We start from the raw sequence: 288,358 nt of genomic DNA, 5'->3' as shown, positions 1-288,358 counted from the left end.
TAAAGACGTACTTTCCTTCTATTTGATATATATCTACTTTGCTTTGCGATAGATTATATTGTTCCATTACTCAGGGATAACTTCTCCATGAGAGCAGTATGCACTTTAACAAATCTGTTACAGGGAAGTAGTGAACACACTTAACTGATTCAGCCAAAATTGGGACACAAAATAATCTTCTATTTTTAAAATTTTCATCATTTTAATGATGTTTTTTGCGTATTTCTTTTCCTGAGGGAAACTCTATTAGGTTATTATGCAACCTTGATTTTCCACAAAGAACCAATCAGAGTTCCATTTCATTTCACAGTTATGCTATACAATTTTAAGTTATTAAAAATCATTAATACATATAATAGGTACATATTTTAAGGTGATTTGACTGTAATAGGCTATTAACTCGACAAGTGGCACTTAATATTTCCTTCAAAAATACTGTTATTGTAAGAGTTACACTATTTATGAAATTATATGTGGCTATATTGATAGCATAAATATATAAGAAACAATAGATCAAAGTTGGAATTTTCCACAATGAGAATAATAAATTCATCAGCTGTGCTATTCTTGTTTATTTTTTATTGTAAAAGACTACAGGATTCATTTTTTTAAAATGCAAGATAAATACATTTTAGCTTGAACATGTTTATCTTCTTAGAAAATACATGCTTTTCTTTAAATTAGGGAGGAAAAGTGTGATCATGTTTTCTATTAACTCAGAAAGTAGTACAGAACCAAGTATTTGGGGAAAAAGGTAAAATTTAGGACTATTTCTTACAATGTACTAAAATCACAGCAGAGAAAAGTAGGTATCCACATTTTCAACATGTTGCCTGTAAATCTGAATGACATGCATGATATATTGTATTAAAATACCTTGTGATAAGACTATACTTTCAGGGATCATTTCTATAGTTCGCTACTAAAATACCTTGTGATAGACTCACCACATTTACTGTGGCATTAATATAAGGAGCTCCTCCAATGGCTCACATTCTTGCTTATTGAGAGGTGGTATTGTTTCTGTTTCAGCTGGGACTGTAATTGGTACTGACCCTCTTCTCAGCCTTTCAGATTATTTGCATTTCTTCTCAGAAAATTCTTAAGAGCAGCAGTAACTAAATGAAGCCAAGAGATTATTTTGAATAGATGAAATCACCTGTCAAGGACCAAGTCATTCACATTCTCATGGTTTATTTGAATAACAACTAGTACCTTTTGTACAACAGAATTATAGAAGTTGTAATAATGTCTTTGCATATTTGTTTCCTGTTTCACCTATAATTGTCAGAGTCTGTTGGCAGCATTTTTTTAAAACAATGCTTTCTGTTTAGAAATTCATCTGATTGTAACACTAAATAGTTTTCTCATCCACACATAAATTACATTTGTAGATCATTATAATGATATAATAATATAGAATTTATTCAAATTGGAATTTTTTAGATATTATATATAAATTATTTTTCCCTCAAAACAAACTCTGTAAAAGAAATTTAGTGAACTATACTTGCTATGTGAAGCAGTAAATCATTAACAATTATTTTGAAAAATCTTATGGATTTTAGAAATAATCATTTTAACAAATTTATTAGAAACCTTCCAAAAAACAAGATATATTAAGAGACATGGTCTCATTTTGATCATGACACTATATTCTAATTTAAAATAATTGAATTATTAAGATCTAAAGAAGACTACTTGATTTTGTGTGATAAACGATAACCCATACATCAAAGTTAATTAGTAACTAGGTCAATCATAACTACTTTTAATCAAATGGCTGTATTGATTTTCATAAAAAGAATATAATAGGAGATCAAAGATACTAGATGAAATTAAGCTTAGAGATGATTCACAATTTTAATGTATTCATAAACTAACTCATCTAATACAGAATGTTTACTACTAAAGCTTCTTAAAGAACAGCATGAGTAATGAATATATATACATATTCATTTCTTGACCTTATATATATTCATTTATTGAACCTTAAAGACATTATTCTAAGTTAAATAAGCCAGTCACAAAAGGAAAATACTGTATGATTCTACTTCATGAGGTACCTAGAGTAGTAAATTCATGGAGACAGAAAGTAGAATGGCGGGTGCCAGGGAATGGGTAGAGAGGAAGGGATAAAAAGTTTCAGTTTGGGAAATGAAATAAGTCCTGGAGATGGAGGATTGTGATGAGAATTTAATGCTACTGAATGCTACACTTAGATAATATTCAAAACTAAATTTTGTTTATATATATATATGTATATATATATATATATATATATATCCACAATTTTAGATAGATGATAAGATTACACATTATCTCTATTTTTTAAAAGTGGGTGATCTGTACAAGAAACAGGGCAAGAGGTTTCAATACTGAAAAATGATGCAAGTCAGGATATAGGACAGCACCTGAGATACTGTCAAGGAGTTCATACAGAATTCAGCTCGTTCCTACAGGCATGCCTGGTTTTCCCTCTACCGCATTTTGAATCTTTGCTTGTTTTATTAAATCTGGGGCATTTGGAGTCTCTGTTTAATTTGCCTCCAATATTGTAAAAAGGTATGCTGGTTTACCACAGTGTGTTGTATAGCTCTATTGATTTTCTATCTTATCATGGCATGAAAAATTTGGGAAGGCGTGTTTATTAAGTTGTGTAAGTTTAGACAAAGAAAGGTCACTATGGATTGGAATGAATTTGTGAAACTACACAAATAAAATGTTTTTAAGACATCATAAAATATGAGTATAGTTTTCATAAGCATAATAGTTGTAGGCTTGTGCAGGAAATAATGTGTTTGGTTTTAACAAAAATATTAATATAAGGGACTAGTGGAAGACTATTTTGGAAAGTAAGTTTGAGGGAAACTTTGGGAAATCCATGAATGACAAGAAGGAGTACATAAAAAAAGATACTGAAGATTTAATCTCTGATTCTGAGTTCTATTTCTTTCATGAATTATCAAATAATGGTCATAAAATCATATTTATCACTTGATGCTACCTCTCTTAGATTTAATAAAACAAATAATTTGAAAATTTTTGATTTTTTAATGACCTTCACTAAGAATATTAATTCTAAGACTGTAATCCAAATTGAAGAATGAGGTTTTTGGGATATATGTGTATAATATCACTATGTGTAAATCTTTGAGGAAAAGAAAATTGTGTGTATACTTGAGCTATACTTTTCAATGTACCAGCAGGTCCTCCATAATAATGTGTGTCTCCAGAATAAAGTCACAAATAATTGAGAAAAAAATTTCAGAGTAGACATTTGATGAAAAATGTTATGATTCAGTATTCAGTTTGTTTCATTTCTTCTGTAATTCTGTTAAACTTTGCTGGAATCTCAACTTAATAAAATAAGTAGTGTCCAAAATGACAATTTCTCTGCTATCCTGACCCCGTATTTAATCACAATTTTTTAGCAATATATTGCGATCTTAAAAATCCTTGCCCTCTTTTGAGACCACCCTGATTTGATAATTGGGAGGTCCATGTACCTTATTATTTTATGTCGTTCAAGTGTCATGACTGGAGTAACCTCTGAGTTACATGAAAAATGTTAAGTCTCAAGACATTGTGTATGATTTATGATGATTGTTTTCTTCTCAATTTAACTAGATTCTCTAGGGAACTGAAAAAGAATCAGTCATCAAATCACCCTCAGGGTTCTGAAACAGAAGCAGGAGAATTGTTGAAACCCTTGCAACTGGCAAAGGCCACTTCCTCCCTACTGAAGATATTTCAAATCTGGTACTGGCAAAGCATTCCTAAATGTTCTTGAATTTTGTCAGGTCACCTACTTCAGTCATGAACATCAAAAAATAAAATCCAGAATGCAAGAAATTTAAGCAACTGGATTTACAATAAAATTATCTCAATAATGTATATCATGGTTATGATCATGGTTATTTATCTCAATACATAGTATGAATAATTTCAAAACATCTTCGTATTTGCTAAGATTTTTTCTTTTTATGTTTGTACAATAAGCTCTCACTAATCTCTCTTTTGTCCTAGAAATACTCTGAGCTTGATCAAGTAGTAAACAAGGTGCTAATAACAAATTTAGTCACAATTAAATTGAGAATTTACTGAAACTTCAATAATACCAGGTACTGCTGCAAAAAATAAATTAAAAAGAATTTATACTGCCCTGGAATTTTGAAACTTATAGTTTGCAAGTGGTAAAACATATATTGAAAAGTGAAACAACTATTTTAATATAAAAATATGTTTAATTTCAATGATTCTTTAATAATAGTTTTTCAATGATATTAACAGACCTTGGAAAATTACGATACTTATGCACATATTCATTGATAAAATTCAATATTAAATCTGACATGTTTCACTAGATTTTCCATATGACATTATTTTTATCTTACATATAGGATTTTTATACTGTATACTGATTTATTACGATATCTGCCTATATAAGTAAGTTCTTCAGTGAAGTTACTCTGCTTTATTCACCTTTCAATCTGTAGTTTATGATACAATAGTTTTTATATTTTACATAATAATTGGATTTTAAATAACTAAATGAATCAATGATTCAGTGAATGAAGTATGGGAATGTAGGATACCAGTTCAGGTCAAGCATATTATGGAAATATGGACTTTAAAAGCATCTTAATATAAGCTAAGGACAAAATTATTATTTTCTTAAGAAAGTATTTTACACATAAAAAATCCAAGGAAATGACATAAAAAGTCACTAAGAAATATAACAGTCTTTAATAATATGGCTAGGAATAAAAGTAATACATAAAATCAATATTTTTCAATATGTAAATGAGAAAATATAAATCCTATTTACATTAGTAACAGAAATGACTGTACTGAGCAATAAGCATACCACACATGATTCAGGAGCTCTTAGATGGTAATAAATGAATACCCTATGAAATGGTCTGATATAAAATTTTAATAATTTTTTCAGGCATGTAATATTCTTGAATAGCTTGACTCAATAGTCAAGAAATGACAAGTCTTCTTATATTAACTACAGTAGTCATTAACACTCTACACAGAAAAAAATTTTGTCTCTTTTTGCTTGCTCCCTTGAAGTTAAATATGGCCATATGACTTGCTTGGACCAAGAAAATATGAGAAGTTACTTGTGTTGCTTCCAGGAAGGATATTTAAATTGCTAGTTCATGATCTAACATGTTTCTATTAATACATTTTTCTACAGAATTTATGGTAGCAAATTTCAAGATAAAATTCGTTAACCTGAGTCCCTGAGTGGCTATTATAAGAACTGACAATCCCACCACCACCCTTGTTGAGTTGCTATGAATAAATAATAGACACAAGAAACACAAGATTATCATATTAGGCTAGTGAGCTTTGGTGATTACTTTGGAAATTTGGAAATATACCAAACTATGGAACATTAATAAAAAATGGAGCTCAATAAAATATTTCTGTGTAGGTCCAGACGTTAATTATTTTTTATTTTATGTTTTATATGTTTTTGGTCACAACTACTTATGTCTTCTGTCACAGAACAAAAATAACCATAGATAGTACCTAAATGAACAGATTTGGTTGTGTTCCTATAACATTTTGTTTATAAATACAAATAAAGGGCCAAATTTAGCTCATGGGTTAGAATTTGCTAATATCTAAACTGAAACTTCAAAATAATTCTAAAAAGTTTACAAGTGTGTTTTATTTTAAATTTACAAGTTGTTTGATTTTATAGTTGATATGAGAAAAATATGTAATAATAGTGACAGACAATCTGAGAAATAAAAGTAATTGTGCAAAAGTAACCTAAACAATTATTAATACAAATTTTAAATGCCATGATAGATTCTGACACATGAGTGGATGGGCCACTATATTTACAAGGGAATAGATTACACAACAAAGGTGTCACTACATTTCAGTGAGGGAAAGACAAATTGATAACATTTTTAACAACCAAGCAGCCACCTGATAAATAAGTATATAGTTGACTCTTTACAACAAACTATTTCTCATGGACTAACATTTGAACACTTTGAAAAAGTGAACCTAAATACTCTTGAAGAAAACATAGGAGAGTGTTTTATACAGTTATGTTGTAGAGGTAGGATTGTTTAACATGATATCAAACCCAGAAATCAGGAGAAATGATGAATTTAACTTAATTTAAAAATTTATATAAATGTCAGAACAAAATTAAGAGAGAAACTTTTGAACATGTATTTGCAACAATATGATAGTTCGTTCTTATTATTTTACTCAAAATATAAAGTGTTCCTGAAAATTGATATGAAAAGGATCAACAACTCATTAACAAAATACTATAAGGCATGCAAACAGATGGTATGGTAAAATAAAATACAAATACAATTTTGAAGCATGAAAGAGGTTAAACTTCATGTTTGAAATTAAACAAAAAATTGCACTTCAATGAATGTTTGATTTGCACATTTTTTGAGTGTGGAACAATGTAAAGTTTTGTGTAGAACAAATACCTATCAAAATCTCAATAATAAAAATCACCTTTAACTGGGCAATTTTACATTTAAGAATTTATCCTACAAATAATATAGACTTAGATATAAGCAAATAAGGTTTTTGTGTTTATTACAGAAAAAAACTGAAAACAGCCATAAGATTACAATAGGATATTTGTGCAATATATTATACTTCATATAGTAAAGGGAACTCTGTGTAGCTATTAAGAAAAATAAAACATGTCTTACTTTAGACTCTGGTCAAGATGGAGGCATAAGTAGACACACTTTTCCTCCTTGTGCAAGCACAGAAAGAATTACAAGCAGATCTCAAACACAAATAACAACCAGAACCATAAAAAAATTGTTATATGGAAGTTCAACAACCAAGGATTTAAAGAAGGTACATTTATCCTGATCAGTAGGAAGGGCAGAGTCATGGAGAGAGGGCAGAGAGGTGGTGTGGTTCAGACAAGTGGTGGCAGCAGTGGCTGTGACAGAAAACATAGTCCCACATTCAAGTGTGGTGGATAAAAATTGGGAGGGATACCCTGGGAAGGAGCGATCCCAACCCCAGTACAGACCACACATCCCAGGGTTCCAGCACTGGGGAGACAGACCCACATTGCCTCTGGCTGTAAAAACTTGTGGGAGTTGGGACATCAGAAGAAACTGCTGGATTTTCATTGCTTAAAGGACCCACATAGGACAATGGAAGAAACTGTGGGATTTTTGCTGCCAAAGGGCCCATGTGGTCTTAGGATGTACACAAACACCAAAGTAGCACCTAGAATGGTGCCAACCACATTCTGGAAATGAGTGAAATGGCTGGAAATGAGATGAGTGTCAAGCAAATTGGCAGAAGCCACGTGGTAGCATTTTCTCTTCTCTGACCCCCCCCCCCCACCACAAACAGAGCCACAAAGTAGTGAAGTGGGTTGCCCTGCCAAGGCAATTATCTAAGACTCTGCCCCACACAATTTGCAGGTGTCTTTGCTACATGAGCCATGCTATTAACAGAGGGAGTCAAAACAGCTCTACCTACTACACAACAAGCACAGGGAGGCTGCCAAATTGAGGAGACAAAGATATATGGCCCCAATGAAAGAAGAAAACAAAACCTCAGAAAGAGAACTAAATGAAACAGAGATAGTCAACTTATCAGAGGCAGAGTTCAAAACACTGGTGATAAGGATGCTCAGAGAACTCATAGAGTATAGAAAAAAAATAAAGGAAAAAATGAAGTTTACACAAAGTGAAATAAATAAAAATATACAGGGAACTAACAGAGAAAGGAAGGAAGCTGAGATTCAGATCAATGACTAGGAGCAAAGGGAAAAGATAAACATTCAACCAGAACAGAATGAAAAAACAAGAATGCAAAAACTGAGGAGAGGCTTAGCAACCTCTGGAGCAACTTTAAATGTACCAACATTTGAATCTTAGGGGTTCCAGAAGGAGAAGAGGAAGAGCAAAATATTGAAAACTTATTTGAAAAAATAATGAAAAAGAACTTCCCTAGTTTGGTGAAGAAAATAGACATATAAGTTCAAGAAGCACAGAGAGTCCCCAAAAAGTTGGACCCAGAGAGGACCACACTAAGACACATAATTAAAATGCCAGAAATTAAAGATAAAAGGAGAATCTTAAAAGTAGCAAGAAAAAAAGCAGAAAGTTACCTATAAAGGAGTTCCCATAAGACTATCAGCTGATTTTTTAAAGAAGAAAGACAAAACAAAACATTGCAGGCAAGAAGGGACAGGCAAAAGTATTTAAAGTGATGAAAAGCAAGGACCTACATCCTAGATTACTCTATCCAGCAAAACTATCATTTAGAATGGAAGGGTAGATAAAGTGCTTCCTAGACAAGGTAAAGCTAAAGGAGTTCATCATCACCAAGCCTTTATTATATGAAGTGTTAAAGGGACTTATTTAAGAAAAAGAAGGAGCTAAAAACTATGAACATTAAAATGACAACAAACTCACAACTATCAACAACTGAATAGAAAAAAATAAAAACAAAAACAAACTAAACAAACAACCAGAACAGAAACAGAATAATAGGTAAGTAGATCACTTGGAAAGTTATTAGCTGGGATGGAGAAGGGGGAGAAATGGGGAAATGGTGCAGGGATTAAAAAGCATAATTGGTAGGAACCAAATAGACAGGGGGATGTTAAGAATAGTAGAGGAAAGGGTGAAGACAAAGAACTTACAAGTATGACCCATGGACATAACTAAGGGGGGAGCTTGCTTGAGGAAAGGGGGCTACTAGGTGGAGGGGGGCAAAAGGGGAAATTGGGACAATGCTAACAGCATAATCAATAAAATATACTTAAGAAAAGAAATAAGATGTTTCTTAAATCCTTTTATCCAATCATCTGTAAGGAGAAAGAGAAGGTTCAGAAAAGTCTGTAGAGTGTATTACTAGTTATGTTAAATGTTTGTATAGAGATGAAGTATCTTTGGAACAATACACAAGAAACATAGGTTACTCTTTAGGAAGTGGACCTAGGACTCAGGGAGGAACAGAACAGAAAGTAGAAGTCATTGTGATATATACATTTTTGTAACTGATATGATTTGTTACTGTAGTCATGCTTTATGTTTTAGAGATGGATTACTTTAAATTACACAACAAACTATTATTTTAAGAAAGGACTTTATTCTACATCATGCTTTAATTGACCACCAACCAAGTTATTAACTCTTATATTGGTTTGCTTTGAGAAAAAAATTTGCTTTTCTATATTTGCTAGTTCTTGGTCTTTATTCTCTCTCCTCAAGCTACTTATGTCAAATTTAACCTCTTTTTGGGGTACTTGCAAGATATTCCTTTCTCTTCCTTAATCTATATTTCTTTTGTATATGTTCTCAGTCCCTCAAGACATTATTCATATAATATGATTTTAGGTCTTACATCAGTCCTACTATCACTAATTTAATTGTTGTTTATTAACATCCTCTTTAAAAACTGTACTTTTAATTGGTCAAAAATAGAGGTTAATATATTTTTGTTTCTTTGATAGTGACACTAAATTTTATTAATATAATTTAAGATTAAATAAATATTTTATCTTTATAATATATTGTTAAATCATATTTATTTTATGGTGAATTATAATTGGTAGATTTTATGGTGGATTTTATTAATGAATGATATGTGTAAGATGCAGAACAAGACAAACTGAGAAAATCTTTGCTCCACTTACCCATAGGGCTATCTTGATAAGTTACTTGTTTTTGACATCTTAAATTATAAGACAAGAAGATAAGAGTACCTCCTTCATGGGGGGTTTTTGTTGAAAATTAACTAAGATATCCCTTATAATCTTACTGATGTAAGGTCATGACTCTTAAGAAGGAATGTGAGAGAGTGACAAAACTATTAGAAACATATTTTTGAGGTAATAGTTGAAACTTGCATAAATTCTGACAACATGAAACATGTTATTTAATGCTCATTGGAAGAAGAAAAAATGAAATCAAGTATCTAATGGTAACAAATAACAGAGAAATATTAATGCTTCAATTAACATTTGATTATGTTTACTCTTTTGGGAACGAAAGACATGAATGCATATTTATGCCAGTAGGTTAAAAATGCAATAGAAAATTGATAGGAAATTTGAAAGGTCTTCATTAAATTGCCCTAATATTTTCAGTAAAGTCATATCGGTAAGGCACTGAGATTATGAGGATAAGTAAAGTGTCAGCTGGAAGTAAGTTTTCAAGTGCTGTAATAGTAACTATTCCATTAGTTATGGTGACTGCAGGAAATTAATAAGGAGTAAAAAGAATAGATCAATATGGGGATAGATAATGTAATCCAGGTGTGGCAGTGATCATATCAGTATTTTTTATTTTCTAAGTCAAACTTCCTGTCCCAAAGAATGGCAATCAAAAAGTTTGATCTTATATCTCCAATATCTGGTTTCCTAGAATTGTGGATTTCTTTACCATTAGACCAAGGAGACTCTACACAGAAGTCTCCATAAGTCTCTTCCATTTATGTACACTGAACTGTCCAAGAAATTAGAGGCAAGCTAGGATTGTCACCTTCCTGGAGCCATCCTTATACCATCAGCTTCTACCAATATAGTCATGCTAGTTTACCATGGAAATATACACATTACTTATTTTTTAAATATGCAATTTTAATAAAAGCATTTTATTGTAACTAAATAAAGGTTGAAATGGTAGCTAAATCAGCTAATTCTTAATATCACTTAGAAAGGGGAGTATCCTTCAACACTTACTCCTTCACAAGGTGGTATGTCCCTGTAGGTGCTCTGTCTCCTTATGGTATAGTGAACTACTTGGAACTTCTCTTTTTCACATATGGCCTCCTTTTCAACTCTGCATTTGGAAAATGATCTTCAGCTCTCAAAAGGAAAGTAACATTCTTGATGACCCATTGTTCTTCTAATTCAGACAATGCCTCAAGCTGTAGCCTGATATTCACAGGTGTTTTCTTTTGTTCAGGTTTTACAGGTTTCTAATAGTGGATGCAGGCAGGAAAAATTACATATATGATTTCAATGTTAAATATATAATTTTATATGTACTTATATATATTTTTCTCTTACATCTTTTATTTCCATTCCAAATCCTGTTAGTTTGTTCAGTCTGGATGAAATTCTTTCTGTTGATTCTGGTGAACATTTAGATCTTGGGAAAGTGTGTGTATTAATATATATATATATATATATATATTTTTTTTTCTTTTATTTATTTATTTATTGTTTTGCTATTACAGTTGTCCCACTTTTTCTGGCATTATTGCTCCCTCCACCAACCCACCCCTTCTCTCATGATCAATCCCCACCTCATTGGCCGTGTCCATGGGTCATTTATACTGGTTCCTTGACTAAACCCTTCCTTTACTTACCCCCCTTCTCTCCCATCCCCATCCCCCCGGTCACTGTTAGTCTGCTCATTGTTTACATGTCTCTGGTTTTGTTTCGCTCTTTTGTTTGTGTTGTTCTAGGGTTCCCTGTATTAGGTGATATCATAAGGCATTTGTCTTTCATTGCCTGGCTTATTTTGCTAAGCATAATTCTCCCTAGTTCCATCCATGTTGTCACAAACGGTAGAAGTTCCTTCTTTCTTTCTGTTGCATAGTATTCCATTGTGTAAATGTACCACAGTTTTTTAATCCATTCATCTATAGGTGGGCACTTAGGTTGTTTCCAGTATTTGGCTATTGTAAATAACACTGCTATGAACATAGGGGTGCATAGGTTCTTTTGAATAGGTGTTTCAGGATTCTTAGGGTATAATGCTAGCAATGAAATTACTGGGCCAAAAGGCAGTTCCATTTTTAGTTTCTTGAGGACATTCCATATTGTTTTCCACAGTGGCTGCACCAGTCTGCATTCCCACCAACAGTGCATTAGGTTTCCCTTTTCTTTGCATCCTCACCAGCACTTGTTGTTGGTTGATTTGTTGATGATGACCATTGTGACTGGTGTGAAGTGGTATGTCATTTTTTTTTATTTGCATCTCTCTGATGGCTAGTGATGTTGAGCATTCTTTCATATGCCTACAGAGTATGTCCTGTTTGGATAAGTGTTTGTTCATGTCCTTTGACCATTTTTTAATGGGATTGTCTGTCTTCTTGGTGCTGAGCCATATAAATTCTTTATATATTTTGGAGACAAAACCCTTGTCTGAGGTATCATTGGCAAATATGTTTTCCAATATGTTTGGTTTCCTTTTTATCTTGCTCATGTTTTCTTTTGCTGAGCAGAAACACTTTAGTTTGATGTAGTCCCATTTGTTTATTCTTTCCTTTATTTCTCTTGCCTTAGTAGATACATCAGTGAAAATATTGCTACCCCAATGTCTGAAATTTTCATGCCTATGTTTTCCTCTAGGACTTTTATGGTGTCACAGCTTACATTTAAGTCTTTGATCCATCTTGAGTTTATTCTGGTGTGTGGTGTAAGTTGGTGGCTTAATTTCATTTTTTTGTACATCCCTGTCCAGTTCTCCCAGCACCATTTGTTGAAGAGGCTCTCTTCATTTCATTTGGTGTTTCTTCCCCCTTTGCAAATATTATTTGACCATATAGACCTGGCTTTATTTCTGGGATTCTGTTCCACTGATCTATATGTCTGTTCTTATGCCAGTACCAGACTGTTTTGATTACAGTGGCCTTGTAGTATAGTTTGACATCAGGTAATGTGATTTCTCCTACCATAGTCTTCTTCCTCAAGATTGCTGTGGCTTTCAGAGTCTCTTTTGGTTCCATATAAATTTTTGAAGTATTTTTTCTAGTTCTGTGAAGTATGTCACTGGTATTTTATAGGGGTTGTGTTGAATCTATATATTGCTTTGGATAGTATGGACATTTTAGTAATGTTGATTCTTCCCACCCATGAACATGGTATATGTTTCCATTTATTTGTATCTTCCTTAGTTTCTTTCTTCAGTGTTATATAGTTTTCCGAGTACAGGTCTGTTACCTCTTTGGTTGAGTTTATTCTTAAGTACTTTATTTTTCTTGTTGCTATAAATTTAGCCTTGCATCATTTGGAAACATTGCTTTGAATGTTAGTGTGTCTGATATGAAGCATTATTTCCTAAACCAAACTGAATTACAAGAAAATTCAGATAGGTTGTCAGTGGTTTCCCTTAGTTGTTTTCCTTGCTACACAAAAAGAGTTGAACCAGTTCCTATGCTACAATTCTAATTAAATTATTGAAATGTTGTGTCTTACCCAAAATTGACATACTTTGGGTTACTGATGACATATGTGGCATATTTTGTGGAAAAGATAAAATGGACTTGTAATGATTCCAGTTGCTGATTTCTTCCTCATCTTGTGTTTATTCTTGGAAGTCTATGATGAACTGACATTGAAGACTGGAACTGGGACTGCCTGATAATACACGCCGCCAGATAGTTTAACCCTAGAGGGTGGCGGCAGGCAGCAGGACCCCAAATTGCTTTTCGGTAGCATAACTACTATTGAATCAAGATTAAAGCATTTCCATCTCCCTAAAAATTATCCTGTGTCTTGTTGTATCATCCTTTCCTCTAGCCCCATAGCCCAAGGCAACCAGTGATCTACTTTCTGTCTCTATAATTTTGCATTTTCTAGAACTTCATGTAGACTTTTATGCTTTGCTTCTTTCACTTAGCGTAATGCTTTTTGAGATTCATTTGTGTTGTTTTGTGTATCAGTATTTTGATCTTTTTTATTGCTGTGGATGTCTGTGACGCGATATTCTAGCGTCCGCATCGTTTAGAGCTGCGACTCAGAACATGGCGCGTTCCTAGAAGCCGCTTTCGGCATCAGTGGGCGGCGGCGCGTGGACTTGCAAGCGTGGGGCGCGGGACCAACCGACGCCACTTCGTGTTGGACAGTGGAAGCTGGAGAGCCAGGCTATTCGGACTGAGCCAATTGGTTTCCATGGATCTCAATAGTGCCAGCACTGTTGTTCTTCAAGTCTTAACTCAGGCCACCAGTCAGGATACTGCTGTGTTAAAGCCAGCTGAGGAGCAGTTGAAACAGTGGGAAACACAGCCAGGTTTTTATTCAGTGTTGCTGGTAAGTTGCTTAAAAATAGTTATTATTTTTAATAAAATGAGACACTATTCTATTGTTTTAAAAACCTACTTGTGTTGGTGGTTTACTTAGTGAAACTGATCCAAATGTTTGGCTGCCATTGCACTGCCATTTACTAATTCGAGGCATGGCACTTGGAGGACATTTAAGAGATGTTTATTGTTGGGTGAGTATACCCAAGCAGGGTATTGGTAGTATCTGCTTAGAAGGTTACACTGCCAGTTTTCTATTTTAGCCTGTAAATGCTGCCCTCAAGACTGTAAAGGAGGAAAGAGGAAGGACATCTCTAAAATCAGAGAAGGAAAACTCTGACCCCAAAAAACCTCCGCTGCCTTGCGGCATACCTCTTCAGGGGAAAGGCTAAGGGAGTAAACCCCGACAGAAAATCCGGAGCCGGAGTCCCTAAGGCGGTTTGACATTGTAGTCAACACCGGCAACTCCTGCGGCGCACCTGAAGCCAAGCTGTATTGACTTTGTCTTTCCCTTGGACCCTTCAGCTGCGAAGAGAGGGGGGGTCTGCTGCATGGGCAACAGCAGACCCTCCATATCACCCTGCCCAGGCTCTGTAGCTTCAGTTTCACTTGAGAGGACACTCCAGCGTCATCGCAAGATGCCGACTCAACACGGGAGGAGACAGATACCGGTTATAAGCTCATCCGATTGGCGAAGGAAACGAGCGCCAGGGATCTCCTCTGATGGTGGGAGAGGTCATCGCACCTCACTGGACAGCTACCGTCTCGCCATGGCTCGCCTGCCCCACTGGGTGCGTGGGGATCAGAGAGGCGCCTCTCGAAAAGTGGGCCACAAAACACCCGCACCAGTTAATTCCAAGCAAACAACAAGAAAGAAGCCTCCGGCTCTTCGCCTCGCTAGCTGGAACATCAGGACCATGTGCCCCGGACTTACTGCAGACCTTCCGTGGATCAAGGGTGCCAGGAAAACCGCTGTCATCGATAGGGAACTGGCACGACTAAACATCGACATTGCGGCTCTACAGGAGACCCGGTTGGCCGACAACGGAACTATCAGAGAAACCAACTACACTTTCTACTGGCAAGGGAAGTCTCCGGACCAACCAAGACAGCACGGTGTTGGGTTCGCTGTGAAGAACACGCTTGTTAACTCCATAGAGCCACCCACAGGAGGCACAGAGAGATTACTTACCCTCCGATTGTCAACAACTTTCGGCCCAGTCAGCATTCTTAGCGCGTATGCCCCAACCCTCTGCGCCACCACCGAAGAGAAAGAACAGTTCTACCATGCACTGGACGAAGCGTTATCCAAGATTCCCAGAAGTAACGCTCTCTATCTCCTTGGAGACTTCAATGCAAGAGTAGGAGCCGACCACATGGCCTGGCCCACCTGCCTTGGAAACTTTGGGAGAGGAAAGATCAATGAGAATGGTCAGCGACTGCTTGAGCTTTTGTGTCACCACGGCCTGTGCGTGACAAACACATTCTTCAAGTGCAAAGAGATCCACCAGGTGTCATGGAGGCACCCCCGCTCCCGTCATTGGCACCAGCTTGACCTCGTCATCACCAGAAGAACGGATATTGGCAGCACCCTCCTCACCCGCAGCTACCACAGTGCAGACTGCGACACGGACCATGCCCTCGTGGTAAGCAAGGTGCGCATAATGCCGAAGAGGTTGCACCACTCCAAGATGAAGGGTCGCCCACGCATCAACACCAGTTGTGCCAGCAACCCAGTTAAGACCCAGCAATTCATCAACAAGATGGAAGATGCACTCGGCGAGGGAGTGGCGGCAGATGACATTATCGAATCCAATTGGCCACGTCTCCGCGACGCCATATACAACTCCGCCATTATTGCTTACGGGAAGAAAGAGCGGAAGAACGCTGACTGGTACGAGGCTCACTGGGAAGAAATGGAACCCGTGATCGAGGCTAAGAGGAAGGCCCTACTGGCTTACAAGGCCACGCCCACTCCCAGTACACTTCAAGCTCTACGGGCTGCCAGGAACAAAGTCCAGAAGACCGCCCGCCACTGTGCCAACACCTATTGGCTAAACCTGTGCAGAAGCATCCAGGAAGCCGCCGATATAGGCAACGCACGAGGAATGTATGAGGGTATCAAGAAGGCAACAGGCCCAATCCCCTCCAAGATCGCCCCCCTTAAGTCCAAGACAGGTGAGGTCATCACTGACCAGGAACAGCAAATGCGGCGGTGGACCGAGCACTACCTCGAGCTGTACGCAACGAAGAACACCGTAACAGACACTGCTCTTAACGCCATCCCAGACCTACCAGTCATGGAGGAGCTAGACACCCCACCTACTGCGGCAGAGCTCGGCAAAGCCATCGACCGCCTCGCTTGCGGGAAAGCACCAGGAAGCGACGGAATCCCTCCAGAAATCCTAAAGAGCGGGAAACCAGTCCTGCTACAGCCGCTCCACCATCTACTCTGTCTCTGCTGGAAGGAGGGTTACATCCCCCAGGATATGAGAGACACCAACATTATCACCATGTACAAGAACAAAGGAGACCGCAGCGACTGCAACAACTACCGGGGCATCTCTCTCCTCAGCGTCGTCGGCAAAGTATTCGCCCGGGTCGCTCTTGCCCGCCTGCAGACCCTTGCTTCCCGCGTCTACCCAGAGTCCCAGTGTGGCTTCAGAGCTGGCCGCTCAACAGTGGACATGATCTTCTCCCTACGCCAGCTGCAGGAGAAGTGTCACGAGCAGCATAAACCACTCTACCTCGCCTTTATTGACCTCACGAAGGCGTTTGATCTGGTCAGTCGAAGCGGACTCTTCAGCTTGCTACGGAAGATTGGCTGTCCACCACATCTGCTTGCTGTGGTCATGTCCTTTCACGACAACATGCACAGCACGGTGTCCTACAACGGCACAACCTCTGAGGCCTTCCCAGTCAGCAGCGGAGTAAAGCAGGGCTGCGTCCTCGCGCCTACGCTGTTCGGAATCTTCTTCTCCATGCTCCTCCAATACGCCTTTAAGGACTGCAGCGAGGGTGTCTTCATTCACACCAGATCCGATGGCAAGCTCTACAACCTGGCCCGTCTACGAGCCAAGACCAAAGTCAAAGAGGTGCTCATCCGTGAGATGCTCTTCGCCGACGACGCAGCTTTGACATCACACTCCGAAGAGGGACTCCAACAGCTAGTCACTTGCCTTTCCCACGCATGCAAGGAGTTCGGACTAGCCATCAGCCTGACGAAGACGAATGTTATGGCTCAAGGCACGGGGACTCCCCCATGCATCACCATCGACGGATACACCCTGGAGGTTGTCAACGACTTCACTTACCTCGGGTCCACCATCTCGAGCTCTCTGTCAGTCGACTTGGAGGTCAACCGGAGAATCGCCAGGGCAGCCACAGTTATGGCCAGACTGAACCGGCGAGCGTGGAACAATTCCAGCCTCACTGAGAAAACCAGACTGCGCATCTACCAAGCCTGCGTACTCAGCACTCTCCTCTATGGCAGCGAGACGTGGACCACCTACGCAAGGCACGAAAGGAAACTCAACAGCTTCCACATGAGGTGCCTGCGACGCGTCCTGCATGTCACCTGGCAGGATAAGGTCCCCAACACCGAGGTGCTGAAGCGAGCCAATATGAGCAGTTTGCATGCAGTTCTTAGCGAGAGACGCCTCAGGTGGCTCGGCCATGTCAAAAGAATGGATGCAGGCCGTATCCCCAAAGACCTCCTCTACGGCGAGCTAGCAGAAGGCAAGAGGATGACAGGGCGCCCAAAACTGCGGTTCAAAGACATCTGCAAAAAGGACATGACACAATGCTCCATCAATCTCAACACATGGGAAGTTCAAGCAGACGACCGCCTAGCCTGGAGGCTCGCGGTCAGGCAAGGTACGTCACGCGCGGAGGCTGCGCGCAACGAGGAGGCGGTCCAGAAAAGATCGAGGCGGAAGCAGCGTCAGCAGCAGCAACAACAGCCATCTGCCTTCACCTGTACCAAGTGCGGCAGGGATTGTCACTCCCGAATCGGACTGCACAGCCATTCTCGGCGGTGCAGATAGACTCTCAAGAAGCTACGCCATCGTCTCTCGAGACGGACGGCTGCCGACGACGACGACGACGATATTCTAGCTAGAGCATAGGAATATTTTTAATGATGAATTACTCAATCAGAGAATTATTGGAAGTCAAAACACAAGATAAGGAAGATAGGAAGAGCTCTAATTCGTTAAGAAGAGTATGCTTACTGCTGACTATTATAATTCAGAGGTACCATTGTTATAAGCAGATACAAAAATGTCATAAAAAGAAGGTTATTGGGTGACAGCACAATGACAATAACTTTGAACCATCATTAGTAACCAGGGATAAATAGGGAGCAACCCTATATCCTATGTAACTAGAGACTGAGCATATACAGTAGCAATAATTATTGTTTTCATGGATGTGATAAATTAAGAAAAAGTTGCTTTTTAAGGTTTTGCATGTGGACTGAATAATAAATAAAACTCGAGGCTTTAAGACAAATTGGTATTGAAAGTGTGGGAGTTCTGAAAAATGTTGTGAAGTAAATGAAGTGACAATAGCTACAGAAAGGGTTTAAGGAGGGGGAGTCAATTAGACAACGATGATTATGGAAAAGCTAATGGATGAAAAATGTAGGACTCTTGTCATTTACAAATTTAATTGTATGTGTATATATAGCTGTTTGCCATAGACATGGCAAGTTTCCACTTACATCACGAATACACTGAACAACAGCCTCATTTAAATTTATTCCTGTGATTTGGATTCCCCTTTCCCTTCTCCAGGGTGGTCATCTCTGGGTACTAATTGGAAATCTCACTCTTTTATCACTGTGGAGGGGCATTTGCCATAATATGCACTTTCCCTCCAAGTTCCATACACCATTGCCATTGAGCTCATTCTGTTCTTTTGAGAATCTGAGCTCCTTCATGCTAAAAGGGAACATTTTTATCTGCAAGTGATATATGGCCCCTACTTGTCTGGATCTTCTATAAGTAGTCTTCTTCCCAGGAATCACACTTCACTGTGTAGGATGTTAGATCAAGTAACCCAAGCACAAAGCTGTGTGTTACTAAGTAGTGTGTGACCACCTACACATCTGCCTGAGCCTTCCTTTCCTAAATGGAGTAAAATTTCCACCTCTCTACTCTATCCAGGAGGGAGATTTCTCACTTAGGGAGACTTCTTTCCAAGTGCCCGGGTCAGTTAAATCCAAGTCTGTTTAAAGGATATACTACTACTACTACTACTACTACTACTACTACCAATGTTATTTAAAGAGCTAGTTTTAATATTTCCTTTGTCAGAAAGCCTTGAGACAACCATATAAATAGTATCAATCTGTAGATAGGCTCAGATTCCTGGCAAGGGGCATAGATTAAGTTTCTATGTTAATTTTGCTACATTTAGTAGAAGGACCAGGATAAAATAGAATAATTAATTTTCTTGGATACTAAGTATTGATGCTTAATATTGACCTTGAGCATAATATTAAAATTTACAAATGATCATTCACATAATTCTGCCCCTCTCAAGTAGATGTGGCAATAATGAGTAAAAGCTTATTTTACATAGTATTCAATACCTGTTATTGCCATCTAAAACACTTTATGATCATAGGTAAAGCCATGCATTTAGAAGTTTGTTATTTTCAAGTAACTGTGTTCTGATGCTTTACCCTATGTAACTAAACATTAACAACAGAAGATTTTCCGTAAATAACTAGTCCTCTTGATGTTGATTCTGTTTGAATAAGTATTAAGTCATATAAAATGTTCAAGATTATTAGATTAAACACCTCACATCAATTTCAAAATATTATCTACACGTTTAACGTAGGAGAGTCAACACATATGGCTCAATTCTCATTCCAGTGTTAGTTTTATATTTTTATTGGACATCAAATTTTGCTGAAGTGCATACAGAATTTATAATTTTTAATTTCCACAAAATGGAAATCTATCACTTCTTTAAGTAAATGTCATCATGATGTTAGCCACTAAATTCTTGCTCTGCTGAAACAAAAACAAAACTGCAGAGCTTGTAACATACCTCTCCTGCTGAGTCCCCATCGGTCCAGGTGTTAAAAATTGGACACTTTTTTTCATGCCCTTGATATATGAAAACAAAACCAGAAGGAAGGTTGTTGAGGAAACTGTGTTTTAAACAGTAGTAGCTCAATCTTTTGATTTACAGGCTACTGATTTACAAGCTGTGAATGAATTGAAGCCTTCAGCAACAGGAAGCTCTGCCATTGGGAAACCCTTGAGCTCCAGCTGGAGCCCAGGGACCTGCTTGAATGCTTACAGGAAAACTCACTCCAGGAGCCCCCTGTAATCAAAGTTGTTAACCAGAAGGAAATGTCTTCAGTGCTCTTACATGGCTCTTAATCAGATACTGACAGAGTGCCTTTGATCAATGTATTTGCACCATGAGGTTAACCAGAGGGTTCAATATGTCCACATAGATTTCACAGTCAGTTCCAAATGTATACAACCAACAGAGAGACTATTCAACCCTGATCTTGTGGCTGGCTCCTACTCTGTCCTCTCAAGCTCTGGGATCTGCTGTGGGGGTTAATGAGCTACATTTTTCAAGCATCTTGCCATCTCTGAACTAAAACAGAGCGAAACACGAAGCATTGTTGTGGAGGCCTGCTTGTGACTTCTTTGATATCTCCACATGTCTTAATTGAAACCTTAGACAGTGGCCCCAGCCTGCTTCCCTGTTTAAATCTTTAAGGACACAGTAGTGGAGAGAAAGAAACCTCAGGGAGGAATTATCTCACAGACAGAGATCACTGGTGGGTGAAATGGCCCTGGCTGAGTTATTTTTCACTTGCCAGCTTGGTTGGTATCCAGAATCCGTGACTTGAAATGAAACTACTCTCTAGTCAGAGCAGAGAAACAAAGTTGGCACAGAGGTGCCAGAAAATGTAATTCACAAGGTGCATCCCAAAGGGGTTGAGGCGAGAGTTATATATTTTTCTGTCACTTTAATTGCCTGTGAAAGATTTTTTGTACTTTGTGTTAGTGGGCAAGATGGATTAACTTCCTCACGTTAGAGGGAAAAAGTCACTGGGTCTGCACTGAGCTTGATGTGGGCAAGATACACATAAAGTGACACCAATAGATTGAGTGTGTATTAAAAAAACACATTCCAGGGTAAAAGTATATTTCTGCATTCTGACATAGTCATTGAATGATAAAAGAAAAAATATTAACATGCATGATTATAAAATTTTCCAAAACTACAGGTTGAAGTTATGTTTTAACTAGTCAGAAATAATATGAGTAATAAAAGAATAAAAATAAAAGTTTTCTTTCATTTATTTTTTAAGTATATTTTATTGATTAGATTGTTGCAGTAGTTCCAATATTTTCCCCTTTGCTCCCCTTTGCCCAACGCCCTCCTTCCCCAACAGCCGCCCCCCCCGCCCCAGTCCATGCCCATGGGTCGTGCATACAAGTTCCCTGGCTTCACCCTTTCCTATATAATTCTTAAAAAAAAATTAATTAATCAATTAATTTTGTATAACAATCCCCCCTCTCAGACTTAAGACCCTTTATAATCTTATAAAGGACAATGGGCAAAGGTCTCGTGCTCCTTTAGCTGCTTCAAGCTGGGCATGATCATGTAGATGTTGACATAGTATTAGCAATATGTGTCCAAGAGCTACCAAGAAGGATAAAAACAAGTGTTAGAAAGAATGAATTATTTTTTAAGCCTTAAGTATTTACATTTATAGTTTAAAACAGTAAAAATTAATTTCAAATACACTATTTTTACAGTACTTAAATCACTTTGTTTTTATGTACCTTCTCCCTCCCAGAAAACCTCAGGAAATTGAATAATCACACTTCATGCTCTAGTTACTGACCTGTAAGAGAAAATATGAAATTAATATTGAGGCAAAATAAGAGATAACTGGATATAGTTACATTTTATTGATTTAGAGAGAGAGAGAAAGAAACATCAATTTGTTGTTCTACTTATTTACTCATTCTTTGGTTAATTCTTGCATGTGCCCTGACTAAGGATCGAACCTGCAACTTTGGCATATTGGGATGATGCTTTAACCAATGGAGATACCTGGTTGGGGCTGTATATAATTACTTTTTAATATATTACCTTAAAACATAAGAAGTAATTAAAATTTAGTGAATAAATGTTTTCCTTGCCTTATTTTAAATTAGCTAATATTATTCTAATTTGGGGAGCAGTTAATATCTTTACCATATAGACATCAGTATTTATTTTAGATTGACATCACAGTCCAATTGTTTGAAAACTTTTAAGTTATAATATTTACAAATTAATTACAGTTTAAAGTAAGTAATTGTTAGTTTTTATCTCTAAAATTCATCCTATTTTATCTTTCTCTGAAATTTAATTTTATGAGAAATCAATTCTAAAATCATAATAAAACAGTTTAAAAAAAATTAACCATGTGTTATGCTTTAATGGGTTTCAGCAAATCTTAACAGCGCTAATATAATGGCAATTATACTTAGTTAGGAATTTATGCAAGGCTTTGAAATGTGCAAAAATATCACTGGGTGGATTTTAAATGGAATGCTGGGCATTGTAAAACTGACCCTTTGGGATTATTTCGTCATGTAGAAGCGTCCATCTATGATAGAAGTTGACTTGGAGAAAAGTGAAATAATACAACTGCATCCTTCAATATCATTATATAGCAATATAAACGATTCTTGTTCATGGCAAAGCAAAGAATTTTATACAAAATATAAATCTGTAGAATTCTCTTTGAATTGATTTTAACAGTTTACCACTGATTAGTGGGTTAAATAAAATCTTTGAGATGGTTCATTTCATTTTAGTATGAGAGTCACAATTTTACTTGTCTTAAAATTATTCTTCAACAGATCTGAGGTAGAAAATAAGAGCTATTTTTAAAGAAACTATCTTAATGTAGTTTTTCCTTATAAAAATGCTATTACAATAGTTGATGTTAGGTTTGCTTATTAAAAATATTCAAGAGGAATATGTGTAAAATTGTAGAATGTACATTGTAGAGGAATGTTTTTGTTTCATTTATCTATGGGTTTTTTTTGAGAACTTATAACAGTTTTGTAGTGTCAGTATTTAGTACTTTTTGCTCCAAATGGAGCATACTATAAAGAATGGTCATATACAATATAACCGCATATAATAGGAAGGACAATATATAAATACAAAGGGAAAGGCATATATCTTATTCCTCCCTTCCCACACTAAAATTGATTTTAAATGATGTCAAATTTCATATTAAAATGTACTCCAAGAAGGGTGGGAATAATACTTCTAAATTATTATCTAATACCATGAAGGGATTTTTTTCTATTTGTTTTTGTTTCTCTTTTCTATTTTTAAAGAACCATATGATAAGCTGACTAATTTGTAACTGTCACACAGATGAAATCCAGTGGTCTATTAGTAAAATGGGGAGCAAAGATTGTGATGTCCTTCTTAATATTAAGCACAGGCTTTTATTCTAACATAAAAATTTATTTAACAAAATGAAAGTTTCTTCATTACCAATACATTGCAATAGAATTACATCATTTTTTCATTTTATATAATCTGTAGGCCAACTTTTCTACTGCTTTAAGAAATTTGATTATCTATGCCTTTGTGTAGTTTTAAAATGCAACTTTGCTTGAGTTTCACAAAATTCTTGGAATTGGAGGTTTAAAGTTTTATCAAAAATTAAAAATTTTTAGTCAATTTTTTCAAATATTTTATTGTTTAATTGTGATGTTTCATGTGGATATGTTAGTTTTTTTGTACCCTTTTAAATATTTTTTTATCTTTGTTTTAAGACAGTTGAGTTACTTGAAAACAGTTTGATTCTTTTGAGGCTGGTTGTTTAAACTGTTTTAGGCAGGATCAAAGTAACATTTAGTCTAGGCTTGATTGGCCCCATTACAGAGGCAATGACTTTCTGAGTACTTTGTCTGATGCTCCCTGTCTCTCTTTCATTCTTGAAAACATGATCGAGGTGAGCCTCAGTTGTTGTTCTGCCTCCTCTTTTCTCCAGCCTCACGAGTATTTCTTGATCAATACTCAGCTTATGATTAAGGAGAATCTGCTTCCCATCTCCACAGCTCTCTGTGCAACTGTTTTCTTGTACTATAGCATGTGGATTCTTTATGTTTCTCCTCCTCAGATGCTTAATTTTATCTCTGCAATTTGGGCAATCATAATGCTTTTATCACTTGTTTTTCTTCCTTCTAGGATGACTGATCTGTGCCGCCTGTTGTCTAATATCTGAAATTCATTGTTTCATAATTTTGTCCATGTTTTGAGTGTGTAAGGCTGGAGAATAGATATGATTCCTCCTACTCTATCGTGGGTGAAAGCAAAAGTTTGCTTTTTATCTAATAAACTGAATCTTTCCTAGCTTTTGAGCTACTGTTGTTATGTCTTGAATTTTCCATGATTGCTGATTGTGGAATATAAGGGCTGGGACGCTAAAATGAGATACATTATGATAGCTAAGAATAAAGAGCTCAGCAGGTAGCCACCAGAAGATCAGAAGCAGGCCTCAATATTATATGTGTAATCCCATTTCATAAACAGAATCATGAGGTCCCTGTGAGAATGAGAGCAGTAAGTGTAGTGAATTAGGTTAGTGAGAGGTGGTTTTTGGAAAAGTAGTAGGAAGAAGGCAGTTGGTGAAAATGAGGAATTTCTGTTTTGTTTTTTTTCCTTTGGTGGTTTAAAGAAGTTTATAAAAAGCATAGTAGGTAACATGGTTTGTAGGATGTCAACTGCTGAAGACTGACTGGACCACTGTGAATATCTGTGCAGGTTGTACGGTGCACAAGTCCAGGGGTCCCTTTCCATCACAGTCTGTAGCCTTTGGCAGCTGAGATATCAGTTCTGGGAACTTGTTAGAAATACAGATTTCATAATCCTCCCCAGACCTACTTGCTCAGAATCTGCATTTTAACAAGATCGCAGGTGATTTGTATGCCCATTAAATTTGAGACACAACTATGTGAATAATGACCTGGAGTTGGAAGTGCACAACTTACCTGGCAGTATGCTTCTGTCTGTGAGAACCCCCAGGTTGCTAAAGGGTCTCTTATAGATGAACAAGATAATTCGAAAAACTGGGTGAGATCTCTAGGTAGTTAGCCATTTGAGTGGATTTTTTGTTTGTTTTTAGATAATGTAGGGAAACTGCAAAGAATCCACTTTTTTCCCTTGCTTCTCTTTTCTCTCTTTCCCCCAATACTCTCTTCTGTGTTCCAGCTGCTAGCCTGAGCTTACAGGTAAAAGCCACAGCACTGAAGGAAAAATTGTTTCAGCTTTCTCATGTCAGTAGGAGAACATTCTTTCTCTCTAGCTGCTTGTCCCCTGTAAGCCACGACACAAAGCCCTGGCTTAATTTCAGCAAGGCATTCCATGAGAGTGGCCTGATAATTCTCAAGAAAGCAGAATATGCATCAAAGGGATACACAGTTTGTAGACACATGCTAGTCATGTCTTTTCTCTTTTAAGTATAAATCTCACATTCTGAAATAATTATAATGTGGGCATCTGGCCAGCCTCAGGATAGATAAAAACTTGATTGGATATGTTAATCACTAGCTGGATAAAGAAAGGAAATAGTCATTCTCTCCTAACACATTTACCCCAGCTATTTTGTTAATCCTAGCATTGCCTGGGAAGAGACTTGTGTGTTTCACACTACTATCAAGCTGCCAGGTTTCTAGGTGGTCAACTAGAACGAACCAAATGAAGGTAATAATCAAACTTCATTCACTTACTGATACAGTGTAAGTAAGTCTCAAAAATAGGCATCGACTCTCTAAGGCTCCATTTTTTCCTCCAACAGAGCACTACCAGGCATTGGTCAAATGGATCAGCACAAATAGGGGATGTTCTCACAGCTGATGATCCCTGAACGAAAGTCTCAGGCACCTGTTGTTTTGTGGACCCACAGGGCTAGGGTAGGGAGAGGAGAGGTGCTAGGAGTAGTGAAGTACTGAGTGAAAAAAGTGTGTTAGTCAAGGCCTTTCAATAAGGAGGCCTCCAAAGGGAAGCACCTGGGCTAGGAATTCAGGGTATGCATGTGAGCATCAATCCTTTGCTGCAACTCCCTCCAGAAAATTGCAATGCACTGATCATACAAGTCTATTCGGGTAGGACAGCTCCTCCCAGCCCTGTGGCCTGCCAGGCAAAGCCTTGTAATTGCCTATGTTCAGGCATGAAGTATCACACAGAGGATTCTCGTCTGGAGTTAGACTTCTCAAACACAACCTGGAGACATCTCGTGCAGAGATAAAGTAAATGTAGGACAGAGTTCTGGTATACATATTGAATATATGGGACTCACAGAGATTGTTGCTGAGATTTTACAGCAGACAGCTCTACCAGAAAGGATGTTTTCAACATTATTTTGAATTTTTTTATGGTTTATTCTATTACAATTGTCCCAATATTTTTCCTTTTTACCTGCCTTTGCCCAGCCCACTCTTCTCATGGACCAGACACGATTTTAACAAGCAGGAGTTAGAAATCTTTTCAAAAGAGTTCATACCAGACTTAAAGGGAATATAAAACATTCATTTCTCAGTACAGATTGTGTCCTTGAGCAATTCCACTTACCTGATTTCAACCCTTTGCTTACCTGAGGGTAATTTAAATTTTTTTTTTTTACTCTTTGGAGCACTACAGATAAAGTTTTGACAATACAGAATTGAGGTCAACCTATTAGCTGGTTTCCAGGACAGATTTTTCTAGGTCTCTACGTGACAATTCTGATGAATAGTGATATCCTTCAAGGCAATATTTTTTGCTATTAGTTTTCAGCAGTTTTAGAGTATAGTTTGCTCATTCTATTACAGAAATGGCTGTAGCAAGACTCCAGAACTCAATTTCTTTTCTATGCTTATAGGTATAGACATTTTCTCTATGCTTTTTGTACCCTGCTTCCTAAGTTGCAGTATATATTCCCCAAATCATGCATTCTTCTTCACTCTCACTCTGACTTGGGCCACAGCTGTCTTTGCCAGCAGATAGGTACCACCTTGGAATACTAAACACAGCTTCTTAATAAGCTATGACTTCCTCCCTTACCCCAAGACAAGGAGAAACAGTAGTGTGGGCTTTGTAATTCAGGGAACATCCTTGCGTTCCACAAATTTTCTTGGACTTAGTAAGGGGAGTGGATTTCCCCAAATAACTGGCATTGTCTGTTCCCTTTGTAATGAGAATTCTCATGAGGTTATGGCTTAGAAATCATATAGTACATATGAATACCAAATAAATTACAACTTTCAAAGTTGAAATAAAATAATTTTGAGACAATGGTCATGATTTTCTCAGAAAGGAAACTTGACTTTCAAAGGTCAACACTAATATATAAAGTTCTGCTGGAATGAGAATAAGCTTTTAAATTTTTACTAGAATTCTGTAAAACCCTGGAACATATAGTAGTAAATGGTCAGCAAATAGTTGAAGGTGTTTTTTTATAGGACTTAGATTACTGAAGAGAAAGTTATGAATAGCTTTTAAAATCTGTATTTCAATCCCATTATGTAAAACTACCGAAACTCTTTCTGGAGAAGAAAGACAAGATGGCTCTGCAGATTCCCAGGTTATCATAATATCCCTGGGGCACCAAGTCTGGAAATAGCCTGCAAAGTTGGGAACAACCTTGGGTTAAATGGAAGATAATGGTACAAAACTGTAACCTAATGAAAAGCAATTCAGCTTCACTACATTCCGCCATTATCCCAGTTGTACCATTCACTTCTAGGTGGTAAACATAGCTCAGCTTTGCTGAAAAAGCTTTAGAACTTATAATGCCAGGTATAAATTAAGTAAACTGGGACTAGTGGGAAGCAGAGAGCAGGAAGAAAAAGTTTCAGAGCAGTAGCCCAAGAAATATAATTTTATTAACCAATGTCACCAAAAAAAATTCAATAAAAATCAAAGATGCTAATTTAGAAAAAAGAACACTACTAAAACAACTACAAGAGAACACACACACATACACATGTGCACACACACACACACAGACCACACTTCACATGAAGAAAATGATATGAATAGAGGTAGTCAAACATACTTAAAATGTATTTATCCCACATTTTAAAAGCATGAACCACTGCTTATTTAAACATATGGATTTCTAGGCAAAATCCCGTATCTACTGAATCAGAACTTCTAGAAATAAAGACTATAAATCTGTATTTTTACAAGCTCCATGTGTGATCATTTTATACACTAGATTTAGAGAACCACTGCTATTTCTATAATATCTTCCCAAGATGAAGGTCAGTGGTTTTATTTACAAATGTCAAATGTTGAAAAATGGAAGAAGAGTAAAAACAAATCCGATGATAAGTATTATAGAATAACTATTTTCCTTCTGTTAGACTAATATTTTTTTTAAAAAGCATTAATGAACTAACAGTGAGATCAACATTCTAAGGTCTTAGGTTCCTAAATTTAGACAAGGTCACCATGGTGAAAATGACGAGCTAACAAGTGCAAGGTTTTAATGTTTCTGTTTTCAAATGAAGCATAATATATAAAATTTGAGTATTGAACAAATACCAAAAGTAAAGCAGATTCATAATTATTGAGTAAGGTGTAAGTTTACACATATAGGTAGATAGGTGGATAGCTAAGCATAGAGGAGAAAGAGAGAAAGTCATTATTTTCTCAATATAATATGAATGAGAAAAAAACCCCACAAAATTGTATTAAAAAAATAATGAAAACAAATTAGTTAACAGGTTTTTATTGTTAAAATCTTCAAACCCAAAACTCTTCTGGTGAAGATCAAATATACATTCTTCATAAAGAAGACCAAAATCTCTTCCTGAGTTCTAACTCGACCATATGACAGATGTCAGATATTAGAACATTGTTGTTACTGTGCATGTTTACATATAATTCAAGGACCAAATCATAAATAAACAACTCAGTTTAGGAGTAATTCTGTGTTCTGGCTTTGAGATTAGAAACAGATGTAAACATTTGTAATTATGCATGTTTCAGGCTGCTTTTCATGCACAAAAACAGTTGCTTTAGAAATTGTGGGTGGAGTTGGCCTAACATAAACATTATTTGCCTTTCTGAAGTGTAGAATGAGAGATTACATACAAACACATTAATCATGAAATGAAATTTTTAGAGAGGCCATTTATTTGTTAACTCTGGTGTCACTCAAAATATAAGTTTTGAAACTACTTGAGTCATTTCCCCATGTTTATGAACTAAAGTCATCATAAGGTGGGAAGGAATACTATGAAGAACATTTTCTCCTTCTCACTGGCACATTTCAGCCATTTTCAATAGGTAATATTTGGAATTTATTTTCTGACATAGATACAGCATTGGAACACAATATCAAACAAGCCCCAATAACAAGTATTAACATGCTTGCAACATGCCAACATCCATTTCCCATTTTTACCTTTGTAATTGGACTCTCCCATCATATAGCAGATTTCCAGGAGGTCTCCTTAAATGAACTTCCTACCTTCTCCATTCATGTGTAAATGAAGCCCCTTTGAGAATAGAAGCCACATGATATGGATGGTGAAGTATATATCTGGGAACCCATGACCTAAAACACTAAGAAACTGAAGCTGTCATACCAATTTTGAATTGCCTACCTCCACAATTTTCTGACCTTATTTAAACCACTGATTATGTAATTTTTGTTTGTTTATTGGAAATGGAACCAAATTCTATACGGAATATGGATTAAATTCATCCAATCTATGTGGCATGCTTACCATTGGCCAGAGGCTGTTCCACGATTGAGACTACAATGGTGAATAAGAATGGACATGTTTAGCTAACTGTCTGGTGCAAGGGTCAGCAAACTACAACTCATGAGCTAAGTCTTCCCACTGACAGTTTTGGTAAATACAATTTTATTGTATCAGCCATTCTTATTGTCTATTGCTGCTTTCATGTTATATTTGAAACCGGAAAAGCCGGTGTTCATGCTGCCTGTCATCTACCAGACCCAATAAGCAGAGACAGGGATTGAATCTTCACGGTTGCTTTCTTCAGATCGTTGGTGATCTGAGAAGACGGCAGGTTTGTACCCTAAGAGATTGTCTTAAATTCCATTACAAACAGACCCTTTTTATGAGGAGAAGAAAAGTGTAGGTAAGAGGTTTGGAATTTAGGGAAAAAGTTAATTAAATAAAATCTGCAGCATTCTTTTATCTGTGTCCTGGAAGGCAGCCTTTGTGCCCTGGGCAGTAGTCTATGTGTCCTGGGTGGTGGTCCTAGGTGGTGGTTGTCTCACCCTGGAGTACAATGGCTCTGATACTATCTTGATTGCTTGCAATCCTCCTGAGGCACAAAGATGGAACTGCTATGGCCTCCTGAAGTCAAGGTTGTTCAAACCTTCAGTTCCTGAAATGATAGCTTTTTACATACATTGATTACTAAGCTTAATAGCTTACCTGAAACTAAAATTTTTCAACGTTTGAATTCCCCATCATATTTAGACTTGAGTAATCATGACAGAGACCTCATGACCTGAAAAGCCTAAAATATTTACTAACTGGCACTTTACAGAAAAAAAAAAATTGACGAACCTGATCTATTGGGAATCTAAGGCAAACAAATGAATAGTGGTGTGTTGTATATATAATACAATATAATAGGAAGGGTCCTGGATGCTATCTATAGATCAATGAATAACCTGGACTTGAGAGACCAGAAGATATTTGCAGAGATGGTGATGTTTAAGATGAACTTAGAAGGATAAGTAAGTATTAACCAAATAAATGAGTAAGCAAGAGCATTCTAAGTTCAAGAATCTGTATAAGCCCCAAACCCAAAAGTGACAAATGAAGTCAAGTGAAATGAATACTGAAAATTTCCCCATGAAGAATGGAAGAATAACACCAACTTTAGAAGAGGATTTAGGGGAAGTCAAGAAGGAGCAGGACTGAGGTCGGGAAAGATGAGAAAAATCTAAGTCATGATTTACTTTTCACTGAACTTTACCAGGCATTTTGCATTTTAAACTGCATTGTTTTAAATTTTAGTTTAAAATAGAATTAAAATTTATTTTAGGAACATGATGAAATTAGAGTACATCATGTCTGACAGAGCAGGTGTGGAACTTGCCTTGAACCAAACTTGCCCACCAGTCCTCATTGCCAAAATGAATTATGAGGAACAACCACTAGGTTACTTGCTGAATTGCAGGCCTCATGTTTCACAATTTAAGATGCTGATTCAATGGCTTGGGATCAGGCTCAGAAATTGGGAACTTACACATGCAAAAAATAATAATTTAAATTCACCCAGAAGCTGTTTTGTGAAATGTTACTTTGCTGAAGACCCATATGTGAGACACTTGAAAAATTCCAAATCTTAGCTGAAACCCTGAACTATTAAAACAATATGAGGGTGGTGTACTTGAATCTGCATTTTAATAAGCTTTCCAGATAATTCTGGTGTGCAATGAAGTTTATAAATAACATTTCTATATCCCTGGTTTCATTGCACAAGCTTTTAAGCATTCAGAACACTCAGTGCACAGGGCAGAGAAGCAAGGAGCAGTGTTTAAGCCCCATGATTATGAAGAGGACAATGATGGTGTGAACATGTAAACACTGCCATCTCATCTTTCGACCCTGTTCTCTGCTCTTTCCCACTTTATGTTTAAGAAATTTTCACCCTGTTCCCGAGCCATTCCTGACTCTACAGCCCCACATACACAGAAAACCAGTCAATGCATTCATAGGGGATGTGAACAGAGTACTGTTTGATTCAGGAATTACTTTCCTTGCTATCATTTCTAGAGTCACAGGTCTTCCATTAACAGATGTTAATGTCTAGTAACACCTGATATGCAGGTAGAGCTTGGCTTCCTAGAAAACACCTTATCCTGTTTGATCCTTCAAAATGATGTATATCTAGATATTACATTATGTCTCCAGAAAGTAATAATTCAGAATTTCAGTTTCAGCTAAATACTTTTATTGACCCAGAGGCAGACGTATTTTTAAGATATACAATAGAAGTACATATAGGAATCTGGGCATCCATTTCATATGTTAATTTTCGGAGTGTATAAAATTTGAAAGTGCTTAAAATATAATTTACATAAATATGAAGGAAATGTTTTGCACTCTCAATTTGAAAAGAGAAAACTATTTCAAGTAGAGTATATATGTCTTAATCTCTAGTTACATTTACCTAAGGGATTCCTACCTTCATTTACTACTATATGACTCAGATTTGGAATTTAACAATAACTTTGATTACTTACTTGTACTCTTATCTACTTGACCAGAAGGTAATTTTTGAAATGTCATTTGACTCAGTTCCCATCACATCTTAAATTTGCACATGGTTAACTCTTATCAGACATTTTAAATAGCCACAATGAGAAAAATAGAAGTATAGCCTAATGACTATGTTATGTTTTAGTTAAACTTGGTCAGTGTTCTTTTTTTTTTTACATTAAGAAACATCAGTGTTAGATGCTCTAGGTGAAAATATGACCTATGAAAATCTTTCCTTTCAATGGACAATATAGTTATACGCTCAAATGAATAGAAATGGGGAGTATGAGCAAATGCTTGATAAACATATATTTGGCCAATTTCCCCTTCTAAACGGCAGAAATAGAAGAAACTATTGAAGTCCACGACCACAGAATTTTATAAAACTCAACATGGCAAAATAACAAAATAGCAAGAAATCTCTACATATATTATATTCTCATGATAATATAGATGACATTTAATATGCATGTGTTCCAGACCAAGAAGTTACTTCACCAAATATTTTGGCAACCTGGAAAGACTAATCATGGAGTGTTGAGGGACTTCCTGCTCAATTTTTCTGTAAACTGAAAATATATGATGGAGCTTCGTTGAGTACAAAAGGAGGAGAAAACAGATGTGCTACTAGTGAAGGAATATAGAACAGTAATTTTCAGATATGAGCATTATCAGAATCACCTGGAAGCCATGTGGAACAAATTACTGGGTCCAGTAGAGTTTCTGGGTATGATTTTATGTTATGTAGAGTTAACATAAAATTTTGAATCATTTGATAAGTCTGAATGCTTTATTTATTTTTTATATTATCTGATGTACTATAGGGAAGGTAACATAAAGCCATTATTTTTACAAAAATATTTAGGGAGATTTTACTGTTTCTATTCAATTTAAAATACCTGAGAGATTCAGTTTATTTCTTTAGGATTTTTTATTTACTAATTTTCTAAATGTTTAGAGAAAATATCCTAACATTTCTTTAAACTTAGTAAGTTATTTAGAAAGCATAAATAGAGGTGATAACTCCATTCTCAAATATACAAACAAAAATTCAGTCATCTAAAATATTCTGAATTTTAGCCATTATTTTGGAAAACACCCATACTTTAATTGTTATTCTGTCTTAATGGATTGCCTCAAGAAAAGATGAAGTACAAACAAAAATACTCCTCTATCACTGTGGCTCACTGTCATTTACATAAAATTACCCAGTTGAGACAGCCAATCATCTTTCTTCAATTTCTCAAGTGCAGAAGAATGGATGTTTCCTGAAGTTGTGTTCCTTGTGAAATTTCATTTTGTTACATTATTTTCCATAAGGACTGATTTTTTTCTATCAGCCCAATCACCTTAGGGCCAAGGTTTATATTACCTTTAAGATAACAACTAGACAATCTAAAAAATTAATATACAATAATCAACAAATGATAGAGAAGCAAATACATCACCTTCTCAAGAAATGCAAATTTAATAGTAATCACCAAGCAACAATGTAATCAGTGTCCTTACCTTTGAAATATAACTTGGAAATGATTATAATTGTGGAAATTTATGGTGCAAAAAGTACATTAGGCATTCTAAAGCAAGAATAAAAATATACTGTACTTGTGCTAATGTTACCTTACCCTGTGTCCACAGCAGTCATATATAATCGATTAAAGCACCCAAATTATCTTTCTTGATAGAGTATCACTGTCAATTAATTAGAACTACAAAATTAGATAAAAGTTATGTCACCCCAGGCTTAGGATAATAAATGTGTTATGAAATCAGATATAAACTTATAGCTGATTTCTAAAAAATCCTAAGAGTGGAAGATATATTGTAAATATTCAGAGGAAATTATTCCTATTTTCATAAAAGATAAAATAAATAGTGTATCATTTATTTATTAGTGATTAAAAAACCTCCACAACTTAATGGCTTAATACAATAAACACAATATATTTTTCCAGGCTTAGTCAAGGAAAATTATATACATTTACATTGTGATTGTACAATGTAATATTTTGACATACAACTACATTAATAAATTATTACTCTTTTATAATTTACATGTACATTATTTCACATAGTTATCTTTTGTGTGCATATGCTGAGAATGTTTACAGTCTACTATTTTAGCAAATTTCAATCAAGTGTATAATGTAGTAATATTAACTATAACCACTGCTCTACTTTCTACTCCCTGGCTGGTTTGGCTCAGTGGATTGAGCGTCGGCCTGCGAGCTAAGTGTTGCTGGTTCGATCTTCCAGTCAGGGCACATCAGAGAAGGAAAACTCTGACTCCAAAAAACCTCCGCTGCCTTGCGGCATACCTCTTCAGGGGAAAGGCTAGGGGAGTAAACCCCGACAGAAAATCCGGAGCCGGAGTCCCTAAGGTGGTTTGACGTTGTAGTCAACACCGGCAACTCCTGCGGCGCACCTGAACCCAAGCTGTATTGACTCCGTCTTTCCCTTGGACCCTTCAGCTGCGAAGAGAGGGGGGGTCTGCTGCATGGGCAACAGCAGACCCTCCATATCACCCTGCCCAGGCTCTGTAGCTTCAGCTTCACTGGAGAGGACACTCCAGCGTCATCGCAAGATGTCGATTCAACACGGGAGGAGACAGATACCGTGTCACTCACGAGTCGGACTGCACAGCCATTCTCGGCGGTGCAGATAGACTCTTAAGAAGCTACACCATCGTCTCTCGAGACGGACGGCTGCCGACGACGACGACTTTCTACTATAATTTTGACTTTATATATATTTTTAATATTAAAAAATTTAAATTACAGTTGATATATGTTATATTAGCATCAGCTGTATAACAGTGATACAACATTTATATAACTTACAAAATGATCACCCCTATAATTCTAGCACCCATCTGACACTATACATATTTATTACAGTATTATTGACTATGTTCCCTATGCTCTACTTTAGATCCCTATAACCACTTTGTAACTACCAGTTCGTGCTTCTTAATCCTTTCCCCCTTTTCACCCAGTTCCTTCAACTCCCCCTTTATCTGGCAACTATCATAATGTTCTCAGTATCTATGAGTTTGTTTCTGTTTTGTTTGTGCATTTATCTTGTTGTCTAGTTCCTCATATAAGTGAAATAAAATGGCATTTGTCTTTCTCTCTCTGACTTATTTCACTCAGCACAATATCCTCTAAGTCTACCTATGTTGTTGCACATGGTATAATTTCACTAAATTTTTTTTTCAATTGATTTTAGAGAGAGGAAGAAAGAGAAAGAGGAAGAACCAATGATTTGTTGTTCCATTTATTTATGTATTCATTGGTTGCTTTTTGTATATGCCCTTACTAGGGATCAAACCCACAATCTGAGCATATTGGGATGATGCTGTCACCAAATGAGCAACCCAGCCAGGGCCTCATTTTTTAATGGCTCAGTCATATTCCACTGAGTATATGCACCACCTCTTCTTTATCCATCGGTCCATTGATGGACACTTAGGTTGCTCCCATATCTTGGCTATTGCAAACAATGCTGCAATTAATATGTGGATACATATATCTTTTAAATTTAATGTTTGGGTTTTTTTTTAGAGAAATACTTAGAAGTGGAATTGCTGGATCTTTCTTTGTCTTTTGTTATAGCCTTGTTTGAAAGTTTATTTTGTGTGGTTTATGTATTGCCCCGCCCCCCAATTTTTTTCTATTTTAAATTTCATGAAATATTTTTTCCATCTCTTTACTTTGTGTGTCTTTCAATCTGAAATGAGTTTCTTGTAGCTAGTATATGTAAGGGTCTTGTTTTGTTATCCACTCAACTACCATATGTCCTTTGACTGGAGCATTTAATCAATTTACATTTAAAGTGATAATTGATAGATATGTAGTTATTGACATTTTGTTATTAATATTTTTATCTTTCTCTTTTTTCCTTCTTAAAGAAGTCCCTTTAATATTTCTTGTAATTAACTGATTTTTTTTCTTGCTGCTTTTAAGACTTTCTCTCTATCTTTAACTTTTGGCAGTTTAATTATGGTGTGTCTTAGTGTGGACCTCTTTGGTTTCATCTTGTTTGGGACTCTGCACTTATTGGGATTATATGTTTATTTCCTTTGCCAAGTTAAGGAAGTTTTACATCATTATTTTTTAAAATAGGTTTTCAGTTCTTTGCTTTATTTATTCTCCTCTGGTACCCTTAGGATGTAAATCTGTGTTTGATGTTTTCCCAGAAGTTTTCTAAACTATCCTCATTTATTTGGGTACTTTTTTCATAGTTGTTCTGACTGTGTGTTTTCTACTATGTTATCTCCCAAATCATTGATTTAATCTTCTGCTTCATCTAATCTTCTCTCTAACATATTCTTCATCATCTCTGACTGGTTCTTTTTTATGTCTTCTATTTTCATTGTTATGTCTCCTATCGCTTTGTTGGCATTCTCACTGAGTCATTGAGCATCCTCATTACCAGTGTTTTGAACTCTGCATCTGCTAGATTGCCTGTCTCCATTTTTTATATCTCTTTTACTGCTGTTATGTTCTTTCATTTGGGACATGTTTCTTTGTCTTTTTATTTTTGCTGCTTCCCAACTTGTTTCTATGTATTAGGTTGAGCTGTTATGTCTCCCGGTCTTTGTAGAGTAGCCTTATGTAGTAGGTGTCCTGTGGGGCTGATCTGGATGCTCTAGATGTGTTTCTTATGTAAGTTGTATTTGCCCTTCTGTTGAAGTTGAGCTTGACTGCTGTTGGCACATCAATGTGAGGAATTGACCCTCAGGCAGGTTAACTATGGAGGAGCTGTTGATCAGGGGCTGACTCTGTAGAGCAGAATTTCCATTAGAGGGCTCTGGTGCCTGCTGAGCTCGCCCTTTGAGTGTGTCCATAAATGGATGTGGCTGAGTCATTCTCTAGTGTGGCCTGAAGCTGGTCACTGTGTTTGTTGGTCTGGGGCTTTGGGAAGTGCAGACCAAGGTTAGCCACTGCCTATGCCTTTATTGGGGCCAGATGGTATGAGATACAAAGTGATCTGTAGATTGTTGCCACTTGTTCTGGGCTTAGAGGTGCCTGGAGAGGTTAAGCTGTGAAGTTAGGCTGGCTGCCACTAGTACCAGGCTTGGAGCTGCTTAGCAAGAATTATGGGGCATGCCGAAGGCAGCTACTAATTGTTTGGAGTTTATGAACCTTTGAGAAATTTTAGGAAAGTCTGCAGCTTGAGCTAAGATAGGCCATTTGTATAGTAAATCTCATGTAAATAGTTTGGGCAGGCTTATTATATGGGAGAGGCAGGGCTCATGGAATCACCAGAGCAAGGTGAACTGTGATTTTGAGTTTGATGGAGACTTAGATATGGAGCTCAGCTGTGCTTTTAGGGAGAAGGCTCAGAAAAAGAACAATGGCTTCTGCCAACATCTCTATCTGGGAGAATGATACCCTTCCAACCCTTGCTCTGAAGCCAGATGATTCAGTTCATTCCATAATATGTTCCTGGCACTTTTCAAGTTGCTGCTCCAGTACTGGAGCTCAAAGTGAGTGAGACCATCAGCAAGTAAGTCCATGCATAGATCTTTTAAGAGCAATGTCTGGGACCCCAGATGCACTCCACCTTTCTCAGCCACAACCTCCACTGGTTTTTACAGCCAGAAGTTATGGGGACTTCTTCTATTGTCACTGGAATGGTTGGTTGGGGAACTCAGTGTGGGGATGGGACTCCTCACTCCTCAGGGACGACCTATGCAGCTGATTTTTATACACCACACAAGGAATTGAAATAGCCTGATCACATTTCCACTCCTTTTACCAGTCTTGAAGTGGCTTCTTTTGTATATCCTTAATTATAAGACTTCTGTTCAGCTAGATTTGAGGTGGTTCTCTATAATGGTCATTCTGTAGCTTAGTTGTAGTTTTGATGTGCTTATGGGAGGAAGCAAGTACAACATTTACCTACTCTTCCATTTTGATTGAGAACTGTATTTGAGTTTTTTAGATTCCCCACATAAGTGAGATAATGCAGTGTTTGCTTTTCTTTGTCTGGTTTACTTCCCATAGCACGATTTCCTCTAGTTTCATACATGTTGTTGCAAATGACAGAATTTTCTTATTTTATAAAGGCTGAACAATATTTAATTGTATATATATATATCCCATTTTTATTATCCATTCATCTATTGATGGACACATGGGTTGATTCTGCATCTTGACTTGTGAATAATGCTGTAAGGGAGGTCCAGATATCCTCTGAGAAGCTGTTTTAATTTTCATATATATAGGAAATTACAGAATTATATAGTAGTTTTGTTTTAAGTTTTTTGAGGAACTTCTGTACTGTTTTCTATAATAGCTGTACTGAGTTACATTCTCATCAACAGTGTACAAGCTTTCTTTTTTTTCACATTATTACTAACACTTATCTTTTCTCTTTTGACCATAGCCATTCTTACAGGTCTAAGATAATATCTTATTGTGGTTTAGATTTGCATTTCCCTGATCTTTAGTGATGTTAAATACTTTTTCATGTACCTGTTGGTCATTTGCATGTCTTCTTTTGGAAAATGTATGTTTAGTTCTTTGACCATTTTAAATGATTATTTTTTTCCTGTTACTTAGCTGTTAGAATTTCTTATTTATTTTAGGTATTAACTCTTTTTCAGATGTACAATTTTCAAATATTTTCTCCCATTCCATAGGTTTTCTCTTCACTCTGTTAATTGTTTCATTTGCTGTGCAGAGGCTTTTTAGCTTGATGAAGTTGCACTTTTGTATTTTTACTTTTTTCTGCCTCCACTTTTGGGATTATATCCCAAAATTCATCACCCAGTTGAGTGTCAGAACTTGTTTCCCTATATTTCCCTTTAATAGTTTTATAGTTTGAGGCCTTATGCTTAACTCTTTATTCCATTTTGAGTTTATTTTTGTTTATGGTATAAGAAAAGAGTCTAATTTTATTTCTTTGCAAATGTATATCCAGTTTACCCAATACTACTTATTCAAAGGATTGTCTTTTCCCTATTGTACTTTCTTTTCACTTTGCCAAAAATCAATGGACTCTATAGATTTGTTTCTGGATTGTTTATTCTGTTACATTGGTCTGTATGTTTGTTTTTATGGTAGTTTGATTACTGTAGCTCAGAATATATTTTGAAATAAGATAGTGTGATGTCTCTAGCTTTGTTCTTTTCACTCAAGAATACTTTGTTCATCTGGGGTCTTTTGTGGTTATATAAGAATTTTGAGATTGTTTTTCTTTTTCTATGAAAAATGCCATTGAAATTTCAATAAGGATTGCATTGAATCTGTAGATCACTTTGGGACTTTTTTTTTTTTTTCCATGAGTCTATGGGTAGTTCTAATAACATGAGCCAGACTCAGTTGATCTTTGAGATCACTGACCTGTCTGTGTTCAGCTAACTGGTCTAGGTAGCTTCTGCTAAGCAACTTTGCTTTCCTACATTTTATCTCTTATCTTTCAGGTGGATATTCTGGGTTTGTTTTCATGATGATGCAGAATTCCAAGAAATAATGAAAATTCTTAAGTCTTCTTGAGCCCTTGAGATGGATCTGTTGTATTGATACTTCCACCACATTCTATTGGCCAAATCAAGTCACTGGGTCAGCCCAGACTCGGAAGTAAGAAAACTATGGTCTACTTCTTGACTGAAAAAGTCGTAAAGTTACCATGAATTTATTACAGTAATTTTCTTGAAAGACAGACACAGTTTCAAATATAACTTCAAAGAATAATATTAATGGGATTTTGAATGAGATAAGATATCTGAATTTAAAAATTACTTTAAACCATATTATTTCTGTAATATATGTGGAAAAGACGAGAGGTAGCATATAGCTTTGGGTTAAGGCAATAATTAGGCATATTTGTAATAAGTTAATTGGTCATATTAAAACATATTTATTTATTTATAAGAGAGTGTAAACTTAAAAGGCATTTTCAGTGACAAAACATAATGCCTTTTTTTCTGAATACTGTTCTGTGTAACACAAATTATCATTCATCAATGACTGGCATGAAAACATCATTATCCAAATAAAAGATGACATGAATCTGGAAGGAAAAGATAGTATTTTGGATGACAGTATTAGTATCAAAGGAGGCGTTGGCAAGATGAAGCAAGAGATTAAACTAAATACAGAAATTTTAATGTAGATAAATTTAAGGCACATAAATAAAACCAAAAATTTAAAATATCCACTTATATATTGGTTTAACTAGATAAGCAGCCTAAGAGTTTCAGGAAACAGTAGCCAATAATAATCAACAGTGTAAACAAGTGACATAAAACATCTATGATTAGGCCTAGTGCCAGACTGGTACATGATCTGATGCCACCAGGGGCAGATCCAGGAAGTACAGATCAATCTAAGAAGCAGCAACAGACAATAAGAGTCACAAAAACGGGGAGACAGAGAAACAACCCCCCATTGAAAGGAAAGGTAGAATCCCCAGAAAGAGTGCTAAATGAAATAGTGGGGAGCAAACTATCAGATATGGAATTCAAAACATGGATTATGGAGAAGCTCAATGAGCTCAGCAGAAGCTATAAAGAACTCCAGGGAAACTACAAGAAACTCCAGAAAAACTACAAGGAACTCACTGAGAATTACATCAGCATGTAAAAGGACATAGAAGCTATCAATAAGAGCCAGGATGAAATGAAGAATACAATCTCTGAATTGAAGAACACAGTAGAAGGAATTAAAAGCAGGCTAGAGGAAGCAGAAGATTGGATCAGTGAGCTAGAGGACAATGTAGACAAAAACTCCCAGACAGTGCAACAAAATGAAAAAAGACTGAACAAGACTGAAGAGGCTCTAAGACAGCTGCAGGACAACATGAAACGTAATAATATTCGTATCATAGAAATTCCAGAAGGAGAAGAAGAAGAGCAAGGGACAGAAAAATCTCTTTGAAAAACTAATGACAGAAAACTTCCGTAACATGAGGACAGAAAGAGTCATGCAAGTCCAGGAAGCACAGAGGGTCCCAATGAAGATGAACCCCAACAGGCCCACTTCAAGACACATCATAATTAAATGCCAACATTCAAAGACAAAGAGAGAATCCTAAAAGCAGCAAGAGAGAAACAACTAATAACATACAAGAGAGCTCCAATAAGGCTAGCATCAGATTTCTCAGCAGAAACACTACAAACCAGAAGGGAATGGCAAAATATATTTCAAGCAATGAAAAACAAAGGCCTAAAACCAAGAATACTCTACCCAGTAAGGCTCTCATTCAAAATGGAAGGTGAAATAAGGAGTTTCCAAGACAAAAGAAGGCTAAAATAATACATCTCCACCAAACCAGCATTGCAAGAGATGTTAAAGGGTCTGCTTTAAGAAGATGAAGAAACAGAGAGAGACAGAGAGGAACACAAGTACAAAGGGGGAAAATGACAATGAATAAGTACCTATCAGTAATAACCTTAAATATAAATGGATTAAATGCTCCAATCAAAAGATATAAGGTAGCAGAATGGATTAGAAAGTGTGACCCACATATATGCTGTCTACGAGAGACCCACCTTAGAACAAAAGATTTACACAGACTAAAAGTGAAGGGATGGAAAAAAGTATTTCAAGCAAATGGACATGAAAAAAAAGCTGGGGTAGCAATACTTATATCTGACAAAACAGATTTCACAGGAAAGGCCATAAAAAGAGACAAAGAAGGGAATTTCATAATACTTAAGGAAAAAAAGCCATCAAGAAGATATAACCCTTGTAAACATATATGCACCCAACTTAAGAGCACCCAAATATGTAAGAAAAAATTTGAAAGACTCCACAAAAGATATAGACAGCAACACACTCATAGTAGGGGACTTTAACACCCTATTGTCAACAACAGACAGATCTTCGAAGCAAAGAAACATCAAAGATACTGAGAAAAAAAAATCTATGATTACAGGTCACATTAATGTGTATAGTTTAGAAAAAAATTTTTTTTTCCTTAAACTTCAAGGTTCACTGTGACTTCAAACTATAAATGAGCTGTTATATAATAGTGATAATTACTTATAGCACTATTTTTAATGTTGAGTTTCAGTTGACTTTTCAGTGCCATTTAAAAATCACTTCCTTTGGACTTCCATATTCTCATTTACTATTGAAAGAACATTAAAAAATTGGTAATATTCTAAGTCAAATAGAAGATATTGTATATATTAAATCTTCTGATTATAATGTAATAAAATTAGAAATTAACAGTAAAGTTTATACCTACTATCAGAAAAAAATGAGTAAAACTTGATATCAAACATTGACTTTATTAATAGAGATTAAATTTTAAAAGATATGACTCAATTTAATACTAATTGAAAATATATTTTACATGAATATTTATAATATTTATAATCAAATACACACTCAGATGAAAATATATAAAAGTCTTATTTTTTATTTAAAGAGAGAGACTTCTGGCTTCAGTTTAAGGCATGTATAGTTGGAAATAATTTAACTCCCAAACTGACAAAAAGAAAAGTCATTATAAAATCATTTCTTTTTCTTAAAGATTAATGACACTTTAGGGCAACCACTTCTAAAAATGTGGGGAGCAATAGGATCACTGAGATATTATCTTTAACCCTTGAGTGAGAATGGTTTCAGTTCCTGACATGCAGAGACATGGGGGCCTGCCTAACACTGAGGCCAGAATAGGACCACAGAAAACCCATTGGCTCCCACCAGCAGTTTTCAAGTGTCAGGGAATATTAGTCTATTGCCTGGTAAAAGGAAAAAATATAGGCATATTTTCTATGAGTTACACACACTAAGGGTTGATCTAAAGTTAAAAGTGAAGAAGACTTTGAGGAATATTTTCTGGCCAAGCTCACAAATATAGGAAATTCCAGAGGATTTTGAAGCCAATTGTAAACTGAATGTAACTACAAAGACAAAATGCAAACCCAACTCAATTCTGAAAAAGATTGACTCGATCTTAAAATTAACAGCCAAAAGTATGAAATCCAGAATACGGTTTAGCATAGCGAATGTTATATATGCTCTTAAAATAATTTGTATTCTGATTATGGAACATTCACTATGGCAAGTCATATTTTGTGTCTGAAAACACTTAACTTCAACAAATTAGAATAATTTAAATCAAAATTAATTTTAGGAATCTATAGAGGAATTAAATTATAACTCAATAACCAAGATATGTGAAACATCTTCAAATATTTGTAAATAAACTAGCACACTTTTATATATCATGTGAGTTAACAAAGAGGTAAAAAAACCTGAAAATAATTTATATTGAATAAAATAAAACAATATATCAAAACTGTGACATTCTACCACACAAACACTTAAAGAATTTTTTAAAAAATGTTAGGTATATTTTGTTGATTATGCTATTACAGTTTTCCCAATATTTTTCTCCTTTGCCTTCATCCACCCTCCAGACATCCCTGTCCTTAGTTCATGTCCATAGGCCATGCATGTAAGTTTTTTGGCCCCACTCTTTTCTTATACTATTCTCAATACCCTCCTATCTACTTTGTTCCTACTAGTTATGCTTCTTGATCCCTTCACCATTTTCTCCTTTCTCCCTCTTCCCCCTCACAACTGATAACCCTCCAAACGATCCCCATACCTATATTCTGTTCTTGTTCTAGTTTTTTGTCTAGTTTACTTTTGTTTTTATTTTTTTAGATTCATTTGTTAATAGTTGTGAGCTTGTTGTCATTTTAATGTTCATAATTTTGATCTTCTTTTTGTTAACTAAGTCCATTTAACATTTCATACAATAAGGGCTTGGTGATGATGAATTCCTTTAGCTTTACCTTGTCTGGGAAGTACTTTATCTGCCCTTCCATTCTCAATGATAGCTTTGCTGGATTGAGTAATCTTGGTTGTAGGTCCTTGTTTTTCATCACATTGAATACGTCTTTCTAGTTCCCTTTTGCTTGCAATGTTTCTTTTGAGAAATCAGCTGATAGTCTTATGGGAACTCCTTTATAGGTAACTCTCTTCTTTTCTATTGCTGCTTTTAAGATTCACTCTTTATCTTTAAACTTTAGCATTTTAATTATTTTGTGTCTTGGCGTGGTTCTCTTTGGGTTCAACTTGTTTGGGACTCTGTGCTTCCTGGACTTATATGCCTATTTCCTTTGCCAAATTAGAGACGTTTTCCTCTATTATATTTTCAAATATGTTTTCAATTTCTTGCTCTTCCTCTTCTCCTTCTGGAACCCCTATGATTCAGATGTTGGTACATTTAATGTTGCCCCAGAGGTTCCTAAGACTCTCCTCATCATGTCCTGTCTACCCTGGCTCCCTGGCTCCACCATTCCTACCTGTCTAAATGAACACTTCTTTTTTAAATCTTTGGTTGTTAATCCTCCATACAGTTTGACTTTCTGGCAGTTCTGTTTATTTTCTCTTTTTTGAGGTAGCTGTAATCTTTAATGGTTGTGCATGGAAGCAAAGTGTGTCCACCTAGCCTCCATCTTGGCCAGAATCATAAAGAAGAATTTATAGCAAAAACACTAACATGACAAAGAATTACTTGTCTGAAGTCAATGAACTAAGATCCCATTTTAAGAAACAAATACAGCAATATAAACAAACAAACAAAACAGAAGCATACTCAGATACAGAGAACAGAATGATAGTTGTCAGATTACAGGAGGGATTAGAGGACTGGATAAAAAGGGTGGAGGGATGAGAAATACACTCTGGTAGTTACAGAACAGTCATGGGGATGTAAAATCCAACATAGGTAATATAGTCAATAATACTGTAATAAGTATGTACAGTGTCAGGTGAATATTGGATATAACAGTATATGATTGCCTAACCACTATGCTGTGAACATGAAACTAATACAAAATTATAGACTTTAAACTGTAATTGTTAAAAATTAAAGATAAAAGTAAACAAACATAAGAGTTAATTAACCCAAAATAAGTGGTAGAAATGAGATATTCTTATAAGAGAAGAAATGAATTGTTTTTAAATTAAACAACAAAATGTCAATGAAACCACAAGATTGTTCTTTGAAATGATCAACAAAATTTTAATGATAAATCTCTAGTCTAACTATTCAAGAAAAAAAGAGAAGCAAATTACCAACAAGAGTAATGAATAGATAGATAGCACTATAAAAAGCTAGAAATATAAAACTATGATAATAGAACTTTATCAATAATTTTATGCCTTTAAATCCAACAAGTGAAATAGACAAATTCCTTGAAAGACAAATGACCAACATTTACTCATGAAGAAATAACTTGATGACTCTGTAACTATTTGTAAGTTAATGTTTAGTTTAAAAATATCTTCACATACTCCTGTATTCTGGCTTTATATAAGGACTCAGAAGTCACCAGTTTGTCCTAAAAAGTGGTAAAAATCTAAATAGACTTAAAAATTAGCAACTCTTCTTGGATTCGTAATAAGGAGGACACAGGACAAACCGCTGCTCCAAGATCGAAAAGACAGATGGGTGAATACAGGGAGTCATGATTTACTGGAGCTTAGACTCAAAAGTGGAAGCCACCTTGGGAACCAATTCTGGGTTGGGAGAAACTGAACTGTAATTAACAAATTGCTGAAGGATCAATATAGACAGATAACTCTGAAAGGGGACTCAGTGGTGGAGGCCCCCATCATATTATGAAATTGACCCTTAGAAGCTTGACTAGTAAATATAGTAGGCCCTCTCTATATCGTGGTTCACTTACTGTGGCCTCACTGAATCACAGGATTTTTAAAAATATTATATTTAATTATTTATCGCGGATTTTTCACTATATCACAGAATTTTGCAGTAGTGTATACGTATGTTGTTAAAGTTATGTAGGTTTAAGAGTGTAGAATAAATGTAAGGTTCCTACTTCACGAGGGGGTCTAGAATGTAATACTAGCGATAAGTGAGGGAATACTGTATCACAGAAAAATTCCCTCGTGTTCTGACAGAGGAGGGGAAAGGTTACCATTACAGAATATAACATAGCATTCTGATCTTCAGAAGGACTGCCCTCAAAGGAAACTAGTTAACCAAAGCCTAACCTGCTGAGATATTATTAGAGCCTAAGTGACCTGGTATAAGGATATACCCAACTCCAATGCACTCTAGCCATCCTGTAGCACATAAGGGGAAGAAGAGAAAACCTGAGATGTACTTGTGAAGTTCACAGTTCAGAGGCACAGGCTCACTAAAGGACTTGAGACAATAGAATGCTTGCCGTCACCCACACCCCATACATTCCTAAAGAATTATTTACAGCAGTTCCTTTTTACTGAGTATATTATGTACAGATATCAAACAAATTACAAGACATACTGAAAGGCAAAAAATACAATTTAAAGAAAGCATCAGAACCAGACATGGCAAAGATATTGGAATTATCAGGTCAGGAATTTAAAACAACTACGATTAATATGCTAACAACTCTAATAGATAAAGTAGACAGAATGCAAGAGCAGGTGAACAATCTAAGCAGAGAGATGGGAATCCTGCAAAAGGAACCAAAATGAAATACTGAAGATCAAAGACACTGTAACAGAAATAAAGAGTTGCTTTGATAAGTTTATTAGTAGACTGAACATGGCTGAGAAAAGAATCTCTGAGCTAGAGGATATATCAGCAGAATTCACACAAAAACCTCACATGGATGCTTGTAATAGCTTTATTCATAGTTGTCATGCCTTGGAAGTAATCAATATATCCTTCAGTAGCTGAGTGGGTTAATAAACTGTAGAACATCCAAACAATGGAACATTATTCAGGGCTTAAAAAAATGAGTTCTCAAACCCTGAAATGACATGGAGGAACTTTAAATGCATATTACTAAGTGAAAGAAGCCAATATGAAAAGGCTATAAACTGTATGATTACAACTATACTGCATTCTGGAAAAGGCAAAACTGAAGAGAGTAAAAAGATCACTGGTTGTCAGGAACTAATGAGGAGGGAAAAGATGTACAGGCAGAGCACAGAGGATTTTTAGGACAATGGAGCTACTCTGTATGATACTATCATGGTGGATACATGTCATTATACATTTGTACAAAGCCATGGAATATACAACACCAAGAATGAACCCTAATGTAAACTATGGATTTTGAATGATTATGATATGTCCATGCAAGTTATTTAATTGTAACAATTGTACCACTGGGCAAAGATATGCGTGTATGAGAGTGGGAGGGACACTGTACCTTCCTAATAATTTTATTATCCACCATAAACTCTAAAAAAGTCTCAAAAAGGTATTCCCCTAGAGAAAACTTGACAATCAGACTATTTATACAGTCAAATTTTATCACCTATCTAAAATAGAAATAATACCAATTTTGCAGAAATTCTTAGAGAAAATAGAAGAGAAAAACACTTTAAAATTTATTTTGAGGCTAGTGTTACACTGTTGATAAAAGCATGTAAAGACACTGCAAAACAAAACAAAACAATTGTAAAACAGAACCCTAAATTTAATATCTCAATTTAATATCAGCAAATGGAATCCAGTAATATGTCAAAAAAATAATAGATTATAGCCAATGAGGGTTCATCCCAGAAATGCAAATCTTTTCTGTTATTTAGAAAATTGGGATAAATTGACAATATTTTTATTACTCTTTTTAAGTTTTATTATAATTTTGAAAAGTTTTACTTAACAAATATCAGTAATTGTGTTAGAATTTTCTGTTTTGTAAAGCTACATGCAAAAAAATAAAACTAGACTGCTAACTGACATCATACTCAAAATTTAACTCAAAATGGATCAAAGACAAATATAAGACCTGAAACAATAAAATGCAAACAACAACATAAAAGAACATAGATATTAAACGTATGAACCTGGTCTCAGAGAAGATTTTATGAGTTAAAAGCAAAAATAAATAAATGGGACTACATCAAATTAAAAAACTTCAACAGAGCAAGCAGCTGAGGGGGGAAATATATTTGCAGATAATACCTCTGATAAAGGCGATAAAGGTCTAATATCCAAAATATATAAAGAACTTAATGCAATGACAACCCAAAAATGGACAATCTGATTAAAAAATGGGCAGAGGACCTGAACAGACATTTTCTCCAAAGAAGGGGCTATTATATAAAATATATAAAAAACTCATATAACTTAACAAAAACCTACATGTCAACAATAAGGAAATGCTTACTAAACTCAGGATATAATTTTACATTTATATTAAAATGTGCATTTAATATAAATTCACATTTACATTACATAAAAATATTAAAATATCAGTGGAGTTTGTGTAATGGAATCATGGGATTTTTTTTCATATTTCTCTACATTTCTGTTATTTTAAATTCGAATACAGTCATTTGTATATTGAAAATGAAGAAAACAAAATTATGCACAGAATGTGATATCCCATAACTTTTGGAACTATTTAATTTGGTTTTCAAATACACCAATAACTGCATAAATTCATAGTGTACTTTATCTTTTTAAAAATTTTTATTTATTCATTTTTAGAGAGAAGGAAAGGGAGGAAAAAAGAGAGGGAGAGAAACATCAATGTGTGGTTGCTTCTTGTGTGCCCCCAACTGGGGACCTGGCCTGCAACTCAGGCATGTACCCTGATTGGGGAATGGAACTGGGACCCTTTGGTTCACAGGCTGGCACTCAGTCCACTGAGCCACACCAGCCAAGGCTATCTTACTTTTTGGTATGTATAAAATTATCTTTAAATTACAGACATTTCAATAAATCCTTATACTAACTTTTTTTCCTAATGTACTGTGGATTTACTCTTTCTGGGATGATAGATAACTCACTAGGTTGTGATCTCAATTACTTCACTATTAATTATTGCCATATTTTTTTACCTCATTTTTCATAGTATCAACAATAAGATTGCTACTTTTCATAGTTATTTCATCTATCATGACTTGATTCTTAATCAGATAGTTTAAAACACATGTAATTCAATTACTCATCTATTCAGAATTTATTCTTTGTGTGACGGTGAATAACAAAGAATGCACATACATACTTTATTAAAGAATTCTATGCCCTCAACCTTTAGCTAAGATCAATGCAAAAAAAGCTGTATGAATATTAATTTATATTTCAGTAAAAGTATCAGTTAAATTATTTTTAAAACTTGTCATCCAAAGTGCTATTAAATGGTGCATTGTAAAAAAAAATTTTTTTTAATTAAGGTTTTCTTCTGAAGTTCATTTTGACATTAGCATCTTATCTACTAAATGTTCTTCTAAACATTAGACATTTCTTGGCACTCTAAAGCTTCTCAGTGCTCCTAACCTATTATAAGGCAGGGAAGGAGTGCTTTTGTTTTTTTCTGTTATGATCTTGTTTCATTTTAAACATTTAAAAATTAGTGCTCAAATATGAACTTATAAACTTCTTTTATACTCACTAAGGATAATATTTAATTTATAAATTCTTCAGTATCAGTTTAGTTTACTCAGTGTTTAAAATATTTTCCAAAATTAAAAAAGAGATTAAATAGTTATATTGTAATTATTGATAAATAAATTATTCCCAGTAGAGAGTCATATAAAAAGGATATGAATGAAAAGTTACCAATTTTATCATCAAGACATGACTGACTTTAAGGTGTTTGTAAATAATCTTCCTGTTGTATCATATATATTCATATATACACAACCACAAATTAATAAATTTATATGCTCTTTCAATCATTTGTATACTAATCCATTTGACATTCATACCATTCTACAGCCATAAATATTTTATAACCTTCTTTCTGCATAATGTCTTAACTTTAAGTTAAGCAATATTTAGCATAAGACAATTGAATCACTGGGAAAAGCTATTTATTGCACATTTCATACATAACTTATAATATTAAAAGACCAATCTGCTATGAAAAGTTTGAATGAACTACAAGTTTATATTGTTTCTTATTTTTGTCCCAATAGATTCATCTTTTTCCAATAAATTTAGCACCTTTATCAGGATAGGATTATTTCAGAAAAAATAGCTATTTAGTCTAATCAACATGAGGAATTTCATATATTTAGATTTTTTTCTAAAACCATCAGTTCTAAATGGGACCATAATTCAGCCCTTTTCTGGTTCTGGGAAGACTTTTACTTTAACAATTGTGCCAACATGAAAACAAATTTCACTCAATATCCTAATCCAAAAACATTAAAAATTGTATTTTGTAATTCTTCTATCCCTGCTCTTTCTCCTTAAATATATTTTCCATAAACTAATATTTGACACCTATGTTTCTCAGAATGGACTTGAAAAAATGCTTGTCCTCCTAATCAGTGCATGACCAGCCTCCTGCTCTTCTGTCCAGTGTGCAGCTGACAAGAAGCAGAACAATTTGACAGCAATGTGTGTGGTGGCCAATGGTTCTATGGAAAATTGGAGGAGAGGGGAGCAGAGTCTGCACTGTCTAGTATGTGATTTTACATCAGCCAGTTCTTCTTAATAAAGGGAAACTTAAACCACAAATTGGAGGCAGCAAACATAGGGATCAAAATGAGTTTTTTATAATAAGTGCTATTGTCATTGTCTCACTGTCTAGCTTCCTAAGAAGGACCACACAAGTTTCACAGAAAGACTGTTGTGAGAATCAATGGCCAATTGTGTGCAGCACAGCAGAGATATCATGCAAGGTTTGGGATTAGACCTCTTAAAAATTGTTTTCCAAGTTGAAAAAGTATGCTAAATTTGTATGATTAAGGCTAAATGTCATTCAACCAGATACTGCTTCTCTCACATCTTTTTCTGAATGTCCTCAGTGGCTCTAAATTAATAGTAAAATGAAAAAAAAAAAAAAAACATTTGTACTATTTCACTCAAATGAAGATTTTTGAAAGAACTGATAAGTAAGAAAATGTTTAATAAATTTTTAACAAATGTGTAGATTATCTTTATGCTATTATATGTAGTCACCAACCTATCTTACTGAACATATCACTACTAGGTTTACTAATTCTGTATCATTTTAGTCTTTTCTTTCCTCTCCCTTGCTAAATATACAGCCACAGAGTTGTGTCTTTGTTTCCGTGAGCTTTTGAGTTTTCTGAGAAAATTAGTAATATTTAAAAATTAAGGAAGCTGTTAGAATATTTTCTAAAAGTTGAAAATTATGTCTTCATTGATACTAGTTATTAGTTGAAATACATATTAAAATTACACTGTAGAGAATTTCAATAAAACATTTTATTTCTCAAGGATACCTATAATTAATGTTTGGTTGTTACTTTAATAAGTGAAAGTATATGTATACTTACATTGTAGGATAAATTTCTGTGTTTTCCCACTTTGCCTTGGTTCTGTATTAGCATTTAATAAGAAGTTGTGTGATATAGTGTTTACATTTTGTTCAATAAGAAAGCTAAATTCATTTAAAATATCTTGCTCAATTAGCCTTATGTAAGATAACTAGCTGTCTACATTAGTAGTCTTATGGGTGTTTGCAATGTCTTGCAATCAAAAACTAGCTTTTACTCCCTATAATTTACTTTAAATTTATTAATTTAGGTTAAATACAACCCTCTAGTGGATAGAAAACAATGTTATTACAAATTTTTCAGATTTATTATGAGAACAAATTTGATAGTCATCAAAAGGGGAGTGTAAAGATTCTGATCCTTCCCACCCAAGTTGACAGGAGAAGTAAATGGTGCACCTAAGTGTAGAAGAGTGTGAAAAAAAAGGACTATTGTAGAAATCTGTTTGCAGGCTATCAATGGATGTGATACTTTTCTTTTAAAATATAATATGAAAAAATAAGGGAAAGGGGGAAAGAAATCAAGTACATAAAAATCCATACTAAAATAACTGCTTTTCAAATTTATTTTTTTATTCAACACAGGCAGATTAAATGACAAACTTGCTGATTTCATAAAATAAAATTAAGAAACAGATTATAACACTACCCTAATTAAAATGTCCCTTGTGATATTTTTGTTCTTAAGATGAAGTCATTTTTCATTGTTCATTCCAATTAATTTTAGCTAGAGGATCTTCTGTTCTTACTGAATATTATAATATTTAAAATAGCATTAAAAATCTAATATTTTTCTAAATTACTTAGTGAAGTTAAAATGTAGATTTGTTTGTCTTAAAGTGAATTTTGATGTAATATGAATGTGTTTTCACCATGTTAAATCAACTCAGTCTATAACAGTACACTATGGCAACTGAAAGTTCCATTGAAACTTGTTTATACTAAAAAAATGATAAAACCCGAAGATTTTTTAAAAATGTGTGCAAACAATTCCAAGATATAAAGGAAAATAGATTTTTAACTTAATTGTGGTATTTTATTTCCCCAATGGAAGAATACATATTGAAAAGAGATTTTAAATCCAATTAATATAGTTAAATTTTATATAATTTTATTAGCCATTAACATTTTAAGATAAATGACTGTTTAAACAAACTTAAATTAGGAAAGTAGAATTTTAATTCTTCTCTCTTAAAATGCTCTAAGTTATTGTTTCTTTTTCTTTCACTATAAATTTTCAGAAATGTTTAAAATCTGCTCACTATAAGATTTAGTGTTGCATGATCTTTCTCTGACCGCCCCAGTGCTCAGTATTCTCACCTTGTTATTAATCCTTTTACATGTATCATAAGCTTTCTTATACCATTTATCATGTCCTATAGGATTTATGCCTTAAATATTAAATTGTACTGAGGTCAGGAATACTGCTATGACCTCTCTCCACAACAATGACATGCTTCCCCCGACCCCCACCATAGCTGATATTTAAAAATTATTATTATTGAAAATAGAGGAGAGAATATTAACAAAATTGAGAATTTAAGGAGGTATGTAGAGCAAATAATCACTAATGGATCTGTTTAAAAGCTGGATTTAATATTGACAAAAAACTGTCTGGAATTAAAAACAGAACATTTACCAGTTTGTTTACTATTACTTGAGGGTGATTTAGTTCTTCTTGATACTGTCACTTTCATTATGATAAAAGTATTAATCATGTATGTTTTATTTAATTATTGGTGTAGTGAGTCTGTTCTGCAATAAACTAAGTAAGTTTATAGAGTACAATGGATATCATAGGTCAGGCTGTAAAAGAAGAAATTAGGTATAAATAGGGGCTATAAAAAGGGAGTAATTGTATATAGAAATAAGTTAACTGGTAAACTAAGACTGTCTGCAAAATATCTGCATATCCAGGAAATGATTTTCCTCTGAACTGGAAAAAAGGATATGATTTTCAAAAAAGTGGTCATATTGGCAAGTTTATGGTAATTAATAGATGTAGATTGTGTTCTTGTAGTTGTGTTAGAGAAAAAATTGAAGATGTATGCAGCCCATAAAGATTTGATGAGGTAGTATAGTGAAATGAAACAAACATCTATTGAGAACTGTGAAAAATAATGCATTAGAAGAGTTATAAACTTTTTTATACTTAATAAAACTGTTGCTGAAATGGCTATAAGTTATAGACCAGGGGCCCCCATCCTCCTTCCTCCTCATGGACACCCGTTGGATTACTGCCTGAGGTCGCCCTTCCTCTCCCCACAACCGTCTGTGGAAAAATTGTCTTCCATGAAAGCGGTCCCTGGTGCCAAAAAGATTGGGGACTGCTGTAGACAGGCTTGAAACTAAGAAAAACCAATGATGAATTAGAATAAAGTGTACACTATGCAACTCTCATCTCACAACATGCTCCCTGAAACAGGCGTTTCTCTATCCAGTTAACTGAAAAGGGCTTACTCTGTTTTTCCATCTTGGAAATAACTGTACATTAGCATATCAAAATCTGAGAATGATAGCAGAAAGACACAAATTCTAACAGTATCACACAATCTTGGTTAATTGTATTCAACTCCAAATAAACCCTTTTGCAACCTAATAGCCAAGATGGTGTCAGAACTGATATTCCATTAGCAAATTTTGGAAAACGTAGTACATTGCTTTTTTTCTGAAACACTTGAAAAATATCCTCATTTATGGTAGTAAAGTTTGATGACAGCTCAAGATTACTGAGTTTATGTTTATTGTAATGAAATGTTTGATTTTAAAACATCTTTCTCTGAGCTTTGCATTGTCTTTCAAATTAAAATGTCATGATGATTTAAACTAATATTTATGTTTAATAGATTTAACAGAAAGCTTATAAAAGCAATTAATAATTTTTTATTAATTTTATTTTATATGAAGATCTATGCTTTTGATTAACATAGAGATACATCTTTAGGGAAATAAATTTCCGGCCTGCTTGCAACAATATAGGAATAGTCATGAGAATAAGTACTTTTTCTGGAGGAATTATTATCTCCCAAGCAGTGAGGATTTACTCTTCCCTAACAACTGACATTCCAAGATTCTTATTTTACATCAGTGGCAGAATTACTATAAATTTAAGTCTGTAGATACAAGACTCTAAAAGGTATGTAAAATTTAAGCTTATTACCAAGAAAGAAAACAGCAATCTCTAGGATAGTAGCCTTTTAAATGTCAACGTAAGAAGTGTCTTGAAATGTTACAGTAGGATTTACATAGGCAAAGGAGAAAAGTGGTAATTTGAAAGAGAGTAAGATAGGGTAGTGCTCAGGAGATAGTCATAAATTTGCTAATAAGAAATATAAACTTTTAAAAATATGTAGGATGATGTGAAGTGTGCTTTTCTTGCTTTAATTCATTAAAGAAATGTAGCTTAAATTTGTACAGTGTGTGTAGTTACCAATACATCTTTGTGGTATTTTTCAGGTGTGCATCTTTCCCCCATTTCCTGCTGTTGCTATAGCTCTGACTTAAACATGGGAAAATGGAACTAGAAGGAAATGAGCTCTTCAGTGCACCATAATTAGACGGCATCCCTGCTTTTCCAAAGATCTGTTTCTGTCCCACTGAAGACTGGGAATTAGCAGGCTGGGAACGTGATCGGATCACACCATCAGCCATGGAAGGAATTATCTGTAATAAACAGAGAAAAAGACACTAGAGAATGAAATGCAGAGCACTTATACCATAGGGCCCCAAGGCTGAAAATAGAAGTCTGTGTAAAACTTAGGAAAAGAATAATCTTCAGAGAGTCAGAGAGGATCAATGAAAGCAGCCTGTTGATAGGTGAACAAAGGAAGCCTTTGTGTGAACACTGGTTAATTAAGTCTTGCAATTATGGAAAGAGCTTTCTTTTATGTGGAGGAAAGAGACATATAGAGTGATGCACAAATTCAGATTGAAAATACTTATTCATATTTGTTGAGGGCCGGGCCATTTGCCTAATAAACAAAGCCAATGTCGCCCATTTTCCGTGTTGAGTAGACATGGGGAGAATGGGAAGAGACCTGCTTCTAAAGTAGGTGAAATTGTTGACCATGAAAAGTGCCTTTGACTCAGTTTCAATGGATTTAACCTTTATTAAATATAGAACCCCTATCAAAATAGCTATAAGCTGAGGGAATTACTTTCAATACACTCTCCTTTTCTTAGCAGTCAGAAAAAACAAAGCTTGATAAGCTTATAGGGCTGAAGTATTCTTCTCCCATATGGGAGTTATTATTTCCAGTTCAATGTGTCTCAAAGTAGGGGTCAGGTCTCCCAGAGGCCATAGGGGTCTGAGAGGGTTAACACAGAACAGAACTACAGAACTCTGAAGTGATCAGTGTTGATGATGGTGGTGAACTCTGAGCTGCATAAACCAGATGAAAAAGGCCTCTCTACTCACTAGCCCTAGCCTTCATTTGTGTTTTAGCAAATGTTGAAATATGCTCCATCACCAAGAGGGGGCTCCAAACTGCTATTTGATGGAATGTCTACAAGGGAAAGCTTAGGAAAATCAGGGTATGTTTTTTCTGTCCCCCCCCCCCCCCGCCCCCGTGGATAGCATGTAGTCAGCACGAAACACTGAAGCAAGTGGAGCGAGGAGGGAAGACATAGCTTTAGAGTAGCTTCAGATTTGTGAGGAAAGTTGGCAAACTTCTGTGGAGACATAAACCCAAGCCCCAGATGCTCCAAATATTTGAGCCCCAGAAAATGTGGATTCTGATTCCTTCCTTTTCTTGATAAATTCTTGTCCAGTTATTTTCTAACGATTCTTGTGTTTTGTTTTGTTTTTCCCTCCCTTTGTTGGCTCTTGAAATCTACCCAGTAACATTATATTTCAGAACAGTAACCTCACATTAGAAATGTCTCAGGAATCCATGGAAAAGTAACAGGGGATTTTGTTCTTAATTGCCTAATTACTGTCTGCTTTCTGAGTCCTTTCTCATACTCTTATAATCAGTGGCAAACTAGTAAGCTGAGAGGTGGGGTAGAAATTTTGATGATTGTCAGAACTGGCTCTTTCATCCTTCACATCCTTTACTCATGGAACAGCAAATAGGCCCCCTTCTTTTCCCAGCCTTGTTGCCACCTGTAGTAATTACTCCCAGGAAGGTAACTCTCTGAGGCAACATTTCACTTCTCCTTAATTGCACAAGTACCAGCTTACACACTATCAGCATTGATGGGCAGTGACACCCTCCTGTCAGCCAGGTAATTTGTTGGCAGAAAGCCCCATAGACACTTTAATTTCTATCTATCTTTCAAAGCATTTCATGCAAATTTGGCACGGTAATTAGCACTGACTGTCCACTATTACCAGGTGTCAATCAGCTGTGTGTCCTGCTCAAAGATTGTTTCCCTTATTCTATGCAAAACCTTGGGCATGTGAAGGATTATTAGAACAACAGGTAGTGTAAGAGGGCATTGTTTTAAAAATTAGCTCCTTATTAAACACAGTGGTGGAATCATGGAAGACAACATGCTATATTTGTTAAAAAGCAGTAATTTTCAAAGTATTATCCCTGAAACACCTGTGCCAGTATCACTATGGTGCCCGTTACAAATTCAGATTCTGATGTCACACTCAGGCCTTCTAAACAAGAATACCAGCATATGTGGCACCTGAAAATAAATTTTACACAAGCATCTTACAATATTCTCTCACACGGAAGCTTCAGAATGACTAGTTTAAAGTTAGTATGAGTACATTCACAAAGATGAGGCAAGAGAGCACACTTTCCCATAACTGAACTCAAGACATTATTGCATCTTGTTTGTGCAAGATGTCATTACATTTATAAACATATGAACAACAAATCACACCTGTTCTCAAGGGTTTTAAAGTTTATCATCCTAAGAAAAACATTTGATCAAGAACTATAGAAGGGATACTGTAAGGACCTCTTTTTAATAGTGGAAAATCTGGCATACACTGAGAAAAATGTCATAAATCTGAACATATCTGTTGTTTTGCACCATCTATATCATGTATTTTTAAGGTTATGTATCTTTAATATTTAGCAATTCCTTATAATCAAAACTGTAGCACAGATTTTAAAGGATGTAGCTTTAAGATCAGGATCAGCTAAAAATGCTTATTCATTGGCAATCTGAAAATAACATGTACTTAGAAAACTTTGTTGTTTTCAGATATGTGATATATCTGGAATTTAATTTATTTAAAAATTTGTAATTAAAAAAATGTGTTTCTTTAGCAAGATGTAATAGGTGATTTATAATGATCTTTTATTTCTACATAAAGTCAAAAGACCATCCTAAAGACTGAGATTTCTCCATCCATGGAAAAAATACCTTCAATAAATAAAAAATATTATTAGTTGAAATAGAATAAGTATCATATATTCGAAATGTAAATATATTAAATCTACCTGAAACTCAGAGGTGCTTACATAGTTTGGGAGAGTTTAGTAAGAGAATAATAGATGGACATTTTTGCTTATTTGTGGGGTCATTTTTGAGAAATTAAATTTTTAATTTTACTGGAGAAATGTTCATAACATTGTCACTATCAAGATCATCTAGGTGGTAAAATATTCAAAGAAGTCTATTTTATTTTGCCAAAATTATTAATGTTTTTTGGGACTGTAAATGCATTAGGCCTGGTCATTTCCCACTGTGTTGCCTGTACCCCTTGAGCAAGATCTGACAACTGAAGAGTCATTTGCTTCTTGGGGAGAGAAGTGCTGAATCTGGAAGTGCTGATTCGGCTAGGCAGGAGATGGTAAGATTAATGGACACCAACCTGCAGGGAAACGCACTCCATGAGCGTTAGAGGCCTGGTGGGAGAAATGTTCCCCAGTGAAAGAAAGAACACAGGCTTTGTCCTCCCGTTACCCCATGGCCAGACATCCTGTTGTATATGTCAGAGTCCCATGCAATACTACTATTGGAAATTTATATCTCTATTCATTATTGATTGACTCAAGACCAAGTCATCACATTTTAACATAAACTTTAACTATGATGATACTTTTAAAGGAAGTCAATTTTACTTTCATTAATAACATACAAATTCTACTTGAATTAACAAGCATAAAATATAATGAAGAGTTTATTAAACAACATGTGAAAAGATATAGTAAAGGCATTTTTTAAGATTAGCTTATATACTACAAGATATTGAGGAAATTGTGAATAGCTACACAATAGAAGGAGATAGCAATAGATTACAAGAAAATAAATGGAATACCACCTAGCTACCTTTTGTTCTTTAATATTTATTTAAAATCTGCATAGTGCGAGAGAATAGACAGGCAAGCATTTTCCTGTGTCAGGCAAAATATATTCCATTTTTAACAAAAGTATTTAATTGTCCTGCAGCTAGAAAAAAAAAATACGTCTAGCAGTTTCATATTTACAGTGTATCCAAAATGTTTGACACTCTAATATATCCTATTAATAGACTTCCAAAAAGTGACAGTAATAGAACAGCACTAAAGTGATTTAAACTGTGTTTTTGCTAACACACAGTTTGTCAGTATGGGTGGTTTAATTTCAAGGTCTGACTTAATTCAGTTGGTGTATTAAAAATATGAGAGTTTTGCAGATACAAAATACAATTTATTTACCCCATAAATATTTATTGAATATCTATCAGACATCAGGTGCTATTTTCAGCCACCAGAGATCTAGTAATAAATAAATGACTAATAAAGTGCAGAACAGTACTAATGTCCAGAGGTGGGGGAAATGGAGAGTTATACATTTCAAGGTCAAGTTTGACGCAATCCAAGATGTGTAATTATTTTCTATTCTTTCAGAAGACAAATAAGATTACACTGTTTGGTTCTTTTACCTAGCTGTGCTTTTGCTTTTTTTCTTTATAAATTCAGTGTTCCATGGATAATGTAATTGGAGGGTGAGAGGAACGTACCCAAAGACCTAGAAATTTGGTTTCATCTCTCACACTAATTAACCTTGTGACCATAAATAAATTAGTTACATTTCTCTGAACCTAAGTTTCCTGATATAATTTATAGAGTTTTACTTAAAAGATATAATGAAGCTTCATTTATGGAAGGATATATTGTAAATATTATGAAAGCAAAACAGTTGTAGCCTGTTTGTAGGTTTCTATGTGAACCCTGTCCATTCAGGGGAAAATGTTTCATTTACAATTTACAGACAGCAATCATCACTGTGTGTATATCGGTCACTTTCCCTGTATGTCACTTGTCATTTCTTATTATCTCAGATCTGACTTTCTAAGCAGGGAGTAAATATTAATTGTAAAGGAAGAAAACAATAAGTACATTTTTTTTAGCTGAAAAGTTACTACTCAAAATACATACATATGTGTAATAAGTTAAAATACCTACAGGACTTCATGTTTTGCAATTCTGTTGTAAAGTCTCCCTGTTATTTTGTCTCAAAGGAACAAGTCAAGAATTTAGAAGTAGGGGACCTCTGGGGAAGCTTAGTAGAGTTATTGCTAATTGTAATATAAACAGTTTGTCTTTTGGAGAACAGTGAAAAGTGTGAGTTCTTTCCATTTCCATAAAGTGTTTTTATTTGTAATGCTTTTTCAATAGATATCAACATATACATACATATCAGAATATATAAAACCGCCTCTATCAACCTGAATCAATGGACAGAAGGAGTCGGGTAGAATATCCTGATATCCTTTTTAATCCTTTCTTGTTGAGTGGTTTTATCAGCAAAAAAGAGAGGGAAGATAAATTCATTCCAACTGGGAAAACATTCAAAAGTTCCTGTTTAGTAAATACCAAAGTTATAAATAGAACTATTGCTTTCTGTAATACATAATAACAGTTTTTTTTCTCCAAAACAATTGATCAGAGTTAGTTATTTTGAATGTGTCTCCTAGTTAACACATCTAACTTTAATCTTTAAAGCATTATCTTCTTCCTGCCTCAGCAGGAAATTCTGCTTGTCATTAAATCAGTAACCCTTCATGTTCATGCCTAGAAATAACTGCAAGAGCCAGACTTATGTGTGGAGTGAAACTTGTCTAATTAGCATCAAGACTACACATTATCATAAGCTAACAAAAGCCTGTTATATGTTATGTTATTTTGGCACCTGTGATGGATGACACAATATAAAACAATTCTTCATTATTATTTTATCTTCTTGCTATAACTTATCAAGCATTTCTTGTCTTTCTTTTCTTTTTCTTTCTTTTTTTCCTTTTCAAAGTTTTTTAGATTATTCACAGCACCGTGACCTTTAGATGCCTCATTCTTGCTTCCTGAAGAGGAATCACAGACAGAACTAAGTTCAAATATGTTAACATCTTTATATCATCAAACCTCTTCCCTACTTGACAATTCTATCTGTTGCTTTAGATCTGCTTCAGGATCCATAATTCATTGCTTACGAGAGCAGAAACTGACAGATTGTATAAAACACAACTACTGTAAATACAAGGAAAATGGGTTTAAAAAGAGAAGAAGAAAGATTGTAGAAGAAATGAACTATTCCTACTGAAATTATCTAATGGTTATTTAAACAAAGTCAACTCAACTTAAAATCCACAGGGATGTTTTCTGGATTCAAAATTCTGAAAAATTCTATCCTGCTGTTTCAAGAACAATAAATACAATTAGGGGCTTTTATTAATACAATTAGGTGATAAATGTGTGATAATATACACTTTTTATGCAATTAAATATAACTTTTACATGTTTTTGAAATACCAACCTGTATAAATATTTTTAGCAGTTGTTTTATATGATGCTAAGATAATGTAGAATGCAGGTGAACTTGTTTTTTAATTTATTGATTAAGATAATTGATTTTTAACAATAATTTTAGTAGCTATATACATAAAATAATTGTTAATTGTTAATGGGACAAATTATTTTTAATAAAAGGGCTTAATTGATTTAAAAAATAATTGTCATGGAAAACCTGTCACTCCAGAATTTTTTGGACATAACTTTTAACATTTATTCTTTTTTCTTTTATTGTATTTTTTCCATTGTCATTTATCCCCCGTGTACCCTCTTCCACCTCCACCCATCCTTTTCTCCCACAATCACCATACTCTTGTCCGCTTTTGTCTTAATATGTTTTAGATTTTAATCCATCTTATTTGCCACACATATTTTATTTTCTTTTGTAATTAGACTTTTTAAATTTTTATGACTTATTTTCAGTTTGCAACAAGTTTAGAGTATGTCACTGGTTTCCTTTGTGGGCTTGACTGTTAATATTTTGCAACATATCGTCGTCGTCGTCGTCGGCAGCCGTCCGTCTCGAGAGACGATGGTGTAGCTTCTTAAGAGTCTATCTGCACCGCCGAGAATGGCTGTGCAGTCCGACTCGGGAGTGACACGGTATCTGTCTCCTCCCGTGTTAAATCAACATCTTGCGATGACGCTGGAGTGTCCTCTCCAGTGAAGCTGAAGCTACAGAGCCTGGGCAGGGTGATATGGAGGGTCTGCTGTTGCCCATGCAGCAGACCCCCCCTCTCTTCGCAGCTGAAGGGTCCAAGGGAAAGACGGAGTCAATACAGCTTGGCTTCAGGTGCGCCGCAGGAGTTGCCGGTGTTGACTACAACGTCAAACCGCCTTAGGGACTCCGGCTCCAGATTTTCTATCGGGGTTTACTCCCTTAGCCTTTCCCCTGAAGAGGTATTCCGCAAGGCAGCGGAGGTTTTTTGGAGTCAGAGTTTTCCTTCTCTGATGTGCCCTGACTGGAAGATCGAACCAGCGACACTTAGCTCGCAGGCCGACGCTCAATCCACTGAGCCAAACCAGCCAGGGCATTTTGCAACATATCATAACATACTTAATCTCTGCATCCGTTTCCTTCTCTGTCATCATTCCAATGAAAGTTGTGGCTGAAGAAGACAAAAACTAATAGAGTTTAATGAGACAAAAATATAAACATATACATTTTTCCTAAATGATGATGGTGACAGTGTTTAAAATGCTAACTATGTCATTCAAAAGTTTATTTTAAAATAATCACCCCTAAGTGAATTTTGATTAGAACCATTGGTATGGTTTGAGAACAAAACCAAGATCCTAGATTATATACTAATCAAAAGTCAGGATTAAAAAAAAGAAATAAAGTAATTCACCTTATCATTTACAACTTCATTGATAAAAGACTCCATTCAGTAGTGTTTTGATTTTTTAAGTTTCAGGAAGTACATAGGTGGGTGATGACAGTATAAAGAGTACTCATGGAGCCCAGATATGTCAATAGTCAAATTTAGGTAATGAGTTACTTAGATAATGTCTGGTTCTATATTGCTTTGTTCAATATCTATTTCTGAATTGAATTGTTTTCTTAAAGATAAGAGAAATTTATTCTAATGTTGTACTATTTCTCACCTTAAACCCAAATAGTGACCTGTATAAATTTTCTTCACCCACAGAATTCTCAAGAACACCCCATTCTTGGTTTGCCTTCATTTCCTAATCTCATGACTTAATTTCCTGATGTAGTTTCTGACCTGTTTCAAGTGCCTTAGTGGAAGTTAACCAGTGATCTCCTCATGTAAATTGAAAAACAGATTTCAGGATCAGTCCTGCTAATTTTTTTCTTATGTGATACTTTGAATGTCTTGATGGTATTCCCTTGATTTCACAGTCACTACAGATTTCTAATCCGATCCCTTACCTTTTTTCATTTACTGCTTCTTTTTCTCAGTTCCTCTCACTTTGATGATTGTTTAAAATGTGCTACATAATCATACTTTTATCCCTCTCATCATCATTTCTTTTCTTCCTTTTTAAAAAATATCTAATGACTTCAACTATAAATTCCAGTAAAATGATTTCTAAATATACCTAGATGCTCTGGTTCAGCCCCATAAAAAGTTGTTTCTGATGGAATGTGTGATCATTTTTTGAAACTCCTAATGATGACCAAATATCAAATACATATCAAGAGTTTTCTCAGACTGGGTTCTCTCCAAATAGTTTTAATTAGTCTTAATTCTCCCCAAAATAGCTTTATTTTCTCCTAGTAGAGCCAGCTCATATTCTGGCATTCCTTCCTGACTCTTCCTTTTCAATCTACTTAATTTTGCATTTCATAAATTCCTCCACTTCATGTTACATATTTTCATTCTTCCCCTTCTTTCCATTTCCACTGCTATTAACATCTTCCAATCCCAGGTACCGAGACTCATACATACATGGCTAATTTAATTCTCTCTTGAGCACTCTTATTGCCTCTTTGAATACGTTACACACTACTTACTGCCAGAAGACCTTTCTAAAGCATCGGTTTTGCATAAGTCACTTTGTGCTAAAAGTTTGTCAGAGTTTCCACAATTCTTACAATGCAAAATGAGACTGAATTTAATCATTTTTCTAAATTTGTTTCTTTTTAACTTCATTTTTTTCTACTAAAAATATGCAAAACTGGATTCAAGAAAATTGTTCTAATACTATTACTTTTCTTAGAACTTAAAAAGTGAATTATTTCAAAATACCATATATCTTTCTACTTAAAGAAAAGATCTATGCTTTTCTCGTTAACATCTAATTATGCTATTTACATAATTGTACCTGTATTTATTTTTGTGTTTTTCACTACAGGAGGAATGTGTACATTCCTTTTCATCTTTTTTCTACTTACTCAAGGGTGAATTTGAATTCCCTTTGTGTCTATAAGATCCAGCAGCAAGTCTATTATTCACTCATCTTAATTCCAGATTTTATAATAGGAAAAGTCAAGTTGGCATTTACTACTAATTAGTTATTTTTCTTTTCCTTTCTCCTTCCTTTTTTCTTTCCTTCCTCCTTTCCTTCCTTTCTTTCTACTTTCTGAGTTTCCAAGTGGATCTTAAGCAACTTGGAGGCAGAAACCGGGTGTATACTTCTTTGTCACATCAATTTCTTAAGACACTTTTATTGTTAAAGAAGAAAAGGAAAATAATGAAAAACAAAAATGTCAAAAGTAGAAAACAGAATGCTTCATCAATTCATTTAATAGATATTTTGACAAACTCCTCTATGCCTACATTAAATTAGGCCAAAGTACAACCCAGAAAGTTAGCTATATATAATTTAAAGTTTGCCCATCAACTTTATCAGTAATCGCATCTCACATCTCATTTACATTGAGTGAAACAGATATAGGCTGTGGAACCACCATGTTAAACAATCTTCAAACTTTTTAAAACTTAAGTCAATGTTTCAAGTGGTTATTTGGCATGTTCCTTTTTTTTAATTTGACTAAAGTACAAGATGTAAACAACTTGTACACACATTTACAGAAATATAATAGAAGATACGAATAAATAAAAAATATAAACCAATGTGAATCTTGCCACTGTAATGCAGATTAACAAAACAAAGAAATATAATCCACATTAAAACTAGGTACAATTTTGGTCAGTTAACTTTTCATTTATATTAATTTCTATAGTAATGTTAAGAAAAGATTCAGGTTATGCTTTTATTCTGTTATAATTAAAGAAAACTGAAAATTTTAAAGTTGATTTTAAGTCATTTAAATAAGTGCTTTATAATTTGTTGTAATAAATATTAAAAAGTATATATTTCTGATAAATTAAAACAACATATTAATTATACTCCATTAAAACTATTAGTTGAAGCTCTGTTTTAAAGGATCTTTGGGAAAAAAACAAGTAAACAGAAAATAGTAGTCCATATTTTGTAAGGACTTTACCTGACTCTCTGGTTACTTAAGGATAAAATTGCAAAACAAGCTCTTCTTTAAAAAAAATTGGGACTAACAATAATTCTCTCTTCAGACTGTGACTTTAGGTTTAAAATGTATTTAAAGGAATCATAATGTTCCGAATCTACACATTAGATCAAAGCTAAGGTCTTCCTAAATAAATTAGCTAATTTCAACATCAATGTGTTTCTAGGATGAAAGTTAAACTTCCAGGTTTATGGTATCAAGAAACACTTGAATACTATGTCTCTAATCAACATAATATCACATAATTCTACATATGGAATGGACCTTAAAGTTTTCTATTTCAACTCCCTTGTTTTACTTGGAAGCAGTATCTGCAGAGATTAAAATGCAGCTTGCCCAATGTCTCACAACATTAATGATAAAGATAAGAAACTAATCAGGTGTCCTGGCTCCTAGTTTAATTTTCTTTCCATCACAATCTTCTTGGAGGTTGGACAGCAGGAACCACTTCTATATTTTACTGTAGTAAAGTGGAAGCCTCATTGGGAGTTCCTTGCACCATAGTTGAACTGAGGACAGAGCTAGTAGTTAAAGCTTGATATGTAACCCACTAACGTCATACCTATAATAAAATACCTTAAATAAAGATTTTATTATGTTTGTGAGTTTTTTCTGGGAGTGTTAAGTATTTCCTTTTTCAGAGGGGAAGAAAGTGATTTGGCTGAATAGTTAGAAATTCCATGCTATAAATCACATTTCTGTTTATCTTCTCTTTTAAAGAATTTACTTTGTGTAAACTAGCTATCTAAGTGAGTGAACTTGTCAGAGCAATAGAAACTGAACACATACAGAAATAAAACTTATCTTTGAATTTAAAAATAAAACAGAAGAAAGGATAAGGTAGTCATTTCCTTTTTTTATGTCTTGTGTGGTATCATACAAGTTGAGATAAAATTTATATTTATAGGGCACAAAGAAGAGGTCTCAATTAATGCCACATGATACATTTAGAAAAGGTGAGCACATTCAAAAAAAGGAAGTGTATACAGCTTAGTATATACAAGAAGAGTAGAAATGTATCTCTGAGTTAATATTAATTATATTAATTATGGATTCAAGATGAATTTGTCAATGTATATGTAAATTTAAAAAGAACAATTTATATCTCTTAGTTTAATGTAATGATGTTTTGTAAGACCCACAATTTAGAAGAGAATAACTGAGAAATCTAGAGAGTTTATAATTAAAAGGTGAATAAAGGTTTGGGAAATTAGGACTCTGATAAGATGTTAATTAACACTAATATGAGAAAAATACAGTGCAAAAAATTATTCTAGACCAATCTATCTTTAAGTACAAAAATGTAAAAATTCCTTCAATATTAATAAATCATTTCCAATGGTGTATTTAAGAAAAAATACAAACACTTTCCCCTGGAATTCAAAGATTAGAATATAATGGTGTATCAGAAAAAAAAATCAATATAACCAGATATAAACCTAATTAATTATACTACAAAATTAAAGAAGTATCTTCAGAGGTGGTTAAAAAAAAAGGCAGAAAAATTATGGAGTTGATAAACATGTTCAGCAAGATTTCAGGATACAGAAAATAACATTAAGAAAATAAATTAACTTACAATTGCATTGAAAAAATAAATTACTTAGGAATAAACTTAACAAAAGAATAAGTCTACATTCAAGAACACATCACTAAAGAAATTAAAGATCTAAATAAATGAAAACACATCCAGTATTCATGGATAGGTGGCATGGAAAATTTTCATTTGAAGGTAGCAATACTACTCACATTGATCCTGCAATTATACACAATTCCCGTCAGAGTTTTTTTTTTTTTTAATTTTATCTATATTGTATTTCATTTCCATTAATTCCTGTCAGAACTTTGCTTGCTTCTTTGAAGAAATTGACGAACTAAATCTAAAACTCAGAAATCTAAGGGACCCAAAATAGCTATATCAGTCTGAAAAAAGAAAACCAAAGTTGAAAGTCTCACAGTTCCTTAATTTCAAAACATAAGAAATATACATGATAATTAATACTATATGGTACTGCTATATGGTTAGACATATAAATTAATGAAATAGAGGTAAGAGTTCAAAAATTAACCTTCAATTGATTTTTGACAAATATTCCTCAAAACCCATTGGGTGGAATAATCTTCTCAACCAAAGGTGCTGAGACAACTGGACATCCACATGTAGGAAAATGAATTTCTATCTTTAAATTACATCATATAAAAAAATTAGCTCAAAAGGAAACACATTATTGCTAGAAGCATTAAACATGTCCATGTGACTCCACTGGGAGAGGACATCTGGATGTTTGTGCATTTGGTTCTCCTGGATATCACCTCATGCATCTGATCTCCTACCTGATTTTCATTTGTACCCTTTTATTATAATAAACCATAACCATGAGTGCAACAGTTTTCTTTTTAATCCTCTGAGGCTTTCTAGTAAAGTCAAGAGAACAAAGCAGGCAACACAATAATTAAACCAACTTTCCAATGAAGAAAAAGGAAAAACAATCTTTATTTGATATTTTTAATTGATTTTAGAGAGAGAAAGGGAGAAAGAAGAAGAGGAAGAGAGAGAGAGAGAGAGAGAGAGAGAGAGAGAGAGAGAGAGAGAGAGAGAGAGAGAGAGAGAGAGAGAAATCACTTTGTTGGTCCACTTATTTATACATTCATTGGTTGTTTCTTGTACGTACCCTGACCAGGGATTGAACATGCAACCTTGTCTATCAGGATGAAGCTCTAAGATACTGTTTTTTAAATTGAACATTAAAAGCTCATTCAAGTTGGTCATCTTTTCCCAAATGGTGTTTTGATCAAGCCCAGTGATATTTCCCTTTCTACTTGAGTACAGCTGTAAACAGATTTCCCCATCCAGAGTAAGGCCTGTTTCCAGGAACCCACCCATACAGTTTTGTAAACATTCAGGATTCTACATGTGGTATTACTCAGTTATTAAATGGAAGCCTGTGCTTTTCACTGTATTGCTGTCACTGTGTGGATTTCTCCAGTTCCATATAATACATTGTCTTGTATTGAACAAGCAACAAACTCCTTTATTTGAATGGAAAAAATATAGCAGATGAAATAATCTACTAAAATAAGAATTCTAGGGGCTTAAAACCCATCTTTTCATGATATCCTATGGAATGAATCAATAAACAACAGCACGTAGCACTGTTTTTGACAGACATCCATATTTCCATTTCAGAAGCAACTGTGTACTAGGAAACTAGAAACAGCTGCAGAGTAGAAAGAAGCCTGTGGGTGCACTCTCGAGTGCGCGCGCGCGCGCGCGCACACACACACACACACACACACACACACACACACACACACACACACACCCCAACCCTGATATCATTTTACTTAGTCAATATTCCTAGAAGGAAAATTTTACTTGGTGTGTGACTACAAATTCTAAAAAATGTCTGTGCCGCTTGTGAGCAATCAAACCTTGCAAGGCTATAAAAGCTTATTTCTCAACTTGAAGCATTTTCATCAAATATCATTCTAAACTAGACCACCTGTGGCACTATAATCTATCTCTCTTGGTAGGCACTCTTCTACTGGGAACTTACTTCTCAGGCAGCACTTTGAGGTAATTCCCCTAGATAATCAGGATATCATTTGAGTTTCAGAGCTCAAGTCTGATGTTGAAAGCTCCTAAAAGATAAAGTATGAATAGTCTTATCAAATGCTTCTTGGCCTGAAGTTCTAGCTCTAGAGACCCAAGAAATACTTATTTCTGGTAGAAATGAGTGAAGGTCATATAAGAATGTTGTAACTCTTATCATTGTTTTCATACTTTCATGCCTGGAAAATCTTCTATCTCTTACATATGCATCAGAGAAAATTTATGTTTACTAAAGTTTAAAGACTTTTGAAAGGTTAATTTTGCTTGGAAGCAGAGTGACACATTTTTCATCCTGCACTGTTTTATTCAAGGATGACTGGAATCACTTAAGTCTCCATGATGTAAGATAAAAATGATATGTGGAAGCATCCTATTATCCATGAACGGCTTCACGTCTGTATAGCAGCAAGATCTGATTTGACTGATTTGTGTCTGGCTTGATGCTACTTGAAAATAAAGGTTTGGCTCCTGCCTGCACATACTTAGTGCCTGTTAAAACCATCAATCAAGTTTTTGTTAGCAGAAGTTCAGGAAGTCATAGAATTTATAATGTTGACCTCAACACAAAGGTACCAAAAAGAGTGGCCGCCGATAAAACTGAGATAACTGTTATATAAGATAGAAGTACTAAATACTTTTGAAAGATTCTACATATGGTATCACTCAGTTATTAGATGCTTTATCTTTTCCTGTCATGATGATAAATTTTCTTTAGTCCTGTATAAAACACTATATCTTATATTAGACAAATGAAGAAATCTGCTCAGTATTTCTGCAAGAGGTCACTAGCCAGCTGTACCCCACTGCCTGAAAATATACATTTAAAATGAGAGAATTAGTTTCACTGAAAAACAAACACTGGTCTTCAGTTTATGCCATGTGTTATTCTTGATAAAATACCTTGCATGAAAATATTTTTGTGACCAACTCTGATAATATAGCTATATATTAATGTTCTCACATCTTTCCTTCATTCAAGCAATTTTTCTTCTTTCATTGACCATGTTCCTGGTTAGAGGCTAATTGTAATCACTAACATCTCTTTGAAGATGTTCAATAGTAATTTACCAAACATTGTGACAAAATTAGACATATGTCAGTTTGACTTTATAAGTACCACATGTCATTTTTTAGGCCATTAAAAAGCCTTAATAGGGATCTATATTGTATACCATGGGGTGACCGGCTTCTCTGGCTGAAACAACCTAGAAAACATGCAGAACTATTTAAGGACCTAAACTATTAGCAGGAATTTGTCAAGAAAGAGTTGAGGTAACTTCATTGCTTTAGTTTGTGACAACAGAATTTTAAAAACAGGTCATACCAAGGTCAAAAATAATAGAAAAAGATAGTCATAATCTTAGGGGAGAATTTTTGTATATGAAAGTGCTTTTCCCTCAATATAATTCTGATACACATCACTGCTTTCAATTTTATGTCATTTCATGTATTTCCATTTCCTGTCAAAAAGCATTATTCTAAACATACTAGTATATGTTGGCAACCAACGAACCAGCACTGAGTGGCTGTACTTAAACAGCAGTCAGAAACCTCTGATTTCATTCCTTTTATGTTTCACACTGGGATACAGCCTTGTCACCCAAGGAGATTCAGGTGGCAGCAATAACCAGAGGTCTAATTGATGAGCAGGAAAGCATTTTTATCTGCTTATGGCTCCAAAAGGAACTTTGCTAATCCTCTTTCTGCCATCCTGGAAGTGAAACCAAGGCAAATCTTGGCCCAAACAGCAATGATTCCTACTTTTCCTCTTCCCTTTCCCTCAGACCTCCTTGGGTGTCAGGGCATTTACCATTCATATATTTAGTGACATCAAGTTAAGACATCAAAGAGACATTAGATTACTACTGGAGCATTGTAGAGAAAGATAAGCAAATCAAAATTTCACTGACATATAAGGAGTATCACATTTCCTATTTTTACACAGTCATGAGACACTTTATGTTATCAAAGAAACTTCATCCTAACATGCTTACTGGGTCAGTTCTGTCCTATGGTGATTTCTATTTCAAGGTCTTTGCAAACACTTCTGTTTAGGTCCAGTTGGCTCCTAATATTTTTGGGCATTATTAAAGAATTAAGTGAGTATTAAAGAAAACTGAGTATTTCTTAACTTCAGCAATTTTCAACCAGTGTGCCCCAGAGTTTTAAAAATTGCAATTCCTGACTATTTAGTCAAGGGTCTTTTCCCTTAGACTATCAAATGAAAAAATGACATCAGCCAACACAACAATAACCATCCTGAAATGGGGTGCAAAGAGAGGGTCCCATTGTTACAGAAACAAGGGAGTCCAAAAATCCCCAGAGCTTGCAGCTGGGGGATGGGGAGAAGGAAGCAGCTTTTGGAATGCCTCCACATGCCTGAGGCTGGTGGCTACTGTCTTTCTTATGCAAAATGGCTTTAATGCATCCAAAGCCTCAGGCAGATGGGAGGAGTCTTGAACCAGGGGACGGTATGGAAAGCACACAGAGCCTATGTAAGGTTCTGTGAATGGTCAGAACTGTTTGCAACGCCCACTGCATCAGATGACGCAGTCAGGGATATATAAGCAGCTGCAGACATTTTAGCTCAGACTCTCTCTCAAGCTCTGGTTCAGGCTCTGGCTCTCACTGGCACTCTGGGACTCTCTCAGACTGACTCAGACTCTCTGAGAGTCTCTCAAGCTCTCGTTCGGGCTCTGGCTCTCACTGGCACTCTGGCTCTCGCTCTGGCGCTCTGACTCGGACTCTCTCTGGCTCGCGCTCTCGCTCTGGCGCTCTGACTCAGACTCTCTCAGACTCTCGCTCGGGGACTCTCTCTGGCTCTCGCTCGTGCTCTCACTCTGAGACTCTCTCGCTCTCTGACTCTCTCTGGCTCGCGCTCTCGCTCTGGCGCTCTGACTCGGGCTCTCACTCTAGCTCTCGGGCTCTCTCGCTCTCTCGTGTGCTCCCTCCACGTGGCTTGGTGACGGGGCCTTCTCCATGTGGCTTGGAGAAGGGGTCTTCAGGCTGCTTTAAGAGGCTCTCGCCATGCAGTTTTGAGAAGGAGAGAAGATCCACACGGTTTGCAGGAAGAAGGCAGTTTGCAAGGAGGCTGAGAATCCAGGTGGTTCTGCATTGAGAGCTGGAGGGCACCACAGCACAGAAAGGACCTCCCCAATCAGATTGAATGATTGGCAGCTGCTGGTAAAGCTGAACTGTGTTTGGAAAGTAGGGAAACGGTTTCTCTGACTTTCCTAAAACTAGCCTGGTTTGGAAGGGGGGAGGCAAGGATATGTGTTTGTGGGTGTTTTAAAGAGCATAAGACTTAATAACAGAAATCCGCAAATAACTAAATCTATATAACTGTTAAATAAACAATTCTTTTTTCTTTTCACCAAACTCTGGTATTGAGAGTTATAATTTTGGCGGCGGGCAATCGGGCCCCTAACTAAAGAGCCCGTGGGTTTGTTTTCAACTGGAGCAGCCCAGGGGTTCTGTAACACCATGGAAACCCTGAAACAGGAGATATTTTTTCAGCCTGTAGGTGGGGGAAAGGGGAGAGGCAGAGGATACAGCTTAAGGTACTTTTCATAACAATGGCAAGGATATAGCCTTATCTTTCCTGAAGGGAAGCAGGCTGCCACCCCAGGGTAAAAGGACTAGTGATTTTCAGGGAGGGTCCTGACTCATAACAGTCAGGAAGGCCCTTGCATCACTTAGTCACTCTTGTCCTGACTAAAGATGGCAGTCAAAGGAAGGTAAAACATGTGGGGGAACTGCCAAATGTAGCTCACTGTGGGAGGAGCCAGATAGGCGGTCACTTAGGAAGCTCTGGGTCAGGATTTAAAATAAGCGCAGGCTGAAAGAGAAGGAGATTCTACCAAGCTGCCTATAGTAAGGGAGGAGCTACGTCTGTTCTTCTGAGGGCTCAGCCATGCAGCCTGTGCTAGTGAGAAAGAGATAGCTGGTCTGCCATGGGAGAGAGAAGAGATAGCTGTCATGCTGAGCTGAGCTGAGTGAGGAAGGGGCAGCAGAAAGGGGCAGCCATAGAGGCAGGCATGTGGGGTTTGGCCATGAGTTAGGAGAGGGGAAGTAGCTATGCTGTTTGTGGTCAGGCTTCTGCCATGCAGCCAGGTGTAGTAAGGAAACAGCGGCCAAGCTGGAGAGAACAACATGCTCTGCTTTGACCATGCCCACTCTAACTGACTCCAAAGCCACCAAGAACTCTGCCTTACAAGACACTGACCTGCTGCCTCACAGACCCGGACTCTATCTAGACTCTTGGGACTCAGAACGTACAGAGAACTCACTCTCTTAGAATGTGTGCTTCCCTGGGACTCCATCATGATCCAGTGTAACATGGCATGTTTTCCTGGACCACTGCTAAGGGCAGCGTACCCCAGACCTTGAAAGAGAGAGAGCTGCAAGAGGATGGTAACGTTGAAACCCATGAGTGTACAGAGGGCATGGAGAACTGTTTGTGCAGCTGGCTTAAGAACAGATAAGGGATGGGGAACTCCTGGGCATGTTTTTGGCTTATAGCCTGGTGAGGAGCAAAGGAAGTGCTGGGTCTCATGAGAGAATGGGGCTCCAAGCAGGAGTGCTCCCAGCCCCACCAAGGTTAGAATCCTATAAATAAAGAATTATTTCCCTCAACATTAATTGTTGAGTCATACACCAAGGTACCACATGCATGGGCCAAAATTAAACCTACCATTTTTTGTCAGATCAGCCAAAAACATATTTTGTGGTGTCACAGAATTTTAGTAATTATGTGTGCCATGAGATGAAAAAGGTAAAAAATGGCTGCTCTATTTGATAAGAAGTATTTTCAGGTTTAACTTCAATAATGTTACATTTTCATCAAACAAAAGCTTAATTTTTTTTTTCAAATTGTTTGCAAGGTGTGGCCTCATCCTTTCCCAGTATAAAGCTATAGAACATCTCATAACAGCATCGTAGTCTGAGATTATTTATATTTTTTACTCTGAGAAGTTTATTTGTATTACATGAAGAACATAAAAGGGACACATCTAACACTAAATTGATTTAGGTATAAAGAAATAAAATTTATGTTCTCTACCAGCTGAATCCTGGAAATATGTATATTTAATTCCATCCTTATTGAATAAGCCACATCCAAGAAATCCTAACTTTCTTTACACTTGGATATAAAGAAAAAACAGCCATAAAATTTTCTACTGAATCAAACATTCTGATGAGGTGTAAGCAGCATCCTTAAAGAGGAGTCACAACTTGCACACATTATAATGGATAACAAGTCTCTTGATAATCAGGGTGTCTTATATATATTGCTATAAAATTTCTAAACTTAAAAAATGACAAAACAAATATAAAACCATTTTAGTCTTTGACCATCATGTCAGTACAAATTGTCGTACTGGGATTCAGTATAGCACAGAACAGCATTTCCCAGCGTGTTTTCTGCAAAACAGATACCTAGTGAAAAGTTTTCTGTGGTCAAATAAATTTGAATAATATAGAATGAACAGTTAAACAGGTGTTTTAGTGCTGCACTTTCTAGGGACTTTAGCAAAGAGCAAGCAAATATTCACCAATAGATGGTATAGAGAGTATAATATTTCCCAAACTTAATTAGTCACCATACCTCTATTGCTTTTTCCAATACAGAGCATTCTGTGTTAACCTCTATTTTCTCTTTACCCCAGGAGCCCTTTGTGTTTTCATTTAAATGAACCTAATTTATAGGAATAATTATTAGCAATGCACATTCATTGTAATCCTTGGAAATGAATCAATTATAATTTAAATTGGTGCGTTAACTACTATTTATCTACAATATGGACAGAAAAAAAAAAAAAGAAAGCAAGCACAAATTGTTATGTAAAACCATCTACCATTGGCGGCACAGGCACATGACTATGAGTTCAATTTCCTTATTTGTGTAGATATCCGACCCATATCTGATATCTAATGCACTCAGATTACAAAAATGTCTAGATGCCCCAGAACAATATTAACAAAACATATAAACTATATAGCTCTTATCATAAGCAGTTGTTGAGATATCAATTCTGTTTTTAACAGAGCAGTAAATTATGTTACTCATTTACTGTGTTGTGGGAGGAAAATTAATATCAAGTAACATATCACTGACTATCTATAGGGCTATCAAAGAGCTTTGCAAAAGTTTGTATTTTCAGGGAACAAAACAAAAATAGAAACAAAAAAATTTGGAGTTATGTAAAATTAGAAATTTATTTTTGCATCAGTCACATTTGTTCATACCAAATAAAAACAGTAAACAATTCCCTTTTGATGCTTCACAACAAAAATTTTAAAATACACACACAATATAGTATGACATCATTTTGGTAAATATTAATTTTAGAAAACAATGTCTATTTCTCACGGCATGATGAAGCCATCTCCAAATGTTTTGTTTTGAAACTAGTGAATATAATTTAAAACGATCACCTTTTAGATTCCATGCCTCTTACACAATTGAAGAAATAGTGGAGAAAAGACAGTCTATCGGTAGCTTTGAAAATATCTTTCACAGTATTTGAAAAATGTTTAAGATACTAAGAGACAAGCAAAATGTTTCCTGAAGAATTTTGAAAATACACACAGGTCACACTGGGATTCTGGAACTAAAAAGCCCTTTTTATAAAACTTCAAAATTATGAGCAGCTGGTTCTATCCAACTCCTGTGAAGTGGAGGGCTCTGGTTCAAGAGTTTTCTTGTCATACAATCAAAGGACGGAAACATTAAGATTGCAGATGTAGAGTGGTGACACACTGTAATTTCATACAGATCATAAGATGGTTTGGTGACATAAGAATTACTAGACCATGAGGCCTGGGGTCCATGAAATGGATTAAAGCTTTATTGCTCTTTGGAGTTCTGACAATGACAAATGCTCCCTCTGATGTTCGGATTATCTTGTCTAAACTTTTGTTTCCTTAGTTTCAGGTTTCACTTTTTCCTTAACCATCATCTAACATCACAAATAACTTCCGTTTTTTCATTGCGATTGGAAGACGTTTAGAAACACCCCCTTGTTTTATGCTTTTGCTTTTAGCTTCACATTCATAATGCATAAGTTGTTTTTAAATTTCTAACATACTGATAAAAGATTTAATGATAGACTTAATGATATGTTCATATGACCTAACTTCAAACTCTTATTGAAAAATGAGAAAAAGAAGATGAAAGACGTGGGAGAATCCTATAAGAAAATACCGGCACAAAAATAGTGTGAGTATTGGTTATTAATGAATTTATTCAATTGTTGGCACCAATTAATAAAAAATTTTGACAGCAAACTTTTAATAAAATGTCAAATTCACATTTTATATATATGCCTTTTCTACCACAACATTTATACACACACATAGAATTTATAAGTAAGGTTTCATTTTAAATTGGACATGAAGAATTTAAGTAAATTTTTATAAGCATGTTGCAAATTAATTATTTTTCCTTTATTGAAATGAAAAAGATAACTGAAAGAAAAAACGATTTTTCTTTCTTTTGACTCTGAACCTGATGGCACTTGTCTTTGTCATTATCCTGTATTGTAAAAAGACTTCTGGTGAAGTTAAATGAGTGAAATCTTTAATATGAAAGAAGTTACATTGTATACCAATTAAGCAACATTTGAAGGTGTTAACATTCAGTGTTTCTCTAGCACCTGATAAAAGTATGTGAAACTCTTGCATATGAAAACTCATTAAGATTGTACTTATTGCTAAAAATTTCCAGTAGACCAGATTGGAAATTGGTTCTAAAAGCATTACTCTCCGATAAAGTATCAGACTGCATTTGAATGTATTATAATTGCATCTGCTTTTTAAGAAATTTAAATAATTGAATAATGTTAAATGTGATATAGTTAAATTAACTATCTTGTTAGTTTTTCTGTCCTCCTCCTGCCCCTCCCAATAACAACAACATAATCTATGTACCAAAGAGAAGTTATACCAATTGGCAGTACAAAGTGGCATAAACTTCGCTTCAGGGAAGGCAGAGAGGTCAGTAAAACACGGTTTTTTTTTGTTTGTTTGTTTTTAGATGTAATGTAGATATTTGAAATTTTAAAGTAAAAATTTCCTGTGATTTTACATAGCATGAGGGGAGATTTTTAAAAACATGTGAAAATGTCATTGGAATTTATTCCATTTCTTAGTTTAACCCCATGCAACTAGTGTAGTTTGGTACATGAGCATTTAATAATTGTTGAAATGATAGAACAACTGATTATAAATACCTGAAATTTTATTGTGTGCTGAGCATGTTTTATATCTTAAGGTAACCATTAAACAATAACAGAATTAATATAATACCACCAATAAGTTAACAATGTTAAAGTATTTTAATTTTCTGAGAAATTAAAATAGTGGTTTTAGAATTAGTCAGGTTTGCTTTTAAATCTCAGTTGCTACTTACTAGTTGTGTCATGAGGCAAATTCTGACCTTTGCAAGGCTCAGTTTCTACATGTATAAAATAAAAAATGTATATATCTATATCAAAAATATGGCAAAATCTTAAAAGAAAAAATTTTGCAGTGTTGTTCTGTACAAGGTAGTCACTATAATATTGTCCCTCTTTCTTTTATCAGAAAGCCTAAAATCAAAATTGATAAAAGATTTATTCTGTAAAATTTGAGAACTTCAATATTAGTAATCACATTGTATCCCATGCTTTCCATATGGTGTAATACTGAAAAAAACAGGACATCCAGGGATTTAAAATGAAAAGTCAAAATGTCACACACACACACACACACACACACACACACACACACAAATCCCCCTCACATCTATACCTTCATTTGTTTTCTAAAGATTGTTGATGGGTTTTGGGGGCAAGCTGCCAGATTTAGGGTTGATACACCAAAAGTTTTTAGTTAAAAGGCATCTTCCATAGACTTACAGGTCCAGGAAGCACAGAGAGTTCCATAACAACTGGACCCAGGGAGAACCACACCAAGACACATTATAATCAAAATGTCAAAAATTAAAGATAAAGAGAGAATCTTAAAAGCAGCGAGAGAGAAGAGAATTATGTACAAGGACGTCCCAATAAGACTGTCAGCCGATTTCTCAAAAGAAACTCTGCAGGCAAGAAACGACTGGCAAGAAATATTTAAAGTAATGCAAAGCAAAAACCTACAGCCACAAATACTCTATCCAGCGAAGCTGTCATTCAGAATAGAAGGGCAGAGAAAGTGCTTCCAGGACAAAGGAAAACTGAAGGAGTTCATCAGATCCAAACCACTGTTACATGAGATGTTAAAGGTACTTATTTAAGAGAAAGGATCAAAACTATGAACATTACAATGAAAGCTGTATTACAACAACCAACAACAGAAGCTAGGGAACCGAAACAAAGTAGGCAACGAGAGCGTGAAAAGAATTATAGGTATGGGGAACATTTTGGGGGGAGGTCAGTGGGTAGGGGGAAGGGAAGAAAGGGAGGGAGATGGTACAGAAATTAAGAAGCATAGTAGAAGGGAAGGGAGTAGATAGGAAGATGTTGAGAGGAACTATATGTACAACCAATGGGCATGGACTAAGGGAGGATGGACAACTGGAGGGAGGGATGTCACTGGATGGAGGGGAACAAAGGGAAAAGATATTGATTGGGACAACTGTAACAGCATAATCAATAAAGCATATTTAAGAAAAAAACAACCTGTGCCTTTAAATAAAGAAAGAAAGAAAGAAAGAAAATAAAAAAAGGCATCTTCCACATTTCAAAATGCCACCTGAAATATAATTTTCATAGTAAAAGGTAAGCTGAGAAGCATGAAATGTGTAACAGAATTACATGTTATAGATCACATTATACTTTGTGGTACAAAAGTAGGTTCGCAGTTGTAAGGGCAGAGAAAAATTTATTCTTGTATAATTATTAGTTATTGTGTTATTTTCCATACAAGCAGCTATAAACCTACTTTTGTCCCACCTTGTGTATCACTGAATTTTTACAGAATTCTTAGAAAAAGAAAGTGGAGATCAAAATCAGGTCAGTGTTGGTCTGGGGTTGGAATTGGGAATGGGGAACTGCAAAGGACTGCAAGGGAATGTTTAGAGATGGAAAATGTGTTCTAAAACTGGTGGTAGTAGTACAATTGTAAAAATTTACTAAAATTATCAAAACTACACTTAAAATGGGTCAATTTATGGTATGCCAATTACATCTTAATAAGATATAAAAACTAGTTATAGTGTTACAGAGTGAAAGGGGGTTCTTTCACATGGCACCGTGGTGTAAAACCCAACAACTAGTGTTGAGGAAAACACACCTTTATTTACAATAGTCCAACCTGGGGAGGGCTCTGGGCACTTGAGCTCAGCCCTGTTCTCCCACAGGAACCAGCACTTCCCTTGCTCCCCAAAAAGCTAGAAGCCAAAATCATGCCTGGAAGTTCTCCATTTCTTATCTGTCAGCTGTCTCCTTCAGGATCTGGGGTATGATGTCATCAGCCTCTGTATAACAGTCCAGGAAAACATGTGCCATGTTGCATTGGATCACGCATGGTTCTCTCTCTGCCCCATTCAAAGCTGCATGTGTCTCTCTTTCTTTCTAAAACCACATGGTGCCCTCCTGCCTCCTTACAAACTGCATGGTCCTCTATCTCCGCAAACTGCATGGATCTCTCTCCTCTACCTCCTTGTAAACTTTGTGCATCACTTTCTCAAAGCCACATGGTTCTCTCTGTACCTCCTTGCAAACCACGTGGAGTTCCTTCTCTGCAAACTGCATTGATCTCCCTCTACTCTCTACAAAAATGGCTGCTGTCTTATTTTTACATCCCTGACCATGACCTGTGATGCAGTGGGCAGGGTAACCGGTTCTGACCATTTGTAGAACCTTATGCTCTTTCCTTACCGTTCAATGGTCAAAACCCATCTCTTCGGGGCCTTGGAAGAACCGAAGCCATTTGTATAACTAAGACCCAAGATATCAGCCATATATATGCAAAGGTATCTTGAAGGTAATCCCTTCCCCCATCCCCCAACCCCCAACAGCAGGCTCTGGGGAATTTGGGGGGGACCTGCTCTGTAATAATAATACAGAATTATGTTTGCATTTGGGGAATATCAATATCCTCACATTATTGATTAGAAAATATGCCAATTTTGCCTACAGCATATTTAAGAAACCACACCCTTGAAAAAAAAAGTCTGTCATTACTGTCTGTGTCTTTCCCTCAAACTGTCAGTACCAACAACAAGTAGACTCCTCTACCGGATTGTGGCAGCATCGTGTTCTTTTTGTATCTTTAATGTGTCACACACAATATCTGGCATCCATAGATATTCAAAAATAAATTTATTGAACATCTATAATTCATTATAAAGAGTAAATATGTTACAGGGCAAAATGAGATTCAGCTGCTTACTGCCAAATATAAGCATAACAGCAATTGGTGAAGAAGGAAAAGGGTTTTTATTAATAGGGTGCCAAATTTGGGGGAGCTGGAGTTTCCCTGCTCCAAATGATTCTCCTGTGCAAAACACAGAAATCCCCTTGTTCACGAGACTGAAATTCATATTTATGCCCAGACTCCCCCCTCCATTCTTATCTGCAGTCCAAGGCGGCTATACAGATAGTTCTCTCTCTTCTGCTCCAGGGTCTCTCTCACTCCGGACCGCGCACTTGTGAGGCCAGCATCTCTGTCACAACTTCATCCCTCTCCTGGGACCAGGGTGCACTGCCATGTCACCTCAGCTGGTTGTACTTGGAGCTCAGTCCTCTGGGCCCCGGGGTCCAAGACTGCGTGTGCCCTCAAGGCCAAGGAATGTTCCTGGCCCACACATCTGTGAGCTATTCTCAGGGAGAGAGAATGGGAACAGGCCAGGGCCTGTGCTGTGGACTAGGGGGCTGCAGGGTCCTGCCCCAGCCTCCGCTGGCATGGTGCAAGTCCCACGAGAGCCTTCTTCAGATCATGTGAGCGTGGCCATGCAAGAGCCAGGAGTGGGGTCCGGCATCCTGTGGGTCCGCGACTGGCTGGGTATGCATCCAGCTCTGCTGCCTCAGCCTCTGCAAGTGAGGGAAAAGCAAAAAAGGTCAGTGCTTCTGAGCGTGCTCCATTTTAAATCTTTCCCCCAAAACCCTATACACTGTGGGATTGTCCACATCCCCAGCCAATTTGGGACAATATTCACAATGAGCATCAGCCTTCACTGTATCTCTGTCCCATCTCCCGCTGTCATGATCTGGAAGTGGTAGAAAGGTTTTCTGTCCCCACAAGGACACACGGTCTTTGCCTGGGGAGGGTGTCACCTTGTTGCACACATGTTGTGACCTTTTCAGCCTAGCACAGGCTCTGTGCAAGCTGCCTCTGGCTCTGTCTTACCACACTGCATGTTTGCCGGGGCCACATAAGCTGGCGCATGCTAGCTTATCATTGCCTGAGGCTGTGGAAATGCTGTCACACGGTTTTGGATGCCTGAGGGTCCAGCAGGCTCTCCCGCTGCCTCCAGGGTTCTCCCTGCTCCCCAACAATCTGGCCAGACCCCTCTGTTACAAATAGAAACACCCAGAAGGATAAATAAATATCAATATTTCTGACCCACTGGTCAATATGCTTTCACTGAGATTATCTAAATTCATTCATCTTTATAACTTGGAATTATTTGGAAACATACTTGAACACTTCATTTAGCAATAAATGAGACTAGTGACAATCTACCCATGAGGAAACAAAAATATTAAGACTAAAATCTGTACTATAGTTTACATTGCCTTAAATTTTTATCATTACTGAGATTTTTTTTTCAGTGAAGTTTATCTTTGTATCAACAATAAAAAGTGGTCTTTTAAAAATTATAAGTAAAAATCAGCAACAATATATTATGTAATTGATTTAATAATTTTGTGTCTTTCATTTATTTCCCAGTGTTTGTGAGAGTTTCAATTACATGTCATTGTACTTACTATTTCGTGTTATGTACCCATTTAAAAGTGATTAAAATGGGTGATAAATATTTATACACTGATGGCTACATTATGATGTAGGAAGTAGAAAGAATTAATAGAATTTCAGTATAGATCTATCAACATTTAGGTTGTTAAGAGGCATGGGGATGTTTTAGATTCATTTAGAATACCTTTCAAGGAAAATCTAAGTGAGTTTTATCTAAATCATATCATTTATAATAAAATATATGGAAAATTAACACATATACTTTAAAGAACCTACCTTATACTTAAAAGTAGAAATTGAATGGAAAAGTGAATTGCATTTAGAAACTGCAGACAATCCTGATACTATTGAAAATATGCTGTATGGCATATTATAAGCCTTATCTAGCACATTTTTAACACCCAATAAATATTAACTGAAACAAGAAAGAAAAGAAGGAAGGGAAGGAGGGATGAAAAAAGAAAAACAATAGAGAGAAAAGGTAAAATATAGACTATTCCATGTGTTTTTTAGGAATGAAAACGGGGCAATTTCTCATAAAGCTATGTATGGCTAACTTCATGATAAAAACATTCTGTTAGTTGTATCATTAAATGAAGCAAAGATCTTCTGAAGGCAAATATTGAGGCTGAGACAGATGTCTTCAATCATGAGAGTTCATACAAAAGCATGCTCCATATGGTTTAGGACAAAAGATGTACCACTCAAGCCGTCTAACAACCAGAGAAGCACACAGCTAGCAATAGAGAACAGGAAACAGTACAAGATCAGTACCATGTTGCTAATAGTTTTGTACTGTAATAGCTAATAAGAAGATACCAGCTAATGGTGGGTGGCTCACCTGTATGTACAGAACTGAGCTTTTATTTTTTTTCAGTAGTATTTGATAGTCGTGTAAGGCTCAATTGCCATATATATGTAAAACTAAAATTAAAAAAAGACTTTTTCAAACCTCATTTTTTGATCCATATGTTCATATCTGTACTAAAAGTAGAAAATTATTAAAATTGTTTTTAGAAGAAATAAATTGTGTCCAGCCTCTTAGGAAGCTGTTTGTCCCCCACACATGTCCAAATATCAAGGCAGTGTGTTCTAACTCTGTTACAAGATCAACTCCAGAGACCTTCATCTAGCATTTTAATCAAATGCTTCCTGAAATAAGCAGTTACTGTTAGGAAACCAATAAATGTGCCTCTTGCCCACAATTTAATAAGGACATTGCCACCACGAGTAAACAAATACAATCACAAAGCTACACAAGGCTAAAAGCTTGCATAATGGCCATATTTTCTTATCTAACAACCACACCGAGTCAACTAGCTGGCCAACATTTTCCATGCACTTACTGTTTAGGATTAAATAGTTTCTTTAATCAAAATACAAATTTGCTGAATAAATCAGATGGTCTCAGAGCCTCACATATTTTTTTAATTGTTAAAAGACGTTGGAAACTTTTTCATTCATCTCAGACCAAATTTAATAATTTATGTGCCCTAAATAGCAGGAAACTGCTCACTGAGTAGTGATTTACCACACTTACTATCTACCTATTTGAAACAACATTTCCAGCTCTCTAAATGCATGTAGTACACTACAAACTAGGAATATATGGCCTTATAATTTAAAACCAGGAAATGGAAATTAATTTTTGTATTATTTATGTTGGGACTAAAAGGTAGATTTCATAGAAAGTCAAAATATTTTATTTCACTGAAGAAAACTGTCTACCTTATATAACTTTCTTATAACATACAAGTATTTCAAATGTCAAAATAGAAATTATTTGAAATTACATATTGATCACTTTTAATGTAAAATACTATTATCAGAGTTGGCCAAGCATCTAACAATGGTTCCTGAATAGCTTCTGAAAATTTACTTTTTGAGCTCACTTTCTTCCAAGCTCAGTTTTGATGAACACAAAATCTAAAACCAGGCTTTTCACTGGGCTAAGGTAAGCAAATAGGAAAGGAAAATGATTCCTTGAGTATGTCAACTAAGGAGAAATGCTGTACCTATAATACTCCATTTCAACACTCCAATTCAGTCAGCATGATATAATTATTTTTTTGTTCATTGTAAAGAAACTGAATTTCTAGAATTAACCAAACATCTAATTCAACTAATACAGACAGCTAAGGGTCTTTCACTCGAATACTGGTTCCTTTCTACCACAGTATATTTTAACAGACAAAACAGAAAGTATTCACATTAACATATAATATTTGATGCTATTTATATTTATTTCCATATCAATTTAAAATAGTAACGTTTAAAAAGCCCTTTAGTGTTCAAAACACCGGTGGGCATGCAAATAAAAATGTTTTAGCCAGTCCTCCACGTATACACAATGTAATAGCTAAAGATGTACTTCAGACTGTTTCAGAATGTAGAAACTAAGAAAAATACACTTCACTCAACAGATATGAGTTTATTAAATGATGCATGAATTGTGGGAAGAGCAAATTATCTTTATATGAACCCTTACAGGAGTCAAAGTCTTCAATATTAATTTCAACATCCATCTTCAGTATATTCTTTACCTCTCTATTTCAGTAACAAATCCAAGCCTTAAAACCATGCCTGACAGAAAGCAGGTTTCCCAAACAAGCAAAAAAAAAAAAAAAAAAAAAAAAGATTAATTGTTGCTATTGTATAAATGTATGGATTTTTTGGCTTTAGTTGTGATAAGTAACTCAGCTAAGTTGAGTCTTTTTTCCATTGATTCAGTTGTTTCAGTGATCTACAACCAAATAAACAAATCACAGAAGTGAACTTACATCACAACAGTGGTTAATATGAGTTTTGAAGACATTGAGGCTTTTATTAATATGTAAAGCTACAAAATTTAAAAAATAAAATGAATATGCTTTTTTTGGAAAACTAAAGTAAAAACAAAATTCCTCTTACATGCCATATAATCCAGAATTATTACAAGAAGATTCTGAACTGTTTTCAATTAAATCCTTAAATTCTGGACTCAGCAATTCAAAAACCTCTAAGCAGTAGCATGGATAATAAATCTCTCTTTAATCTTAATTCTTATAGAATAATATGACAATTTCAGAACATTTTCTAACTGACATACATACACATATGTATGTATACATGTATATGCATTCTTTCTCACTTAAAAATCAATATATGTTTTGTTTTTCCATAGAGCACTATAATTTTCTAATGAAAATACATTAATAAACAAATTGTTAGAAAATATCTACACCAATTCTCAGTACAGTTAAAAGAAGAGACTCATTTGTCCACCTAAATATTACCAGAATTCATATGTATGTTCAGTTACACATATGTATAAGACTTTGAGCAACCGCTAAAAAAACTTATACAGTACCATATTAAAAACAATAAAAATAATCCAAAACAATAAAAATAATTCTGAAGAAAACAATAAGTGACAGGAAGGCAAGACAAGAGAAAGAGCAAAATAAGTACTAGAGGGGAAAATGAAAACAAATAGTAAACTGACAAACTGAAGATATGATGTAATTACATTACAAATAAATTTAAATACACAAATTAAAGACAGAGATTGAAAAATTGGATGCAAAATAAAGACCCTACTGTATATACTCTGCAAGGAACTCATTTCAAAAATAATGATAAAAGCATATTCATCATGAAATGATGGAAGGAAATATATAAAACACTAATTTTAAAAGGCAGGACTATCTATATTTATATTAGATTAAGTAAATGTTAGAACAAAGAAAATTAGTAGAGACAAAGGAAGGTATTATGTAATAATGAAATGATCAATGTACCAAGAAGATATAGTGATACTAAATGTGTTTGCATAAAACAGAAGAGCTTCTTCATACCTAGAACAAGACTGGATAGAGTTGAAAGAAAAATAGGCAAATTCACAATTATAATTAAGGACTTCAAAGTCTCTCTCTTGGCAATGTATAGATGTGATAGACAAAAAGTGAGCAATAATATATAGTAACTGAAAAATATCAATCAACAAGATCAAGTTGACATTGATAAAAATATTTCATCCAATCACAGCATAATATGCACACAATTCAAGTGCCCACGGACCATTTGCCAAGACAGACCATGCCTTGAGTCATAAAACAAACCTCAAGATATTTAAAAAAATAGAAATCATATAGCATATGTTCTTTAATCATATGAAATCAAACTAGAAATAAGTGCCAGAAAGATAACATAAAAATATGTAAACATTTACAAATTAACCAACATACTTTTAAATTATTCAAGTTAAAAGAATAATTATCAAACAATTGAATAAAAATAAAAAATTAGAAGATATCACTATTGAGATATACTTAAAGTGGCAATAACATAAAAATTTATAGTACCACAAATAGTTTTGAAAAAGAGGAAGACTTCAAATTAATAATTTAAGATCCTACCGCAAAAAAAATAGAAAAGAAGAGAAAAATACTAGAACTAGTAGGAAAAAATAATAAAAATGAGAGCAAATAACTAATAAAAATGAAAAGCAAAAAACAAGAGAGAAAAATCAATAAAATACAAAGATTATTATTCCAAAAAACAATAAACATGCAAAACTTCTAGATAATTAAAATAGAAAACAGTGGAGATGTAAATTATAACTATTAGTAATGAAACGAGTGATATTACTTTAGACCCCATAGTCATGAAAATGACAAAAAGGGAATACTGCAAATGACTTTATACTAATAAACTTGACAACCTATTAAAACAGATAAATTTCTCAAGATCACAAATTACCAAAATGCAATAAAAATCAAATAAACTGAATAGTCATGTAACCATAAAATAAATGGAATTTATAATTTAAAATCTCCTTAGAAGTAAATCTCCAGTCCTAGACAATTTCACTGGAGAATTTCATAAATAATTAAAGAAGAATTAACACAATTTTATACAATTTCTTCTAGAATATAAAAAAGAGGGGATGATCACTTATTTTATGAAACCCCATATCAAAAGTCCAATGAAAAAATATAAGGAAAAAGTAAAGAAGTAAAAGAAAGAAAACTGCATCTATATGTCTCCACTGAACTTCGATGCAAAATTCTCAACAAAACTAGTAAATTGAATCCAACAATGTATTAAATATTTATACATCATGAATAAGGGAGATTTGTTTCATGTATGCATGTCTGGTTCAATATTTAAAAATCAATCAGAATAATCGACATACCTATAGGCCAAAGAGAATATCATATGATTATGTTAATTAAGACACGAAAAACATCTGAAAAATTTTAACAGCCATTCATGAAAAAATTCAGAAAGCTGAGAGTAGTTTTTCAACTTAATAAAAAGCATACAATAAGTTATAGCTAACCTCATATTTAACAGGAAAAGATAAAATGTTTTCTCTCTAAGAGCGGCAACAAGGCAAGATGCCTGTTCACTACTTTTATTCAACATACTACTCAATGGTATAGCCAGATCGATAAGACAAAAATTAAAAAATTAAAACATACAAATCAAGAGGCAAACACACATGGGAGACTTCCGGCCAAAATGGAGGCCTAGACTGACATGCTCCATCTCCCTCCAGAACAAAGAAGGAATACAACTACTGCAAAACTAGAAATAACCAGAAGTTCCAGAAAACAAATGGAAGTCCAACATATGAAGTTTTAAAGAAGTGGTGCTCATCCGGATGGAAGAGGGGGTGAAGCTGAGGCGGAGAGGCTAAGCTGTGTTGGCAGTGGCAGCAGCGGCGATGGTGGCGGGATGGCGGTAAGCACAGACACCCCTATTTAAGGAGAGGTGAGAAGCACATGGGGAGCACCCCCAGCTGCAGACCAGACCCGTTGGTTTGCAATTCCAATGTCAGAGAAGGCAGACCCCCATTGCCTTGGACTGTGAGGCCCAGAGAGGGTGGGGATGGAGGAGGAGGATCCCAGTCTCTCAGTGGAGAGTGAACAGCAGGAATCCATCTTGGACCCCCACCCCCACAGAAAACACCACAGCGTGGTGAGAAGGGTTGCATAGGAGGTGTGACAGCCCTGCCCAGGAAGCAAAGGTAAACACAAAACTGTAAGGATGGCACAGATCATGGTCAAGATTTCAGTGATGCAGCTGATCAGACAGTAAATATTCAATCTAAGGAAGCAGCAGATAGGAAATCTTTCTGAGGCATAGTTCAGAGCTTTTGTTGTAAGAATGCTTACAGACCTAACAGCAGATCTTAAACAAGATGGGGAAGGAATGAAGGCTAGTCTTGCTGAGATGAACAAAACACATATGAAACTAGTTGTGAGAGAAAGAAAACCAGGGAACAAATCAACAAATCGGAACACAGGGAAGGAACAGTCAACCAGTGCAGAAAGAGGAAACAAAAAGAGGAAAATGAGGAGAGGCTCAGAAACCTCTGGGACAGCTATATGCAGGCCAACATCCAAATCATAGGGTTGCCAGAAGGTGAAGAAGAAGAACTAAAAATTGAAAAATTAGGTGAAAAAATAATGAAGCAGAACTTCCTTAACTTTGGGACAGAAATAGACTTACAGGTCCAGGAAGCACAAAGAGTTCCAAAAAGTCTGGACCCAGCGAGAACCACACCAAGACACATTATAATCAAAATGTCAAAAATTAAAGATAAAGAGAGAATCTTAAAAGCAGCAAGAGAGAAGAAGAGAATTATGTACAAAGGGGTCCCAATAAGACTATCAGCTGATTTCTTAAAAGAAACTATGCAGGAAAGACAGGACTGGCAAGAAATACTCAAAGTAATGAAAAGGAAAAACCTACAACCACGATTATTCTATCCAGCGAAGCTGTCATTCAGAATAGAAGGGCAGAGAAAGTGCTTCCAGGACAAAACAAAACTGAAAGAGTTTGTCAGATCCAAATCACTGTCATATAAAATGTTAAAAAGAACTTGTTTAGGTGAAAGAGGATCAAAACTATGAACACTAAAATGAAAACTGTATCACAACAACCAACAACAAAAGGTAAGGAACTGAAACAAAGGCAAACTAAGTAGACAACAAGAGTGGGGAAAGAATTAAAGGTATGGGGTACATTTTGGGGGTAAGTCAGCAGGGAGGGGGAAAGGGGAAAGGGAGGGAGATGGTACAGGAATTAAGAAGCATAGTAGGAGGGAGTGGAGTAGACAGGAAGATGTTGAGAAGAATTATATGCACAACCAATGGGCATGGACTAAGGGGGGATAACTGGATGGAGGGATGTCACTGGATGGAGGGGAACAAAAGGAAAAGAAATTGGGACAACTGTAACAGAATAATCAATAAAGCATATGTTTTAAAAAAGCAAAATTGGTAGGAACAAAATAAACAGGGGCATATTAAGAGTAGTGTAGGAAAGGGAGAAGAGAAAGAACTTACACTCACAACCCATGGACATGTACTAATGGGGGGATGGAAATTGGTGGGGGGAAGAGGGTACCAGGTGAAGGGGAGCAAAGGGAAAAATATTGGGGCAACTGTATCAACATAATCAATGAAATATACTTTTTAAAATAAAAGAATAAAAACATACAAATCAGAGAGGAAGATATAAAAATGTCACAATTTCTAGATGTCATGATTATCTACATATAAATATTTCAAAAAATCTACAAAAGGTAAAAACTTAGGACTAATAAGTGAGTTCAACAAGTTAGTGGAATATAAAATCAAAACCAAAAGTTAATTGGTTTCAAGGAAACAACAATAACATATAAAAACTGTTATAAAAATTATATTATCATTTATAATTGTTCAAAGAAAATAAAGTACTTAGGGTGATCCAAAATGGTGGAAGATTAGGTGGAAGCCACACTAACCTCTTCCCAGGACTAAACGAATTACAACTAAGTTATAGAAAAATCGTTCTGAATAAGCAACTGAAGACTAGCTGGAAAGAAGTCCTATGATGAAGGACTTACAGAAGAAGCCAGCAACATCAAGGTTGGTAGGAAAAGCTGAAGCACAAGAGGGCTGGCTAGGCTCCACAGGCAGCAGCTGAAGTTCTGAAAGGATATTTCAGTGGCAGGGGGTTTACCCTAAGAAGTGTGGGGTCTAACCCACAAGCTGGGCTCACTGGCCTAGAGCACCAGAACCAAGGAAAGGCCCCCACCTAATATTCTGTGAAACAGTGGGGTTTCTGTCTGCAGGGAAGGGATGGCTTGAAACACAGCCGCACTCCTGAAGGGCCAATGCACAAAATTTTGTTCATAGCCACTTACTCTGGAGTCTAGCTGAAGGAAGGTAGAGCAGACTAGAGTCACATGAGGAGTCTGAGGTTGGTGGCTCTGGGGAGAGAGCTAAATGGTCAGCCACCAGGATCCCTGGGCTCAGCCATCTGTCCATACAGCAGAAGCCATTATTCTTGGACAGAGCACTCCCTTCCATACAGCATCAGCCTGAGAGGAAGCAATACACCCACAATAAGAATCTCTCTTGCTCTACCTTGTTGAGTTTAAACTCTGCTTAGGTGTACAGCCAGAGGCTTTTTTAGTGACTAAGCCTAACAGGAAGCCTGCAAGCAAAAGCAGATCTCTGGGAACTTGGAGGCTTTTGCTGAATCACTTTTACAACCAATAGTGGGAAAAGTTGGCCTTGTTGCACAGCTTGGTTTTATCCACATGCACCCAGGCTGAGCAGAGGAAACTACAAGCTATGAATTGCTGATAGCTCCATAAAGGTTGCCCAGGGAAAGTCACAGGTAGTACCTGATATAGGGTTGCACCAAAGTCTTTGAAGAACTATGTAATACATAAAAACAAACACAAAGAGACAGTTAAAATGGGGAAACAGGCCTCGAATACAAGAATGAGAGAATTCTTCAGAAGAAGAGATAAATGGAATGGAAACAAGTGATTTATCAGACATAGAGTTCAAAGTAATGATTATAAAGATGCTGGAGAGTATAGTAAAGACATAGAAACTAAAAAAAAAGACAAGTCAGAAATGAGGCATGCAATATCTGAAATAAATAACACACTGGAAGGAATAAACAATATATTAAATGAAGAAGAAGAATGAATCAATGATTTGAAAGGAAAGGTAGAAAAAACACCAAATCAGGACAGCAAAAAAGAAACGATAAAAAGTAAGGATAGTGCAAGGAACATTTGGGACATGAAGCAAAACAAAACCCACATCATAAAGGTACCAGAAGGAGGAGAGAGAGAGAGAGAGAGAGAGAGAGAGAGAGAGAGAGAGAGAGACAGAGAGACAGAGAGACAGAGAGACAGAGAGACAGAGACAGAGAGAGACAGAGAGAGAGAGAGAGCAGGGACTGAAAACCTAATTGAAGAAATAATGACTGAAATCTTTCCTAATATAATCAAGGAAAAAGACACAGAAGTCTAGGAAGCACAGAGTCCCAAACAAGATTGACACAAAGAGACCCACACCAAGGCATATCATATTTAAACTGGCAACACTTAAAAACAAGGAAAAATTATTAAAAGCTGCAAGAAAAAGGTAATTAGTTACCTACGAGGGAAACCCGATGACTGTATTCTGATTTGTAAACAAATATTTTAGGCCAGAAGTGATTGGCATGAAATATTCAAAGTGATAAAAAGCAAGGTATAACAACCAAGGCTACTCTACCCAACAAAGCTATCATTTAAAATTGTAGAAGAAATAAAGGGTTTCCCGGGTGTTAAAAAGCTAAAGTAATTTGTTACCACCAAATCAGTATTACAACAAATGTTAAAGGGCTTACTTGAGGAAAAAGAGGAGGGGGAAGAGAAATACAGACTAACATAAAATGGCAGCAAATATATATCTTTCAATAATCACTTTAAATGTAAATAGTTTAAATGGTTCAATCAAAAGACATAGGGTAGCTGAATGAATAAGAAAACAAAATCCATTTATACACTGCATTCAAGAGACACAACTAACTATAATGGGAAAAAGGGTTTTGGACAGGTGAGATGTGCCTGGCACACCTTCCTCCAAAGAAGCCCCTTTTTTCCCTAATGTGGGACATTGAAAAATTAATCCCTGCCTTCTGTTATCCAGTGGTTATGGATTGAATGATGTCTTTTAACCCTGTTGCCAAATCTGTTGCCCCCAGAATACAACAAGGATGTCAGCCTGTTAAACCAAGCACGCTATTGTCTGGAGACAGCCAACAGACCTGGAGTCTGCACGATCCTTCCCCTTGTGGGAAGGCCACCTTCCCCTCCACACCCCCACTCTTATTAGGGATTTCTGGACCCAAGGGTAGGCAGGACGACAACTATGTCCAGCTTGAAGCAGCTAGAGGAGCTTGAGACCTTCGCCCATTGTCCTTTATAAGATCACAAAGGGTCTTAAATCTGAGAGGGAGGGGTTTTTATTTTTTATTGTTAAAATAATTAATTAATAATTTATTTAAAAAAAAGAAGAAGAATATATGAAAGGATGAAGCGGGAGAGCTTGTATGTATGACCCATGGGCATGGACTTGGGGGGCAAGATTGCTGGGGGAGGGAGGTACTGGGTGGAGGGGAGCAAAGGGGAAAAAATTGGAACTATTGTAACAATATAACCAATAAAATATACTTAAAAAAAGCAGATGAATAACATAAAAAATAATTATCAAACTAGAAAGTGGTAAATTCTATTTAAAAAAGAGAGGCAATGTCTTTAAATAAAAGTCATTCTAAAAAAAAGAGAGAGACACACACTTCAGAATGAACGATATACACAGACTAAAAGTAAAAGGATAGAAAATATATTTTATGCAAATGGAAAGGAAAAAATCTGTGGATAGCAATATGTATAGCTGACAATATAGACTTTAAAACATATTCTATAGTAATAGACAAAAGAGGGCACACGTAGTGATAAAGGGACTAATTCACAAGAGGATATAATCTTAGTAAACTTTATGCACCCAACATAAGAGCACCTAAATGTGTAAAGCAAATCTTGATGGACATAAAAGGAGAGATTGACAGAAATACAATAATAGTAGGGGATTTTAACACCCCACTGACATCAATGAATAGATATTTCAGACAGAATATCAATAAGGAGATGATGGCCTTATATGACATACTACATTAAATTAATTTATTTGTTATTTTCAGAGCATTGCACACAAAAGCAGTGAATATACATTCTTTTCAAGTGTACATGGAATGTTTTTTAGAATAGACCACAAAATAAGTCTCAATAAACTTAAGATTGAAATCCTACTAAGCATGTTCTCTGACCATAATGCAATAAAACTAGAAATCAATCACAAGAAGAAAAGTGAAGAACCAAAGACATAGAAACTAAATAACATGGTACTAAACAATGAAGGGGTTAAAATGAGATCAAAGAAGAAATCAAAAGATTCCCTAAAACAAATGAAAATGAGAACACATTAACCTAAATCTGAGGGACACAGGAAAAGTAGTCCATAGAGGGAAATTTATAACATTTTAGACCTATCTCAAGAAATAAGAAAAATCTCAAATAAACAACCTAACTTTATACTTAAAGGAATATGGATAAAAAACAATAAAAAAGCTCAAATAAAATAGAAAGAAAGAAATAAAAAAGATCAGAGCAGAAATAAAGGAAATAGAGTCTAAAAAACAATACAAAAATTCAATGACTCCAAAAGCTGGGTCTTTGAAAAGACAAACAAAATTGATTAACTTAACTAGACTCATCAAAAAAAAAAAAAAAAAAAAAAAAAAAAAGGATCCAAATAAATAAAATCAGAAATGAAAGAGGAGAAATAGCAACTGACATAGAAAAAAAAAACAGAAGATTATAAAAATTATTATGAACAACTATATGCCAACAGATTGTACAATCTGGACAAAATGGATAAGTTTTTAGAAACATACAATTTTCCAAACTATATCAGAAAGAATCAGAAAATCTGAATAACACATTACAACTAGTGAAATTGAAGCAGTAATAAAAAACAAAACAAAAAATACTTCCAACAAATAAAAGTCCTGGGCTGACAGTTTCACAGGTGAATTTTACCAAACATTCAGATAAGATCTAACACCTCTCCTCAAACTATTCCAAAAATTTCAAAAAGAAGGCAGGCTCCCAAACTCATTTTATGAGGCCAGCATTACCCTAACTCTAAAATCAGATAGAGACACTACAAAGAAAGAAAATTATAGACCAATATCTCTGATTAATATAGATGCTAAAATCCTCAATAAAATATTAGCAAACCAAATACAGCAATACATTAAAAAGATCATACACGATGATCAAGTGGGATTTATTCCAAAAATGTAAGTTTCTTACAATATGTGCAAATTAAAAAGGGATTCACCACATAAACAAAATGAAGAATAAAAACCACAAAACATCAACAGATGTAGAAAAAGCATTTGATAAAATCCAACACCCATTTAAAAAAATGCTCAGCAAAGTGTACTAGAGGGAACATACCTCAACATATAGGCCATTTATGACCAACCCACAGTGAACATCTTACTCAATGGGAAAAAACTGCAAGTGTTCCTCTTAAGATCTGGAATAAGACAGGGATTTCTGCTTTCAACACTTTTATTCAACATAGTCCTGGAAATCCTAGCCACAGAAATCAGACAAATAGAAAAACTAAAATATAATCCAAATTGGAAAGAAAGAAGTTAAAATGTCATTAATTGCAAATTACATGTTACTACAGAATCCCAAAGATTCCACCAAAAAAAAAAAAACTACTAGAATTGGTAAGTGAATTCAGTAATGTAACAAGATACGAATTTAATATCCAGAAGTCAGTAGTATTTTTATATGTCAATAATGAACTATCAGAAATGAAAGTTGAGAAAACAATTCCACTAACAACTGCTTCACAAAGAATAAAATACCTAGGAATAAGTTTAACCAAGACTGTAAAAGACCTTTACTAGGAAAATTATAAGATAAGACACTGAAAGAAAAAAACAAATAATATACAAATAAGTTGAAGCACATACCGTGTTCATGGATAAGAAGAATTAGCATCCTTGGAATGTTTATACTACCCAACACAATCGACAGATTCAACTAAATTTCTATGAAGTTACTAGCAGTCTATTTCCCAGAACTGAAACAAATATTCCAAAAATTTATATGGAACCACAAAAGACTCTCAATAGCAACAGTAATCTTGAGAAAGAAGAACAAAGTTGGAGGAAACATACTATCTAATATCAAACTATACTATATGGCCACAGTAATCAAAACAGCATTGTACTGGCATAAAAACAGACATATAGGTCAAAGAAACAGAGTAGAAAACCCAGAAATAAATCCACACCTTTATAATCAATTACATTTGACAAAGGAGACAAAAACATATAATGGGCTAGAGATACTTTATTCAGTAAATGGTGTTGGGAAAATTGGATGGATACATACAAAAAGAAAAAAAAAGCTATACCACTTTCAAATGGCACACACAAGAATAAATTCAACATGGATTAAAGACATATGTTATACTTGAAACCATAAAAATCCCAGAAGAAAGCATATGCACTAAAATCTTGGACATTTCTCATAGCAACAGTTTTTTTCTGATATCCTTATATCTCCTGGGCAGCAGTCCCCCACCTTTCTGGCATCAGGACCCAGTTTTGTGGAAGATGATTTTTCCATAATCCAGGTGGGAAGAATGGTTTTGGGATGATTCAGGTGCATTGCATTAAAGCTCACCGCTTGCTGTGTGGCCCAGTACCTAACAGGCTCAGCCAGAGGTCCATGGCCCAGAGGTTGGGGAACCCTGTTCTAGAGTAAGGGAAACAGAAGAAAAAAACAAAAAAACAAATGAGACTACATCAAAATAAAAAGATTCGCACAGCAAAGAAAACCATCAACAAAATGGAAAGACAACCCATTGTATGGGAGAACATATTCATCAATATATTTGATAAGAGGTTAATATTCAAAATTTATAAAGATCTTTAACACTGAACACCATAAAAACAAACAATTCTATTTAAAATAATGGGCAAAGGGCTTGAATAAGCACTTCTCCAAGGAGGACATACAGAGGGCCAATAGACATATAAAAAATGCCCAACATCACTAGTCATCAGAGAGATGCAAATTAAAACCACAATGAGATATAACCTGATATGTCAGAATGTCTATCATTAGTAAATCAACAAACAAGTGGTGAGGATGTGGAGATAGGGGAACCCTCGTGCACAGATTGGTCGAAAGCAGCATGGAGTTACCTCTAAAAATTAAAAATGGAACTGCCTTATGAACCTGCGATTCTACTTCTGGGTATTTATTTGAAGAAACCTGAAGCACTAGTTTGAAAAACAATATATACACCTCTATGCAGCATTATTTACAATAGCCAAGATCTGGAAGCAGCCCAAGTGTCCAGTAGATGAGTAGATAAAAAAGCTGTGTACAATTACAAAATGAAATACCATTCAGCTGTATAAAAGAAGAAAATCTTGCCTTTTGTCACAGCATAAATGGACCTAGAGAAAATTATGCTTAGTGAAATGAGGAGTCAGAGGAAGAAAATTACTTTATGATATCACTGATATGTGGAATCTAGTGAATAAACTGAACTCATAAGGAAAATAGAGACAGAATCATAGATGGAGGGCAGGCTGGCAGCTCGGGGAGGGGTTGGGGGATTGGGAAAAAAGAGAGAAAGAACTTAAGGACTTGGACAACAGTGTGGTGATTGTTGTGGGGGGAGGGTGTGGGTGGAAGTGGAAGAGAGTAGGAGATAAAAGGCAACGGAAAAATACAGTGAAAGTAAAATAAATAAAAAAGAAAAAATTACTTGGTTACACGTTAAACAAAACCTACACAGGATCTCTATTATGAAAATTATAAAATGCTGATGAAAGATATCAATGAAACCTTAAATAAAAAGAGAGATGTACCTTGCTCATGAATTAAAACACTTAATATATTAAAGATTTCAATTCTACAATTATTATTTATATTTTTAGTAAAAACCTGATCACATCACTACATATTTTATATATTTATAAAAATGTAATATTTATGTGAGAAGCATAAATTACTTGTTTTATATCCTTAACGTTATTAACACTTTCAATTTTCCTATAGTAATTTTAATGAATGAAAGGAAAAGAGTAAAGAAGTCGCTCTCTGTTCTCCCGGTGTAATAAAAATAATATCTCCCTCTGAGATAAATGTGAGACAGATTTACTTTCAGTCTATTTTCAAAAAACTAAGATTCCTTAAACTTGTGTTTTCTTTCTCTCAACATAACCCTTACGTATACAGATATTACCTGGTTTTCTTTGCCTCACTCCATGGAAATTGAGTCATGGGGAACCAGTACATGATAATGATGACACTTTGGCTACTGCTATGGCTATTGGTGCCAAACCATCCACTGTTTCTAACCTAGAAAACTCATGTCTTCCACAAGCGTCCATGAAAGTGTGACAGGCTAATTTGTTGGCTTATAAATACGGTAAATCCCCAGACACTTCACACTTCTTGATAGCTCTTTCACCTCTCTCCCCCCAGGGAGGCCTGTAACTTGGAATTAGCCATCATGTTGTTAGGAAGCTGAGACCACAAAAACAGGCCACATGTGAATGTTCTACCCATAAACCTTTCTATATCTCCAAATACAACCGACATCAATAGCTAGACATGTGGATGAATGAGCCTTCAGATCCCTAGGCTTTGAGTCTTCCATCTGAGGCTCAGAAAACATGGAGCAAAGGCAAATGCTCTGCACTATGCCATGTCTGAATTCCAGACCGACAGAAAATATGAGAGATGTGTGAATTTAAATAATTTAGGGATTTATATCACTAAGTGATATTATAAAACCACAGTACATTCATTTAAAAAAAATGAAATACAAACCAAAACACTTTACCTTAATATTTTAAAATTTATTTTATCTACATGTTGTTTTAGAAGGAAAGTATTTCTCAAAAAATTATAGTCTTATTTTTGCCCTTGACATTTGTTGATTCTTTGAATATTGGTAATATATTTGTTTGTTTGTTTACTTTTTTTTATTTTTAGAGAGAGGGGAAAGGAGAAAGAGAGGGAGAGAAACATCACTGTGTGGTTGCCTCTCACTCGCACCCCCAATTGGGGACCTGACGTGCAACCTAGTCATGTGCCCTGACTGGGAATCGAACCAGTGACACTTGGCTCGCAGGCCGATGCTCAATCTACTGAGCCACAGCAGCCGGGGCTTATATTCCTTTTATTCACAGTAGAAAAAGATATAATAGAATTATTTTGTTACTTTTAATGATACTGCATTAAAAATACTTATTCAATAGTTAGGAGTTTATTTTAAGGGTCAGGCCATCTAAATTAAACTTGCCTTTACAAAAATCTCTCTCTCTCTCTCTCTCTCTCTGAGAGAAACATTAACCTAAGTGGAACTCAATTGTATATTATCACTAGGTCCATGTTGTCTTAGTTGTAAAACATAATATTAATCATTTATTCTCCCATAATACATTTAAAATCAATTCAAGAAACACTTACTGCATGCCTACTTATGTTTTGTGTGCCAAGTACTCTGTTGGGCATTTGATAAATGATCCATCACTATTAGGTTAAAATTTACAAGAATTTCAGGCTGCAAACTTCCATGCTCAAATGATGCCTAAAAGTGAACTATAACAAGTTAAATAAAGAAAATATTCCAATTTGCAAATTATCCTTGAAAAATTAGACATAGAACAATTTAATCTATTTTATTCTGCAAGCATATACTAATCAATCATGTATTGAAAAAATTTTATTACCCTAAGATATCACTGTAACATGAGTTCAGTTTCCACATATATATAATTTGTCCAGAAGGTATCCAGCCATTTAATACAAAAGATAAAGACATTTATTGAAGAAGATGCAAGATACAAGGAACATTGTACATAGGACAATGATGCCTCAGTCCCCTTCAAAGTAGCCAGCTTGGGACCTTACGCAGTTCTCCTAATTGCTATCTGTTCCCCTGTCATATTTTCCTGAATCTCATCCACAGTCTAAATCTCTTCTCTTTCAAAGATGATTTTAGTTTTGGGAAAAGCCAGAAATCACAGGGCACCAAATCTGGGTTTTAGGGGGGCTGAGTCACCTGGGTGTCTTGATGTTTTGCCAAAAAAAAAAAAAAAAAAAAAAAAAAAAAAAAAAAAAAAAAACTTTGTACAAGATGTGATGCATGAGTGAGCATGCTGTTGTGATGAAGCTGCCAATCACCAATTGCCCCCTAGTTGTGGCCTTCTGAATCACCTGAATAGTAAATATCTGCAGAGGAATGTTCAAGCTTAACACAAAATTTGATGCAGATTCATTGCTCTGCTTGCTTAGTCATTTTGAACATGATGGCCACACAGTGCACATGCTCACTCAGTGGCGTCTGCCACCTCCACTGACTAGTATAGTGGACTAATCATGTGAATTCCAGTTCACTCTCCTTGGCTGCCTGGTTACATCGATGTCACTCAAACCAATCTCATAATATTAACAATGGTTGAACTTTTTCTGGACAGAATATATACATACATATATATTCTCTAGAGTAAGAAACATGAAACAAATAGAGTATTAAGGGATCTCCAGCCCAAGTTTAAATAATAATATTGGCAAATTAAGCATTTTTTGAAATAGAGTATCCAAATGAATTTTGACTAGAATCTTTTTCCATTTTTGTGTTGCTGAGTTGCTCGGATGAAATATATATTTATTATATGAAGCATACCTATGGCAGTTAAATTCAGATAGTGTTATCTATAACAATTTGTATTGGCATTCTCCCAAGACTTTTGCCTTGCCATGTATGAGAATAAATGAGAACCATATGAAAGTCAGTAAGTTCTTGATAGTACATGACATTTTGTGTTCTCTTATCCTCAATTTTGACAAACATTCTGAGATTTTGGCTTCGATCATTGAGGGTGATAGGCTTCAGAAATGTAAGGGATTTTTTTTTTTTTTTTGACTTCTGATAAGAATCCCAACTTAATGCACTTCCATAAATCATTGGTGTGGAAATCTGTCAGAAAATAGCATAAGAGTACTACTTTTTCCTTGCGGTATTTGGTGTTTCCAAATTAGATTATTTGTTGAGTGTTCAAGGGAGCATATTTGCTTGAAGAGTTCACCATATGTCAGACAAATCTCATGCTTTTGAAATGGAGTTCACAGAAATGAAATCAAGGGTAACTGCTTATTTCTTCCTCTACCATGTTAGTAAGAATCAAAGGATTCTGCAGAAATGTGAAGCAGAGTCACTACTTGAAGAATCACTGAGTAATATCATGAACATTGAAAAGTGGTAAAATGAATACCACTCAAGATCTTAAACCAGAATTCATTTTATAATTGTTCTTCATATTTATTTTCATTAGGGATATCATACAAAGATATAATAGGGTTTAGTTATTCAGAAAAAAAGGCCTTAAAGTTGACTTCTACTTTAGTTCCTCTACTTGTTAGCTATATGACATGGTGTGATTATTAACTCTAAGCTTCTGCCTATTGAGCTCATAGAACTTCTGAGAAAATTAAATAAAATAGTACAGGGGTTAGCAAACATAGGTTTACAGTTGTGAATATGCAAAACACAGAGTTTATTCTTGTATTATTATTTTTTAATAATTGTATTATTTACCATATAAACAACTATAAACCTACTTTTGTGTCACTCTGTATATATTAACTTCTTGACAAATAGTAAATGCTCAGTTTATATTGGTTATTATTATTTAGAACAGATAACTATAATACTGTATATGCATACATATGTACATAAATGTAATGAAAATTATCAAGCAGTTTTAAAGTTTTTTATTTGATGTTATTATTACTATTGTCACTTTTTAATTCAAGGAGAACATTCAAAAAAGAAAGTTGATAGTCCACCATGCAGGAAAATGTGATTAAATTATGACTATTTTCTATCAACTTGTAATTGACTTTTCCCAGAGAATTTCAGGGCGAAGACCTCTGTAAACCTCCAAAATCTTCATTTTATAGTGTACTTAACTCTACCACTTATTTTTCTAAATTGTGTCTAGATCCCCTGGGTCAACAGAATGTGTATCCCAGATGCCCCATAAGAAGGGTAGTTTTTAGTAGGCATGTTGACATTATTTGTACATAGTAACAGAGTATAAAGGATCAGAAAAGCTTTGGCATTTACCTTGTTAAATTTTTATAGCTAAGCTCTGGTTCAAGGGTCTACTTAAATGACTTAACTGCACGAAGAAAAATGGGAGCATTGAGACTAATGAAAAAAGTCCACAAAATTCTACGAAAATGAACCAGTTCTAGCAGAAAGCAGTATGTTTAGTGATCCAAGATACACAACTAAAATAATAACTAGCTTTATTGACCTCAAGGAAATTTATACTTTTCCCTAAAACTTATGGACATTATCCTTTATTATATTATCAAAAATGGTTCTAACACATTGAATTTTACTTTCCTTTTTTGAATGCTTATTATGTACCAAACATTGCAGTGGCCAAGGGGGCAGAGTGGTTTATAAGGCAGAGTTCCCACTCAATATGCCCTCAGCTGTGAGTACAGATGAGGTAAAAAGAAGAAGCGATTTCAATAAGATGATTTGTTATGCAGGATCAATTAGAGATCCTTTTGATAGGTCCCAAACTCATGTTGGATCCATATTGCCTTGTCTCTGAGAAGTTGCTTTTGGAGGACTGAAGGGTGCTTTTATAAGTCACCTCATTCCTCACTTGCTTCACTCATTTATATAACCTGCCTGGCCCCTGAAGCAACTGTGTGTTCAAGAGGAACTACAAAATTAAACGTGCTTCAATATATTAATCTGACTGATATTGGATATATCAGTTTTGGAGGCAGATGCATTATTTAGGACACTCTGTTAGTAATCTAGACAAGTAATGAGGTTGTGGTGGGAGACAGAAAAGAAGGTACCATTCCTACCATGGCAAAACGACCTAGGTGATCTAAATTGAGATACAGGGGAGAATAAAGGATGACATTTTAATTACCAGGTTAATCAACTTGAGAATCATTGTCGCAGTTTAGGATCCTCAAGAAACAGACACCAAGAAAGAAATAGACCTGCAGGAAAATTTGTGGTGGAAATTCATAGGAAGGATTGGGACAAGGAGTAAGAGAAGACACAGGGAGTTTTCAGACTGAAAATTACATCTGAAATCTACCTAAGGAGACACCAAAGGAGAGAGGACTGGAGAGGAAGCTCAGACTGTTGTGGACCTCTGAGCAAAACATCAGACAGGGTGATTAGAATATGAGATCAGATTGCTTATTACGGAACTGTGTCACTTGGGAGAAAATGGGTGGGCTTTGGTACTCCCACACAGCTCCATGTCCTGGTGTAAATGATGACTGAGGAGTTGGAAACTACAACAGCTTGAGATCATCAGTTAATTGCTCTTCTAGTAAGTTCTCTCTTGAAAGGAGAGCTGAAGAGTTCACACCCATAGTGAACACAAGTGTTCATTACTAGAAGTATTGGGTTCAAGTAATGAGACAATATAATTAAAAATGGCTGTCTGTATGGAATAAGAAATGAGTGGAGTTATCAAGAGACTGGTGGTTTATCTCTGCATACACACAAAGTTATAAAGTTATTTATACTTATCTATTTATTTTATTATTTTTATAATTTTAAAATTATCATTTAGAGAGAGAGAGAGATTGATTTGTTGTTCCACTTACACATTCATTGATTGCTTCTTGTATGTGCCCTATTGGGGATTGAACCTACAGCCTTGGCATATCAGCAAGATGCTCTAATAACTGAGTTGCCCCCAGGGCTGATGGTTTCTTAACAGCCTTTTAGAACTATCTGCCTCTTATATATTCCATATGTAAGTAAAAATGACTTGTGGCAGAGGTTGCATTATGGATTCCAAAAACTTTCCTCTTCTATTTAGGCATACTAATTCTCCCACATTCTTTCGTAGTTAAGTATAGCAATATGGTTGATTTCTAGTCAATAGAAGGAGAGGAGTGATATGTGCCACCCACAAGCAGGGTTCATAAAATCTGCAAGATAATTCTCCCTTCAGTTTTACCAGCTGAAAGAAAGATCTTAAGGTCTTATACTCTCCACAAGATGGAGACAGTATGGGATCTGAATCATTGCAAGCAAGGCCACCTGGCAAATACTTCGGGTGATTTTGTGTTTAAAATCATGTTGTTGTTTTTTTATTTTATTTTACTTTTATTTTACGCCGATGACACTTGGGATTTAACTATTCCTGCTGCTAGCATTAACTTAAGAAAGGTGGTCCATTACATATATAACAAAGACATGTAGATCTTTACTTAGTGGCAGAGACACCTTTTGTCTTTTACCTTTGAGTTATTTTCTTTAGCTTCCAACACACATCTCCAGTGCTTATTAACTTATTAAGGTTTAGTTAAATCCATTAATTTAGCAAGTTCATAATGTTAAATTAACTTATTTTTATTGCTACTCCTATTAATGGTACCATCATTTCCATAAACACCCAGGGCCAATATTTTGTGGTGTTCTTTGATTCCTGCATTTTGAACAATTCTTATATCAAACTGGTAAGTTTTGTTAATTTTCCTTTCTTCATGTGTCTGTGTATCCATTCTAGTTTTTACATTCTATTACTACCACCCTAGAGCAGTAATTTTCAACATTTTTATTTCATGACATATATACACTAATTACAAAAATTCTGCAGCACACCAAAAATATATATTTTTAAATCTGACAAAAAACAAGTGTAATTTTGATTCATTCACACTGAACAGATATTGTTGTGTGTTGGCCATTGTCTTTTTTAAAATGTTTATTTGACAGTATAAAGGAAGAGAGGTCAGTCTCTGACTGGTCAAGTATTTCATGTTTTAAAAATTCTTCCAGCATACTGGTTGAAAATTGTCGCCTTAGAATAAGTGTGTGGCTTAATGTATACAACACCAAAATAAATTTCTAGTATCATTTGCTCTACTCATTCCACAGCTGCTATCCAGATCATTTTGACAAATTGCCACTGGCACTGCCCAGAACATTTGGGGGGGGGGGATTATAGTAGCAATCATGTTGTGGAAAGAACACAAAATAAGAAAATTCCAGTTTGAAATAACTGTTATTTACTCAAGTAACCTTGTGAAGAATTTCTAGACTTGATTCCATCATCTATTAGAAGGGGTAATATCTATTCACAGGATTACTGCAAAGACTTGATAAAGTAATTTGTAAATGGTGATAGCAAAACACCTGTCTCATTATGGTGCTTAATGTATATTTATTAAATGGATAAACATATTCTTCTTTACCTATCTCCTTTCACTTAGCTAACCTGCTTACAAGTTATTCTTTCCTCCACTTAACATTTTCAAATGCTACCTCTCCTTCCAGGCAAGCTCAAATATGATCTATTTTGTAATCTTTCTCTATCTACTTCTACCTCTGTGGAAATCTTGATCACTTAAATTATCTAGCCTTATATTTTATTGAGAATCAGCTTTTTTAGTTTTCATGTACAGTGATTTTCTTTAAATAGACTGTGAATGACTAGGGACATACTCTATACAAAGTATCAGGTGTTTCTTAGAGTGTTATTTGCAATTCTGATTGTTTTTAATTTTTATTTGGTTTGTCCAGAATTACTTCATTTTCTCATAAATGATATTCTGACTTTCTTTTCAACATAACCTACTCTGACACCTCTAATCCCTGTAGATTCATTCCACATAATCATATCCACTATATCCAACTGCAAGTACGGGACTACGTACTTGACTATCTGAGAAATTCATTCTTTTGCCGCAAGTAATTCATAAAAGGCTTGTAAGCCAAGTAAGGCCCCAGAATTTCTGTTGGAACAACTGAGGAACAATAAGTACCTCACAGGCATTACAATGTAGAATTATACGAATTAAGAGAAATACTTAAAAAGCTATCATTTGCAAATTAACCTGTTTAGGAGAAAAATAGTGTCAAGTGATGACGAAAAAGAATGAGACTGATTTACTCCTGAATCCATCTGTTCCTGATTCCTTAGCTAGAAAGTTTATCTCTAAACTTTTCATTCACATGGTCTAAAATTGAATTTTTTTCTTAAGCTAATTAATTTGATTTTATCACTTGTAATCAAAAGAGAAATGTCTAATACAATTTTGTTTTTTAACATGAAGATAATATTTACTGATTATTTTTCTGGCTTATTCATAATGAGGTTTAGACAAAAAATGTGGATTACATAACAAACCTCCCTCCTCACTAGTGAAGAAAAAAAGAATCAGAAGCACATTCTTAGTGACTATTTCATTATTTTGCTGTTTAAATAAGCACAGATTTTAATAATATTTTAAAAAGCTTCAAAGAACACTTCTATATTCCAATCTGTAAAAATATTTTCATTATGTTTATTATAAAAATATAAATGTTTCCACTACAAATTATTTTACATTAGTAAGAGGCCATCTACATTGTACAACATAAACTAAATGAGCACCGTTTTGAAAATACAAATTTAAAGTAAATACATACTGCCAATCATATCACATTTATACATGGTCTAATTGATATTCAGTACAGAATAATCTGGGCATGGTACCAGAAATAAATAATATATGTAAATTGAATTTAAGATACAAAACAGATAATATGGTACATATCATTGTATGGTGATGTGGTTTCATGTTTATTGAAAGTCAATGCAATTCCTATACAAAGAGATGGCCATAAGCTTCTAGTACCTCTACTCCACAGTTAAGAATCGTACACTGTTATGTTTACATATGTACAGGGTAAGAATTGTGTAAAGTAAATTTATAAGAGGTCAGGTAGAAAAATAGTGAAAAAATGAAAAGCAATATACTGTGGATATAACATCTACTTTCAAATGGAAACCACAACCAAAATAAGTGAAATTCAACTATTCTCAACTTCTATTGGTTCATGAAATACACAGATTTTGTTGAGTATGCTCAGAATAGTACCTACAAAAGTAAATGCCAGTCTGGGATAAAATGAAATTGAAGCCAGATTCAGATTTCAATCTAACATTACACAACACAAATTTATTTCATTAAAAAATGGTTTTAGCTGCTTCTAGCAATTTCATAATCACATAAATCTTTTAAGAAGTTCATGCTCTTATATATCCAATATAGAATCTCAGTTGGATAATTTGACTATAAGAATTATTGCCCAATTTAAGAAAGAATCTCATATATAAAGAAACACAGCCTAAGCCTTATTACACTAAATTTACAACAGATTAGCATTTGTGAATTTTGATCTGATTGTAAGCTATAAACGTTCCATTTTTTTCATAATAACATAAAGATTGCAGCATTGTTTTAGCTATTCTATTCTTATGACATATGTATTTCTTATTCCCTTAACATGATCATATCAGCATTAGAAAGAATATAGATAGAATTAAAATGTTGCTTCCCAATATATTAGTGGCTAGATCTACACCAGGTACAGCTTTTCAAATATTACTGAGTATGCTCACATTTGACCTTTATGAAATAGTCTGAGATCCCACAATGAGAGATTTCTCCACTGCCTACAGATTTTGAATCTTTTGCTAGATAACCATTTTATTTATTTCAAAATTAAAATTTTTTGAAAATTATATGCTCAATAAATGCAAAGAAATTTTAATGCTTCTAATTTATACACCAAAACTACAACAGGTGCATTTCAGTGGAAGACTCTTGAGGATAACAATACATGCTATAGATTATCGCAATGTTTGATTAATTTAAATAAACCTCAGTCATTCAGAGGAGTAGTGTAGTTATAATCATTCCTTAAAAATAGCTCAGAAATTTTAAGCAAAGCTATTAAGTGACATTTCAAAGCCAGTCAGAGAGTGATTTTTTTTAGTCATGCATTGGCCAATAGTCTGTATTGCCAATTAATGCACAATTGAAATAGGATTTCAATTATTTCCAATGTAGCTATTCTCTATTTCAGAATCTAACATAACTTCTTCATCAATGAATGGAATTAATGGTTTCCTAAACTCCAGAGGAGGACAGGTATTGCCATTGACAATCCATTACTTACAAACCAGTATATTACACTAAATTAAGAGCATACAGTTTATAATAAATGGAGAGACAAAAATGTATGAGATAATTCAGACTGTCAGAGATTTGGTTAGTAAATGAACAGAAAAGGATTTGGTTTCTAGATGAAAGATAGATAGATATAATTACAAATAAGTGAATGTTTTAAAAAACTGGAAAGAAACTCATCATTGTCTATGTTTAGTTTACAATGCTTCCTACTGTTGACAGTTTGAGAGAGTATTTGGCACTTGGTTAACAAATCCAAATTAAGTCATTGAGGCATAAATAGAAAACAATAAAAACAATTAAAAAAAATAAATATGTACTTTTCTTCAAAATTAAGACACATTTTTACATGATAAGTCTTAATGAAACTAACAATTAAAAATGTATAGTACTTAAAACAACTACAAATTTCATTTCTATATGCTTTTAACAGATAAAAGGTAATAATACAATGAAAAGGTAGTAAATATGGCCAGATAGTTTGAGGTATAAATTCCTCTGCTTTGCTTGCTATTAAAGAAAAAAATACCTGTTACAGATTTATTATGTATATAAAAATATCACAAGTCTTTTCTTTTGTGGCTACTAGAAAAACAGAGCCACTATGTCATTTTATTATTTCACTTTTGCTTTTATCATAGTATATGATCAAAGGCTCTATGCTAGTTCTTCATCGTGCTAAAGAATTTTAATTTAATCCATCAACTAATATAAAAAATCAATTGCAAAACAAAATACACCCACCCACCATTTCACTATGTGGTATGGGAAAATAAAGAGCTTTAAATTCCATTTTAAGGCATTTGTACTCATATATGAGTATCTTATTGGGCTTAAAACTTCCACCAGTATCTCCAGCATTATCATCTGTCTGCAGAGTGATGCTACATCTTCCGCAGCCACCACTTCATTTGAGAAATAGCCCTTTACACTGGAACTGGACCATTCCTTGATTGTGTTTCCAGAGCTTTAATGCTACTGATGATCTTCTTTTGTGGCCCAACCACAGTGACACCAACCTTTTTCATGTCACTGTAATAAAAGGAGAAAATGCTCAGTGAGAATCATGGTTTCCTGGATAGCATGTAAGCATGAGACTTTTAATTAGCAAAACTTGTACAATTATATATCCCAGTGTTTTGGACCTATTTATTTATATTTTTTAGTTTTACATCACCCATGTATAATATCCTAGCCATTTTACCTTTATCCTTGTTAAAGATCATACACGGTATAGTAGGTTGAAGTGTCTCCCTTCAAAATTTCTGTCTACCCAGAAACCTTATAGGGTCTATGCATATGTAATTAAGAGAAGAATCAAGCCCTGACTGGTGTAGCTCAGTTGGTTGGGCATTATCTCACAAAACAAAAGGCTGCTGTTTCAATTCATGGTCAAGGCACATGCCTGGGTTGCAGGCTGGTCACAGTTGGGGCATGTGTGAGAAGCAAACAATCACTGTTTCTCTCACTCATCAATGTTTCTGTCTCTCTCTTTCTTCTTCCCTTCCCTCTTATTTATGAATAAGTAAATAAAATCTTAAAAAAGACAAGGATCAAGATGAGGTCCTACTGAATTAAGGTGGACTCTAAATAAGACTATCCATATTAGAGACAGAAGAGGACACACAGTGACACAGAGTAGAGATCCATGTGCCGATGGAAGCAGAGATTGAAATTATGTTGCTACAACCAAGGAATGCCACGATACACAGAAGCTGGAAGAGGTAAGGAAAGATTAACTCTTAGAGACTTGTAGCCCTGCTAACACCCTGGTTTCTGACTTCCGGACTCTATAAATATGGAAAAACAAATTTTGTTTAAGCCAATAAGTTTGTGGTAATTTGTTATGACAACTCTGGGAAACTAATACAGATGGTCAGACATTCTTTGTGGGGCATTATTCTGTTTCTTTGAATCCGGGCCAGCTCTGGACTGCTTTGATTGACAGAGTATGTCAAAAGTGACCTTTTATCAGTTTCTGTACTCAGGTCTTCAGAATCTGCTAGATTCTACTTATCCCTTGAGACACCCTCTCTGGGCCTCAAACTGCCGTATAAGAAGTCTGACTACCCTGAGCCATTGGAGAGACCACGTGAAAGCACTTAGTCTGCAGTTTCAACTATGTAGCCATTGCACCAGAATGAAACCATCTGGAGCCCTCCACACTAGACCATGTTCATATTAAATGAATACTTCACTCAACATTAACACTGCAGTAGAAGAATTACATGCTTAGTTCGGTTCAAATTCATAGTCCATGATAAAATTGTTGTTTTAGACTTTTTTATTTATCGATTTTTAAAGTGAGTGGAAAGGCGAGAGAGATCAATTTGTTATTTCATTTATTTGTTCATTCATTGCTAATTCTTGTATGTGCCCTGACTGGGGATTGAACCCACAACCTTGCTTATCAAGTAGCATTCTAACCAACTGAACTACCCAACCAGGGCTAACCTTTAATCTTTGAAGGAGTTTGTCTTTTTAGCCATTGATAGCTAGAACAATATTTTAAAAGTACAAATTTCTTTTAAAGTAGAAAAAATAAGAAGTTATCTTTATCAAAGTTATTAATTTTGAAATAGTTTAAACTCAGAAACCAGCCATTAAAATAATTATAAAAACATAAGACATTTTATTAAGAAAAACAAGTTACACATATATCTGCAAATCATTAATTAAATACTCTTGAGTCATGTAATTTGTTCTATATTCACACTCTTTCAGGTCTTGACTCAAACATTCTCATCTCAGGAGACCTTCCTGAGCCTGTCATTTAATATTGTAAAACCTCTCTGTAGTCATACCTCCCCTTCATATTTTCTTTTCTTATTTTATTTTCTTCCAAGCATTTATCACGATTCAGCATACTGCCTTTCTTTCCAATTTATTTTATTTATTTTCTATGTTGTCGCTCAAGAAAGTGAATTCCACGTGAATACTTTTGTTGGTTTTATACTCTGCTTATCAATCATATTCTGAACAATGATTATCATTTAGTGGGGGCTCAATAGGTACTTACTAAAGAATGAATCAATAGTCCAAAATATGTTTATCTGTGGAAGCTGACAGAGGAGTAAAAGCATCACTTGTCAAGGAGCACCAGGAAAATTGAGAATGGCCAGAAAATATACACATGCACACACACATAAACACACATAGAAGGGGCTCCTTTATATTGAGCCTAAAGGAAAGAATGAGAAATTGGAAGTTTTAACTCCAGAGAAATGAATAATGGTTCTTTTAGAAGTTCCCAAGCAATAAAGATGTGCAAGCACAAAACAGGTAACCATTTAAGAAGCATAATGTTAACCAAAACTGGTTGCATTCCTATAACCTGAGCCCGCAATGAAATTCCCGATGACCTGCAGGTCACCTCCTTGCTGCCATTCAAGAGACATAAATTTCCTATGAACAACTTGCATTTAGCCTGAGGTCCCCTCTCATGGTACTCTTCAGCTGCCTTGCTTCATCAGGAAGGCTAGTGGGAGGTGACAGCAGGCTTGTCACTCTCCATATTACTGTGCATAATAAAACCTTCACTTAGAATAATGTCGGCTATTTATATTGATCCCTGCTTTTGAGAATGCCTATTCTATAGGATTTTGATTCTTTAAAATGAACAACAAACATTTCCCTACTAGTCCCCAAACTATATCAAAGTCAAGTTATGAATCTAGAGCCAGAAAACAGGGCAGATATAAATGTGTACAAATCAATAGATCCTTATTCTTTTTGTATTTCTTCTAACATCTTTCTTCCAATTCTATATCATATATTTTATGACTCACTAATATTTGTATCTTCCCTTTTTTCTTTACAAACTCAGGAAATGGAATGATAATTATAGTTAGTAGCAAAAAGAAATGTTCCAAGCCAGTATACTGATTTCCTGAGCTCTTTGAGAAATTTAAGCATTGTGACAGACTAATATGACATAGTGTCATCTTTCTCTGGAGCACCTATACCTCAGCAGCTAGAAAAAAAATCAGATACTAAGAGTCAATGGAACTCTCTGAAAAGCCAGTTCAGCTCTGGGGCTTGCTTCAATAGCAAGGGCTGAGTCTTTTTCTTCAGCCCAATGCTCTCTCATCACTTCTTTATAGCTGTCCTCATACGAAGCAAACACAATCTTCAAGAAATCTTCATAAAATTGTTTCAGATTCCATGTCTGGGAACCCAATATAAGCAAATAGATACTTAATTTCATGTTTAATGCCAAGGATTATATTGGAAAGACAATTAAAGTAATTATCCCTTTAGATTATGTTTTAGTTTGGGTTTTACGTACTCTCTACTGTCTCTACCCCCTCCAAAATATCTCTGACCCACCACCCGGCCATGTCCAAAACTGTTCTAAACATCAGCTGTTGTAGTCTCAATAACACTCTTCATATGCTTATATCACTTTGACTACCCTATTCAGAAGGGCAGTGGAAAAGTTCAGGACTAAAGAGCAACTCGAGATTGAGACCAGAGGTTAATGAGCTATCTGGTACTTCAAAGGCAAAGGGATAGGTGATGACACTTTAAAAATGGCATCCAAGGGTGCAGAATAATGACATGTAGCAATTCATCTGCCTGATATTCATTCCACACACTTCATTCTCTCTCCAGAGTCTATAGAAACTGTCTTCTTTCATTCTCTCTTCCTTTCTCACATTAACCTTCCTGAATCCATCTTAGGCTATGAAAAAATATTTTTAAATGTTATGTTTACTGAAAGAATTGTATATTTTCTGGATTTCATCTGAAAATTAGATGACTTGATAGCTTGCATGTAAATGATATCCCTAAATGAACTGAAATAAATTAATATTTATTTGAGTTTGAAGCTCTATTTAATTTTTTTATGATTTGATAGTCTGGATAGAATAAAAGAATTTAATATTCTTTTTTTAGGTATTGCTATGTTATTATAGAAGGATCTCTAGAATCATTTGGTCAAGGGAATTATTTCTGAACTGAGTCTGGATGACACAAAGAAAATAAGGATCAAAAGGAATCAAATTCAAACAATAAAGCCCAAGACTGAAAGAGAAAAATGAAGTACTGAATTAAATATTTTTATGGTACTTGAGGTATAAGTGTTGTCTCATTAGAATTACCCAAATAATTAGTGTATTATATGTTTTTTATAAATTCTTGTCTTTTAGTATAAACTAGGGGCAGGAGGTATACCACACTGAAGAGACCTAAGAAATAATGATTCTCAATAAATCATAGGTCAATACATTTTAATTCCATGTCGTTTCTGAATTGAGGCAAAAGGGCAGAAGAAAGAACATTGTGGGGTTTGAAATACAGAGAGATCTGAAATCATCTGGCTCAGTGTAAAGAACAAACCTGAAAGAGCCGATTCTGTCTGGAAAAGTCAGCTTTCAGCTTGAATGTACATTCACAGATTGTTTAAATAATAATAATGATCAAGTGAAAATATTCTCACAAGCAGGAAAAGAGTTTACTGTCCAACACTGTGTGACTGAGACAAATACCTTGCTAACTTAGAAATGTGAGAAATGCTGCCACTTAGCATATTCACAGTTTATAATGCCTGACTATATTTAAATTCTGAGCTGGCAGTTAATCGTATTAACAATGTTTCTGCCTCATCTACTTCAGTATAGTGTTTTAAATTCTAAAAGCTATGAGTGTTGATATTTTATTGAGAATAAACATTTGTACAATTTTTCCTTTGAAACTCTGACAATGGTGCATAAATGCTCAGCTTTGTGTTTGTTCTCTCTTATGCTTCTGTGCTCTAAAGCAAGTTTCTTGCATATCATAACCCCTACTGTTTATATTACTAAAATAAAAAAATTATAAAAATATTTAAATACACTAATATATCCCAGGATTGTGTCTGATCAAAATAACTGCTATAGAAACTCAAAGCATATTGTTGATTGGGTCAGAAGTCTATTCAATAAACAGTGCACTTCCCTTTAAACAGGAATGCCAACATAGGTTAAATGGACTAGATCGAGTTTATTTCTCAAGAACAATTATCCTCTTCAATAGTAATATACCAGATCCTTTTGTGACATTTTGTGTTTCTGATTGGACTATTACACCATGAATGGTAAACTTCTTTACCTATTTATTAAGCACTTATAAATTTATTAATTACACTGCACATCGCTTTTTGATAGCTTATCTGTAGCTCTCCACATACACTTTTTAAAAATGATTGACAGAGTGACATTAAGTATTTGAATACTCAACTTTAAATATTCAAATATAAGTAGATGAGGTTAAGACTTAAACGAATTTGAGGGCAATAAAGAGTTTTAAGAAACAAAGATGAAAGGTAGAAGACTCTGATGGACACAGTTTCCAAACAAACTGTACACGCTACAAAACTGTGTACAAGTTTTGGTGTATCTGTCCAACACAATAATTCTTGTTTTTGTAACAGTTCTCTATTGTACCCTCAGAAGAAGACCTCTAAAGCCAAGTTCCCACTGTCTTCATTCTCCTCTTTTAACATAAATAGTCATATAATGGGAAACATGACTTTGAAGATGCCATCTATAAACAGGACTGAGCCCATCAGAATTTTCTCCTGAGGACTTAGAATTAAGAGATTTGGTCCCTGGTCAGCTGAGTAGCACACCAAGGTTGTATGACCTAGGGCTGAGAAAACTCTGTTTAGCTATGTTCATGGGATTGCATAAAAAGTCATTTTTCGGGGAAAAATGATGCAGGTTACATTAGGAAGTGAAGTAAATTGGCTGTCATCCACAGAGAGATGAAGAATATGGCTTCTAGCTCTTCACTGCCAGTTCCCAATTACCTTATCTTGTGAATGAAGATGAATGTTACAAATTAGTGGATTCACTTGATAAACTCACATTCCTTAAGCTCACAGGTTTCTAATATCAAAGGATTTTTATTATGTAAAGATCCCTAAGAAATACATCATGTTATACTTAATTATTATTGGCTTTTAACAAATAAAACCATATTAATTATGCATATTGTGCTTTTCCAAACTAAATGAAAGCCTTTTAAGGAAAACAATAAAGTAATATCTTAAACTTATTTGTAACTTCATTTTCAAGCATGATTATCTTTCATGGACTCAATAATAGATGATGACCTATTTATTTAAGAGCTGTGAAAACTGCTTGAGACTTTAGCATGTTTCCCTGTATAACAGCTTATCAACTTTGTTCTTGATTTTCCATATCCACAGAGGCTAGGTTTTGTTAAAAAGAACAGAAAATCACAAATGCAAGAATATACTAATTATCGCACTGTATCTGCTTATGTTTCAATTTAGGGTCTTGGGTCTGTGAAGTTGGGTAAATATATGTATCTGTTGGTTTATCTGAAGGAGGTCATAGTTCAGCAAAGACACCTAATTGTAAGAGAAAAAAAATGTATTAACACACATCAGTCCAAAAGATGTCATTTACAAAGAGAAACCTAGGATCAAGCTCAGTGGTTATAGCAGACAGTTAAGTACCTCAGAGGTTCATGTAATATTTATAACATATTAATCTAAAACATGCATGTTCAATAGAAAGTTTAGAATCATTCAGTCTTCTTAAAAACTTTTTCTTACTCTGTGGAAATCTTGGCTATGGTGTCGCAAGAACTGTATTCTACTCCTGTGAAAATTTCTTTGCACTGTGCTGTTCGGACACCGTTAAGCCAGTCACCTGTTGTACGGAAGGTAGTGATGTTGACATTGCTTTGGTCCAGAAGAAGGTTTGATGGCCTGCAACAAAAAAATAGATACCAAACAGGGAGAGATCAGGAGTCAGCAGAGTTGCTGTATGTCAAAATTTGAAAGCTTTTTAAATCACTGAAACTTTGCCAGTGAAATGCAGAAATATGTCCATACATACTTTAATAATTTAATTTGTTTAACCATTAGAAAAGATAGTCTTAATTTAGGATACACTTATTACAAACATGACACACTGAATAAGTTGCTGTCTACTTTACTGAGAGACTTGGCTTTACATATGAAATCCATTGTACAGATTGCTATCTAAAAGAGGGTTTGAACAACCTAAACTATACTTCCAACAGAACATAAAGCCAGCACAGACTTAAATAATGTCAGAAATGTTATTAAAAATAAAACTTACAAAAGGAGTGAAAAAAGGTGATGAGTAACCAATGAAATCCTCGCATATGTGAAAACACCAAAATGAGTTCCTTATATATAATGAATAGAGAGTTCGTTATATACAGCTATACAGAGTTCACCATATATACACCTCTCTCCATATAGGGAGATGAAAAATGATAGATAATAGATAGTAATAAGGGAGAGATGTTTTTCATATGACTTATTTTACTAAGTATTATATGATTTCACTCATATGTGGGATATAAAACAGAAAGCAGCAAACAAACAAACAAGACAATAAAATAAACAAACAAAATTTCACAGACACAGATAAGAGTATGGAGGTTACCAGAGAGACAGGGAGTGTTGGAGAGGTAAAAGAGGGTAAAGAGGGTCAAACATATGGTGAGGAAAGGAGACTTCACTTTAGGTCATGAACACATGATATAATATACAGATGATGCATCATACTTTGAGTTGTGAACACAATGCAATATACAGATGATGTATTACAGAATTGTACACTTGAAACTTAGATCACTTTAATAACCAATATCACTCCAATGAATTTCATAAAATTAAAGAAAGAGACAAATTTTTGATTGTTACTGTGATTTATATTGCATAATATAATCAGCATTAAGAACTTCTAAGATTGCTTTATATAATTACAGGCCTAACAATAAATATATTACCAACTGTAATATAGTGAATCAAAGGGATCTAAAAGGAATGAAAGAGATCATGTTTTCATCCCTGAAGAGCACAAAGAAGCTGCCCATTGGTGAACTGTCCTTGGGTTATGTTTTCTCAGTTATCAGTAACTTCTTTAATTCTCCTTTAACTCATTAGAGTAGGACCAATTGCCAGGTGATTAATTGATTGTATTTGGTACTATTTCCTCTTCAAAAAGTCTCTGGGTTCAAATAGTCCATAATGTTTATTTATATTTCTTTTATAGGATTAATATGTGAAAAGTAGTATCATGTTTTCTTGGTCCAATGATTATGTTGTGGCTATATTGCCAATAACCCTTCTAACCTCAGTAGCTTAGCTGTAAATAGAACATGGGGTTAGGTAGATAGGTCAGGGTTTGAATCATGCAGAAGAGCAGGGTTTATATTAATTATATTTATTGAAGAAGAGTCCTTCCTAGAGAAACACACAGAAGACAAGTTGAGGATGGAAACTCTTGATACATGGAACATTAATTAATATGTCAGCAAATTTCCAGGATCTTTTTGTTGTGGGCCAAATGTCTCCATGGACATCTTGAATAGGACCGATTTTCTTGCAAAGTATCATGACCTAATCTTTATCTTATAATTGAGAGTGTATATTTGGATTTTAACCTCTTCAGATTTATCATTTGGAATCTTTCATGTTTTGTGGTACTGCATTTGAATTGAATCAGCATTGAGCTTTTCAAAATGTAAAAAATTATTGAAGTTATTGAATATTAGGATGTTTAATATTAGAATTTCACATTTGTATACATATTGAAAATTAATAATTAGCCTAAATAAAAGTCATTATTTGAAATGCTTAAATTCAACATTTAGAATTAATTTTCAGAAGACACCAAAACAAATGAAAAATTTGTTGACCTGCACTTATCCTTATTTTAGAAACAAATTTAGCTCTTTAATCTACCAGTTCCAATATGTTCAGAAATAGCACGAAATAACAGCAAATGATCCTTCCAAACACAATTAAATTGTATAGTGTATTGCCTATGAATACCAAACCCTGATTATTATCTAGGATATGTGGTAAACACTTATGTTCTCATGAGGAAATATCTCTGTAAAGAAAATCCATATAAAAGCCAACTCTACCCACATTTAAAAGAAGTTTTTAATTGGATGATTTCTATTAATATTATGATGTTTCTTCCACCAACTCTTTGATATGTGAGGTCAAGATTTTAAAAGCTGAATAATTTTATATCATGCTCTAGACATGTATTCTATTGCTGGGGACACATGAGAGGAGTGCAAATTGACTATTTATTTAGATTTTGATGGAAAAATATGGTCAAGTTTTGATGCTACTTTAATGCTGAGTTTAAGAAAAAAGTGGCAATGTAACACTTTGGTTCTGCCTATATATTCATCCTCTGTCAAAAATATAGGTCAATAGCTAGTTCCTTCCCTGGCCTAATCATTTGCGCAATGGAGGAGGGCTGCAAGTACAGGACTTTTCAACGTTCTTTCCTTTGGACTAATCTCTGCTTCAATCATCTCTACCTCAGGCTTTTTAGTTACAAATTAAAACTTTAAATTATAGGGTTTATCACTTTTATGTGTTATAGTTTAATTTTAACTAACCCTCAGAAGTTATCATTTTTTAAAAAGTAGAAATAAAACATAGTCATTATTTTACAAAAGATTAATTTCTGTTCTTTAGGAATATAAACACTACAAAATGTAAATATAACATTTTATAAATTATTCTCTATGGAAAATATGTATATAAAATAATTTTCTATGATTCTTTTAAATTATTCATCTGATAAAGAAAACACTTATTTTAATAAATGAACATCTCTTGTTTTTGTTTTTTTCCTTAGAACTTTAATTAAAGAATTGAAAATATTTTGTTTTCATTTTTTTCTAAGAAGGTGAACAACCCAGGTTCCACAACTTACATATTTTGGGGGATGTTTTGGGATAGCCATCATTGGTGAAACAGCCTTGCTCATTAGCCAGAATTAGGCATAACATTGGATCCACTAGAAAAGTCATTGAATCAGTAAACAAAATTGATAGAAATAATATTAAATCAGATGTGAGAAAATTTTATAAGAAAATTGAAATGAGACCTAGAAAGAAGACAATAATATATTAAACTATCTACAGGGCATGCACACACACATACACACTACAGCTTGGATTTCTACAGTAGCTGTAGGTGTAGAAGAGCTGACAATTCTTGGTTTCATGAATAGCAATACTTTTTTATTTATGGGTTTGTGGGTATAAAGAATCAAACCCTGGTACATTTATTCAGAATATTTATGAAGCGTGCCTAATAGCAAAATGCAGAACTTTTCCGTCTCAATTGAAAATGGTTTGTATTTTTAAATTTAACACTATAGCCAGATTCAACAAGAGTTTAGAGAAAATTAGTATAAACAGATTGAAATAGAACAGGACGTGCGGATTAGGGATTAGAGTGATCCCAACCGAGTTTTTCTGTTTATTACTTGGATCAAAGCACAACGAAGACAAAGAATGACCTAATTTTAATGCCAGTGACCTCAGAATAACCAGCCCTGCAAAGTATCGTTTTTCCACTTCCAGGATTTCTCTGGGGAATTCAAATAAAATTGGTTCCTTTCCTCCTCCGAGAGGACATCTGGAGAGTTTATCAATGGATAGGAATTTGTCTCTCACTGTGAAGAGCCTGTGATGTCTCTTCACGCACACCAAGGGAACGTGGGCTTTGTGAGCAGCTGCAGGCATTGGCGTTGTTTTAGACCCAGCTCCAGACATTGGGTCTGAAGGGGAAATTTATAGACTGGGTGATGTGCGCTGTGAGCTCACACTTTTACTAGACAAATTAGATAGGTTTCAATCCATGCAGCTGTAAACGATGTCCTGCAGAGTTCCACCTGATCTTTTACAGCTTTTCATAAATCAGTACCTACTGGCCGCAGACCACAGTCATTAAAAAGAAATCATGGAAATTATATGTTTGCTCAGGGGAAGCAAAAAGATAACTTTCCTCCCTTTTTCCCTCCCTCCTTGTATTTAGGTTTTTGACTTATTCTTTTATGGATATTCATATTGTTACATTAAAGAGGTACATCTATATTTTTTTCCCATCAATTCATTTCATTTGTAAATGTTTTCATATCGATTAGCCCCAGATACTGGGAGACAAATGTCAACAAGTGCCAGTCCCACGAATATCTTTTCATAATGATCTTATTTCATATTGCATGAGAATTCTAAACCACTAAGACTGAATGCTCAGTTATCCATTTGTAACATACAAAGACTCCTTTCAGTTTATACAGGGCTTTATTTTTTATGTATTAAAAATAATGATTAATACACATTTTTGAGTGAATAAGTAAATATCTCCTGAGTCTAGAAATAGATATCAATAATTTGGAAGATATATGCTATACCACTATATTTATTTAGGTTTTTCTGTAATTGTGAATAGTTTCAGAAATATATTACCTCTAAAGAGTAATTTATTAAAGAAAATATTAATTATTTCTACCTTTATTATATGAAAATAGTAATATAACTTTTCAATACTTTTTATAATTTAGTGTTCTTTTTTATTATTTCAAATGATGACTTGCTGTAATTCAGGGGGAAATCTTGTATTTGCCAAAATTTTTTAGAAGTGTGGATTTATGATGACTTTGATCTTTTTATCTTGATCATTAAAATTTCAGATAGAATTAAATGAATTTAACTTGTTACCAGTAACTAAAAGTAATTTTGATTATATGTAGCTCCCAACAGCAAATTAGTATGTAAATGACTCATTAAGGAGACATAAAATCCTTGTGTTTATTTTAGTTATCGCTAGGTCTTAGTGACAAAACTCTTAGCAAAGATAGCCATTATATCTTTTTTAATTTCTCCCAGTGGTAAAATTACCTATGTTGATTTTTAAGATTAAAAATAAAGAGATCACCTGGGTATTTAGAATGTATTTGCTTTCCTCTAAAAAGTTCAGTATCATATTTTCTCAGTGAGGTAGGTCACCCTGTCAGTTTCAGAATTGTAGGTCTAAGTCATTTGGAGACTCAGAAAACTTTTTGGTCATTAGATTTCTCTTGAAGGATATATTTGTCAAAACAGCAGTTATTCTCTAAAAGAATTATATTACGTTCTCTCAGAGATCAGAAGCATTTTATTAATGATAATTTAATACCATTAACAGGGAAATTTGTGGGGCATTGCTTAATTTTTTCTATTTATCTTGCGAGTTCAAAAAAATCAATCCTTTCAAACTTAGCAATCAATGCAATGAAACATATTTAATATTATTTTAAGTAAATTAAGTACAGCTGAGTTTGCAGAATTTCATTCTACATATATTGCATATATTACTTAAGTCTTGATGCCATGTATTTGGTTGTCTTCCTTTGACAACTCTATTCTAAATATATTGAATATATTAATACTTTATGCCAAGAATTTATATTCTATAAATTTGCAATGGTATTGAAGAACCCAATGATCTGAAGTGTGAAAGTTTTATATATTTAAAGAATAAGTCATTTTATATATAAACATCCAAAATAAAAAGAAAATCTTACTGACTGAATAGAAACAAGTTCATATTTAATTTTTATTATCTTTTAAAAAATTTTAAAGTTAGCTACATTCATAAAAGTAACTGAATCAATTTACTTAAAGTAGGAGCTATATTATAAAACTAACATTGTATATAGTTTCTTTTAAAAAAAGGAATTTTAGTTATTTTTCTTTTATGTATAAAAAAGAACGTGTTGTAAAGAGAAATATTTTTTTGTTGTAAGACCATTTTTCTATTTATTTACAGTGCACTATTTTCTATCAAAAACTTCTTTAAGAAGTTTTTTTTCAATTCTTAAAAAAAAGGTGAGGGAGTTTCATTTTTATTCTTTTACACATATACACTGGGACTATATACTTAAAAAGATTTCTCTAAAGCACTATTTTCACATCGTCCAATGATAACTAAACCTCTCAAAATTTTGTATCTCATGTATTACTCTAAAAAATCAAAATATTTGTCTAAAAAAGATGCTGATGCCCTTCTCATTGCTTCCTTGAAAGTCTTTTTCCTCAGTTGTCTCTTCTTCCCCCTCAGCCTTTCGCAGCTTTTGATAATACTTCATTTTCTCCACTTTTAGGAAATTAATTTCTTGAGCTGTGGTTTTCTGTAGTGGTCTAAATCTCGTTCTTAAGTCTGTTTCTACCTGTTATTTCATATTCTTCTGCTCTATAATAGGCACTGTTCTCCAAAGCTTTAAACAGAGACCATTTCCTTTGTATGCAGTGGGATAATGTTCTGAAATGTTTACTCAAGCCTGGTACCTTTTTCCTTCTAGGATTGCCATCGACTGGCATTGATAGGTTCTACAATCTCCTCATAAGGAACCAGAAGTCTCCACTGGCTACCACCATTCCCTATTACCTATGATAGAAACATTCACTCATTTCAATTAGTTTCTTGGTTCTTGTAGACATTTGAGTTAGTGACTTCTGGACTAATGACTGGGGCATTTAGAGGCTTCAAAATGATACCTGGAACCCAGGGCATTCACAGAAGCATCGAGAAGCTCAAAAGTGCAGTCTGGTAGATTAGGGTGAGGAATATCTCAGTGTCAACCTACATGAACCAACACCCTCCACTACTCATAGATTACACAGTCTAATGATAATTCATGGCTTATGAAAATTTTACTTAGAAATAAAGTAATTTTAGAAAAATAAAAATGGATGCATTCGGGGTGAAAACCAGTATTACTAGATGGAGATATGTACCTGCTAAATGTGTTTCTGACTGTGGCTGCTTTTATTATCTTTGTACAGAGAATGTTCTCAGTTGTATGCCAGGGTAGGTTTAATTTTAATGTGTTCCCCAGCTTGCAATATGAACTTCCAGCTTCTTGTGGGACTTGGACTAATTGCATCCAGAATGCTCATCTGCCTTGCAGTCTGCTTTTCCTTCTGTTTCTGTAAGACCGCTGTTCTCATGCCCTCCACGTTCAGAGCCTGGAAGTACTCTCCCGTACTTCTCTGTCATTCTGCACATCTCACTAATCACCATGTCCTAAATACTTCAGTAAAGCTTTCTGAATTCCCATTCCCGAACACCTTTCTCCAATAATTCCATATTCTGGGAGTGTGAACGTATTTCTGAGGATGTATTCTCCTCCTCCCATATTTAAATGCAAGCAGTTGAGGGGAGAAGTTGAGTCTTGTATCTATGTTTTCACCACCAGTCCTAGCACATTGCATCATATGAAATACCACAATATAAACATTTGCCAAATAAACATTTTGTCATATTGATGTACAACAAAATCTTCAAATTTATGCACGTATCGCCAATTCTCTTCTTTTCGAAAAATAAATCAATTATTAAAAAGCAAACAAAACATAAAATTTAACGTAACTCCCCTTCTCTTCTCACCAATTCTGGAACATATAAGTTTTTATATGTTTTTAATCTGGCATACCCCGATCAATTACTTCTATACCTTCTGCCATTCAGCAATGATGTTCACAAAGACACTCTCAGTGGAAGATTCTTTGGAAACGATTCTGTTATGAATCATCAACTCTAACAAAGATTGAAAAGTAAAATTATGCATATAGAAAGATTTCTGTATTAGTATATTAAATAAACTTTACCATAAACTAACTAGACTCAGTGATAGACCATTATCTTTTTTCTCTAAAGGATTTTTAAGGTATAATTCTATACAATGATAGAACTAATTAAAGCATTCAGAAATTTGAGTCCTTGGCACTACCCACAAATTAAGATTTGGGCAGTTGCCAAGTGAGTTTTCAGGAGTGTTTCTGGAACTGAGTTGACAGAAAGGCACACTGACATGTAATTTTGTGTAGGAGAATTGTTAAGCTTTTTTACCATATGATAAGGTTTGCTGAAATCTGTATAATGAAAAGAAAGAAAAAAAGAACTAGAATATTTTTCTAAAAATAGTGGTTCTGTTGAAATAGAAAATTATTATTATTTTAACAAATATGTATTCATGTACTTAACATATCTCGAGTTTCCACTATCAACCTGGCACTGGTAATACAGGAGAAGTACAGTATCTGATCTCAAAGGGCTTAGAATGAATTGGGGAAATTAATACTTAAAAAGAACACACACACACAAAATATTATGCCCTGTAAAGGAATAATGGTTTTAACCTCTAAATTGTGTTGCTAGAGAAGGCCTCGGTTAATATAATATGTAGAAGCTGCTGCTTGAATGAAGAAGGATGCAAGGAGAATCTAAGCCAAGAAAACAGCCTATGCTTCTGCCTTGACATCTGAAAAATTTGCCTTTCTGAAGGAACTAGATGTCCTGAGGCTGCAGGACTGTTCAAGCGACAGTGGCTTAGGCTGAAAGGTGAAAGAGTTCCCTCCTCACTCCGTTGCACCTCCCGCCACAAGCAGTTATGTACATCAAATCATGTCACTACTCTGCTTCAAATGCCTTAATGGATTCCTTGTGCATTTCAAATTCCAAGGTCCTCACCATGGCTTGGGCAGCCTCAAGCGCTCCTGCTTCCATCTGCCTTCTTAGGCTCATGTCAGAGACTCTTCCTCTCCCTACCACTCTTCAGTCACGTTATCGTTCTGCCACTTCCTAGAGCTCTTCAAATTCATTTGCAGTTGATATTCATATACCAAGAGTGCTTCTGGGGGGATTGGGGGTGGGTAATGAGAGTTTTTTTTAACACAGGGCTATTTTCCTTTCTTAAGGTCTCAGCTCCGTATCTACTCCTCAAAGGGCTCTGTCCAACTTCTACATTATCTATCAAAACGATCTACTTATTTTCTTCCTCTAAACTGTACTTGCCTATTGCGCATTATACATCTTCTATAATGTGAGCTCCAGGATCACAGGGACCGTATTTGTGTCCTTAGTTCTAGGTTCCACCCATGGCTAGCACATAGTAGATTGGTATACAATAAATAGTCATTGAAAAATGAAAAAATAATATTTGAGGGAAAGAAATGACATTGAAGAAGCATGGCTATTTAAACCATCAGAGGGATTCTATATTTTTTTCTAAGTGTAATGGGAAATCAAGATTGGTTATAAACAGATGACCAAAATTATATCATACATATTTTGATAAAAAAAACTTGGAGGCTATATGAAAAGGTGCTTGGAGCAGGGCAAGAATGATAGCAGGACCACATTAGAAGGCTATTGCAGTGGTCTAGGTCAAAGGAGAAAAAGTTGCATATGTATATATGGAAGAGAGTGCTTGTAGTAGAAAAAAAGTGTGTATAGATTAGATGTAGATGTTTTGACCCAACAATCACCAGGATCAAAGTGTGGAGGGGAAGAGAGAAGCACCAAGATGTACTCTAATCCTGCCGATGGGTAAATGAATAATAGGTGCTGGTGAACTTAACTAAATTAGGAACAGTGAGCTTATCTGGAGAAAGCAAAAATAATAAAACAAAATTTCAGGATAATAATTTTGAGATGTATATAAGACTTCATTTGATAAGTTTTGCTGTGAACGGTGTTAAAAAAATAAGTAAATAGTTGACAGAGATGTGAGACTGACAGAGATAATATTGACAGACAGAATCTTTTAAATTCACCTGCTGATAAACATTACCTGGTGTTTGTAATCCACACTTCAGTCCCTTTCCCTAGAGATTTTGAAATAGTAGCTTGAGATAGATGTGGATAGTTGTATGTTTATTAAGTTTCCCTGGTGGTTCTTATCACCAGAGGAATCTGAGAATCAATGCAATAGAACAACGTATTTCTATGACAATGAACCTGCAAAAAGGAAGAGCCTGGATATGGATTTGGGAGAGAGAGAAGGAGGAGCGGGACAGGGAGGGGAGAGAATTTGCCTCAGACAAGCACAGGAGCACTTCCTCTTTTTTAATTAGAGGAAAGAAAGACAAGATGGGAGACTGGGTGTGTGCAGGCACCAGTTTTCTTTTTTTTTTTCCTGCTAGAATTTCCCGTCTGATAGCTTGTGTTTTCTCAACAAATTATGTAGCAAGACCATCACTGGAAAATTAAAGGTGAAAGGCATCAAGTTTAATCAGTTATAAAAACGGATGAAATAATCATTGTCAAAAGTGGGAAAGCTAATTTTCTAAAAAAACTTATTGAAATTATTGTAAAACATTTTGAGGTTATTGTTAATAAATCCAGGACACAATCCTCCCTATTTTGAAATTCAATGGCAATTAGTTAGCATGTAAAAACAATTTTCAAAACTTTTTTATTTAACAAATCAAAATGGATGGTACTTTTTAGAAAAATACTCATTTTTTCCCTAAAATTACATGTGTTGTGACAAAATATGTTGAATTTATTCAGGCTTTAAATAATATATACTAGGAGAAATATATTCAGTATATTTCAACAAGAATGAAAAAGCAAATTTAAAAAGTGTGCTAAAATTTGGATGCTAGACACATCCTGACAAACTATGATCTGATATTAAGACAATTTCCCCCATAAAATTAAGTTAAATATCGCTAAGTCATATTATATGAGTGAGTTTTTATATGGCTAATACCATCCTGTGGAAATGGTTTTGAATGTCTTTTTTATGATATGGAAAGAATTGAAAAGATGTTCATTTTTGCTATGATTGCTGTAAGTAAAGATAAAAAGAAATAACTTCAGGATACAAAATGAGGACCATATGGCCCAGGAAAGGACAAGTTCGTTATCCTGTTAGTTGTTAAATTGTCAGGTATATTTCCAAGAGTCTGTGTTGTCTCTCTCTGTGAAACTTAGAACAGAAATTAATTCTTACATGATAAGGTATAGGTAGTCCTATCTACTTAAGATATATACCATTAAGTTCAGTATTAGTGACCTCTAAATGGTATTTTCAACAAATAATCCATAAAATTTATATACTGATATTAGGACTTCGGTTCAGATTCCCCTTATTCATCTTATTTAAATGCAATATAAACATGGGATCATGAATATTCAATACAATTATACCTGTTTGTGTAAAACAATCATATATTCTACCATAAAGTATATTAGTAAATGTTCTATCAGTATGCAAATAATAACTGCCAATATTGTCAGTCAGAAGAGGAAATGTACCAAAAAAACACAAGAAAGGAAACTTTCCAATAAGGGACTATATTACACCTTTATAGTGCATCATCATTATGCAATATTTATACATATCACTTAGTACTGTGGATTTGTGTGCACATTAAGTGTAAGTTATTTTACTAAAACCCTAATTTTACCATTAGAGTACACATTATCAAGTGGAAAAGAACTGTGTTTCTCTTATGTATGCGATGAGAAAAGAAATTATTAAACTAGATAGTTAGCTTTGTCTGTAGTTTCCTTGAGAAACGCCAAATATATTAACACTTCTTTTCTTACATATGGCTCTGACAAAATTAATCTCTTGTTACCTATTTCTTCTATAGCACTTTGTAGGTGAACTTTAATTTTCATTATTTGAAACCATTAAAAGAACCTAGTGATTCTTAACTGGGAGGAACATACATAAAATCTAAGAGGCATTGTGCATCCCAAATTGCAGTATAGCTATGATACATTGACATGTGTTGCTGTCTTGGAATGGTGGCATTATTTTCCTCTTAGTTTTATCCTCGACAGATGCTAACAATGTAATTGACATACAATATGGGTTGAACACACATATTTGTTTAATTAAGTGGGATTCTGCAGGCCAATGCAATGTTTTGGAAGCATTTTTAATTCTTTACCACTCCAGGAATTTTCTTTCTCTCTCGTTTTTCTTTTTGTGTGTGTGTTTGTTTATATAGTTGAGAGTGAAAAGAAGCTGTGTCTTAGATTCTTATTTTCCAAAGACTTACACAAGCCTGAAAGTAGATACACTTCTAGTCAAGATGAAAGTTAAAAATAACACAGAATTTCATCATCATCATTAAATAGCATGTGGTTTCTTCCTGAAAGATTTAAAAGGAGACAAAAATATATGTCTGTTCAATCTTCAGAAATATACCTAAGTATCAAGGAAGGGAAAGTGGGAGGAAAAACTTAACAGCTTGGAGACAGAAAATACATTCCTTTCAGAGTGAGTGCAGGATGCAAACTCGAATGTGTCACCTTGCTGCAGCACTGGTGATGATCTTCAGACTGCCCGGGTTCCGGATAAGCTTGTCCAGAATGCTGACAATCTGCTCAAACTTGGGTCTGTTGTTTCTGTCTTTCTGCCAGCAGTCCAGCATCAGTTGATACAGTGCAGCTGGGCAGTCCATGGGGGGTGGCAGGCGATAGCCCTCATCCACAGCTTTAATTACCTGTGCAAGAAGCAAAGTTTCTGGGGACTTAAGAGGTGGGACTTCTACTTCTTCCTGGACAGAGCACACTTATATGAATATTTTAAAGAGAAGTAGGAAGTTCTCATTTTAAATGGCTTAAAAAATAACAGCTTATCAAATGCATAAGATATTATTAATGGCCAGACATGTATATAAAGGAATATCAAGAGAGAAAATAAATTTAGAAAAATTTGTAAAAATATTTTTCAGCTTAAAACTTTAAAGAATGTTCTATGACAGAAAATTCAGTGAATTGTAAAAAAGACTGTAATTGATAATACAAAATTCTATGTAAACTGTACACAAATGAATGCAGAAAACAACAGTTTACAGATTTTATTTATACCACAGTTCAAACGGTACCTTTCAAATTATAGTAAGGTCCTTTGGTAAAACCTCATGTATTGCACAATTAAGTACCTATAAGTTTATTCATATTTTTAAATTACATAAAGCAGTGATTTTAAACTTTACTGTGTATCAGAATCATCTGGAGCCCAGACCATTGTAGCTCAGTCCTGAAAAGAGAAAGGTTGCATGCAAGAGGCAACTAATTGATGTTTCTCTCTCATGTAGATGTTTCTCTCCCTCTTATTGTTTCTCCCTTCCCCTCTCTAAAAATAAATAAATAAAATCTTTAAAAAAGAATCATCTGGAGAACTTATTAATATACAGATGACTAACCTCTGATTCCATCACTCTGGGGTGAGGCCTGAGAACATGCATTACTACAAATTCCCAGGCTATGCTAAAGCTACTGGTCTAGAGACCACATTTTGGGGTCCTCTGATACAGAGAAAAATTTGAAATGAGAGATGTGAAAAAGAGTCTGATTTTCCCATTGCTGTTATAAAAAAATAGCTTGTTTGAAGAGGTACAAAAAGGGTTTTATGTCCAAATGCATTAAAAGCCATTTTATATGTGGTGAGTAGGAAATGAATAAAAGCATCTCCGCTTTCTTTCTCATGCATTTTGAGATCATGTTCACAGTTTCTGGCTAGGCATAAAGAAAAATATCTGAGTGCTAATCCCATATGCCAAGAGCATCCTTCTACTAAGCATTAGCAAAACATGACTTATAAAAACAAAAATCCTTTTGAAAAATCATATCACAGTTATAATAGAGTTAAAGATGATTATTTATATCCAGAGACGTCAGTCTGTATAACCAAATTCATGTGTACCATTAATATATTGCGAGAAACAACACACTACAGATTGGTTGTTTTGTCTGTTTTGGGAAATACTATATTTAATTAAACAAAATGTCAGCATAGATGCATTAATTAAATCAACAAAGGATGGCAGACATGTATATTTTACTAATGTTACATAGAAACAATTGTGTAGCAAAAATATGTCAAACACTCCCTGACATATACTGGTTATCTTGTTAGCCACTTATTTCATTACATTTTAATACAATTGTCTTCATTGTTGTCTCAGTTCTAGACCTCTGTCTGAAGGAAAACTATAAAGCCTTAAAAGCAGCTCAATTAATATTCTTGCAAGATTTAGAAACAATTTCATTTTTTAAAGTTTTCTATTTCAGTGTGAGCCATCTGGTATCATTATGCTCTGCTTTCTTGCACAGCTTGATCTCTTAATTTGAACCCCTCACTCATAGACTAGAAATACTTACATCCTGATTGGACATCTCCCAGTATGGTCTCTCTCCATAGGACATCACCTCCCAGAGAACGATCCCGTAACTCCATACGTCACTGGCTGATGTGAATTTGCGGTAGGCTATAGCTTCTGGTGATGTCCATCGGATTGGAATCTTTCCTCCCTTTGAAAGTAAAATCACATGGATGTTCATGATCAATCCATAAAACATATTATATATCGTCGGCAGCCGTCCGTCTCGAGAGACGATGGTGTAGCTTCTTAAGAGTCTATCTGCACCGCCGAGAATGGCTGTGCAGTCCGACTCGGGAGTGACATGGTATCTGTCTCCTCCCGTGTTGAATCGACATCTTGCGATGACGCTGAAGCTACAGAGCCTGGGCAGGGTAATATGGAGGGTCTGCTGTTGCCCATGCAGCAGACCCCCCCTCTCTTCGCAGCTGAAGGGTCCAAGGGAAAGACGGAGTCGATACAGCTTGGCTTCAGGTGCGCCGCAGGAGTTGCCGGTGTTGACCACAACATCAAACCGCCTTAGGGACTCCGGCTCCGGATTTTCTGTCGGGGTTTACTCCCTTAGCCTTTCCCCTGAAGAGGTATGCCGCAAGGCAGCGGAGGTTTTTTGGAGTCAGAGTTTTCCTTCTCTGATGTACCCTGACTGGAAGATCGAACCAGCGACACTTAGCTCGCAGGCCGACGCTCAATCCACTGAGCTAAACCAGCCAGGGCTATATTATATATATATATGTATATATATATATACATATATATATATAATAATTTTAAATCTGACTGAATTTGTCAAGGTATTTCTCTTCTGAAATGAACATGGGTTTGTGTGAATGCATATTGATATTCTATTTTAGTACCAAGCAGAAGTGGCATACCATTTACTGCAATATTTCCTTTCAATTAATTTAATAGAATTTTAAAATAATAAAGAAAAAAAATCTGAAAATTCCTTAAATGTTGACATTTTGTATCATACCAAAGCAACTTGAAGTGGATGTGCAATACTGTGCATTAGAATAGAATGAGGAATCTCACTCAAATCAACCTTTATTGATTTAACTACATTTATGCTCTACCACACAATCTTAGTTCAAAATGTGAACAAGTTAATATTTGGAAAGAAGTTATACCACTCCTTGATCCTTACAGGTATTTATTAACTAAGTAAATTTAAAATAAATTTATACTTCTGCAAAACTCTCTTTAATACATTAATCAATTATCTTAATTTATTCAGCGCCTCACTTCATTTGACGTACCTTTTGTATACTAGGTAGCCACAATATAAACTAAGAGGATATGAGATAACTACATCCCCAGGATTTCCTAGAGAAAGTTATTGGTTGTATGAGTTATATGATATATAAAGGTAGGACTCCTGTGGAATTTACTTTCAGTTTAATAAATACATTTAATAAAGATGTGCCAAGTGGCAACCGTATGGGAAGTATTACACTGGTCACTCTGGTTCAGACAAATCTAAATAACATACTGGCCCTCTATTGGGAAAATATCAGGAAAATAGGAATAATAAGTAATTGTTGTGATAACTAAATGAAAAAAAAAGCATCTTATCAGAGAAATAAACTTTGTTTCTCAAACTCTACAATGCGTATGAATCATCTATTGCTCATTTACATTAAAGTGGAAATTCTGATTCATTAGTTCCAGAGTGTAGACAGGGTCTGCATTTCTGTGAAGCTCCGGGCGATACTGAGCACACTGGCCATGGACCTGCTCTCCGTAGAAAGGCAGTGGTGAAGGCCATTGTGCTGCAGAGCGCTGAGCTCCAAATATCTCTAGAGGGACTGAGGAGGTCACATGCAAACCGAGGTTTAAAAGATGTATCAATACTTGATACAACAAGAACAAAATAATGGGTGTTCCAAAGAATTTACATCATCAAAATTTTAAGCTATATTCATCAAATGTGCTCCACTGACATTGCGCCTCCTGTTACTTGCTGGTTCTGAAGTGATCCTCAAAGGGGGACATATACTGCTTTTGAGAAACAGATGGGGAATTTAGAAGGTAAGTTATTTTACTTCATTATGTCTGAATTTCCTCATCTGAAAAGTAATAATACTGATTTATTCCTTTGTTGTGAAGCTAAATGACAAATTTTAGGAAAATCTTTAACAAAGCCCCTGGAACATGGTAAAGCCTCAACATCAGCTTACTACTCCCACACTCGGAGGGAAATGACATAAGTAAAAGCGCAGAGGAGGAAAATATATGTTCTGAAAGAATAGTTTCTAGTGTAAAACTACAGATTGTGTGGAGGAATACAATGAAAGGATGAGAAAAGGTAAATTCAGAATTTAACCATAGGTATACTGACTTTTATCCTGTAGAGGAGATGGTATATGTGATTTTAAGTAACTCAGAAAACTTGACACTTCCTGATGTTTTTATACAAGTGAGATGTTCAGAGAAGAGTATTGAACTGCTGGAAGATCTTTGAAAGAGGTAGGGCTTACACTAGGCTTGGAAGAATGCATGAAACTATAGACACATGAGTGCAGAGAAGGGGACTGACTGCAGCCTTCTTGAGAAGCGTCCAGCCTAAAAGTAGTCAGCAATTTATACTGGTGAAGTAAAGTAAATCAAAATTGAAGAGATGGGAGCCAGATGAAGAAAGCCAGGGGAGTTAGCATGAGACACTATAGTGCTCAGCATGCACTAGAGTAATAATGGTATAGAACCAGAAAGATAGACTAGAAAATGTTTACAGTCTTGTAGATGAGAGGACGTGTGGTCTTAGAAGTTTCCCCTTTCTTTTCTTTTTCTCCCTCACACTAATTCACTCTTTTCTTTACAGTGTGTATTTTTCAACAAAAAATTTAAAGGTATTTTTCATATTTAAATTCGGAGGGTTTGTTGTAAAGCCTAATATTGCCCTTTTCTCTGTCAATACATTCAAACTTAACAATAACAATAACATTTTAAATCTCAACCTCACTTCCCAATTAACTTATTTGCACCTGTCTGGACTACGTTTGAGTTTTAAGGATTCAAAATTTCAAATAATATTTCTTAAGTTTGATGAAAATAGACTTCTACATGTGACAATTAACAAAATCTATTCTATATGACAAATAGAACTATTGGGCATAATTTCTCTCTCTTAAAGAATTCTGAGAATTAACAGAAGTCAAACAAAACTGTATTCATGGTGCAAAGAGAAGATAATATTTTAAAATCTCAGCTGTCTTATCTCTGCTACAAAAAAAGGCACTAAAAAATAAACAAAGAAAATCTTTTCCATGCTTGTATTTAGCAAATAAAAGGCATGGAACTATGTCACCTTACTAAGAGCTCTAGCTGAAATTAAAGTATAAACATTAGAAAAAAAAAACAGATTGATGACAAACATGAGCAAAAAGAACACTTACTGTGTTTGACTTCAACCAGGATTAAAATGGAATCTGCCAAAGTTGTTTCAGCTTATGTAATTTATCACTATTTTTCAGAGAGGAGAACATTAAACATACTTTAATGACGTTTCTTAAAACAGCAAAATTCTAAAAAGTGATTTTTTTTTCCAGTAAGGACATGGCTACACCTGCATTTAAGTTTGGAAGGAGAATCTTTTCACCTGCTGCTCTGGATGCAGATACACATGCTGTTGGAGGGATCTCTGCTGCTATATCCAAGCCCATGTCTTCAGCAAGAGCTGTGATCTCCACAATGCCATTACTTGGCTATAACTCTTGCAGTGTATTCTCTAATGTAGCACTTGGTCACAGATTCAAGCAAGTTATTTTCAGAATGATTTTCCAATCGTGTGCTATTTAGTTTCACTGTATAAATCTTATTAAAATGTTAAAACCTAAACACACAGGAAATGTATTTTGAAAAAAAGTATGAAGAATTATTTTAATAAAAACACTTACATTTTGAATTCTGCTCTTATGCTAAGTGAGCCTGCCAAACACACACTAATAAACACACAATCGTTAGAGTAGCAAATTTAAACTTTTCAGTATTACAATTTCTTTAGCCTACTGGTTGATCAAATAACTCTTACATTATCTTTAACTTTGCACTAATTCTTAAGGAAATATTTTGGTTCCCAGCACACTGTGCTATTTTAGGAAAGTATGTTGGTCACATTGCCCAGTAGTCAGTTACCTGTGAAATGACACAACCCTCTACTACAGTATTTGCTAATTTGGATGTTCAGATTATGGCCTCTTGTTTGTCATTTGGGTTTTTAATCTAAGCTTTCCTCTGGCTCCTAACTATATCAATGCTTGAGTTGCTGTCCTTATGGAAAAATATAAAGAAGTGAGACAATTTGCTTTTTCTCATTTTATTCCGAACATGTTATTCTAAACACATTGTGAGTAAATAAGTGACCTTCAGTTAGCTCAGCAATTAAGCCAATTAGCAAAGTTGTATGTTCAGTTAACTTTTCTACAGGTTTCCATTGATAAAGCTTTTAGTGTGCTAGCTGAGCTCTGCTCCATGTCACTGTTTAGTGAGTCCATATATTTAAAAGTTAATATATTTGAATTAATTATGGATAGAAACCTCTTAATTTATATTTTTCTATATGATGCTCATACAACTCATTCTAAATAAACTGGGGCTATTTTGAACTATTTAGAAGAAAGTGTGACTAAAAAAGTATTGTTTGCTTTTGCTTAATGTCCTTGTTGAAGTCCCTAGATAGTTTTAAAACCTAGAATTTTAGCCTTGGAACATTCAGCTTTCTTCTCTTTCTTTCTTTCTTTCTTTCTTTCTTTCTTTCTTTCTTTCTTTCTTTCTTTCTTTCTTTCTTCTTTCTTTCTTTTCTTTCTTTCTTTCTTTCTTTCTTTCTTTCTTTCTTTCTTTCTTTCTTTCTTTCTTTCTTTTTCTTTCTTCTTTCTTTCTTTCTTTCTTTCTTTCTTTCCTTTCTTCTTTCTTTCTTTCTTCCTTTCTTCTTTCTTCCTTCCTTTCTTTCTTCCTTCCTTCCTTTCTTTCTTTCTTTCTCTTTCTTTCTTTCTTTCTTTCTTTCTTTCTTTCTTTCTTTCTTTCTTTCTTTCTTTCTTTCTTTCTTTCTTCTTTCTTTCTTTCTTTCTTTCTTTCTTTCTTTCTTTCTTTCTTTCCTTCTTTCTTTCTTTCTTCCTTTCTTCCTTCCTTTCTTCCTTCCTTCCTTCCTTCCTTCCTTCCTTCCTTCCTTCCTTCCTTCCTTCCTTCCTTCCTTCCTTTCTTTCTTTCTTTCTTTCTTTCTTTCTTTCTTTCTTTCTTTCCTTCCTTCCTTCTTTCTTTCTTTCTTTCTTTCTCTTTCTTTCTTTCTTTCTTTCTTTCTTTCTTTCTTTCTTTCTTTCTTTCTTTCCTTTCTTCCTTCCTTTCTTTCTTTCTTTCTTTTTCTTTCTTTCTTTTTTCAATTGGATTTTCTTTTTTACAATTTTTATTATTTATTTATTTATGTATGTATTTTTATTCAGCTTTCTTATTAGAAGACTTTCATTATCTGCTTCTAAGTAGTTTTTTAGACTGATTAGTTTTGCTCTGATATTGATGTGATAATCATAGATTCAAGAACCTCATTCTGCCCCTAGTCTGCCATCTGGTAAATGACACCATCAATCACTAAGGAAATCAGGAAGAGAATAAAGATGATGGAATATTATATTCATTATTATTTAGGGAATTTTTGTATTTGGCAACTGAGTTATGATAGACATAAGGAAACTATTGAAATATCTAATTTTTAATAAAGTACTCAATAAATGTTTGTTTTCTTCCTTTGTAGTTCTCTTCCATTCATTAATACACTTTTACTATTGGTATAAATAATTTATTAAATGGGGATATAAGGGAAAGTTTATTGTCAATTTCAACACGATTCAAATTTTGCATTTGTTACTGTTGTTGCTAAAAATAAATCAGACTAAGAGGGATATTATAATTTTTTTATTTTCCTATGATTGGCAAAAAAATGTAATATCAAGTCACTCTGGCTTTAAATGAGAGAAACATAAACCATCATTGTACACACTTAATTTGAAATCAAGCTACAGTAGAAATCCCAACATAGCAAATCATTACAGAATTTGAGAAAGGGTGAAAATGTTATTATATATATGCTATCATAAACTCCTTAATTCAGCATTGTAGTTTCAAATTTTCTCTATTCAACAAAAATAAAATGAATTCAAGTAGTAGCCCTTATCCTATCCATGCCATAATTAAAATTCCAACTGTAATTTGAAATCATAAGGTTATGGAAGCTGAATAGCTTATAAAGCTGAAGATAATTAGCATTAAGCCACATGAGCCAGTGCTCACTCACTTCAGAGAGCAATTGTCTTTTTTAGATATTATCTTGGCAAATGTGCAGAGTAAGGACTCAATAATGCTCATTGACTTGACTTGAATTCCCTTTCTCCTAAATTATGCTTTTTTTTTTTTTTTTTTGTAGGGCTTTTTCCCTGCCTGCTTTTTTTTTTTTAACTAGCAAAAGTCTTAGTTGAACATTCTGGTCACATGTGAGCCCATTGGTAGGACATCGGGAATCTTGTAGTCAGGTTGGTTACTCCATGTTCTGTGATACATCTATTGTTTAATTATTCTACTTGACCAGGAAGTTCATAAGAGTAACTGCTTTTCCTCCTTCATTTCTGCTTTCCCACAGTTTAAAAACAGGAGTCTCGCATTTTTAGCTTACCTGTTTACAAAACTGTTTCCTGGAGAAGCATGTAGTTTTATTGTGACAGAATATGATTATGGTAGGACCTAGAGTAGTAGATTTTATTGATTTCTTTGAAAATTTTTAACATTTTTAAATGTACACTTTATTTTTAGAAAAATATGTTAAATCGATTTTTTCAGAATATATAAATATTAAATAAGAATAAGACAACATATAGTATAACAGCTGTAAAAATTATATTATTTCCTGATGTCATCCTCTTTCCCTTCATGCTACTATTTAATAACACAGTTAGTTCCATGAAGGTAGTAAATATAAGAATCACTGAAGATCAATTTTTAAAAGTATCTATAAAATTATGAAAATACCTCACTGAATATCATATGGATTAAGTATTTTGGAATTTGCATGATGGTATAAAGATTTTCATTTGCTTTTATAAACAATATACATCTTACATCAAGTATCTCAATATTAATGTTGCAGGTATTTTACCAGCTTAAAACACCACCAGTAATTTAATAAATATTCTAAATCTATGCATATGAATATTACTCCATTCCATTGTAAGGGGAAGCTAAGTAGAAATTTTAAATATAAAAAATAATTATGCATTGAGACATATGCTGACTGAAAATATATGACATATTGATAGTCTATTTATGAGTTTACTCCAATGTCACTTAAATAGAATAAAATCAATACATCAAAAATAAAGTGACCATGTTTAAAATATATAGCATTGGCAGGGAATAGAGAACTATAAGTTCAAGTGTTAGATCGAAATAAATGAAAATAAAATTTAACATGAATAAAAGGTGTACTGTTTGCTACATTATGTTTATGATATCCCAAAGGTCAACATTCTAGAAGGCCTGATGGCAGATGGTTAGACTACTCCATATTTTAACAACAGCAATGTATTCCATACTGTACCATGCAACGTCCAGTTCAGTATGAATAGGAGAAGTTATAAAGTACCTGAGAGGGACATTTGATCCTCATTCCCATTCTTTATATATATATATTCCTTACATATGTTATCTAACTTTCAATGAAGTATCTCTACAGTAGACCTGTTGACATTTGGCTAAATTCTTTGTTGTGGGAGCTGCTTGTGCATTTTAGCATGCTTGGTAGTACATTGGCCTCTATCCAGTAAATTATATTTGCATTCTCTCAATTGTGACAGCCAAAAATGTCTCCAGAAAATGGCAAATACCCCCTGGGGAGAAAAGTCATCCCTGCTTGAGAACTACTGCTTTAGATGATGTGTGAGCAACTTTGATCTGCAATAGAAAATAACTCAAATGAAGTCCAGGTTATATCTGTGATCTTCTGTAGATTAAGTAGAATTAACCTTTGTTGCTCCTCCTAATTTTCACAGTTTCAATGGATATTTTTATTCCAGTACGAATCTAGAAAAGTAAGGGCCAAGTTAATCTGAGTGAATCTTCTGATTTTTGGACTTTTGGTAAATATAACAACACCCCTTTGAGATTTTTCCCTCTATTTCTTAATGTTTTATTTCATTTTTACTCCCCCCCATTCATTCCTTTTTTTAAGGAAAAGAGATAACTTCTTATTGCTAATGAAACTTAAAAATTAAGCATAAATTTCTTTATCAGATAAAGACATCAATGACTAAGGATTTTACTGAGAAAAAAGTGTTTACTCCAAGAAGAAACATTATCTACAGCTCCAAAAACATAAATATCATTGGCATAAGGAGACATTGAGTAAAAATCCTTGAGGGTCCAATTTGGTTATGAAATATGGTGAAAAAGAAGCTGAGGCCCATAAATTTTAATTTAGATACACTTCATGATAAGGTTCTCTGTCTTCAAACTGAGCAGCTATAGACTTCGGATTATAAAAATAAGATAAATTGAATATAAAAGCATCATTTTCCATTGCAGAATTTATTCATACATCTGCTCCTGATTGACTACAGAAATTTAACTTTCTCACCCACCTCCCACCCCAACAAATTTAACTTCATATTGCTTGACTTTTTTCTCTTTTCTTTTTCAGGTTCAGAAAAAAATTTTCCAGTTTATGTATGGGGTAGGGGAGATATATTTAAATTTTAGATGCTATTCAAATAACTTCCAAATATATCCTTCAATAGCTATCCAAAAATCTGGATTTGATGAGACGAATGGTGTCATTATTTGGCATACTTCTTTCTTGTCACAGGAAACTATTCTAATGCCACTTTTGTTTATGAGTTATACATATTGAAATTAGTTGGCTATTTATATTTTTGTTGGTAAAATGCTACTAGGTATTCTGAATATTATAAAGCACAAACGGTTACTATAAAAGTAATTTATAAATCTTTTACACAAAGATTTATAAATTTAATAAATATTTTAAAATGAAGTATTTATATATGTACACATAAGCTCCCCAGATATTTATGTATTCTGGAGTAAGCCAAGAATCACAGCATAAGGAGTGTAACAAAATTCAATTGCAGAGGGATCTCTAGTCCAAACTTAACAACATCAGAAGTTAATGCTTGTTCCCCATATTTGCAGTGTGAAATTTAGACCCAGTTCCTCTCAGTGTTGATGCTTCATCAAATTTTAGCTCAGTAATTTGGGGTGCAGGGAGATTTACATTCATTTGTTCCATTTAGATTTCAAAGTTTACTATTAATCAGGAGTCCTGATTTCTGGACTCAGCTTTCATCCTGCTATTATATTTTAGCCATTTCTTAACCTCTGTGCAGATATCTTGTCATTCACAAACTGAGGGTCATGGGAAACATAAAACCTGACTTCATGTTAAATCTTATCTATCTCTAACATATGTGCTGACTTAGAAACCTTAGCTCTTACAATTTTCAAATTTCTGTCTAGAACTATATGAATATCAAGGATGCTGTTTTTTAATGTAAATTATGTTGGAATCTTTAAGATGGTCCTAGCTTTGAACTAAGCTGCATTATATGTTGGTTGTCATATCTGGATTTCCTTCTACAGAATTTTTACAAAAAAAGTTAAAGGAGAGGAATACATGGTGCAAGTAATGATACGGGGGATTCTCCGGGCAGCAGCACTACATAAATGCTAAACTTTAATCCAGGATTAGTTAAAGTAGTTCAAATCTTGTTCACTTTGGCCATGAACAGCAGTTAGAGTAAGAATCACACAGTAAATCTGTTTCTCAAAAGATCCTGCAATTCAGTTCTCTAAGCTTAATGAATTTAGACAGTTCAAATGAGATTGTTGGCTAAAAGCCTGGATTTTTCAGGCACTTAAATGAAGTCAGCTCATTTACTATAGGTTAGGGGCTTCAAGTCTTGATTTCTAAAGAAACAAAATATAATTGCTGAAATCTCTGGATACTGAGGCATAATATCTTATATTTGCCTCACTTTTTCTCCAATTATATATACAAACCTCTCTTTGCTGAATTAGGAAATGCTTTACTGATCCACAGTTCACTTTGCCTGCTGTGAGCTCTGTCAGGTCATACTTAGAGTGACAAAGGACTTCAGAGAGTTTATCTTAGTAAACCCTAAGTAATTGAGTGTTTAACATGGAAGCTAATATTGGCTTCTCAGGTTAGAAGTGAAACTACAGAGATAAATTATTTGACCCAAGGATGTGACATCTATTTTTGTCAGGGACTAAACTTAGCTCATTGTAGACAACAGTAGACAAGGTAAAGGGCAATCCAAGAAAACTCTCAGGGGAAGCATCTGTTCTGCTCCCCAGTAGTTCAAATTTAAGGGCCATTGAGAGAATCGTTTCAGCAGATGTTTGATTGCCATGAGAGATCAGAGACAAATGATCTCCTAGGTAGTAAAAGCCCATCCTTTGAACTTTTGTGATTTTCAACATTATTTGAAATACTTAAGAATTTCTTGAAATACAGAAACCTCTTCACATTGCACTCTAAGTAACTATCTAGGAAATGAATAGCATTTCCTATTACTTTCATATAAAGTATAATATTAGGTCATTTGATGTATAATGTCTCTTTTCAACAAAAACAATGCAAAAAATGTGGGTATGGCTAAATATATATTCTAACATGAGTATAGCTCATTTTCAAAGATCAAAAAAGTTTTCTTTTTTTTTTTTGGTTTTTCAATTACAGTTGTCCCATTTTCCCCCATTTCTCTCCCCCACCCAACCCACCCCCTTTCCCGCAATCAAAAAAGTTTTAAATGTTAAACTTTGTGGTTTACATACAATCAACTCCTTATTTATTTTTTAAAAAGTTATGGAAATTCATTTGACCGTATGAATCTTTAGCAATCTGAATACAATTTTCCAAAAAAGCAATAAAGTCAGAAAGTTCTATTCAATATAGCAGGAATACTATATACTTGTAATAAAATCATGAAATAGAAATATTAGATTTACCCTAGTAATTAACCAAAGAAACAGTATCTAGTATATTGTAAGCACTTGAATATATGCTGAGTGAATAAATGTTGCATTTTAGGGAAAACAGTTCCTGCTAGGGATTGTGTGTGATATATTTACATAAAACCTCCTTGCTCTTGTGTTCCACTCCAAAATGACAGTTGTGATTTTCCCCACATAAATCTGGATAGATTATTTTAACATAAAATAATGTTCCTGTTACCTATCTCTGAAATGCAAAGTACTAGAATACTCATGAAATTTTGATGCAACATTGATCACTGAGATGACTACATCTTCTAAAGTTTTCTAATTTTTGGAATGTGGCTTTACTTTGTAAAGCCATATAAGGCATATTCATACTGATCCTAATAGAGTAGGAAATAAATTCAGGGTTGAGACTGTTTCTTCTGTTCAAAGTTTAAAATACATTGCTATATAATGGACAGTGATTAGATTTTTTTAACTCATGTGTAAATGACACATGACATATATTATTTATCAAAATAATTGTCTTTTCATATTACATCAGTTTTTGGTATATATAGTTCTTACTCCTTGCCATCCTACAGGGAAAGGCTCATATTTTCTATTATTTTTGTTCTTGGAATGAAGTTATTCTGAACAGGAGTATTCAACCACTTATCTTTTAACCACTTGCTTTGGCTATATTATTCTTTTTTTTTAAATTTTAAATAGTGTAAAATAAGATTTCTTTCCCCTCTAACACACAATGCCTGTGATAACTTTTCACTTTCTTTATTTTCTAAAAATTAAATAGGCATTAATTGGCTCCATAGGAATGTGACAAAAGGCAGAACATCTTAATCCAATATAAAAACACAATTGGTAATCCCATGTATGCATCTTCAGAACAAAAATTAAAACATCTAATAACGAGGAAAGATCAAGAATAAATAATTATTTTCCTCAGATTCCCTAAATCAGTTTATGCGGTAACGATGTCCCTAATATGAATTTGCGGGCTTGAGAATTGGATTGGCTTTATACAACCTAACATATATATAAGAAGTCTACATTTTCTTTTATTTTTTCTAATATTGTGTAAAACAACATATTGAATATTATCATGTTAGAATTTTGTATTCCATCTATTTCAACATATGAATTTAAGTATGTTCATATGCATAGAGGCATTCATGCATATATAACCTGTTTATAATTAAATGTTATAAAGGGGAAGATTGAAAAAAGTATTCAGTGGCATAGAATTCTCCCCATTAATATTATGGCTCTGCTGAAATGAGATAAAGTAGATTAGTAGTTCAGTGAAAAAAAATAGGACAAATGCCATAATTTAGAAATTCACATAATGGGAAATCAAAGAGAGAGAATTTGTCTTTGTGTTTGCTTGCTTGATTTTCTCAACAAAAATTATCTGATGGTTTAAATTTGCAGAGCTAAATGCTACAATCACATCCATCCCAAATAAAATCCTAGGCCCAAATAAAATCCTAGGCCTTTCAAGATCATTTGCAACGTTTAGTAACTGGTTATACCTATGCTTTAAAGTTTTTCTTCCAAATGTGATATCACATAATACTATATCATAAGTCAGAGTCTATATCATTTAATTACTACTAAAATAGTTACTTAGCTTTTAAGCTGTTTTTATTTCAGATAAAGTACACACCCCAGTGGTCCTCACGGTGTCATCTAAGCATTCCTGGAAGAGCATTTCAGGGAGCTGGCAAAATTGAACTGTTTTCATAAAAATACTAACTAAAACATTATAGGCTTTCTCACTCTCAACATTTCATGTACGTGCAGTTGAATTTTACAAAAGTTACAGGATGTATAATAATATTGTATAATGGAAAGTGTCAAAGTTTGGAAATTCTGCATAACTCAATAGTGAGAAACGAAGAGAAATAACTGGAAATGAGTATTGAAAGTAATTTTGATTTCCTATCCAATATCTTCATAAAAAAAGTGAGAGCAAAAAAAAAAAGTATACATTATGATCTTAACTGATCCCTTCCTTTTAGGCATTCTATTGAGGACATATGGAAACAAAACTTGTCATACACAGAAGCAACATTGGAAAAAGTCTGATATTGAATAAATTGCTGTTAAGGTTTAAGGCTAAGCATTTTCTCAACACTTCAGATGATCCCTTCAGTTTAAGAATTTTTAAATAGAGAATTAATGTATTTAATTTCTACTTAATTGTCTTACCCTGCCTGTGTATTGCAGAGGTGTTTTAAAAATGAGAGCAGCAGACACTACACATTTTTTTCAGTGGCATTGAATCAAATGACTCTAATAATTCTTTAGTGCTATCACACTCTACTTAAAGCCAAAAAACAAACAAACAAACAAACAAACAAAAAAAACAAGTGCGTCCTGGAGCAAATTAATCCTGAAATAACATTGGAGGTAAAAATGACAAAACATCATGAGAAGTCAGGGTTCTTTGGAAAAGACAATGATGCTGGGAAAAATAGAAGGCAACAGGAAGAGGAAGAGGAAATACGAGATGGCGTGACACCATAAAATAAGCCATAGGCATGAGTCTACAGGAGCCAAGCAGAGCTGTTGAGAACAGGACTTTGTGGTTGTCACCAGGAATCAGGGTCAACTTAATGAGCAGGTAGCACACACAGGCAATACATTTCCAAGGGCAATGGGGACAGTTTAATGTATTGGGGCACCAAATGGTAATTTCTTAATTGGAGTGACACTTGGTGAAATGTGTGAAGTGTGACTAAAGTAATGTGATTGGTAAAACAGATTAACCAGAATGTGTTTATCCAAAACAAATGCCCTTGGCACACTTTTAAATGGTGACTTTGTTTTTCTGAAATAATCATAGCATATGCTAAATAAAATAAATAAGGTGGATGTCTATATATGAGAAAACTGGTTCTGGTTTAAAAAAGCAGACTTTGCTATACCACAATGTACTACTTCTCTCTCTCTTTTTTTTTTTTTTTAATTTTATTTTTTGGTTTTTCAATTATAGTTGTCCCATTTTTCTCCCATTGCTCCCCCCCACCCAGCCCACCCCTTCTGCCACAATCATATCCCTCCCCGTTTACTTCTCTTATTTATTAAGTATAAGCTTATTGAGATTAGAGGTTTTATCTCAGTCAAACTTGTTAGATACTTAGATAATTCTGAGTGATCATATCATTCAGAATCAGTTTTAAAGATAATTTTAATATTTTATTTATTTATTTTTAGAGAGAGGGAAAGGGACTGGGAAAGAGAGGGAGAGAAACACCAATGTGTGGTTGCCTCTCTCATGCTCCCAACTGGGAACCTGGCTGGCAACCCAGGCATGCATGTGTCCTGACTGGGAATCGAACCAGTGACTCTTTGGTTCGCAGGCTGGCACTCAATCCACTGAACCACACCAGCCAGAGCTAAAGATAATTTTAAAAGGGGAACTCACAAAACATTTTGTGTAATAGTAGTGTTCCTGAAGTAAGTACAAGTTTCCTAAAGACAACTTAGTGTAGCAATACTCATTGAATTCTTTCAGCGTGTATGTTTAAAAAACAAAATAGCAATCCTGTTACTTTATAACCATACCTTGTACTTTATAGTAAATTATAAAGCTATTATACCAAACAAGAATCACTATGAAAAACTAAGTTAAAGTATCAAAATTATTCTAAATAGGCAGATTCAAACCACAGATTCTCAGAAGGAACCTAGGACCCCCATGATTATTTTGAGGAGTTTCAAGAAAATAAAAGGATGAATACCAAAGAACTCTAAACAGTTGTTCATTGACCTGTGTGATTTTTAAGAATCTTCCAAACATGAAACAAATGCAAAGAGCCTGTTGCACTTTGACTTTCAGAGATGCTAAAGAGGAATTTTGACACAGCACCTTTTTTTCTACTTGGTCCTGAGAAAGTAACAAGTGTAAATGAAGCTATGAAAGTTAACCCAACATTCTTCAGAAAGCGGATGATCTAGATCTGTATGAATTTTTCAAGTTCCTGTAAGAGAACATTAAGATTAGTATCAAGAACAAGTGTGCTCTCATTTAAAAATGGGGTTTGGCATAGGATTGGAGCCTGACTTAATTACCAGAAATCAAATATTTCAAATAAAGATCTTTTTAAAAATCAAAACTGGACACATTTTGGGGGTAAAGTGATTGTTGTTAAAACAAGGATAATACCAGCAAGAATACTGTTTTTATGGGATATATTAAATACTCATATATTAGCAGTTTATGAATGAAATCTTTAGAATAGAGACTAGCAGTGAGTAAAAATACAAAACATTCTTGGAGACAATAAGTATATTATCATCTGTTGCATATGTTGTCTTCTGAGATGATAATTTAATCACAAAAACGATGTTTTTCTGAAGAATGTTGACTAATTTTCCTGGACACCGAGAAGTAGTACTAAAAATTGCAATCAAGATAATTACCCTTGTTTTACAATTCCATCAAGTTTTCAAAGTTGTTCAGTCATAACCACTGTTCTGAATTAATTCAACTAGATGCTAAATATAAAGTTGTCTTTTATTTCACTTACTCTTAACCTAACAAACTGTATTTCTAAGAATATTTTTATGCAGAACACATTTAAAAAAATACTTTGGTTCATGAATGAAGTGAATCCACTGCAGAGTCTAATTGAAATGGGAAATGCAAACAATGGTGTAACATATAAAACCATCAGGGGTGTTCCAGCCCCTAAATCAACACGTCTCAGAACATCTCCAGAATATTGTGCTTTGTATTTCTGTAGACCTATCACTATAGCTATATTTATAGATGCAACTCGGTGTGGCATATTGAACTTTCTCAGAGTGTGATGTTGATGCCACGAGACAATCTTGGTGGCTGTTAGTGCAGTTTTCAAGATTGATGATTTCACAAAAAAATGAATTGCTTTTTTAAATTGGGAATAAACTTTTAGAATTAAATAAGAAGAAAATAGCAGAAGTTGACTTTTAAAGAAAACTGCCCATTCTTTTGGCTAATGAGAGTAAGGAGAAACAGGCTTCTTTTTACTATATTTTGCTACGAGGTGTGAAGTCAGTAACAAACTATATGAAAGAGTTGAGTGATTCATATATTAAAATTCTCATAGAGTTGCACACTCAGTGATTTTAATTCAAAAAATTTATCTTGAGAAGATAATTATGAACAGACATGAATTGCATATCAAAATATAGCACAGTATTGTTAATAATATCAACACTTTGGAATTCTGTCTAATTAATACTGGATTGGATAAATAAATTATGTACATGAAAAAGGCGGAGTGCTATACAATAGTCCCTCTCTATATTGCGGTTCACGTATCTCACCCTCACTGTATTGCGGGATTTTAAAAAACATTATATATAATTATTTATCGCAGATTTTTCACTATATTGTGGGATTTTGCGGTACTGTATGTGTATGTTGTTAAAGTTACATAGGTTTAAGAGTGTAGAATAAATATAAGGTTCCTACTTCACAGGGGGGTCTAGAACATAATACCTGTGATAACTGAAGGAATACTGTACATTATTTAATGATATTTAAAAAATAATATTTGTTATCTGGAATTTTCTATATTTTATGTTAAAAAGGCAGATTACAAAACATTAAATTTATATATTAAAATAGTGGATATATTGATGAAAGAAAATAATTTTATATATCATGGTATCATTTTTGTAAGTATATGCACAATTGAATTATTTACATATGAAAATATGTAAAAATATTTTGGAAATATAAAATTAAAATGTTAAAACTCTAACTTTGGGTAGTATCATTAATAATTATTATATTTTATTTTTTAAATATTCTGCCATGAAATAGAAATTATTTTAAAAAACAGTATTTTAAAGAAATCTGCTAGTAAAAGCATGATGAAATAATCAAATTCATTTTGAATTGAAAGGATACAAATTAAACCAATTAAATGCAATCTCTCAAAACTAATAAGTAACTACTAAAAATAAGGATAAAATCAAGTTTTTCAGGAGTATAGTTATGTATTCTTTTAAAACAGCACAGACTCTGACACAGAAAATTTACTTTTAAGAATATATTGTTAGTAAATTACTAGACTCATATAATTGTGAATGCAGATTAATTATATAAACCTTTGTTTAAAATATTGAAAAATAGGTATAATAATAATTTGTCCACTAATTAGGGTCTGGTTAAAAATGGTACAACCAGAAAATAGAATGCATCCAATTACTAAACATAAAAATATAAAGATTATTTATTGACAGTGATCTATGTTTAAGAAGTATGTTGCTAAAGAGAAGAACAGACTACACAATGGTATTATGAATAATCCCATTTTAATTATGTATCTAAACATATGTGTATAAATATAGGCATGCAGGAAAAATCTGAGAGAATTGACTCACAAACATAAATATTTTTTGCAGGTGGCACAGTTATGAATGACTTTTCTCCTTTTGGTGTCTTTGTTTTGAAATTTTTAGAATATTAACATATGTTACTTATGTAAATATTAATTTAAAATACTTTAAAACTATATGTAGTTGGATAGGTGTACTGAGAATTTATTCAGTCCACTTTCAGAAGCCTCAATCATGATGGAAAAATGGTAAATATGAAAATACCACAACTTCAGATATTTGAGAACCTTGCTGCCCTATGAAGGGAAGCATTCAATTAATGCACGGGCTTTCAGAATTAAAATCATCACTATTCTGATGAACAATGAGCATCTATTTTCCCATATTAAGAACATTATTTTAATATTAAAGAATACATTTCCTTTAGGGGAAGATGTGGATGACAAAGCATTGTAGGACATGATTTCTATCTATTTACAAGTCAACATAACACAAGTTTGATAACAAAGACAAATGGGAAAGAAAGTTACTTACTCTTGTTGTGTAAGCAGCTTCTGGGTCATCTTCTAGAACACGTGAAAGTCCAAAATCAGAAACTTTACACACCAAGTTGCTGTTGATCAAGATGTTCCGAGCAGCGAGGTCTCGGTGAACATAGCCCATATCTGAGAGGTACTTCATGCCAGATGCTATCCCCCGAAGCATCCCCACTAGCTGGATGACTGTAAACTGGGCATCGTGTTTCTGAGAAGTATTTCAAACGTACAATTAAGGTGTGCTGTATCTCTTAAAGGCACATGTTGGTTAAAATCTCGCATACTGAATTGAAACAATAGAAACAATTAGTTCTAATCCTGCAGCCTGACAAAATATGTGACTAAATGGATATAAGGCTAAAACAAAATAGGATAGGTGCAGTATTACTAAATACTATGTAATACAAAGTACTTTAATATTTTTGACTTCAAATTCAAACCTGAACTATCCTGTTTATGCGACATACCAACTCCTCAGAAATTTTCAGTTTAAGAACCATTAAATGAAATAGATCCTGTGATGTACATTTTTTATTCATTTGTTTGACTGAATGTTCATTCTTCTTTCTAGTTTTCTGGACATTTCATTAATTATTTCAAATAACGTGGATGTTAAATTTGTCAAAAATATTTACTGAATATATGTTTTCTATCTAACCTTTAATTATACGTTATAAAATAGAAATAAATAGTATATGAAGTTGGAATTCCAGGTTTAGAAAAGCTTCCAATTTACTTAAAGTAGAGATATATGGTTTAGATGATAAGTAAATGGATTCATAGATACATATATACACACATACATACATACATAAGTATAAAATTCCAGCTTTAGTTACATCTACATGAACAGTAGTATTTTAAAATCATATTATTGTGATTTAATTAACGAATTTGAAAAAAACATTTCTGAAATATATTTAGAAAAATAATTTCTAATACAATTTTTATTTGGCTCATGAATGTTAAAATTAATAATATAATTTCTCACTCATACAAAATTTAGAATTTTCCTCCATGGAACTGAATCATTCTATCACCTATCCATCTATCTATCTATTTATCTATCTTTCTATCTATGTATCTAATGTATTTCAACCTACATAGTGCTGAAAGCGCATTGAAGATAGGGTCTATGTCTTTCTTTATTCCTTTCAGTGACTAGTGATTGATAGTATAAAATTTTTGTATGTTTTTTGAACATAGTATTTGTTCCAAAATGACATCACTGAATTGTAGATAGCTTAGCATTATAACACATGCTTATTTTCTGAGTGGACAGTACTATGTGAGAGATAAATGGTCTTTTATCTTGTAGCAGTCTGAGGTTATCTTAAATAAAGAGAAGGGAATATTTTTTAGGTCAATGTTATTTGTCTTATTTTAAGATTAGTTTTTATTTTTTATTTTTTTTTGTTATTTTAACTGATGTGAATCTTGGCAATCTGAAAAGGCCAAAAAAGATTGAGCAATTTTGTTTTAAAAATATAAACCATTAACATTTAGATGCTTCAAGATAAAGATTAAAATTTACAGTCTTCTTTTAGTTATTTAATCTCAGCAAATTTCAGTTCTATCTTGAACTTTGATTATTTAATTGTTTGGCACAATATCAGAGGTTGCCTCCAACATTTTCAGTAATTCATTCCATATTTATATATGCATGTGCATAAATAGATAGGAAGAGATATGAGATAATGTGAAACATATATAAAAATATTCTACTTACACGTAAGAAACTGTCCAAGGAACCATTCTCCATGTATTCTGTGACAATCATAACTGGTTTACCTAGGTATATGGTAAATTAAATATAAAATCATGAGTAGAGTTCAACAAATATGCAATGAACATAGATAATACACTTTGATACATGTGAGGAATTATATATATGATGACCATATATAATACACTTTGATACAACTAAGAAATTAAAAAATTAAAAAAATTTTAACATCGCAATTAAGAAAAACTAAATTTCAATAGAAGATAAATTTTTTAACTGATGTTTTTATTTTCCAGAATAAGAGCCCATAACCTATTATATCTAAATCGGCTTGTTTGGCATGGCTTTCCATAAACACAAAATATGGTATTTTCTTTAATTTAATTACATCATAGCTCACCTACAAAATCAAGTATTTCTGTCTTCAAGCTCAAGAGACAACCAAGAATTCCACAATCACTTATACTTTCCACAGATATTTACAGAGCTATGTGCTAAGTATTCTCTTGTGCTGGTTAGCCAGAAACAAGTAAATCAATTTCAACAAATGATTTGTACATAATAATTAGAACTAATCATTTTAGTATTTTTATCTGTATCCAATTAATGTATTAAAATTATAAAACCCATGCAGTATTTAAAAAGAAAATAGAATTAAAATTGCTGTTGGTAGTAACTTTTAATAACCATTTTTGAAATATGTGGCCTTAAATACCATTAAACCTTTTAACAAGCATTTAGATATATTTAGATAACACTTATTTCATACAAGATAACAGTTTTTTTTATTTTTATTTTTTAAAGATTTTATTTATTTATTTTTTGAGAGAGGGGAAGGGATGGTGAAAGAGAGGAAGAGAAACATCAAAAATATTAATGTGCCTCCACCTGACTGGGAATCAAACTGGTGACCCTTTGATTTGTAGGCCAGCATGCAGTCCACTGAGCTACATCAACCAGGGCAGTTTAATTATTTTATATGTACAAACTTATTATTTATCATTTCAATTTTACACATAAGTAAACTGAGATATAAAGAAGATAATTAACTAACTTAACAGTACACAGTTAATAAGTTACAAAGCTAAAAAATTGTAACCTGAATACACAATGTTGTTACTTTTGGAAATTGAACCTGAAAGAAACATTTAATGTATGAAAAAGCATTAGACACAAAAGTGTTAAATATACTGATCTATAAATCTACAAATAGAATAAATGTTCAACTATAGTTAGTGATTTAGACAAGTGGGAATTTCAATTCTATAGTTATTCTGAATTAAAATGACTGAAAATTATCATATTTTAAACAATTGTTACATAATAGTGTTATGTGAACCAGAGCTGAAAACATATAACTCTACATAATTATGATCACAACTATGAAAATAAGTAATAAAAAACAAACATTTTAAATAAAAAATATATGAAAAATTGATATTTTTGAAATACAAGAAACTAGTAATTTTTTTATTTTTAGAATCATGTAACATTACATTAGTACTTGATATATGTTTCATTACTTTATCTTCACGTTGTCCTTATGCATTAGTAATATGTATTGTTCTTATTTTACTGTTTCCTCAACTGAAAACATTGTATATTTAGGAAACTTGCTGAGGTCACACAATTAGCTAGTACTGCAGCAGATATCCAACATGGCTATCTTTGATTTCAAAGCCTACATATATATTACCACACTGTAATACTCTCCGTTTATTGTTGCTATGATATTGTTTTAACTATAAAACCATCATGCTACAAAAAGAAGGATAATTAGTCCACCTTCATGTCTATAAGAGCTGAGTTAAGACTTGACTAAATACTGATGGAAGACCTTGGGCAAATAATAGATTTTTTTTGCAAACATCCAAGGACACCTAATTTATGATTACACATAATTTTTCCTCATAAGATCCTTCTATGTCATGAAGTTTAGTTTGTCATTCTAATAATAGAAAATAGTTTTCTTTGATTTTTTCCTTTTATAGGTGAAAACTCCTAATTCAGACACTTTGTGAATTATGTATTAGTACTGTGAAGGCTATATTTCCTACATTTAGTACTTGAATGTATTCCAGCTGTGTATCTTATTAAGGGGTGATAAAATTATTTAAATTTTATAAAATTTCTCAGATAACTTTCATATAGGTAACAATCAATTGATACCTCAATTTATTTTCCTTTAATAGAGTGATTTAGTTATGGACTTTGAGTAACACATTATATGTAGTAATGTCTGAAAATTCATTTTATCTGAAACCTTAAGTCTCCAGAACTTGTTTCTTCAAAATTCTAATTGAGCTTTGATTTGAAAATATTAAAGAAAAATGAGGAGATTCAACATTTCCCTGGAAACTCCTCTTTCTCCTGAAATGGAAAATTAAATGCCTAGAAACGGATCCAAGAGATCTGACCTGAAATTAGGTGAATGGATAAATGAATGTATATATAAATGAATGAAATTCTACATGTGCATGTTCTCCATAAATAACTATAATATTTTGTCCCTTTCTTAACACAATTACAGGAAGAACAGTATCTAACAAAATTCAATGTATACCATAAATGTAGTCACAGATATTTTGCCTCATACAACTCTGAGTTACAGTGCCCAATTATTGTGTTTGCATACAGTGCTACACAAACCTCTGCTTATCTTTCTTACTATAGATCCTAGCCTTATGACCATTTCATTTCTTGTTAACATGTTTAATAGAATGTTTGGCAAGACAGATAATAGTAGCTGAAAAATCAAACCAGTCAATTAAGCTAAAGTCTCATGACCATTCAGAAGCAGGATCAGGCTGCATTTAGCTCTATAATTTAGGTATTTATAAACATGTCAGTTTAAATGGGCAAGTCTAAAAATGTGCTTTACATTAAGTTCAAAGACTCAGCAAACCCAAATATACAAAGAGTAAACAGAATCACAAATATTCTACCTTGGGAAGAAGTATCTTTACTTAGTTTCCCTTGCAATTTTGCTTATGATGAATGTGGTTAAAGGAAAAGAGATGAAATACTGGTGAAAACTAGTTCTAACATGTATGAAATGTAGTTGGAAATCATAAAATACTGACTCACCTTCACACAATGCAAAGTATTTTTATTCAATTTTGCATACTTTGCCATGTGTGTTTTGATTTAGAATTGACGTACTTACAACTGTAATAGCATAAACAATAAAATGTAATTTTTTAAAAAGTAAAAAAATTAAATTCTTTTAAATAAAAAAAAAACCTATATTATTTACTGCATTCAGAGAGTCTAAAATACATCTGAGTATACATACTGAACACATGAAATTATTGCAGCATAACTGGCTGACATAAAATTTTATTAAAAACAAGAAAAATAAAATTGCAGTAGAATTTTGCTTTCGTTTTTAAAATTATGAGTAAAGATAAAATCCTAATTTTTCATAATTAAAGACTTAAGAGAAGCATATCAGTTTGTTACAATCAGTTCATTTCCCCAAATACCCCTAGTGGTTCAGAGATATTACTAATCATTGAACCACTCTTTGACAACAGAAATGTGACTTAAAATGTGTAAGAATTCCAGGTTCAGTACTATTTCATCACATCTTTCTAATCACCTTTTGTATAAAAAGAAGAGCAGAATTAATGTCATATACAGCAATATATAGACATTTTATTACAATTATCAAATAAATGTCATTCTAAAATACTTTTATGAAAACAAAAATTATCAATAACTGAAATATTATAAATTTTGAAATATAATTCATTTCCAAAAGAAATACTATTAACTTCTATTAACAATAATTGTGTATTATATATCTATGTATTATTTTCAAAAGTCTTAAACACATTCTGTTACATGTGATTTATAAAATCAAAATGTTTAACCTTAGCAACACACACTCATTATTAGTATCATGTAATCATAATCAGGGTGGAAGCAAAAAAGCATAAGCAGGAAAAAGAAAATTGAAGAAAATTGACAAAATATGCCTCACTATTTCCAGGAAGGAAGTCTTGAATCATCTTTGATTAGAAAGGAAAGTTTTGGTTATAGAATTTCATGTACTATTACTAACTGATTGATAGAAATATTGTACTGCACTGAATTAGACTATTTTCTTGCGAGTTTTCCATTAAATCATGTAAAATACATGACAATCTTTTCAAAATTCCATTTTAATCAAGACATTATTTTTGTTAAGAATGATCCCTATTATATTCACTGGTCTGGAGTTACTGAGGGCAGGGGCCAACTCTATTTTATCTGTAGTTCTATATTTAGCACTGTGCTTGTCACTTGAAGCTGACTAAGGATAATCTCTGCCTTCAAAATTAGGCTAAAAAATGTTTTCTTCAACTCTTCCTTAACCAACCATATTCTATCAATATTAACACATCAAATGTTTTACACTCAATTGACTTTAAGTTTTTTAAGTGTATTTGTTAATCTGAAAAAATTTCAATTCCTTTAAATACAGTAACAATATTTCTGCTTTTCATTATTCCATTTGGATCTGATTTGCTTAATAAGTGCAATGATGGTTAATGAATATATTAATCAGAATGTGCTCAGTTTTATTTTAAAGGGCATTTTTTTTCTTTTCAAGTTTTCTATCTTTTATTTATTTTCATGTATAATAGTAAAAGTTAGTACCTTAGGTATGGTAATAAATTGAAGTGATGATAGCAGCCTTCTTGTTTCCACTTGGGAGTGGGAAGTGGGCAGGGCAGGGGAGAATGACAGGGAAAATATAGAACAATAAAAAATGCTTTAAATAATTCACTATTGAATATGATATTTGTAGGTTTGTTTGATTTTAGGGGGTGCTTACATACATTTATCAGGCATATATATATTTATATATGATGTGCTAAGAAAATATTTTAAATTAGAATGCTTGATTATTTTCTGTGTTTATTGAGACTGACTTTTTTTTCTACTTATCAATGTTGTGACTTTCTTCAATGCTAAATATTGATCCAATTTTGCATTATTAGAATAAACTATACTTAGGCATGATATAGTATCTTTTAAAATACATTGTTAAGTATGGCTTTATAATAACTCCAGTGTTATTGAACTTGTGTTCCTGTGTTACAGTGACCCATTATTTTCCTTTTGATTATATTCTTGTGTGGGTTGGTATCAACATTATCACTAGCCTCTTAAGGGTGTTTCTTTTTTGCCTTTCTTCAAGAGTTTATGTAAGATCAGAACTACTCAGACAGTTATTACCCAAGTTGTAATTATATTTCTTCATCCTTTAGGATAATTATTGTATTTTTAAACTAGTACTTTTTTAGGTCAGTGTGTGGGCACATGCAAGTCATACCCTGACAAATTTCTAAGTTGAATTTGATCTTTCAAAACTATCAAAAACTCATCCTATCTAAATGATTAAGGAAAATACGCCACATTTTCTTTTGTAATTCTAACAGAGACAATTCAACCAAGAAACATAAGTGGATGGTGTTCAAGAAATAAGAAAGTTTTTCAAGAATGTAAGTATAACACTTGCTGCTTTTATTTTTCTCATATATTGAGAATTTTTATTAGTTTTGCTTATGTCGGCACTTAGATAGAAATGGTCTCAACTGATTTATCGAATTACAGACTTGAATGCATAACTTGTGTTCAGAGTTTCCAGAATTGATAATTCCAACAAACTATTTCTATCAATTACTAATAAAATAACTGTATATTATATATTAAGAATATGACATGGATTCTCTTTTCTCCACATCCTCACCAGCATTTGTTGTTTGTTGATTTGTTAGTGATGGTCATTATGACCTATGTGAGATGATATCTCATTGTGGTTTTAATTTATATCTCTGCTGACTAGTGATGTTGAGCATTCTTTCATATGCCTGTGGGCTCCCTGTATGTTCTCCTTGGAGAAGTACTTGTTCAGGCCCTTTGCTCATTTTTTAATTGCATTGTCTGTCTTCCTGGTGCTGCGTTGTATGAGTTCTTTATATATTCTGGAGATCAATCCCTTGTCTGAGGTATCATTGACAAATAAGTTCTTCCCACAGCTGGTTCCCTTTTCATTTTGATGATGGTTTCTTTAGACCTGTAGAAGCTTTTTAGTTTGATTTAGTTCCATTTGTTTATTTTTTTCCTTTATTTCCCTTGCTGTTTGGAGATATATTGGCAAATAAATATATTGCTATGTGGAATATCTAAAATTTTCCTGCCTATGTTTTCTTCTAGAATTTTTTGGTTTCACTACTTATATTTAAGTCTTTTATACATTTTGAGTTTATTCTGGTGTATGGTGTAAGATGGTGGTCTAGTTTCTTTTTTTTTTTTTTTAATGTACCAGTCTAGTTCTCCCAACACCATTTATTAAAGGGGTCATTTTTGCTCCACTGTACACTCCTTTGTCATATATTGGCTGACCATAGAGACATGAGTTTATTTATGGGTTCCCTATTCTGTTCCTTTGAGCTATGTGTCTGTTCTTATGCAGAACCAGACTGCTTGTTTATAGTAGCCTTGTAGTATATTATAATATTGGGGATTGTGATCCCTCCTACTTTGTTCTTTTTTCTCGAGATTGCTGAGGTTATTTGGGGTTCTCTTTTGGTTACATATAAATTTTTGATATGTTTTTGTTTTAAATCTGTGAAATATGCCATTGGTATTTTAATAGGAATTGTGTTGATCGCAGTGCTATATACAATAGTCAAATTTTGGAAGCAGCTTAAGTGCCCATCATCAATAAATGAGTGAATCAAAAAACTGTGCTACATTTACACAATGGAACACTACACAATAGAAAGAAAGAAGGAACTTTTACCTTTTTGTAACAGCATGGATGGAACTGGAGAATCTAATGCTAAGTGAAATAAGTCAGTCAGTGAAAGACAAATACCATATGATATCACCTAACGAGGAATCTAATAAACAAAATAAATGAACAAAATAGAACCAGAGGCATGGAAACATGGAACAGGCCAACAGTGAACAGAGGGGAGGGGGGAGGGGAATAGCAGTGGAAAGAAGGGGAATGGACTAGACATAGAACATGTATGAGTGACTCGTGGACATGGACAGCAGTGTGGGATCTGAGTACTAGTGCAGGGTGGGGGAATGGGCAGAGGAGAGCAAAGTGGGGGGGAATAGGACAACTGTAACAGAATAACAACAAAAATGATATAAATAAATAAAAATAAGTAAAAAATAAAAATGTACAAACTGTTAAAAAATAATAATAATACGACATGGAGTGTAGTGCCCTTGAGATATGTGCTGAAGAAAACTTTTGAAGAGAAGCAAACAAAACATAGCAAAAATTTGACATTGTCACTAAAGAATGACATCTTATTCCAGCAATGTTTCCTTGTCATATGTGGAGGAAATAGAAAGGTGAGAACTGTAACTAAGTTTTTCTTTTGGGTGTGTGTGTGTGAAGTGGATGCTAGTATCAATATGGAAATGTTTTAATTATGAGAAATCATCTTAATAGTCTGCTTATAACTTTCCTTAATAATGCAAGTTTATAGTTAAGTTGCATTATCTTCTAAAAAAAATTTTCAGTAAATAACGCCTCCCCCAAAAACAATAAAAAACACAACAGTCATATCTAATATAATTTCTTCTATTTCACTAAGTGAAAAGTGGCCAATGGAGGTCTTCCTGGAGTCTGAACATGATTTGACTAATGGTGTGATGGCAGAAATATCAAACATTTGCTTTAAAAAAGTTCTATTTTTTTGAACTTCAACTAAAATCGATAACACATGTTAGTGCCAAGCTCTGAACAGAGACTGTGCCCCCAGCTTTCTGCTACTATGAGATCAGAGACTCTCTCACTTTCTCTTGTTTAAGAGCATCAGGCTCAAAATGTACCATTGAAAATTGTTTACGGCTCAATTTAAATAAATGAACATATAATTGAATAAAAGGCTTTCTCTAAATGAGTTGCAAATGAGACATTATAATAAACTTAGTACTTCAAAGCACATATTTATTAATAATAATAAAAATAATTATTTTTGAGCAAAAAAATAAATTGTTTTCAAGCATTTACTTCTGTACTTCAGATTAACTAGTAAAAATCTCAAACTCACCACAAGTGGTAATTTAGATTTTCAGGGCTGTTCCACCTAATAATGTATTTCTATGTAATCTTATTTGATCTGTAAAGTATTTGGAAATATTAAAACAGAACTGCTAATTCTGTATTACAAGTGAAGAAAGTGAATCTCCATGAGTGGTCTGATTGGCCAAACGTCTTACAACCAGTAGAGCTGAATCAGGACCTGAACTTTGACTCTATGACTTTTAATCTGAACACCAATTGTATTTTTTCTTTAAGTACAGTTTTTCTCATTAAATTATGAGCTCTGCATCACTTCAGGTGTGTGCTTATATAAGTGTGTGAATGTATTTGGACTTTGAAGGTAGATTGCTTTAGCCATTATATAGTCTTGGGAAACCAAGAAAGTAATAGAAGTAGATTGAATAATTTCTTTTGGTTACAGAATTGAATTAATTGTATATTAAATGTTACATATTAATTTTATTCTAAGGCATTTCTATTTTCCCTCAGATATTACAGGGTGCCAGACTTAGAGCCCTTAAAGGAACTCAAATCTAACTCTAGGTCTGTAATACTTGCACTATGAGAAGACTGGGATTTATACAGTCAGATTTGGCAGCTTCTTATGTGCCTTTTTGACCAGGGAGATATCAACTTTAGAACCTTTACCCTAAGAATAAGGCAGTTGTAATCCATATTAGAATGTTACACAGTCAGACTTGAAAAGACATTAAGTGCATATTACCAACAATATTAAAAGGCCATATTTTTCTCAATGCATTTGTTTCTTCCATTTTGGTTTGGGGATTGTTATGACTTTCTTTGCCAAGTGATCATAATTTACATTTGATTATTTTATTTTTATATCTAAAGAAAACCTGCCAAAATTTTTATGGCTTAATGTTGCTTTTCATTGAGTAAATGAATTATAGAAAAGAGCTAGGAAAACATAACAACTTCTTTTCAAGAATTCTTAACACTAGAAGCAAAAAAAAAGAAGGTCAACTCACACTTGGTATATATGAGAGCTTATCAATAAGCTTAAATTTAAACCTAATATTTATTTTGATAGTTACTTTCATCTTATGTTTTCTTAGCCGTAGGTAATGGAGAAATTAGGTGATAATTCTGCCCTTGTTAAAACGTAATCACTTTCTTCTTGCTCCCTCAGTGCTACAACCAGTTACATATTTCTACTTTGAAACATGCATTCAATTAAATGGGAAGAAAGACCTACTGGTAACAGGCAGTGTTCTTCTATTTATTTTTCATTCATTCATTCATTCAATCAATCTTTTATTTATGAACATTGGTAAATTAAGGACCTATTATGACACAGGTTCTGTTTTAATCACTGATTATCAAATAACATGGATCTTGTCTTCTATGAGAATTTACATTTTGTTTTGGGTGTTAAAGGTTATTAAATATCCACAAAAAGTTTTAGAAGCTTGTGGGATGCTCTGTTATGATCAATTTCTTTTAGGGAAGATAATTCAAGATATGAAAGAATAAATTAAATACAACGATAAAAGTAGAAACCCATTTTTGTCTACAATTGGTGATAGAGGTGAAACCAACAGATCAAATCCCTAATGCCACATCTAGCACTTTCTAGTTAGACAAGCTACTTGTTCTTCAGCTGTCATTTGTTCAAATGTAAGTGGTATTATACCTAATTCACAGGGTAGTATAAAATAATCTCCATGGTACAATGCTGGACACATAATAGTCAATTCATAAAGAAAAACTTGTAAAAATTGAGAGTTAAAAGAATGGTTACATAAGTTAAAGTGCATTTCCTCCTCCAGTGAGGTTAACAATATGAAGGATAGCGACTTGGTAAGGATGCTATGGAGGGAAATGTTGGCTAATTGACTAAGGAAGCACCACTGAGACATCATTCTCTTCCATGGATATTAAGTAGTTTGGTCTTACCATGAAGGAACAAAGGATTCATACATTTTCCCAGTCCTTACTACTAACAGTGTTTTGATTATTAACTAAAATTCTTTTTAAAAGTTTTTTTTCTGTCAGAAAATATTTTAGTGTTACTCTTACTATGGCTTAATACTTAGTAGTACATAGGGAAAATTATTTTTGTATAATTTAATACATCTTATACTTTATGGTTAAGTCATATTGCTAAATTCTTAATATAATTTATTATATAAGAAAACTCTAGGGGTTTGGGCAGGGCAAAGAAGAGCAATGGGGGAAAACTGGGACAACTGTAATAGAACAAAAATTAAAAAGAAAGCTCTAAAGGATATCAAAGTATACTTCAATTATACCATGCTTTTCTGAGGAAAGAATTGTCATTTTTTAGACACACTAAAATGAGAATAGGTATTAGTGCCACTAGGAAAGTGCTCTGTGTAATGTTAGAGAAAAAAATATCATTGTGAAAAATATAATGTGTAATGTCTATTGGTAACCACAGAATATGTAAATGTGGTGCCAATGAATTATCCCCTAAATGATGCCAAATTCTCTGCTATGTTGTCTTTCATTCTGAAGAGTTTGTTGCCAATTTAGCTTATTCTTCATTTTGTGCTCTAAAATCTTAAGAAAAAAAAAATCCCAGAACACTCTCAAAAGCTTTTCATTGAAACTGGAGCCAAAAATCACATAGTTGCCTCATGGGATTCGTTTTCAGTCTGGCTGGAGAAACCATCAAGGAAATATGTTCAGATCTCTATCACAGGCTGTGAGCCCGAGCTTCCCCAGACAAGTCAAGAATCCATCTGGGACTGTAGATCAGAATTGTTCACAGAGGACCAAGAAAATGCCTTGGGTCTAATGTGGTCCCAATCTGTACAGCTCAGAGGTATTCTGCAAACACATAATTTTCTTAAAGCCAGGGTGGGGGGTCATGGTAGATTTGGAAGCTTAAATGAAACTGGTGAACAATGAAAGAAAAGGCAGCTAGCTGGGTGTTCCTGACAATTTCTATCAAAATTGAATCATTGTTTTTCTTGTGACTCTATGTAACAGAAATTTCTCAAAAATTCACTTTGTATCTATCTTTTAATCAGCATGTATTAATATGGTCCAATGTTTAGCTCCTAAAAATTTTAAAGCTTTTTAAAGATCATTGTCAATATAATACTAGTTAAATAGCTTTGCTCTCTTATCAAAGAACAATGTGTTAAACTAGTCTTTTTGTTAGAATTGATAGATACTTATGAAAAAATGATCAAATTTCTTAAATGATTGAGTTCAGGTTTAAATGACCTCTGCTCAACATACTCAAAAGTTGATCTTCCCACTTTACTTACTTTTAGTAACAACTCCCTCCAGTCTAATAATATTGGGATGGTCAAACTGTCCCATGATGCTAGCTTCTCCCAGGAAGTCTCTTCGTTGCTTTTCAGTGTAGCCCACTTTCAAGGTCTTGATGGCCACTGAAATCTCCTTTTTAGATGGGAGTTTTAAGCGACCACTGCACACCTCACCAAATTCACCTGTTTGAATGCAAGAGAACACAACAACAGCAAAAAATATATAATAAAAATTAATAGAGAGCAATTGTTTCTTCTTAATAACTTCATTCAAAATATTTATACCTTTGGTCTACTTAAGATAGACTCCAAATTATTTTGGAAGCTGGTAATCTCACATTCCTTACGAAGCCCCAGGGCATTCACACTATATTAGTAAATAGACCTTATGCTAAGCTTCATATATTTTTAAGTAGCAAAATGTGAATAATGCAATATGAAAGAATAGGACACTTGAAAGCTATATCTATTAGACTTTTACTTCTTATTTACGTAGCTATCGTTTCCTCAGGGAATCAACAGACCAGCACGAATACTATGCAATGACCATTGGGTTAAATTTCTGACATTTTTAACTATCCTGTTTTTTATTAAGAGGGCCAATTTAACTTTATACTTGGACTCTCTGAAAATTAAAATGAAACCATCTGCTGTCAATTCATTTAATTGAAGTAGCACCATACTACAGTATTGACAAACTAGTTGTAAAGGTCTCTGAGCTTCTGGAAGGAGAACAATAATATAACAGTATCAAATACAAGATTCTGCATTTTAATCTATGAAATCACTGCAGGGGTATTTTCTTAGATTCAGTGTCTTCAGGAAAAAAAAAAACTTGTCTTAAATGAACAATTAATCCAGAATTTGTTGAATTTAAAGCGTTGCTGACTTCTAAATACTAATGCAATTGCAAAAAATTACCTAGAAATAGTTTGAGCACTGTCTCCATATACATTGTCATTGAAAAGATTTGCTCTTTTAGTAGGTTTTTAGCTTCCTGAGAGGAGAGACCCTTTACATTCTTTTCTCTGTCCCCACTGCTGCGGTAGTAATAACTACAAAGTAGTGTCATACATATCATGCTCTACATTCATAAAGAATTCTTAATATTATGTGGTTTATTAGTCAATTTTACACATTTAAAATATTTTTTGAAATATAAAATAAGAGGTTTTTCTGAAAAAATGATTAAAACACATACTTAATATTTAGAATGTCTATGGAATGGAGTAACATTCTTGGTCTGTAGTCTCACTGTGGGTTTTTGTACAAGCTCCAGGCCTCACTGGTCAGCCAGAGAGAAGGTGTCAAGAAGTTAAATATTTCTTCTGTATTTTTTTGTCCAAGTGGTTTGTCCCACAAAAGCAGCAAGTTATCCTATTTATTCACTGTCTCCACCACTAAAAATGACTTGCTTCTCTCCAGGAATCTCTAAACTCCTCTAGACAGAACCTTTTCTAAGGAATTCAGTCTTGCAAAACTGACTGAATTTTCAAAACAATGACTTATGTTGTGACTTGTCAAAGTTATTTAAGGTCCAAAAGCATTTATTCATATATTAGTTAATAAATGCTCATTAATTGGCATCAGTAAGACACTGTGAAAAGCATAAATGTAATGGTAAACAAGGCAGATCTAATTCCCCCCATTTGAGGAAGTGTAGAGAAGATAGAAGTATCTGTAGCTAGAGTGTTCCATAGTATGATAGGGAGAATTAGGGGCAGAACTTGAGACCATTCATTAATCTTTTTAAATCCAAAGGAGAATACGTTTTTATAGGCATATGAGTAATAGGAGGAGAAATTATGATGCAGGTAGTAAATCATTGTTAAAATTTGTAAGGAAGAGTAAGAATTTCTTTCCTTCTACAGGGCTATAAGAACCTTGCCAGAGTTCCAGTTTACTTTTGGGCAAACTATAAGGAGGTATCCATAATGAATTTTCATTTTATGAAAGTTCTGTCATTATCATGAGTCAATATATTGTAATTAATCATTTTAAATTTGGATGTCCTCACCCCTTATTCTAACTGACAAGTCACTTGTCAGTGTACAAGACAGACAATACAGAGTTGTGGGAAATAGAATGGATACTGGAACCAAATTGTCTAGAATCTAATTCTACCTCTGTCACTTAGCTATGTGATTTTGAGCAAGTATTTTAATCCCTTTATGCCTTTAGTTCCTTATCTATTATATGGGAACACAAACTGTGTCTTTAATAAGAATTTTGTGCAGTTAAAGAATTAATGTATGTAAAGCACTTAGAAAAGCACCAGGCACATAGTAAATGTCATCTAAGCATTAGTCACTATTTTTCTCTCTGAGTTCAAACTCACCCTCAGAAGAATAAGTTATCAATTTACCTCTCAACTATTAGGTCAAACTGAAGAATAAATATAAAAGTGTTTTCAAAATGTCAAATACTGTTTTAATGTAAGAAGAGATGATTGTGATGATGAGGGTGATAACAAGGTTAGTATTGCATTATTGGACTTGCCTTTGTAAAGGAAAACATTTTGTAAAAGAACCTCACTTGGAAAATCAAGGAAAAGAGTTTGAATCCAAGTGGGCCAATTAAAGTTATTTTCTTTGTTCTCACTGAGATATCTCAACATATGTACATATATTTTTACCTTCAAAGTTCAGAAAATGTTATTTCAGTAATGCTAATTTTTAAAAATTACAAAATTAAGAAATGTGATTATATTACGATACTAAAAATGGTCGCCAATATATTATACAAGAACGAGAAATGCTAAATATGACTTTAATTCTCTTTATAATAATTTTAAAAAACTGTTAAAAATTTTAAAAGATTGAGCAAATACAATGACTGATCTTCCAATTTAACCAAGTTTTACATGGTCTTATTCAGTTAACTTCACACTTATGAGAAAGAAAATTTATATTCTGTTTTATCTATATAAAAGCAGGACTAAAAGGAGATCATTTGGAAAATTACTACTTGATTTTTAATTCAATAAGTGCAGTAGATTTATCTTTTGAAATAAAGTGTAGTTTATGAGAATTAGAATACTGTATTCTGATTTAAGATGTCCAATACAAAATTGTTCCAAGTAAAATTTCGTACAGCAATTTCATTTAAAATAAAGAGAAAAAACACTTTAAGTAGAATGACCCTCTGCACTATTCTCAAAGTCCATTCTCTTTCTACTGTTTTAAGAAAAGAATCATAGTAAAAATATGTAAAGAACAAGTTGGTATGCCAGAAAAGCACTATACATGAATTATCAAGTGAGTCCTCACAAAAACTTAGAAAAAGTATCTATTGTGATCATCAATGGATAACATGGACTTTGAAGCTAAAAAGTACAAGATTCTAATTTTGGTTACCTAATCAATAACTGTGTGACCATGAGCCATTCAAATTTTCATATTTTGTTTCCTCATCCGGTAAAATAAAGATAACAATACTTCTCTACAAATGTAATAAAATTAAATATATGTCAATGCTTAGCATAGACTAGGAGTTAAATATTTTCTACTTTCAGAACATTTCAGTATTTAATCTTTGAAATAATGGTTAGATTAGAAAATAAAGTTAAAATTTTCTGCTATACCCATTTCTTTGTATAAAATCCTTGACTGAAAATTAGAGAATTAGCCCACATATATAGAGTCTTTCTACATATTTAAATGACTTTAAAAGTTCTATAATTGACCAAGATATTCAGTCTTTTAACAGAAGATAGTTGCTAATCAGACTCTTGCACAATTTCCTCTATATTTGTAGATATTTAAAATTTTACAACAAAATGTTTCAAAAACTTGATTTTATAATTTATCTTGGTAATAACAAACTCTTTAAAGGCTAATCAAGACAGACTATAATTGAGTGTGTATATCATACCGAAATCTTCTAGGGCAAGCATAATCTACCTTAAAGATATAACTATTTGCAAACAAAATAGGTACTGTTTTATCACCCTGAATGTGCCAAATGAGAATATTGGCTGCAAAATCCTGAAAATGGAGCATATGTCTAATTTTTTACAAATATGTTTGAAGAGAAAAAGAAAAAAAAGAGAATCTGTCCTAATCTTTAATAAGGGATTAATTGATTTTGTCAAGTAGGCTTTCCCTTTATCTCATTTATCAGATATCATTTTTAACGAGTGTGCTTTGTTTCACACCACTGTTTAATAGATTTCTGGCTTTGTGAATGACATCTGCATATATAAACTTTTACTTATGAGGAGGGTCTCAAAATTTCAACATCCCAGTGTGTTTGTCTGGCTTTTTGAACATTGGCTGAGCATAAGTGGGTGTTTCCTCTTCTTCAGTTAAGTACTCAAAACCCTTGTATGGTGTATGCTCCTGCAGCTTCCATAATGAAGAACAGTTTTGTGGACAACGTTAAAAAATGAACGAAACACTTTGTACAATGGAGCAGTTCACAAGCAAAACTGTACCAATGAAAGGGAGTAATCAATATATAACTCTTTTAACTGAATAAACATAGGTATATGGCAAGTGCATTTATTCTTAAGTCTCAGATTGTGAAAAAGGAAGTAACCATAGTTTGCTTTTTTGCTTCACTAGCTGAATATTTTAAGATTGTCTACACATGTGACTTTTAAGATAACACGATATTGAGAAAATTAGATATCTTTACAATCCTGTAATACATCATCTGTATATTGTATTGTGCTTGCATATCTCCAAGTCTCCTTCTAGAAGAGAAAATTTGGTAAATCATCGTTTTATTTAGATAATATGAGTCACTCAGACTATCCTTCTTAAATAGTAAATACTGCTTGAGTTCTAAATAATGCTCTGGTGCATAGAAAAATAAACAGAGAAATTATATGCACACTGTTATAAAGAAGCTTCAGTCATAAATATAGTACTTACAGAAAATGTGTTCTGATATGTTATGCATAAATTCAATGAGCTAGTTTTTCAGTCTTTCACTCTATTTTCTACATCAACATAACGAGTTTCTGTTTGTTCTTAGAGTGATACTAAAGAATGAGATGATGTTGTAAAACCATTATAGTACAGTATTGTTTATTTTTACCTTTAAGTATTAGTTTTATTAAAATGTGCATTGCATGTACTGTGGATGCTCATATTTTATGTCGAAGTTTGTAAAACACTGTTATTTTATACATCTTTATAGCTTTTATTGAAAATAAGCAACAGCTGTTAATAATCACTCCATGGATATTTATTTATTTATGAATTTATGGTAAAATGAATTTATGGTTAGAACAGAGAGATGTCTATATGAAAACAAGTTTCAACACAAATAAGTTAATACTATATAAAGTTACAGGCAAACATTAAAATGGAGCATTTCACATTATTTAAACTATCCACTGAAAGTAGTTGCCGTGAAATCTGTGTTTTTAAAATGTTTCATTCATGATTTTATTTTGTATTGTCCAATTTTTAAATTCCAAGGAGGATTCTAAAATTACCTTTATTTCACAAATCCAAAATGTCACTTAGTGGGTTTATTTAAAGTAAAACACACTTTTATCTTGCTATCCCTATTTAGCAAAATGGTCTTTGTGACACTTGATCAGTATAGCTCTGGGAAGGCTGAGCTGCTGCTGCTGCCTCTGAAATTCAATAAATAAAAAGTTGGCCCTGGGCTGTGAGTCTGAAGGTCTGGCACCTTTGAAATCATTATGTTCCATTAAATACTCCATTTATTTGTTGCTTGCCTTTGATCATGAAATCAGAAAATGTCCCTTTTCATAGAAATATACGGGAAGCAGACAAAAGTAGGTTTACAGTTATTTGTATGGAAAATAATATAACGATTAATAAATAATAATACAAGAATAAACTCTGTGTTTCCTGTACTCACAACTGTAAACCTACTTTTCCCCCATCCTGTATATAGGCCTGAGAACCTGAGAAATCTCAGGGAGGATTCTTATTCATAGTTGTAAACTTGTAAATAATGCTCTAGGTTGGCAGTGAGATTTATTGTGGTGGTTACCTGCTCCAACAACTTTGTCAATGGATATGTTGGTGGCATCCAATTCCTTAGCAAACTCATGAACTGCTTGGGTAGGGTCTTCATACGTGTGTGGGTCAACATAAGTTCTGAGGCCTGGAAGTTTTACTGTTTAAGGGAAGGATGAAAAAAACATTATTGCAACAGGATTTATAAAAACATTTGTTGAACAAATTTTATAATATTATTGGTTAAAAATAACCTTCATTATTATAAAGTGCACCAATCTTTTGTTTATTCTGAGATACCACAGAAATTGGCAGATAGAGGTTGGGCTAAGTGTTAACCAACTTAATAAAAGATGTTCTCCAAAATGAAACATAAAGAGGAACCACAATGATCTTTCTCTGCAAAAACACTAGAAGGAAAATGGACATTCAAGAGGGTAGACCTTAAGGAGAAGAAAATGGGACGGAATTGTGTAGGTCCAGTAATGTTTACCCATAACACTAGTGAGTAAACTCTCTCACCTGATTGTGCCTTTATCATTCTACAAAGAGTAACCAAGTATTGATTATAATACCACATCTGACAATAAATCTAAGTCTGTGAAATGCTTTCATAAGGTGGGATAATTGTTGCAATTACAGATAAATTAATTGAAGGATATAAAGTGGCATGTCTTCTGTCTGACACTATTCTGTTTCTTTTCAAAATACATTCACAGTCAAAATCCCCCATGACAATTATAGGTCTACTTTAAGCTGCAAAGTTATGTATATTTAATATGGGTATTACATGTATGTAGTAATATAGCATCAATTAACTGAAATCTTTCTGTATAGCTTTTCAACATAGTTAAAGGCAAGTGTTTTCTATAGATTTAATAATGGCACCAAGGAGCTAAATTAAAAACATAAATCATATTATAGCTTATTGAATATAAACCTTCTTTATAATTTATTTATTTAATTATTCTAAACATTGAAACTTTTCATGATATTCTATAATCAAAACAGCAAACTCAAAAGATAGGAGATCATTTTGAATTTTTTAAATACTAATGAGATTCTTATCATTTGGAAAAATAGCTCATATTAGAAACAATTTGGAATGTTCAATAAACTTATTTTGAAAGAAAACTAAATTCTTAAAAAGTGAGTTTAAGATCCACTAAAATACATAAACATGCTTTAACATTAAAGGGAATTGTAATTTAACTTCCATAGCATATGTACTGATATTACTGGTTTTTCTTTTAATTTTGGTAATATTCATTTAAAAAAATATATTGGTGACATTGTTTTAGCAAAGAACATAGTTGCTTAATTGTGATAGGTATATTTTTATAATCACACTAAAATATTAAATAATTATTTTATCCTAAAGTAAAAAATAAAATAAGATGATCTTTTCTCATACCACTTTATAATGAAATAAGCTTTTTGGCCAAATTGCAGCCTGGTGTGTCCTGTGATGACCAAAGACTTCTTTGCGTCAGTGTGGTGGTTTGTACGAAAGAGTTGTAGAAACTGTGATGACAGCAGTTGTTCTAAGTGACTTCAGCACAATGGTCATTAAGCCATTGAGTCCAGGATTTCAAATTTTGGCTACAGAATAATCAGTAGGTGGTTCTACAGTTCAATTTTGTGATGCTGTGGTTGCACTGCATAATAATTTATGCTTCTTAAAACTCTGTTTTCCTCTCTACGTCTTCAGATGACCATGAGACAGCACAATAACATGGGAGGTGAGGGAGTGAATGAAGGGAATAGGAGAAGAAAGGCCACCAGGGCTGCATTATGTCTTCCTGGTGTTGACACCAACACTGTACAGAGTAGCTACTCTCTCACTTGAGGCAGGATGTGGATAACTTGTGAGAACGCTGACAGTTTAGGGAGTCAAGGGGGAAACAGCAAGTTCTTTGCCCTTGCTTTGGGCAAATTATGTGGGGAATAGCTTCTGAAGTTTTTCTATTTGAAAAAGCTCAACAAAAGGACATTATAGGAAAGAAAGTTTTGGAAATGTGCTATTCAAGGGCCTAACATGAGTGCCTGTTGAGTAGCTAGAGTCTCTGAATGTTGTCATTAATACTTTTATCTAAGAAGTTTTATTCACAATGATTAAGATTATTGAGGTGTCCTGGACACAGAATTTGGGGTTAGAAATGCCAACTATTTTGAGCTCACAGATCTGCTTTCATTCTTTTGTCATTATTATAAACATTATTGCTTTCTGTAAAAATGGCAGAGTCACTCTTTAGTTCAGTGGTCTACTATAATTTATAACTACACGAAATCTTCTTCTAGTGTTATCAGTACTAAAACTCTTTACCCTTAAAAGAAGCAAACAGATTAAGGAAACCTAACATGCTTTCCAACTATGATACAAAGAAAAGGTTTGGAGTAATAAAAACAGTGAAAGTAACCACAGACATACTAAAATATGTTAGGAAATAAAGTCTTGTCACACATTTTTTTTTTGTGAAGATGACTTGGTTACATTTTAATGAAGACTCATCAAAGGGAGGTTATGATTTTTGTTCAACCAGTTTTGCTTTTTTTGGTCATAGTAATAGTAAGGTAAAGAAATGATAATGTATGAAGAAAATTTAACATTCCTTTTCAAGAAAAAAAGTACTTTAAGAATAAGGTTAAAACAATTCTTTATTTCTGGTAAACAGTTACCAATGTTTTACCCAGCTGAACTTCAAGAAATCAATTTGTGAGGGATTTAACAACATCAGAATTTACAAAGATTATAAAATGAGTTATCAGAAACTATGTCTCAAATATTTTAAATAAGTACTGGCTTTAAAAAACCTTGAAATTGTGCTTTTGAGGTCTCTTCAAAACTTGCTGGCCCTAGGGAGAGACGCATTACTAAATAATCTGAAAATTAAATAATCATTCCCAAGTAAAATCAGTCAAATTTATTGTGATTAATTAAACTCGAGTAAATAGCTTTTCTATCCACATGACATCTGGGGAAGCAATACGAATGTAAACACACATATACACCCCCACCCCCGAGTAAAATGACTTGTTCACTGTGGGAGCTTTGGCTGCTGATTTTTAACTGCTGACCCCAGAGATTCCAGGAATCAGGTGAGTCGGGATGTAAGGCACATAATCCCCTCACACTAATAATTAAGGGCAACACACAGAGTGACTGCGCTGTGTCAAGAAAACCAGATAATAAACACATGCACACGTGTTAAGCTGCACTACTTTACAGCTCGTTCTGTGCAAACACAATAATTTACATTTCCATTTTACCAGCATGAGTTGCCCTAAGGATTGCAAAACGTAAAAAGGCCCAGCCGGAGAGGGCAATGGGACAGGATCTTAGAAGGTGAAACACATTTCTTTCCTTTTGAAGCTATATTATGGGATTTGTAACAAGGCTAGAGGGAATAGTTCATAGCTAAGGCTTTTTAAAGTAATACCAAATAAATGGTCTGAAATAAACCAGCTGTAGCATTAAGATGCAGAAAGTTTATGACATGCATGTAAGTTACTTTATGCCTTTGGAGCTAGGATAAAATGCATTTCTTTTTTGTTTGTCTATCATCAGGATATCGTGCGTTTGAAGAAAATTGAAGTTTCAGCCAACTCTGCCATAAAAACCAACAGCTAAAACAGATCAGAGTGATAAAAAAGCCTATTTACAATTGGTGCACAGGAATTTATCAATGCTCCAAATTCAGGAGATTTATAATTCCCATATAAAAACCTAAATTGGCATGGTTTTGCTCTAAAAACAATATCTGCATTGATTGTCCAACTCAAATTAAAAGCAATTTAATCCAAAGGAATTTAACTTTTCTAATTTATGCATGGCAATTTTCAGTGTTTTGTGGGACCATGAAAAAAAATAAAACCAAGGCAAGTATTATGCAATTTGTTCACGTACACTTTTAGGGCTTTTGAGTTTGTAATTTAACTAATCTTAAATGATAAAATGTTGATATTAAGAAGGCACATAGTACTTCGGCATTTTTTTGTGAGTTATTCTATAATAACAGCAATAAGGTGGACAAAACAAATAATGCTCTCTGTAAACTCTGGCACTGTGTCATATCACGTCAATTTACCCTTTTGAAGAGCACTCTTTTTTTCAAGCTACTGTATTTCTCCTGCATGTTAGCAACAGGCAATCAAGTTTTTACTTGCGTTACAGCTAAAGCTGTAATTTTTAGATGTAAAGCCAATGACTGAAAACAAGTAACATGTTGAGTTGAAAATAATTTTAGAAGGCAATAGTGAATGCGAGAGAAGGTAATGTTTACAAGACTCTACTAGTTATATTGAGGTTATTTGAGACACATAAGCTTGAGTACCGTCTCCATACTAATTTCCATGAGAACATGTTATTACCTTTAATACCACTGGTTAGTAATTACCACATTCAACTGAGCCGTAGTCTGGAAAAGCAAAACAACTGGGATGATTCGTTTCACCAGAAGAAAATAAAATGAGTGTTTTTATTAGACATAAACACTTTGTTTTCTAAGAGTATTTCTTTTAGAAAATATTTTTTAAGAGATTAAATTGGTTGGTATTAAAATATGAGGAAAAAGTGCATGCTTTCCTAATGATTTGATATCATGTAACTCCAAAATAAAGTTTATTCTAAAAGTGCTCTCCTGGTTGGTTGATATAATGGAGTAAGGCATTTTACATAAACAGAAGTTGTTTATATTTACCTGCCAGTTAGGAAAGGGAAAAGGTTCTTATTTAGATTTCAGCAAAGACTAGTAATAAGGAAATTGAAGATATGCTTTGCCGTTGAGCTACACAGAGCGAACTATAGTACCGACTCCCTGTTATGTGCATTATTTGAATATAAACCACAGGTTACCCTTCACTTTAGCTTAAGTATGCTTAAATGTGGCCATGCAAAATTACTTAATGCAGAGTCATAAATTTTTTTCTCTGTTTAAATAAATAAATTTGTCATTTTCCCCCCCTTAAAACTGCTTTTGAATTCTCTTTGTCAGGGGGAAATTAGCCAATTATAAATGAACAACTGCTGAAACCAAAATGGTAAAACTAAAACACCAAACCAGCTTAGAAACTTACAATGTCCATTCCCAAAATGAAGTCTTTTTTCATCTGCCCCATGTTTTGACTTGTTATAGCCACAGAACCTAGAGGTAAATTAAAGGAAGAGAACAGAGATAGAAAATATACTTTAAACAATTATTTATGCTCAGAATGTGCAAAGCAAAAAAAAAAAAAAAGCATTTTCCTCAAACAATTAAATGCTTTAGTGAAAATTTAATGACTTCATATTTTCTAAATCCTCTATAGAAAGCCTCTTTCTCTGGGGACCCTGGAAAGCTGCCTAATGAGGAGACATGTAGAGTTGCTTCCCCACTGTGCAGACCCCTTCAGTTGAGTTTTTATAATGGCCTTAGAAAGTGTTTATAGTACTTTTTAACAACTGCTGTTAGGATGAATGAAGGGTAAAGTCTCCATTGTTAGTGATTAGTGCTGTGCAAGGTTACCAGTGTTCTGGGTGAGAAAGCATCAGGGAAATCTGGGCTCTATTTGAAGAGTGAAGGGATAATTGGGGAAAGAAGGTAAAAACTAGGAATGAGGTCAAGAGAGAGAAGACATGTGTATTGGAGAGTGGGGCTGAAATTTAAAGGAAAAACTAAAACCAAAACTAAAGACGAAGAAACAAAAGAAAGGGAGAGGGACCTAGAAAGATCTACAACACTTATGGAGACATTCTGATTTGTTGAAATACACTATTGATCACATTCTTCAGACTTTTAACAACAATTGGGGAGGGGGGAGCAAAGCAATAATGAAAGTAAGTCATAAAACAGACTGTGATCTCACCTTCCAATCAAAACGTAGGTGACGACTGTGAGGAGAATAATTGCGACTGCCGCTGAAATGGCAATCATTACCACTTGGCTATTTTCCCCGGAGATGGAGAAAGCTGTGAGGTGGAAGAGAAAAAAAATTTAAAAGACCAGGCATTAACACTTCATAACTAACATCTACAAGGAAAATCTGATAAATTAAGTCATATTTATTCTGCTTTTACCTGAAATATGGCTACTGTCTAATATAAAAGTAGAAATAATTCTTCAGTGAGTGTTAAAAAAAAGACATTTTCTATAATTTTGTGTGGAATTACTAATTAGTAAGATTATATATTCTGTTTCAATGGCATTGATCTAATACTCCTTGATTGCCTGCTGTATGAAATGTGTTGGACTGGTTTTGTCTATCCTCAATGACAAAAATCCCAGTGGATAAAAAAAATTAGCAGGGGAACATAAACAGCAGGTAAGCTTTTCCAGAATAAAATTAGAAAATCTTCCTAATTAAGCTGGTTTACTCTTCAATATCTATATTTATTTAATTTCAAAGGTGGTATAACACCTCCCCTAGGGGCCTCAACATACATCACCAATGACTTGTTCCTCTCCTTGTATTCCCTGCTTCTGTAAATGCCCCATTACTCATTCACTCATAAAGTGTTGGCAAAAATGGCCCCAGAACAAAATATGGCCTGTCATCAGTTTTGGTATTGCTCATGAGTTTAAAATGGTTTTCCATTTCTAAAAGGCTGTAAAAAGTCAAAGATTTTGTGACGTGAAAATTATATAAAATTTAAATGGTGGTGTCCGTAAATGAAATTGTTTTGGAACACATTCATTCATTTGTGTATTGTAAATGGCTGTTTTTATGCTATAATAAATAGCCAAGTAGAGCAAGAACAACAGAGACTATAAACACAAAACCTAAAATATTTGCCGTTTCCAAGAAGTTTACTGAACCTTGACCTAGATCAATGCTTCTCTAGCTTTATTGTTCATACAAACCACTTAGGTATCTTTGGGAAAAAAGCAGTTTCTAATTCAGTGGGTCTGCAGTGGGGACTGAGACTGCATTTCTTACAAGGTCCATGATGCTGATGCAGGTGACTGCAGACCACAAAATTTTGGTAGCAAATATGTATAACATAACAATTACGTCACCATGTCCGCTCCCTCACCTGATCATTCTATATCTGATTAGTCACTAAACCTTCTAAAATATCTTCATTTATACCTTTCTCTTCTGGATTACAATGAGAAAGTCCTAATTAGTCTCTATTTGCATGCCTTTCCCTTTACCTGGCAACCAGAGTACTCTTTCTAAACCATGAATGAGATCATGCCATTCGCATGCATAAATTTTTTTCAGGGCTCTCCACTTTCAGGATAAAATGCAAATTCTGTAGCAGAAAATGTAAAGCTCCTCAAAATCCGTCCCCTGTGAAAACCCCCAACTTATGTGAATATCTCTAGGCTTTCTAAAATACATGCAGTTCCTGGAACAACTGTTCATTTGCTCATACTTTAATGTACATTTCTTCTGTGATAAAAACTGATTGAGCAAATGACCAAATAATGTATAAAAGAAGAGCTTAGAAGAATAAACTTGGTTATTTGAATACCATCGCCTCTCCAGTAGCAAGCCAATATCACTTTCTCAATTTAATCAGAATATATGTTTGGACTGTTTTCTCTAAAATAATGCAGTTTTAGGACTAGTTAAATGATGTAAATAAAGAAAAATGGCAGATAGCCTGCTAGAAGATTTCCAAGCATTTGAAAAAATAGCTCCGAGCCTGCAGGATGGCATGCACACTCGTTATATAAACTGTTACCGCACTTTATTCTTTCCTACCAGTGAACTATTGTTTATACCGCTGTGGCAGCTGCGCGAGTGCCTGCTTGGATCACCCTGCTGCCCAGCCTCAGGAGGCAGACGGCCTCCAGCTGCTGCACCTTCAGTGTATACCGCAACCTCACAATCAGAGCAAGCTCTCCTTAGTGACAATACACGGCAAAGGGACTGGAGCCAGACACTGCCTGCCCAGTGCAGGACTCTTCTAAGTGCAGTCTTCACTCTGGAGCTCCCCATCGGATTGACAAGACGCTCAGAACTGCACTGCTGTCAGAGGCTCATCCTCCACCACCCTTCCCTCTCCCTGCTCTCTGCAGAGGTGGCTGACTCACACCTCAGTCTGAAGTGCTGAATGCCCACTTATGCTCTGCCTCTTTAACCCATTATCTGTATTGCCCTACAGAAAGCTCTCATAATTTTATCTTGATATCTGCTTCCTAAAGACTTGAACTGTACATCCATTAACCATAGATCTGTGAATAGTTTGTAAAATGACATAGTGATTCAGTATTGACCCATAAACATATAATATATGATACTTCACAGACAATATAATAATAATTCCATCTCATGCTTTTCATTTTGTATACTGTCATAAAGAACAGCAAGTTCTGAATTCTCTAGTAAATTTTAACCAGTTTTTAAAATAAAGGTCAGTAAAACTGGGAGGGGAAATATGATAGAAGAAAGAAGTCTTTGTTTTCTTGTTTTTTGTTTTTGTCAAAAACAGGATTAAAATAAGACTTCTCTATAATTTTTACCAGCGCTAATGAATCCCGGAGACTACATAAAGCACATGCAAACTCAATTTATTTTTTGTTACTGAAATGAACAAACATTTGAATGAATAATATTGATTAAATGTGTGGTATAGAATTGTTTAATAACTTTATGTGGCATATTGTTAAAAATTGATATGTATTATGTCTTAGAATTTTAATTTAAATATGTTTTCCCACAAGCAAACTGCTCCCCCTCTTTCAAGAGCATAGTGTCAGTTTTCTCTCCCTAAAATTGACTGGTTAGGAGCTCACTCACCTGAACTACAATGCCTAGATTTGTACTTATTTGCTGTGTAACATAATGTGATGTTGTGAGGATTAAATGGGTTAATAAAGTAAATCACTGAGAACAGTGCGAAGCACATAGTAAGTGTTTAATAAATGTTACATGTTTTAGTATTTTATTTTCCTAGTGAAAAACTGGCAAAAGTACTACATGTTCTATAAAATTACATAGGAATGATAATTTTGGGATACAGAATTCTGTATATAGTCATTCTATTCTACCTTTGTGAAGCTTCCTTAATATCCTCTAATAATAAGGTCATAGAGATTAAATTTGCTGCACACATACTTACTAAAAACAATGGAAAAACAAAAGGTGGGAAGCATTCAGGAGTGCTAATTAAATTGTCCCTAGGACTCATTTTCTTGTATAATAATATCCATAGAATAGTTCAATTCCAAAACTCAGCTTTATTCCACATATTTTTGCTCTTGAATTTCCTGAGATGTTCAAATTATGCACTATTATTTAAATACAACAGACACATACACGTGCCACCTACTGTATCAAATAATAATTAATTCAATCAACATAAAAACACTATTGAAGATACAGTTTCTGCCCACTGAGGATTTCCAGACAGATGAACTGTCTGCTTTCCCAAACATGTTGGGGATGTTGCCTTTATTCTAGGAAAGTCCTTTGACTCTTACATATTCTGTTTTCTGTGTCTTAGTTTAACATATTTTTCTTAGTATGTGAAAGAGCAGCAATGAGTCAGTAGTAGTCCACACTCTGAAGATTGTAGGCTCAATGACTCCACTAATTAGCCATGCAACCTCAGAAAAAACATATAAATCTGTGTCATAGACCATGTATCAAAAAGAAATAATCGTATCTGAATAGCTTGCAGAACAGGATCAAATAAAATGTTTATTAATATGTTCTTTATACTGTCATATAAATATATGGATACTAGTATCAGACCCTTCACCTACTAGTTGTTTGACTTTGGAAAGCTTATTTAACCTCCGTATACCTCAGTTTCCTCATCTGTTAAAGAAGGGTGATAATAAATGTAAAGCACTGATATATAAAAAGTAAGACATTTTAAAGCACTTGGGAAGATATATGCTTCACTGTGCCTCCACACCTTTAGTATAAAACAAGTTCAGAAAATATTATCTGAAGTCCTGTTAAAAATACACTGTACTCGACTAAGAAATATCTACCTGTGTTATGAATAAAAACTTTTCATATAATAAAAAAATACAAACCAGAGTAAACAGCAAACTGTTAAAGAAATCTAAACACAAGCCTTTTCTATATCTAGTAAATGTCAATATAAAACAAATAAGAATCTTAAAAAAAAAAAACCTTTAGAGTGTTTTATGAGTACTATTTTCAATAGTGCAGAGAGATTACTTAAATTATCTCTGGATTTTTGACTGCACAGGTGGTCCATACCCCTAACTCCCAAGCTGTTCAAAGGTCAACTGTATGTCATTTTGATTTTTAAAAATGGGGTGAGAATCAATTTTATTATTTCCCCCTTAAAACAATGAGCATTTTTTTCTCATCTTTACTTAAAGTCTAGGAGAATTATATGGTGGAGCAATAAGAGTGAATTTATATATATATGTTTTTAAATTAAATTGTGCAACTCAACTATTTTTTATAACTGGAAAGGAAGAAATTAAAAAGATTGTATTTTTCTTCCTATCCTCTTTTTATCTGCTCTCTCAATCAATGTAAGTAACACAAATACAAAAATTATTTGGCAAAACTCTTAAGAACCTGCAACATTAAAATGGAATATTTCTTAAGTCTCAGACATTGATGCCTCATTAGAAGATCATGTATAACACTACCACAGCAATATCTGTGGTAAATCTGTATTTATATTAGAATTTTGGAATATGTTGTTGTTGTTACAGGTTTATCAGATAGGGTTGGTGCTAATTAGGAACATACAAGATTAGATTGATATTCCAAAATGATACACTAACATAATAAAGGTTTATTTAATGGTGATCCGACATGACTACCTTGAGTATGCCTAATTTATAACACAGGATATAATAAATATTTGCTTTTTTCTATTTCTGTGATTTAAGATCATTCCTGGGAAACCTAATAACCAAACAAAAGTTTGATAAAAGGCAACCTACAATCATTTCAAAGCAAGAAACTATCTTTATACTGTTTAAAAGTTATGAAAATATTTAATATTACTAATGTTAAATTGCAATTATATTTTGTTAACTATGTTATCTAAAATATTAAATTTGTTTTCAACATTGTTCACATAACTTCCACTGTATTTTGCAGTGCTTTGTTTCCAATGTCCTCAGAGAGAGGTTTCTCCATGCTCATTCCATCACAGGAAGATTAGCAGAGGGCTTGAAGTACAGATTGTGTATTTCAGGATGGCAGTTCTCCTCCAAATAGAGTTGTTAGGCTGCAGCTGTGAGCCAATGACATCTAAGAACAGTAGAATCGCAATACTTTGCTGAATGTACAGCTTGTTATTGTAAGCAGCATTTCTAATTGTCTGACAAAAGTGTGCCATAAAATATTTACCCTATCATATTACTTAAACGATTTTTATAATTTTTTGTTAATCGCCAATGTTTCTACTAAGTATAAAATTTGGGCATAAAAATATTACCATGACAATAACAATATGATTTAAATCATAAACAAAATAATTACATAATAGAGAATATAGGTCCCAGGGGGAAATGACAAATTAAAGCAGTCAAAAGAGTTTCCTGTGCTTCCTTTCAGTGAAAGGCTGGGAATTGTCATATTCTCCCTGGATAAGCTATTTCTAAAGAGAGTTCTTTTCTAGGCTATTTTACAACTGTGGATTTAAGTCGAGAGAAATTGTAGTGATACATATGATTTTTCCATTACAATTATTACAATGACAATTCAATAGAAATATAATTGATGTGTGCTGTAGATGAGATAATACCAATCATTCATTTATTTTCATATTGAATATGAACAAGTTTGGGATCTATTATCACATATATTTGTGCATGTGTTTGTGTGTGTATGGAATATATGTGTGTATGTGTGTCTGTTTTCCAAGTTTTCCTTTGAACCAATTATAAACTTCTATTAGTCTCATTAATTAAGTTAAATAAAATTTTAACTTGTGTTCATTTTGTATTAGGGCCATAGTAATGATTTTACCTTTTAGAAAATTATATTTCATCAGAAAGCTCTTCTAATATGAAGCAAATGCATTTAAAGAAAAGAAAAATGTTAGAATAATGTTTGCCAATTTTAGACCAATTTTAGCCAAATTTGGGATCAAACAGATGGAACTATCCAAATTATTTGTGAATGTGAATAAGGTTATTTATCAGATTTTAGAAAGTCCTAATTTCTAAGTGATACAAGGTTGACTGTGTTAAAAATTAAAATAAGATCCTCATTGGTCAGGAACTTTTTTTGTAATTAATTGAATTATTCAATGAACCTGGAATATTTGGATTAACAGGTATTGGAAGTGTGTTACTATACTACTTTATATTCCTGAAAGCAATGTGTGACTAATAAAAAAACAAACAAACAAGGATTTCAGGCATTGTAATATGTTTGATTTGTAAGAGAAAAAAACACAAATGTACATTCATACAAACACAAATGCCCAGATCCGATGTTATGCAAATTGTTACATGTTCCAAGACATAATACTTTGAATGTATCACACTTATTTAAAACTTAGGAGAGTGCAAATGAATTATCAGACACCTTTGCAACACCCTCTGCCCCATTAGACTACATTGAAATGATACCTACAGTCAGGGCTTGTTTCAAACTCAAACTTGCGACTGTTGGTCCCATATCCAGCTGCTGTTCGGGCTCGGATTTGGAATACATATGCAGTGTCAGGCTTGAGGCTACTGATGGTAACATTTGTGCCTCTTGCCCTCAGAATGGTATAACTTGTCTCTTGCTCCTGCTTTGAGATAAGAAAAATCATGTTAAAATCAAATCTTCATAAGTAGTACAAAGATGAACAACTTAAAACCAATTATTTTAAAATTTAATACAGCGTAAAGAACAGATAAAAGAGACATGATAATCATTTCACTCTCTGAAAGCATTTTTTAAAGATAAGAATACTTATAGAGCTTCCTAATTTGAACATAACAATTTGTGCATTGCACATAAAGCAGGAAAGTTAGTTTTAATTCTTACCAATTAGTGAATCCTTGAGAAAAAAATATGTTCTCTTCCCAAACAAGGCTGAAATTTTCAACTTAATTAAAATAATATATTTAGAAATAGGAAATACCCATTTAGATTAAACTTAATAGGAATGCCCTATTGATTCTTGGATAGGAAATATTCTATCAATTGTAAAAGATTAAGGTTTTATCTGTAGCTCTACATTAATAATTTTTTAGCATCAACTGAGTTGTACTGTATTTTCATTGTATTGAAGTCACAATGGTTTAATAGAAACAGAGATCTCCAGATCAAAGTCTAGAACTATTTCTCAAGAAGCATCTCCTGTAGGAGATTCACATTGTACATTAAGAAATACACATTATATGTTAAAAGTTAAGTCTTTTTGTGTCAAGCTTGGTTTACAAAAATCAGATTTAATAGAATCACCTTTTTCTTTACCATGTATTAATATGTACTGAGTACTTTATGGATATCCTGTTTTTGAGCAATAATGAAATGTTCCTGTATCTGGAGTGAGTCCTAGAGTGGGTAATATGGAATAATATATACCATCAACGAACGCTAGGCACAACGTTGCAGAAATAAGGTGGTAAGTTACACTTATTTTTTAGTTAAAGATGCTGGTTATGTTTTAGATAGACTTAAGTTGATATATTTAAAAATGAATAGAGTCAAATATATTTATTTTACAGAAAAATTATTTCCTGGCTGCTGTGGCTCAGTGGATTGAGTATCAGCCTGCGAGCCAAGTGTCACTGGTTTGATTCTCAGACAGAGCACATGACTAGGTTGCACATCAGGTCCCCAGCTGGGGGCGCCAGTGAGAGGCAACCACACATTGATGTTTCTCTCCCTCTCTTTCTCCTTTTCCGTCTCTCTAAAAATAAAAGAAATTAACAAACAAGCTGTCTTGTCACACTTTAAAAATAGAAGATCATGTTCAAATGAGCATTTGAAAGTTATGAGATAAATTTTTTAAACTATGATTTGGCACAATGAAGTTCATTAGGCCTTACTTCCTCTGAATGAAAGAGACATACTTTTTGTGTGTGGGTAGCGGGAAGGGTAATGTGAAATACATTAACTTCGGTAAAGAAAATACCTACATTTGCAAATACATGTTCACACATTATACTCTTGTGCAATTAACCGTACCAATAATTCTCTTTTTCCTAATAGTCCATTGTCATGTACAGGTAGGTAGGTAATACAGGGGAAAACATACTAAATGAGAAATCATGGTTGCTAGGAGTTAAAACAGAGATCTAATGTTTATTAGCAGTGAGAGAGTGAGAAATTTAAGTAACTTCACTGATTCTCAGTTTTGTTATTTGTAAAAAAAGCCCACTTTCACAGGATTACCAGGCAGTTCTAAATTGAATAATGTATGTAGAAATGTTCTATAATTAAAATTACTATATAATGCACAACTTATTTTTAATTTGCTTTTAAAAATTTGTAAACTGCAACAGATACACAAATATGTTTTGTTCGTATTAATAGCTGTAAAACCACTGAACTATGATGATAAGGTTTGAATACCTCTTGCTTTCAAATCTCATCATAATTTATAACCAGGAGAAATAAGTGCTATTTAGTGATGAAATATCACAGCCTAAATTCTATTTATAAATAACTATCTATTTTTTTTATAATTTTATTACTGAACCACAATTTATGATGTGAGGCAGACTTATACAGCCATTCCAATCTTCTAAACATTCTCTTGCAAAGTAAGGAAAGCTTTTCTCCATCAGTTCAATAATAATATAGGGGTTTTGTTACTAGTTCAATGTTCCCATCTCTATTAAATAAAATTCATGTGAATGTGCAGGTCAAGTGATAATGCTTTAAGGCAATGAACTAAGGAAAATTTCATCAATGGGAATCACTATGAAATAGTTGGTAGAGCACAGATCTTGATGTAAAAGGACATGAATGTCCTTTCTAAGACCATAACTAGATGGCTTAAGTTTGGTAGTGACATCTCTGCTGTGGCTCATTGATGCACAATGGGGGATAGTCTACACAATAATTTCTAAACACTTCTTTACCTATAAATCAAAAGTATCACATGACCAAAGCTTTAAACAAAGCACTACTACTTACTAGCAACGTCATTCGTTTCTCTGCAAGAGCACAGCTCATGAGAAAGGAACCTCTTTCCCTACACAACCCAACCCTACAATATAATCTCCCCACCTTTTCATAGTATTTGACCTCGTAGTCCAATATGATCCCATTAGGATGTTCAGGTTCTTGCCAGGATAAAGAGATGCTGTTTCTGGATGACCGATCCTTCTTAATTGTCATGACAGGTGATGGAGCTGGGAAAAGAGAATGGAGGGGATCATAGGAGGGGGCAAATTAATTGGGTTGTGAAGGGTGGTAAAGAAGAACAGAGAGCAAAGGGAACAGCAAATGGAGTCTATCATTGTTCTAATCTTTGGCAAGAAAGCACCATTTCCATTTCAAAGGCTCTTGAGTATTAATCTGGCCCCATATCAAGCCTCAGCAGCTGGATTATAGCCCTGGTACATACAGACCTATTGAAAATGAGCTGAGATTTTCAGCTGCTGGTAGAATAGTGGCAAGTGAGCAGATGTTTTCAATCTGCTACTCTAATGTAAGCAATGAAATATATTTGATATATTAAAATAAGAACAAAACATCAGGACTACCTATTTGTTATAATGTTGCAAAGTTATTAATGCCAGATTCTTCAGCTCATTGATAACATTTTCATATGCAACTCTGTAACAGGACTGGAATCTATTATGTATAAAGAGTCCCATGGTATCTATAGGTAATATTATAGTGTACTGTAAAATAGATAGGATTTAGGATATATCTTAACTTCTGACAAAAATCTCTAATGAGTAAAATATATGTCAAAAAACTGTAATAATTTTTGCTTTTACATGTTTTATTTCTTTAAAAAATATTTAAAAAGAACTGCCAAGGAAATGACTGCTGTTTGTACCATAATTTTCAAGCTATATTTTGAAGAATGTTATTGACTGGTAACTCAATTATTTGTTATGTATGATTAGCATTATCAAAAGTACAAAATATGAATAAAAGACCTCTGTTAGGGTCAGATATCATAGGGTCACCTTCATTTTTAATGGAAGATTAAACATATATTAAATGATATCCTACTTCAAATCTTTCCATTAAAAATAAAAAATGCATATTATCCATCAATCCAGTTCTGGTTTCAAATCTCAGTCTTGGTCCACTGGCCAACCGCAATATCTTACTTGAGGTTCAGTGGCTTTCTGCCTTAATGGAATGCGGCAAAATAAATTACAAACATGAAAAAAATTTAGGAATTCTTAGGTACATTAACTGTTCAGTTGTTTTTATTGCTAAAGGACCTATTTTCTTATAAATTTTTCTCAAGTCAAGGACTATTATATTAGAACCTGTGTATTTGTATTTCCCACAACAGCTAGCAGATTTGTTGATTTGATAGTTCTGTTATTATTACATGCCGACTTTTGTATCCAACTTCTTATTTAAATTGTTCTGGTTTATAAATACCTTTAATTTGTATTTCTCACTTAAAAACAGTTTCATTAAACTTGCCTTGTGACAATTTATTGGAAAACGTAAACCTAAATGAAGAATTTATTGGAATAAATTTCCCATTTTTCTATTTCTATTATCTGTAAAATCTTATGAACTCTTATGTAATGAAAGCATCATTACTTTGATTGATTGATTGGCCCAGGAATGATTACATAACCTTTCATCAAAAAAATGTAGGTTTTTTTTTTCTGATGGACAAGTAAATTCATTCTCATATTTACCATTTGCTCCCTTTGGCAATTAATATCTTTCTTTTTTATTCTTACCTGAAGACATGCTTATTGATTTTTTAGAAAGAGGGGTAGGAGAGGAGGGAGGGGGGAGAGAGAGAAACATTGATCAGGTGCCTCTCATATACACCCGAACTGGGGACCAAACCCACAGCCTAGGCATGCAAACCCTCAGGAATCGAACCCGCACCTTTTTGGTTTACCGGACAACGTTCCTCCCAACTGAGCCACACTGGCCAAGGAAGCAATTAATATCCTTTTAGGAAACGTCATTTCCCATTCATGTTTGCTTTTCTTTTATTCAATATTACTGTGTTATACCCCAAATGGCCTCACAACACCTCCATCCCACACCCTGTGGTGGTTTACTGCTCTGAAATTGATTCTAAGCAAAAGATAATTTATTTTGGTTATATTTAGTTGAAACTTTATAAACATACTCAATAATTATAAACATATCGCTGAGTCATAAATAACAAATTTGTTAAATTATTGAAAATTATTTTTTACCCTAATACTTTAAAAATAAATTTATTATCCAATTGCTAATAGAAAAATTTCTGCTCCAATATTCTTGGAACCAAATTTTGCTTTTAACACGAAAACTGGAGGAACTTTCCTAATTTTCCTGCTGAAGCAAGCTCATTGTAGGGTAACTAAGGTATGCTTACAGAGCATTTCCAAGAAGCTGAACTTTGGAAAACTTTCCTGGTAAACCCATGGAGACCTTATATTCATTCCATATCACATTGAAACTGGTTTATTTTCCTTAACAGTTAAAATACATTTTCAAAGACACTTTGAAAATTACCAGATATAAAGAAAAAGAAAAAAGAGAAAGAGAAGGAAAAGAAAAAGTAATTCATTTCAAAGAACAATTGTAGTGAGGATTGTATTAACCTTTTCATGAAAGCTTTGCAAGCTGTTTTGGGGATCTGCCCAAATTTTACTGCTTCTGCACTGAGCAAGACTTTATAACTGTTGAAATTCTTCAAAGGTCTTTGAGCAAGCTGCAGAGCCCCGTTGGACTGTAATAAATAGCCTTTTGTAATTCCACACTTACTTAAGTAGAGGCAATTGCTTGGAGCTTGTGTCATCTCTAAGTTAAATGAACCTTTTCTGATTGCTGCTTTTAGGCCCCTGTTAAGTCATTTGTTCTGCTCTTTTATATACACCCCTCGCTCTCGCCTTGCTGCATTTCAGCGGTTTCACTCCAGCGTACCAGCTGGAATCCCGTTGCGTTGGGGTAATGCTCATCAATATTTTAATATTAATAAATAATTAAAATAAATTAGTTTTCTCTCCCTTAATAAATAATTTTAAGACGTAGTAAAACATTGCAGAAAGAATCAGATTTTATGGGCACTCCACTGCATCCATGCTCTCTAAAAAGTTTTCTAAAATACTTTTTAAATTCGTGTCTTGAAGTATAATTTATCCATACTTCCTCATGTTGTGTAATACAATTTATAATTACTATTGGGAAACAGTAAAGTGGATTATGTTTCCTTTGGTTAATTTTCAGGTATCCAAGAGCAATTTTTTCAAAATTCATAGAAATTTCTTAAATTTCTTTCTTTATGTATAAAAGAAAAAGGTATTTTAGCATATATCATAAAATAGTTGGAATTTATTTCATCCTCATTTTTAAAACTTTTTTGAATTAGAAGAATGGTGGATAATAGTTATGTGGAATGAAAAAAATCTATCTTAAGACTAGAGAAATGCTTCCAACTACAGTGAAAATTTATATTGGAGGATATCCTGAAGGAGGCGGCGGCACAGGTTTCCTCTGGCAACACGCTGGTGTATAAGCTAAAACTGCAATTACTGGTGAACTCTCCTCTATCCCAGGATTAAGAATTTTAATCTGGGGCCTCTTTTATGTACCTTAAATGATATAAATGATTCTCTTTTGAGGAAGAAGTTGACAACACAATAGGCTGTGATAAAAATGTCCCAGACATTTCTGGAGTTTAGTAAATGAACAGTTTTGCAGGAAAAAAAAAAAAAAAAAAAAAAGAAACTAATAATAAAAAAAATTAAAACAATAAGAAGGTAATTATTTTTAGTAATTTAATAGCCCTCTTTAAAATAATGTGTTGGTGTGTAGTGTACCTTTTTGTTGTATTGATTGGTATTTAATAGGAAACTGTGGGGTTGTGCTGGACATGGCTCTTCCAAACCCCATAATGGAAGCTGGCCGGAGGGCTCTTGGCCAGAAGGAATGTCTATTGCTTTGGAAATGGATAGTAATTCCCTCCTTATCTCCTCTTGGAAGCAGCCTCTTGTCCTGTGTGACCACTTCTTGACCTTTTCTCTTTGCATATACACACCGAGGTAATGTAGTTCAGAGTCACAGGCAAGTCGGGTCCTCAGGGAGGTGAGGTCCTACCTCCCTGATCTGAGGCGGTAGGTGCTCCCTATAATGTGAGTAATAAAGGCTATGTGTGCTCCATCTAGTCCTCCTTGTGGTTTTTAAGGCTTATCTGAAAGAGTAGTTGAGATCCCTGAGCTTGACCTCCTGCATTATAGGAATAAATATTTGATTCTCAGCTTTTGCTATTCTGGGAAAAATTGGATATATGTGTCTTTGGAAAATACATAAAGGAAACAATATATTTGGTAAAGTTAAACGTACAATATTTTAACTGAAATACACACACACACATAAACACACACACACATTTTATTTATATATATATATATATATATATATATATATCTTCACCAGAGGACATGCTTATTGATTTTAGAAACCGAGAAAGGGAGGGAGGGAGAGAAACATCGATCGGTTTCCTCTCATACATCTTGTACATGCCCTGAGTAGGATGAACCTGCAACCTAGGCATGTGACCTGACCAGGAATCGAACCTGTGACCTTTCAGTGCACAGGACAGTGCTTCAATCAAATGAGCCACAAGAGCCAGGGCTGAAATATTTCTTAATAGAATACAAATACAAGAGAAAAAAGTGAAGGTTAGAAGGGAAATAGTGAAGGTTAGGGAGGTTCATAAATCAGACAAATCACACGGTGGTTAATCGACCTCCATGAAGCTTTCCTGAATTAAACTTCTGAAGAGTCCTGAACACTCTCAGTATTAAAATAACTCGTAACTCATGGTGTCACAGTAGGCATGCTCATGACTCTTTCAATGCATTCTTCTTTAAAACTCATCTTTAGTCATGCCCTGACCGGTGTGGCTTGGTTGATTAGAGCTTAGCTCCATATAGAGAAAGGTCATGGGTTCAATTCCCAGTCAAAGCACATGGCTAGGTTGCAGGTTCAGTCCCCGGTCAGGGTGCATACAGAAGGCAACCGAATGCATAGCTATTTCTCTCCTTCTCTCTCTCCCTCTCTTCCCCTGTCTCTAAGGTCAGTAAGCATGTCCTCAGGTGCGGATAAATAAAGAAAAAATGTTTTATTTTAGTTATAACATAGGACTAGACAGTTTCACCCTATATTATATAGTAATATGTGTTACACAAAAACTATCTCAAATTGCTTTTTAATTTCTATTCTAAGAAGACCTAACTGTCTAGGACCGAGTGTTGTATTATTTACTGTTTCTTCTCTGGGTTGAGGCTGCTGCTGGGGCGACCTCATGAATCAAAACCATGCAATGACTGGCCCCAAAGACAGAGGCACGAAGAAGTACAACTTTCAGCAGTTAATAATAGAACCCCAGTCATTTATTTATAAAAGAAGGGCAAACTTTTCTCACTGTCAGTGTAACCTGAGACATTGGCTGCATATAACGAAACAAAAAAAAAACAAATTATAATAGGAAGCAGAAAAGTTAAGCAAAAAAAAAAAAATTCTGTGTAAAGGGATTAGGTTAGAGATAGGGTTTATGTAGTTCACAATTTGTATTAGTACCACACTTGGTCTTTGTGCATGCCAAATCTGCTGATAGACAAGGAAAGAATTCATTATTCTGTCTGTGATGTTTTTAAGCTACATTTACCATTATTCTGTAGCTTAAAATATGACCCATCCTTAAAATCAGGAAGTTAAAACTTCAAAATTGAACTCCTACAGGATCTGGTTTGGTTTGTTGTTTTTATTGGGACTTTTTTCTTTATGGGTTTGGGAATTTCTAATGAACCTCCGAGGTATCTCTGTGGTTTAGAGATTGAACAAGTTAAAGTAATAACATAAAGGGCTCAATATTTCTTCTCTAAGTGAGCCAGAGCTTTTAAAAATTATCTCCATGGGAAAATATCATGCAGTAAATGGTTGAAAGACTTTTCCTTTGAATCAGACATGCCTTTAAAAGCATTAGTCCCTTATTTTTTATTTTTCTATTTTTTTGTAGCATTCATTACAATGCCCATTTAAGAATATTTCTTTCTCAGTTTTTTTCAGAAGTGGACACTTCTGTAAAATCCAAAAACACTGAAATAGTTAAGCAGCTAGTTCCTCTTTCCTGATGTATAGTACAGTTGCCTTATTAGTTAGCTTACTGCATTGTGTTGAAATTACATCATCTGCTTACCACCAGTATGTCTTCCCACTAGCCCATAAGTCCCTAAGAGTATCTTGTGTCTAGCATAGTGCCAACCATACATATATCTTGTTATGCAGTTTAGTTAACTTTATAATTAAACATACAGTGCATTATGAGGTTAGTTCCTCTGAAGGATAAATTTTATTTACCATCTGATGTTAAAAATAATAGAATAAAAACCAAAATGAAAATTATAATATATTTAGCAGAGAGACTATTTTTAATAAAATTGTCATTCATTTTCTATAGGAAGAGCAATTTTCTCAACCAAATCAATAATGCTGGGAGAAGGGCATTCTAAGATAAATATAGTGAAAATAAATGTTGATGTAGGTTTCTCAATTCTGATTTTCTAGAAAAGTCTATTTTAATTATTAAAATTTGAGGACCCCAGAGTAATTTTAAAAAGTGGAGAATGCAGTTACAATTCTAATCTCTTTCTCACTCAGCCTGGATTAAAAAAGAAAGAAAAAGAACAGTAGTGATGAAAGAAGAGTTCATTTCATAAATGTTTATTGCATGGAACCTGTTTTTCACTTTTTGAATTGTGCTTAGTATTTCTTATTTTTCTAAACATTAAGTTTTCTTCTGCTTTTTTAAAGTATATTTTATTGATTATGTTGTTACAGTAGTTACAATTTTTTTTCTCCTTTGCTCCTCTCTGCCCATACCCCCTTTCCCTCCAGTAATCCCACTCCACTTAGTTCATGTCCATGGGTTGTGCATATAAGTTCTTTGGTTTCACCCTTTCCTATATTATTCTTAACTTTCCCCTGTCTATTTTGTACCAACCAATTATGCTTCTTAATCCCTGCACCATTTCCCAATTTCTCTCCCTCCAAATGATCCCCATACCTATGATTCTGTTCCTATTCTGTTTTGTTTAGTTGGATCTCTTTTTCTTTTTTAGATTCAGTTGTTGATAGTTGTGAGTTTGTTGTCCTTTTAGTGTTCATAGTTTTGATCTTCTTTTTCTTAAGTAAGTCCCTTTGACATTTCATATAATAATGGCTTGGTGATGATGAACTCTTTTAGCTTTACATTGTCTGGGAAGCACTTTATCTGCCCTTCCATTCTAAATGATAGCTTTGCTGGATAGAGTAGTCTTGGTTGTAGGTCCTTGCTTTTCATCACATTGAATACTGTTTACCAGTCCCTTCTTGCCTGCAAAGTGTCTTTTGAGGAATCAGCTGATAGTCTTGTAGGCACCCCTTTGTAGGCAACTTTCTGCTTCTTCTTGCTGCTTTTAGAATTCTCTTTTTATCTTTTACCTTTGGCATTTGAACCATGGTGTGTCTTGGTGTGGTACCCTATGGGTCCAGCTTGTCTGGGACTCTCCATGCTTTCTGGACTTGTATGTCTATTTCCTTCACTAAATTTGGAAATTTTTCCTCTTATTTTTTTCACATAAGTTTTCAATTTCTTGCTCTCCTCTTTTCCTTCTGGCACCCCATGATTCGGATGTTGGCACGTTTAAAGTGGTCCCAGAGGTTTCCAAGCCTCTCATTTTTTTCAATTCTTGCTTCCTTATTCTGTACTGGCTGACTATTCTTTTCTTCCTCATGTTCCCTATCATTGATTTGAACCCCAGTTTCCTTCCCTTCACCACTGGTTTTATCTGGATTTTTCTTTGTTTCACTTAGCATAGCCTTCACTTTTTCTCCTATGTGTTTGCTGTACTCAAGCATATCTGTCAAGCTTGTGAGCATCTTTATCACCAGTGTTTGGAATTCTGTGTCTGTTAGTTTGGCTATCTCCTCATCTGTTAGGTTGGCTATCTCTTTGTCACTTAGTTCTTCCACTGGAACCTTGATCTGTTCCCTCTTTTGGGTCATATTTCTTTGTCTCCTCATCTTTAGAGACTCCTGTGTTTGTTTTCCTCTGTGTCTTAGGTAGAGCTGTCACTCCTGTTATGTTGTAAGGGGCAGAGCCTTAGGAATTCATCAGTACAGGGTGACCTGTTTCACCACGTTATGGCGCTGTATGTGGGGGAGGGGTCTGAGAGGGAACAATGCTTCTTGCCCAGCACTTGCCCCTTTTCCAGGCACTTCTCTCACTTCTGTATGGGACTGTTGCGTCTCTAGCTGTTGCCCTGGCTGTCGTTCCCAGAGTGGATAGGTCTGTGGATGTTGTAAGACCATGGGGGCCCTTCAAACAAGTAGACTCTGCTGAAAGACTGGCAATTTCTACCTCTGCCCCCCCCCCCCCCCCCCCGCCACTGGTTTGCACATTCAGAAGCAATGAGGCTTGATTTTCCTTGATGATGGGATTGTGAGCTGAGCTGTCTGGTCAGGAGCTGGGAATGTTATCCAGGTGTTCCTCCTGTCTTTTTAAAACTGTGCTTTCTGCCAGCTTTATTTTTTATATCTTTGTTGGACTTTAATGCAGTTTGATTTTCTGGTTGATTCTAGTTTTGAGGTAGTTGTATTCCTTCTTAGTAGTGGAGGGAGACACAGTGCATCTGTCTATGCCTCTATCTTGGCTGTAAGTCTTAAATTTTCTTATTTTAATATAATCCAATATCCTCAACAAATAGAACAATCTTCAAATATGTTGTTAAAAAAATCTAGTTCTTCCTGCCTGTGTTTCTCCTTTACTCACACATTACTACCATACTCACATTTCTGACACAGCTGGTCACCAAACATGTGGATTTTCCCCACACCAAGCAATTCTGGGATGCCAGCTAGATGTCCTACAATTTAATTCCTGATATCATCAGAATAAGAGTTCAGTCCCATGAGACTGCACCCCATTTCAGATGCCAACCCAAGTAGTAGGTGCCTAGGTGACTCACAGTTTCTGTCCAATTTGGTTACAAATAGGAGGTTGGCACAACCCCCTTCTCCAGTGTGATTCATTTGCTAAAGCAGATCACAGAACTCAGAGAAACACTTACTTTCATTTACCAGTTTAATGAAGAATAAGATAAAGAATACAGATGAACAGCTAGATGAAGTGATGCACAGCGCAAGGTCTGGGAGTTCACCCTGAGCAGCAGCTTTTGTTTCTAAGGAGCTGGTGTGCATCACCCTTCAAGTGTGTGATGTGTTCAAGCATCCAGATGCTCATGGAACCTCCTACTATTGAAGTCTTATGGAGGCTTCATCACATGTGTCCTTCTCTTTTCTCAAGAGAATGAGAAGGGGGTTGCTGAAAGTTCCAAGTTTTAATCAACCCTCAATCGAGAGCCATCCAGGAATCCATCCAGGATATCCTCATTAAAAAAAAAAAGCCACTCCTCTCTCCCAGGAAATTATAAGGGTTTTTGGAGCTCTGCGTCAGGAACTGGGGTCAAAAACTAGTTATTAGAACAAAAGAGGCTTCTAGTCTTCTTATCACTTAAGAAATCACAAAGATTTTAGGGGTTCTGTGCTGGGAACTAGGGGTAGAGACCAATATATATTTTCTATTATTTCACATATATGATATGGCTTTAAAACTCTATGGGGATAATTATCATAGGTTTCTAAATACAATGCTTCTCTTTGAAAGAGGTCAATATTGATAAATGACTAATTTTAAAACTCTTGTCCACTAAGAGTTAATTAATCTCTAAAATAAAAAATAATGTACATAGTGAGGGATAAGATTAGAAGAAATACAGGTTTTTTTCCTTAACTGTTTATCTTTGAAAAATGCAGTATAATAGCAAATCTATCATAAACTATTTGGAATCCTAGAGAGGTTATATACATCCACAGCATGCATTCATTTTAGAAAAAAAAATGTTCCTTGGATTTGCTGAGTCATTTTACAATATTTCTCTCTTTTGGTCTTTTATAGGACCATGAGTGCTCTCAACATGCTTGCAGTTTCACAGTCCAGGGCCTCAATTCACTGATGCACAAGGCGGTGAGGACCATAGCTAGTTAATCATCTAAATATTTGTGTGTGTTTTAGCCTAATGTTTTTTCTTTACACAGATGATATGATGCTGCTGGAGGATCTGGTTTTCTTTTACTCTTAATTATAAAACACATTCACATAGATACAGAGTGGGACAAAAGTAGGTTTACAGTTATTCATATAGAATTTAATGCAATAATTAATAAACAATAATACAAAAATAAATTCCCTGTTTTGCATATTTGCAACTATATACCTACTGTTTCTCACCCCTGTATAGGGCATTTTCTTTTTATCAATTACAAATAAAACATAAAGTACTCTCAAAAGTTTTAGATGAATAGTCATTAGTTATGTATGTCTATTTTATAATATTCAAGTCTTTATAAAAAATATAGACTTCACACTTCTAACTATTTGCTTGAGACTAAATTTACAAACATGCATTCTGAAAATAATATAAATAACACACATGGGAGAAACAGAATCTTTCCTCCCAGAAAGCCAAAGTTCTTTGAGAAGTTTTTTACTTCATGAGTTATTTAAATATCTCAAAATTTCCAAAAGGCACAACTTGGCTTTGTGAGTAGTACTAAACTAAGCACTGTTTTCAAAGTTCTCCTTGGGTAAGTTTCCTAGCTATTATATTGAAAAAGAACTTGCTCTCTTGGGATTTTACTATCGTACATTCACAGCCAATAGCATTGTTTTTAACAACAGCTCTTGCCTATTGTCTTAATTCAGTAGTTTCCATAAAATAAAGACAACAGAGTATAAAATTTGAAACAAGGGTTAATCATCAAAATTTAAACTAAATATGAAATCATGGGCAAAATCACATAACATTTTAAACAAATTTTTAGCATAGGCAAGATTATTTTAGCATAGATGGTTCCCAAAATTGGCAGGGGTAGCTTGTCGATGTAGTTAATGAAAATGTGGTTGGAAAGTTTGATGTCACAAGACCAAGCCTATGTGCCTGCAGAGCATAATTCACATTGTGAGTTTTTGTTTGTTGGTTGTCTTTATTTTTTTCTTTTTCAATTACAGTTTACTTTTAGTGTTATTTTGTATTGGTTTCAGGTGTGCAGTATAGTGGTATGGAGCCAGATGGGCACAGGGCATATCGAGGAACACTTGGTTGGTTTTAAATGGCTGCTGAGATAATGGGTCTGTTCTCAGTCATTCAGCAGTAGAGCTACCACTTTCCAGCAGAGGCCAGATGGAATAAATTCTTCTAATTAGCTGCATGAGAAGAGAGATACAACTTAAATAGAGGTTTATCACAGAAGAGGACTGATATCAACCCAGCTTCCACTTCACAGATAATGAATGATAAGAAAACCAGTCTAAAAGGTTTCACTTTAAGATTGTTTGGTTCATGTGCTCAAGTGGGGCGAATAGAAGAAGAAAATTTTACATGTCATGTTATATTTAGAAACTAGACAAAAATATACCAGTCTTAAGTGAGTTAACTTTTTATTGGCAAACTATAACTATAGATGGGAAGGAGACAAACATAATTTTCTCACTCAGAGCTCAGTAAGTCACTGTATTAATGATCTTTTCTTATTTCCTATATTCTTGATGGTCTGGAATGTAGACTTTTGCTGACTGGGGACAGATTGCCTCTCCTAGGGTTAGCAAATTCTTCCAAAATAATAAATACTCACTGAGGAGTGTGCTTTTCATATGCAAACAGATCAATCCAGTGTTTCCCCGTCTGGGTTTTACACTATAGCAGGCAATAGTCTTCTGCTGTGATAATCCCAAGGCAGGTACCAGTCAATCAGAGCTAGCCCCTGTACCCCGGAGGCAACTCAAATTATTCAAACTAGCTGATCATATGTCTGCTTACCTTATCTTGCCTTGCCTTTTCATGAAACCACCTGCTTCCCCTTTGCTCCTGTCTCACCTAACTGACCCCGGGTTCCTCTGTGTAGCCCTCCAGGGTGGGGCATTCCTCCTTCTTTTAGGGATACTAAGTAACAAACTATCTTTACAATACCAATTGTCTGATCTGTTGACCTCACCAGACCTGAAAATAATAAAACCTACAGTTTAAAGTAATCACAGCAGTAGATTACATAGAAGTTTTTTCAAGCAGATAAAGGAGCTGCTATCTAAGAAAATATCTGGCACACACACAATCATGCTGTAGTTTTGTTTTTGTCTCATCCTCTTGAAATGCAGAGACCTCCATGATGCACTATCTTTGATGTTTAACCAACACTCATATTCAGCATAGAACAGCTTTAGTAAAACATAGTGTTAACCTATCAGGGTGTTTAATATATATGTGGTCTGTCTAGAATGTATCCAGCCACGTAATAGAAAAAATAGAGGTATTTCTTGAAGAAGATACAAGATAAAAGAAACATTGTACATGGGACAATGACGCTTCAGTTCTCTTCAAAGTAGGCACCTTGGGACCTCACACAGTTCTTCCAGTCGCCATCAGATGCCCTATTGTTTAGTTTTAGGAAAAGCCAAAAGTCACAGGGCTTTAAATCTGGGTTGTAGGACAACTGAGTCACCTGGGTGATTTGATGTTTTGCCAAAAGCTCTGCACAAGACATGATGCATGAGCGGGTGTGTTGTCTTGATGAAGCTGCTAATCACCAGTTGACTGTAGGTGTGGCCTTCTGAATCACCGGAAGAGTTTCCATGGAGGAATGTTCAAGCTTAAGGCAAAATTTGATGTGGATATGTTGCTCTGCTCACTCAGTCATTTTGAATGTGATGACCACACAGTACACATGCTCACTCAAGGGCGCCTATTGCCTCCACTGACTGATACAATGAAGTCGTCATTGTTCATGCCTGTGTATTCCAGTCCACTTATTTGGCGTCCAGGTTACATTGATGTTGCGCAAACTGTTCTCGTTATATTAACAATGGTTGACTTTTTCTGGAAAGACCTCATAGACACATTCACACTTATAGGCTTACTATCTATTGGACTTCTGTGTCTCTGCTCATTAACTTCATGATTTTACTCAGATTATGTTACAGTTGAACAAGTATCAGAGGGAGACATGTCTCACCCACTTACTCAGCAGTCTTGGGCCTGGTCCCATAATATCGCCAGGTGTTTCAATATCACAAGAAACACTATGTTATCACTGGAAGAGGAAAGTACTTGGGACTGTATGTGTCCTTCCCACTATCAGGGAAGGAAAGCCTTTGAAACTGCTTAAATTCCAAGGCCCAAAAGACAGGAAAGGGCCCATAGGGCCTAAAGGAAGAAGCCCATTAACACTTTTAGGTACTCACACCCCAGTCCTGGAAAACTGGCACTGCCTTTATCTGTCAGTCAAAATGTAACGCCATCACCCCCATCCCACCAACTATATAAGTCCTCAGTTCGCTGTTTTGGCTCTCTTGGCTCTCTTGACCCTCATGGCTTTTTTGGCCCTCATGGCAGTCTTGGTACTCTTGGCTTTCTGGCCACTGGGCATCTCCCATGCATCCATGCTTGGTTTAGCTGGTTCCCACTCTGGCCTTTGGCCACCCTTGTTTTTGCTCTCCCGTTTACTAATAAACTTTGAGAGCATGCTAATAGGCTTGCTGATCTGTAATTCTTTACAGCATTGGCAAGAAGAACCAGGAATGTAGATTTTTGCTTCTCTGAAGGAGTTATGGAGAAGCCACTGTCTTGGGACATGTGCCTCCTGGGACTCCACCATGATCCAGTGCAACATGACCCGTGTTTTCCTGGACCACTGCATGGAGACCAAGGACAACATACCCTAGACCATGAAGGAAAGAGCTGATGGGAGAGTATGGCAGCTCTGAAACCCATGAGAATACTTTCCAGAGGGGATGAAGAACTGTTTGCACAGTTGACTTAAGAACAGATAAGAATAAGGGGAATTTCTGGGCTGTGTTTGGCTTACAGCCTTTTGGGGAGCAAGAAAAGTGCTGGGTTTCATGGGAGAACAGGGCTCCAAGCAAAAGTGCTCCCAGCACCACTGAGGTTGGAATCCTGTAAATAAAAACCTGTTTTCTTCAACACTAATTGTTGGGTTATGTATCAAGACAACATGTGGACAAGCCCTGGTTTGCTTGGTTACAAGATTTCTTCAGGAATTGAAAAACAATAAACCAAGGATCATTATTATCCACATTTCACAGCCTCTGGTTTAGTTTCGGAAATAGGCTTTTCAAGTTAAATTTCCTTCAAAATGCACCTAGTTGAAAATAAAAGTAAATAAAATATAAAAAGGAAGGAAATGTTAAAAGCAAAGCAAACTTCTGGTTTGAGAAGTCTGGCAGTCTATTCTCCAAAACACAACTGGGTTTTTCTACCCCTGTAACATTCTTGGGAGCTCACAGTTGGTTTTCATGTAAGTAGGTATAGATCTATATATAATTCTTGCTTTCCTGAGTGGCTACAGTGTGGCACTTTAATTTTTGTTAGCCTTAGAAATAACCGACTGTAAAATTAATATGGGCTGCAATGGATTGTTGTAATGCTCTGAAAGGGGATCCTGAAGTAAGAGTACTGTAAGACCAGACGCTGAGTTCTAAACAATGTATAAAATTTGCAAATGGGTATGTGTGGAATGAATATTTCATTAACATTTGTGTTTAATAGAGAACACCCAATGCAAAGGTGAATACACATAATCAAGATTATATTCATGTTATATTTATTAATTTTTTTACTTAAATGTAGAGACAGGTTCGGAAGTACTTTAAGTAATTAATCACTAGCTTCTAGTGAAATGGTGGATAATTAAATCAGGTAAGAAAAAATTCAACTAAGGTATAAAGATCGAATGGCAACAACAGAAAGCCATGCCCTTATTATAAAACCTATAGCATTTAAACTTATAATAAGGGAATTGACTATAAGAACTGCAGATACAGAAGGAAACTTGTCAGAAAAATTTTCCAAAACATTCCATGAAAAGTCATCAGGGTTTTATAGGCAACAATCAAGTGATTGTAGAAATAAAACATGCAACCAAAGAATTTATTCAGTTAACATGTATAATTTAACAAAATAACATATGTTCAAAGTCACTTTTGAAGATGAATTAAAAGGTCCTTATAGACTACAAATTGCTAACTACCATGTCCATTTAAGGCAACAAGGAATAACATTGATTACAAACTGTACTAAAATGACTCTTGCAAAAACTGGCATCTGAATAATTAGTGTGGACCTTCCTGGTAACTTTCAAATATTGAATCAACACATCTTTAATCCAAATGTATGTGGAAGACATGAATTATATGAGTTTTTAAAACATTTATATTTCATATTTATATGTTTAAATATGAATATAAAATTACAAGAAAATATTGATAGGCATAGATATTTTATGAAATTTGAACATAAATTCTTTAAACTTTATGAATTATCAAAAATCCAACTTCAGAACTATTATATACCCATAGCTGGTACTTACAGAAAAAAACTAATGAAATGTAAAATATGACTGTATTAATTTAAAAAATTTTGAACAAGAAGGCATATTTATATGTATGCCTAATATATAATACATATTCTATCACATATATGTATGTATAATATATATATACCTATATACACATCCTATGTATTGCTCAATTACTGATTATTTTATATATTGGTCACACATTCTTTAGTTAATTCTAATAGCAATCTTTGAAAATAAGTATTGTTTTTCTGATTTCCCAAAAGAAGGAAACTCAGATTTAAAAATACAACCAGTTAATAAACAGTGATGTTCTCATTAATTTTCAGATTTCTCTTGTTTGAATTCCTCCATTTACACCTGTTAGTAATCTACTTAAGTGTAAATAATAAGATAATTTCTATTTTAATTTTACTGAAGAGAAAAAATAGTAAATTTTTAAAGAGAAAATTAATGACTAGCATTTAATTCCATACTTTTATCTTTTTCTATTATCCTACTAGACTAAGACTAAAGAAATATTCAGGTAGTCCTCTGGAAAGACAGTTGAGATAACATAATTTTATATTTCATTTTATAAAGAAACAATTCTAATTAGTCTTACAACTTTTCTTATTATAGTTCTAAGGTTCTTTCTAAATTAATAATGTCATAAGTATCTCTTTAGATGTTCCTTTTCAGAGATCTTTAATTCCTTAATAAAAATTATTAACATAAATATCAAAAAATAATTTCACTCTAGAAGAGTTTGTGTATCTATTACCTTCCAGATACTCTAGAAGGAACCAAGATTAAAATAGCATAAAAGACAGATGTGGAGCCAGCCTTTATGGAGATTGAAAACATTCTCATCACTAGAGTTGGATTTCTTTGCAAATTACCGATAGTCTATGTCCCCATGAGTACATATGGAACCAATCATCTCAGCTAAACACTAAACGATTTCAAGTACTCCAACCCATTCAGAATACCTAATGGGCATATTTTGTTGGTGTTCCAACACTATCCCTTTGGAATTTACAATAGTGGGAGTAACTTTTCTATTTCAAGCTGCCAGCACCTTGCTGTATTTAACCAAGGGCTTTCTGTGGCCACCAGAGTCAGCTCTGCCCAAGCACTTCAGGCTGAAAGATCTAAAGATTAACCAAGGACTGATGCGGAGTCAATGCATAACTACCTGAACTTTCTCTTCTCTGGGGTGGGGTAACTCTGAAGACAATGTTCTATACTGGTTTTCACTGTTCAGAAGCAAAATTAAATTCCAGCTTTCCACAGTTTAACTTGATCAATATTTCACCTTTTATTGGCTGCCTTCCTTTCATATGCCCCTACCTGTGCTTCCTAACATCGTCTTCCCAATAAACAACTTGTACTTAAATTCTCATCTCTATCTTTATTTCTGCAAGAATACAAACTAAGACACCTTGGGCCTCTGAAGATACTTTGGGATATTGATGAGAGCTGAGATTATCTTGAGCTCTATTTTGATTTTCAAGGTACTTAAACAATTTAAGTCAACCTATTTGTAGCCAAATTTGTCATCAGGAAATGTTGGTATCCACTGGACCTGAACTTAGGGAAAACAGACACAAAAGCATGCACATTTACACAGAGCTAACATTCACATACATATATCCCGACCCTAGCAGCATGCATTTCCCAAACTCCCTCTTGAGAGTCATAAGCTGTAATACAGATATTTTAAAGTAGGTGAGTAATGAGGCTACAGTTACTATAGTGGGAAAAAGAGATAGTGTGTGGTGTTATACAGAAGTTTAGTGGCATTGCTTTTATTCAATAAGCCTTTGTTTTTCTGTTTATTCTTAGCAGGGGTAACTCTTCTGAACCAAATGGTTATTTTTTACATTGTTATGTGCTTAGAATGCAGCGTTTTCGGGCTAAAGAAGCAGAGGTGTTTCATTCTTTGGCCATTCTTAGGAAATCCCAGAGAAATACCAAGATGTGTCATGACAACAGGCCCTCAAACAAGAAGCAGACATCCCAATGCAGACCAGAGCCATGACATTTTTTAAAAAATGGAATACGGAAAACAGAGCTGATCTGTTGAATCTTGCTTTCCTATTCTTTGATGACATTACTGGAATATGTCATAGCTTTCATTCTCTTTCCATTAGTAATGCCTGGTGTACACTCGTATAAAACAGCAATTTCCTGGGTGAGAGAGAAAAAAATTTAACACCGTTCCCCTTCATTTCTGACATTGGGGCACTGTGGAACAGTAGTATAAAAACTAAAAAATTGATATTTATGTGCTCACTGTTGCATTGTATTTGTTGAGTCCCACTGTTTTCTGGGCCGACATCAGTCTTTGGACTGTGCACTGGCTCTCTGTAGGCACTGGTACCTTTTCCAGAGGACTCTGCAGTTCTGCACATAGCAGGGAGCCATTTAAAAAAACATCCAGATGTATTGACTATCTGGCCTTAACTGTTTGAAGTTCCATTTTGAATGTGGCTAGTTGGTACATTTTTGTCCTATTTTGTGATTCTAGTTGTCAATTCCCAAGCAACTGAAAAATAGACATTTTTCTATGAATGTATATTTATGTAAGTGTGTGTGGAGTGTATATATTATATTTTTTAGCTTTTAGTTTGGAAACTCATTTTTAATCAATTCTTAAATTTATTGTCTTAATAAATGCATTATAATATGTAGTATTATATATAATACCTGTATCATAATAATTAGATGAAATGACTATAAATGCTTATACCAAGGATAAATACAACCATGTAAGGACAGCTTCCCCATCCTATACCTTTCAAAGCCTTACGGAATGTAATTTAGCTATCTGATGGAGTAACATGTTACAGAATCCCTTAAAGAAAAGCCTTGACTACAATTGAAAGCGAGGTAAAACATATCTCTGAATAAATACTTCCTGTCAATTCACTTGGTGAGTGAAAATTAGAGTCCAGTAGAAATCAGAGAAAGAGACAGGTAAGCAAGTTCCCTCTGAGAGAGGCTCATTCACGGCAGGGAGATGATAGCCTGGCATGCCACTGCTTAGCAAACTTCACCAAAGGAGACACCTGTCAGATAGGAATTGAGATAGTGTATTTACACAAAAATCCTTTCTGCTTTTTAATTCCTCAGTTCCCAATTGCTGCTATGAAAACATTCTAAAATAACATGGCCATTTTACAATAATGACTACCAAAGTTTTGTTTTGAGGTAAGACTGATGTTAGAAAGAGATATAGAAATATGCAGGCTTGCCTACAGGCAACCTGCATAAAATATTGTTTTATCTTGCTCACCAAGATCAGTTTAAAAATGATCTTAAAAGAATTATGAATAAGCAAAGATTTTCTTAAAATAAAACATTAAATGAAGAAACAAAAACACCAATTTATCTTATTAGGAAGTTAATATTTGCATACTAGCTATATTTGTCTTTTTTAAAGTTTTTATTTTTAATTTTTTTCCACCACCACTTATTTTCCCTAAACCCTCTTCCACTTCCACCTACCCCACACTCCCCAAAATTACCACATGGTTGTCCATGTCCATGAGTTCTTTTTTTTCCTCCTTTTTTTGCTCCATCCCAATCCCTCCACCCACCCCTGCCAGCTGCCCCAGAGCTGTCAGCCTGGTCTCCATCTATAAATTTGTCTCTATTTTGCTTGTTACCTTGCAAAGACTTTAAATTGATTAACTTTTTACAAATATTCCACATCATGAATTTGAGTTAGTGCCAGAGACTTTTAATCAAATAAGAAAGTTACAAGAACAAGAACTGCAACCATTTTTTATGGAGTGAAACGACTAGAATACAGAAGTGATAAAATATTTGGATCACATATTTTCTTAATCAAGATGCATTTGTTTGATCAAATTACCTTTTTCATGAAGCAGTTCCAGGCAGGCACATCTTTGGTTCTTTTTGTGGTTTAAATAGATTTTCTGAATACTTTCATTTAAAATATATTGCCAGTGTGAAGGGAGATAACACAAGTTCTTAGAGAGTTAAATGTTAAGTTATTCTATTTGTTTTAGTTATGGTTTAAGGTAACTGTCCCATTTATCAAAAATAATGCTAACCACAGTCTTCAGGAGATAGAAACTAAGCCCTTCAAATGAATGACTATAAGGTGAATAGCTTGTGCCAAAGGATGATTCATTTGATTTAAAACACATTTGTAGAATAAAATTGGAACTGTGCACACTTGTTAATTTTCTCATTGTAATTTCCCTTCTCTTTTGTAGGTTGGCAGTCAGAACCAACATCTAGAGAGTGCCAAGTTTCATGAAGTGGTTAAGAGCATTCCTTGAAGTGGCACATATGCCAATGAATCAGCTTTTTTTGCAATTAGAGAAGACAAAAAATCTGTGCTGGATATGAATAAAAGCTGCCATATGGTTAGTTTTTTTGTTTTTTTTTAATCTTGAAATACACAAAACTGAGCCTAAGCTTCAGAATGACAAAAGAACTGTTAGAAATTAGCAATTATAGAGCCAGTCAAGCCCAAATTGGCTTCTGAGTCCTCTTCAGGTTCTAGATCATGACTAGACTTTAAGTTGTATCGGGTTTTCTTTTTATTATACCCTGTCTTCTTATCTGCAGAGTCCACTGGGGCTGACTGATTCTAAAAATGTTGGATGGATCAATCTTTGGTTCCAAGGTGGGCAAATGATTTGAGTCTTTTCAATCAGATTGATTATTATTTAAAAACTTGTAGCATTTTCTTCATTACTTCTATGTGCCATAAGAATTTCAAATTTTTATAACTAGATAACTTCTTAGGCCAAAAGTAAATGATAGAGAATTGATCCATAGAAACAAGGGACTTGATTCTAAAGCTTACCTAAGATATAACTCTAGTAATTCTTCAAGTGTTAAATTATGAGAAGTGTGTTTCTCTTCAAAATATATAATCACGGTTGACCAGGATATAAAAAATTTACAAAAAATGAATTATTTCCTGTCTTAACATTTTGCTGGTTATCAGTCTCAGTCTTTTCTTTTTTTTTAAATATCATAATGCCTTGTACAATAAACTAAGTAGAGGTATATCAACTAGAACAAACTTTACTTGTGAACTGACCTCCCCTAAACATCCTGAACATGTCACACCACACAGCTGTAGATTACTGAACTAGAGATAGCCCTGGCTCACTGTTAGTACTAAGGGAACTTCACACATCTTCTTGACAAGAAATATTAAGATGCCAGCCCATCCTTCCTCTTATCTTATGAAACAAATATGTGAACAACATGAGCTTTTCAAAAAAGGGTCATAACTGAAAAAAGAGGGAACCCAACTACCTTGAAATATTTATCTTCATACAGTTTAAGAGCAAATGTAATAGAATTTCCAAATTGGCCCCCTTAATTCCTTGGTAGTGCTTTTATTTTCTTACTTCATACCCAATAATGAATTGCAGAAGTTTTGCTTAGGTGCACAAATAAAATGAGAAACAGTGATACCAGTTTGAGAAAGAAAATCACATTTTTATTCCATGGCATAATAATTTCATAATTCTCATCCAATTAGCTTTACAACCTGTTTTAGGCAAATTGTAATTGTAGATTCACCAGTTTTTTTCCTTTCCTCCTTATGTTGAGAGAAACAGGTTTTTTTATTTCTTCTATAACTAATACCTGTCATTGATTCCATTCCTTCTTACCATTCCTTTAACTCTCAAAAGCTTTGTCAGTAAATTCCTAATCTGTATTTTTGTTCACTTCAGTGGCATATTTCAATAGAGGAGAAAGAGTTGTTTAAGAATGCAGACACTACTGTCATATTATTTGGGTTCAAGTCATGATTCAGCAACATCTGTATGACTTTAGGCATGTTATTTCATACTCTCGCCTCAGTTCTCTGTATTGAAAAATTGGGAAAATAATAGTGTCTAACTCAGAGGTTTTTTTTTGTAGTGAAGAATGCCTTAGATAATATATAGAATACAATTAGCACAGGGCTTGCCACAAAGTTTGTATTTTAACATTTGAAATCCAACTTCTGCCCCAAATTTCACTCTACATTGTCTAAAATGATACCATCCCTCCCAATCTACCAACTTCAGTAGCTTTTTGTAGGCTAATCTAATTATGTGAATCCTCTAGTGTTTAACTTCTCCGTTTATACTTCTGTTCATCTTATATTTTTTCACTTAAAAAATATCCAAAAGTGCCTATTTGGATAAGGACCAAGCTAGCCACTATGAAAGAAACAAATGTGGGCCATGCCTGGATCATGCCCTCAAAGAACAGTAGGGAAGATTAAAAGCATATAAAGTATCATTTTAATGTAAATTAGAAAAGCACCATAAGAGATACCAATAAGTGATAATGTAGTGCCATGGGAGTTCAGATGAAAGCACAATTAACATCTAGCTGAGAAGAATTAGAAAAAAATTAATGGAGGTGCTGGCATTTAATCTGTGCCTTGCATAATAAAAGACATGTGGACACATACATATTGAATAAATGTATGTTAGGTGAAGGTCACTAAATTTGCAAAATTCCTGGAGAACAAGAAAGAGTTAAATTCATCTTTGTAACAAAGGGTAAAGGAGATTATGGCTGGAGGTTTGTGTGATGCCTACTTGTGAAGGGTTTTAATTTCCAGGCTAAATATTTGACTTTTTTTCTGTATATTATGGGAGCTATTAATGCTTTTGAACAGGTAAAGTGACATGATCAAAACTGTATTCAACAAAATCAATCTTGCCATGGTTTCATTGCCCTTCAGAACAGGTAGATAATCCTTTCAGGAGTCACACCACCTGAAAGGAGCAGTGACAGAACTATACACAGATTTCTGTGGTGGTCTCAAAGGTAGCTTGCTTACTACAGTTGGGAAATGGGGAACTTCCTCCTGAAAAGTGGCTCATGAACTAATGTTTGAGAGTTGAGAAAAGAATGGGAGGAGAAGAGAAATAGCAGGATTTCCTGTAAGTAGAAATAGTTAAAATGGTTTAACTGACACAAAGCTGTGGAGAGTTTATGATTACAAGAAAATATATTCATAGAGCATAGAGTGGAAGGTATTAGATGACAAGTAGGCATGGAACAAGTCACAGGGAGCTCTGTAAGCCAGAGTAAAGCACTTGGATTTAAGGTGCTTTATAAAACAAATGAGGTGGAAGAACAACTCCAGACTTGTGGTTACTGTAATAATCCAGATAAGAATATTGAGTTAGAAATATCAGTGAAAACAGAAAGGATGTCATAAGAAATAGGAGAGAGTTTGTGCTGGTGAAATCAACAGATCATAATTAACTATATGTACATTTGATAAACATTTATTTAACATCCACTATATTTCAAGCACCAAGGAAAAATATCAATAATACATCAATAAACAAAAGTGGGAAAACACTTTCTGCCCTCATAAAGCTTACATGTCTGCAGAGGAATGAGAGCAGGGACAAAAGAGAATAAGATTTCATAAATGACATTTGAGTATAATTATTTCCCAGTTAAAATATGAGCTTTGATTCCAAACCTGGCTTCCTCTACTATGCTCAGTAGCTATCTATTGCTGTTCGCCAGATCCTAACATTGGCCCTATATTTTTAAATTCTATACTCTATTATCCAATCTTCTTTTTTTTCTAACTCTCATGACTCCCAAATATACAACTCATATTTAACTTCTTCCCTAAGAAACATACTTTAATTGTCAACTGCTTACTTCATGTGACCATTTAGATGAGCAATTTGTATGTTGCTTCATTCTCATTAATTCTAAAATCTCCACATTATCTTGCCACACAACAGTCCTCTTTTCTGACCTTAATCGGTGGCTTCATCATCCTTCGTTCCACACTTGTTTTAATTATTTTCATGTTTCAGTGAGTTGCAAATCCTCTTTGCTCTATAATTCAAATTTGATTGATTCATATTTTCTGGTTTTAATCTCTCAAAGGTCATCTCCCTCTCTTCCTCATATTTAGTTCAGACTTTACTATCTCTCTTTTGGATTATTATTAGTTTGTTAACTGGTCTCCCTTGCAACTTCATTTATTTCCCTAAATCATAGGTTCATTAAGTCACTCTTCTACACAAAAAATTTACATGACTTTCTGCCCAGCAATCCCAAGACATCTATATCCTACACAAGCACACTGCATATATAATAATAAAATTTTCCCATGTGTGCTTGACAAGGCAAGAAGTTGCACAGAAGTTTCTTCAGGGAAATGGATCTCATATGTCAAAGGGAGGTAGGAGTCAGAGATACTTTTCAAAGAGACTATGGTACTGACTCTGTGTTGGCCCCCATTCTCCCTCTGTCTAATGGTATTGTCATCCTGAGTTGGTTCAGGAAATAAAAAAGTTAAATATTTGTAAGTAGTTCCCCAGTAGTTCTCTAAACCGAAGAGCACAAATTCTGTATTTTTTTCCCCCAAGTCTGGAAGGATCCTTGCTGCACAGATATTTACGGGAGGTTGTTGCCCAATAAAAATTCCAAAAGCTAGAGTATAAACTGAGCCAAGAGATGCTGTATCTGCTCTTGTGCCTCTATCCCCTTTAATGAATTTTGTATCCTTGACTAAATATGTTTAAAAATATAGGTGAGTGAGAATATGTCCACTTAAGTCACACTAAATCTCCCTCGAATAGTGCAGCCCTTTCCAGCTTCCACACCTGACTCAGACCACCCTTCACCCTTACTTCAGGGGAATGGACATGCCTTAAGGGCCTATAACCCCCATCCAGCCTCTCTGCTTCATTTCCTAGTCTTTAATGTCTCTGTTCCCTTTTCGTGCACATTAAATCCTTGTTTACTATTTATTGTCCACCTAGGATCCATCTTCAATAAAATTTTCCTCTGTTCTAAAACTGAAAATAATCATATCATTACTTTTTCTTTATTATGATGAATTTATATTGTACAAACTGTGTTTATTTGACTAAATGTTGAAAAAAATTATAAATCCTTGAGGGTAGGAAGCATGTATTATCATTCTATCCTACCACAATACATAGCAAAATATTGGTCACATATTAATATTCAAGAAATATCTTAGAAATTAAACAAAATATTTAATTGTTATAAAAATATAGTTATTTTATTAAATAAATGTTATGCCCTGGCCAGGTTGTACAGTTGTTTGAAGTGTTGTCCTGTACACCAAAATGATGAAGGTTTAATCCCAGTCAGTGTACATACCTAGGTGACCAATCCATGTTTCTCTCTTACATCAGTATTTCTCTCTCTTTCTCTTTCTCTCTCTCCCTTCCTTTCTCTCTAAAATCAATAAAAACATATCCTTGGGTAAGGACTAAAATTTTTAATGAAAAGAAACTTTTAAAGGCAATAAAGAATGATCAAAATAAAGAAGAAAAGTATAACTCAACATTAGATAATACGTGTTTTGGGGTATGGTCTGTATGTTCTACTACTGACTCACTCAGCATTACTCTACAACAAATTTGGGGATAAATCAGATATAAATGGATGTTAAAATAATAACAGTTTTTTCAATTTTCTTAAAATTTAGAGAAATATATTGTCTTTTGAGGCCAAGGTAATATTAGTATATATGAATCTGGTTTTTAATGGATGTTTATCCATCTTTAGCTTCTACAGTTCAATAAGCATGGCTCTGGGCCAGGTAGCTCATCTAAGCTCAAACTGAGTAGACATCAAATGTGAGGGTGCTGTAGATTTTCTGCCTATCTATAGCCTTGCAATTAGGAAAAAGTTTCTTCTCAAGAACTTCTAAGTACTTGCTGACTAGATTCAGTTGCAGAGTGTTTTAAATATACATCTGCTAGGGAATCACCACACTTATTTTCTAAGACTTTGAATCAATAGAATTGCCTTGAAGTGGGTTCATATTGGTATGCTGGAAAGCTTCTGAGTAATTTTTTAAGGTAATCTTGCATTTAAAATTACTGAGCTATGGGCTATCATCAATAGGACCATGCAAAGATGATGAACTGATTCTGAGTGGTACAAGTGGCAGTCACAATACCATTGTGGACACAGAGATTCCCCTCAAAGGCAAATAAGGGGAAGAAGTGTGGTGCTGTTTGTCTTATCAAGCCTGACACTGTTCCTGAAAGTCTTTCTAAAGGGGGAACACAGAATAAGTGCTCTCCAAAGGTATAATATTGACATCAAAATATTTACCAATAAAAAGATTCTATAATGTGAGTGTTCCACAAATTACATTGCTGTTGATAAGTGGTCATCCAAAGGAGGTTTTGAAATTCAATATATTTAAGATCGAATTAAGGGAGGGGACATTATCTGATATAGTAGGCATTGGATTCCAAGGAAAATCTAAGAAAGCATCCTCCACAGATGAATCAAGATTCAAAGAGAATTTCCATATGGTCAATGGGAGAAGATCAAAGATTATTATTTTCCATTATACTTTATCCTGGCATTTTACTTAAACATATGGTCTATAAATTTATTCATTCATAATAGAGAGAGAGAGAGAGAGAGAGAGAGAGAGAGAGAGAGAGAGAGAGAGCAATCGTACACACACACACACACATATAAACCACTGTCATGGGGACTATGATGGTTAATTTTATGTGTCAACTTGTCTAAGCCATAATAGCCAGATATTTGATCAAACACCAGTCTAAATGTCACTGTAAAGATGTTTTTCAGATAAGATCAACATTTAAATCAGTAGACTTAAATCAGATTGCACTCTATAATTTGGCTAGGTCTCATCAAATCAGTTGAAATCCTGAAGAGAAAAAGACCGAAATCTCCAGATTGCCTTTAGACCAAGCTGCAACATCAACTCTTCTCTGGGTTTCCACACTGCCTGACTGCCTGAATGCCTTACAGATTTTGGATTTGCTGAAACTGAAAATCACATGAACTAACACTTTAAAATAAAAATAAATCTCTCTCTATCTCTCTCTCCACACACACACCTTATTGGTTTGTTCTCTGGATAACCCTAATATAGTATGGAGACTAATACAATTTCATAACCACATTCCAAAAAATCTTAGGGAATATATGTATATATTCTCTCTCTCTCTCTCTCTACATATATATAGATAGATAGATAGATAATTTATATATATATAAATTTATATATATAGATAATTTATATATACATATAAAATTGATATCAGTGTTTTCTTTGTTGCAGAACCAATCATCTTACATATCTCCTCACCTTTTGAGCTTGTATAAATCTTCTTTAGCACATACAACTCTAGCAGAAACACAGAGATTGAAATGGGCACTAGACTAAAATCTTAGTTTAACTTAATAAATATAACCATGTTTAACGAGGACATTTTCTTTTTAACTGTGAGCAAATGTAAAACTTCATTCATCTGGCATAATTTTGGTTCCTATTGTGTTGGCAATTTTTCTTTGCAGGACAAGGGCTGTTCTCTTGAGCCTTCTCTGTCGTTTCTCCCATCTTGTGCACATCCTGTCATCTGTCAGTCTGGCGTTTTTCACAAACACTCAATCACATATGTTAAGCACTTTCCCCTTTGCCCTGCTGCCTATCACTCCACACACACACACACACACACACACACACACACACACACACTCACTCTTTACCCAATTTCTAAAGGAAACATCTTCCCACTCCACTTTCTGCATTGCTCATTACAGTGGTTTTGTGAAGGTTTCTGGTTGTAACCTTTGTGACTTAAAAATCTGTAAGCTGTGTGCAGGTTACTACAGCTAGGATGAGAAGCCTTATAAAGAAATACAGACAATAAAAGCAGCTGCCTGGCTCCAACTGCAATAGAAAAGCAGCTGCTTTTTTTTTTTAACATCGAGGTAGAACAAAGCTCACTCCTAGGCAGTTGTTATTCTAGCACTAATTATCCATGTTAATATCCCACCATCCCCCAAATTAATTGGAGAACAAAAAGAAAATAATTGATTTTCTCCCTGAATCAAGGACACACATAATAAATGTCCTTCTTTATATGGTTCATTCCTCAAGATTTGAGACATGTATATCTCAAAAAGAAATGGACATACACGTGATTAACAGCAGCTAGCTCCACTTCAACAAGATGAGATGGACCATTGTACTTATTTTTTAAAGGAATAACTGTAATCATTATTTCTGGAGTGGACTCATCTCACATAGTGGTTCTTAAGGTTTCAATTTATGCTTTAAACACATGAGTCTTTAGCTCCTTTCTGTTATAATCAGGACTTTGGGGAAGGAAGAAGTGGTCATACTTTCACTAAAAATATATTTACAACATAGTGTTAACTTTGGGGACAAAAGATATATGAAAATCTTGCTTTTTCCACAGAACTAACATAGGTAATTATTCTGTGATTGATTCAGATACACCTTATTGGAAGAAGTAACAAAGAGAGAATTATTAAACCATGATCAAAGGCCGACTCTTATACGGTTCCCACACTGCTGGTTTTGTGAAACTCAAGCTCATATCACATCTTTAGGTTAAGGGAATAGGAGGGAATGGGCAGAGAAGAGAGTGACACAGGTCTGTGAAGCTGAATACTTAAAAATGTTCATCTTATCTCCAGGAATCCTTACAAGGGGAATTTCATTAAATAAAAGCAACTTTTCAGTATTCCCTAGACTAAACTGTGAAACATTTTTGAAAAGCATAAAATCCTTATTTATGGCAGGAATGTTTGAAATTCAAAAGATAAATGCCATTTGGAATGCAAGCATGTTCTAGGTATCTAATACGTAATGGGACACAGCTGTAATAACAGCCACTGAACCGGGGGCCTCTCTATATCATGTCATTAGTTGACTTGTTATAAGCTGATCTTCTAGCCCTTTTTTATAAGGGCCACTGGGGTAAAAAATAAATATATCATGTACTTGAACATCTGTGGTTCTGTCACAAAGCCCCATTCATATCAACTTTCATGCTTATATCTTAGGTTACATATGACACCCTTTTAAAAATGGATCTTAACAAAATGTATAGATTAGGAACTCATTGGTCTTTATTTCCAAAGGGCAAATGATATAAGAAGGCCTGGGCTGTGCCTTGGATATGTTTTTCTTTTCTTTTCTTACTGTTTTAGTGTATTCTTTTGGATTCAAAACCACATGTGCAATCTAGATAAGACTCTGAAGGTGAATATTTCATATACGAGACTTTAAGTGAAGAAAGAAATGCCAAGTGTGAAAGCTATTTCCTTAGTAAGTCAGCAAATTGTGAGTCATTATTTGAGAATACACGATTAGTAGCAATTTCTACATGAGTATATTTTATTTTTAAATAAACCTATATGGTCATATGAGAGGTTACTTCTTTCACCTTTTCAATGGTCAAATTAAAAAAATAATGCCCACCCCCCATTAAAAGGAGAAAAGTGAATAAAATATATGAAGTAACTAGGAAATCCTGCCAGGCATAAAATATTTCAGAAAAAATGTAAACACCATTAATCTATACAATAAATGATGATGGACATAGTGTAATTATAAGATGCTTGTTATTGTAGAGTAGACAAGGAAAGGATAAAGGAAGGAAGGAAAGAAGGAGGGAAGGAAGAAAGGAAGAAAGAAATGAATCCAGATAGGAGGCATTTTAAATAATCTAGACAACATATAATAGAATTAGAGTCATAACAATGGATGTGATAAGGAGTGGTTAGGATTCCCTTCATATTTTGAAGGCATATTTTGTAGAATATGCTGATTGATCAGATATAAGGAATGAGAGAAAGAGAGGAGTCAAGGATGACTTCGCCTGCTGGATCCAAATAACATGGACAGATGCTGTTGTCACTACCTCAAATGGAGAGATCTGTGGGTTACTGACCCCATATTGCAGCAGGCAGTGAGGCGGTATTGATGGGAAGCAATTTATTACTCAGTGTTCCAACTTTAGCTTTGGTGGCTTGTGAAAGTATCCTAGGTGTTACATGGACAAATATTTCTTATCTAATTATTCATAAATATTTAGTAAGTAATATTGATTTTTCATTTACAGGAGTATACTCCAAGGTTCAAATACATTTTAGGGAGAGAAAAATGAGGCTTGATATAATTAAGTACATTGTTATATTATGAGATTTCTCATGGTATGTGGTTGAAGCCAAATTCCAGAAAACAGTAAGTTATTTACTGAAAATTGGGATATACTGCTGTGTTATAAAGACCTGGGTTCAAATTCTTCTCAGACACTTCTATTAATAATGGAAATAATGCTTAAATTACAGCATTGTTTGAAGGCTTAAATGATAGTTATAAAATACTCAGTACAGTATTTGGCAAATACCTGACACTACACACTTGAGTTGCTACTTTAAATAACAATAACTTTGATTTTGTGCCCATTCAAACATTCCTTTACGCTACTAGAACTCAAAGATACACATGAATACATACTAAATATTCAATGTCTGCTAGTTTATCTGAATAAGAAATGGATAGTGAGAGAAATGTTACTGCCTGAATATAATTTTTAAAAGAAATTGCACTCAGTATCCTAAAAATTATTGCTAATAGTTGTATAAATACCAGAATTACAAGTGAAATGCATTTAAATTTTAGAATCCTCTCAAGAATTACCCAAGAAGACAAACTATTATATTCCAACAAAGTATATATGCAGATTGGCCTGGACAAAGAATGGTGAATTGTTCCTTTATATCTAATTACTCTGATAGATTTCTTTTTTTGAAACTCTTTTCAATTTTTTTTAATGGGGTGCCTGAACGATATATTTAACTTTTACAAACAGGCAATATTTGTAACCATGAATGTCCTAACAAATATTAGCAGATGTATATTAGCTGGCAGAGTGCTAAATTATGGCCATACACATCAAAACAATTTGTGTTTACAATGATTACTACAAACATTTCTAAAATTTTGACATTTTCTTAATTACTTAGATAATAAGCTACTTTCATAATTACTAACAATTATATTTATGGCATTTTATAGTTTCAAATACAGTACTTTAAACTGCTTAAAAATTTGTATATTTAACTAGAATGCTCCATTCTATACTAATAACAAAAAGTTGCCTGATCAGTAAGTGAGTACATAAACAGATGGATAAAGAAGCAAGACTGATGTGGAAAATTACAGTACAGCTATACATATTTGGTCTCATCCCATTATTATAGGTTCACATTTTTGACTAAGTGCTTTATACAAACCAGACACATTCAATTGAGAGGCCATTAAACTGCACATGCAACTATCACTTAATTTGCAATACAATTTAAAGTGTTTATTTCTTTTCCTCTTCCTTTTAGTGAAAATCTTTAGGCTAGTAGATTTATTTTTAACATGGCATCACAAAAAAATCACAAGAAAATTAATTTAAAAAATCTCTACTTCAGTAATGAAAAAAAAAAAACCACATTAAACTAGTATACACAATTTGGCATTATCTGTGAATTCAAGATAAAACTGTTTTCTTGGGTAGCTTCCCCGAGCTGCTGATGATTGTTGAAGTCTCTTGGCAGCTGGTATTGCCTGCCTTTTCTTGGCTAAACCAATCAATTTCATGCTGGTTTCTTAAAACCTTTAAGATCTCCTACTAAACTAAGAGCTCCTTGAAGACAGCAGCTACATCTTAATCACATCACCATTTTATCCAAGGGCATCCAGCATAGAACCTGGCTCATACCAAGCGTTCAGTCAATGCTTAGGGAACAGAAAAAAGCAATTAATCAAGTGTGTTTCATATTGCCAAGAAAAACCAGGGTCATCTAAAAGTTATTCTGATTTTCAAGTGTACGTTTGTTGCTAAATATTCCAAATGTTTATTAAAGATATTAACTACCAATAGCTGATCACTTATAAGAAGCAAGCACTATAATAAATGCTTATATAGCATTTATTCTTGTCTTCATCACATCTCAATGTAGAATCTTTACTAAATAGGGCAGTTAAGATTAAAATTATCCAAGTCTAAATACTGTAGTAAAAAAAGAGACTTTTATTATCTTGGGCCTATTAGATTTCATACACTTTCTAGAGCTTCATATTTTTCTTGGTATACATATGTATGCATACATACAAACAAAAATACACATTTATACACCTAAATGATACATTGTTGTAAAACCTAGATTTTTATCTAGCTATTTTATATTGGAAGGTTACTAAGAACATCTATCTTTTAGCTATAATAATAAGAATTTATGAAAGTAGATTAGAATGAAAATATATCTTATGTAAGATTAATTATTTTTTTAATTTTCAGGAAAAAAAGATTTCAAATTAAATAACATTCTTCTACCATGTCAATTTATATCAAGAAAGAAGTATGTTATTTCAGATGTCAACTATGAAAATCTTTTTGAAACATTTTAAAAGAAAGAAAATAAAACAAGCTTTACTCAGTGAAACACAAGTAGAAAATATTTTTCTTTGGCATGGTGGTATCTGCATGAGTAACTGTGGCATAAATTCCCTCTTAGAGGATATACAAAATTATCCTCCACAGACAGACAAATATGGACAAACTCTGCCTCAAAAGTATATTCAAATAACATGGTGAACCAAACAAACATACATAAGATGCAACATTTTTCTTTAATATGCTCATAGTAAATGTTTTGGAGGTATTTAGAATTTTCTCTTCCTGTAAATATACTAAATGTACATTTTTGTAATGTACTTTAAATCACTAATATTCTAGTGATTAAAAATAAATTGCAAAAATTTGTTTTATGTTACACCATGGTCCCTCAGTAAGAGTTTATTATTTTAACTCTTTATCCAGAATAATTGTTAAAATATTATTTTGCCACCTGATTGCTTCCTACATTTCTATTTATTTTCTTTAATGTCTATAGACATGTTTTTCTTGACTATCCCTTTTTTATTCTTACCAGTTCTTTATTTTATGGATACCTTTGTGTCTTGTCCTAGTTCAAGCTTCAGAATTTTAGACCAGTATCTCCAACTTTCTATTAGACATTTCCATTAGGCCTCCTTGTGGGCACCTGAGTGCTGGCACAAAGCCAACATATACACGCACATACATGTGTGTCATGAATGAAATAAAAATCGATTATTATATTGAGGGTTGTCACACAGCAACATATGAATTATACAAAATAAGGACTTAAACCAATTGTATCACACCAGAGTAGGGTGTTTCAGAACTTAAACTCATGTTTCATGATTTGTTTTGTTTTAATTTTCAAAAGGAGTGTACATTTCCCCTAGATAGAGCAAAATCAACATGATTATGCTGGAAACAGGGCACAATAACTTATTTAACCACTTCCTCAGCCACACATACTTTCTTTCATTTTATTTAGTCTTCACAACGATCTGTGTATAATCATTATTACTACTAATACTATTATTATTATATCTTCTTCAAAAAATATATGACTCCAGTAAGTTAAGTCTAATAACTGCCTTAAATTCATTTATAAATAAAAATTGGGAATGAATACATAAACAAGCCAAATATAGAAATTAAAAAATAGTCACTTAAATATTAAGTGGCAACAGCTGGAATTACAATTGGACTTTTGACACCTCTTTTCACCTCTTTGACACACATTCCAGAACTCTCTATTCTTTAGATACAGCTTCCCCTTTAAAGCTAACTCTTGGACAAAATTGTGACCAGACAGATTTTCTTTCTGTTGGTTTGTTATAATTATTTTCTTTGCTATTAGAATGAAAATGAAAACCAGTAAGAGGCAAGTTCTGCATGATAACAAATTGTTGAGATAAATGCTTTTAAATTAACATTGATTAAGTGCAATCCTTCAATGTTACTTTGGAAGTTTAGGGTTTTTATTATTTGGTTTTGGCAAGAAAGATTGGATAAATCACTTCCTAATAAAGCAATTCAGATTTCAAGTACTTATCAGCACTGCTCAAATCATGTGGAATTTTGATTTAAAAAGTTATACAATCTGTGTTTCAGACAGCCAACATCTTAGAATTATGTGATACCATCTTTATATATATATATATATATATATATATATATATATATATATATATATTCAGACTTACTTATATTTTGTGTAACGTCTCTCCTTCCTGAGCCATAAGAAAAATGATATTCCAACAGTAAAGAGCAGGAATTGTGGAGTTATGTAATTTCAGACAAAGCAATTAACCACTTACGTTTTTTAAAATTTGTTGTAAAAATTAAATGAAATAATAACATAATGAACTTCAGTTCAGTGCTAATCCTATCAGGAGGCATTAGGTCAGCAATTATTACTGATGTAGCAGGGTAGAAAATGTGGGCTTCCAACCTTTTGGCTTTTACATCCTTTGGCTTGGTGTGGTTATAGAATTTCAGGATCCCTGCATGTAAGGGGGCCATACTATTTGGATACTATTATAATAAGTTTATCACAGAACTCTTTTAAGGAGGGGGTACTCTTTTTCAATTTAATCATGGTGCTATATTTATAGCATTAGAAAGTCAGGATGCTGGGCTATATCATAGTTATTAACAGTAAGGTCAGGCTTTTGGAGATACTGAAATATTATAAATAGTTTATTATAATAAAAGTCTGGCCTATGGTAGCAAGATTTTTGCTTTCGAGAATGGAAATGTCTTTTTATTCTAAATATTTGCATTTGTTCAATTTCTCAATTGTTTGTATATATTTCAGTTATTCTCTAAAGACTTATATTTAACTTAACTCTAGAGGACTAGAGCACATTTAAAAATAAATTATATGGATAAAAATAAGTTATTTTACTGCATTTAAACTAAAAATGTTCTGTTGGGAAAATAAGAAAAAAATATTTCTGTCGAATAATTTCTTTTTCCTTGAAAAGGTGCAGTGAAGAAGGCACAAGTTAGCATTAAATGACTATTTTTTCTTAATATCTAGGTGCTTTATTTAACACCATATTTCCTCCTCTAGCTGGTTGTTAATATTTTTGATCTTGTGAGTACTCTTTAGAAGAAGCCAATAGGAAAAGAGTAACATAATCTTCCAGGAACAGCTGCTCAATTAATTGTAGTATTATTAAGGGTCAGATTTGAAGTTGGGGTGGGAATTCACTAGATCCTGGAAGTGCCCAAACTGTCATTACTTGCTGGTTCTCTGTGTGGTTGTGGCTTTAAGCTCATGTAAAGGTTCTGAATAACTGTCAGGGCAATACATGGTTCTGCTTTGGTTCAGCTTCTCGCTCTCCTATAGATATGTACTATGCTTCCATATCACAGTGTGATGACCAAAAGGCATCATTAATGGATTAAATGATGTGGAATGTTTCAGGCACATCACTGCACAGTGATATTCCCAGATGTACCAGTATCTGCCCCAATTACAAATCAAGAAGAAAGAAGCTAAATTACCACACAAGTAAAATGAACCAGGAAAATCATAATGTATGTATCCACATGTAACCTAGGGGCATAATTCAGACCTTACTTGTGTGTTGAGAGACATAAAACATTAAGACTTTAATTTTTAGGGTTTATTAATTCCACGAATAAAAGAAGGGGATGATTCATCAAGAGCACATTACTAGAATCTTATCTTTACTATTTCACAGTTGATTTTCACTGTGTTTTAACATGATTTACTACACTGATGCTTCAAAATTTCTTCTTTCACATTCTGAAAAAAATTATGTACATTCTTCTGATGTCTAGTTTACTTCTAAGATACATAATTACATGGCAGCATATGTTTCTATAGAGACTATGCCAATATGTGTCTATAGTTTAATAGCAGGTCCAGTTTTACACCTTTCTACCTTTATTTATAAATGTTTCCTTCTTCAGAAATGTTCAAGATTGCCTGGATATCTTTTATATGAGGCATTCCTCTGTCATATTTATTTGTGTTATTTCTAAATCACAGTAGAATGACAGGGTGGATAAAGAAAATATATTTCAAAATCAGAAATATAAAATATTTAGAAATATCTACTTTATCAATGTAAAAAAAATAAAATGAATTCTAAACTTAGCCAAAGAACTCTGATAATTCAGAATGTAATTTAAAATGTGTATATTGTTTGCTGAAGATTTATTAAAGATTTCTATTTCTTTTTCTGTAAATGGATGCTGTTACTTTGTTCTGTGAAATAGCAGGTCACAGAATGATAGGTGTAAAATCTTTTAAAATTACTTATAAGAAATAAATTGATAAAGGTCAATAAATTGTATTGATTAATGAAAATTGTACTACTAATGTGTTTTGAACTATAATCTCAGAATCACAAAAAAAAAACATAAAAAATTATGATTGGTTTTCTAATTCAGAAATTTCACATGATGGATATCAACTTGTGACCAGAAAAATAAAGGATTTGCCTTTGATCATCAAATTCAGTGCATAACAGGGGCCATTCTATTTAAAGCCGAGGAAGGAATGTTTTTATTATATCATATAGTCTCTAAGACATTATGCTTCTTTAAATTAATTAATAGCCCTTCAATATAAAATCCAAATAAAAGTAAGTTAAATTATCTTAGTTTTAAATAGCATTATCTACTGGTTATGTTTCAAGGGGGTGGCAACTGTGAAATTCCTGACTAAGATCAAACACCTTAGAAAGTCCTACCAATAAGAGTTGCTTCTTTCTCCCTTCATATTTTTCTATTTGACATAATTTACAGATAATGATTACTTTTCATTATTATAAATAGGAACTGTATTATAAATAGAATCTGAAGGTAAACAGAACATCAATTTGTTTTTGCTAAAGGGACATTAGTGGAATAATTAACAAAAGTTGGTTAATATCTGCAGTTGAGATCATAGTATGGAACAATAGTAGTGTCTTGATTTTGTAAATGTACTGAGGTTATGTAAAAGAGTGTCATTACTTTTTCTGGAAATTCACACTGAAGTCTTTAGGACTAAAGTGATATAATAACTGTAATTTACCCTCATGTGGTTCATAAATAAATAATATCTAGAGAAGATGAGGGAGAGAAAGATAAAATAAATGTAGCTGAAATATTAACTGTTAAGAGATGTGGGTGAAGCTACATTATATAATATAGCACTATTTTGTAACATTATCATACAAGTGAACAAATCAAACTTTATGTTATAAATTACACACATACATTCAGAACTCTAATAGGGTAAATTGGAGGAGGGAAAAAAAGGCCCATTCACTCCAGACAAGTAGCAAGGTCAGGGTAATCTTCATAGAGAAAAAAGTAGGTTTAAATATAGCATATACATATGGAATGTGCTTGCCTGGAGCAAAGATTCAAAGTTCAGGGAGATTTTCAAAAAGGTAATACTGGATCCATACTGGGAGTTAGAAAATGAAGGAACATCTCTTTAAACTAATGTAAATTGAGATAAACAGAGTGGCATTTTCCTACATATCTAGATGAAGCTGTTTATTTGACTACAAGACTCCAAGGCAAAATAGTCCTAATACTGATTGATGGTAGTTTAATGTCAACAATCAGAAATCCAAGTAGGAAAACGACAAATTCCTAAAACATATTTTGGATTGGTATGACTCAAAAATGTAAAACGGCATTTTAGACTTGAAAATAACAATTGCAAATAACATTAATATCATTTAAATAAATGATGTAATTTATTTAATTCGTTCATTACGATTCAGACAGTCCCTCACTCTCCCCTCTTCCCCCTCTCCACTGAAAACCCTCCATATGATCTCTATATCTATGGTTCTGTTCCTAGCTGTTTACTTTGTTTGTTTGTTTTTATTCATTTCTTGATAGTTATGAGTTTGTTGTCATTTTACTGTTCATAGTTTTGATCTTCTTTTCCTTAAATATGTTCCTTTAACATTTCATATAATAAGGGCTTGGTGGAAAAGGTGCAGAGATCAAGAAGTATAACTGGTAGATACAAAATGAACAGGGGACATTAAAAATAGCATAGGAAATTGAGAAGCCAAATAATTTATATGCATGATGCATGGACATGAACTGAGGGGGGGATTGCTGGAGGGAAGGGAGATACCAGGAAGAGGGGGGCAAAGGACAAAAATTGGGACAACTATAATAGCATAATCCATAAAACACTTAATAATTCAGGCATTCCCATACTAAGAATTATACTTATTGACTCTATTTCTTCAATATTGTTTCTTAAAACACAAATTAATTTAGGTTATTCTTCCATGTAATATATGTATCTGTGTTCAATATCCTACTATCTAGTATTCATGTTGCTTGACCTTCCATTACTGTGCTTTCCTCTTAATAAAATCTGTCTCCTCTTCTCAGCCTAGTCTTACTGTTACCCAAAGAACTTGGCTTCAATATTGTGATACATATATTTCCCTTCCTTTAAACCCATCTAATGTACTTTTATTTTTCAAAGTACATCTAAACATTTCAGTTTTCTAAAACATTAACTGCCCCTTTTTAACTCATTCAATTACATAGTGTTTTGTGTAAGCTTGATTTATGTAATTTTTTAAGTCTATACTTAAATTTTAAATTTATTCATGGCTGAGTCATATATTATGTAAACATAAAAAAGGCATTTAAATATATTTGTTGATCTATTAAATCTTTTATAAGTATCTCAGTGGAAAGAACGAGCTGAGCAGTGGGACATTTTTATTTAAATGAACATGTTTTAGTTCTAAGTGTCTTTTATCCTGGTATCTCAATATAATTAAAAGAAGACTATTATAATTTATGACATTATTTATTTATAAATGTTATAACTAGAGATTTAAAAATCTAACACTAAATGTGGAGGAAAAGATATGAGGATTTAAACCAATTTTAAGACAGCAGCAGCATGTGAGAACTCCTTAAAAGTAGATAATGAAACACACATGATCCCTAGTGTTAAAATCTGGTAAATTGGGCCCTGACAAGTGTGGTTTGGTTGGTTGGGCATTGTCCTGCAAAGTGAATGGTGGCCAGTCAGATCCTTGGTCAGGGCACATGCCTAGGTTTCAGTTAGGTCTCCAGTTGGGGTGCATAGGAGATTAGGCGATGAATTTAATTAATATTTTTCTCTCACATCAATGGATCCCTTTTTTTCTCCCTATCTTTTCTCTCTAAAAATAATTTTTTTTTAAAGTTAGTGAATTTGGGAAATGGTGGTCTTAGTAGAGATGAAATAAAATAAGGGGAGCCCTGGCCATGTTGCTCTGATAGTTATAGTGTTTTCCCAATAGGCCCAGATTGTGGATTCAATTCTCGGTCAGGGCAAATACATGAAGCAACCAATGAATGCATCGATCAATAAAACAACAAATCGATGTTTCTCTCTCTCTCCCTTTCTCTTTCTCTTGCTCTAAAGTCAATTTTAAAAAATAAGGGGAGAAAGTGGTTTGAGGAAGAACATGTTTTAATTTTCAAATGATGGAAATTTCCATTTCATATTCATCAGCTGAGTGATTACAAGGTGCTAGAAGGCGTTGTTCTAAGACCAAGAAATACAACTGTGAGCAACATACAAGTTCCATGTACTCATGAAACTGACATCCTTCCTAAGAGCTTAACATAGAGACACAAATAGACAGTTATGACTATTATCAAAAGGTGACTTGCTGTCCAGTGAGAGCAGAAGCCAGGCTGGATTATAAATGAGAGAATAAAAGGTGAAGGAAGAATTACTTTATAAAAAATTTAATCTTAGATTGCAAATTAGGAGAAACTAGGATGAAATCTTAAACACTCAAACAATTTATAATGCATGCACACACTTAATGGGTGTGTTGTTAATGCTTCTGCTATAATTTCATTATTTGTATCTTTCTCTAAGACGATGAAGAACAACCTATGCAACATCAAAGGCAAAGAAAAAGAGCCAAGAGAGTGCTTGTTAAAGATGGTGCAAGGGGAGGAGATTTGCTTAAGAGCACATATTTTAAAGAATCAAGAGTCAATAGAAGTTAGGGAATACAGAGAGGAGAAATTATATTTAAAGAAGAGGGTGGGAGTAGCGTTTTCTTTTCATTCTTAAACTATTATCTTAATGAGTTAGGGTAATAAGTTAGGGAATAAGAGGAAAAACAGTCATGTGTCTCCCCTCCTCTCAATACTCACAGAACACTTCATTCTGGTCACCCAATGTGTGGGGCTTTTTTCCACACCAAGCAATTCTGAAACACTAGCTGGATGTCCTACAATTACAACTCAATCACTTCTGATACTGTCTACCTGGAGTTAGCATCAGATCTGACAGGTTAAGGGTTCAGTCCAACCAGTCCCCCTGACCCCCTTTCAGATGCCACTTTCAAGTCCAGGTTGTTTTCTGTGCTTCTGACACAGCAGCTTTAAAAAAAAAAAAAAAAAAAAAAAAAGGAGATTCTCACAACCTTCGCCTTGGGTTCAATTAATTTGCTAGAGCAGTTCACAGATCTCAGGAAAACATATTCCTTACTAAATCACCAGTTTACTATGCAATAATACAACTTGGGGAGAATCAGATGGAAGAAATGCACAGGACGAGGTATGAGACAAGAGGCACAGAGGTTCCATGCTTTCAATCCAATTGGCCTGTCACCTACCAGCACCTGCAGGTGTTTACCAACCCTGAAGATCTCTGAACACCCTCCTTTGGGCCTTCCAGGAGGCTTCATTACATAAATGTGACTTATTAAATCACTAGCATGGGAGATCGAACTCTATCTTCGGCCCCCTCCACTTCCCAGAGGTGGGTGAGAGGTAGGGGGACTGAAAGGTCTAACCCTTTAATTATAGGGTTTGTTCTACTGGCAAGCAGCCCCTATCCTTAGGGGTTTTCCAAAAGTCCCTTCACTAACAGTAATCCAGGTGTGGTTGAAAGAGATTGTTATGAATAACAAAATACACCTTTATCGCCCTTATCTCTTAGGAAATTCCAAGGGCTTTAGGAGCTCTGTACAGTAAACTGGGATCAAGACCAAATATCTATTTTATATTATAAATCTCAGTTTCACAGAGGAAAAACCATCTGTGGAGAATGAGGGAATGAAAAATGAGATTGGGTTTGGGGAAGAATGAGGAGATAAGGAGGATCTCTTGCAGAATACCCCTAGGAAACACTGTGTTACATGACTGAGAAGTGAGGAACAAGTTTATTGTGGATGGCATAGGTTATAGCAGGTTTTCCCAGCAAAGCTCCACTCTGTCTCAAAGGCAGCATTTATTTGTGTAGCCATATGCATGAATCACAGGATGGCAGAAAGAATAGGAAAAAAGAAGTTGAAAGTGCATTGGAGTTGGGAGGTAAGTGGAAGTTTGTTCTCGATGAGTAAGATCTCTAATGCACTTTCAACTTCTATTTTCCTTGTTGAAAAACATACTCAAATCTCAGGTTCTTCAGCTGTACAATGGGAACAGGGGTGGATCTCAAAATTGCATGCACATAAATTTTCTGTTAGTGCCCCCTATCCTAGTCTGAGATCATTATATGTTACAGGATAGTGGGGAAAAAAGGGCAGATTTTATGATGGAGTTTGAGAATAAACAGAGATGGATATTCCACTAATGTTTCAGAATGATTGTTTCCAGAACTAAAGGGTGATTATACTCATTCAAAGAAGAAAACATGAAGTTAGCAATTCATTCCAAATTATGACTCCACAGATTTTTGCTATGCAATCTGCAATGCTTTCTGTACATGTTTGACTGATGAATTCATGAATGGCATCTTTATGTAGGGACCATGTTTTTTATCGCATTGACACACTTTGTGAACATATAGAGAGCTGAGAAGTAACATTAGAATTTATAAAATAATCCACTACATTTAGAAGGTGTCTTATCATGTGGTCATCACATGGCTCTTACAACATAATCAACAAAAGTATCAACCAGCTCAATCTCACAAACTAGATTAAAAGGGACACATTCACAGTTCCCCTTTATGTCTGTGTCAAAGATAGACAAGGAGGAATTTAAACACCATGGATCATATTTGTCACAGTCATATCTTTCTGGTGGTATGGAGTTCATTTTTTAAGGCTACTAGTCCATTAACCTTCACACAAACAAAAATAAAGCAAAATAGAGAAACACTCTGGAGAAATGCATTGTTTCTAAGCTTGTTTATATATCTTAACTGTGGGGATTTAAAGATTGAACAAAGACCTTTACCTCCCCAGGCACACACAAAAAATACATAAGCCCTGAAATGAATATATAAAATGCCTAGCAGTGCATATTGTAGATAAATTTGTAATTATTAAAAAAAAAAAAGAGGGGGGCGTGAGTGGGTATAGGAAGAGTAACTGATGTCATCCCTTTTGAAGCTCTTGCCTTGTGATTTGTAACTGGGAGGCCAAAGCATCAACCCCATTTATTTTTGTTGTTTTGGCCTGCTCTTGGCTTCTGCCACTTTACCTAGATTCATTCACTGTGTATATCTGAAACTATTTGTTTCTGAATAAATGCATTGTCAGAAAGCCAGAGGCTGATGAAAACGTAGGATATAAGGGGTTCTTGCTTGTTTTTATGTTTCTGTTTGACTCAGGAGATAATTATAACACAGATTGATCCTCTCATTTTAAACAAGATAACAAATCAGCATGCGATATAGGATTTGGGAAAGCTATTTGCCACATAATTATAATTTCTTAAACTTCCTGTGTTCATTGAACATGAGAAGCTATAATCATGTGATATATAGCAATAGCATTGAACTTTTTCTTTCCTCTCATGGAAGATAGTTAAATAAACTTAAGTTACACATTTTTAAATATTATTAGTTACAAAGTTTAAATATTATTAACTGAATAAAAGCAAAAACTTATGTTGGTTGGTCTGGGATCTAGCTTCAAGTAGGAGAAATTACAGGTTCCGGAAGCAAGATTAAAATAATAATTCAGTGTACTTTGTGTAAAAGTCATGTCTTTTTCCAAATAAAGCGTATTTATAATCATGACATCACCAAAAGTGTACAGTTTTGTTCTGTAGAAGCAAAGTAGGAATAAGAGAGGGGTCTGGATCAGAAAGAGACATATTTGAGAATAAACCCTATCAGGGTTATATTTAAAATATCTACCAATTAAATGTCAGGGACATAGATCTCTCACGAGGGAGCAGTTCCAGGGCAGAGCTCTAGAATCACCTCTAATGCCAGAATTTATACTTTGCTGAATTATCAGGGGGAGGATTGGGTGGATCTGAGTTAACTGGGTTCAAAGGCTATCCAGGGTATGGGAGGAATTAACCAGAACAAATGCATTTCTATACTAACCTGTAGAAGTAGTTAAAACTATTTCTAACTAATGTAGACACAGTACAAAATTTTAATAAGCGGCAGAGTCATAGTGGTGCTGATTTGTGAAAATTAGCCCTGGATAACACCTATTACTTGTTTGCCTTTAGTAGTTAATCTTACTGAGTCAGCCAACTGAGAGAAAATAAAGTGATGATTTTTTTGGCTAGTTCTTTGGCTGCTCGACATCCTCTTCTACCTGGTGGAGAGCTTAGTCGTCTCTCCTTTCCCTTTCCCAAAGGCCTCCAGTATACATATTCCCAGAGCCAGGGCAAGTCCCACTGAAGAGCAGAGGGACTTCCCAAATTTTAGCCAAATGCAGAAAAGGAGCAGATTTTATACTTAATGCTAACTTCCAGCTCCAGGCTTAACCCACCTGGGAGTTGATTCAAATAGCTGTAGTTCATAGTTCAGGGTACATCCTGTCTCTTCTTTTTTCCCCTCTTTTGGCCCCAATGTTTATTTGTTTTTATATAAATGGTACAGTAATATCTCTGCATTGAACTGTTTGAAATGTATTACTAATTATGATATCTTGTAACAACAATTGTGCACATAAATATCTGTCAGCTTAACTTTGCACAAGCTTGGTTGGTTCCAAAAGAAAACGTTATTGTTCTTTCATCAGAGTTTTCAACATTAGAGAAATGATCGTCTTATCTCAAAGAAGTATCATTAGTATGTCTCTTTATACTCTCTAAAGCATAACACTTCTATATGTTTGAGAGAATCGCAACTAAAATCCCATAAATGATTTTAAACACCACATCATTAAAGAAAACTATTTAAAAAATTACAAGAATTATCAGAGAACTAGAGAACATATAGAAGATTTAATGAGTGATTGAAAGAACAAGATGTACTGACAGTAAAGAGAAATGTTTTGTATGTAAGATAAAGAAAGGTGAGAAGTTTGTCTGTTTCATTTTCCCTTTACATATCAAAAGGCCTTTGTTTACAGCCTGCCAATGTAGCATTTTTTTTATTAGAAAAATATTGTAAGTAGAAAATATAGTTGGTGAAATCACCTAACAATTTACTCCAGGATTTTATTTTTAGATCAGTGCTTCTAAATATTCTCCACCAAGATCTCTTTTCACTATGCTTCTCCACAAATTTCATATTTTGATTTTTTTAAGTATAAATTTTAGCTGAAATAAAATTGTTTTTTCTTATTTTTAATTAACCAGATGATTATAACTTTCTGAGTGATAATACTCAGAGCTACTAACAATCAGAAAATAACTGAGTAACTAAATTAAAAAATCTCATGTAATTGTAACTAAGGTAAAGCTATTTCAAATTTTAAATATCCTATAACCATTTTCTTAGCTAAGGTTCAGTATCTAAAATTTTTGAAATAAAAAAAAAAAGCTTCAAGGAGACCCACAAGTACTATTTCTAGACCCCCAACTATTTAATAATTCCAAGTTAGATAGCAATAGATTAAATTAGTTTAAAATCATCTAACAATATGATTAATTCTCATTTGAAAGTTAAATTTTTAATGTACCATAACTATCTAAAAGTGATAGAAGAGGAAATCATGAAGTTCTTTCAAATCTTTTTTTCCTCACCCCTTTCCCACCTCTGCCTGTCAAAGCTGTTAATTGCCTCTGAAATGCAGGAGTGGGAAGCGTCCAGCATGTACTCACCTGCCTGATTAGTCGTGATGCTGACTGCAGCAAACTGTCTTGGTGGTGAGCTTAGCTCTGACACCCCATTAATAGAATCAATCTCAAAGGTGTAGTTAGTGTGTGCCAGGAGGTCTGTCACTGTCACCGTGGTGTTGGTGAGTCCAAACTGTCGAGGGAGGAAGCGGACATTTGGGCTGCATGGCTCACACTGTTTGACATTCCACCCACACTTTTTACATATGATGTTGAAGGTAACATCTTTCCGGCCTCCTGTGTCCAGGGGCCAACTCCAGTCCAGGATAACCGAGGTCTCATTTATATTAGAGATAACATTTCTTGGTGCAGATGGAGGTCCTGCAAAGTAGTTCAACAAAGATTAATGAGCCTCACTTTTGATTTCTACTACAAGGGAAAGAGATAATTTACAATGGAACTGAAAGAGGTAAATAACCATCTTGTCTTTATTGCATACTTCTAATTCGTCCTTAGAGGATCCATGAGATTATAGACACATGGATACATGAGTACCGTACATTCCAAGCTATGAGTGGGGGAAATTGGACTCAAGGTTGAATATGCATTCAGAAAGTCCAACAGAGAAATTTACCACTAAATTCAATGCCCTTGTGAATAGTTATGAAAACTTCAGTATTAGTTTTATAAACCTTAGCCCCCTTTCCCTATGACCTATGACCAACATATAACAAAAGGGAATAGAAATGTAAAAACACAAATCCTGTGCTTGTAACCTCCTCTATCCTATCTAATATAATGCAAAATCTAAAACAAGATACAGAAAACTTGCTTTCTTTCTGGGGGTCCTATTTCAGGAAGTACTTTAAAAATTAATTCATTTTGTGTGATAAATGTTGCATTTGTGGTAAGCCAAGCATGGAGAGTGAAGCAGAGAAAGCTTTTCAATTTGCACATGGATAGCACAGGAAAATGGGCCAAATGCTTTAAAAAAAAAAAAAAAAAAAAAAAAAACAATCACAAGGAGGAAAACACAAAATAAAATAAACATGAAGGCATGGGTTGCAGCAGAACTACTCACGGGTACAAGCCATGGATGGAGGGTCTTTGTCTGCTCGGAAGTAATTATTCTCACACCTGCAGTTCACTGAACCATCTTCCGGGGTGGTACTGTGAGGCGGACACTTAGCGCACTTCATGTTACCATCCATGGCCTTGTAGAAACCCGGTCGACAAGCTACAAACAAAATAACTCTTAAAACTCAGTAATCATTTGGAAAATGCATTTTTGAAAATATGTAAAACAAATTTCAGAATGTTAGAGCATGCATTCACTATGAATAAAAATTAACTTTTCTTTCCAGCATTGACAGAAGCAAATAACATGGCCCATTGTAGTTTCTCCACATATACATTTGCATTTGTACCAAATGCTAAAGAAAAAAAAAAAAAAGAAACCCGCAAGATTTAGATTATTTTGGCACCAGAGTGTGATGAAATTTCCAGCTCATGTTTTCACAGCTTTGCTTGGCATTGGAATATTTGTGGAGAAAATAAAGCAAAGCCATGTCATCATGTAGCCTTTCCCTTTTCAAACATGATGCAATGTGTATACTATCTGCACTGCAGTTAGCACTGTTGTGAGTATGGGGAACACACAGTTTATTCTTGTATTATTATTTATTAATTCTTGCATTATTTTTCATATGAACAACTGTAAACCTACTTTTGTCCACTCCTGTATCATGTACTTGTTTGTTAATTGGCTTCTGTGTGTACAAATTTATACCCACAAATTGTAAGCAACATTGGAAGAAATCATGCCTTCTAATCATTTTTCTTTCCTGCCTTGGTGGTGTCATTCTATGGTAATGGCCTAAAATAAATAGTACAGTATATTTCCTTGTCTGTATCTCAAATACATAAGGTGGTACAATGTCTATTTAAATAAATATATTTCTTTTTCTATATATTAAACATAGGGAGGTACAATTTTTAAATTGATATACTTGTGAATTGTTACTAGATTAAAAGATTTTTTAAATAACTCAGGATACTTTCTTTATGGCCATGCCTCTGAATGATGTGTTTTTGTTTTTACTTCTTTTAAACAAAATGAACTGGTTGTCAAGTAATTGATTTCAGCTGCCTCTATTATGTTATTTTCATTTAATCTGATGTAAAATTCAAAATGCTGTACTGTCCTATTTGATCCATTTTCATAATGATATTGAGGACTGAATTCATGGTGAAAATCCCAGCAAGCAGCTCTTTGACATTCCTCAGAAGGAATTTGAGGTCTAAATTTTTAGTTTCATTCAGAACATCTTTGGAAATGAGTAATTTCTTGAATCTCTATAACTCAATTTCAGTGCTACACTAAAATTTGATGACTTAAAGTACTTACATATAGAATAGGACCTATAGATTATCTTTATTATTGAATTCCAGAATTTTCGTATATCAACCTAGTACTGTGAATAATAGAATATTTGCATTTAAGTAAAATCTGTGTAGACAAATCTTAACTTTTATAATCATTAACTGCATTTTGAAAGAGACTACATTATATCCATAATAGTATACTTTCCTACCACAAGGTTCTTGGGAAATACACTACCAAGGCAAACAATCAGAATAACAAAATGACAGCAAATCATTCATTTCACCTTGCTGTTTTCTAGGTCCAACTAAGAATGGCTGCTCTAGGACCATATGACATTAACCTGAACACTGAGAGCCACTAAAATAAATTTTATTGCGCTAACCCTACATGGATTAGGATTACAAACTTCTGAACATTGTCTGTAAGCACTAGTTAGAAAGTTCTCATATCTCCTCTTATACTGCCTTAGAGGAAATGATATAAAGTATAAACAAACGATGCACTTAACGTCTGGTTTCAATTTAGCTCATCATTGAAGTGCCTGTAAATTTGCAAGGGGGCATTACTGAGTCTTTCAGGATTAAGTTGTTCTGTTCTTTTGTTTGTAAGTTTATCCATGTGTCTTTATTTGGGGCTGTTATATTTTTTTACAACATTTAGCATAAAGGTATTTGCTAAACAGTCAATCACTTTTTGTTACTATCATAAATAGCTATATTATGTGATACTTAGAGAAAAGACAAGACACTTCTTAGCTACAACACTAAAGCCAAGGATTTCTGATAATAACTTGAGTACTATCAGTAATAACTACAATTAATAAACTTAGAAGTTAAGAATGTTAATTCAAACTAGTAACCCAGACTTTCCCTAATTATTAATAAATAATCTTAGAGATGTCAATAGTACAATATAGGTAGGCCCATACACATGAAGTTTAATACATATTTGTCAACCATTTACTCTTTTTTAGGCTTGTGGGTAGCCTTAAACATACAAATTCTCCAATTTTGTCTATCCCCAAGGGCCCCTGCAACTGAAAATGGGCACCAGACATTTGACACAGGCCACATGGAGTGAACACTCCATTCCCATTGAGCTGTTGGAAGAGACTACACAGAGGAATCTCATCTGAGAAAGATCATGAAAAGATGGAAGGAGCTGGCTTGTGAGAAGTATAATTAAATCTACAAATAGATCAACATGAAAAGACAAACTGTTAATCCAAGGAATGTGGTGGGCACTGTTGGTTGCATTCTCAATATCCAGACTGCTTCCTGCTCCCTAATAGAATTCTGATTTGTTCATAATTGCATACCACCCAGTGCTCCCTAACTGAGACTTCACTGCAAATAGTGATAAATGGCCAGAATTATTGGCCAGAGAGATACAAAAGGGAATCTGATGAAAGTCTTTGGGATAGCTTTTTTTTTTTTTTTCCTCTCCACTTCATCTACATTGTTCCAGAATTGATTATGGGCATAATGGCTTACATGTGACACTAAGTTAAAGGTCAAGAAAATCAGAGATGTGTACTCTATACTTGTTGACCCAGCAAGCACCTATCTCAAAATTTATTATAATGTCAAAAAAATAAGCTTATTTGTTTAAGTCACTGTGGTCAAGTTTGCTTTTACTCACAGCAGAAAGCATTTTTAAATGACATAAAAGACAAAGAGAATTCAGTTGAAATGTACTGATTAAATACAATCATAGCTTAACGGAGCTAAAAAGATCCTATGAAATTACACTGGGCAGTCTAAATGTTCTGCATCCTTCGGTGGGCACTGCAACCCAGGATGTGAAGTGACACACAGGGACAGGTCCACTCTGCATCTTGTGGCTGACAGGCTTCAACCACAAATTTGTAGATATTTGTCAAATACCAACTCTATGAGAGTACAACACTCGAGTCTATAATATCCTAGATTTTGCAGACTCTTTCTGAAAGATTTTCATATGTACCATCTCAATTAAATCTCAACCACTCTGTTAAAATAATCAGATGTTAATCTACTCATTTTATAGAATGGACAATTGAAGCAGAAGCAGAAAGAGTAGTATGCTCATAATCACAAAGACATTGCCCTGGTTCATGTGGCTCAATGGATTGAGCACTGGCCTGCGAACCAAAGGATCACTGGTTTGATTCCCAGTCAGGACATATGCCTATGTTGTGGGCCAAGTCCCCAGTTGAGGTACACAAGAGGCAACCACACATTGATGTTTCTCTCTCTCTCTCCTTTCCCTTCTCTCTAAAAATAAATAAACTTTAAAAAAAAACAGAAGAATGTCTTTGAAAAAAAAAAAAGATAAGACATTCAATAGCAGTGTGAATAAGCAAGGAATTTTTCTGCTTTTAATTTTATATAAATCACTTACTAAAAGTAAATTATTCTCTAAAACCATGAATTATCTTTTTACCAATTCTAAACCATTGGTATGACATTGAAGAATAGTCATCTATATAGTTATTTAGTTATATAAATCCAAACTTTTAATATCTATTCTTAGTAAGAAACTATTTCTGAAAAGCTAAGCTTCCCTTGTCTTTCTCTAGAATATTCTATTTGATGTCTAACATTGTTATGGGCAGGTGGGTGTTTTTAGTTGGAAGGACTGAGGGACTCTGTAAACTTCAAGAATAGGGTGACATACTCTATGTAAAAGACATACAAGTAAATTTCCGCTTTCTTGTTATAAGCAAGATTTCTAAATTCTCCACCAAAATTGTTCAACAATATTTGAGAAGATAAATGAGTAATTTATATTACTAACAAAATTATTATACTGGTAGGAAACACATATACAGGGAAATTCATTCTATAATATACCTAGTGTTTAAAATTTTGCCATCAAGAAATAATCTCTCTCCCATGCAGCAAATCAACATACACTTAAACACTTATCTACTTGTACCTTCTTCATCTTTAAAATATTATCATAGGAGAATTTGAAACTTTTCCTCTAAGAGCATAGATACTTGTGTTTTATTATCTTTGTTTATAGTGGTAAGAACTATGGTTTTAATTTGACAGCATCTCCTTCCCTACCTTGAATGTAAAACTAGTGATGTAACAATCTGGACATTTCTCTCACTTAAGCATTATTTTAGAGAATGAGTAGGTTCGGTATATTAAAAAATCCAACAATGAGTAGAAAGTAAATATATTATGTTTTCTTTCCTTTTATTACTTAAGAGAAGTCTTGATTAATTTATTATAGAATAGTGAAAAAAAGAAAGATTAGTCAGGAAAGGTAAACAAATTAATACTACTAAGATTTATCCAGTTTTAAGTTTTAAAATAAAGAACTTCTGCAATATAGTCAAGGCCCTTGCTGGAGTAGGCCAACTGCTAAGATAATACATACATAAAAAATCTGCTGCCAAAATGACAGAATTCTGATTTACATCTTTCCTCAGCTAACCCAGTGGTACATGTTCTTATCAGTCAGACACTGGTAAAATTATTCATAGACCCAGGGTAGTAAAACCAAAGAGTAGTTAAGCAGATTAAGATCCTTTAATTGGAGACAAATTGCTACATTTTTGTATGCAGTCTGAGAGATGTTTTATCCCTTACCTGTAATAGAGATTTTTGAGCTAGTTAAATGTGGCAAGAACTCTCATCTTTGATTTTGTGTTGATGAATCTAAGTAGAATGACACACGAATCTAAATTAATAAGCATTAAAATGGGAAGTAACATCTCAAACCCTATTGGATATCATCATGAATTACTAGGAATCAGCTCTGTTCACATAACGTTTAAATTTCATTTATTCACTTCATCAAACAAAGATGTATTGATCTACAATAACCCACTTTATTGTGTTTGGTATTATAATGATAAAAGTCAGAATTTGAGCTTTAAAGAGGAGACACAATTCTGTATGTCATGGTTATTTTAGAAACAGATATCCTCACTTGAGAGTGTACATAATTGTTGATACTTTTCAATATGACATTTTTATGTTATCTTCACCAAGAAATTTCAAATTTCTCTTCTATTTATCTCAGAACGTCAAGATGTTTTCAGCATCTTAAACGAAGAGCACTGGACTAAGAAGGAGGAAATGCAGGTTTTGATCTAATTTATTCTACTAAATAAGCATTATCAAAAATTTAATGATCAGATGTCTTCAAATTGTAATGAGGTGGGTGGATAATGACTCCCTTTTCTATATGTATGTCTGAAGTTTTACTTGGTTTATTATGTATTTCTAGGTTAGACCCAAGAAATAGAGACCAGAGTTATTCCTATTCATTTTGTATGTTCTGTGGCAATAACATTTTCTGGGACCTAGCAGTTGATGAGGTGCATTTTTTTTAAGTGAATGATTAACTTGCAACCAATTGTGCTCTCTAGACTTTAATTTCCTCATTTAATAAATGGCAGGTATTGACTAACTTGTCTCTAAAACTCTTCAGGCTAGAGAAGTTAAAAAGTTAATAAAAGTGTATCAAAATTTGTAAGATTTTTAGAACTTTCTAAATAGAAAAATATAACAAATTATGTTCAATTTCTTCACTGCTTTAAGGACTATAATTTGCCATTTAACTTGTAAGGTCAAATAAGGGCAAGAAGACAAAGAAATGAGGTTCTCATCTGACCTAATGGAAATATATTTCAACAAGAAATGACAGATTATAACCTTTACACTGTTCTCCAGCATCAGAGCAGTATGTATTCAAAGGGCATGTTTACATCATAATTGGATTAATTAAAAGGTAAATTGAGTGCCAAAAAAAAAAAAAATCCCTATTATTATACATTCACCTTAAAAAATAGCATAATAAAACTCTATTTAATTATACTCTTCCTTTTCTGTACATTGTAGATTAGAATGTTAGAAATTTGGTAATCTGTGAGAATGAATAAAAAATTGATATTAATCATCTTTTACATTTTTAAAAATATAAGGTGATGACATTGTCTCCATTGCAAGGAAAACAAGCACAGTGTTGAAAATACATTTAAAAAGAATATATATTTCTCATTTGTTAGCCTGCAGTGAGGTTTGATTTGCCTTATCCTTGCTAATCTGGCTTTAGTTTCTGTATCTTATTTGCTGAGTTAGTGAAGGTATGTATGCTCATTTATTGAGCAAGCCCCAAACTTATTGAAAAAAATAAAAAAACCTAGAATGGACCTCAGTGGAACAAAGCTATGACACCCTTGCCAAATGTTAATTTTCCATTGAGAAATACTCAGCATAGGAATACTAGAAGGAAGCCAAAGTAGTATCAATTTGTAGTGAGTGAATTAAAAATATTTTGGGAATCTGCTGATTTTTGTATTTATGAAGAGGTAACAATAAAACAGGAACTAAATACTATGGGTCAATGGTAGGGTAAAATAACAAACTACCAGCTTTGGAAAATAATAAAGAAAAAAGTATGAAATAGGGAGCATTATGAGCACTGCCCATACAATGACTAATAATTATAGAAAAGCTTCAAGACAGAATCTTGGCTCCATGCCCAAAGCACATAGCACACTTTTCCTCTGAGTTGTAATTGATGGGTTTGAGCTATGCTCACACAGAGAATGGGTATAGTTACCAGAGAGAAAGGAAAATGAATGCACTTAGTAAACCATGGTGGCTACTGTTGAAAGAAAGTAGACAGCCTTTCAGTTGCAAAGTGAATTTTGTCTCCAGTTGACTAATGTGGTTGACTTTTAAAGGAAAACATGGTCTTAATTAAGGGTTAAAAGGCTGATTTCAATTTAAAGGAACTTTAAATTAAAAAATAAAGCTGTTGGTAAATAGAGCCCTTTTAGTATTCATAGCTTAGCTTCATATACACAGGGCTATATTATCAATTCCCAGCCATAAACACCAACTAATCACCAGAACCAGCACTGACTAAACAGATGATTTCCTGGCCTTGCAATTCTAGGCCTGACAGGGTTTATTTGCTGGGACAAGGTCAAAGCAACTGTTTATTCCCAAAATGAGCTGCACTCCACAATCTTACAGGAACTCTATTCTTTGCCATTTCAATAGAGGTACAATGCTTTGAGGCAAGGCAGAGGCATTTCAATACACTGGAAGTGGCTATGTTCAGTCCTTAAACCCTGCCTGCAATGTGCAACATTTACAAAGTGATCAAGTGTTTCCTTCTTCTGTTCTTTCCACTGTTCAATAGAAAAGGCCTAAGGCAAAATGCCACCACACCATTAAACACAACAGAATCAATCACAATCTAGTATAGTTCAAAGATGACTTAGTAACAAGACTTGATTGTGTTTGTTGTTGCTCCATCAGAATTAGCAAGACAGGTGCCAGTAACACTGAAATAGGTCCAATGTACATTTGCTACAAAGAGAATGTTAAAACAGCCCCTGGTCCTAAGAACATTGTGTTTTGCCAGTGTTTCAGTTGTCTTCCACATTAAGGAAGAACTGTGTGTCCTAAACTTATCTAAACTTTTTAGATATATTTATTTTAAAAATAATGTCGATTTTTATCCTGGGGATAAACTTTGCATGTACACCATACATGTCATGTAATCCTATCAGCTTTTTAGGCTTTTTTTAGTTTTTGAACTTTATTAAACTGAACCATTTGATAATATTATGGCTAAAAAGTGAATGGATTTAAAATAAGCCTAATGTGTCATATATACATTGAATATTCACTTTATGATTACAAAACATTACCAAGTAAGAGATGTTTAAAATTTAAAATTTGCTTTGAGCCCTTTGTGGCTAACAGCCGTTCATAAGGTAACAAAAATAAAACTAGTTAATGTTGTTCTAGGTTCTCTTTTTTCTTTATTATTTATGTTTTTGATAAATATTTGCTCCAAGATAGAAAGGGACTTCTACTCAAGGTATTTTGAAATTTACTTCCTAAATGGATAAGAATGGGTTTCAAAACAAAAACATGAAGACTATCATAAATAGATGCCCATGAGATCAGCAAAACTGTTATACGAATGAGTGTTTCACAAACATTAAATGAATCATCTACTTTAAAACTGTTTAGAAAGACATAACTGTTCATAACTGTGTAGAATAGCAAGCTTATAGATTTAAATTTTACAGAAAGTTAATTCTTTTTTGTTAAAGATAATTTTTTCTATTTGCATAAGAATACAAAGTTTTTAAAGAAAAATATGTCAGTCTAAGGTTTCAAATGTTTTAAATGTTAATGTCCATTCTAATTTGTATGTCAAAGATACAAAAATATCTCTCCAGCACTTCCATCTGCTTCCACAATTAAGGTGGAAGGAAACTTCCTGAAAAATATAGAAAAATTTCATGTGTAGTTGCCACAGCAATACATAGCAGTATTTACAGTATTATGAAAATAAAATACAATAGGCTTGAATTCATTAGTATGGTTAATTTCTAAATATGAAAATGAACATTGATTTTTTCATAGTTATGACTCCATTGTCCTAGAACTTTACATTCATCTTGGGAGATGCATGGATTTCAATAACAAGGTTAAGATTAAATCCATCTAAGAGGAGGTAGAAAGAATTAGAGAAAGATTAGAAATATAGAGAAAATATTAAAATACATTTAATATATTTGAAAAATATTATTACTCTTCTAGTATAAATAACGGGGACACATTAGGATTTTGGAACATGTGAAGGAAGGAGAATAGTAAGAGTTTATTTCCCATTTTTGTTTTCTTTATCTGGTCATTACACATAATTAGATTTGGTAATCTGTGCAACACTTGAAGGGAGAATGTATTTGGGACAGACACAAAGAAAGAGAGGGAGAGAGAGGGAGACGGAGGGAGACTGAGGAAGGGGTGATGGGAAAGGGAGGGAAGGAGAGAGGAAGGAGAGGAAATAGCCTTATCTTTTTTTGTGTTAAAATAGCCACATTGTGTACGTGTGTGTGAATGTGTTTGTGCACTTGTGTGTAAGTTTCTCTAAGTAATACCACTGGGTACATTTTGCCAGTGTTCCTCCAGGGCAGAGATGATCATATACTCCATCCACCCTTTGGAGTTACTGTCCAAATTTTGTTGATTGATTTGAGAAATTTATTCTGCAAAATTGCTTATTTTTCTTCTCATAAGCTGCAAATTTAGGGGTTTAGATCGGTACATGAAACTAGAGAAGTGAGAGAAAAGAATGGAATGGGAGGTTGAGTCACATTTTATCCCAGCAACCTTTGAAATATCAGGCAGATTACATTACTTGTTTGCATCACCTTCCCGAGATCTAACTACATGAAGAGAATAGTTCTCACCTCCATCTAACATAATAAACACTATTTAACACAAATTTCCTCCAGGTCTAGCACTGTGATTGTGTTTCACTTCTGTACTTAGAACAATCACGTGAGACAGGTATTATCCATTTTTCCTCAGGAGATGATTGAGGCTTAAAGATATCAGGTGCATTGGCTGCTTATCCCACTATTAAGTGTTGTAACCAGAAATGAGACCTAAGTCTGAAGGCCCACTAGACAGCGGTATTTAAGTGGTTTTACATTCATTGTTTTCTCATTCTGTAAAATTTAGAAGTGATAAGTAACACAGATTGACAAAGAATGCAATTCAATGTAACTAATTTATATAGTGTGACTCTAAAGATATTAGACAGCTCTCATTGGGCACACAGGGAACATGATCATGTCATTTTGTCACAGTAAATGTTGGTGGATAGTGAAACCAGAAAAGTTGACTTTAGTGCATAGTTTTCTTCAACAATTTGTCAAGCCTTTGTCTAGCCAAGGGAATGGCCCGGATGAAAGGAAAATCAAGATTGGAAACAGAGAAAAACAGATAATGCTTAACTATTGTAGGTCTACTAGACAGGTGTTTGTGAAGGCTATTTTGCAGGGGAATCTGCCTGCTTACCATGAAATAAATTTTCTACTATCTCTATATTATTAGACATAGATGGAGAATAGTTATGTGTATATAATATGTGTATTCATTTGAGATGTATTATGTAGATAATATTGATAGTTTTTGCAAACAGATTGAATGCAGATGATAAGGTGGAAGAACTGATATCTAAGCTTCTTGGTCAAGTTGTTAGGTACTATTCTTACTTCCCAAAGTAGGGAATAAATGGATATATATATATATAAAGATACAAAGTTTAATTTTTGTTACATTGAGTAATCCATGTAAGCATTTGCTATACTCATCTGTGACTTATTTATAGTCTTTGCAATATCACATTTAGTTTTCTTTGTCATAAAGGCTTTTGTATAATGTCACCAAATGAAGCTGACTGTAAAAAATATGTGTTTCCAGAGAAGCAAAGATAATCAATAACTATAGAGCTTTTTTATGTAAAATGAATATAAGGAGAGATTACTGGGAAATCTTCCATAATACGAATACATTAGGAAACCAAAGTGTCTTGAAGGATTTAAGAAGAAAAAAAAACTTCATAGAGACAGACAACAGCATGGCGATTACCAGAAGGAAAAGGGCTGGGGGAGGTAGGAGAGGGTATAGGTGGGGATAAATGGTGGTAGAAGAAGGCCTGATTTGGGGTGGCGAACACACAATACTATATATATGATGTATTATAGAATTGTAACCCTAAAACCCATATAATTAACCAATGTCACCCCAATAAAAAACGAAGTGTCTTTACTGAGTTGGGTGATTCCTCTTCTCAGAACATGATGGTAACTAAACCAGAATATTGATTTTGATCTCTTCAGGACCTAGATACTTGACTTCAGAAACAGAAAAACTGTGCTCCATAGACTTTGACCTCTGCTTGATTTTGCTAATATATACTATTTTTCAAACCAGAAAGAAAATTATGAGCAGATCAACAAAAACATATCATGTCTATCGGATCAACAATTCAAATTGTAATATCAATGCTGGTAAACTAATAAAAGATACTATTTTGATGTGGAGATTGTAATTGCTAAGAGCATAGGTTCAGATCACTCAGGTCCAAGTCCTGACTCTTCCACTTACTACCTATGTAACTGAACAAGTTACAAAGCCTCATTACGTCTCAGTTTCTGTGCCCATAAATGAGAATAGTAGGGAAAAAAAAAAAAACCCTACTAGGATTCTATGAGAATTAAATGAAGAGAGTATAATATGTTTCAAACATATTAAACATTGGTAAGTATAAAGATATAATTAGACATATAAGAATATTTCTAAAATCTAAAACAAATCCATGTATTTGGCAAAGCATTTGAAAATATTAACCCCATTTGCCTTTTCTTAGTTTCCTAATTTTGCAGATTTATCAGGCATTCGCTTCTCTCTTGAATAGTATGTCAATATTCTTCTCTGTTAGAATTATATTTTTTTCAGAGAACTAACAAAACAGAACATCTTGTCCAAGTAAGTTATTGATAGGCGTTTGACTAGTCTTTTGCAGTGCCCAATAATTTCAATTATGTTTTTGTGATTGTCAAGATTTTCATAAATATATTATGTCTATACATGTTTATTTCTTTAATATAGACCAACCAGAGCAATGTTTTCCTTTGGTTGCTGGTTGATATTTCACATTATCTTGTCAAACATAACTAATGCCTTTACTCTCCTCTGAAATCCTTGCACTTACTGGTAGAAGGACCAAAGTTAAATGGGTTCCCCTCAGGGGTAATTGAAATAATTGCCTCCACTTTGTGTTCAAAACCTTTTTGCTTCTTTATATAGATTCACTCTTCCCACTCCCGATACTGACTGACTTACTTACTTTATTTATTTATTTATTATTTTTGGCTGCCAAATGCACTAGGAAACACAAATTTGGCTGACTTCCCTCCACATTTTGTCCTCACATATTGAAGGAACTTTCTTTTACTGAGTATCAAAACACAATTTGACTTTAAAATTTTGTAGTTTTTCTGAATCTTATTTCTCTATAAGTACAGACTGTTGCTAAGGTGATACCGATCCTTTCAACTTTCAGCCACTTGTCCAAATTTGTATTATGTTGGCACTGACCAATATCTCCTCTGTCTGTCTGATAGCTTTTCTGAAAGTTAATGAGAAGTAAAAGGCTAGAGCTATTAGTTCAAATCCTAGGGGATAAGTGTCCAGATTACAAAAACCACATTCACATATGGGAATAATTGGCAGGCCCTTTTAGGTGATCACAGCATTATTTCTAAAGACCCAATGGATAGTTGAATAATTCCTTGGTGCCAAATAGGAAACTTTCCTGAATAAGATAAGTATATATTATGTTTTGGAAAGTTACTGTTTTTTTAAATGGACTTTTCTAGTGAAACAGATTCATTTGAATAGCTTATGCTAGACTTTATATAACACTACCAAAATTCTAGACTTAACCGCATAGCAATTGAAAGCTCAGAAATAAGATACGTCAGTCCCATGTTGCTTAAGGTATTATAGATTTAATTTAATAGAAGCCAATATGTTTATACATTACATACCATAGCACTAGAAGCAGCACTCATATTTGTAAATAATATTCTTTTAAGAAGCTTAATGGCATTACAGAATACATTTTAACTAATCTTTCTCATTCTTTTGATTTTTCAAATGTAGGACAGCATGGAGTCTATTTCTGCTAAGGCACATATTATTTCAATATTTAGAGATTTTAAATTTATATACAGTAAATTATTTATACTTTGAAACCTGCTCCTTTGTTCAAACTGGCTTATAAAGCTCTATTGTATTCCTTTCTGTTGCTCTCTAATTTTTCTGTTTATCCCCAGTTGGTAATAAATTAAACATTTTTCAGACTTAAAAGCAATCAACAAATGTGTAGAATATTGTGAGCTTCTAAAGAAATAATAGATATTTAAAGAAAATTCTGACTTAATAAAATGGTTTCAGAAATTTTCCTAGTGAAAAAATATTTTGATTTATTTTATTTAAATGTTTAAATATTTTAACTTATTATTCTAGTTTTGAACTATATGCAAAGCTTCCTTATGCAACTCTACCCTTTCATGTAGGAGAAAGAGCAGTCGCAAAATGGAAGCAATAGACCCATGTTCCAGTCTTGACTGGCCCTGCCTATCTGGGTACTGTCTTACATTGAGGAAAATTGTCCCAGATCCATTAGCCAGTGGGTGGTGGTGGTGGACTTGACACCATATCTTCTTCCTTAAACTTACATGCTGCTTTCATTATACTCATAGCATAGAACTTAAAGATCAGCTAACAAATTTTTGTGGGTGAATTTACTTGAGATTAATACACTTTTGATCATATTTTATTCTACATTCATATATGTTGTCATATTGAAATTGAGAACATTCTAATATGAAAGCCAGTGTTAACTTCTTTATAAAATAATAAGAACAAAACAAGGACCCCTGCTTACTTTATGGCATTCATCTTTTCTTCCTCCATTGATTACTTTAGGTAGAGGATTGTTGTTGGCAGCCGTCCATCTCGAGAGACGATGGTGTAGCTTCTTAAGAGTCTATCTGCACCGCCGAGAATGGCTGTGCAGTCCGACTCGGGAGTGACACGGTATCTGTCTCCTCCCGTGTTGAATCAACGCTGGAATGTCCTCTCCAGTGAAGCTGAAGCTACAGAGCCTGGGCAGGGTGATATGGAGGGTCTGCTGTTGCCCATGCAGCAGACCCCCCCTCTCTTCGCAGCTGAAGGGTCCAAGGGAAAGACGGAGTCAATACAGCTTGGCTTCAGGTGCGCCGCAGGAGTTGCCGGTGTTGACTACAACGTCAAACCGCCTTAGGGACTCCGGCTCCGGATTTTCGGGGTTTACTCCCTTAGCCTTTCCCCTGAAGAGGTATGCCGCAAGGCAGCGGAGGTTTTTTGGAGTCAGAGTTTTCCTTCTCTGATGTGCCCTGACTGGAAGATCGAACCAGCGACACTTAGCTCGCAGGCCGACGCTCAATCCACTGAGCCAAACCAGCCAGGGCATTAAGTCTGGTACATAACATATATTCAATAAATGTCCAAATAAGTAAATATTAAGCCATTGAAATTGGCCAGAATGGGCTTCCTGTAATCAGAATTTTGAGTTTTATTTTCAAAGAAATGAAGGATTCCTGTTGGATAGGTAGAGGATTGGCTCTTTAATAACTAGGATGATATTATGTTTTAGGAATCCCTTTTCAATTTTATTTTACAGAAAAATGCATAGCTCACAGAGAGGTTGATACTCATCATATGAATGAAGTAATTTTTGTCAGTAATAACATGCTTGATTATTAATGATTTTTCAGAAGTTTAGAACATTTCCAGATACTTATCATCATATAATATATCTATATTCATTGCTGGTAACCTAATCACTAATTTTTGTTTATTAAATCTTACATAAACATATAATTAAGTTTAAACAAGGATTAAAAACTGTTTTCACATAGCTCTGTAGCTTTAAAAAATTCACAGGTTTGCTCTATTTAAAATACCATATCCTAGAATAAATAGATCTCCTATGTATTTAGCTTTGGTCTCTCATGATTAGAAGATGACACAAAATGGTTCAGTGATTACACTGGAGAATATGTTTCCCCTAAAGCAAAGACAATATTCCTGTAGTCCCCTTTAGTTTCTTATTTCAAGTTATTCTTTCATTTGCTGAATTTCTATTCCTTTGTGTCAACTATAACTTGAAAATTAAACACCTTTGGGACACCAGGGAATAGCATGAGATGAACACTATTCTGACCACAGCTGGAGGCCTCGGAAATGTTGCTGCTGCAGATGAGTGAAAGGCTTGGGCTACATGGGGCGGGGGGGGGGGGGGGTGTTACAGCAGGGAATTGGCACTTATATCTGGTCTCTCCCATTATATTTATTTGAATTATTTGCACTTACATATGTGCCTATCATTCTTCTAAATACTAATAATAAAACAAGTAGTATCATGGAATGAATAAAAGAATGAGTCTCTCTTCTTAAAATTATGTTTTAATATAAAAATTATCTAATGTTCAATATTCTAAACATTTTGAACACAGCCATTATTTAAATACATACATATTTATATAATAACAGAACAAACCTGTATTTATAAATATTTTATATGTATATATATATGCCTACCATTACTTGTAAAGACACATCTAAGGATATTTTAAGTGCAATTCTACAAGTATACACACACACACACACACACATACACACACATATGTTATCCTCACTCAAGGACATGCTTACTAACTTAAGAAAGAGGGGGAGGGAGGAAGAGAGAGAGAGAGAGAGAGAGAGAGAGAGAAACATTGGTGTGAGAGAGAAACATCCATTGATTGCCTCCTACACACGCCCAGAAAGGGGATCAAACATGCAATCTAGGCATGTTCCCTGAGCAGGAATCAAACCCATGACCCTTGGGTTTACCGGACAACTCTCCAACAAACTGAGCCACGGTACCAGGGATATTTCTACAGATATTTTTTTATGAAGCATATTAAAAGCAAGATGTTATACCTTGAGCCTCCGGTGAAAAGCTTCTAATTTTATTTGTCTGGAATTCACATGGTAGTTCTGCATTAAAGGACAGAAACTATTTCAACATTATAAGGCACCGGTTTACACTCTATGGGGCCCCCATTTCACACAAAGGATAAACCTGGCTCTGTACAGGACAGGGGTAGGCCAAGACCCCTCCACTGGATAGGGTTTTGGTGAGTAACATCATTGTGCTTAGCCTCCGCAAGTTTCACTTTTCTCACCATGAGATTCTTATATTTATAATTTTAACTCATGCTTATTCTTCAAAATTAGTATATTATATTCTCATTATCTCTCTGTGGGGCTCTCCATCCTGTCACACTGAATATTCACGGAAGAAAGGAATTAGGTTCTATTGAATACATATCTTTGTATGTTAGATATCCTAACACTGCCTGATACAAAACTTGCAGTCAATATTCATTGAAACAAATTAACTCTGATACATACATACATATATAAATACATATGTTGTGTATGTGTGTACATTTACAGTAGCTAGTACACATGCCATGCCACACCACCCTACTCTCAATCTCTCTCTCCAAATGTTCTGAGATGTTATAAGAAAAAAAATAGAAAAATAATGAGAAATTACATCTATTAATAAAAATTTAGAAAATTGCCTACATTTAGGAATCTGAAGAAAAAGTAAGTGTTACTGGAAAGGAAATGTTGGGAGCAGTAAATGGGATGTGTGGGAAATAGCAGTCACTAGTTTCAACATAAATGTGAGCACAAATGAAATGTTTTAAATAAAATATGAAAAGTATGAGAACCAAGAAATTTTGGATTTAGCAATTTGTAATTTGCCGTTTAGCCTAAGAAGAACCAAAATTTGTCATTCCTTTTGGGCGGGGCATGTGTGTGTGTAACTCTGATTTCCCAAAGTTGTATAAAATGTAATTAGCACAATATAACTATGTGTGGAAGGCATTATACATTTGCAAATATTTATAGAACAAGAAAAGTCATTACTGATAGCAAGTCTTGTGATTTATAATGCTGTCTTTGTTTAAAGGTGTCAGTTTTGTATCCTACCAGATTCAATTTGACATCTCTATAACTAAACATTATACAATTAGGTTTATGATGAATGTAAGCTCAGGGGGGAAGTTGGGACAATTGTAATCTAATAAACAAGAAATACAAATAAATAAAAAAGGAAGGAAGAAAGAAAGAAAGAAAGAAAAAGAAAGAAAGAAAGGAAGAAAATGCATGGATGCATGGATTTAAGCATAGTTACCATGAAAATAACCCTTCTATATCAAGCTGGCCTGCCATTTTATCATTTTGGTGCAAAACTGGATACTTTATTTAATCATTATGTGCAAATGAGTGGGAGCCTGGATACATGTGGATTTTTACAATAGTCCAGGACAACTGTTATATAAATTGTCATCCTATTCTCCCCACGCCGCCAACATCCAATCAAATGTTGGGGAGATTGCTTAGAAAAAGAACTTCCTTAGTAGCTGTTAATAACATACAAAATTATACCTTAACTTCTTATTTCAGGAAGAGGACAGTAAGTTTTTATTTCACTACAGAAGCATGATTTCCATTCATCCACAATATGGCTTTCTAAAATCTCTCTTCAAGGTATTATGGTGTTTTATAACTAGACCTGATTGTAAAATATGATGTTACAAAAAATCAATAATAACATATTCATATGATCCAAGATTTTTCCAAATTGAATCTGACTGGGTCATGGCAGTATGCTGTCTGGAATGCAAGTAATATACTACATTATTGATGCCTGTCAAATAACGGAAATTGTTACAAATTAATTCGTTTCTAACCTAATTAACCCCGTGTGCAATATTATATGCATTCCAGACGAATACTGTTTTGCACTGGCCATAAAACTAGAAAGAACAATATTTCAACCTATAAAATAGCCTTTTAAGACACTTAGAAACCTCAAAGAATATAGCTTATGTAGAACTGATGCAAAAGAATGTGTTACCTCATCTGTTTTAATTATTTTTGGTCTGATACAAAATGTTCTTCTAACTTTGTTTAATTGTAAAAATAATCTTAATAAAATGTCTAACCTATCTCTGACATGAGTAGATAGCATACATTCATATCAGTAGCTTGCATTTTGAAAAATAAAAGCTGTTTGTATTTTGGAAGAAAAATGGGGAAGACTTAATATTTTCTTGATGTTGAATTATAATGCAAAAATGATTTTTTCTATCCAGGATAGCTCATATTGGAAATATCATACATATCAAGTCGCATTTTATGTCCTGGCCAGGTTGCCTAATTTGTTAGAGTGTCGTCCTGATAGGCCAAGGTTGTGGGTTCGTTTCCCTGTTGGGGCACATACAAGAATCAACCAATGATGCATAAATAGGTGGAACAACAAATCAATGTCTCTCTCTCTCTCTCTCAACTTAAAAAAAGATGCATGTTATCATGGTATAAAATGCACTGATTTTGGCATCAGTGGGTAGGTTGTTATTTATTTATTTATTTATTTATTTATTTATTTATTTATTTATTTATTTATTTATTTGATGGTGCTTGGCTACTTCTCTTCAACTCTCTCTTCACACATGTCCCTTTCTATCACCACTTGTTAGTAATACACTACTTGTCCCTTTGGCAATACAGGGCCAGATTTGAACACACTAAGATCTGAAATTTTCTTACACTTCAAATCTATCTTGGATTAACAACAAATTAATATTTATCAGTCCTTCTTTTTCTTTCTGATAGCTGAAAACACTAGTATGTTACACCTCCTAATTTTAGCTGATTATTAAATAATTTTAAAAGGTCAGTTCCAAAGAGAAAAATCTAATGTGGAGATATTTTAATATGACTTTCTCTGAACATTATTTTATATCATACTGTAGCACTTCCTCTCAATTATGGCCAAAAAAAAATTGTATTCTCTCTAACTTTAGAATAATTTGATACTTGGAAAAGTAGAATTAAACAGGGAGACAACTTTCAATGGGAGTAGAGAGTGCGTGAGTCTGGTGACATTGTCCCTCAGGAGAAATCAGGGTTTGACACTTTGTTAGTGATCTTGGAGAAGTTATTCAACCTCTCAGAACTTAATTTCCACATGTGCACACTGAGGACAAAAATGTCTCCCTCCAAGATAGCTGTGAACACTGAAATGGCCATACATAAGTGTCTAACATAGAACTGGCACATTTTTTTTAAAGCTGTTATTAGTATTTAATACTTATAGTTTACAACCGGTACTTGTGTGCAATGTTAGGATTTCTTAGTTCTTAGCATTTCAATCTTGGTATTATTTTAACATGAAGTAATTATCAAGTGTCTCCATATCTAAGGATTTCATTTTTCATAAAAAAGCATTAAGCACTCTCAAGGAGAAAGCTGCAGCACATTTTAAAAGAAAATATTCTCTTTACCCTTAAAAATATAAAACAGAGCAAGAAAAAGTGCTTTGTGGTTAATTGCCATTTTAAGACACATTTTTTTTCAAGAATTTGTAATATATAAATATTGAGAGAAAAAAAGAGAGATACCTCTCTTGTGCCAGGTGTGGTCAAAGTGCATTAGTGAAGTATCATATCTGATAACAACTAATGTGAAATGATACCCCACTGATTGGAATATCACTGATGTTGTGGCCTGTTGTTCTGACACCACTGAAGAGAATCAAAGCATCTTTCACGGTGATAAAGCTGGTGATATGGACAGGAAATAATGCCAGAGAGACTGATCAAGTGTTAACATTCCCGCCTGGTGCCATAAAAATAGCAAACAGCATTCATAATTCAGGATGATTTCCTCCTCCTGTGTTTATTTTTGTGCCAGCTACAGTATTTGAAAGAGTTAATACTGAGGAACACTTTCTTCCTCGTAATATCTTCCCAAGCAAGGAGTAGGTTATAAGGAGACTTATCTTTCAGTCTGATTCATTTCAAAGAATAACTCTTACATTTGTATTAATTATCAGAATGGCATTTCAAGTGGGCACAAAAAGATGACTCATTCATTCTTCCTGCCTCTATACCTGGGTTGACAGATTCTCTACTCAAGCTGTCCCATGACTGACAAACACCTCAGTGGACATGTTTTTCATATGAAAGTGCTTTAAAGATAACTCAAGGGACTTGCATCTTAGCTTGTATTCTCAAGGAATAATGTCATCTGGAATATGAAGTTCTCAAATGAGAATAAATTTTTATCTGAAACCAAGCTTCATCTATCACAATTAGACTTGCTGGCACCTATCATGTTAGCATCATTGGCTTCTCCCCATGAAACTGTGTGAGAGGCAAGTCCAGTAGAAGGCCTAAAGAAAAGGAAGCCTGCCTGAACAGCTAAAGCTTAGGTGATTAAAAAAACAACACAGTATTCCTTTCTGAAAATTCTCTTCACAGGTTTCAAGCATCCTAAATAAAAAAATATGGGTACATTCATTCAACCTTAGGGAAGCATCCCCTAAAACAAGATGAAATGTCATTGCTAAAACAGATAAATGATAACACATTTGTGTGAGTCACTATCAGGACAAAACAGCTTTTATTAATTCCTGCAAGTGCACTGAAATGTTCCTGTCCACTGAGTTCTAAACTGCAGCATTTATTCCCAATGTCTCATTAGATAACTTGGCCGACACAATCAAAGTGTACTTTCCAGCGCTATCCTTTACAAGTCCATCTTTGTTGGCATATATATACATTTTACCAAACATAAAATTAGATGAGAATAAATTTTATACATATACACACATATATGTAATATTTTTTTTCAAACACACACACACACACACTCACACCACACCACACACCCACACACATATCAGGATTAATTTCCTGGGTGTACCAAAATGATGTAATGGTGTAACAGGTATTTCTATTACTAATTTGCAGTCTGTAGTCAGCTTTATGGTCCATTTGCAGGCACTGTGTTTATATTCTGTAGGTTGCCATTTAGGTGCCAGAGAGCTGAATGCATCTTATGTTATGCATGAGGTCATCACTGAGCAGCATGCTGAGAACAGCAGGACTATCACCAGGCTTGGAACTGAGGCACCATCATGAGAGTATATGTCTTCATTTGTATCCTTTCATCATTTATTTCCATGAGTTTTCACTCCAATTATTGTGCATTGGAACTTTGATAAACACATTATATATTGTTTACATTATATCAGTATTAATTCTCACTATATTAAATATCTCCTATTGTTTGAACAAAGTATCTTATTCATCCCCATATGGTCCTCATGGACCAGTTTATATAAAAATTAGTCATGTACTTTCAATGTCACAATAAAAGAAAACAAAACCAAAATATATATAGATTAGAAACTACTTTAAAAATTAGAAATGTAGCTTTTTATAACAGCTCAGAAATTGACCTATGTATTCATAATTTTATGGTGAAGAAGGTGACTAAATTTGACAAAATTAGAAATTTGACTATATAACATGTGGCAGAGAAATTGATTAATAGACTATATTTAACTTATGTAAAATTCTGTAACAGCAGATACCTCAAATATAATCAAAAGGGCAAAAGCCTTTTGAAATGTTTACTAAAATGAAGAGCAATAGAAAATGATAATTTTTTTGGTTTAATTTTTATTGAAATTTTTTTCGTTACTATTTAGTCCCTTTATGCCCCCGTCCCCAGCAATTAATTCTTAGAGTATGTATGTTTGCACATACAATATCAAGTTAATATAATTAGCTCAATTCTAAGTTGATACAATCATAAAATCAACTTTGGAATTCTTACATGAGAAGTTTACAAAAATTATATACCTCCCATGATAAAAAAAATAATGTGTCATTATATTTTACTGATGTCAATATTGAACAAAAATACATGGTATTTAGAAGCTGGAATGACAAGGATAACAGAATGATAATCTGATCATTTTTGCTTTTATCTCATTCTGCTACTATTCACTAATATGTCATTATTTTTTAAAAAATTATTTAAAAGCCACATGAGTGGTTAAATAAAACATTTTACATTTAATTTTAAGCTATGTATAAAATATATGATAACAAAAGCATGGCATCAGGAAAGATATAAAAATTTCCCATATTATATGAGAATGAGTTCATATTAGCTTGAAGTAGATTTTGATATGTTATTGATGTACATTGAAATAAATACAAAAAAAAACATCAAAAATCACACAAGTAGTGTTAAAAATCAGTAGAAGAATCAAAATGATATTCTAACTAATTAGTATTAAACTAATGGTGTAACAAAACCAAAAAGATTAAAGGAGAAAATGAGGGGGGAAAGCATTCAGACAAGTAAAAAACAAATAACATATGGAACACTTGAATTCAAACATATTTTTTACATTAAATGTGATAGAATTAAACACTCTAAATATATGATAGTCAAATTGGGTCAAAAAAGCAAAATTCAATTATATGCTATTTATAAGAAATACACTTTAAATTCAAAATCAAATAATTTAAAATAAAAGTATAAGAGAACTGGACTACCTATATTATCATCAGATAAATGACTTTAAGGAACTGAATGTTATTAGACACAAAGAGGAACATAATTAAAGCATAAACACAGTAGAAAGAAGCACTGTTATAAATTAATATGAACCTAAAATACAGTAGAAAACACAAAGCAAGAATTGACAAAATTTAAAGGAAAAAGGTAAGTCTTAAGATGCTAAAGATGGCAGTATGGACAGACATGGCTTGTCTCTTCGCACAACCACATTAAAATTACAACTAAAACACAGAACAACCATCAGCCAGAACCATCAGAAACTGAGTTGAATGGAAGTCTGACAACTATGGAATTAAAGAAACCACATCCGTCGAGACAAGTAGGAGGGGTGCAGATGTGGAATGGGCTGGTCTCTCACCCATGTGCGGTGGATAAAAATTTGGGAGGGATATCTCAGTAGTGAGGAGTCCCAGCCCCACAGCAGGCCCCACAATTTCTGGCTGCAAAAATCAGCGGGGATGAGTTGGTGGAAGAAACTGTTGGAGCCTCAAACAGTTCATTTTAAAGAACCCACACATGGACTACTTGGACTCTGCCTGAGCTCTAGCATCAGGGTAGCAGCTTGAAAGTGTCCAGCATCAAGGTGAGTAGAGGCCATTGTCTCTTTTCTAAACTCTCCTTCCACAGAACTGCAAGGTGGTACCATGTCTGAGACTCCATTAGCTTGGCTAACTAACACTGTTTGACCTGCTTTGGAGATCCACAGAAACTCTGCCCCACCCAACTTATGGGCCCACTCAAAGTTGTTTTCCATATGAATGGCTGGTCTTGGCTCATGCTTCACAACTTTCTAAATCCTATCAAAAAGCAACATCTAGCCTCAGGAGCTCTAGGCCAGGCACTAGCATCAGCCATCTTAGATTCACAACTTGGCTTCACCTGGGAATCTCCAAACCCAGCACAAGTAATAGCCATCTCAGATTGCTTTAGAGCTCAGGCAGGGTGCCCTGGGCAAAACACAGGTGGGGGTTGATCTTGGCCTGCATCACTCAGGAAACCCCAGCACCAGTGCACCCAGCGGGCAGCTACAGACCATGTCAAAGCACCACTATGCTACCCCTGTACAGCTGAGCTTCCACGGAGGCTGAAGTTTAGTGATCAGTGGTCAGTGTTCACAGCCAGTCCTTGTGGCTGACTGGCCTAGGTAAAAGCTTCCCACTGATCTGCCAACAGCAATCGAGGCTCAACTACAAGAGGAGGATGTACTCAGCCCACACAGAGAGTGCACCCCAAACACCCAGCTTGAGTGATAAGGAGGGCTGTGCCAATGGACCCTACAGGACACCTACTACATTAGGCCATACTACCAAAACATGGAGTGAAACCAGCTCTACCAAATACACAGAAATAAACACAGGGAGGCTGCCAAATTGAGGAGGCAAAGAAGTATGGCCCAAATAAAAGAATAGAACAAAACCGCAGAAAAAAAAATGAAATGAAATGGAGATAGTCAACCTATCATATGCAGAGTTCAAAACATTGGGATAAGGATGCTCAGAGAAATGATTGCATATGGCCACAACATAAAGAAAGAAGTAAAGATTACACAAAGTGAAATAAAGAAAAATATACAGGGGACGGGAAGGAAACTGGGTTCAAATCAGCAATTTGGAACATGAAGAAACAAACATTCAACCAGTTCAAAATGAAGATATGAGAATTCAAAAAATGAGGAGAGTTCAAGAAGACTTTGGGACATTTCCAAAAGTACCAACATCAGAATCATAGGGATGCCAGGAGAAGAGGATGACCAAGCAAGAAATTGAAAACTTAGTTGGAAAAGTAATGGAGGAAAATTTCCCTAATTTGGCGAAGGAAATAGATATACAAGTTCAGGAAGCACAGAGACTCTAAAACAAGCTAGATCCAAAGAGGACCACACCAAGATATATTATAATTAAAATGCCAAAGGTTAAAGATAAAGAGAGGATCTTAAAAGCAACATGAAAAAAGAAGAGTTATCTACAAAGGAGTTTCCATAGACTATAAGCTGATTTCTCAAAAGAAACTTTGCAGGCAAGAAGGGACTGGCAAGAAGTATTCAAAGTGATGAAAAGCAAGGACCTACAACCAGGATTACTCTATCCAGCAAAGCTATCATTTGGAATAGAAGCACAGATGAAGTGCTTCGAAGACAAGTTAAAGCTAAAGGAATTCATCATCACCATTATTACATGAGAGTTAAAGGAACTTATTTAAGAAAAAGAAGATAAAAACTATGGACATTAAAATGACAACTATCAACCACTGAATCTAAAAAATAAAAACAAAAACAAACTAAGCAAACAAGTAGAACAGGAACAGAATCAAGGTTTGGGGATTTTTTTGGAGGATTATCAGCTGGGAGGGGTAGAGGGGAGAAAGGGGAAAGGGTGCAGGGATCAAGAAGCATAATTGGTTGGTACAATATAGACAGGGGTGGGGTGTGTTAAGAATAGTATAGGAAAGAATGAAGCCAAAGAACTTACATTCATGAACCATGGACATGAATTGGGGGGGTGGGGTGGCATTGCTGAAGGAAGATGGGTATCAGGTGGTGGGTGGCAAAGGGGGAAAATTGGGACAATTGTAGCAGTATGATCAATAAAGTATACTTAAAAATGTGAAACAGGAAGAAAACACTTAAAACATTTTATTTATAGACTGCATGATTTTTTATGTAGAAAATCCTAATGATTCTATGAGAAAATTACTGTATAACTGTAAATGAACTCTCACATGTTAAGCTGTCTCTGAAAAGAACCCCTCCCAAATTCACAGTTTTCTTAGAATTCATGAGATATATGAATAAAAATAGAAGATAAGCATTATTATAATCTTCAAGTACTGTAAGTCCTTCAGCAAAGAGTTTACATTATATGTTAATTTTATTATTACCAAAGGTTACAAATACATTTTATCAAAATCTGAAAGAAGTGAATCAAAAACATTTGTGGAGAAAATGTGCTAACTGTAGGAATTTGATGTGCCAAGACTTTAATAAGTCACACAGATCCCATACGTCCACCTCTATAATTGTAAATGCTGTTTAATTTACTTTAAAATTTTTTTTTTTCATTTTCAGTGTTCATCTTTTTTTTCCCTTTTTCAACAAAATCATGTCTCAGTTGCACCATCTCCAAAGCCACTCTTTAATATTCTTGGCAATTTCACATGAGACAACAAATCCCAGAATATTTTTCAGACATTATATGGAAACTATTCCAAGTTACATTACCAGCTATGAAGTGTTGAAAATATAAATGCCTGTGCCAAGGAAGGATACTCTGAGGTCAAAGAGCCCCTTGGAAGTATTAATGATATAGACACTTAATAAACAATTCCAGAGCTGGTATTTGCTGAAGAAAGACAATCCATGTTTATTAAACCAGAATAATAAACATGAATTTTAAGAGACAGTTGATGGCTGGACCATAACTTTCCTAGATCCACTGGGTCCTTTGGCTAGCATTAAAAGAATGTTAAACTTGAGTACATCTGAAAATTCTGAAAATGTTTTGACTTAATTCTGATTATAATTTATTTCTTTACAATCTAGGTGAATGGTATACATGGAAATAAAATGCAGAATTTGTAAATCTGCCTCTAGTACTCAATCACAGTATCATCTTTTGTCTCACGTTGGACACCACCAATGTTTGCAGTTTCAGTTAGATGATTGGTGGACACAATAAATGTAAAGAGCAAGAACTGAGAAATTGTAATATTCACCCTAATGGTTATTTCTCAAAAATGTCATCACTTTTTTCCTCCAAGGACAGTAAGTAGGAAAACAAAGGAAAATATGTTGAAGTTAAATTGTTTCATTTTAGATTTCTTTTCTTTGTAATCCAGAATCTGAAATACAATTTATTTAATTTTTACATATAGAGAAGATTATTATGTATTATGAAATTTTCTCATCTGAGAAAAAGAAGCTGTTAATTATTAGCAGTGACCATTTATAGAATGCTTATTATTTGTGAGGTATCTGCCTGATATTTTATTTGATCTTCACTACAATCCTTTATATCAGTATCGTTATGAATTCCATTATATAGATGAGGAATCTGAGAACTGAAGGAGTGCAGTAACTCACTAGGAAATGGCAAAGTCTAGAAAAGGACCCAGGCATTTTGTCTCCAAAGGCTATGCTCCAAATGACTATGCCTAAAAAATGAAAATAAATACACATGAAGGACAGGATGACTAAGATGTCTCCAAAAGAATATAGTTTGCTCTTTACTATTGTTGATACTTAATGTATCTGTCATAAAACTTTGTCATTTCAACTTAATTATCTAGGTTTTATATTCAAACAAGCCCTGGCTGGTTTAGCTCAGTGGATTGAGCGTCGGCCTGCGAGCTAAGTGTCGCTGGTTCGATCTTCCAGTCAGGGTACATCAGAGAAGGAAAACTCTGACTCCAAAAAACCTCCGCTGCCTTGCGGCATACCTCTTCAGGGGAAAGGCTAAGGGAGTAAACCCCGACAGAAAATCCGGAGCCGGAGTCCCTAAGGCGGTTTGACGTTGTAGTCAACACCGGCAACTCCTGCGGCGCACCTGAACCCAAGCTGTATCGACTCCGTCTTTCCCTTGGACCCTTCAGCTGCGAAGAGAGGGGGGGTCTGCTGCATGGGCAACAGCGGACCCTCCATATTACCCTGCCCAGGCTCTGTAGCTTCAGCGTCATCGCAAGATGTCGATTCAACACGGGAGGAGGCAGATACCATGTCACTCCCGAGTCGGACTGCACAGCCATTCTCGGCGGTGCAGATAGACTCTTAAGAAGCTACACCATCGTCTCTCGAGACGGACGGCTGCCGACAATATTCAAACAACTGACATAACAGTGATGCATTATTGGGAGATTTACTTTATTTATTTCCTGACTTCCATGAGTTCATTGCTAATTAACAGGTGATTTATTTAGCAGACTGTGTTCCTGCCTTTTGGAGAGGCGAAAGCGTAAGGTATTTGGAGAGTGTAGTCAGACACAGGGCATAAAACATGTTAAAAAGTGGCCAATATGAAGAAAGGTGGGGCCAAGATAATTGAAATTCAGCTTTGTTGCCTCGGTTAATGTGCTTTTTGGTTAACTGTTTATCATTAAGAATGTAAAGCTTAGAAAACAGTTTTTAGAAAGCATATCATGACTTTCTCAAGGCAGTCTGAAATTATTCTGTGGTTTTGTAAGTATATTTGCGATGTCTTCAATTTTGAAAGTTATTATATTTATATCTTATTCCTTAAAATTAGTATTCTCATAGTCTATTATGCTTTTTACTCATTTGTCTTTTACTTTTATATGTATACTTTATATATAAAGAACCTCGCTTTGAACTGCTCAAAGGATTGTACAGCTATCTGCTCATTAAAAATTCTACTGAGAGACAGTCAGTAAACATTTTAGATATATTGTCACCTTCTCCTAAGAACAGAGTGTAAAGGCATGTGAAGATCGTACTGTGTGTTTCCCACCAGATATTCGATTTAGTATAAGAATCCTGATTATGAAGTAATGAGTCCAGTTTTCTTCTGAGCTTTCCTTCATAATAATCTGTAACTTATTGTGACAAAAACCACAGGCTGTGAAAGTGGCATTATGAAATATAGCATTTCTTTATGGAGGTGCACATGCGTGTGTGTGTGTGTGTATAAAAAGAAGAAAAGCATAGACCAAATATCCCTCAAGGTCTATAAACCTGCATTCAGTTACTTATTAAAAATAATTTTTTGTGTGTGAACATTTAGAAATCTGACTTAAACTACTATTGACCAAGGGAACACAGGTTTGGCAGTGAAACTGAAAATGTTCTTATTTAAAGGCTAGCAAATAAATGAACTAAAATAACAACAGAAACAACTAAGCTGCTTATGTTTAGTGTTCTTGTGTCTGAATATGAGTAATAGGTTAATACAGGTCACATAGATGTGGGGATCTGTGCGTGTGTGGTGGTGGGGACACAGGTGTGTTCCTGTGCACAGTTGAAAGTTGAAAGTACATGGAGATAATCATTCAAAATATCATGACTTCAAGAGTCTAATCCTAAAAATTAGCCATTTCCTTTCTCATACTCCCTCCACCTATACTATTGATTTTTCTCCACTTCTCCCACTGTAGACACAATGAATTCTAATGTCTCATATTTATAAGCCTTTCCTCCAATGGTTTTTAGACTAACTCAAGACACTATTTCTTAAACAAAACAAACAAAATTACATTCTCTGCTGTTCCCCTCTGCCAAAATGCTGAACTATCAATTTTTGAAAACAATTATAGAAAGATTAGCTTATCATCTCTCTACTTGTTTCTTCTTATTAATTTTATTGTTGACACTATTTCAGATATTCTCAATTTTTCCCTCCACCCAGCTGACCCACCCCTGGGCTTCATCACGTGGTTGTCTGTGTCCATAGACTGCTTGTGTGTTTTCTGGCTAATCTCTTTCAGTATCCCCCACACACCTGCCCTCAGCTCACTCAGTCTGTTCACATGTCCATGCTTCTGGTTCTATTTTGTTCATCAGTTTATTTTTTATATGATTCCACATGTAACTGAGATTATATGATCTCTCTCATTTCTTTTTTTTTCCAGCAAAGCTACCATGTATTTTTATTTTATTTTATTTTATTGGTGTTCAATTACAATTGTCACTGTTTTTCTCCCATTGCTCTTCCCTGCCCCACCCTCTCACCTCAGTTCCCACAGTCAGTCCCCACCCTGTTGTTTATGTCCATGGGTCATCCTTTATACCTGTTCCTTGACAAGACCCTTGCCCTTCTTCCCCTGTTATCCCCTCTCTCATCCCCTCAGGTCACTGTCAGTTTGTTCATCATTTCCATATCTCTGGTTCTGTTTTGCTCGTTTGTTTGTTTTGTTCATTAGTTTCCACTTACAGGTGAGATAATATGATATTTGTCTTTCACCTCCTGGCTTATTTCATTGAGCATAATACTCTCCAGTTCCATCAAAGCTGTCACCAAAAGCAGGAATTCTTTCTCTCTTTCTGCTATGTAGTATTATATTGTGTAAATGTATCACAATTTTTTGATCCATTCATTTACTGATGGGTACTTAGGCTGTTTCCAGCACTTGGCTATTGTAAATAATACTGCTGTGAACATTGGGGTGCATAGGTTCATTTGAATTGGTGTTTCAGAATGTTTAGGATATAATCACAACAGTGGGATCACTGTCCTTATATCCATTAATTCTCTAACTCCTACCATTCAATGAAACCATTGGGATAAATGTCAAGAATAATCTCCCAGTTGTTAAATCTAAAGATACTTTTTCTTTATTTCCTTAGTGCCTACTTGATCTGTTAAAGCACCATTTGATACTTTCATTATTCAATCCATCTTCAAAGACTTCACAATGTTGAGACACAACTCTCTCATTTTACTAACTTCTCAGATGTTCCTGGAATCTTCCTCTGTTTGCCTCCTAAATACTGTGGTTAGAAAGCAGTGATCATTCATTTTGAAAAGGTAGTCTGAAAAAAGATTGAATGTCTTCCTGAATACATTTCCTTTGCTATCTAATCCATTTTATATGTACATTAAATATTCACCTTCTTAATTGACTTATATTATCTACAAAAAATTACTGAGTTCCATCTATTCAAATTGTTATTCACAGCTTTTACACTAACCTCTCAACCACTCCACAAATCTCAACAGGTCAGTCTTATCAACAATGACCTAGGTGATGGCTCGTAACATTTGCTGAATCAAACATCATTTCTCAGCTTAAAATGTGTAGTTGCACATCATTGACAAATTTCAATTACATCCCCTTAGCTACAGTATATAAATAATTTGCTCCCTTTTCTCCATTGCATGTCTTTCTTTTCTCCATTGCATGTCTTCTTCCACCTAAATTGGAGCCAGATTCATCTTTTTAAGCTCCTACTTAGTTTTCATCGCTTCCAAAATTTGTTTTGCTTTCTTCATATATATATATATATATGTGTGTGTGTGTGTGTGTGTGTGTGTGTGTGTGTCTTCATATAGATATATATGTGTGTGTGTGTGTGTGTGTGTAGCCATATTCAAAAATTGTACTAGGCAGTTTAGTTTTACTTAAATGTAGTTTTTTTGTCTCATGTGTAGGTCTTTTATTTACCGTTGCCCACTTAGATTTTTAATAAAAGGGACTTGACACTATATAATCCTTCTTCCACATATTTCACAAAACTTAACACAGGGCCAAACATAATGCTTATTCAACAATGTCTATTGCTTAATTGAGGCAAAGACCATTTAAAATTTAGCAAGAATTCATTAATAATTCAAGCAATCAATAGAATTATAATGATTTAACCCTATGGAGTCAATCTTAAATTCCTATAACTGTTATTGCACATCACAACTTTCAGCTAAATTTTGTCCGTTTTATGTGATTAAAATGATCATATTACTGAAATTTTGGTAAGTAAATGAAAGAAAGTTAAATAACACAAGATGATTCCTAATCTGACACACAAAAACACAGGTACTATTTTAATAACTGTACTTGTGCCCTATTTAAAGAAAATTATTATATGTTTAATATAAAGTCAAGTTAATTTCATAACTTTTTCTAAACTCTTAACTAGTCTAGTAATGTTACTAACTGAATAATTAAAACTTTTACATTTTGTATATCTTTAGCCTTCTCTCAGTTTTCCTAGTAATTTGTTTGGTGGCCTTTGATTTTTTTGGTCCTTATTAGGTTTAGCAACTCATAATTCTTTGAGTTAGAACTCTGACCTTGAAAATCTCAAGGCTACTCCATACTTGTCCGGGATTCTGGCTACCAATAACTCTCCCTGTTTCCCTCTTAAAAACATTCAAGAAACTTTTAGGATTTTTTTGTTCCTATGGTTATGCTAATTGATGATGATGATATGATGATGATGATTTTAGTGAAACTTGGTTTATAAAATCTCAAGTAAAATCTAAACAGAGAAGATACAGAAAAATCTATACATCAGGGGAACAAGAATTCACCAGACTTCCTGAAACCTAGGAATAGGTAGTCACTTACATCAGTATACATATATTAATATAAAATTTAATGCCAAATTACTATTTCCTTAAATCTGAAGTTGCAAGAGTAGGTCCAATGTTTTGTTATGTGAGGTGAATGACTATTTTAATGTGAAAAGTTTTAATTCTGATACTTTTTTCTTTATTCCTAAACAAAGAAGTCCTGAAAGGTGCTTCATCTAGAAAGGATTATGTCAAATTCAAAAGGACCATTTCACAGTTGCCAAGTATCACTTAACAAGTAATGGAAGACACAGCTTTCTACTTTCACTTTCAGACTAGCCAAACCACAGTATAGTCAGGACCAAACAGACCAAACCCACGGGGTTTTTCTGAGGATTACTTACACTTTTCTATGAATGAATGGCTAGACTGAGCTTAGGTGAACTGACTGGGAAAGACAGGGAGTGATAATCCATCAGACCAGAGTTTTATATCATTAATTTTACTGCCATTATACAGCCTATATATTTGTTTTCTAGAGGTCTGACCCAAAATTCAGCTATAATTTGTCATTCAGGAATTTAATATATTTGCTAAGTATGGTCTGGGAGTTAAGATAGTTGAAATAGGAAAATTAAATTTTCTGAAAGCCAGTGCTAACATGAAATCAATTCAAACCACAAAATACTCATTGTGTCATCTAAAAGCCCCTAATTTTGCCTTTCATTATGATTTCAATAAAGTTAGTAGTCTTGAGGTGACTTAAATTCCCTGCCCATAGTTTAATGGATAGGATAAAATCAAAACAGTATAGTAATTAATAAAATGGGCCTTGAACCAGAAATTTCACATGAATTTTAGTGTCACCATTTAGAAGCTCTGTTACCCTAAATGGATGACTTTTCTGTGCTTCAAGGTTTTACCTGTATAATAGGTGTCTAAATATTAACTCCCTCATACTGTAATTGCTGGGATTAATCATCATGAAATGTAGACTACATAAGACATTGCCTGGGACAGAGTAAGCACACAAAAACACTGACGGTGATGATAATGTTGACTATCCTATATGTTATATATCTTAAATATCTGGCTAGATGTACTGACTGATTTCTTCACTGATAATTATACACAGTAGTCCCTTACTTTTTCACGTCTCTCCTAGCGAATATAATTTTCATGAAAATTACTTTTGTTCTATATAATATTTGACCTGATGTATTATTGCCAATTTATTACAATAATAAGGAAAAATGCAGTTACGTTTCCTTTTACAGAGTTTTATTCTCTGCACTGTAAAACAGAGTGAAACAATCTGGTTAGACATACACAGTGAGGAAAAAGTAGGCAAATGCAAGGAAGCAGAGATCTGAATGAATGTGAGAGCAACCAAGTACTTGGTTTGGTTAACATGAAAATTGGTGGCAAACACCAGCATAAGAAATGGCACACTATATTTTTGCTTTTAACATCAAGAACTCTAAATGTATAGTAGAATGACTGAACTTTAGAGGTCAGCAAGATGTTAAAGAATAGATTTCAAAAGAGTGAAGTAACCTATTCATGTTGCACAGAAAGAATGTAGTAACATTGAGAAATTTTTATCTATGATTTCCTAAATATTATTCTAATATTTTTACCTCTTCCCCACATGGTGTGTTCTAAAAAGAACTGTCTGTACCTATAAATTTAAAACTTACAAATATTTATCAAATGCATCTAAAGTTATAGCATGTCAACTTGATCTTCTATTAACAGATGGTATGAGTTGTAAAAAATAATACTTTTCATGCTCTAACATTTTCCTTCAAACTATAGCAATTTTTGGGTGCTGTGCTAAAGTGCTCATCATGTTAAAAAACATAGAGAAGAAGAAATAAATGTCCAGAATGGGAAGATGATTATACCAGTAGGCAAAAAAAAAAAAAAAAAAAGATAATTAAACAAATAAAAGGGTCAGAAAAAAGAAAGTATATATATATGCAATGTATGTGAGATAAGTCTTTAAAAATAAAAATGATTTCTGATGCAAGAAAACATAGGCATTACATAAAAATTTCTAATCAATGCCGTTTTAAATAGCCACAAATAAAACTGAAAATTAATCCTAAAAATGAATAATCTTTTAGTCATGTGACTTAGTGAAGAACAACATAAAAGTGACATGTATATTAACCTGATGAAACTTCTGGAAACACATTCCTTTATAAATTACTACAATATTTATTGTGTAGTAACTCTCCTCCATGAACTTTCAAGTTGCTTAGGTTGCACAGTTCAGTGATCAGAGGGGAAGGAAAGAGGTGAGATGAAAGTAAATAGATTAAAATTCATGAATACAATATATATATAGATTAAATTTTATGTTAGATACCCTAGTAATTAATATGAAAAGTGAACAAGGAAATTAAAGAATTAAGGGAGTTTGTGAGGGGAATATTTTGAATAGAGCAGTCAGCTTGTCATACATTTAAGCAAACACTTGTTCATAAAGGTATTACTCAGAAAAGACAGCTCCTGGCCTAGTGACCAGCCAGGACAAAGTCCTCGTGATGAATATGCATTTGAGTATATGTTTCAGAAACATTAGGAATTCCAGTGTGCCCAGAGTGGAGTAACTGATGCTCAGAGTATTATGAGGTACGTACTTAAAGTCAGATTATGAATAGCATTCAAGAATATTAGACACTATATAAGGGTGTCCTTGCAATGTAAGAATATTGGCTTCTATCCTGAATAAATGGGAGAGCCCTTAAAGGATATGGAGCAGAGGAGAAACAATAGTTTAATTTGAAAACTAGCATCATGGCTGTGCTGAGAATAGACGGTAGAAGGGTAAGAGTGGCTAAAATTAAAGCTAAAATACTTATAGTAAGTGGGGGGTTTGTTGTTAAAAGACTAAGTGATGAAAATGCTGGTGATGAAAGTTTTAACAAAAGCCACAGCTGGTTCCAAAGATTCAGAGACCTTTACATTTGCACCCAAATTAACAGCAAAGCACAGGCTAAAGATACTACAGGGAATAAAACTTCTTTTATTTATGGGTTTCAACAGATTGTCAAAGGAGAAGAAAATGGACTAAAGATGTTTAAGAGCTTGAAAATCAGCAAGGAACAGAAAAGTAGGTCTTGTTTTATTTTAAATCTTCAAAAGATCAGCTCTTACTCTTATTTGGTGGAAATACATAAAGAGACAGCAAGTTGAAACTTTCCTTCATGTGTTTGGACGTAAAAAGAGAGTTGCACAAAGAACGATCTAAATCATTTGTGAGTGGTATTTCTCTGCACTAAACTGTTTGCTTTCTTTCTGGTGTGAAAAGACTACTTTTTCATACTGAAAAAAAAGTTACTTTATTTATAGTATTCTGAATATATTATAGAGACTAATAAAAACAATGTGAGATGCTTGTGTATTTAAAGTGTTTCTAAATAATCAAACTATTTCTCAAATATACATTTAAATGTGGACTAAGTTGCCTGTTTTATATTTTGTATAAGGGACTGATATTTACAGACACATGCATCACATGCATAAGAATAATAAAAATGTATGGCAACAGATTTCAATTTAATAAACTATCCCTTCCTTCTCTCTTCCACACTCACATTTTCTTCCTTATTTTCCTTGCTTCCTTTCTCCTTCCCTCACTTTCTTCCTTCTCTTTTTCCAGGCATTAGGGTTTGCATTTTTCAATCACCATTTTTTAATTAATGAGAGAATAGTTAAAGAAACTGGTACTGGAAATAAGCTTTTGAAGATGTCAGTGAGCAAAGGACAGAAAAGTGAAATTACAGGAGTTACAAATGGAAGATCTAGCCACCTGGAGGGCAAACAGAATCATCACAATTATTTTAAAAGTCAAGAAATATAGTTTAAGAAAAGCAAGGAGAAAAGTATATGTTCAAATGCTACTTTGCATGATTTTGTGATAACTATTGTTATTAGACCATACAATGACGTCGTTTGGAAATTCTAATGTTATTTAGTAAAAGATCAAAGAGCAATATAAAAGAATGAAACTTTTGAAGAGTATTAACAAGTAGGAAGCTACTATGATTCTAAATTCAGAAAATATAATGACTCTTTGGGAGATATTTTAGATATCTTAAAACATGTGGGGAGGAGAATATTAGGAAAAATAAGCAGCCATGATATACACACGAAATGAATACCATATGGTATTCTTCATTCACATACAACATCTTTCAGCACTTCGCTCCTGACTGCAAGTCTCTAATCATTTCCTCCTACTCAGTTCCTTATTCTCAACTTGTACTGAGTTAGGATAGTCAAATACTTCAAATGGGTATAAAATGAAAGGCTTTTGTACCTCCCACAAAGCAAGCTAAACATTAGAATCCCTTTGTTCCTTTACATCGGCCATAATAAAAATATAAAGAGAGACACTTATAAAACAGATAAAAAGATTATCAGTAAAAGGCAAAGAAACTGTAAGTAGAAGAATTTGTGACATCATATAAAAAGGTTTTATTGGTTACTAAAACTTCAAATTATTTTACAATATAAAAATGCTTGAGTTTAGAATATAGAATAAGTGGATATGTTTTGCAATTACTGATGACATGACTAGATTCAAAAATAAAATTAAAATGCCGTAGACATATGGAAAGATGCTAAACATCACTAGCCATCAGAGTTTTGCATATTAATACCATAATGAGATATCACCTCACACATGTCAGATTGACCATCATTAATTAATAAACTAACAAGTGCTGGTGAGGATGTGAAGAGAAGAGCACACTCATGCACTGTTAGGGAGAATGCAGACTGGTGCAGCCACTATGGCAAGCAGTATGGAATTTCCTCAAAAAACTAAAAATGGAACTGCCTTTTGATCCAGTGATTCCACTGCTGGGAATAGACCCTAAGACTCCCGAAACACCAATTCAGAAGAACTTATGTGCACCTACGTTCATAGCAGGACTATTTATAATAGTCAAGTTCTGGAAACAGCCTAAGTGACCATCTGTAGATGAGTGTGTCAAAAAACTGGTACATTTACACAATGGAATACTATGTAGCAAAAAGAAAGAGAGCATACATGGAACTGGAGACTATTGTGCTAAGTGAAATAAGCCAGTCGGTGAAAGACAAAGACCATGTCATCTCACCTATAATGGGAATCTAATGAACAAAATAAACTAATGTACAAAATAGAACCAGAAATATGAAATAGAATGAGAACATGGGGGGAAATAATGATGTAGAGAAGGAGAAGGGACTAGTCAAAGAACATATATGAATGACCCATGGACACGGACAATGATGAAGGGACTTACTGTGGGAGTGGGGGGCAGCCTAGATGGAGGATAGCAAAGGGGGGAAAAAATGGCATGATTTTTTTTATTGTAATAGAATAACAATAAAAATGTCAATCTTATGCTATCACTTAACATGAAATAAGTTTTGTTTTAAAAGTGTTGTATTTACATGTTGAGTTGTCCAAATATATCAGCAAGATAAGATTCTTTCATCATTGAAATGGTTACAACTTTTTCAGGTGGTGGGGTAGTCACATTTTATTTTTCTTTACTTAATTTGAACATATCCATAATTAAGAAGGTCAACATTCACAATATAGCCATAACACATTTTATTTGTTTCTTATATCCCAGGTAGCTTTTTTAAGCTTCGTACACTCTTACAGAGTTTATCAACATTGCTATCATAATGTCCTAGACTACCATTCAAAATTCATGGGTGTGTTCTGTTATGTTGAACTTCTTAGAATACATTCTCATTCATAGAAGTCTGTAAAAGAGATTATAATTTTATTCTAAAAAATATGTATTTTGGTATTTAATATTTAACTCTCAATTTATACCACTCTGCATTCACATAATAATTTATATTTATACTATAATACTTTGGGATTTAGATGACTAAAATTACTCTGTGAATACAGCTGTTAAATCTATAACAGATATATACAAACATGGGGATATACAAATACTTAAACATGTAAATCAAGGTATCATGTTTAATTAATGTGAAACACAATTTTATTATTGAAAGGGACATTTATTAATCCCCTGTGTGGAATAATGTTCTAAACTGTTCAAAGTAAGCTTAGCAAAATCTCTATTTTAGTATGGGATATGTATTTTATTATTACAAGTGACATTATCAACCTTTCCTATCAAAATATCACATAATATACCATTACAAATGATTTGGCAGCTTAAATGTGGAAAATTGAGAAGGCTGCACATTTATTCTACAATGTGGCTAAAACTCAAAATATTTTAAAAATCTTTTTTTATATTACTCCAAAAAATATTTTATGAGCCCCATCAGATAATTTCTTTCAGTGCTTTAAATCCATTACTCATTGGAAAAAAACAAAGAAACACTAACTGGCTTTTTAAATTTATTTAATTTATTTTAGCCATCAGGTTTGACTCTGGATAATTCTTGACCACAGTGAAAAGTAAAATTTACTTTCAAAAAATAATAAGAATTTGTTGTTATAACATTTACTTAAGGAGTGAATCCTAGGTTCTGAAGGTATGTTTTAGTACCTTTGGGGAATCATTAGACACGCCATTTTACAATCAAGTCTCACAGATGAGGAAACTTAAAAGAGAGGAGAGGAGAGGGATACTCAGAGCTGTCTGGGGAGTAGGTATGGCAATATGAAAAGAAGACATAAGCATTTCATTTGAGAGGTTTTACTTTCAAGAAATTGGCTTTACCACATAGGATTTGCTTCATAAAAATAAATGGCAGACACTATATTGACTCACTGTATGTTAGCATGGAGCAGTATGACACTGAGGTTGGTTAAAAACTTGAACACTTATCTCAGAAAATAAAGGGTGCAATCTGGCTCCAAAGCCAATTACCTGAGTGACATTGAACATTTTTCAGAAAAGGAAGAAAATTGTTGAAAGTAAATAAGAAAATCTAAATAATACAGTTTTGCATGGTATCAAAACATAGTTTGGACTAAGTAATTTAGTCCTCCCACTTTCTGTCTGCTTCTTAGCATGTGTGCGTGTTTGTGTGTAGCATTGTCAGCATATTAAACTTTATACACACTAACAATGCTAATGGCTGACAAGAGTAGTTTATATGGACATTAACTATATCTGCTTTATACAGAACAAGAAATGATTTATAGTGAATTCTACCTTCCTGATAAGAAGAAAAAAAATCAAATGGAGAAAGACAAGACATTATAGGGCTTGCCTCTTTAATAGTTCCTTATCAGTTAGAAGATTTACTGAATAACTAGATAATAAAAAATAAATGAAGTAATCACCATTGCTCAGGACATAAATCTGGTGTGGTTCAAGTTCTAGTAAATGTAACATTAAAATTTTAAATTCTACCTTTGTTTTGCTAAAGGACAAAACATGATGTGACACCAAAAATAACACAATCTTCTTATGCCCCCAAAACTTATATAACTGATACAGGAACATGCGGTTGCAATGTAATAGTTTCAGACTGTAGATAAGCAGGTCTGTGAGAGATGTTGTTACTTAGGGCTATCAAAATTGTTCCTTAAGGCTGGACATTACATAACTTAATTATATTGTCCTATTTGAGATATAATTTTAAACAAACTCCTACCCAATGTGTTTTTTATTAAATTTAATGTGTATACCATTTTAATAGTAATTATCTACAACAAGAAACTAGGTTCTGGAGCTGGGTATATTGATATCCAAATCCCATTTCCACTACTCCCTTGTTGAACCTTGGGCAGGATGTATTATCCTCATTTGTAATTTGCAGACAAGCATAGATGCTCATAACGATATTGTGGTTATTAAATGAGGCAGTTCACATAAAGTCTTTTGTATAATGTCTACACACACATATATATACATATATATATACGTATATATGTATATATATACGTATATATATATATTTAATAAATATTCCCATTTATCATTTAATTAGGCTGTCATTTTTACCCTTGGTTCATTTTGGTTTTAGTTTTCTAGACAAAGTTCTCCTGATGTTCCATTTTCTGATCATAGTTTCATCATGCTCCTTTTTCTAAAATCCACTCATCTTAGAAATTTTCCCTCTGACATTACATGCTTCTTTAAACATATTATCATCCTTTATCACCCTCTTCCATAAAAATATCTCTACATTAATCATTCTGTTCAACACACCTTTAATACTGTGTACTAGCATGGAAAGACTTTTTTCAAAGATTCTACATAAGCCTCAGAATATTTACCAACATTACACCTTCTTTATGACGGTGTCTCTAAAAGCAAAATACTCAGAAAAACTTTCATTATGTTGAATTCTTACCTTTTTATTTAGAGGTTAACCATATACTGCTTATACTGTTATGTAATATTGATATATATTCTATACCTGTTAATTTTAAAATAATCTGTAGCACATATTATATTATAGAATTTTTATGTCTTTCTCAACAACTCTAATACAAAAGTTAAAAGTTATAACAAATATTTTGGAGAGAATTAATACATAAAACAACTCAATCCATGTTTCCTCACCAAGACGTCATAACAAGAACTGGATTTATCATGCCTTAAGAAACAAAAAACAACCACCCAAAAAACCAAGAAAAAATATATTAAACATCACTTTTCAAGTCACTGCATTTTAGGCAGCAAAAACAGCAGTTCTTAAGAATCAGAAATGGATGAGATGAGTACTACAGTGCATCATTTTACTGCCTTGAGGTTTCTCAGGCTGCAAAACTAAGAAAGGAAATCAAAACAGCTCTCAGAAAACTCCATATTTGAGGAAGTGGAATTAAAATTTTAGGGAGGCCAGGTTGAACAGAGTTCTCAAGAGAGACTACCAGGGAGGAGAGAGCTTCACAGAGATAGATATGGGAAATTTGTGAAAGATTTTCCTTCAGTTTTTAGCAGAGTACTGATTAGCCCATGTGTGAGAAAGCCTCCTGAGGCCAGGGAAGAACTACCCAAAAGTATTGAAAATGCTGGTTTTGGTTCCCAAGCAAGGCTGAGAAAACTGCTTGTTCCCACCAGCCAATGTGTAAAACCTTAGGATTCATGAGGCATTACATAGAGCACATAGAACTGTCTTGCCTCAAGGTCGAGGAATAATCAGCTCTTGATTGGACTCTGCTCCAACCTAAAAAAATTTTAAAGCAAAATTCACAATGATCAGACTATTTTTATACAACTTACTAGTGTCCCATTAAATAAGCTCAAGAATATTTATAGAAATACAAAAAATATTCATTTTCCAAGAAGTTGAAAGTCACAATAATTGGCATCCAATAAAAAAAAAATTACAAAGCATGTAAGAAAATATAACTCAAAATAGAAGAACATAAATTGATCAAAATCAACCCAGAACTCAAAGATTTTAGAAATAGTAAACATGGACATTAAAACAGTTATTGTAACTATACTCCAATAGTTCAAAATTTAAAAACAAAATGGAAGATATAAGAAGAATCAAAATAAAACTTCTAGAGATAAAAATTATAATGTATGGCAAAAAAAAAAAACTAAATTAGAATCATGCAGATGAGATTTAATAATGGAAAAGGTATAGAAACAGAAACTACCTAAAATGAAAAACACAAAGAGAAACAGTTTAAACAATGTGAGATGTATCTGTGAATCCTAGGACTACTTCAATTTGCCTACTATATTTGTAACTGAGTCACCATATAAAAGGGGAAATTTTTGAAGAAAAAATAATTTCAAATTTTCCACATTTGATAAAAACTGAAAACTAATCAATATAAGATTAATACATTCCATTGGTAAGAAAGACAAAGCAAACACCATCAAAGCACATTATAAACAAAGTGTTCAAAACCAGTAATAGAGACTATCTCCAAAGCAACCTTAGAAAAATAACACATTACATAAAATGAAATAAAGAACACAACAAATTTCTAATATTAAAACAGGAGAAGAGTGAAACGTATTCAAGTGTTGAAAAGAAACATCCAACCTAGAATTCTATACCTAGAAAAATGTCTTTCAAAAGTGAAGATGGACTAAACATTTTTTTCAGACAATCAGCATAATTAAACTATAAGAGGTGTTGGTGAAAATCTTTCAGGCAGAAAAAAATGATACTAGAAGGAAATATAGATTTACATAAAGAGCTAAAGACACCAGTATCAGTAACTACACTAGTAATTATATACATTTTTTGAAAATATTTAAATCTCTTGAAAATATTATTAAATCTTAAACTAAAATGATAACAATTTATTATAGATTTATAGTATCTGTAAAATATAAACTGAAATCAATAGCTTAAATTCTAAAGGGAAGAAACTAAAGTGTACTAGTACAGGTTTTCTTACTATACATGCAATAGCATATCATTTAAAGGTAGACTGATATGCTGAAAATGTATATAATATATTCTTTTTTTTTACTATATTAGCTTCCTGAAAATGTATATAATATATTCTTAAAACACTAAAATAACAAAACAAAGAACTAGAATTGATTAACCCTAAAAGAAAAGAAAAGATTCATAAAAAATAAAATCGATGAATTCAAAAGAAGAAAAAAGACAAAAAAGAAACAGGGAAAGAAACATAAAACAAATAGCAAGAAATGACTTAAAACTAACCTTGAATAAACATATTAAATAATAGCTTAAACAGCATATTTTAAAGGGAGAGACTGTCAGACTAAATTTAAAAGCAAGACCAAACTATATGCTGTTTTATTTTAAGAAACACACTTTAAATATAGACACATATAACTTAAAGTAAAAAGAGGGAAAAAATATAGCAGGCTAATACTAGAAAAAAGATGCTGAGTGACAGTATAAAATCAGACAAATGAAATTTCAAAATAAAAAATATTAACAGGTAAAAAAAGCTTATTTAAAAGTGTTAAAGGGGTCAATTAACAAAAAGGACATAATTATGTTTTTACACATATTGACAGAATTTGATGAAAAAATTGAGAGAACTACAAGAAAAAATATAAACTAGTAGCTAGAGATTTCAGTGTACATCTCTCAATAACTTGTAAAACAAGTATGGAGAATATCAGTAAAAATAGAAAATATTTGGCTAACACAATCAATTTGAACTAATTTATATTATTAAAATGCTACAAATAGAGCAGAATATATATTCTTCTCAAGTTCACACAGAACATTTATAAAGGAAGTTCATGTTTTGGGCCATAAAAATAAGTCTGAATAAATTTTAAAGGATTTATGTGAACAGATTCTGATTTGAAACTAATGTGGAATTAAATTACAGTCAGCAACAGAAAGACTTCTGAAAAAACATCCCCAAATATTAGAAACCAAATAATACATTGAAATAACCTATGTGTCAGAGAAAATAAAATTGTAAATTAAAAAACACTTTTAACTGAAAGAAAGTGAAAACATAACACAGAATTTGAATAGTGCTAACATAGCAGTACTTAGAAAGAGTTTATAATACTAAACACCTGTGTATTAAGAAAAAACAATATCAAATTAATGGTCTCAACTTGCACCATGGAAATGGAAAAAAAATAGCTGATTAAATTAAGAATAATCTGAAGAAAAATATTTTCTGTTCTCAATAAAATAGAGAACAGAAAAAGAATGGAAAACATTAATGGACTCAAAAGATATGTCTTTGAGATCAATAAAATTGAAACATTCTCACCATAAAGATAAATGAAGAAAGAGAAGTCACAATTTACCTAAATTCAAGAAAAAAAGATTACTGCAGATCATATAGTATGAGAAAGAAAATAAGCAGATATTGTCAAAAATTTTATCCTAAAAAATCTGACAACTTAAGTGGAATGAAAATTTATTTGAAAAAAATTTATAAAGCTCACTAAAAAAGGATGAGATAACCTGAATATGAAATAAAGTAAAGAAATTAAGAGAAGAACAAAATTGTATTACTAGTACTAATAACTTTAAGACGATTCAAGTTGGTGTGGTATTGGTGTTAAGATAGACAAACAGAACAGAAAAGAGTCCAATAATGGACTCACAGATGGTTCTCCACAAAGATGCAAAGAAAATTTAATGGCATAAGTACAGTCATTTTAGCAAATGGTCCTGAACCAATTAGATAGCTACTAGATAGTGCTCCAAAAAAGGACAGTTGTTTAAACATACATTTCACAACAGAAGTTATATAGATGGAAAATAAGTACATGGAGAGATTCTCAACATAATGAGCTTTATGAAAATGCAAATCAAAACTACAACGAGATACCAATAATGCACCAATAAGAATGGCAAAATGTTTAAAAGACTGACCATACTAAGGGTTGGCAACTGGAATTCTCTTAGACTGCTGGTGGAATATAAAATGTTTCAAACACTTTAGAAGATATTTTGACACTTTCTTAAAAGGTAAAATATCACAGGATGCAGCCAGCCCACTCTGTCATTTATCCAAGAAAAATGATACATGTCCATAAAAAAGGCTTGTGAACAAATGTGTATGCAATTCAAAGATTTCTGAAATTTAGAATCAATTCTAGCCGACATTTTGTATGTGTGTGTGTGTGTGTGTGTGTGTGAGAGAGAGAGAGAGTGTGTAAGAGGAAGACAGCAAGATTAAGGAGAATTAAATTAAATATCAGAGAACTCACAAGACTTTAGTACAAATTGTGGGGTCCTCAATTCATAAGTTGTGCTTTCTGTAGGTCAAACACAGTTAAGAATTTTTATTCTGTATATATTAATAAATTTGAAAAGCAATATTTTTTTAATAATAGCTTCTGCAATCATGGCATATTATTAAGTAATGCAATCAGATGTTTTCTAAGATTCATTTAAAAGATTAAATAAATTAGATCTTATAGGTGTCTACCTTCTCAATAAAATTATCCTTTATTCATGATTAAAGAGTTTTCTGTGAAGAATTATAGAATCTTTCTACTATCTTAGAACCATAGCAATAATTAGGCTTAGGGATCTAGAAATCCCCAAGTCTTATTGAATATGAGAGTTTGTCACCCTAACAACAATTTGCTTGCCAGATAGTTTACATTTATTGCTGCTCCCCAGACAATTGTTGATATCATATATTGAAATTAATTCCACTTTAAAAAGTAGGTAGGATCATGCATTATCACAAGTTTATTGAGGAAGCACATATTTTCATTTACCCTGGCCATCTGGCACATGTCCCATAAACCAGGCCACACTTAGTTTCACAGGGCAGAAAGTTCTAATTCTTTAAATGACAGAGTCATAAAATGGAGCAAATAATCCTTACATGTAATCTCATGCAACATCACACTTCAAGGTTCCCAGTTAGGGATTTAATAATAATTCTTTAGTTGTAAGTACCTACAATTGACCATAAATTATCTTATATCTTCTTTCTCCTATTGATTTTATTACTCAAGAGCCTTGTAAAAAAATTTCATCATTTCTCATCATTTTTATTAACATGGAAGTCTAGTCCAAATCAAGTTTCAATTAATAAAACAGATATATGTGCAAATTTATCTATCTCTTTTTCACAAGATATAATTTTTATAGAATATTCCTAAAGAAAAAATTACAGTTTTTTGCAGAACCTCATGTAAGGTAGACTTCTTTTCCTCTATAATACATGTTAAAAATGAAAATACGTACAGCTGAATTGTGCACTCTTTGTAATTATCTTTTAAATATATAATCTTACCTATAAAATCCCACAATCTCAGTACATGAGAAATATTGTAGAGAGTAGTCTAGACCAACCTTCATATTATATAAATTATGATATTAAGGATGGAAGAGCTTCAGTGAATAGAGTGAATAAATGCTTTAGTTAGAACTGGATCCCTCTTTACTCTGTAATTAATTAGCAAAATTTAGTGATAAGTAATATGATAACTATAAGGGTTGTATAGGAAAAAGACACAAAGCTAGTCATCCAAGTGGTTAGAGTTTGGCAGGGAAGATACACAGCTGCACATCGTTCAATTCAATTAATTTAGATATTCATAGTTCTTTCTACAAATAAATCTGCCATTAAAAATACATTGCAGACAAAAAACTCCTAACAGCACATCTAACAATATAGGGTTGTGGGTTGAATTCATTTCAATTACAAAATTCACACTTCAGCTAAAAGAGAAGGGAAGCTGTCTGCAAATCCTTTTTTTCTAAGAATGACTACTACATAGTTTATATTTGACCTACAGATCACACAGTAACAGTGAGGACAATTTAATCATGCAGTGGTAAAGCTTTGGAAGTCAGGGCTTAAAATGGACAGGTGGATATATATATATTTTTTTTTTTACAAATATGCCTTTAACCTCCTTTGTAATAAGGCCCAGTTTTTCTGTTAACCAAACACCTGATTATATTTAATTTTCAACTGTAACAAGAAAGGAAATATTAGAAAGGTTTCAATTAGTAAGGTTTCAATTAATACTTTAATTAACACTTAAATTATCATCGTCCCTATTTCATAACTTATTATTAAATTGTTTTCAAGTGCATTTTTGAGAGATTTTATCAATTTTTTCTAAACTATGTGTGGGGCATACGGAAAACCATTTTTTCCTCTGCACACAGCTCTGATGAGACCACACTTTAACACTGTTTTCATAGAGAGAGAAGGGGTGAGGAATATACCAGAACAAGTTTAACAGAAATTCTCAAAATATTGTTTGAAACAATAATGAAATTGACTAAAATAACATCTATTGCTTTGATAAATTTATAAAGAAAGATATAATTTTTGCTTATAGACACATAATAAAACCTCAGAGAGAAGTGAGAAGTGCCTTGTTAGAATGATTACAAAATGTAACAAAACCTATAGAAATGACAATTCAGAACAGCAACAGAATGGCCAACAAGGGGCTAATGGCAACCTCAAAGTCTGCGTTATCTGACTTGCTGATTAAACAAAAGGGAAACTTCAGAAGATGAATCCCAAACTGAAGTCCAGACAGCACAATCTGTTATATGAGCTGAGCTGCCATGACGCTTATAACCCAGAAGCTAAACTCTACCCACAGTGGCTTCACTCACCAGAACTAAAATGTAATGTAAAGGGATCCACTTTTATTAATCAAACTTGAGTGGAAAAACAAAACAAAACAAAACAAGAAGAATGGCTGTATGGCATTGGGTGGGCACCATGGCTTTTTTTTGTCCTCTGTACATATTCTTTTCCTCTGTATACCCCTGTAAGTCTCTGCTTTCACTGTCATCCCCTCTCATGAGTACGTGAACATAATCACACGTATTTAACCTTATGTCACTAAAAACAATTCAGAAAACTAAAAAATTCACTTATAACATGGGGCTCTATAAATAAAAGATAATAAATACATACACCATTGCAGAGAGACATTTTTAACAAATTCAGTATTGGCTCAGGCTCTCAACTATACTTGCCTATTATAGCCAGTCTGCTCCAGGATCCAATTTTAAAGGATGAATTAGTTTAATATATGACATATATTATAATTTCTTTTTTTTTTTTCATAGAATACCCTCAGGAGTAAATTCTGAAACTGTTATTTTTTAGTACCAACTTTAATACCAAATTTAGCTAACAATAAACAAGTTAATTAGTACTTTGGGCTGTTTGTAAGAATAAAGAGTAAAAGGCAGAAGCAAGCCACAGCTTCTCTCTATCAGCCCATATTCTGCACACAAAGGGAATTCAGATACAGAAGAGTTCATCTCTGTACACCTCAATGATCGCTGTAGGTGAATTCCACCCTCTAACTCTGTGACCAGGCGCATGTCGCATCACCTTTCTGTCGTACTTCCTTGGCTTGTAAAGCAGGGGTAATAATAGTAACTACCTCATAAAGTTGTACTGGTTATCATACATATTAATAGATATTAAGACTTGGAACTTTGTCACATAGTAGTGCTATACTAATAATTAACATGCCCAGAATTGATAATTTGCCATCAATACAAGTTGAAAGTACATTCAGAATTTTTTACTAAGACCAAAGAACATTTAAAACTGTTTAAAGGCATTTCTATTAATCTTACGTTAAATAAACATGATTCACATTTGAACGTTTAAACGTTAATTATGCTGACAACCTTCTATACCACAGTGCCTTGTTTTTCTGTAGTATTGAAGAAAGGCAATATCATTTATACAAACATTATGGTGCTTTTGAGTATAATAAGCTTACTAATATTTGTGGCTTACATAAACACAATTTATTATTAGACCAATCATAGGAACCTTGAGTTGTGTTTGTTAACTAAGAACATTGCTAGGTTATAGTCACCATTTGCCACTGGCAGAGATGGATTTGTCCAAGTCTGTATCTCCATTGGACCTGTAGTTAATGGTACACTGAAGTCTGCATCACTTTTCATCACACAATAGCTGCTTGCTTGTCCATACACAGGCACTTTAAAATAGATATGCAGTACACTCTCTATCCATTCAAGGATTCCAGATAAAGTCTATGAAAATGGCTATAAATGTCAACATTATACAGCATCATAGTCCTGTATTTGTGTCAGGAAGGCATATTACCACTTTAAAGCTATAATCATTCATGTTCTACCAAGTAATGGTATGACAACCATTTAGAAAGATGTTCTGCCCATGGAGAGTATTATATTAAAAAACTGAATGCATATATGCCCTAGCCTGAATATATGAACACCGACTGTGTTTGTGAGAAATTGTTTTTCATCATAGTTACTACTACATAGAAACATTAAACAAAATTTTTAAATTTTATTCTTTTGTAGCTGTTGGTAAATCATCTTGTTAGAAAGCATGCACATCTTAGGCTATTTTTTATTTAAAATATAAATTCTGGTGTGTTCTATTGTCAGGTAGGCATAACTCTGTGGAGAAAGATAATAATTTAAGTTATATTATCACCTTCAGAAACATTTTTTGTTGTTAGAAAGAAATAGAAGTTGATCAATGTGTTGTATTTTCTTCCTTTTCTAAGGAAAACTCAAAGTCAATGTCTCACTTAGGAAGAATCTTGAGTGGAGGGAAGAAAGGGCTGACATCATTTAAGATATTGACCCAAATTTGTGTAACCTCAGGTAATTTTCTCAGTTTCTCTATCTGTATGTAAGTTTTGACCTCAAAGATCTTTATAAAAATGCTTTACTTCTAAAAATTTAATACCATATTAAATATGTTTGTTCACACATCTTTCATTTCTGTGCAATATATTTTCCCCGAGTATTATAGTTACTCCAGCTGCTGATGGATTTCTCTCATTTACCTGACATCACAACCTCCCTTCACTTGTTCATCCCAGGAGCATCACCCTTTTATTGACCTCACCATTACTCACTATGCTTCACATAACCTTTAGCATGGCACCTAGCATTATTGTGTCTCAGTTTCCCTTTGTATAAAATGGGGATAATGATAGTTCTTACCCTGAAGCATTGTTCTATCAACTCCATCTTCAAAATATATTCACTATTTTACCTTTTCTCACCCTTTCACTGTTGCCACCATTTTCCAAGACTCCATGATCTCCTGAATTATGGGAAACCTTGCTAATTGGTCTCTCTACTTTCACTCTTGCCCTTGTACACAGCAGCTAAATTGTGTGTAAGTTGGATGATGTGCTGCCTCTGTTCAAAGGCCACAGTGGCTCTGATTTCAGTTAGAATAAAATCAGAATTCTGATCTGTCCTGTTTCCCTTATCTTATATCCCAGTCTACTCTCCCTACTTCACTCTGTACCTGGTAAATCAGCCCATTTAATACTCATGAAATACAACAACAATGTCTCCAGCTCAGGGCCTCTGCTCTTCTATAAATGTCCTGCATGCTCCTCTTTTATCAGTGAGGTTTGCTTGCTGGGTTCCTTCAGGGCTCATGGGCTTATTACCTTCTCAGTAAGGCCTTCCTTAATAACTTTAAAGTTGTATCTCCAATCCCTAGAACTTCTTTTTATACCTTTATGTTTTATTTTGCTTCACATAAATTATCTTTATAATAGATTCACGATTTTGAATTATTTTTTCTCCCTTAGAGTATAAACATTAAAAAGGCAGATATTTTTGTCCATGTCATTCGATGCTGCATTCCAATTGCAGAGGCAATTGCCCAGTACATGTGTTCTTTCAATATTTATTGAGTTAAAAAGGTAAAGAAAGAACAAATGAATGTATTCTAGGAAGCTTCTGAGGAGTAATCTTTGTTCTGAACTCCAAGTTGGCAGTAGACAACCATTAGATAATATGGAGGCAAAGAATATTCTAAGTAGAGGAAGTGGCCTAGCAACTGTCAGTCTTTGACACAGAGAAGAGAGGCAAGAAATAATTTATATTTTTAAATGATCTAACATCTATGAGGGGAACCCAAAAATGGAATTATTTTTATTAAAAATTGTGTGTTTACTCTTAGATGTTTAAACGTTGGTCACCTTCAAAGTACTCTCCATTTGATGCAATACACCTAGCGATACATTTTTTCCACTGCCCAAAACAGATTTTGAACATATCGATTTTGATGCCTTTTAGTGCTACTGCCATTTTTTGTTTGTTTGTTTGTTTCACATCTTCTACATCAGTGAAACATTTTCTTTTGAGGACTTTTTTCATCCAGGAAAACAAAAAAATGAAAAAATTGTTTGGGCTGAGATTGGGTGAATAGGGAAGGTGAGGCATGGGGGTATTGGTCACAAACTCCTGAACACTCATCATGGTATAGGCAGGTGCACCATAAATCACCCATCATAAAATACGCAAACATGTTGAAAGAGTCTTCAAAAAATGTTCACTGAAGCCAAATGCAGCCCCTCACAACAATGCCAGCTGGTACACTGATGCAGATGGGTTCCTAGAACACTCACCTAGCAGGGGAAGCCTGTACTACAAAGGGCCTGCCCTCCAGAAGATAATTCCATTTTGGGGGAGGGCCCCCTCATATGATAACAAAAACAGGAAGATGTTTGCAATACAGTGAGTAGAAAAGAGGTAGGGAATAAATTCTGAGAAGAAGTGAACAGTTAATTTCCAGACTTGTAGGCTATAGTAAGAAATTGCATTTTCTTTATGTGTAAAGGAAGTATTGTTGAAGAGGACTGACATGAGATGGGCCTAGGAAGTGATATAATCTAGTTTTGTTTTAAAAGATCACTGGTATGTGGTTCAGCTTCTGTGCCCTGAAGGGCAGATGCAGACTGAAGGTCACCCTAAATGTTCCTTGCGTAAGTAAGTTCCAGCAAAGCAGAACTAAAGATCATAAGTGATCATTTTCTGCTCTTGCTGTGTTTATGCAAATGAACAGGATAAATTAAAAATAGACTTAATGCAGTCCCTTTAATGACAAGGAGGGTAATCTTAGGGAGAAAAATCATTATTCAAGGAAAATCACAATGATCACTGGTAGACTATAAAGTAGTGCAGCTAACTGTCTTAAAAGTTTCTTTTCATTTAAAATATGTTTTCACTTGAAAGTTAAACTATGTCTGTGGTATCATCAAAGATATTTAAGTTACAGGCAACAGGAATGTCAAATGCCTTGCAACTGGATGTCTTTCCAATAAGATGGTCTTACAGATTTAGAGACTTGTTTGTGGGTTATGCTACATAAATTAACATGTGTTTTCTGTTTTCAAAGGGTATAAGCCTATGATCTCATTACCTGAGTGATTCTCTGTATGTATAGGCCTCACTTAATCCTACCTGCATTGCTGTCTCCTGAGATTCAATGGTTTGGAAGAACTAAGTGGCTGGGTTGGTGAAGAATGGGGTGGTCTGTGGGCTTCACTTTAAAACTGGTTTCTCTTTTCTGTCCTAATGGCTTGGACCGAAATGCCCCTGAGGTCTGAGAGAGGGGAAACCTAAAATATTTCCCTCAGCCCAAACTAAGTATAGTGGGCAAAAGGATTTTGGACAGGTGAGATGTGCCAGGGATACCTTCCTCCAAAGAAGCCCTTTTTTCCCCCTAATATGGGACATTGAAAAATTAATCCCTTCCTTTTGTCATCTAGTGGTTATGGAGTAAATGATGTCTTTTAACTCTTTTGCCAAATCTGTTGCCCCCAGAATACAACAAGGATGCCAGCCTGTTAAACCAAGCATGCCATTGTCTGGGGACGGCCAACTGACCTTGAGTCTGCACGATCCTTCCCCATGTGGGAAGGCCACCCTCCCCTCCACACCCCCACTCTTATTAGGGATTTCTGGACCCAAGGGTAGGTAGGACAACAACCATGTACAGTTTGAAGCAGCTAGAGGAGCTTGAGACCTTCACCCATTGTCCTTTATAAGATTATAAAGGGTCTTAATATTTGAGAATCTTCCAGTCAGGGCACATCAGAGAAGGAAAACTCTGACTCCAAAAAACCTCCGCTGCCTTGCGGCATACCTCTTCAGGGGAAAGGCTAAGGGAGTAAAGCCCGACAGAAAATCCGGAGCCGGAGTCCCTAAGGCGGTTTGACGTTGTAGTCAACACCGGCAACTCCTGCGGCGCACCTGAAGCCAAGCTGTATTGACTCTGTCTTTCCCTTGGATCCTTCAGCTGCGAAGAGAGGGGGGGTCTGCTGCATGGGCAACAGCAGACCGTCCATATCACCCTGCCCAGGCTCTGTAGCTTCAGCTTCACTGGAGAGGACACTCCAGCGTCATCGCAAGATGTCGATTCAACACGGGAGGAGACAGATACCGTGCCACTCCCAAGTCGGACTGCACAACCATTCTCGGCGGTGCAGATAGACTCTTAAGAAGCTACACCATCGTCTCTTGAGACGGACGGCTGCCGACGACGATGACGACGAATATTTGAGAGGGAGGGATTATTTTTTATTATTAAAATAATTAATTAATCATTTATTTATTTAAAAAAAGAAGAATATATGAAAGGGTGAAGCGGGAGAGCTTGTATGTATAAACCATGGGCATGTATTTGGGGGGGTATTGCTGGGGGAGGGAGGTGCTGGGTGGAGGGTAGCAAAGGGGAAAAATTGGAACTATTGTAACAATATAACCAATAAATATATACTTAAAAAAAAGATCATTGGACTGACAAGGAATAGAAAGGTGTTTTTTTTTTTTTTCTTTTTTAACTTGAAAGTATTCAGGGGAATAATTTTTAAGATTTTAAAATCAGGAACATGAAAATTGTAAAATTGTCACTAAGTTTTTATATTTGAGAAAAGCTTGATGCTAGATAAAATATTGATTTCACATTTTTAATATAATTTAAATATTTCTGAAGTCTAGATTGAGTTTACCAGTGATCTCATTACTATTATTGGGAATGACATATTTCTAAAGATTTCATATTGATTAGCAGTTACTTTCACATTCCCTGAATCTTTAAAAATTCTATAAAAAATATAGCATGTTGAATTTATATAACTTCCCAAATATGTAGTTTATCAAAGATAATGAATCGTCGGCAGCCGTCCGTCTCGAGAGACGATGGTGTAGCTTCTTAAGAGTCGATCTGCACCGCCCAGAATGGCTGTGCAGTCCGACTCGGGAGTGACACGGTATCTGTCTCCTCCCGTGTTGAATCGACATCTTACGATGACGCTGGAGTGTCCTCTCCAGTGAAGCTGAAGCTACAGAGCCTGGGCAGGGTGATATGGAGGGTCTGCTGTTGCCCATGCAGCAGACCCCCCCTCTCTTCGCAGCTGAAGGATCCAAGGGAAAGACAGAGTCAATACAGCTTGGCTTCAGGTGCGCCGCAGGAGTTGCCGGTGTTGACTACAGCGTCAAACCGCCTTAGGGACTCTGGCTCCGGATTTTCTGTCGGGGTTTACTCCCTTAGCCTTTCCCCTGAAGAGGTATGCCGCAAGGCAGCGGAGGTTTTTTGGAGTCAGGGTTTTCCTTCTCTGATGTGCCCTGACTGGAAGATCGAACCAGCGACACTTAGCTCGCAGGCCGACGCTCAATCCACTGAGCAAAACCAGCCAGGGTTAAAGATAATGAATATGAATTAAACAAAATGAAAATAGATATTATGTCATCCATAATAAGAAGTGTGCACTTTGAATACAAAAATTGACTTAATTTACATTTTAAAATTAATTTGATATACAGTTTCTGTTAATTTTTGTATATGTGTGTGAAATTCTACATATATTTAAATTTAATTACTGTATTAATAAAGACAATAAATAACATTTGTAATAATTTTAATATAAACATTAAATTAATAAAACTAAAAACTAGTTAATTAAATGTTAGCACTTGCTAATAAAGTTCTAGTTAAAAAATTTTAATAGTTTATAGTATGGCAGTATAAATGTAGACATTTTTGTCCACAACAAATGTCCTGCATTTATATTAGCCTACCACTTATACACATGACTAAAAGCTAACAATTATATATCTGATATGGAAATATGGAGAGAAAATTCCATGGAAATACCTAGGATTTGATTTTTAATGTAAATCCTGTAATTGAGGAGCTTAAATTTTATCTTTAAAAAGAATATCAGGAAGAGAAAAACAAGTGTATTCCATTTGGTTCATTATGATTATTTTTTTTATTCAATTCTACCGCATACATATTAGGGAAAGAAAGATAATTTTCAAGTTTGTAGAAACAGTTTAGTGTCAAATGTGTGTATAGAATATAAATTCTCTTTGATTTTCTATTTCACTGTGCTGTGCAATGAGATTAGTATTAAAAGAGTCAGAATATAGAGGAAAAGGGATAAAAATATGTACTATTTTTGAGGTATTTTGTTTTTCAATTAGTGTCTTTTTCTCTGCTCTTATTTCTGCATTATTTTAACGCATATGTAACATGTCTTTATCAGTCAAACCCTGGCCAGGCCAGCAGAAGGAATGCTGCACTGAGGCTTGATGATCCAGTGGGAAACCTCAGTCAGTCACTGGCAGAGTCACAAGTAGAAGTTATATATTCTTCTTACAACCCCAGCATAGTCTATGCTGAACCCTTATTTTTTCTTATATTTAAACTGATTCCAAATTATATTTCAGATAAAGCCTTTCTTATCTTTAGTGTGTTAGGAAATGTGTGTTTAGATACAAAGGGCCCTGATCTTTTTAAGTTGGTTGTTTGTTCTCCTATCTGAAGATTAATGCAAATGTTTCCTGCAAAGTAAAAATAGAATTGGACTCCTTTTTTCCAAGTGGTATTATTTGTGGTTTACTGGAGAAGATCAATGATCAGTGGAAGCATATAGGGACCTTTTTTTTTTTTTTTTTTTTTTTTTACTTTCTCATATTCAGGCCTGCTGGATAATGTCAGTGACAATGCATTATCTTAGCCCTCTGCTATAGGAAGCTGCCCTCATAGAATGGCATGAAAATTTAAATGGCTTGAACCTTCAGAAAACCTGATATTAGTTACCAGTTTAGACTTTTTTTTCCCCTTTGTTGTTGATTTTACTTCATTTACAACAAATATCTGTTTTTAATTTTTTAAATTTTATATAAAGGGGAATGGAGACAGAGAGAGAGAAACATCTGTGTGAGAGAGAAACAGATTGGCTGCCTCTTTTAGTGCCCCAACAGTGGACTGAACCTGCAACACAGACATGTGCCCTAACCGGGAATTGAACCAGAGACCTTTTGGTTTGTGGGCCAATGCCCAGTGAACTGAGCCACACTAGCAGCAACAAATACTTTCTGTTATCCCTCGTGACCATTAAAACTTGTTTCTGCCCTGTTACTTCATCTGAAAGTAAGCTCATTACATCCACATTCCAAGCAGGAATGTGTATTAATTGGCTCTACAATAATTTATTTGCCTGGTTACTCCTGTGTCAAGTGAGGTACAGAAACGGTTAAGTGGTAACCCTATATTTATACAAAGATTAATGCAACTTAAATTTCAAGAAATTAAGTCCAACCCTTTCAATGGCTTCTATTATTCCTGTATCAGTTAATATAACCAAAAGAATTATCATGGCTCACAGTGATTTATATCATTATATTTAGTCAAAACACATTTCAGTTTTGGTGTAGAGGACTATTTTTTCTTTATAGAGAAAATAACATCCATTGGCTGCCCATGGTGGCTGTTGTAATAACTGACTTCATTTTTGAGATTTATTCACTGGTTATGTTTAAATCCCAGTATTGGGACTTATAATTGATAATGCATCTTTCAAAAATACCAATATAGTAAATAAAAACATGGGAGAAAACATGACATGCATAAAATGAAATTATGGTCTATCATAATACAATGATTTATCAATTCCCAGGAATATGGAGAACTGGAGCATCACTTTCTCATTGTTTAGGAAAGGGATGTGTTGAAAAAGACAATGAGCAGGAAAATAAACTTTTAATTAAAGGCACACCTCATGACCTATTCATTTTACAGATCTACCTCCAAGAAAAAGTGTTTATATCTTATTATTCATCAACAAGAGGAATAATAGATAACTTCTATATTAGAAGATAAATATCTATGTTCACTGCTATTTCCCCAACATCTATTAGTGTCTGGCATGTAGTACGTGTTCAGTAATTTTTTTGTAGTATATCAACTTAAATATTACCCCTCAGTAACCTTAAGAGACTAGGTTATTTTAGCAATCCACAAAATTCTGATTAAGTCAGTATTAGAATAATGTGGGTTTTTTGCTCAAAGACTGAAAATGCTAGAGAAGCCAAAATAGTGTCTATATTTACTCACCATTTTCTGTGACCCTAGATATATGTCTAGTCTATAGTTGATGTTCAATAATAGTTTGTTGAATGATAGATTGCTTGAATGAATGTTCACTGGTATATAAACACCATAGTGGATATATAGTAAGTAATATTTATTATTTATTTATTATTATCATGAGCTAATATTCTGAGTAAAATATGTAGGTCTAATCACAAGGATCATGATTATGTGACAAGGTATAGCATTCCCACATCTGGGAAAATAATACAAAATCCACCCTATTCAAGTTAAATAGCAATATGAAGACAGCATTGTTAATATGTTTTAAATGCATACATATATATGTATATATGTATATATAAAATTGTGCCATACTTATTAAAAATAGTATGTCCTTTATACATTTTATGGCTATGTACAGAGGTGGGACATGCACATATCATTGTGCACTAAAACTTTATGTCTTATAATTATATCAATGCATTGTTTAATTCAAGGGAAACACAATTAAACCAGCTTTTATTTTCTGAAAAGCTATCATCCTTTCCAGAATACTTTACTCAGTATCGATCGATGTGAATAGAAACATCACTTGTCATAACTCAAGTGCTTTGAGCTGTATAAGTTGTACAACAGAGAGGAGACATGGCGACAGCACCACCCCTTTCCCAATTTCAGCCCCATTTTCCCTTTAAATCCTCTCGACCCTTTCTATTGATCACTGTTAACACTGAGATGCTCTTTCTACTCTGGCATTACAGCATTGTGGACAGACCTTCTAAACCACTTATTTCTTAAGTCCTATTTAAATGCTCATCAAGCTTCCTACCTGAAATAACAGTGTTTTCCATGAAATACTATTCAAAAGTCATTATGAAATATGAGCATTACTAAATAAATCCATTCATACTTTCAGGAAGTAAACATCATTACATCATTTATATATCTAGCTGATTTTATGTAATATTTTACTCTGGGTTTCCCATTTCACACACACACACACACACACGCACACACACACCCCAACCTACACATACTCACAAGTGCACACAACAAAAAATTTTGAAAACACTATATTCAGTAACTTAATTTATTTGTTCTGAATTTATAAGAGGAGTGAATAAAGCACAGTTCACATCTTACGATATTATGGTTTAAAGAGTTTAATAAAGATTATTTTTATAGACATAAATCCTTCTTTTCCTACCAGATTAAGTCTAAAGTGGCATTTCCCACTTCAGTTTACAATAATACTGAGGGCTGGTATATTATTTACTATTGTCTTTCTTTGATAATTACTGGCTACTTAGCAAAGAGGACTGTAACTAACAATTAACAAAAAGACAGATTGGTAGTTAAATATATAACTTAGTCATTCTACCCTTACTGTAGGATTGTGCCAAGTAAATACTATAGGATTCACCACTGTGACAGATGGCCTTATTAAGGAACACTTAGTTGTTAAATAAAGCCAATTAGTCTAAGTCTTACATTAAAAATTATCTTACACATTAGCTTACTTCATTACATCTTAAATAAATTGAATAATGTCTTTGAACTTTTAGTATCATTTATTTTGAACATTTATTGAACATATGTTTAAGTCAGTAACCAAAAGGCAGCTATACACAAAAAAGGAAGTAAAAAATTAGCCATGGACAGCATGAGACATATGAATATAACTTATTTGATAATTATAAATATTAAAATGTAGAGCAAGGGCTAGTTACAGACCTTTTATCCAACTCTTTCTAGAATGGTAAACAGAGTGTGTAAATTTCATTAAGAAAGAGCATATTTCTTCCTACCTGAATGAGGTTTTGTGTATGTACATGTGCATGAGCAAAAAAAAAAAAAAAAAAAAAAAAGATTAAAAGATATCTAGAAAAAGAGAGTGTAGTTTAGTTGACATAGCTATTTACTTGAAAAAACAGTTTTAAATTAAAAATGAAAGGCTACTCCAAGAATTTAAATGACACATAGTCTGTTATCTAAAAACCTAGAAAAAGGCCCCATCATATACACATTTGGTTCAAATTTTCCAGTTTACCACCAGGCAAGTCAGATGCACACTTGAGAATGTAGTTAAGGATGCAGTTCTAAATGCTCTTAAATATGAGCTCAGCCACACCCCTCCTCAGCATGAGGCTGAGTAATGAAATCTACCCTCTTTTTAAAAGTTAATTTGTACTCAGTTTGGAGCATTTCTTTTGTGAAATTAGACAAATTTCTGGGGCAATGGGCCTAGTTATTAGAAATGCTTTACCTGAGAAGTTGATAATTTACATAATAAGATTAATCAAGATTTGAAAGTGTAGAGCAACTTCTCTTTCACTTTCTCCCTAATTTGTGTATCTGTGGCTGTGGGATATGGAGAAAGGTAGGGGAAAAGGAGTCACATAAATAGGGCTTTGCTCATGAAGTTCACAAGATCACAAGGCAGAGGAAGCCCGCAAACCTCCGGAATGTCCTCCTGCTGAGTGTACACATGGCATTCTACTCAGCCCATGAAACACTGGATTGTTTAGCAGTGACAGACACTGAGAGCAAAGGAACACCATGCTGCAAACGTTTTCATATAATGAAGTTAGTAAACTAATCATATTGCCATGACTCGTCCTGACAGGTTGATTTTCCACTTGGAAGAGCCAATCTTCCCTGGGCCCTAACCTCCTACAGGGCAGAGACCTGCTTCAGGCTACACTTAGGACAAGGTGCAGTCTACCAGTATGCCACTGAAGCCCAGCAAACTCGATACTCTGTCTGAAAAATGTCCCAATATGCCTAGGATTAAGGATAAATCTTTTTTAAATGAGAAGTAAAGCAGGAAATATATATATAACATGCTAGCCTTTGGGGTAAAACTCCTCCAAAAGAAAAGTATTTTGACTGTTTTAAAGGACTGCTGGGGAATTATACATGTTTTTAGAAAGGCATCTTGTAAAAAATATAAACCTGTCATAAAGCCTGTAAAAGCAAAGATCTTTGTCAAGAAATAAAATATATTTGAGGCAAACCTCATGAACCTTGCTTGGAAAGGCAGCTGCAGTCAAACTCCTGATTGTGCTGTAGGGCGAGGTAAACATCCCATTGAAAGTAAACTTGCCATCTAAGGGTGGTGTGATAGAGAATCACTGTGTAACAGATTTTAAAAAAGGAGTATTTTAAACTGTACTAGCTAATACATAGGTAATTTTCATAAACTAGGAAAATAGTTACTAAAAATAACGTTTCAGAAAATTTTTGGAGAAAAGAGAGCAAGAAAACACTGGGGCATCATATCATGACAACAAATAGAATATACTGGGATCATTTTTCCCATTAAAATGAAATGGGTAGTTTAGAGTTTGAACTATAAACCTATGGAATAAAAGCTCTCTAGAGTGTGCTATCCCTTTAGTAACATATCTTAAAATGCGTAAGTAAAAGTAGTTCATTGAAAAACACCACATTTTCCGTGACCTAGAACAACCCCACAACTGCCGTGTTGTTCTCAACTGAAGTTTGCAGTTCAGGTTTGTTTTTTTGTTGGTCTTTAGATTTTTTTGCCAATCTAGTTAAAAATTTTCAAATATCAAACCTAATCATCTGTATGGCCATACCATAAAGAATTTTCAATGCATGAAATATCCATTTTAGTGTTGGCTAGAAATAAAGGATCTTCTATACAGTTACATTATGCTTAGGGTTTAAATATTATTACTTCAGTAAACGTACCTGTAATCATTCCACTTTAAAATTTAGAATGAGAGTATGTTTATCATCATCATCATCACAGACAACAGAGAAGAGCCATCTATGTGGTAAAAACAAAGTTTTGAAAAATGTGAGCCTTGATATTAGACTATTTTCAAGACATGAAAATTAACAATACAGTAGCAAACAGAGACATAGCATGGCCTGAATATGCCAAAGTGCTTGTTCTTGAGGAAGTGGGGGATGGGATAGTTAATGCTATTTTATATGGATATCCAGGCAATTAATCATGAGCTTTATAAGATGACATCTTAAAAGGGATCCACTTGTTGAAAACCATTAAATTGATCTTTAATATCACTTTGGAAAGTATAAAAACTGCTATGATCTATTTAAGTTAATACTGCAGCTGCATAGCTTCAAAATAGGTTGATTTTCAGATATCCTCTTTAATACATAATGTGTCCTTTAGTGCTACAGAAAAATACATCATTTCCTGTGTTCTGTGGGAACCTAGACTTCCTGAGAGGGCTGTTCAGATTACTATCATAAATCTTTCTCCTTAATACAAAAAGCCTTGTAAAACTTTCTCTCTCAATCAAACCTTTTTCATATTTTCTTCTGAAAATAACATCTAAGAGGTAAGGGAAGGATTATTATCAATCTTTGCTGCTTTAGACTGCTGTGTTTTTAATTTATAAGCACATGTTAAATTGTCATATTAAAAATAGAAGAGAACAAGTTATCTCACAATACTGTATTATCAGAACTTCAATGAGAAGCTCTGTGGAGAAATTTGCAAAACTATTCTCTTCACAGTCAAGCAGCCATTTAAACATTAGTTTCTACTCAATCAAAATGTATCCAGTTTAAAGAATTTGCTAGTGACAGGTTCCATCAATAATTTAAGCACCTGACAGAGGCATCCTCACTCTGTATGGTGTGATGCTCTACAGACATCCTATCTGAGAAGGAAGGAATTAAGAGAAGGTATTATAAACCTCCTACCATCACTTATCATTTAAAAGACTGACATATTTTTATGGATGGCATTCTGTGACATTGATAAATCAATGAAAATATGTTCTGGAGGAGAAATTACCTACGTACAATTTGAGGGCATGGACATGTATAAGAAGATACATATTCTTTAGAGCATCTATTTTTTAAAACGCAGGTGCTGCCAATTTCTATTTCCTTGAGTGTGCTCTTTTACCCCGTGGCCACTTTCGGAGTTTTCTCCCATTTTGTCTCCTCAGTCCTATGCTCACTGACTACTACACATCCCAGGGGCTCCAACCCAGATGTCACCTTCTCCAGCCCTCCAAAACTTGGTCAAATATATCTCCTGGGTCATGTAAATATGTATGGTATTGTTTTGCATTGTGTTTTTTTCAACTGAAGAGATTTTGTTTTACTTGTTATTATACTACCAATTCTTAGCAAAGTTCATTTCTCTCTGAACACCCTCAATTAAATATTTATTTAGTGAATAAAAGATACTAAGACTTTCTTATGATACAGAGTTAGAAGGCTGTATCATAAACCAAATATGAGGAGATATACATAAAATCACAAAAACTATATACTATATCCTGTCAACTATCAATTGTGAAAAAGTTAAAATGTTTGAGGTTGGAGAAGAAATTTTATTGGAGTGAACACATTTAAAAATGAGTTAGGTACACATTTATAAATGAGTTAATTGTGTTTTTAAAAGCAATTTCATTTCTCTAAATAGAAGCTCATGGCATCCAACAGATATAAGAACTCTAAATTTCATTTTTTACAAATTAAAAACTTTATTATTATAAATGCAAATGCACATTTTCTTAGCCACACACTGTGAAGATTTAGGGAACATGTTGCAGAGGGAAACCCAGTTTCCTCTATCATGAGGATCTCTCAGTGGTTTTGGAAGCATATGAATCTCCAGGATAAGAAGTATATAGAATGCTTTCCTTGAAACTGTGTCCCAGCATATCCAATAGCAGGAATTTATATATATATATATATATATATATATATATATATATATATATATATATATAACCTGGTGTAGTGGGAAATGATTGACTTTGGAGTCACTAAGACTTGAACTTAAATTTTAATGAAACTATCTACTAGCTGTTTGGTCTTGAAGAAGTTACAAGCACTCTTAAGCTTTAGTTTTATCATCAATAAAAGTCAGAGTATTAATGTCTACTGAACAAGATAGTAAGATAATTTGAAAAAAATATAAATGTGAAGTGCCTGACATACATCTCTAGTAAATGAAATGGGAACATGAGATCTAATTAAAATAAGAAAAATGACAATCCTCTCACTTGATGTTAAATTGGGAGGAGGGGTTTGGTGAAAATTACTTATGATTGTTAGTTTCAGTTATTCTTAAATTTTTTTTCTCCCAGCTTTTCTTTATTGATTATATTGTTACAATAGTTCCAATTTTCTCCCCTTTACTCCCCTCCACCCAGCATCTCCCTCCCCCAGCAATCCCCCCCCAAGTCCATACCCATGGTTCGTAAAAAATAACTATCCCTCCCTCTCAGATATTAAGACCCTTTGTAATCTTGTAAAGGACAATGGGCAAAGGTCTCAAGCTCCTCTAGCTGCTTCAAGCTGGACATGGTCATCGTCCTACCTACCCTTGGGTCCAGAAATCCCTAATAAGAGTGGGGGTGTGGAGGGGAGGGTGGCCTTCCCACATGGCGAAGGATCGTGCAGACTCCAGGTCAGTTATTCTTAAATTTTCTTGGTTATGCTACCTATCCCCTTCAGTGATTACCATCCTAAATCACTGTTGTCTTCAAAAAATGCAGAAAAATATGTTACAAAGAGGTACAAGTCAGGCATTTGATTTACTATATCAAAATGGTATTGACCTCACCTTTAGATAAGCCATTTTAATTTTAATAAATGATACCTCTTTCAGACATGTTTTTCTGTTCTCTATTTCACAAACATCTATAGCATCTGGATATTATTTACTCATGAGTCCATGTTAAAATTTAACACAGATCATTAAACAAGGTGGTGATTTTACTTAAATGAGTTGCTTCATTTTTTTTCTTTTCTCTGAATATATTTGCATATTGTTTAGAAATTATTTAGTTTAATCATTTACAGTTTGAGTTTCTATAATATTCATAAAATAATAAGAATATTAAAATCAAAAAAAAATCTTAGAGTACTAACATGACAGTTGGAATGATTTATTTTCTTAAGGTTTTAAAAAGTAAATTTAAAACATGTCTAGAGGAAAAAAACACAACTATTTTTTGTCTTGAACAAAATGAGAGTATGGATAAATATAAACAATACAAAGTCGTTCCTCGTTATTTATGGATTTTTTATTTGTGAATTAAACTACTGACTAGAACTATTTGTGATCTCGAAGTCGAAACCTGTGACTCTTTCCTGGTAACTT

At 34.1% G+C, this 288,358-nt stretch overlaps 1 protein-coding gene and 1 pseudogene across 1 annotated transcript; one reads left to right on the top strand and one right to left on the bottom strand.

Annotated features, from left to right (window-relative positions):
- Window positions 1–884: 884 nt before the first annotated feature.
- Window positions 885–962, top strand: LOC150021328 (small nucleolar RNA U3; annotated as a pseudogene).
- Window positions 963–107,466: 106,504 nt separating this feature from the next.
- Window positions 107,467–225,720, bottom strand: LOC150021327 (ephrin type-A receptor 3). Its single transcript, XM_090286690.1, has 14 exons — window positions 225,569–225,720; window positions 224,533–224,868; window positions 180,428–180,552; window positions 177,830–177,992; window positions 171,161–171,263; window positions 170,393–170,460; window positions 165,351–165,476; window positions 159,372–159,557; window positions 148,053–148,114; window positions 146,322–146,531; window positions 128,440–128,589; window positions 126,583–126,776; window positions 114,247–114,402; window positions 107,467–107,711 (listed from the first exon to the last, which is right to left on the bottom strand). Exons 1-14 carry the CDS (start codon window positions 225,696–225,698, stop codon window positions 107,606–107,608), a joined length of 2,115 nt encoding a protein of 704 aa, XP_090142816.1. The 5' UTR covers window positions 225,699–225,720; the 3' UTR covers window positions 107,467–107,605.
- Between the last annotated feature and the right edge of the window lie 62,638 nt (window positions 225,721–288,358).

Source organism: Furipterus horrens, unplaced genomic scaffold (genome assembly GCF_987537825.1).
Source record: "Furipterus horrens unplaced genomic scaffold, mFurHor1.1.pri manual_scaffold_1, whole genome shotgun sequence".
Classification (NCBI taxonomy): Eukaryota; Metazoa; Chordata; class Mammalia; order Chiroptera; family Furipteridae; genus Furipterus; species Furipterus horrens.
The sequence above is the reverse complement of the archived record's forward strand: the minus strand, read 5'-3'. Positions and strand labels throughout refer to the sequence as shown.

Bases quoted from the DNA above. Each gene is read 5' to 3' on its own strand.
- LOC150021327 (XM_090286690.1), bottom strand. From the start codon at position 225,698: ATGGATGGTAACATGAAGTGCGCTAAGTGTCCGCCTCACAGTACCACC. The intron at 146,532-148,052 runs GTAAGTAGAATA...AATACTTCTCAG, and splicing joins CCTTGGACAGTTTCTTACGT to AAACACGATGCCCAGTTTAC. The intron at 107,712-114,246 runs GTAAGAAAAAGT...CTTTTATTACAG, and splicing joins ATAGCCAAGATTTCCACAGA to TGACATGAAAAAGGTTGGTG.